This window comes from Pelodiscus sinensis, chromosome 2 (genome assembly GCF_052426305.1).
Source record: "Pelodiscus sinensis isolate ZL-2025 chromosome 2, ASM5242630v1, whole genome shotgun sequence".
NCBI lineage: Eukaryota > Metazoa > Chordata > Testudines > Trionychidae > Pelodiscus > Pelodiscus sinensis.
The window spans coordinates 176008790-176250033 of NC_143053.1; the positions used below are offsets into that span (position 1 = coordinate 176008790).

The following is a 241244-nucleotide window of genomic DNA, read 5'->3' on the forward strand; positions in this document are numbered from 1 at the left end:
GCAGAAGGGAGATGGATTTTTAGATGGTGCTCGGGCAACTATGCCATTTATTATTGTTTATCATTTGTACTTCAGTGTGATAGGCTTTGTGAACCCGGTACAGACCTGGGCAGGGTTAAGGTACTACTGTGAGCCTACTCGGCCCTGCCTGATTCCCCTGTGGTGGTCAGAAGGAATAGCAATGTGGAGAGAGAAACTGGGAGGGAATCCAGAGACTGTAGGTCTGTTGCCTGATCAAGCCTCCCTGGAAGGGAAGGATAGGACCTGACAGGCCTGCTAATGGGAACGGGGTGGGGCAATTGCCCAGGACACTTGGTGGCAGTGCAGTGGGGCTAAAGGAAGTTTCCTGCCCTCATTCCATGCTGCTGCCAGAAGCAGCTGGCACTGTCCCCGTGCCCCTGGTTGGAAGATCTCAGTGTACTGACCCTGCCCTGAGCACCTATTCTGCAGCTCCCATTGTGCCTGTGAGCAGCAGTGCATGGAGGCCGTCAGGCCACCTGCCTAGGAGCCACTGTCAGAGGGGTGTGCTGGTTGCTTTTGGGAGCTGCCTGAGGTAAGCACCATCCCCTCACTCTCTCCTTTATCCCAATACCATGGCTTAGCCTAAAGCTTGCACCTAAATTCCCTCGTAGAGTCCACAGCTCTCACCACCTCCTACACCCAACCTCTTGTCCCAGCCCAGCACCCCACACCTCTTCCCAGAGCTTGCGCCTTGCACTTCTTCCTATACCCCACCTCTGCCCCATCCTGGTGAAAGTGAGGGGCAGAGCAAGTGATGCAGGGAGGAGGGATGGAATAAGAGGAGATGGGGGCTTGGAGGAGAACATAAGAACGGCCGTACTGGGTCAGACCAAAGGTCCATCTAGCTCAGTAGCCTGTCTGCCAACAGTGGCCAAATCCAAATGCCCCAGAGGGAGTGAACAGAACAGGTAATCATCAAGTGATCCCTCCCCTGTCACCTATTTCCAGCCCCTGACAAACAGAGGCTAGGGACACCATTCCTATTCAATCTGGCTAATAGATAAACTAGATACATTCACGGAGGTTAGGTCCATTAATGGCTAAGTCCTGGTCTTCACAACATCTTCTGGCAAGGAGCTCAACAGGTTGACCGTGCACTGCATGAAGAAAAACTTCCTTTTGTTTGTCTTAAACCTGCTACCTATTAAGGAGTGGGACAGGGTCATGGCCCCGGGGGGATGCGGCAAGGGGTAGGGCAAAGGTCTTTGGTTTGTGCGATTAGACGGTTGGAAACCCTACTGAGTGGGCACGTGAATGCTCTGGGTGTGTCAGATGAGCACATCCAGCTGTGCAGCTGGCAAATCAATGGGCATCAGCCAGCACAGGTGCAGTATCGCCCAAATGTCAGATGGGCCATGCCTGCATGTGTATGCATGACAGCCTTTGGACTGTTTTGCCCTGGGGCCAGGAATTGCTGTCAGCAGGCCTGCTACTTGAATGGACCTGCTGATGGTCATAAGCCAGGCCACAGCAGAGAATATGTCACCTGACAAGACCGAAGGGGAATGGAGAGAGAAATCCAGCGAGCACATGGACAAATAAGCCCTGCAGGGACAAGGTCTCCTTTATAGTGTGTGATTTGGACTGAAATTCTGGTCTCCACTAGGGAATGAATTTTTATGGTTACCCAGCTGGAGGGCTGAACACCAGAGATCATTGGAGTGGGTGAAAACAGTAGGAGAAACTGAGGCAAACCACCTGCAGTACTCATCGTCAGCTAGTGATGTGCAGTCTTATGTGGTAAGGGTCAGGCATGGCCTAGATAATACTTAGTCCTGTCATGAGTGCCATAGACTGGACTACGTGTCCTTGTGAGGGCATTTTTGGTTCTATAATTCTGTGATTCTATCAGCTGCAACTGGCGCTCAGCACCTGGCAGGTATGAGGCGTAAGTGGCTAGTCCAGTTAGCATGACAGTAGTTTGGGTAGCTGTTATAAGATCTATTCTATGTGTAATATTTCTCTTTTTAGTGTCACCTTAGCCTCCCCCACCCCTGTACAAAATGACATACCATATGGCTGTTGGAAGCATCAAGGGGTGTCATATAATGACTGTATATGTAAATAACAGCCTGCTCATATCTAATTTTGCACACCAGCCATTCAGGTCAAAGAATTCTACTTCCTTGGTCTCCATGTGGTCCAGTCAGGGCTGATTAACCTTATCATACGATGAGATTAAAAACCAAACACACCACCTCCCATGCAAGGCTTCCCAACGACTGTAAAGCAGTGAATGCTAGTATGTGGCATCATACCTTCCTCCCCCCCCCGCCCCCGGTCTCCAGGACTGCCTATGTGAACATGAGCATTGACGGATGCTCATCGCTGTTGTGCTGGAGTTTAGTCACTTCACACTGCAATCTCTTGAGGCACCACCCAGCTGGGTATTTCTTGTCATCTTGCATTGTGCTGCAAGAGTAGGGCAAAGAACATTCTCAGGGACCTTCACTGGGGACATTCCAAGTGACCCAGAAATTGCCAAAGGAGCTGCAACATCATGAGCTGAACCTCCCCTCCCCCTATAAAGAGGAATTCCTTGCAGTGACCTAGCTACTATCCACAATGAGCATAGCCCCTGGCAAAGTGGCAAGAAGAATGCTCAGGCTGGGAAAGGTGGTCTGTTTCCAAAGTGTAACGAATCATCATATCTTTTTGCTCAGACATTTTTTGCAATTTTGATGCCTGGCCCTCCCCCACTTCTCAGATCCACTCCCCTCCCCCATGCTCTTACTCAGCTTTCTGACCAGAAGCAACTTTGGGAAAGGCATGCAAAATCTATGCTTCAGTGAAGTTGAAGATCGGTTTGGATTAGGGCCAAGGCTGAGGCAGGCTTATGTAAGTGCAAGAAAGAGCCACCAAGGGAGAGGTGTGCGAACCAATGCAACCAAAACACGAAGGACTGGTGAGCTAATGGTGAGTCAGGGCAGGTCCCAATGTTTAATATTAATCATGACAAGTTAAAAACTGACCATGGCAGAGACACAAGAACTGGCGCTTTTGGCATATGGCTCTGTGTTGCCTCATTAAGTGGGACAGACTGTGACATTGTAGAGAAGTCTCTTGTCATTTTTAGTGTCATCCATTTGACTGTTCTTCACTGGCGGGGGAGGGAGGTCACAAATCTAGCTCTTTCTCCAACAGATGCAGACCTCAGCAGCAGAACGGCCATGCCTTCACAGCAGCTGGGGGGGTCAAGGTGGACAGGATTTGAGGGAGCAATCCAGCAATATGCACTGCCTGTCCGGCCTAAAGCACAGCACTGCGCTGGCTTCAGCACACCAACATAGCAGTGAGTGGGTGGGAAATTACTACCATGATGGGGCGTGACTAGGGGAAGTGTGAGCTCCAAAGACTTGTTGCTACATCTGGGGGGAGGGGTGTACATTAACACACTGTGCGAGGGGGTGTGTCACTTCATCAACAGTGTTACGTGGGAGAATTTTGGGGCCTTGTTTAATTTTATGTTGACAATGGATTGATTACTTGTGCGGGCGCGCGCACACACACACACACACACACACACACACACACACACACACACACACACGTGCTCTACAGTCTTTATGACCCTTTGATTGTGGCTTGTTTCAATGCTAAAATAACCTTTGCTTATTATTTGTCCCTTTCCTTTGCTCATCAGCTATCAGTGGCCTGGCAGGATACTTAATTAAAAGACCAGTGGTCTGTTGCTAGCTCGTGTATGTAGATTGTTCAGATTGTGCTGTTGCCATAGCATTGGCGTATTGGACACTTTTCTTTTTAAGCCTCCTAGCCCCATTCATGGGCGGCAGTTTTGTATAATTTTTGGTGGTGCCCCATTAGCCACACCCCATGGTCCCCGTTAGCCATGCTCCCCCATTAGCCACGCCTCTGGAGGTAACACGCTCAGGGCAAGTTGGACACATGACCAGAAGTAAAAGGTGTCCTGTCACCCCTCTAGAAGGGCTTTTCCCACCATCCTCCTACCAACAGGGATTAGTTTGGCCCCCACCAAACCCCCCTCATGCAGCTATCCTGCAGTTGCATTAACGCAATGTGTGTGACATTAACTCAGGGGCAGAGAGGCGGGGGGAAGTGTTCCCTCTAAGGCTATGTCTTCACTCATGGCTTCTTGCGCAAGTACAGCCATTCTTGCACAAGAACCCACAGAGCATCCACACTGCCCGCCTGCTCTTGAGCAAGGAAATTTACAACGTGGCAAGGTAAGCGAGGGCAGGGCGTCTTGTGCAAGAGCTGTGCTCTTTTCTAACAGGTGTAAGCTCTCTTGCACGAGAGGGCAGTGTGGATGCTCGGCAGGGATTTCTTGCGCAAGAAACCCCTATGGCTAAAATGGCCATTGGAGCTTTCTTGGGCAACAGAGCGTCCACACTGCCATGGACGCTCTCGTGCAAAAGCACAGCTCGCACATGGCAGTGTGGACGTGCTCTTGCGCAAGACTTCTTGCACAAGAACCCTTGCGCAAGATGTTCTTGAGCAAGAAGCCGCCAGTGTAAACATAGCCTAAGAGTTTCCTCCCGTGAGCAGAATGAATTTTGTGTTGTGCACCAGTACTGAGTTCATGTGGCTTGTTTGGATGTGCCACTGTGGCACCCAAGTTATTAATAAATATTTTTAAACCTTTACCTTTTCTCTCTGCTGCCATGTCTCCTCCCCTTGTTCCATCAGCTCCCCTGGTGCCTGCTGCCCCCCAACTCCTCACCCTCCTCTGCTGTCCTGACTCCTGCCCTTCTCACTGCCCTCAGCCCTCCTACAACTTGCCCCCCTCCACCAGCCCTTCTCTCCCCCTTGTGTCCACTCCTCCAGTAGCCCCACTCTGATCACGTGACCTACCCCTCCTCATTCCCTCTTCTAACACCTCCCTCTACAAACCTGCCCTGCCTCTCTCCTCTGGTGCTAGTCCCTCCCCTGCAGGTGTCTACCCTTCTGCTTTACCCCCAGAATCCCCTGGCACCTGCACCTTCCCTTACACCTGCACCCTCCTAGTACCTCTCCCTTCCCTCACTGCCCTTGCCTCCTTTGCCCTCCTTTTCCCTGATGCCCACCCCCTCACCACCCTCCGCCCCCATTCCCCTCAAGCTCCTCTGTGCCCTCACACATGATTTGCTCCATCCCTGCCTTCCTCATGTCCACCCCTTCTTTCAAGCCTTCTCCCAGCACTGCCCCCTCCAGCCTCCAATGCCCTTACCCTCTCCCCTCCCTGCATCACCCTGCCCCTCTCCCACTGACACCTCCCCTCCTGCCCTTTTCCTCATTGTCTGCACTTGGCCCCTTGGCATTTGTCTCTCCTCTACCATGTCCCTTTGATGCCTTTCCCTTTCTTCCCCCTCTCCTCTCCCCCTCCGTACATGCCTCTTCCTCTCCCAGCCCTTCCCCTAGTTTTCTCCGTCCCCTCCCCCTCCACACAAGCCCCTTCCTCTCCCAGCCCTTCCCCTAGTTTTCTCACTTCCCCTCTCCCTCCCCTACCTTCTGCCTTCTACTTTGTGGGGCCGGAGTCTGGGCTCCGCCCTAGAAGTCCCCGAACTCCGAACCCGCAACTCAGCTGCGAGCAGTTTTAAATTCGCAGGCCGTCACATCATGTCATGCCCAGCATCTCCCCACCCAACTGCTTGAGCATGCCGTTTGAGCATGCCACGCATGGCAGAAGTAGCCGGCAAGGGGGAGCTGAGTGAAAGTTGTGTACAGCAGGGCCGGTACGGGGGAGAGACGCTCTAGGGCCGGTGTGGGAGGACGCGTGGGAGGGGGGCCGGGGCCCGCTCCAAGCAGGGCTGGAGAGACCCAGCTCCAAATATTGCTGGAGCAGAGCCTCCGGCTCTGGATATTGCTGGAGCATGGGCACCACAAGCCCGTATAACTCGCCGCCCATGGCCCCATTGACGCAGCTCAATCTGAATGTGGTTCTAGGGTCATGGTACAGCAATTTTTATAGGATAAAATAAGCTAATTGTCCTTCACTAGGGCCGTGCATTTTGGAAATGGAGAATGTTTTGTTATGAATATGCCTACAGTATTGTGTGTTCACAGTGTAGATGTACATTTGCGTGCTACACACTTTGTCTAATGTAGATAGTGCCTGCTCTCTATTTATCTTGCCATCTCAGGGTGCCACTTAACAGCATATCTAGCTGCAAAACACACTAAAAAAAGAAAGACAACCAATAAGGATGGTGAAAAAGGGGCTGTGGGCTTGCCATCCATTTGATGCTTGTGAATATAAGGACCTAATAGTATAAAGCACATTAAATTGCATGCTGACTTGTTATAACCCTGCTATTCTAGCTCTGGGCCTCTTGTGAGCAGAGTCTGCCAAAGACTTGTTCCCCAAGCACATTACCAATTTCGATATAAATAACGGCTTTAAAAATAGCTCCTGCATACCTCATAACTTAGATGATCTTATTTTCTGCCATGGAAAAAAATTAAATACGAGGAATTTGTTGACCTATAGTCCCAATAGAACATGTTTAAGATCCAGGCACCATGTGTGCCATAAAACTTATTGCACACCCCTTTATGGTGATTTGTGACTGCACATGAAACGTATAAAATGAACTGGTTTGGTTGGTTGATGACTATGAATAAATTAGTGGAAGTTAGGCTAATATACACGGTAATATCTTTCATCCCACCAGCTATTCCAGATCACGTGAGAACTGACTGTATTTTAATATTTTTCAGTCTTTCACAATTGTATGAGACACTTATTTAAGCATGCGGTGGATGTGGAAAATCATACGTCTTTCTGCTTGCATGTGTGAATAAGTATATAGAGAAGAACCACAGTGTGTCAAACCTGTGGTCCAGCCAGTCTGGTATTCTGTGTCTGATAATGGCCAGGACCAGCTGCTTCAAAAAGTGTTGTAAGAAATCCTGCTATAGTCAGACATAGGTGTGATTGGTGTGGGGCCAATGTTCCCTCTAATTTTTTTTCTATTCATGTGCAGAATACATTTTGTTATGTACATTGTGGATGTGCACCATCAATAGAAATGCATGCTGTGAGCTGTTTCTGGCTGTGGACACTCTGCTAATCAGCTGGGCGGCATTGAATTTGTCGTGGGTGGCTGCCCACGCACTCAGTTTGGAGGGCACACTGGTGTGGGTTGTAAAACAGAAGTCTGAAAGAGCAGTAACTTTGATTAGTCTTTTCAGTGACTACTGATGAAATCCTGAACAGCTCCTGTTGTCGATGCCTGCAATAAGTGCACCAATAATGTCACTGTAGTGGTAAAACACCCAGGCTACGTCTAGACTGGCATGATTTTCCGCAAATGCTTTTAACGGAAAAGTTTTTACATGAAAAGCATTTGCGGAAAAGAGCGTCTAGATTGGCACGGACGCTTTTCTGCAAAAGCACTTTTTGCGGAAAAGCGTCCGTGCCAATCTAGACGTGGTTTTGCGCCAGAAAGCCCCGATCGCCATTTTCGCGATCTAGGCTTTTTTGAGCAAAACAATACCGCGTTGTCTACACTGGCCCTCTTGCGCAAAAGCATTTGCGCAAGAGGGCTTTTGCCCGAACGGGAGCAGCATAGTATTTTTGCAATAACACTGACAATCTTACATGAGATCGTCAGTGTTCTTGCGGAAATTCAAGTGGCCAGTGTAGATAGCTGGCAGCTGCTTTTGCGGAAAAACTTGCCAGTCTAGATGCAGCCCCAGTGCAATGAAGAGGGTGGAACACATGTTTTTCATTCTACTTCCAGACAGCCATTGCATGTTTTTTATTAAGCAAAATATAATATTAGATGTGAACAACTCTTATTGCCTAAGATTCAATATCAGCGAGTGTTAGATAAAGTTCAGTCCATCACTGCATCTGTCCCATCCTGTTTATTAATGCAAATATCTATGGTTAACTGCACATAGTAGAAAAAATCCCTATGGAATGCTAGTCTGGAATCAGAGTAAGGCATCCAAAATTGATGAGTAAAGTTATAAGGAAGTTTTTGGCTTTAAGCATATGATCCATTGGCTGCTTTTTTGCTTAAAGCACTGTGCATGCATAAACAACTTGCTGAATCAGGGACAAAATATACATCAAACAATGACAGAAAAGGAAAAAGTAAGAATAACCATGAAAGCTTTTATTTAGAAAGCAATGCTTGATCCACCATGATGTAATCCACATAGGGGCTTTTCAGTCACTTTATTATTTATTGCTTTGTATCAAAAGAAATCAACAGACATTGCTTAAAGGCCATTGTGAATTGTAGTTAATGTTCATATTATTCTATGAATAGTATGATGCATTTTTTAGGGAAAAATTAAAATAGGAGGAGAGTGACATAGGAGGGAATCACAGTATGATGCAATCATGTAAACAAGAGCACATATGTATAGATTAAACAGATTTCCCTAGTCTATGCGTAACAGGCTAGACCAAAGTAAGCAATAATTTCAGTTGTAACAGGCATTGAGATTTTTAAAAATTTGGTAAATATCAAATAAAATAGTGTTATAAAGCAGGATGGAATAGTAACATTTCAGCTGTTTTTCATCTTGGTCTCTAAGCCATATCAGCATCTTCAATCCTGCCCCCTTCCTGAAGTTTTTTGATTACATTGGAAAATAAGATGAGTGAAAGTAGTCCATTGTTCATACTGAAAAAGGACATTTCTATATCTTCCCCACAGAACAATATCTGAAATGAACATGGCTTAGGTAAAACCATGATATGATTTGTTTAGCTTACATCAGCTATGAAAAAAACAGATTCAGCAGCTGACACTACCACAATAATGAGAGGCAGAAGAGAGCTATGATATATGGCTCTGATCTTGCAGATCAGAGGTTGGACCTTGGAGGCTGAATGAGTCCCTGCTGTCCTTAGGAAGGCTCTATATGGACTGTTCATCTAGGCCAATCTGATTGCAGGACCAGGATCCAGAGATACAGACTCACAATTCTGTAGTGTTTGATTGTGGGAGTGTATGGTTCAGCCCATTTTAGAGAGTGTGGACACATGTGAAGTTCAGATGCAGAACTGACACTTCCCCTTTGTGTGGATTTAGGATTTTGATTTGGGTCTATCTCTAGTATCAGAGGGGTAGCCGTGTTAGTCTGAATCTGCAAAAGCGGCGAGGAGTCCTGTGGCACCTTATAGACTAACTGAAGTATAGGAGCATAAGCTTTCATGGGCAAAGACCCACTTCTTCAGATGCAACCATAGTAGTAACCATAGGTGCTGGAACTTGGGATGCTGGGGGTGCTGTCATATCCCCTGGCTTAAAGTGGATTCCATTTTGAATTTAGCTTCATTTACAAGTTTGGGAGCCATCAAAAAGGTAGCACACTACATTACCTGGCTAGCACACTACTTTCCACATCCTAATGATTTAACCAACTAAACAATAGGTACTTTAGAACAATTTGCACTCCTCTATCAGCTTCTTGTAACTTGAACACTCTCATTCACTATTTCCCCCCCTTCCTTTCCCCTTCCCATCTCCTATTTATTTTTGGATCTGGATTTTTAATAACTCCATTTGTCTGAAGAAGTGGGTTGTACCCATGAAAGCTCATGATACCATCTACATATTTTGTTAGTCTTTAAGGTGCTGCTATAGTAGACTATTCATTATATACAGGGTTTGGCATTTCGTTCAAGGGCTCTCAGCACTCACACTGTAAACATTTTTCTAGCACTCCTGGTAATAATATGGGGTAGCATTATTAAGTGACAGTTATTATGAGACCTATAGACCAAGGTCCTGATGCTGCAGTCTGATTTGCACTGGCAGACTCTGATGCCTACCCAGAGACCGTTGAAGATAAAGGAACTCTGCATGTGTTCAGGGGTCATAGGCACAGAACAGATTACAAGACTGGGACCTACATGAAGCAGACTGCAGACACTAGGCCAAATATTGCCTTAACAGACGCCTCTTTCAGCCTCACTGTCATTAGTAACGTTTGCATGTGTGTGTGTGAAGGCAGAATTTATCTTTACACTAATTTCTTAAATACTCCCATCTAGTGACTGAAGCAAGAGACTTTGTGTTAATATAATTAAATGATAGCCTAGTTCCTTTCTCTCTCTCTCTGATTTTGGAATGGGAGGATTCCTGACTTCACCATCAATTCCTTAAGTTCTTTTCTAGTGTTTTACTCTGGAGAGGCTTGATTGATCCTCTACTACTTATCAACAGGATCAATGTACAAAATCTCTTTCAACTTAGTATCCATGGAAAAATAGAAAAGTTTTCAATCATGGAGCTCTCACTCAGCTCTGTACTTCTGATACTTATTCTGCCACCAGATAAAGGAGCAAGGATCACACAGGAATACTTCTAGCCTGGCCTTCTGAACAGGAGGGACTCTAAGTGTGTCAGCTACCAGAGCAGCTGTTACATCCAACATGTGCCAAGAGTTTTGTTTGTATACAGACAAAGCAAGGGGATGTAGAAGTTGGCCGCTCTTCAGCATAAAGAGAAAGCCGTTGACGTCAATACAACGGTGCACTTCTCAGACTGACATTTACACAGTGCCTCCAAACTGCTTTGTTATGAGACTTGACATCAGGATTAAACGCTATGCTGATTGGCTAATACGGTGGACAAAACTCTAGAATCATAGTCACACTTTTACTACAAGATCAGACTGTACTACAAGGACAGCTTGAACCTTTCCCCCCCTCCCCCAATAACACTTCAAACAAAAACACATTCCAACAGTTTTTTTTTAAGACACATGAGCAGGGTGTGAGGTTAGTCCTTCAGAACAGCTGCCTGTCTGTCTGTCTGTCTGTCTCCAGCGGGGTAATTAATAGCCAACTTGTGCTGGAAATGAGTGAATCCAGACTTTTCTTACCTTATTCCTTTTACTTTCTTTGGTCCCTTTCCCCCTGGAGGATTCCTGATATATATTCTTTTAATCAATCCTCTTATCTTTTTATTTCTTGTTGCTGTAACAGTCTAAGTGTCTTTTTTTGGTGCTGCGGTCATCTCACTAGTCCCTGATCATCTGCAAGACAGCCCAGCTGGGTTGACACAGTGTGAGATGAGGCAGACAGGCATTGCCAGCAAAGCTTTCCTACTGCAGCGAGTGCATTATTGAAATCAGATGATTTCTAAGACATCTAGGGGGACAAAGCCTTTCTTCTTCCCGCAGTAAACTTTGATAAAGCCATTGTGTTCCTTTTCAGAAGTCACGCAGATCTGAAGTTAAAGAGGGGGAGAAATAGTCAGATAAACCAGCCACTCTATTCCAAGAGTGAGTGCTTGCTGTGTGGGTGAGACTTCGTGCTTATAAAGCCTGTAAATTTAGCTGTCCTCTTTATATTTCAACTCTGAACGTAAGAAACTCCATCTCCATATACAAAGTGATCAAGGATTTCCTTTAGAAGTGCCAACGTACACATGCAGTTTTTCTTGACGTCAGTAGTAAGTATCTTTGAGCAAGGATTTTGAAGCAGGGACTGTCACTTTGTGTGTGTTTGTTTAGTGGCTATGACAATGGGAGCCAATCATAAGTGAAGCATCAAGACTGTACTACAATACTAGGGATAAATAATGTATTCTCTGAAGTGCCTAGCGATTTTAGGTAGTATAGGTTTAGAGGGCCCAGCTTGGGACAATTTTAAGAGGCTTGCTTTTTACACATTACAGAGGAGCTGCTTTCTACAAATTAGTCCCTCTGAAATATATCAGTTTGGTAAGGAACAAACAAAGCACCCCAAATCACTCTCAACATTGTAAGCCCACAGGGTACAATGTGGCGCTAAGAATCCGTACACTTCCAGCAAACAAGTTATTGAAATCAATCAGCATTCAAATATTAGGCAGAAAGCAGATGCATCTACAGCAATGATTTGGGGAACTGAAAACTCTCTCCCGGGGTCTCTTGCATTCTTGATGCCGTGCCAGCTGAACTATCACTGCATGGTACTGTCTTTGTACAGGAGGGAATATGCTGCTAGTATGTGCAATATTTAGTTACAGTTACTCAGAGGACATGCATAACAGTATAATTTTCAACAGGACGATGATTTATATTATTGTGATACCTAAATGCCACCTCTTAGATAAAGGCCCAATTCTGGTAGGTGCTGTACATACGTATAGGCCCAGATCCTCCAAAGTATTAAGATGTCTACCTCCTAATGGGCAGAATTCTTCATGGGTAAAATAAAATCATTTATTCACAGACTAACAAAAATCTTGTTTCACTCTTCACATCCACCTCTATGATAACTGAACAACAGGCTGGGCTTTTGAAAGGTTTTTGATCCAGCTGATGAGATCCCCTTTAGAGCTCCCACTGCTGTCAATACCCTGTATGAAATGGTGGCAGATTTGAGTCTTAATTAGATGAGAGGATATAGAGGTGAAAGAGGTGAAAGCTAGAAGGGCGCATCTAGCTTCCTGTCTATACAGACCTTTACATTTAATCCTGTTACCCCTGTGTTGAACCCAATTCCTGGGATTAGACTAAAGCAGTTTAGTCCTCAGATTAAAAAGTTTTGTGCCACACTGAGAGGTCACCAGTGTCCATGCCCACTGCAAGGGCAGAGAAGGGAGTAGATAGGATATACTCAAATGAAACTAGCAGGGAAGCCATGTTTCATGCCACAAAGGTGAAGAAAAAAAAGGACCCTGAAAATCTGACAGGCAAAACAAAACCCAAGGTCCCTGAAAATCTGACAGGCAAAACAATTCCTTTCCAATCCTACATCTGGTGATCACTGGGATCCACAGCCCATGAGCAAGATATACTAGCCAGGCCTCTAACTCAGCACCTCAGAACACCACACCAGCCTGCCCAGGGTCCTGTCTCCAGGTGCTGTCAATCCTGGATGCTTCTGAGGAAAGCGAAAACCCAAAGACCGAATACAGCCGGCCTGTTGTGCTGTGAATAAAAATATTCCTTCAAGTGATTGCCTGTCCAAATTAATTTATCTTGCAAACTTGTACTATTCTAGTCCTTGCTTGTGGGGACCGCCAACTGGCACTATGCTGCCCTTTTCCAGTGAACAGATGTATCAGGGGAGAAATGAACCTGGCCACAGTGCACTGCACCTCAGCAATCCATCTTAGGAGGCAGTAGCAGCTGCCAGAACTTAGATGAGCCCACAAGGCCAGAGCAGCCCCTAGCAACCTTAGGGTCTGGGAGCATGCAAAGGTGTCATTAAGCTATTTTTTCCTTCATCTCTCGTGGGTCCTGAATCAACAGAGCTTGACCAGAAACACTGGCTGCAACCTGTAATCTTTGGACCTGATTCTTGTTCCTGATTTACCCCTGAGCAAGATAACTTCAAGGAAGTCAGTGACATGCAAGAACTGTAAAGGGCATCTAAATTAATGGCGACTGAAGACCCTTTTTGCTAATAGCTGCCATGTTAGATTGGAACCCTGCATAGTGCCTCAGCTGTTACACAGAACTAGCACTGTTGATAAATGCAAAACAATGTTGGGGCTATGGGGGGAAGGGGGAGGGGGAGAGACTGCTGCTGTTGGGCATTCATTGCTTACTACGTATTGCAAATTGGAATCTGCTTAAAATGGCTCCTACTCATGCGGTCATGTTCAGGCATGGGAGGCTGCCGTAGTGCCAAAGCAAGTGAGCAGCTGGGAAGCAACTCCCGGACGAACTAGCACCACAAACAGGCTCTGAAAAAAACTGCCTCTGGTTCCTGAGGTTAGAAATGGTGTAAGTGACCATTTCTTGTGCTATTTCTGAGGTAGCGGGTGGTCTCAGGAAAGAACTGGAGGCAGAAAACATGATCTAAAATTAGAAACTCACTTCCTCAATTCTTTGTTTCCATTCTATTTTAAAAAGAAGTTTGCTGGGATCCTGACTGTTCCCTGAACTTGGCAACATGTTTTGATGCTGAAGAATTCTTGTCCATCCTTTCCCCCTTAACAGATGGACAAGATGAATAATTAGCAAATGATTTATTACACTGCACAGTTATTAACTGTCTCCAGCTCACAAGAGTCCTTTACTTTGCCCTTCCCATAGAGGACACAAGTGGAAACTGCCCTTTTGTCAAACAACAACTCTGAACTTTCCCTGAGTTTTACTGCTGCCTCTTATTTTCACTCCTAAAATGTCTCCCTGGTCCCTGCATGTCTTAAAATACCATTGCTTGTTGCCATGCCATGCCTTGGTTCCCATCAAATAGTAATTTGGATACAAGCTCACTGTTGGGATGTAGACCTTTAGAAAGGTATCAGATTGACAGTGGTGGAGGCTGATGCCCTCTATTTATCTGTAAAACTGGAGCAGCTGTGAAAGCATCCCTGCTTTGTCTCGCCAATTCATTTCGGTGGCCTGAAAGTACCCGCCTTATGGACCAAGGGAGGTTGGTACAATCACTATGCCTGTTCATTATTTTGCTTCTCGATTGAAACTGCCAGCCAGGATGCCAACTGGGGTGATGTTTTGGGGCCCACGTGACTCCCTTGCATTAGGACTGAGAGCACCAATGCATTTCATACAAGTTACCAGTGAATGTTCAAATGGTAATAACAACCAACTGGGCTGGATCTGAATCATTAAGGGCCAGTTCAGTATAGCCCTATGTGGAGGCCAGACCACCTCTGGGGTAGTTCCAGGATGAAGAGAAGGATTCATGAAGGAATTGTGACTGGATCACCTTTGTGGACATTGTGCAAGGTGGCTTGATGGTTGCTTACAACACCCCTTCTTCATCTCCCTGAGGTGGCTGGTCATAATCTGACCCCCTACAATTATTCCTTCATAAGATTTTGTTGTCAGTCCTTGCATCTTTTCCTCACATTCCTCTGCATTTACTTGTTCACTCTGCCTGATCTCTGTACTCCATTTTTCATTGAACATGTTTTCTTCTCCTTCACTCCATTTCCCCCAGCCCATCCTAAGCAGAAAGAAAATGCCACAGCATTCAAGTTGAACTTCTGTGTCTGCACAGGTGACAATTAAGCAAGACAAGTTTGCTCATCCCTACCAAAAGGGATTGACAGGATGAATTAGTCCACCTCTATTTCATTCATATATTGAACTGAAAAAAGGAGCCATAGTTTTGATACAATTCTATTCTGAAATATTGTTTAGAGACTAGTGCCAGACTTTATGTTGGACCTTTTGGAAATTATAGTTTTATGGGAATTGATACAAGACAACTGATCTCTAGCATTTATAGGAGTTGTCATGTTAATTGATGGGATATCATGTGCTTGACGTTATAATCTGATTTGATCAAATAAATCATCTGTCAAAAATACCTTTGTGTTGACACGTCAAGTTCACAGGGCTAGATTCTCCACTCCTGTCCACCTTACTTAGTCATTTACACCAATGCAAAGTGGTATAAACCCCTGGTATCCTGAATGGATAATGTTTTTCCATCCTTTTGCACAGATGAAAATAGTCACACAAGGTGCAGAGCAGTGGAAAATCAGGCCCAGAGTGAAGACATTTCCATTAATTTACCATGATGTTAAAAAACTTCACTCAGCTTATCTCACTTTAACAGCGTCAGTGCTGCTTAATGTACTTGCTGCAGGAGGGAAGTCAAACTATATAATCCGAGTACCACTCTTCCAATATCTTATTTACAGTGCTGATGTTGCCACAGAATGTTAGCAACAACATTCTTCTGCATCAAAGGGGTGAAATGTCCTAACCTACCATTGAACTGAGGTGCTAACAAATGTCATAAGTAAATGCTACATTAAAGAAACATTAGGGGTCAAATTCTGTGCTGACACAAACTACATTCAGGTCAGTGGCACTTCAAAGAGTGCAAGTCAACCTGTGAATTTGATTCTTAAGACCATGAGATGTGAATCAAATCTCCGAAGGAAAGAAAAAGCCCCATAAAGAGGGGAAATTAATTATCTCTAACAGGCTGCACTGAGAAAGATTTCAAGCTGATGTCCCTTTGTATGAGAGAATATATTTTCTCTTAGTTGTTTGTTTCCTTAGTTATGCTACTGTGCTTTTGTTAGTGTCAATATTCTTTTAATGTAGAATTTGGGACAAATTCCATGTTCATTTACACCAGTGCAATCCCATAAAAGCCCTTCATTGAATTCAGCAGGATCCATTCAGTGTTCAGGCAAGTTAGTGATACAATCAAATTTAAAATAAGAACACACAAAAGGCATATCTCCAGATGAATGCAATGTCCATTATTTTGTGTGTACATTTAAAAATATCAAAGGGGAGGAGTTGATAAAATCCTTCAGATGGTGAAAGTCCAAGCTGATACACGGCGAGAAAATGCCAAAGGGGTATTTTTTCCAATCTATGGTCTATGGCTAGACTGCAGGCTTCTTTCGGAAGAAGCTTTTCCAGAAGAGATCTGAAAACACTTCTTCCGAAGGAGAGCAGCTACACTGCCAAAGCACATCAAAATAGCAGTCTGCTTTTTCAACAGATAGCGTCCATTCAGTGTGGATGCTATCTCGCATTTCAGCTGTGATTACTATGGGTGGAATAGCCATCAGGTCATTTGTGCTTTTTCCTCTTCTTTCAAAAGAACTCCCTCCTCCCGGTCCACACATGCCTGTTTCCGAAAGAGCTCTTTCGGAAAAAGGTGTCTTCCTCATAGAAAGAGGAAGAATGTAGGAAAAAACCCTCTGGGGGCAGGATTTTCTTTCAAAAGAATGCGATTGCAGTGTGGACATAATTGAAGTTTTTCCAGAAACTTTTTTCTGAGGCTGTTTTCCTCAAAAAACTCTGTAGTGTAGACATAGCTTATGTGTAGGAATGAGGGCGAAAGGGAGGCACAAGGAGCTATGGAATGGAAAAGCATTTAAAATTATAATTAAAGGATGCTCAAGAGGATCTTACCTCTGCTCCCTTTGAAATCAAGCCATTGGGAGCAAGATAAGGCCCAATGCAAAGCAATTTTGAAAATTCCATCTTCAATGGTGTGGAAACCTCTAGTTCAGGGGTGGGGGCCACTGATCCACAGAAAAAAATCATTTGGGGGCTGCACATAAGTAAGAAGCAAAAAACAAACCACCTCCCCACCACCTTCACTGATGTGGCCCCTGACTGAGAAGGAGAAAGCCACTTCCCACATTCCCCTTGCACATCACAGCCTGGGAGGAGGGGGAGTAGCCTAGTAGATTTTGCATGTCCAGCCCTGTGGTGGAGCAACAGGGGGGTTGGAGCACCAGCTCCCCAGTGCTGTGTCTTGGGGGCTGGATCCAGGCCCCTGAGTCTTGGGGGCTGGATCCAGGCAAGCCAGGACTCTAGGCCTGAGGTTCCCCTCCCCTGCTCTATTGGTTCACATATTGCCCCACATATGGCATTCCCATCACTGTTACTCTCAACCTCCCCTTCCTTGTTGTTGTCTGTTAGACACATTTGTTGATTTTTGTCTTAAATTAAGCCCCAGTTCTGCAAAAAACTTACATATGGGCATAACGTTATGCATTTTTTGTTGTGTCACATCAAACTCACTAGTATAATTCACAATATGTAAAATTAACCATCTCTGTGGTATTGAGCATTTAGACCAGAGATTCCCAACCTATGAGTTGGGACCCAAATATGGGTCGCCATTATATTTCAAAAGGGTCTCCAAGTGTCTCCCCAGGTAGCTCTGCTCCCCTCCCCCCATTTTCGAATTGCCTTGGGTCACCAAGTCTTCCTGAATTGTCAGAATGGGTCCCCATATGGAAAAGGTTGGGAACTACTGATTTAGACCATGAACAGATGCACTGTCTGTCTTCCCAGTGTTTGTTAGAGAGCTGGTCAGAATTTTCGGACAAAACATGTTTTCATTGGAAAATATTGTTTTTTCAAAACTGAAATTGTTTGTGGGAAAGGGTTGTTTTTCATGAAACTCTTGATTTTGTTTTTTAAAAACAGCAACTATTGAAATATCTTGGTTTTTTTATATTTTCAAAATAAAATGTTCCATTTTCTGGTTTATAATGACTTTGTTTTGAAGTCAGAGTAAGTTTATATTAAGCAGAGGTTTAAAAAGGCCAATATAAATGGTATGTGTCAAAATTATTGAAAGGAAACATTTAGAATAGCCTGATCAGAATTTTTTTCCAGATATGTGTATGACATTTTTTGAGATTTTGTGTTCAGCCCAAGTTGGCATATGAAGAAATTTTAAAATCTTGAAAACTATCAAGAGAGGAAAAAAACAGTTTCCCACATAATTCTAATGTCCATACAATGAGGCCATGATCCTGAACGGTTACTAGGGTGTTACCACAATATAGGTAATACTGAAAAAAATACATGTGCTGCAAAAGTATCAGCTCATGATTTCTTTGCTTACCCAAAATTTCTGATGAAATCCAGCAGATTACAGGGTGCACAAGGAATGCAAAGCTGTGTCCTTAATGTATAGTAAATCATGTATTTCACTTACTTGGTTCTCTTTCAGAGTAATCTGTCCTTGCTCCTTGCATCCGATAAATGTTCTGATGCACTTGAAAATCTTTTCATCTTGTTGCACTCTCTGAACAAAATTAGCAGGAAAAAATCCTATTCTGTCCTCAATTCTCCCCTGTGGAGCAAGCACATCAACAAAGGAATGACCTTCATACTCATTATAAATACCATTCATCTATTTTGTTAAAGGATATAGAGTGTTTGGCTTGTACCTTCCACCAGTCTTCATTAGAATCCTCTAGCAGTGTGATCATATCACCTGGCCTAGAATTAGAAAAAACAGATGTAGGAAATTTTGATTAAAATGTCTTACTTGAAACAGCATATCCACGTTCATAGTAAAATTCTACTAAAAGGGTAACCATCTTTGGTAATTATACCTGATTAATCACTACCTGTGGATCCATGAAGCAATGAGAACTTCCCAAGTCAGATATGAGCACAGAAACAAAGGTTCCATCTTCCAGGCGAGAAAAGGTCAAACTCCGCACAGGGACGCTAACTTGGTTGTCCCATTGTAACTGGGTGGAAAATGTGTCCCATTGAATCCTCCTGTGCATTTTGGTGCCAAGGCAAAGCAATCAGGTCCTGAATGTCTCTGCTGTTACACCCACAAGCTGCAACTTTTTAAATCTGCAGCTGAGTAGGAGCATAATGAAGTCTATGGCACTGTGTCAATGAATACCAGCTGAGGATTTGGCCCTTGTTTTTTGCACTGGCTCATATTTGAGGCAGTGTGACAGTTCACAATACCAGGAGGAATACTCTGAGGGTATGTCTACACTAGCTCATTAATTCGAGCTAGGTAGGCAAATTAGGCAACCGGAGTTGCAAATGAAGCCTGGGATTTAAATATCCTGGGCTTTATTTGCATGTTCCCGTCCGGCCGCCATTTTTAAATCCTCCTTAGTTCGAACTGCCTGTGGCTACACGCGGCAGTTTAAAGTTAATCCGAACTGAGAACTTAGTTCGGATTAACTGTTACACCTCATTCCACGAGGAGTAACACTTAATCCGAACTAAGTCCTTAGTTCGGATTAACTTTAAACTGCTGAATGTAGCTGCGGGCAGGGCAGTTCGAACTAAGGGGGATTTAAAAATGGCAGCCGGACAGGAACATGCAAATAAAGCCCGGGATATTTAAATCCTGGGCTTCATTTGCAACTCCGGTTGCCTGATTTGCCTACCCAGCTCGAATTAACGAGCTAGTGTAAACATACCCTGAGGGATTCTGTCTCAAGAGTGCATGTGACCCCATTCTATAGAATGTGAGCATTTTCTCCTGTCTTTTTTTCTGGCCAGTGAGCCATGGATTGGTGAAGGCTGCATTAGGTGGAAGCTGGGGGATGGGGCATATGGCCTTGGTTTCCATTTTCCCCATCTCCTTCGACGTGATTTGCACCGATAGGGCTAAAATAGAGGAATTCCTGTGTTTTCTAGAGTAGAAGGATTATCATTGCAACTGGCTAATCACAGACTCTTACGACTGTAAGGGACCTTGAGAGGTCATCTGGTCCCGTCCCCTGCAATCACAGCAGAGCAATTTTTTATGTAAACCATCCCTAACAAGTGTAATGCAGGCACTTGGCAGATTCGCCCCCAACTTCATCCATTATAGGGCCAGACACAGTACGGCCCTAAAAGTTTGATCAACACAAGTCTGGAGTCTGAATCTCACTCCCATTCAGTTTTGCTGCTGACTTCAGGTATGTCTAGACTACATTTTTTTTTAAACTGCCCTTTTTTCAAAAACACTTTACCTACGTCCACACTGCAATTGTGTTCTTTCGAAATTAAATCGAAAGAATGCAGGGTTTTTTTCGACATTGGTAAACCTCATATTATGAGGAAAAACTCCTTTTTCGAAAGAGCTATTTCGAAAAAAGGCATAGGTGGACGCAGAACAGGGACATTTTTCAAAAGAAGAGGCAATCAAGAAAAGCACAGGTGCCCTCGTGGCCATTCTGTGAATAGCAATCATGGCTTTCTTTCGAGAGAGCATCCATGCAGTCTGGACTCTCTCTTTCGAAAAAGCAGTTCGCTTTTTTGATCCGGTTTTGAGGTGTGGATGCTCTCTTTCAAAAGAAGTTTTTTTGAAAGAGCTTTGAACTGAAAAAGCTTCTGTCAAAAGAAGCCTGCAGTCTAAACGTACCCTTCAACAGGAGCAGTAAAAGGCTGTGAAAGTGGTGGTGATATATGTAACCAAATTTCACTATACCTCAGCAATTAGAACCTCACATCCCAGTTCAGAATGTACAATCCCCTCCCCTTGTCTTGACAGAAAGATCTTTGCAATAAAGCAACAATTCCTGAGTGATGTGTTTTGCTTCCTATTTAGTCTGAAACTGCTTAGAAATGTGTATAACCTATTTGTAACAGGGATCATCATGTTACATGAAGGCATTATATATTGTTGGGACACAAAATATTACCAGCCAGGTTCTCATGCTGTTATTGCTAAAGGAAGGCAGCAGGAAAACAGTTTTATTTAACAGACAAATATAATTAATCAGCAGGGATGTAATTCTGCCCAGAAATGTCTTTTTGATTCAAATGGGACATATTTACCTTTATAATGTGTGGAGTCATGCTGTAATTGCTGAGTATTATAAGCCAGTTGACTAGTTCCAGCCTTGGGCTGGGAGAATAATTTGGCTAGAAATATTAACCTGCTCCAATGGGTCATATTAGAGTCTGCTGGGTCCATCCCTAATATTTCATCTTTAGTTCAGCAGATATCTGAGGACCCACTTTGATGCTGAATCAAGCTGTTACATAAACATCACACACTGTGCTGTTGGAAGTAAGTTCTGCCCACTTCCCATTGTGAACAGTTACAAAAAAAACCTCCGTCCTGTTGGGTCTGAACCTTTCCCTGGATGGGTGGGTGGGGGAATGAGGGTTTTGAATGTACTGAAATTAATGGGCAAGAACTGAACCCTAGTTTCTCCATCTTTCCCCACATTCAATCTTGAACTCATTGAATGAGTGTTATGACTATACAGAACCACAAAACCTCCAGGCTTCCTGGAACACACTGGTAACTGATTAGACAGTGAGCTCCAGTGATGGAGCATCAGACCTGGGTTTGATTCCTGGCTATGCCAGACCATCTCCCATTAAAATCAAGGGACTGAGTTGTTAATTTGTTTGTCTCCATTTTTCCTCTTTACCAAATGGGGACAATAATTCTGGCCAACATTTTTAAAGTGCTTTGAGCCAGCTTTTAAAAGGTATTTATGCACCTCATGGTACACACAGCTGCCCAAAGGAATTTTCAGAAGCATCTACAGGTATGTCTAGACTGCATCCCTCTGTCAGCAGAGGGATGCAGATTAGGCAGGTCGACATTGCAAATGAAGCAGGGATTTAAATATCCCATGCTTAATTTGCATAAAAATGGCCACCATTTTTGCTGATTCAGTACTTTGTTGGCAAAAACAGACAGTCTAGAGGGGGATCTGTTGAGAAAGAAAGCCTTTTTTGACAGATCCCATATGCCTTCTGCAAGGAGTCAAAAGGATCTGTCAAAAAAGCCTTTCATTCTTGACAGATCCCTCTCTAGACTGCCTCTTTTTGCCGACAAAGTGCTGAGTTGGCAAAAACGGCAGCCATTGTTATGCAAATTAAGCGTGGGATATTTAAATCCCCGCTTCTTTTGCAATGTTAACCTGCCTAATCTGCATCCCTCTGCCGACAGAGGGATGCAGTCTAGACATACCCTAACCGTCTTACTCCCATTAGTTTAAATGAAAATCAAACCTGTAGTGACCAGTGTGAATCCCACCCAGGTCAGTCATGATCAAATAGCATTACTGTCTAGTGACTTTTTGATGGCCTTAGTCATGATGGCTTTTGGCCACATAACAAAACCCACCACCGTAACAAGTAGCACTAATCAAACATACAGCTGGCATCTCAACAGAGAAGGCAAATCAGTACAAAGCAACTCTTGTTTATCAACCTCCATGACATATTTCTACACCTTAATGTAAGGGTGTAGAAGGACTCTGGCAGGGGATGGTAAGTTCTTCTTTGAGTGTTTGCTCATGTCCATTCCATGTAGGTGTGCGCCTGCTGTGTGCATGCGTCATTGGAAGATTTTTCCCTTTGCAGAACCTGTTGGACCAGCAGGGGAGTCCCCTGGAGTGCTGCTGCTCTATTGGCTAATATAGATCCCTGCTGGCCCTCTACCCCCTCGGTTCCTTCTTACCACCTGTAACGGTCGTTGGAATGTGCTCTGCTCTTGCTTTGCTTTGCCAATCATTACACACTGGCCCACCGGGCTAGGGAGTACACAGCCCTGGGTAGGGCTATCCTCCACTCAGTTGAAGGTTAGAACTCCGACCCTGCCTCCTGGGGTTTCTGCTTTGGAGTCACCTACATGGAATGGACATGAGTGATCACTCGAAGAAGAAAGAACGGTTACTTACATCTGTAACTGTTGTTCTTCAAGATGTGTTGCTCATATTCAAATCCCGCCCGCCTCCCCTTCTTTGGAGTGGTCCAGTAAGAAGGAACCAAGGGGATGGAGGGCCAGCAGGGGTATATATGAACCGATATAGCAGTGCCACTCCAGGGGGCTCCCCTGCTGGCCCAATGGGTGCTTCTGATGACGCATGCAGGCAGTACGCGCACATCTACATGGAATGGACATGAGCAATACATCTTGAAGAACAACAGTTACAGAGGTAAGTAACTGTTTTATCTTCAGTATGAGGTTCAGCTGCTAGGTCATTGGACATGGTTGGGGAGGGTGGTTACATTACATTTTAAGATGGTGCCCCCTTTTAATCAAATGAGTGAGTGCATCAACCAAAATAAATCAATAATGCAAAATGAGAGTCCAATGTGCAGAGCATTTAAACACAGGGGCTCAGGATTTCTACCAAATGGCATCCTGCATGTGACTACTTTCCATCTAGCTATCACACATGAAACAAAGCAGTCTTGGAAAAATGACAGCTAGGCAAAACGATAACTTTATCTTGAGCAAGGAGAGGGCACAGCTGAAAACTAGGAAATACAGAGAAGCTGAATAGGGACTTTTCTTCAGCAACTTTCTAAGTATATTTTATTTATTTGAGTCAGCATCCTACTGTTTTGACTGTGGGTAAATCATGAACAGAGATGATTTGTTTTACGAACTACGCCCAAAGCAGACAGCACTCATAGAGCCTATTAAACTCTCTGAAACAAACTACTCTCTGCGGGCCTGTGACAAACCCAATGTAGTCAATGGAAGTTTCCCTTATACTTCAGTAGAGCTGTAGAACAGGTGCGGTGAGACTGGACAAGGCAGCACTAGCACTAAACAAAAGATATTTGAACTAGAAAAATTTGTAATTCTGACCAACCTTCCATATACAGGCAGTCCCCGAGTTACACGGATCCAACTTATGTCGGATCCGCACTTACGAACTGTGCTTTTCTCACCCCGGAGTATGTGGGCGGCGGGACCGCCCAGACACGCCGAGGTCCCGCCACCCTCGTCCTCCGGGGCGATAAAAGCTGCTCCGCATCTCCCTAGTCTGCTGGGGGGAGGAAGGGGCCAGCAGACCAGGGAGATGCGGAGCAAAGCCGCGGAGGACCCAGGCAGCTGGAGTGCCCAGATGTGCCGCGGTCCTGCCCGGGTCCTCCGCGGCTTTGCTCCGCGTCTCCCTGGTCTGCAGACCAGGGAGACGCGGAGCAAAGCCGCGGAGGACCCGGGCAGCGGGACTGCGGTGCATCTCGGTCCTGCCGCCCGTGTCTCCATGGTCTGCTGGGTGGGTGGGTGGGGGACCAAGCAGCAGACCAGGCTTTTCTCGGGACTCCTGGGGCAGAGCAGCTGGGGCGCTGCCGGTTGGTCCCGCAGCACCGCTCCTTGGCGCTACTGGACCAACCCGGCAGCACCCCAGCTGCTCTGCCCCAGGAGTCCTGATTCAGCCACTGCTGATCAGTTTCAGCAGCGGCTGAATCAGGACGCCTGGGGCAGAGCAGCTGAGGTGCTGCCGGGTTGGTCCAGTAGCGCTGAGGAGCGGCGCTACTGGACCAACTCAGCAGCACCCCAGCTGCTCTGCCCCAGGCGTCCCCAAGTCAGTTGCTGCTGAAACTGACCAGCGGCTGACTACAGGAAGCTGAAACTGAACAGCAGCTGACTTGGGGACACCTGGGGTAGAGCACCTGGGGTGCTGCCGGGTTGGTCCCCGCAGCGCTGAGATGTGGCGCTGGGGAGATCTACCCAGCAGCGCCCCAGCTGCTCTGTCCCAGGCGTCGAGATTCAGCTGCTGTTGAAACTGATCAGCAGCTGATTCCAGGAAGCCCGGGGCAGAGAAACTCTGCCTCGGGCTTCCTGTAGTCAGCCGCTGGTCAGTTTCAGCAGCGGCTGAATCTGGATACCAGTTCCGACTTAAGTACAAATTCGACTTAAGTACAAACCTACAGTCCCTATCTTGTACGTAACCCGGGGACTGCCTGTAAATGAAAAAAATACTCACAGCCTTTCACCTTCTTGAAATCTTCTTCTTTTCTCCTTTCTGAGACACAATCTCTTGGCGGAAACCAGAGGATGGTGCAATCAGTTAAATAACATTAAGCAAACTTCTAACATTGTCACCAGATCTGGTCAGAAAATGGAATTCTTTTTTCCTGTGGAATTTTTTTTGTACAAGCCCCAAACATTTAAAACCCGATTTTTTCCCCCCAGTTTCTTTGGTTGCTGAAAATGGAATTTTTTTGGTAAAACAAAACAAAACAAAATTTCTCAGTTTCTGCAAGAGATTTATTTAGTCAAAAATCTAAATTTTTGTCAAAAAATTTTCACAGAAACATTCCAACCATCACAATTTTTTTTTTGTCATTTAGGAGTGTAAACCTCATTGAAAGTCATTGACTGGGACATGTGGCATAATTGTCAAAAGCTCCTAAGTGACTTGAAATTTTTATCTATTACTGTCTTTGTAAACAAGTTTTCCCCCAACTTTATCACTTTCATGAATGGAACGAGGGAAGGGATTCATGATTAAGTAGCTGTTAGACCATGACTATATTAAAATATTATGCAGCTATACATAGCAAAAATTTTGAATTTTAAGTACAATAATAATTTAAGTCTGCACTAGTCTCAGTTTTTAAAGGTCGAATAAGTAAATATGGTAGTACTTTACCTCATCTCCAAGTCTTCATTCTCTTGTGGTACAAATTTGTACAAGGCAACGTAGGTATTCATTTGTAATGTGTCTTTATAAAGAGGTCCCTTTAAGGGGAGAAAAACAGATAAAAGAAACTATAAGCTTCTGGCTGCCAGAAGTGCCCTGCAGAGAGATGGGGCTGAAATGCACTATTTGGCTACAGATTAAATTTTATTAATATTTGGGGCCCTTCAATCCAGGATTTTGTTTCATCTCATTACAGATGTGGGGACAAGATATATAGGTATTGCTAAATCAAATAACTATTTATATTTTAGGAGAGTATTAAGGGATAAACATGACTTCAGAAGTTTGCTAAAATTAGGCCCTTTAGAGCCTCTAGTCCCAGTGCTGGTGGAGCTAACTGAGCTTTTTATCCTCCAGAAGCAGATGTAGGCCTGGAAAGGTTTGTGCCAGTTACTATTTGAGCGTCTTTTGGGTGAGATCTTAAAAGAAACAAACAAACCGTTATCTCCTCTGTACATTGAGGGCTGTGTGTTGTGTGCTCAGCAGTTTATTACTGCCATTTTATAGAATCCTTGGCCAGGGTTGGCTTTAGGCCGACTTGGCCGATTCCCCGGAATTGGGCCCTGCACCCAAGAGGGGGGCCCCGCGCCTAAGAGGCGCACTCTCAGGTCCGATTCGCGCATGCGTGGCCCCGCCCCCGCAAATCGGGCCCCGCGCTTGTTAAAGCTGGCCCTGTCTTTGGCTATGTCTAGACTACAATGATCTATTGGAAAAAGGTACAAAAAATGTGCTCCACACTTTGTGTACCTTTTTCCGATAGTTCTTTTTGGAAGAGGCTTTTCCAAAATTTTGCCCATCTACACTGGGTCAAATTTCGGAAAATCCTCCTCTTTCACAAGAGCCCCCCTTCTTCATGGAAGGAGGAAGACAAGGCTTTTGAAAGAGTGCGTGTGCTCTTTCGCAAAAAAAAAAAAAAAAAAAAAAGCGGAACAGCGGACACATTCCCTGGATGCGGCAGAGTTTTCCCAGGATACTTCCGGTATCCTGGAAAGACCCTGTAGTCTAGACATAGCCACAGAAATGTAGGCCTGGAAGGGACCCTGGGAAGACAGCTCATGTGCCCCACTACGCTGAGGCAGGACCGAATAAACCTAGACCCATTTCTGTCCTGTTTGTCTAACCTGTTCTCAGAAACCTCCAATTATGGGGATTCTACATCTCCCCTTGAAAGAATAGGAAGCTTTTCCAAATAGTAAATCTAAAGCTCCCACACTGCAGATTAAGCTTATTACTGCTTGTCTTTCCTTCAGTAGACACAGAGAACAATTGATCAGAGTCTTCTTTATAACCGCTCTTAACATGTTTGAAAACTACTAGCAGGGCCCCCGTCAATTTTCTTTTCTCTGACTAAACACTCCAGTTTTTTAATCTTTTCTCATAGGACAGGTTCTCTGTACTTGTTACTATGAATCTGAATTCTCTCCAGTTTGACCACATCTTTCTTAAAGTGCTGTGCCCAGAATCGGACACTATATTCAGTTCTGGCTTCATCAGAGCTGAAAAGAGAAGAACCATTATCTACCGTTTCTTATATGCAGAGCTCCTGTTAATACACTCCAAAAATATTAGTTAATTTCACAATTGCCTCACCTAGTTGTAAATTCGTGTTCAATTTGTGATCCACTGTAACCCCAAGATTGTAAAAAACTATCTTCCTTCTTAAATGAAATACTGAACACTTATATTTATCACATTTTATCTTGTGGAATTCAGACTAATTCTACAATTTGTTAGTCTGTTCAAATTTTAATCCTGCCCTCCTAAGTGCTTGAAACTCTTTGCGACTGGTGTAATTTACAAATCTTATAAGCAAATTATCCCCATCCACTATCCAAGTTATTCATGAAAATATTGAATAGTACCAGAACCAGGACTCACCCTATGGGACTCCACTAGATACACTCTTCCAGTGTGACAGTGAACCACTGATAATAACTGAGTGCCATTTTTAACCAGTTGTGCACTCACCCTATTATAAATTCATCCAGACTGCATTTCCCAAGTTTGCTTAGGAGAATATTATGTGGGACTGTGTCAACTAAAATCAAGATACATCACATCTATTGCTTTACTTCTATCCATTAGGCCAGTCACCCTGTCAAAGAAGGAAGTTACATCGTTTGGCCTGATTTGTTCTTGACAAATCTGTGTTGGTTACTTGTTGGTTATAACCCTATTGTCCTATATGTACTTACAAATTGCTTGGTTACTAGTTCATTCCAGTATCTCTTCAGTCATTGAAGTTAGGCTGACTGGTCTATAATTTATGCTGTCGTCTTTGTTCCCATTTATAAATGTAAGTACTATCTTTGCCATTACCTAGTCCTCTAGGACGGGGGTGGCGAACCCGTTCTGGACAAAGAACCAAAATAGCAGTTGATACAGTGCAAAGAGCTGAGGCAAAAAAAAAGAAGCCTCCCCCCCCCCCCCCCCGAGTTGTTGAAAAAAAAACAACAACACTGTCCCTTTAAGAAACACGTTTAAAGGCTTTTTGGCCACATCAGGCTCCTGCCAGCCACTGCCATCTTGAAGACACCATTTTGCATGGCTGTGTCGGATGGTTCCCCTACCCCGGTGAGCATAGGGAGCCAGGAGGTGTTTTCAGGGGCGCAGGGACAGCTTCGCGAGCTGCACTTTCGGGGGGGGGGAGGAGGGAGGAGAGCCGCATGCGGCTTGTGAGCTGTGGGTTGGCCTCCCCTGCTCTAGGATGTCACTTGTCCTCCATGTATATACTTGATAATGGTTCTGAGGTTACTTCAGCTAGCTACTTACACGCCTATGGTGAATTTTATCAGACTTTGCTGACTTGATTACAGCTAACTTATCGAAATGTTCCTTAACATTTCTTTATTTTGACTTGTGTTCCTTCCTGCCTCTTTATGTTTAGTATCTGGTCGCCATTAGCCTTTTTAGTGAAGATTGAAGAAAAATAGGCATTAAACACCACAGCTTTTTCAATATAATCAGGTATTAGCACTCTTTCTATGCTAAGTGTAGTATGTGTGCTTTTCTTTGTGTCTCTCTTGATCCTAATATATTTTAATAATGTCTCATTCCCTTTTATGTTCATAGGTGTAACTCATTTTGTGCCTTAGGGTATGTTTACACTGCACGGCTATTTTGGGATACCTCCAGTATCCCAAAATAGCTACCTTGCATCTACACAAGCCGCCCGTTATTTTGAAAGATTTTTTGAAATAACAGGCATGCTATTTCGCCATCTCAGTAAACCTCATTTCACGAGGGATAAGGGATGGTTCAAAATAGTAAGTTATTTTGAAATTTGGAGCCAAATTTCAAAATAAGTTACTTTGAAATAGTTTAGAAATAAACTATCATAGCGCAAATTGCGTATCTTATTTTGAGTTTAGGGTGCTGTGTAGACACACCCGTCACTCTGATTTATATGTACTGTTCTTTTGTACTCTTCCGTAGCAATTCGTCCATGTTTCCACTTTTTGTAATATTCCTTTTCGAGCCATATTGGCCTCTTACTATTCTTCATATCTTTCCCTTGCATCAGTACAATCGTGCCTTGAATGCTATCTCTGAAAATATGCCAGGTCTCCTGAATTCCTTTTCCCCTTAGATAAGATGCTATGGGAAGAAAATATATCAGTTTTCCGAGTTTGTTAACATCTGCTTTTTTAAATAAAACTCTGTTGTGCTTATTCTGCTGTTCCCATTTCTTCCTTTCATTAGAATTATGAAATTTATAACTTTGTGGTGTTCCTCACTCAAATTGCCTTCTAGCTTCAGATTCATTTTTATCCATTCCTCCCTGCTGGTCAGTATAAAATCTAAATTGATTTGTTCCCCTGGTTCCTTCCTCTGCTTTTTGGAAAAAAAAAGTTGTCCCTAATACATTTGAAGCACTTATTGGAACTACTGTATTTTGCCATATTACTCTTCTAACAAATGTCTGGATAAAGTTCTCCTAATACCACCAAGTCTTGTGTTTTGGATATTTCTGTTATTTGTTCTAGAATTGCTGCATGCAACTCCTTGTTCTGATTTAGTGGTCTATAGTAGACCTCTACTACTCCTATTGTCACTCCTAGTTTTTTAACCTTTTTTTTTGCCCTTTTATCCAGAGACCTTTAAGTGATCTGTCTTTCACCTCCTTTTGGAATTTAGAACAAATGTATTTATTCTTGATGCATAATGCAACACTTGCTTCCTTTCTCTCCTGTCAGTACTTCCTTAAGTTGTGATTTAGCTTATGGCCTAATACTTTCTGTTCTTTTTGTTTATTTCCCATACTTCTTGCATTTGAGTATCGATTCTATTGCAATTTTCCACAGGTTCCATCCTCCCCACCAACATCTAGCCCTCTGTTAAAGTCATCTTGTTTATATGACAGGTGTAAATTACAAAAAGCTCGCTTGTGCTGATTATGCACAGAGCGGAGTCAGGGTGGTGCATAACTGTGAATGCCAGAGCTAAGCGAGGGATTGGGCACTTTCCCTGTTCAGCAATGTTTGCATAGCATGCTCAATGAGGGAGACTGATCCTTGCATACCCTCTCTGGGTGTGCATGCTCTAACACAAGGGCCAGGGATAATCTGGCCAAAAGAAATTGCAGAAAGACAAAGATCCTTTTCAAATTATATCAGACTCTGGATTGTGCAGTGTCATTTTTACACTGTCACAGCTGTAAAACTGTTACATTGTAATCACATTCATACTGCTCGGGCTCATGTGTCACAATGTTTTTATTCATCATGCCAATTTATGGTACTCACACAAGTGCAATTCTATAAAAAACGAGCTTCTTAAATCAATTAACATTTTCACTATACTTTCAGTAAATTTTTGCCCATACCAGGGGGTTTATCCTCTTAGATTCTTCTCCAAAGTCTTCTGTTCCATTTTCTGAGTAGGTAAACACTAAAATAAAACAAAACACATGACATTTTAGGGACAAGGGAAGGCTATTCACCTCACGAGGCCCATCTTCTCTGTCTCTCTTTCTCTCCCCAACCCATCCTCCCTTTTTAATTTTTTTCACTCTCTTTCAATAATGTCCTTCTTTTATTGATCAGTCATTTATATTGCAGTAGCACTTTCAGATTCCAGCCAAGTCAGAGGCCCCTTTGTTCCAGGTGTTGTACAAACAAGTATTACAAGATAGTCAGTCCCTGCTTGAAGAATTTACAATCAAAATAGATAAAAGTAACAGGAGGGAAGGGAAACCAGTGAAATGCCCAACATCATGCAGCAGGTTAGTGGCAGAGCTGGGAATAGAGCCAAGTTTTCTTGACTCCTAGGCCAATTAGATTCAGGCAGCCTTACTCATACTGAGTAGCACCTTGTTTTGCGGGTAACTCCACTGAACTCAATGGGTCTACTGAAGGAGTAGGATCCCACTCAAGGTTAATAAGAGTATCAGAATTCAGCTTAATCTATTGTAATTGTTTCATTAGCTGATTTATATACCATTGCTTCCACTGACTGCGTTTCTTCTTCACTCGCTAAGAATAGTTTCCCAATGTGTAGAGAATGGTGTCCCGTACCTTTGGGCAAAGCTCGGCCATGATTTTAGAAGATGGAAGCCATCAACTGTTCTGGGCGTAAGTGATTTTAGTAGAGTTTAGACCCAGTGTTGTATGTCTTATTTTTCTAACAATAAATGTTAGCCAGGCCAGAAGCCTCTCATACCAACCCTAGCTAGTTATTGGTGATTGCTCTGGGTATTGTTATCTCCCTTCTCTAGTGATTTTGTTCCATACTTCTAGGATAATAGAAGCCAGGAAGCCAGTGCACTCCTGCTGAATCACTCTCTCTGCCTCTCCAGGAGTGTTTCATAATGTAAAATGAAAGCCAGGTGAGAGTCTTGGCACTTAAGGGAAAGGTTCCACAATTGGGTTGCCAGACATCCAGTTTTGGACGGGAATGCACAGTTGAAAAAGGATCCTGGCGGCTCTAGTCAGCACTACCAACCAGGCCATTAAAAATCCAGTTGGTGGTGCAGTGGAGGCCTGGGGTTAAAGGCAGTCTTCCTACCCGCCCTGTCTCCGCAAGGCTCCTGGAAGTAGCTTCCATGTTCGGGAGAAGAGCTCTGCGTAAGTTCTAAAACTTGTCTCTCTTCCCAACAGAAGTTGACCCAGTAACAGGTAATAGCTCACTCACCCACCTAGTCTATTTAGACTTACAACAGGCATAATCATCACACTACAGTACACAACAGTAATTCTAACTCAGGAACCAATCTCTGCAACAAACCTCGGTGCCAACTCTGCCCACATATCTACACCAGCAACACAATCACAGGACCTAACCACATCAGCCACACCATCATGGGCTCATTCACATGCATATCTACCAATGTACTATATGCCATCATGTGCCAGCAATGCCCCTCTGCCATATACATCGGCCAAACTGGACAGTCCCTACGTAAAAGAATAAATGGACACATTTCAGATATCAGGAATGGTAATATACAAAAACCTGTAGGAGAACACTTCAATCTCCCTGGACACACAGTAGCAGATTTAAAAGAAGCCATCCTGCAACAAAAAAACTTTAAAAACAGACTTCAAAGAGAAACTGCAGAGCTACAATTCATCTGCAAATTCAACACTATCAATTTAGTATTAAACAAAGACTTTGAATGGCTAGCCAACTACAAAAGCAGTTTCTCCTCTCTTGGTGTTCACATCTCCACATCAACTGCTAGAAGTGGGCTTCATCCTCCCTCACTAAATTGACCTCGTTATCTCTAATCTTACTCTTGACTAGAACTCTTTTCTTATGTCTGTATATTTATACCTGCCTCTGGAATTTCCACTACATGCACCTGATGAAGTGGGTCTTTGCCCACAAAAGCTTATGCTCCAATAAATCTATTAGTCTATAAGGTGCTACAGGACTTCTCGTTGCTTTAACAGGCATAATGTGAAAACTCTTTGCCAAATTTTAGAGTGCATTTCTGACCTGAAAAGCAGCCTATCTAAATAAAGCCTTCTTGTTCATCAGATCAGTTATCTCTGTGTATTCAGGGTGATTTCTCCATTGACAAAAATAAAATCTTACTAGTAATTTTTACTTTGGTTAGCAATGCAGAAACAACTGAGCTAAGAGTGTGTGAACTAGGTTCTATTCCTTTTGTATTAACAGAACTGTATACTAATTGTGGTCCTTCCTGCAGAGTGTTTCCTACTTCTGAATCAAACTCATTGATGGCAACCAGACTGCACAGATGTCTTTTAGAGAATAATTTGACCTGAAGAACTTTTATTACTGGTAATAATGCATGCAAAGTAATGATCTCACTTGACTGGCGGAGACCAGGATGAAGTTAATGAGCCAGCAGCTAGAAAAATCCATCTTTTAATTTGTAAACTAAGCACATTTCATAGTGTGTGCGCTTTAGCCCTGTAGAGAATTAACTTTTCATTGAAATTATTGCAGTAATCTGTAGAAATGAATAAATCAGCCCATGTTTCCTGTGCCTCCTTGACTTCTCCATACTGTGTGCCTCTTGCTGTTTCCCTAATGCATAAACATACACAAATCTGCATTTTTCTAAAACATTCCTTGATTTCTCTGCCAAAAAACACCAAAAACAAAAAACCCCACTCCACGAGAGGCCTGATTCATTTCTGTGTTACTTTAGCTTTATGGAGTTGTACCACCATTTAGAATCACTGGAGTTGTCTCAGTGCAAAGCTGGAGCAATACAATGGTGAATAACACCCCTAAAAGAATATTTTTAAATGAGTTCATTAAACTTTTAATCTCTGTTTAGCTCATGCTTTCTGAATATTACTGGGAGACATTTAAAAGTGAAGATCATAGCAAATATGTGGTCCATCTCTACATAAACCAGGAATCCATGCTCTTGTAGCCGCAGGAAAACCATGTGAGAATTCTAACAGCATGAAAAGGATCTTAGCTTTTCCAGGATTCATGCAAACCACACAGGCAATTTATTAAAATGTACCAGGAGGAAATATTTGGAGCAATTGCTACATAATTTATACACTGGGTTGCTGAAGGATGGATTGTAAAAAGACAGCTGATGCCGATCAAAGGAATCGTTAATGTGCTGTGGAAGTTATTTGGAGGTTTGGCACATGCTGACTTCTTTAAACTGATTCCTTTGAGCAAGTTTCTTGATGCCTCTAAGTTATGCAGTGCCTATAGGAAAGTTTCTTAAAGGCTCAAAAATAAAGGAGGCAAGTGGTGAAAAAAAGCTTTCTGATAACCTCTGGGGCAACATGAAACTTGGATAGACTGGATTCTTTATTATTGGCCAGACAGTACCAAGTGTTCATGTGAGGTGGAAAAGCTCAAGAAGCCATCAGGAGGAGGTAGGGGCCACTGATGAGTGGGCCATGTGCTGAGAGGAAGGAAAAGGACTGATGACAGAGATGTGAAATGAAAGAGTCAGAATGAAGAGGAGGGAGGAGTCTTGGAAGGAGGTAAAATGGGAGCGGGTGGGAAATATCTACAGTTGACATCTGACCACTATAAAAATTATCAGACAATTGCCAAGAACACATGAGGAATCTTCATTATGGAGGAAGTGGACTTTGGGTTCAAAGAAGGGGGGCTTGTGTTTGTGTGCCTGCAGTCTGGAACTACTTCTTAGTGGTACTGGTGAACCTCAGTACCATCAGCAACTTCACACCAGGCCTGGAGATTTATTGGGTGCCCCTAATGACTTTATACACACAACCCTTCTATTGCCAGGACTGAAATGGAGTCCCAATGGACACTGCAGTTTCACTCCCCAGCATTCCAAGCTCCTGGCTAAGACTCCATCACTGCACTCAGAAAAGAGGACAAAGAGTTTGGACTCTTACACTACGTCTACACTGCAGAGTTTTTTTTCCAGAAAAATGAACGTTTTTCAAAAAAAAAAACCCAAAACCTCCAGTTACGTGCATACTGCAGTCATGCTCTTTCAAAAGAAAATTGAAAGAACTCAGGGTTTTCTTCCCGACATTGGTAAACCTCTTTCTACGAGGAAGAAGCCTTTTTCCAAAAGAGCTCTTTTTGAAAAAGGTTTAATTGGATGGGGAAGAGGGAGTTCTTTCGAAAGAAGAGGAAAGAGGAAAAAGCACAGGGGCCTGGTGGCCATTCCGCCCATAGCAATCACAGCTTACATGCGAGATAGCATCCATTCAATGTGGACGCTATCTTTCGATAAAGCAGGTCACTTTTTCAATGCACTTTTGCAGTGTGGATGCTCTCTTTTGGAAGAAGTTTTTTTGGAAGATCTCTTCCGGAAAAGCTTCTTCTGAAAGACGCCTGCAGACTAGACATAGCCTGCGTGTTATTTATGATTTGTACAGTAGCCCCAAAAGTCCACAACTTGACTTACTGTGCTGGGCGCGGTATGAACACGTGGAATAGGCTCTGCCCCGATGAGCTTATATTTTAATTAGAAAAGACAGACAAAAGGGTGGGAGGAAAGGAATTATTATCATACTCATTTTACAAATGGGGAATTGAGGTGCACAGACATGAAATAACTGGCCTACAGTCACACAAACACACAGGAAGTCTGTGGCAGAGCAAGGGACTGAACCCAGATGTCGATAATCACATAAATCTGGTCATAGTGGTTATGAAAAAAATAGTCCCCATAGACCATTAGCAGGCAAGTAAATATGCACAACTGGTTAATAGACCTCTCTAAGCTCTTGTTCTGAACCCCTTTCTCAAAACACTCCCCCAACTCAATAAACTAATACATCTCCTTGAGGACTTAAGAAAAGTGCACATTGGGCCAAATTCATCCCTCATGGATTCCTCTTGTATGGGTCAAGGTAGTGGAGTAATGACACCACTCCATTTAGAAGAAGATTATTGTGCATGTAAAAATAGCAGATGGTTCAGAACTTACCACTGTTGCTGCGTTTCCTGTTAATATCAAACATGCTTCCTGAACCATCCACTTCCTCAGGAACTTCTGCGAGGTCTGAAGTCTGCAAGAGAAGAGAGGGTGAATGGGACTGGATAAGGAAGAAAGTGAATAATGAGGTGAAATAAAGTCATACAAGGGCATTAAATGAAAGCAGCAACTTGGGAGTGTGAGCGTAGAGAGAGTCAACATGAAGAGATTTGCTGATAACATGCCATCCAAAGGGGCAGTTCAAATTCTCAATAGGAAGCATCAGGAAATCCAAATGAAATGTGATTTCCAGTGCACAATAGGTTTCTAGACAGCAGATGAAGTTGGGATTTAGGAGTTAATAAAAAATTGTTTAGGAGCTTCAGGGTAGGTGAGCTATTCTGTTACAGAAAAAAACATCAAATGGTCTAGTAGCACTTTATAGACTAACAAAATATGTAGATGATATCATGAGCTTTCGTGGGCACAGCCCACTTCTTCAGATGACCGGAGTATGTGTAGGGGATATGAAAACTCGAAATAAATAGGTGAGGGAAAGGAGAGGGGGGAGAAAAAGAAAGAAAGAAAAAAAGGAAAAAGGAAGAGGGTGTGAGACAAGGCATCATTAAGTATCTGAAGAATGGGTACTTAAACCTAAGCAGATCACAGAGTAGCTGTTTTTTGGTGCTTGAAAATGTTTATTTGCAGTTATACTTCATAACGCTCTATAACAATTAATTGACCATTTATAAAACATATATGATTCATGCATTAACATTGTACAAACACTTATAAACATATCCTTAACATAAAGTTTGACCTTAATTTCTCCTATTTGCTGTGGAAGAAAGCTCAGGAGTGTGAAAGACTGCTGAAATTAATTATATAACCGCTGGACTAATTTATTATCTCCAGGATAATAAAAAAAACCCTGAAAGTGAAATGCCTTTGTTAGGCTTATTTTGTGTATTAGTTGTACTGCAGTAGTGCCTAGAAGCTCCACTCAGGAATAATACTCCCATGGTACTAGATCAGGGATGGGCAAAAGGGCCTCCACGGGACGAATTTGGCCCACCAAGAGGGTTGATCTGGCCAATGAAGGCCCTGCTGTCATGCTCTCCAGGCAGGGCAGGAGGAGACTTCATGTGGTCTCCTGCCCCCAAACCCTGATTGGCCTGGGGACAGAAGGGGTAGTGCGCGAACGCTCCTTCTACCACTGGGGCATGGGCGCCTAAGGGAAACCTCTGGGGCGGGGAGGCAAAGATTTCACACGCTCCCCCACCACCAGACCAATTATGGTCTATGGGTGGGGAAGCAGGAAAGTATCCTGGCCCCACACCTTCTGCCTGAGGCCCGCCCCTTCTGGTGCAGCCTGGGGCCACTTAAAAAATTTCTCAAGTGGCCCTCTGTAAAAAATTATTGTCCACCCCTATGCTAGATGCTATACAGAGGACCACACAGATCCACATCCCAGAAGTACATAGGCTAAGGGCCAAAGTCTGATTCTGTTACTCGTGTTGAGTAGCAACCTTCAGGTACGTCTACACTATGGTGGTACTTCGGGATACTTCCGGTATCCCAAAATAGCTATTCCACGTCTTTTAAACAAGCCCGTTATCTCAAAATAGCTTTTGAAAGAATGGGCACACTATTCTGATGTCCCTGTAAACCTCATTCCATGAGGATTAAGGGATGTTTCGGAATAGCGCTCTATTTTGTGCCAAATTTTGAAATAAGCTATTTTGAAATACACTCGAAATAAGCTATGGAATTTGTGTAACTGCAATTATGTAGCTTATTTTGAGCTACGGGTACAGTGTAGATGCACCTTTCTATAAGACTAGTTCCATTGGAGTAAGGAGTTATGTGGAATAAGAGTATCAGAATCTGACCCTATGAAGCTTCAGATTCTGAATTCAACATGCTCCTCTACCTTGGGGATTTTTTTTTAAATCCCTATAAACTCAGGAGTCTTAGGCATTTTCTAGTCTGAAAACCCTATTTCTTTTTGTATATTCCTAACAATTGTTTGTTTCTCGTTAAAAATCTTTTAAAGATGCCTTTGAGGATTTCATCCTACCATTTAATTTCTTCATGATACCATGTAATTATACTGTACATACAAGTAAACCCACTACTTTGCAGGCCTACGCTTTCATCAGCAGAAGGAAAGACAAAACAAAAGTGTACTCCAGCTATGTTTAAAGGTCACCATAAATGATGAGGCATTCTTTCACAATTTTCTAAATACTGTTTTCTGTCACATGTTTATAGCAAAGCCGCTTACTCATAGACCCAGAGACTTTAAAACCAGAAGGCACTGTTGTGATCATCCAGTGTCTGACCGCCTGTACAGTGTAGGCCACAGACTCTCATTCACCCCTCTCCTGTAATAGAACCATAACTGCTGGCTGAGTTACTGAAGATCTCAAATCACGGTTTAAAGACTTCAAGTTTTGGAGAATCCATCATCTACTCTAGTTCAAACCAGACCCATGCCCCATGCTGCAGAGGAAGGCAAAAAGCCCACAGAGTCATTGCCAATCTGACCTGGAGAAAAATTTCTTCCTTATTCCAATCAATTAGCCCCTGATCTTATGGGCAAGACCCACCAGCCAGACACCTGGAAAAGAGTTTTTTGTTGTAACTCAGAGCCCTTCTCTCTAGTGTCCCTTTTCTATTAATCCTCCATTAATGTATCAAGTTCATTCTTAGGCCATGTCTAGGAAACTATTTCAAAATTAGTAAATTCTACTTAGCTCCCAATTTAGCAAAATCGAACTAGTGTGTCCACACTACACAGAGGCCTCGAAATTAGTCCGAGGCAGGCTGTGTTAATGTGGATGAACCATCTCAGATTTAAAGCCCCAGGAATAATTGGGGAGTAATTAGTTTGAATTACTCTGGGGAGTACTTATTTAGAAATAGAGGCACTGGCACGTTCACACTACTGTTATTTTGAAATAACTATTTCAGAATTAGCATTATTCCTGATGAAAAGCAGGAGTACAGATTACAAATTCCATGGCCCATTATTTTGAAATAACAGACTTGATAGTGTGGACACTGCTTATAAATTCGACCTTGTGGTGTTATTCCAAAATAAAGCCCTAGGCTACGCCCACATTGGCAAGATTTTGCGCAAATACTTTTAACGCAAGAGTTTTTGGGTTAAAATATTTGTGCAAGAGAGCGTCTACACTGGCATGTGCTTTTGCGCAAGAGATGTGCTTTTGCAAAAGCATCCGTGCCAGTGTAGACGCTCTCTTGCGCAAGAAAGCTTGGATGGCCATTTTAGCCATCAGGCTTTCTTGCGCAAGAAATTCATGTTGCCTGTCTACACTGGCCTCTTGCACAAGAACACTTGCACAAGAGGGCTTTTTCCTGAGTGGGAGCGTCATAGTTCTTGTGCAAGAAGCACTGATTTCTTACATTAGAACGTCAGTGTTCTTGCGCAAGAACTTGCGGCCAGTGTAGACAGGCGGAAAGTTTTTGCGCAAAAGCAACTGCTTTTGCACAAAATCTTGCCAATGTAGACGTAGCCCTAGTGTAGACCAGAACTTAGGTTTCTTTGCACCTACTGCTCACTTACGCAGGCTGTTCCAGAATTTCATTCCTCTAATGATTAGAAATCATCCAAGCTCAAGACTAAACTTGTTGATGGTCACTATCCATTTGTTCTCATGTCAACACTGGACCCTTAATTCAAATAACTCCTTTCCCTCCTTGGAATTTATACTTCTGATCTATTTATAGAGAACAATTCTCTCACCCTTCATTGGAGTAGCCTAAACAAGTAAAGCTCCTTGACTCTACTGTCATAAAGTAGTTTTTTCATTCCCAGTACCCGTTTTCTGTACCTGTTCCAGTTTGAGTGCATCTTTCTTAAACATATGAGACCAGACTCGCCCACACTACTCCAAATGAGGTCTCACCAGTGCTTTATTTAATATCAATAACGCTTTTTTGTCTCTGTCAGAAATACCTTGCCAGATGCATCCTAAGATATCATTAGCTTTTTTCAGGGCTGCATCACCTCAGTGGCTCACAGTCATCTTGTGAGGTCTTTCTCCTCCTCTGTCACTTCCAACTGATGCATCCCCAGTTTACAGCAAAAATTCTTTAGTCCTTAAGTCCATGACCTTGAATTTTATACTATTATATTTTATCCCATTTCTCTTACTCCAGTTTTCAAGATCATCCTGCTCTTGGTACAATACTCAGGTTCTCCTTCTTATTGGCACGTCCTCCTAACTTTGTGTCATCTTCAAATGTTATGAGTACACTCTCACTTTTTGTATCAATGCTATGAATGAAAATGCTAAATATTTAAATGCTTGAAAGAGGAAAAATGATATTTGTTTCCCTGTAAATATAGTCCACATTTATACAAATATTGGTTGTTATTCACACAGAGATGCCTATTAATGTAGGGCAGTTGGCACTGATCTGTTGGGACAAAGCCCAAACAAACCAATAGCATTAGACTACATACAAACCATTAAAAATAGTTATATGGACTTTACAAATATACTGAATAAAATAAATCAGAAAGTGTAAGTCTACAATTGCTCCCCAGTTCGAGCTAGGGATGCAAATGTAGGCGACCAAAATTGCTAATGAAATGGGGATTTAAATATCCCGCGCTTCATTAATATGATCTCACCAGCGTGTTACTCCGCTCAACAGCTGATTCGAACCAGGAAGTGTGCTCCTGGATGCGTTAGTTCAAACCAAACCTTGGTTCGAACTAACGTTACTCCTCATTTTTTGGGGTTTGGTTCAAACTAACGCATCCAGGAGCACATTTTCTGGTTCGAATCAGCTGTTGAACGGAGTAACGCGCCAGCGAGATCATGCTAATGAACAGCTGGATATTTAAATCCCTGCTTCATTAGCAATTTCGGTTGCCTACATTTGCATCCCTAGCTCGAACTGGGGAGCAAATGTAGACATACCCAAAATAAATTCATTGACTTTTATAGTGCCTCTTTAATAACAAAACCTATAAGAATAGGTTAGCTACAATGGCCTAGTCAATGTGGTTAATTCCATTCTGTTTTACTAAATCTCTCAACATATTCAGTTGGATGTAGTTTCTTTGTCACTTCTTTTCTGGAAGTGTTGTGTCAGGCTGCTTTGCTCTGTCAGTGCCCTGCTCAGGAACACAGCCTTAGGACATTTCTAAATTACAATGTTTTGTCTATGAAACTCATGTCAACATGGAAAAACTGACAAAACAAAAATTGCCAAAGAGAGTTCATACTTGCTCATTCTGTTGCCAGATTATGTCCACATTGTGTCCATTGGCACCATCATGGTTAGTATGTGCAATGCACTGTGGGTTTTGGTGACACCTTCTGGTACTAGGTGTTGTGGGAAGGCAGAAGGGAGTGCAGCATATCTTTGGACTTTGATAAATGTCCCATCATGCACTGCTTTCTGTCTTAGTCTCCATTTGTTTCTGGTTTCCTCTTGCACCATTTTCCTGACTGTAATTCTTTGCTGTGCAGTCCAGCTTCTGCAGTGAGAAGTGATGGAACCCACACTTCTCTCCTCAGCACTGTTAAGTGTTGTGAGGATATCACTGATAGCAGTGCAGTTAATAGTAAAGTTATTAACAGAGGAAGACTTGTACCTGGCCAACATTGTGTGTGATATGGACAACAGCAACTTGTCATTGCATTTGGAATTTATAGAGCAGCTGCACAGGGAAAACCATGGCTTTTGGAGTTGGGAAACCAGCACTGATTGGGGGGGATCACATCGTCATGCACGTGTGAGATGAAGAGTAGTGGCTACCAAATTTTCGCATGCGTAAAGAACCCTCCCTAGAGCTGGGTGCTGAACTAGCTCCACACCTGTGGTGCAAGGACACAAGGAAGAGAGCAGCCCTCTTGCTAGAGAAGTGTGTGGCAATAGCTCTCTGGAAGCTGGCGATATCAGATTCCTACTGGTCAGCTGCAAATCAATTTGGAGTGGGGAAGTCGTCCATTGGAGTGGTATTCACATAAGTATATAGGACAATAAATTGCATCCTGCTCTGGAGGACTATGTCTCTGGGAAACGTGCATGAAACAGTGGATGACTTTGCAGCGATGGGATTTCCTTACTGTGGCAGGGTGATAGATGGCACACATATTCCAGTGTTAGCACCAGACCATGCTGGAATAGAGTACATCAAAAGGAAGGGATACTTCTCCATGGGGTTGCAGGAGCTCATGGATCATCGAGCACTGCACACATCTTCAGACACACTGGCCTGCAGAGAAAACTTGAAGCAGAGATTTTCTTTCCAGACCACAGGATTTTAGTTTTGCGCAAAAAAGCCCCGATCACGAAAATGGCGATCGGGGCTTTTTTGCGCAAAAGCGCATCTAGATTGGCCACAGACACTTTTCCGCAAAAGGTGCTTTTGCGGAAAAGCGTCCGTGCCAATCTAGATGTGCTTTTCTGAAAATGCTTTTAACGGAAAACTTTTCCGTTAAAAGCATTTCCAGAAAAATCATGCCAGTCTAGACGTAGCCTCACTGTTTTGTCACCACTGGGCAGTTTTTGGGAACAAATCTTGGTAGTGTAGACAAGGTCTTATTCAGCACATGGTTAAGTCTCACTGAAATATATGGGAATTTAGCCTATGGTTAAAGTTCTGCATGTGCTTATATGAATAAGGATGGACTCAGGGACATAACTGGCTGTCATGGTCAACCTGTGAAGTAGTGGAAATAATTTCTTTGCATTTTTGAGCCAGAGCCTGCAATTTATTGCTCAGACAAATCTCCCTCTGAGGCCAGTGAACTTTGTAAAAAGCCAATGGAAGTTTTGTGTGTATGATGTGTGCACGATGGGCCCATAGTTTGCAAAAGACTCCTCTGGGATGACTGGTGCTATATAAGGATCCAATCCTGCACTCCTCATACCAGCAAAGCTCACAATTAAACCGGTGTTAGTTGTGTGTGAAGATATGGAGGTAGAGGTTGGAGGTTGCCCAAGTAGTTCAGTACTGGATTTTAAATACATTTCTTCCTTTTTAAAAGTTAGTAGTGTTGTGAGAAATATTTCAGTATAGGACTAAGATCTGACAAATCATTTTTAGGATCATGGTCTTTTAAAAACACGTCTCTAATTTGTTTTAGCAGAACTTTATAGTAAAAGTAAGGCATTCATATTTGAAAAGTTAAGCCTTAGCCTTTTTGGTCTTCAGTTTTCTAAGTTATAACTAAGAATAATATTGCTTACTTCTCTACTTACAGCACTGAACCTGTCAAATCCAGGACATTTTCAGATTTTGCCTGAGGGTAAATATCACTGCTCCTATTGTGCCAATTTCCCTCTTCCCCAAGGATATTGAAGGGATATGGAAGTGAACAGAGAGCTGATGGGACGCAAATTCATTCTGTTATCTTGACCACCACCCTGGCCTCCTGGTTGTCCCTTGCACCTGTTATGCCTGGTCTTTTAGATGGTAAGCAATTCTGAGCAGGAGCTGTCATTTATTATATATTTGTACCATGTTTTGCATGATGGGGTTCCAACCTGGTTGAGACCTTTAGGTTCTATTGCAATATAAATGTTAAGTGATAATAATAATGTATAAAACAGGGCAAATGATGGAAAATAGAACAGGCTGAACATGGAACCTAACTCTTAGGTGGAAAACAGACTTTGTTGAAAGAACCTCTATTTTTCAACAGTTTGCAAAGGCAGGGTCCCGAGGTGTCCCACCAACTAGCGTCAAGTCTTAAAACTTCCAGTAAAGGTAACACTTTGTTTTGACTCCTTCAGTGCCAGGCACCTACACCTCTGTAATGATTGTAAAGTAAAAAGCCTTTGGCTACATCTCTTGGTTACAACACAGTCAAAGGGTGAGGCTAGCCTGCTATAATGACATGTTTTCCTGAATATTCTGTCAGTATCATAACAATCTCTGCATTGTGAGCATGATCCAGAGCCCACGAAAGTTAGCTTGTATCTTTCCAATGACTAAAATGAGCTTTGGATCATGCTCCTTAGGACAAATACTCTCACTTTTCAAATACAGTGCCTCACTTGGAAAAAATGGATCCATTAACCCCCCCTGTAAAAACTGGTGCTATGTTTACATTACCTCAGAGACTTTTCTCATGCAAAAAATGGCTATATTTTGAGGGAAGCAGTGAAGTGGTAGGTGCTCATTTTGGAGAACATGGCTACTTTTCTTTTTGGAAATTCAAGAAACCAGGCTAAAATCACATAGAGGGACATGATGGTTCTAGATGTTATTATGACATTTGTCTCAATAAGGTCATAAAAGGGGTGCTCCTGCTTTGCTTCTACTACCTGCTTCACTGCAGCTGATACATTGGGAAAACCAGGTATATCATTCACAACCTCCACTGTGATTGTAATGAAACAAAAGCCTCTCGGAGGAACAACACAGCATCCATGTGGGATGGGAAGATCAACAGTGAAAAAGTTTAGTTTCTGTCGCTCTGTAAGGCTGTGTCTAGACTGGCAAGTTTTTCCAGAAAATCAGCCGCTTTTCCGGAAAAACTTGCCAGCTGTCTACACTGGCTGCTTGAATTTCCGGAAAAGCACTGACGATCTCATGTAAGATCGTCAGTGCTTTTCCGGAAATACTATGCTGCTCCCGTTTGGTCAAAAGTCTTTTTCCGAAAGACTTTTGCGCAAAAGGGCCAGTGTAGACAGCACAGTACTGTATTCCGCAAAAAAGCCCCGATCGCGAAAATGGCGATCGGGGCTTTTTTGCGGAAAAGCGCGTCTAGATTGGCCATGGATGCTTTTCCGCAAAAAGTGCTTTTGCAGAAAAGCATCCTGCCAATCTAGACGCGCTTTTCCGGAAATGCTTTTAACGGAAAAGTTTTCCATTAAAAGCATTTTCGGAAAATTATGCCAGTGTAGACGTAGCCTAACTGTTCACCCATTGCTGGCTCAGAATTTAACTGTGACACGTTAGGGTTTCCCATATCTGTGTCTCTGTCTTATGCTTTTCTAAGTTACCTAAGCACTGACTTGTGCTACATTTAGCCACAATCTGATTCCCTGGAAGAACAGTCCAGGACAAACTGGCATTCTGTACTTTACACCCACTCCCTGGCTTGTTATGATCCAAAGTCCAAGGCAAGCTGACATGCATTTGTGGTTTTTTTGCCTGAGTAATCATTCATAATTTAACATAATGCTTTATTGATTTAACAGGTACTAATTACATTTGTAGAACTCCTGTTCCAGTATATAAATTAAATAAGATAAGGAAAGAACTGTAGTCACAAAGCGTGAAAGATGTCAGAATTGATTTTGGATTTTAAAAAAAGGTGAAAATTATTAAGTTTCATTTAAAAGAGAAAACACTAGATGAAGGGCATGTCTTTTACTAATTCCGGTTCAGTTTTCACTTGGGAATTGTAAACCTCTGGTTTGAATTTCTGTATTTTCCTTTCTGAGATAAATTAAGATCTGTTTAAAAGGTCATCTGTACCATTTAAGGCCTTGATTCAACACAGCAATTAAGTGCTTGTTTACAGAAATAATGGCTTAAGTGCTTTTGCTGAATAAGGATGGATTGAAGCACTAGTTTAAAATTAAGCATATATTTAATTGCTGTGTGTGGAATTGGGGCCTAAGTCCTGTGAACTCTTTTCTGCATAATGAATTTCACTCTAAGTCAGGGCTACTCAATATGTGGCCCGTGGCCTGTTTGTTTGCGGCCTGCGGTACAGTTTGGGTTTATGCAGGGCTCAACATGCTGCCCGTGGGTGGGATCCTTTGAACATGGCCTCCACTGGGAACACACTCCATAATGGTGAGTCAATATATAATGGTCTTCTGTTGATATGCGTTTTAGCAGTTAAATTCCTGGACTGTCATTTCTCATTAAAAGTGTTGTCATATGGGTGGAAATTGTGTAAATATTGCATTTTATTAATATCATCAGAACTGCATGTTGTGTAGTCTTGCCTTAATCTTTGTATTCATGCCTGTCAGTGTGAAAGATGCTATTTGCATGTATTTGCATGTACAGGCAACCACACTTAAGTTGAGGCCCTCAGCATGTGCTGTGAGTATCCTTGTGGCCCCCAGGACTTCCAAAGTTGAATAGCCCTGCTCTAAGTCTTTGTCTACACTGGCTTGTTTTGATGCCAAAAACTGCCCTTTGTTAACAAAATGGAGCACTTACACACTACAAAGCAACTTCTTTTTGCAGGGCGGGGGAAGGGAAATCCCCAGTTTCCGTGATAAAAAGCTTCCACCTCTGCAAGAGACTTTTGTCTTTTCCCCTCCCTTTATTGTTGACAAAAAGCAAGAGATCTGGCTTCTGCCCATATCCTACAATGCCTGTCCTGATGGATGTGCTCAGAGTTTTGTGATCTCTGCTGCCCTGCAGGCATGCACCCCTCCCCTTTCAAGACTGGGAAGTATCTGATAGCTGAGTTAGCTGCTCTTTTTGGGGAACAAACAAAAAGAACAAATCATTGGAATGCTCCCGTTCTGCTCTTCTAGGAACACAGCAGCAGGCAGATTGCTGCTGCAGAGGGAAGGCTAGAGAGACTGCTCTGCTGCTTTGACAGTCCTCATCTCAAAGAGCTCACAGAGCTCCTCATAATGTTTCTGAGAATGCTGTGGAAAAACTTGGAGAGAATCCCAGGAAGTGCAGAGATCCGCTCTGCCTTCCCACAACACTGCACTGTGGGATGCTTATCCACATTGCTTTGCTCTATCTGTTGACAGGGGAGCTAACACTGTGGCAATGAAATGTCGACAATGGGAGGCAGAAAAACCAGTTTGACTGATTTTCACTTTTGCCAACTTTTGCATATCGACAGCATTTATGTCACCAAACCTTCCTAGTGTAGACATAGCCTAAGGCAGGAGACCCCGTTTCCAAGCACGGACAACATCTTTACAGAGAGATTGTCTGCTTACCACTTCTTGTCTCATTCATATCACCCCATGTTTCCATATAGTGGGTTGTTTCCAGCCATTTTTAATGAAACAATGGGGTAAGCTAGCACCACATGATCAGGCAGGGCTCAAGTTCAGCTGGAGTCATTTGGGGCAGAGCACTAGTAAATACTGTCAAGCCGGTAGGAGCGTAGGTTCCTTTGCACTGGATGAAGTTCTGAGCCTGGGCGCTTCCCTGCAGCTGGAGCCCCAAATGGAGGGAGTGGGCCTCTGGGAAACAGCCTGAGAATTTAAGTCCTGCAGCCAGCTACTCCTAGACTGCTACTACTATATAGGTCTGATTTTCAGAGACGCCAATCACCTGCAATTTCCTCTGAATTCTGGTAGAGTTGTGGGCAGTCAGCATTCAGTCATGGATGGCCAACATACCCAGGAATAAGAATGAGGGGATGTACAGTGCAACCTTAACCCTGGATCCCACGCCATTGGGCTGCAATGCCTGCTCCTGTGAAGCTGGGCAAGGAATGGGTGGAGACAGAATTCAGTACCTGGCCTTCCCCGAAAACAGTGTGACTGTGCACTCACTGCCTGATACTCCCAGTTAATCGCAAGAGACCAGAATGTTTTATAAAGAGGGTGCTGTGCATGTGCACAAATTTTCAAATTTAAACATTTTGGTTTATTTATGTTGGTACTTCCCACCTCCAAATGATGCTGGCCTATGTGGTTTGTGGACTTTCAACAATGTCAAATCAAAATAATACAAGAGGGATCACCTGTTCAATGTCTATTTTTCTTTCATTTTAAGAATTATTTTAAAAGATTTGTTTACAAGCTGAGTTTACAAAGAAGGGTTTACAGGCTTTTTTTCTCTTCCCCCCACCCCCTAGTCTGGAATGTATTTTTCTAATTGCCAAAATTTGTGCTTGCTGATGGAAACTCCGATAGGGTGGGTGGATGCGCTGGGATCCTGCACAAGGGAAAGGGAAGATAAAATGGAAGAATTACAGAGTTCCGTTTGGGTGAGTCAGATCCACTTCCAGAGCTGCCCTTCTTGGTCTTCTGTGCCAAGGAGGTGCCAAAGCGGAGGGTTTCATAGACAGGGTCGACTTTGTTGCCACAGGCTGCAACAGAAAAAGGCAAAACACAGATAAATGTGTGAAAGAAAGTACCCATCATCATATTTCCTTCACTTAGGGTATGTCTACACATGCAGCCTATTTCGGAATAGGGCTGCAAATGTAGGCATTCGGAATTGCAAATCAAGCCCGGGATTTAAATATCCCGCACTTGATTTGCATCTTCCCAGCCAGGCACCATTTTTGAAATTTACAGCCCGGAATAACTGCCCGTGTCGACACGCGGTAGTGAAACGGGTGTTCGAAATAAAGCGCTATTTCGAACTACCTGTTATGCCTCCTGCAATGAGGTTTAACAGGTAGTTCGAAATAGCGCTTTATTTCGAACGCTCATTTCACTGCCATGTGTAGACGCGGGCAGTTATTCCGGGCTTGTAAATTTCAAAAAATGGCGCCCGGCTGGGAAGATGCAAATCAAGCATGGGATATTTAAATTCCGGGCTTGATTTGCAATTCCGAATGCCTACATTTGCAGCCCTATTCCGAAATAGGCTGCAAGTGTAGACATACCCTTAGAGACTTCACTGCCCATCCCGTCTTGTTGGGACACAAACAAACAGGGTAGGCACTGGTCATGCAAAGTGCTCAGTGAGCATGCAGGGATCCATCCAGAGGGACTGCTATGCAGGATCAAGGGATTATAATGGAAGTGGCTTTTGCTGTTTGCTTCTCCTTCATCTGTCCTTCTCAAGGTCCCATATGCAGACATTTTGATCCTCCCCCATTATCTCTCTCTTCCAACGACACCATTCTTTCCTGTGATCCCCAATCTGTCCCCCTCCACGCCTAGCACAAAAGTACTTCCACTCATTCCTTGTTCCCAACATTCTTATTGACTGACACCTCTGAAAATCATCTCCTGTTGCAACTAAAATCACCCAATCTGGGTAAAATTGCATGATCTGGTCCTGGTCTGTCAGGTCTCAGCCTCTCCCTTTTCCCACTTAGGATATGCCTGTGCTGCAATTGGGATAGCATGTGTAGGCAAACCCAAATTATCTGTGATTGAGTCAGCTTGCTATAAGTTACAGTATAGGCGTTGTGGTCAGTGTGCCCTGTAAACTGAGTGCTTGGGCAGCCACATAGCAGAGGTTTAGTGTCACTCAGCTGATCAGCATATGTTTCTCCTGGTGGTGCACATCTGCAGATGCTTTGGTGCACATGATAACATTTATTCCACACTGGGATGGAAAAAATTAGAGAGAACATTGATAATAGCCTGGACCATATGCTCAAATTTGTATCTGAGGTCTCAGGTGGAACTGTATTTGGGTGCTTAGTCTGTGCCTCTGCCTTTACTGCTGCAGCTTTCCTTCTATTTTTTGCAGTCTGGCTTGTATATGCCTATATGTGCTGCAATTGCATCAATTGTGTCTAGACATACACTTATGCCATTGATCTTGCTAGTAGACACCTTTTCTCTGCTTTTCATGTCCCTCCCAGCCACAAACTCTGCAAGTGGGTCTTATTTTCCTTGCAAGAGAGAGATGGGCCTTATCTCATCATCAAGCAAACTGTGACCTTTGTTTTCAAGTGCAAATATTTATAATGTTTAAAGAGTACATACAAGATCATTAGCAGTTCATGAACTGAAATTGATCATCTCATAAGAGCTTAGCTCTACTTTGTCTCTTTGGTAACAGACCCTTCTCCCCCCCTCCCTCCCCCCCCCCGCATCCCCCTTCTGTTCTGAAATGTGATTTGTCCTTTTCATATGTGTTCATTTTTTTAAATTGTATCCTTTGGTATATATGGTTGTGACTATTTTCTTCCACTATTTGATCTGAGGAAGTGGGTCTGGCCCACGAAAGCTCATCATCTAATAAACCATCTTGTTAGTCTTTAAAGTGCTACATAGTCCTGCATTTTGCTTCTGCTAACACGGCTACATTTCTATTACTAGACAGTACTGTTAGAGAAAAGAAACTGCCCCCCCCCCCAGTAAAAAAGTTTGGCCAGGCCGCTCTTGTTCTGCAGTACTCCTTGAGAGAAACCGGCTGCACCCTTCCTGCATACCATTGCCTTTAGAAAAAGGAAAGGTGTGAAAAGGGGAAAATAGACTCAGACTCTCCCACCCGTCACCTTGGCGTGAGAACTGCGGGGCTTACCTGGTCGCATGAAACCTGTACAGTTTCGGCCCAACCCCTGGGACACAGACCCCCCACTTGGTGACCATTGGGCCATATATGGTAATATGCAAACGCGGGAAAGCGATGTGCAGATTTGGGGATAAATACCCATGGCACAGTTCGCTCTAGGAGGTCTTTGCAACACATGTACCACCGTGCGTGTGCCTTCTCGTATACTTCAAAGCGCTGCCGGCCTGATCAACTGACCAGCCACCTCCCCTGACTCTCGGGCGTAACCAAGGCCTTCGCAACCGAACCGATATCTGTGAAATGTTCCATGTGCTGTGTAAGTTGGTATGCATGATTTGATTTTTTCTTGTTGTATAAGCTTAGTGTTGTACAGGCAGTCCCCGGGTTACGTACAAGATAGGGACTGTAGGTTTGTTCTTAAGTTGAATCTGTATGTAAGTCGGAACTGGCGTCAGCCGCTGCTGAAACTGATCAGTTCTGACTTGCATACAGCCAGTTCTGCCTTGCATACAGATTCAACTTAAGAAACCCAGGCGTCCCCAAGTCAGCTGCTGCCGAAACTGATCAGCGGCTGATTCCAGGAAGCCTGGGGCAGAGCAACTCTGCCTTGGGCTTCCTGTAGTCAGCCGCTGGTCAGTTTCAGCAGCGGCTGACTTGGGGACGCCTGGGGCAGAGCAGCTGGGGTGCTGCTGGGTTGCTCCAGTAGCGGCTCCTCGGCGCTACTGGAGCAACCCAGCAGCACCCCAGCTGCTCTGCCCCAGGCGTCCTGATTCAGCTGCTGCTGAAACTGACCAGCAGCGGCTGAATCAGGACGCCTGGGGCAGAGCAGCTGGGGTGCTGCCGGGTTGGTCTGGAGCGGCGCTGCGGGACCAACCCGGCAGCCCCCAGCTGCTCTACCCCAGGGGTAGGCAAGAAAAGCCTGGTCTGCTGGGGGGGGGGGGCACTAGCTGCACCCCCCCCCAGCAGACCAGGGGGACAGGAGCAAAGCCTTGGAGTACGTCCGCAGCGGGACAGCCCAAGCGCGCCCGGGCTGTCCCGCTGCGGGCGTGCTCCAAGGCTTTGCTCCTGTCCCTCTGGTCTGCTGGGGGGGTCCAGGAAAGCCGCTGGACCCCCCCAGCAGACCAGGGACACCAGAGCAAAGCCGCCGCCTGGGCGGCTTCGCTCGTTTGCCCGGGAGTAATGCCGCCCAGGCGGCGGCTTTGCTCGGGTGTCCCTGGTGTGCTGGGGGGGGTCAAGCGGCTTTGGTGGACCCCCCCCAGCAGACCAGGGAGACCGGGAGAAGCTTTTCTCGCCCCGGAGGACACGGGTGGCGACCCGCCGCCCGTGAGCTCCGGGGCGAGAAAAGCCCCGTTCGTAAGTGCGGATCCGACATAAGTCGGATCCGCGTAAGTCGGGGACTGCCTGTAGTTGTTTGTGGGTAGTACATAAGAGTTTGTAGTTATCACTGTTATTTTATTACTGTAGCTGGATATTTTTAGATTAGAGACTATTCCCCTTGCCATTCCCATCCCTATATCTCTGACACGTTTTACTAGAAACCATAGAATAAATATAATAAATACTGTAAATTCATTATTAACACGGTCTATTAAAAATCTTAGAATAAATACTATAAATTCACCACTGTCATAAATAAATATTTTTTATTTGATAAAACTGTTCACCTGGCTCTGTCCTTCCCCCCTTGGGTATTCATTATCGGACCTGTGATTCTCGCGACAAGTACAAAGAGGACCCTCACTATCAGCTGGGATAGTGATAGAAATGTAGCCCTGTTAGTATGGTGTAGCTGAATCTGCTCTGTCCTCAGCAGGGAGCTGCTGCTGTAGCTGAAGAAGTGCCTCTCCCCAAGCCAGGCAGCCCCTCCCCCAGCTCCAGGCAGTGGGGCAGCCCTGAGCTGCTCATTAAGCAGCTGAGAGCGAATCTTGCTCCTGAAGTCCCCTTCAGCCCTACATAGCCATCGTTTCATGAGAACTGAGCACTTCTGAATCTTAAAACAGCAAAAGTTTCAGGTTAGTAAAGAGAAAAACTATGCATAGCTAATACAAATGTGACTCCAATCTTAAACTGAGAACCACAGGAGATGACCCCTGTCCTTAAGCTCAGCCTCAGTTAAGTTAATCAGGTCTGTCCAGGGCTGGATTAAGGGAGGGGGGGCCTAGCCGGGCAGCTGCTTGGGGCACCAACCTATGAGGGGCGCCTGCGCTGCGCACCCGCTGCACAGGACGCAACTATGGCTCGGTTCGGCACTGGGTCTGTCCACACAGTTCTGAATGTGGGATCAGGGCCTTACACTCACATAGCACTGTTCTTCCCAAAGCGTGTCTAAGAATTGTGGACCTGATTTTCTATCATTGGTCATTTTAAAAATCAAGACTCGATGTTTTTTTTTCTGAAAAGTATGATCTAGTTCAAACAGGAATTATTTGAGAAAAGTTCTGTAGTCAGTGCTATCAAGGAGGTCAGTCTAGACAGTCACAATAGTTCATTCTGGTCTTGGAATCTCTGAATTTATGCATTCACTTAGGGTACGTCTAGACTACAGGCTTCTGTCGACAGAAGTTTTGTCGACAGATACTGTCAACAAAACTTCTGTCGACAAAGAGCGTCTAGACTACATTGAGTTCTGTCAACAAAACAAGCTGCTTTGTCGACATGGTAGTGTGGATGCAAAGGACAGTTTACATGCAATAACACCTTCTGTCGACAGAAACTCTGTCGACAGAAGGCGTTATGCCTCGTAAAATGAGGTTTACCAGCGTCGACAAAACTGCAGAGTTCTGTCGACATTATGTCAACAGAACTCAGCGGTAGTGTGGACGCAGGTATAGTTTTGTCGACAAAAGTCCACTTTTGTCGACAAAACCCTGTAGTCTAGACACACCCTTACATTGGTATAAATTAATGTAATTCAGCCAAAGTCTACAAATTTACTGTGGTGTGATTGTAACCAGATTCAAGCTCTAAACAAAGCACAGCAACGTGAAATGCAGCCTCCACTGCAGTAGAAGGTGATAAACAGCAAACCTACAGAACAACGTAGTGGGAAAGTGAAAGATCCTGGGATCTTTCATGTCACAGAGAGCAAGAGAAACCTTGCTTTTACAGAAGTGCTGCTCAGAATCCTTTGAACAGAAATAATTCTAATTTTAGAAGGGTCTCCTTTTGTAAATGGAAATTTATGCACAGCCATTAAATGTAAAAAAAAGTTTTGACAAGAACTAGCCTATTGACAAGTCATTTCATGTTAGTTAATTTAGTTGATTTTATGTTTTTGCAGTGTCAAGTTTGAACACTTCCTCTGGGTAATTTAATTAATTACCCAGAGGAAGTGTTCCAAAACTATTTTTTTTTAAGTTCAAAATTTTTGTTTTCAAAATCTGAGGTAATGGGGAACAAAAACTGGCTCAAATATCTGAAGAAATTCTAACTAACTCAATAAACTCAAAAGAGACAACAAAGGAACGTGATCAGGATAGAAAGGAATCATTAATTCAAGATCATGATCAGACCAGCCTTCTGCATACTTCATTGTTATTTTAACTGATAGAGCTGGTGGTGCTTCTTCCCAAGTCAGGCCTGCCTAGCAGCAATGCACAGGCTCCTCCCATTTTGAACACAGGCATTGGTTTGATGAAGGCCGAAGAATGTAGTGTGCTATTTGTATTGGGGCTTTGAATCATATACTATTGAAAAGGAAAACAAATACATTTCTTTCAGTTACAGCTCTGTATTTTTTAAGGACTACTTCTTGGAGACAGTGGAAGAATAGCTGGTCCCTCACAGAGTACGGAGCTGAAGGGCCGCTGGGAACAAACATCACTTCTGAGAGCAAAACTCAGTGTTGCACAAGAGAGATTGAAAGATGAAGCAATTAAAACTCACCAATTGGCATCACTTCTTTGATGCAGCCAAACTGTTCATGAATGAGTAGCGGGGAACTGTAGTACCTCCGAAACCCCTTTGGCTAGTGAGAGAAAATGTGACACCTGTCACTGACATGACTGAAATAGTATCATAGAGCATCAGATATAATCTCAGCTGTTCAGCTGGTGGCATAACCCTAAATTTTCTCACTAAAAATTAACATTGTATCTGTTACTGATCAGCAATTTTCCACTTTTACTTCAGGATGCCAGGTTTATGGTTTTGCCTAAACTGGAAACATCTCATTTGTGTTTCCTAGTATTTTCTGGAATGAAGGTCCTCATTTAAAAATCCTATTTTACCTTCAGCCTTAAAAAAAATTAGTGTTAATAAGTTAAAATTAATCACAGCAAAAATGCTGAATCATAGAGAGAGGTTTCACAATACTCTATGTGAAGGAAGCTATTTAAGCCACACTATTTAAAGTTTCAGGAATTGCTGGTTTTCCTATGGTGCTCAGTTTGTGTCTTTATTCCATATTGGTGTGACCCACTTCAGAGCCTTGGCAGGTAGAAACATATCCATAACGGTGACTTTAAAAGTGCATCATCTTTCCCTGTACAAATTCAGAGTAAATGGGCCTAGCTCAGCAGTTTTCTCCAGGAATCATCCTACAGGATGCAGAGCTGCTCCACAGCCTATACTCTTCCTCAGTCCTTCCTCTACCATGCAGGAGCATTCGACCAGTATATAGTGATGGATCTATAGGAAATGCCTCTATCTTGGCTTGCCCTAACATCAAATCCCTATGCTGCCATGTACAGAACCTATTAGAGCACAGTCCTCAATGCACAAAGGGGATAGTCTGCCCAGGCCTGACCACTCCCTCTGGATCCTATGAATTTACAGGCTGAAGGAGCAGGATTTGGGTCTATGTAGCAAAAGATTTCAGCCAAAACAACAGTACAGCCCTCAAATATTCTTTCTACAAAGGGGTGAGCAATAATTTTTGGTTGGAGGCCACTTTAAGATTTTGGAAAGTGGTCAAGGGCCACACTTATCAGTGGAGGAAATGCGGGGTCTAAGATGGAGGTTGGGTGCAGAAGGGTGCACAGGGAAAGGGACTGGTCTGCAGGAGATGGTGTGAGGTCTGAGAGGGAATTTGGATGAAGGAGGGGGTCATGACCTGAGTCAGGGGAATGGGGTGCAGGGTCTGGGAGGGAGTTGTGATCTGGGGTAAGGGGGTGCAGAGGGTTTAGATGGTGACCTGTGTGTGGGGAGGTGGGAGTTGGGGTGCAGGAGTGGCAGGGGTGCCAGGGGTGCCAGAGGCAGGCTCTGGTTGGGAGGCACTTACCTAAGTGTCTTCTGGCCAGCAACCCTGCAGCACCCACAAGGCAGGCTGGACTCCCTGCCTGCTGTAGTCCCAGACCTCTTGAAACTGCAGGCTGTTCCCTCCACCTGGCTCTCAGCTCTGGGAGGGGAAAGAGGCTTGCATTGCCCCCCATCCCCTTGCCAATCATTTAGCACCTGATGGCTGGTTGTTTCCAGCCAATAGGAGCTGAGGGGTGGGTGGGGAGATCCCACAAATCCTCCCCCCGCCAGCAGAGCAGAGAGCTGCATGACTCTGCTTTAAACCGCAGCAGCTGCATGCAGGCTCCTGGCACGGTGGTCTGCAGGCTGGATCCGGTGGCTTGGCAGGCCGAATCCAGCCATATTTGCCCAGCCCTGTTCTAGGTTATAAGTTATAACCACCAGAGTCATCCTGCTTTCTTAGTGCAGTTCATAATGAATGAAATACTTTGTTAACTATGTATTTACAGGGCTAGTCCACAACATTTTGGCACCTGAAGCAGGGAGCTCAAATGACGCCCCCATGCCTTGTTTTGGGCCTAAAAGGTCTCAATTCTGCTTTCTTCCTGTTCTACTCCTCTCATAGTACTGCTCTGCTATCTACATATGCACCAGCAGCAGGCACAATTTTTTACACTCTGAGTCCTAGTGGTGCCCCCCACCACCACAGTCTGGCACTTGAGGCAGTAGCCTCAGTTCACCTCATGGTAAGGCCAGCCCTGTGTATTTACCATATGTTGAGATAAGACATTTTCAGCCCAAGGCTAAAGGCTCAGGAATTCACTAGGCTGCAATATGGTTGTTACCATGTTTATTGTTATCATTAGTTATAGCTCATAACTAATCAGTACTACCTGCATTAGGCTACTTTGTATTTCTTCAGTAACCTATGAAGCGTGGAGCCTCATGATTGGGTGACTCCATTTATTAGTGGCATTTCCCAAATAGCCAGTGCAGAACTATTTAGGGAGGCTGTGTTTAGCTACACTAAGTTACAGGGCATTAATCTTGCTGCTATTGTGCTTCCATATAAAGACACAAACGGATAAGGAATGATGAGGTTGACAGTTGTGATGTGTGTGGAGAACTGATGACTCTGATTTATACCCTTACTTTCCCATCTATAGGCCAAATTCTGAGCACCCATGAGAGTTGTGCTGTCTTCTAACAGTTCTGAATTTGGCCTTTTTTCATTTGCTCCTGTATAAAAACTAAACCACCATCAATGGAGTGTTAGCTGGCACTGCCTATAATGACATGCTCCCTGTCCTCAAGTCTGAAACAATATGAACTAAATATTCAGCTTATTTTGGACTAGCAAGTAAAGTCTTTAGTACCCATCTTTGTTTAAGAGCTCAGCTTTCTGTACCAGAAAGCCGCTGGCTGCAACTACACAATTCTGGTTATGTTTTACCTCATTTTCCAGGACTACTGTTTAAACGTGGAGAAAGCAGCCCCTGTAAGACTATGGATGGATTTTCGAGCCTTTCCAATAATTGACAACACTTCCATTGACTTCAGAAGGGGCTTCAACCTATTTGTTCCTAATCTGAGTCTGTGCTAAAGCTTGATTTTCTTCTTTATCCTTCAAAACTAATGTGTGTGAAATATTTGCAACAAAACTCAAAATGTTTGAAATGTGAGCGTTTGCACATTCAGTTGCAAATTCATAATTGGTCTGATTCTCACCATATCATGGGCCTTCTTGTTTTCATTAAGAAAGCATGAAACACAGGAACATAAGAACATTGTTAATACCAGACTGGATCAGACCCAGGTCCAACTACAGGCAGTCCCCGGGTTACGTACAAGATAGGGACTGTAGGTTTGTTCTTAAGTTGAATCTGTATGTAAGTTGGAACTGGCGTCCAGATTCAGCCGCTGCTGAAACTGATCAGTTTCAACAACGGCTGAATCTGGACGCCAGTTCTGACTTACATACAGATTCAACTTAAGAACCCCAGGCATCCCCAAGTCAGCTGCTGCTGAAACTGATCAGCGGCTGATTCCAGGAAGCCCGGGGCAGGGGCTTCCTGTAGTCAGCCACTGGTCAGTTTCAGCAGCAGCTGACTTGGGGACGCCTGGGGCAGAGCAGCTGGGGTGCTGCTGGGTTGGTCCAGTAGTGCCGCCACTCCTCTGCGCTACTGGACCAACCCAGCAGCACCCAAACTGCTCTGCCCCAGGCGTCCTGATTCAGCCGCTGCTGAATCTGACCAGCAGTGGCTGAATCAGGATGCCTGGGGCAGAACTGCTGGGGTGCTGCCCGGTTGGTCCAGTAGCGCTGCTGTACCACAGGTGTCCGGAGCAAAGCCACGGAGCACGGGGGCAGCGGGACAGCCCAGACGCTCCGTGGCTATCCTGCTGCCCTCGGGCTCCGTGGCTTTGCTCTGCTTTGCTCCCCGTCCCCCTGGTCTGCAGACCAGGGGGATGGGGAGCAAAGCGGCGGAACACGCGGGCAGCGGACAGCCCAGCTGGCCGGGCACTCCGCGGCTTGGCTCTGCTTTGCCCCCCCCCCCCGCGTCCCCCTGGTCTGCAGACCAGGGGGACGGGGGGAGGGCAAAGCAGAGCAAAGCAGAGCCAAGCCTCGGAGCGCGTGGGCAGCGGACAGCCCTGTCCGCTGCCCACGTGTTCCGCTGCTTTGCTTCCTCTCCCTGGTCTGCTGGAGACCAGGGAGAGGAACGGCCCCGTTCGTAACTGCGGATCCGACATAAGTCGGATCCGCGTAACTCGGGGACTGCCTGTAGTCTAGTATTTCCTTTTTCCTACAGTCTCCTGTAGAAGATACTTCAGAGGAAGGAGAAAGATTCCTGCAATAAGAAGATGAGGCCTAACCGCCCCCCTTATTAGGTCTTATCCTGATCTCTTAGGCTACATCTAGATGGCAGGCTTCTTGAGTAAGAAGTTTTTATTGGAAGAGATCTTCCGCAAAAACTTCTTGCACAGGAGTGTGTCCACACTGCAAAAGCGCATCGAAAAAGCAATGCACTTTTGCAAAACAGAGTGTCCAGACGGCATGGATGCGCTCTCAAAAGTAAGCTCTGATTGCTATGCACAGAACGGCCACCAGGGCACATCTGCTTTTTCCTCTATCCTCTTTTTGCGCAAAAAAAACCCTCTTCCCCGTCCACACACACCTTTTTGTGAAAGAGCTCTTTTGCAAAAAGACGTTCTTCCTCATAGAATGAGGAATACCTATGCGGGAAAATCCCCTCTGTTCTTTTGATTTTTTGTGTGCAAAAACGCGCTTGAGGTGTGGATGCTCTGAGAGTTTTTTCAGAAAAACAGTCGTTTTTCTGAAAAAAACTCTGTAGTGTAGACATAGCCTAATAGTCAATGTTTACCTTTAGCTCTGAAGCATGGTATTCACTATCCCTGTAAAGTGTTTTTAGTTTTTGCCGCTAAATGATTATTTTCACAAAGTTTGAGAGTAGTCAAATGAAATGCGGAGGAATTTTATGATCAGATTTTCAACTAATTAAACCAAACCTAATGCAACAGTTTTATTTATGGGCAGTGATACATACCATGTTTAATTAAAAAATAACTAACATTTAGATCAATTTGACCCATATGTAACCATACACCCACATATGTACAAAAGGACAGAAACTGTATGGTTTTCCTCAGCCCGTGGAGTTGTAAGTGCCATTGTCCAACTGAAAGGGACTTGATTCCAGATGTAGCTAACATGCCGATCAGTTACATTCAGGAGGCAACAGCTATTAGGGCAGCGTTTAGAGGGCTAATGGATCCAATGTGAGCTGTGGAGTGTTCTGTTTAATTTGCTTACCAGTTTGCCCATGCAACGCTGTTGTCCAATACTGTCAGTGCACTTGTGGTGGATGCTCATCTTACAAGCCTTACAGCGCAGTCCATGTTTAGCATTTGTCCCTGTTGAATGCACAGAGATAATTTAGTTAAACAAAATCAATAGTTTCCATGCATTTAACAAGTGACCTAAATGCATCACAGAGAAAGTCAGTTTCACTTTTGTAGGTATCATATATATATAGTAGCCCAGTGTCTGTGAGTCTGTAACGCTGAAATGCTGGCTGTTCCCTCTGGGTGGCACTGTTGCTGAAATGCTGGCTGTTCCCTCTGGGTGGCACTGTTGCTGAAATGCTGGCTGTTCCCTCTGGGCAGCCCGTGCTGCATGGGGAGTGCGGGGCCCAAACAGCTGCTTGCTCCACTTGCTCCCCCGCGGCGGCCCGGCTGCATGGTGCAGAAGTCAGCTGAGTGCCACAGTAGGAGGTGAAGGGAGGCAAGGCGGTGATGTGCGGCGTGACAGCGGCTCCAGGCCCCGCCCCCTGGCCGTGAATGTCACCGCCCTGCCCCCCCTTCGCCTCCCACCGTGGTGCTCGGCTGACTTCTGCACCACACAGCTGGGCCGCCGCGTGGGAGCAAGTGGTGCAAGTGACCGTTTGGCGCCGTGCTTCCCATACAGCATGGGGAGTGAGGAGCCCAAACGACTGTTTGGGCTCCATGGTTTCCCGAGTGAGAGGCAGGAGCGGGAGGAGAAGAGAAAGAGAGAGACAGAGAGAAAGGCAGGAGGCGGAGGAGAGCTGAAAGAAAGAGAGGGGGAGGCAATAGGAGGAGGAGAGAGAGAAAGAGAGAGAGAGAGACCGGAGGCTCAGGAGAGAAGACCGACATGGAGGAGAGACCTGAAAATCCCGTCTTATGACGGGCTAATTGGCTAGTTAGTAATAACTTCCCCCACCATCCTTATTTATGTACAAATGCTCTTTGGCTTTTCTAGGTTTCTTCTGTTTAGGATTCTCTCTGTCAGGCTTCTCCTTATTTTCCATGCTAATTCTGACCTTGGTATGGCAGAGGTTGAACTGGATTCTTTAGTTTACCATGCTTGCTGTTGTTAAGCTTGTAACCCCATCATGCTGCCACCCTGGCCAAATCTAGGGACTTAGTGCCCAGACCTAATAGCGGCAAGAGACTCTGAATCCCAGGCTATGGGAGACACTCCACAGAGGCTGTTTTAGTCTTGTGATTGAAAGAAGGCTTTGTGTCCCAAATGTGCCACCAAAGAAGTGGATGGCAGGTTGTTTAAACGATCTATGAAGGGATGAATCCTATGGTCTGTTCCGGTCAGATCCCATTGCAAGCTGCGAGGCCCCCACCCTGAGGCAAGACCCTACCTCTCTGTGTCTTTGTGCAGTCGTTGTGTACATTTGCTGCCACTAGTCTCCTGAGGCATGCAGAGATTTTTCTCTCCATGTGCCTTTTGAGGTGCCAGACTCCCCAAAGAGATGGGAAGGTGATGAGGTCCTCCTGTGCACTGGGCAGCCATGCTTTTTGGACATACTGTGGTGAGAATGCAGTACACCTGAAGGCACAAGGTAGCAGGCACACTGTGCTTGCATGTAGGGTAACTTCAGGGGGAAATTTTGCCTTCCTGACACAATGCTGAGTTGAGCTCTGTACAGTCTGAAACATAGAGTAGCACCTAATGACACTATTGAGTCCACTAACTGCAGGGCAGGAACCATTGCTCTTGCCTACATATCCACGCATCTCCTTACTTGAAAATTTAATTTGCATAAACTGTTTATTTTTTTAGGAAAGCACAGAAGAGCTGCAGAAAATTTGCTCTGGGCTGAAACTTTGCTTTTCTGGGCCCACGCAGATATTTTTTTAAAATGGAATGAATAAATTGAACTTCTGTTCATTATTATGTACTCCAATAAATAGACTGTTGTGTGCAAGATTTGGATTCACTTGCAGCCCAAGCAAAGCACAAGAGCACTGAAATCATCACATAGAACAGGGGAAGAACTGCATAAAGCAGCAACAAAGAAAAATGATTGATATTTGGATTGGCTTTTTCAAAAAGACATAAGGGAACTGAATTGCTAACTTACAAGTCAATGGAAGTTGGTTACCTAACTCTCTGAGGTGTTTCAGACATTTCCACTCCCTAAATGAAACATAAATTCACATGCGGGCATATTTCTGCCAGGGAAGCATTGGCTCAGAACCAGAATTATTTACAAGGAGTTTATATGAGTTAGCAGGTTCTTGTGCTTTGAAAAGAATAAAGAAGTTTAAAGATATTAATGAGAAATTGAGCATAGGCATCTTAGATAAAGGACTTTCCCATAAACTGTCATTAGGGCTTTAATCTCCCAATTATAACAGCAGTGGGATGAACTATAGGATAGTATGATCAGGCTCATAAAAATTAAAATCCATGATCTCAAAGCCTTTCCAAATACCATAATTTGACATATTTATCTGGTGAGATTAGTACTGTAGGTTAGGAAACGTTCTGCATTTGAACATATGGATGTTGTGATAGGTTATTGGGCTAGCTAACCTGGTGTACAAACTGCTGTAATAACACCTGGGTGATAGTCATTTCTGTTAGTTAAATAATTTAACCCAATGATGTACTGCTGATGAAGGGAGTACTTCAGGAAAGGATTTCATTTAATAGATAATAAAATATTAGTCTAAGAGTTGCATTCAGGCTCAGCCCTTTCTGAAGTGATAGATTTCAAGAGGTGATCCTGGGTCCCAAATATAACCCACTCAGGTTTGGGAATTTTATGGAGCTGAGAGCTCAGGTCAGCCATTTCAATATTGGTCACTTCTTAATGTTGTGGACCCCATTCTTCCCTGGATTACATCGTAGTGTATCTCCTTTGGAGTTGAATATGGCTGAAGTGAATCGGATTCTACAGGTTGTGGTTCAGGTTAGAATGTACTCCAATGCCAGTAATAATATTGGACAAGGATGGCATTTTCTGGCATTTGGAATCTGGCTAGACAAGCTGACTGCTGCAGTTAATCCAGGTGGTTATAAACTGCAAGGTATTTCCCCATCCTGAAGTTATTGTTTTTATTAAAACTATGATAAAATCCACAGATCTTAAGCATTTTTTAATTTACACATGAGACCAATTTGAATTACACACATACAAACCAATTTTGATTTCTAGCTAGTGTTACTGAGACAGAATGGGGACTCACCTTTTTACTAGAAATGAATGACTGGAGTAATCAAGAGGAAATTAGGACTTTGTCTTCACTATTTATTAGATTTATTGGGTGCCATTAAAAACTCTCAGAATGACAAGCTACTTGCACTTGGGAGGAATAACTACAATGCACATTAAAGCTATGTGTACACAGCAGCATTATTTTGGAATAACTAATGTTATTCCGAAATAACAAAGAGTGCATCTACACAGCAAGCCATTATTTTGAAACAATGGTGAGCTGAAGGACTTCTTTCTTTGACTCCTGTAATCCTCATTTTACGAGGGGTAAGGGAAGTCGAAGGAAGAGTGTTCTTCCGAATTAAGCTATTTCAACTTCAGCCATACTGTGTAGCTTAATTTGACTTTTGCTTGGCTATGTAGACATGCCCTGAATGACAACTGGATTGGTTCTGATTCTCCTTTCACTTATTAAGGCTTTATGCCCGTGTTTCCCTTAGTTCTGATTTTTGCCAATGTCACAGTAGAATCAGCTCCCTAGCCTTTATTTTTCATTCAGACTGCTTTGTTGTTCCAGTCATTTTAATATTAATGCTTATTTGAATCAAGTTTTTAAATGTTTTCTTGACGATAAAAGCCTCTTAATGAAATATGTGTTCTTAAACATCTATTTATCTTGTATATAATTATATACCCAAAAATGCACCGAACAAAAGCACTGAATAAACATACACTCTTGTCAAAATCAGAAGCATTTTCTCTTCTGGCATACACATCTGTGAGCATGGCCTGCAATCAACTCCACAAAATAAATTAGAGAAGGGCAAGCATATTATATTTGTATTAATGAGTGTTATTTGTCACCAAAAGTTATTTCAGGTGCACACTGGCATCTAAAGAGAATCTGTAAATTAAAATGGAATTTCCTTTAGCTACACAAAACTTACAATTTCTACTTTGCTATCTTTTCTAACTAAACACTTTATTGTGTGAACAAAGCAGCCTGGAAACAATTTTGCATGTGTCTACAATGCATAGCTTTTTGTGGAATAACCAGTGGTGTTAGGGAAGAAAGTTTACTTTTATGTCTAATTGACATTTCATTGACATAGCTCAATCTTTTGAAAATGGCATTATTGTATCATACATTTGATTCAGAAAAAAATGCCTTCTACTCTGGTTTCTAATGCGCCACTTTCCAAATCCAATGTCTTGAAACCCTGGCCAAAATATTCACACTTGTATGCCCAAAGTTAAGTCCATATATAGACACCCAAGTAAGTAGCTTTCTTTTCAAAGGCATTGAATAACCACTTTCCAGTTAGATCAACAGAATCACACTAAATTTTATACAGGTGCAAGTGAGAGCAGAATTTGGATCTTTAGATCAAATTTGACTCTTATACTTGTGAAATCCCAATTGACTTTGGTGTTAAAAGAGTGTAAAGTGGCAGGTGAGATTTTGGAACATTCTTTGGTAAACTGTAATGTAAAAGAAAAAGGATCTGGACCAAATTTTGATGTTAGCTACACTATGTAAATTTGGAGTAAGTCCATTCACTTCAGTGGAGTTACTCTGACACCTGTGTATCCATATGGTATCTAAAGAAATATCGTAGATTATAAGTGCTGTGTTTAATCTATATCCTCTGGACATTGAGGGTACATCTAGACTACAGGGTTCTGTCGACATAGAGCGTCTAGACTACATTCAGTTCTGTCGACAAAGCAAGCTGCTTTGTCAACAAAACCCTGTAGTCTAGACACAATCCTACATGCAATAACACCTTCTGTCAACAGAACTCTGTCGACAAAAGGCGTTATGCCTCGTAAAATGAGGTTTACCAGCGTCGACAAAACTGCTGAGTTCTGTCAACGTTATGTCGACAGAACTCAGCGGTAGTGTAGATGCAGGTATAGTTTTGTCGACAAAAGTCCACTTTTGTCGACAAAACTCTGTAGTCTAGACACACCCTGAGAGGAGACTGTGGATCAGTCTCACCAGAAGCCTCTTTACTTCTAGTGCAAGAAGGCAGCTAATGACAGTGAACTAGAAAGTGTTTGTACGCTTGAAGCAGTTTCTGCACTGAGGACTCTGCTTTGTGTATTTTAACTCTGCTGAACCAATGGAAAGAGGAGGACGATATGGAACCGACTCTTAAGGAAATACAAAGAACGCATACGCTAGTTGCCTTTGGAGATTTTTCTAAAATCTTTTGGGGGCTGCAATAAACAAATTACTACTAGCAACCAGTTTGGTTCCTGGAGATGATTTTTCCCTTCAATGACATTGGTCTTCGCTTGGCTAGGCTTCCGTGTTTGACAAGATAAGAATCTGGCTCACTGTGGTCAGGCTCTGGATAAGCATTTCCATATGTCTGTGTCATTGGGCACCTCCAACCTGTACACCAATGTGAATTCAGCTTTGGGTCCTTCCAGAGTCCTTGTTCATGGTATCAGACAATTCCAGATTCTGATGTATTTTTATGATGTGTCCTAGTGGTTGCTTGAGACAAGGACCAGACAACTAAGCTCATGTTCAGCTGCAATGTGACCTGAATCAGACATTGTACCCAGTTTTTTTGATGCGAGAGGCTTGTGTGCAACCTTTTGACTTATTTTTTTGGTCTTTCAAATATTTTTGGAGAAATTTTTTTTTATCTTGACAAGATTATATTTTGCAGATTTCCTGGGCACAGTTTGCACCCTGAAAACTGGCTCTCACCTTTTCACAATGCAGTTCAATGGCAGTTGCAAAACAGCTAATTAGACATGCAAGGACTCAGATTTGTAATTCAATTTTCAAGGTGAAAACTGCAAGTGCAAATTTGGTTGGCCTAATTCACAGATGCAAAGAGAGAGAGAGAGAGAGAGAGAGAGAGAGACTGCATCACATCCTTTTCAAGACAATTACTCCTGTGATTCTTTCTTGGAGCACCCAAAACATTAATTCACTGTGTAACTCCACTGCCTCAGTGAGATTTGGTGATGTTAAACTGGGTGAAAGGGTCACCTCTCTAGTAGCTATCCCAAACTTCTCTGGACTTTGTCAGTCCTTAGTTTGCCTTTCAGGGAACACTTGATGCACCCCAGTTCTGGAGCCTGCTGGAAGAGTGTTTCTCTGGGATTTCTAGCTACTCCAATGGACACTCACAGAAATGACCAACTTCACTCCTAGAAAGAGAAATTGTACACACCAGCATGTTCAATTCAGCCAAGAATTCAGATTGATTAATATTATAGCCCTGAGATCTCCTTATGGCAGGGTTTCTCAAACTTTGTGATACTGCAACCCCCCTCTAAGTTGCTTGCAACCCCCCTCTAAGTTGCTCTCGACCCCCCGGGGGGTCATGACTCACAGTCTGATAAATGCAGCCTTATGGTAAAAAAAAAGAGAAGTGTATTAACACAGAGAAAATTAAGTGACACAGGGTAAGGATAGTGGAAACAGAAATGATTACAAAAACAACAAAAGTATGATTCACAGATGCAAAAAGAGAGAGAGAGAGACTGCATCACATCCTTTATGTATGATATGCTTCTAACAGATGAAACATAAAACTTTAGCAACCTACAATTGTTTGGCAAAAGTGGTTCTCTTACTCTTTAATGTTTTTCTGTAGAACTTATTGATTTTCTGTCAAATCCGGATGAAGATTTTCATGATACCCCCATGCACTACCAGAGGTCTCCTCAGCAAGTGAATAATATATATATATATTCTTTTGATCCCAGAGACAAGACAACCCCTGTAGCCTTGGTCTGTTATGCTGCTTTCATCCTGTTTTCCCATTGACTTAATATGCAATGGGAGCTTCCTTGGTGTTGCTTATGGGCTTACTTTACATCAGAGATCAAAGAAGATAGGTAAATCAACATTCCTTTGGGAAAAACTTATTTATCAAAGTTGCCTGGTTACATCATTTAAACATATATTTCGTGCAAACTTACAAACCTTTGCATGACACCCCTACATACACCGCACAATACTTATGAGGAGCGTGATGTAAGCAGGTCCACTCATGGGGAGGGGCAAAGAGGGCCTCGGGCTCCAAACTGCCACCACTGTTACTATGGCAGCAGTGGTGGCTGGAGCCCCAGACCCTTTAAATTGTAGTTGGAGCCTCAAACTGTGTGCTCTGGGCAGTGCTAAGGGCTGGGGGGCACGGTGTAGTTTGGGTGGCTCTGAGGGTGGCTGCCCCCAGACATACCCCTTCTGCTCAAGGCCTCATCTCTTCCAGGAGGGTGGAGCTCCCCTCCTCCCCCCCGCCAAGGGGCCTGGCAAGTCTGTCAGTCCCCCTTTGATATGAGCTTTTATTCACTGCTTTATATCACGATTTTTTATAGCTAAATACTAGGACCACAATATGTCAGGAGTGACTGTTACATGACAGTGAATTCTTTGCTAGTTGGCATTGCCACACTGCTAAAGCTGTGCTGGAGAAAAATAAAAGTAACATAACCAATTTAGATCTGTCCACAGCACCATGAATCCAAACCACGCAGCACTGCTGTGAAGGAAGCGTTCAAGTGCAGATTTTAAATTTCTTGACCAGAACCTGCCCTTTGATTATGTTTCCAGATTGGATTTAAAGCCAAAAGAGTCCTATCTTTTTGGGGTATTACTCAGCTACTAAGGAAAACTTGTGATAGTAATTGGTTCTATCTGTGATGAAATTCAAATCTGATGTGAAACCATAGGGGTGATTCAGCCTTGAACCAAACACGTAGATTGCCATCCTTTCTCTGGGACCAGATGGGGGTTCTCACTAGGGAAGACTGTGATGCTTCCTGGGGAGTAACCAGGGCTGTGAGGGAGATTCCTACCACCAACAAGAATTAAAATATGCTGCCATTTGGGATTGTGAATAATTTGCTTCCTAATGAAAATATAAATCTCCATCCATATAAACTCTCCAACAATAACAGAAAAGTTGAAAAAAAATTGCAAATATGAAACATAATGCAAACTTAATAATTCAAATTTCCCCAGGTACAGTGATTTCAGCTCTGTGGGTGCTCTTAATAATTGGATTTACCTTCCGCTATCAGATCTTTGGTCTTTCTAGGTCAGCATCCTGCCTCCTGCAATGCCTAACCTGGTGCTTCAAACAAAGATAAATTGCTCTCTCACCCCATGATGTTCCTGTCCAATTGTACAATGCTATACATGGCAGATGGAAGTGCTCCTTATCCCCAATGTGGATAATTTTAATGTCCTGTATTTATTCTGTATAAACCCATTTTTCCTGGCTCAGTGTCTCTCTGCCTATAGCTCATGTGTCAGAAACAACTCAGGTTCATGATTTTGTCCCTTGGAGAATGAGCACGGATATAGTTGCTTGGCCATGGAAAAGCTTAAGCACACGAGTGCATGCATGCAAACACACACACAACTTTATAACTCGCAGAGCTTTAGTTGGCTGAGTAGTTTACAGCAAGAATAATTACAAGAAATGCTCAGCATGTCATGTCTGCCTTTTGCTACGTCCCTGCAGCTTGAGTGAAATCACTGGAGTCCCATGTACAGTTAAACACTCCCCTCCTTCCTGCTATGTGGGCTCTGGCAGGTGACTAACACATCACTTCCAGGTTCAGGTTTCTCTTGCTCTCATGCAGGAGCACAAGTCTTCTCTCTCCCCTCACACCTCCAGGCACTCAACTCATCCCAAAGTGGGTGTAAACTAGGTGGGGCCATGGTTTGTCACTACCAAGCTCTGTCAGCTTGTCAGGGGACACCAGATTGTACCATCCTATCCCTAAAGGGACTGTCCCCTGAACAGCACAATTTGACCCCCTGAAATGGGGATGGCACTCCCCTCACACAACCACCCCTGTTTGGCTGAGTGCATGTGCCTGCACTGCCTCTATAAAAGTCTTTTTTGCTCCTCAGACCTCTGGTTGAGTCACACCCTGGGAAATACTCAAACCCCTTCCAGGGGTACACACCTAACAGGGGCCCATCCTGGTGCCCTCTGCTGGTGTCTCCATGTATGCCTCTAAGAGTATGTCTACACTCCAACACTATTTCGAAATAACTTAGGGTATGTCTACACTACCCCGCTAGTTCGAACTAGCGGGGGTAATGTAGTCATCCGCACTTGCAAATGAAGCCTGGGATTTGAATTTCCCGGGCTTCATTTGCATGAAGCTGGCTGGCGCCATTTTTAAATGCCGGCTAGTTCGAACCCCGTGCTGCGCGGCTACACGCGGCACGGAGTAGCTAGTTCGGATTAGGCTTCCACGAGGAGTACAGCTAGTTCGGATTACGCCCTGAAGTGTAGATTACGCCCTGAAGTGAAGTTACGCCCTGAAGTGTAGATTCACTCTCAGTTTGTTTCCCCTCAGTTTCTTTCTCCACTCAGAGAGAGTGGTACTTCCAGGGCTTCCTCTCCTGGAGACAGCTTCCTCAACCAGCCTTGCAGTTTGCTCTCTTTGAGCTCTGCTGTGCACTGACTGCTGCTAAGCTTTGCAGCTACTTTTGTAGGCCTCCCTGGTCCCTGATTGGTTCTTCCAGAGCCTCTCTAGCCTTCTGGAGGACTTATCTAGGGCTCTTTCTGGGCTCAGGGCCTTGTCAACCTTGTCATACACACCCTCCTCCTGCCATATGGGAAGAGATTATTTGGCTAATCATGTAGTCAATACAATTTGTATTGACTTCACAATTAGCCGATAAGGGGAGGCGCTCTGCAGAGCTATAGTGAGGGTAGCTCCCGGAGCTGGTGTGAGCCAGGACCGAGCAGGCTCACCTCACACCAGCTCCGCGACTGCTGCGTCTCTGCCTTTTAAATGTAGTAAAAGGCAGAGCTGCAGTAGTCCTGGACCAGCGCGAGCTGGGACTACTCAGTTCCAGCTCGCACCGGATCCAGCAACCCCTGTTTGCAGCAGCCCGGGCTGGCCATGAGCAGAGGCTGCTCCAGCAGCAGCCCTGGTCCATAGTGAGCCCAGGCCACCACGAACAGGGGCTGCTGCCGGGGCAGCCTCCCCTACCTGCCCCCCTCTGCCTTTGGTAGAGGCAGCAGTGGGGGACAGAGGGAAGGGCAGGCAGCATTGTGGAAATGGTGCTGGGGGGAACTGGCACCTGTTCTTCCCGCCGATACAGAGGCAGTCATTTACATCCCTAGTAGGAAAGAGCTCTCTGAACAGCATGGGACAGGTGAATTTTATTCTCTCAATTCATATCTGAAATGGCCACCTAGTGGTCTGGAAGATGCTGCTCCCACCAGAAGTGGAAAAGGCTCACATCATGTGAGTCTGGCCATCCCTCTGTGGGCTTCCTGCTGGCCCTGGACTCTAAATAGCTGACAGTCTGATTGCAGCCTACTAGTCATCCTCTCCAGCAGATGTTCCACTAAACTAGACTTCAAGCACAGCTGGAAGCAATCACTGTAAAGTACTAAATAAAATGTTCTTACCAGTCAGCAGCGTGACAGTAATTTCCATTTAGGAATGATCAGTAATATAGGAACCACTGCCCTTGCAATTAGATGTCAAATACTTTAGGTGACTTCAAAGACAGACCTATTGCTCTGGGTTTCTACAGAGAGCAATAATACAACTAAGCAGCTTGTTGGCCTATTACATTTAAAAAGCTACATGAAAAGAATGTAGAAAGAAGGAAAAAAGAGGGACAGACAAAATGCGGCCTGCGGGCCAGATTTGGCCTGCCAAACTACCAGATCCAGCCCGCTACCACTGTCCCGTCACTCAGCAGGAGCCTTGGACAGGCTCCATGATTTCAGCATCCCTGCATGCTGTTCAACACAGCTCTGTGGGGGCCATGTGCCCTGCATGCTGCGAGTCCCTGAGAGCTGCTTGGGCCATGCTTGCCCACCCCATATTAAGGTTATATAGTCAAGCACTTGAAAATTAGGAAGTACTACGTTTAAATTTGTTTGCACTTCCTTAATTCAGCTGCCTATTTCATATTATAATGCAGTCTTTAATTACAGGACCACATATTCCACATTCAGTCTACAGGATGGACAGTGCTTCCTAAAGGGGTAGCCCCTCGATAGTTCTTTCTACCTTCATCCTTTCATATGGGCCCCTCCCATTATTTATTGCGTAATACAGGCAGTCCCCGAGGTATGCGGATCCGACTTATGTCGGATCCGCAGTTACGAACGGGGCCCTCCCTCTCCCTGGTCTGCCCGCGTCTTCCGCTGCTTTGTTCCCCGTCCCCCTGGTCTGCAGACCAGGGGGACGGGGAACAAAGCAGAGCAAAGCCGCGGAGCCTGGGATTCTTAAGTTGAATCTGTATGTAAGTCAGAACTGGCGTCCAGATTCAGCCGCTGTTGAAACTGATCAGATGTGAAGAACAGAGATATAGCGTGGAGGATTTAAAAATCTAGAACTGACAGAATAATGAAAGAAGTCAAAGAACTGATTGATCTGCCACAAGAAACTGACAGAATTGGTTTGACTTTGATGTTTTGTGACGCTGACACTTTTAAAAACATTTTTGTTGGTTGTTAAGGAGCGAGAGCTGCATAACAGTCTTTGAAATCACTCTTTTCAATGAATTGTGAAATATGATGTCAAACTGTATACAAGTCTACCTGAGCATAATATATTAGCAACGTATCAATCAGCAGAAGACAGAATGTTAGCATTTTAGGGCAGGAAATTAATTTTTGCTCAAGTAATTTTCCCATTCATTCAAAGCTGCTTAAGAAGTTCAGATTTTTTTAGCATGTAGAAATAGAAAGAAAAAATAACAGAGTTCCTTAGTATGCAAGCAGGCTGGAGAACAGAGCATAAAATTAGAAGTGGCTTCCTAGTGACAGTGCTTTCTTTAGAAACATTGAATTGGGACAAAATGAATGAACAGGCAGGGGTTTCTTTAGGGATTCATCCAGAAAACAAATCTTAAACTTACATGTGATACTTTTAAGAGTATTTTTCTCTTTTGTATGTGCACTGATGAAAACACTCTTGTTCCATCTGTAATTCAGCTCTGTAAAGTCCATTCAACAGTAACACCAATAACCAGTCATTAGGTCACGAATTGATCCTTGAAATAAGGGTTTATGATGACCTTCTGTACAAGGGCGAATTTCACTCCAGATCTTTTATTGTTGTAAAGATGACGAACCATTTGCCGCTTCTCTCAGTGAATACATAAAGGCAGATTTCTCCCAGCATTCACTTATCAAATATTCAGCAGCTTTGCTAACTATTTCTGTCCTTGGAAGGAAATATCCACCACCACATTTCTGAAATATTGCCTCTTGTTGCTGATTATCTAAATGTTGGTTACGATGCAAGAGCAACATGATAAATAAATTAACAGTCAAATATATTATTAATGTTAAAAAACAAATGCATTGAAGAAAATCTAATATTTAGTGTGTTTTAAACAAACTAGCACTGATGTCTTAATAGTGACTGCTCCTCTGCAAAACAATGATCACCATGATAGATGACTTCTTTGCAAGCCATATAGGACAGAACTATATAAAAGACTGTTTTTCTTGAAAGGTAGACAAAATTGCCTAAAGAAGCAAGTATTAATATTCTGATTTATCACCTTGGCTGGAACTTGCTAAACAGCCAGAAGCAATAGGTAGGACACAATATTTTTAGAAGGAATGGGAAAAGTGATTCAGATAAAATAACCAACCCAAACACATCTTTAAAAACACTATGGAATACTGGAGAAGATGCCCAATTTGAGCCAATATTTTCAAGGTGGGTTTCCTCAGTGACACAACCACCATGTGTGGCCTGATTTTCAGAGAGGCTGAGCACCTCCAGTGCTCATGAAAATCAGGCAACATTGGAACCCTAAATATGGACTTAGAATCATAGAATCATAGATTTGGAAGAGACTTCAAGAGGTCATTGAGTCCAATGCCCTGCCCACAGCAGAACCAATGCCAACTAAATCAACCCAAAAAGGGCTTTGTCAAGCTGGGAATTAAAAACCTCTAAGTATGGAGATTCTACCATCTCCCCAGGAAACCCATTCCAGGGCTTCACCACTCTCCTAGTGAAATAGTTTTTCCTAATATGCAACCTAGACCTCCCCCACTGCAACATAAGACCATTGTTCCTCATTCTGTCCTCTGTCTCCACTTAGAACATCTTCTCCACATCCACTTTGAAACCCGCCCCCTTCAAGTAATTAAAAGCTGCTATCAAATCCCCCCTTACTCTGCTCTTCTGTAGACTAAATAAGCCCAAATCCCTCAGCCACTCCTTATAAGTCATGTGCTACAGACCCCTAATAATTTTTGTTGCCCTTTGCCTGACTTTTTGCAACGCATCCACATCATTTCTGTAATGGAAGATTCAGAATTGGACCAGTACTGCAGATGTGGCCTCACCAGTACCGAATAAAGGTGAATTATCCCTTTTCTAGATCTGCTGGCAATGCTCCTGCTGATGCACCCTAATAGGCTGTTAGCCTTCTTGGACACAAAGGCACACTTTTTACTCTGAGGGTATGTCTACACTACAGAGTTTTTTTCAGAAAAACATCTGTTTTTCTAAAAAAACTTAAATTACATCCACACTGCAACTGTGTTCTTCTGAAAGAATATCAAAAGAACAGAGGAGTTTTTTTGACATTGGTTATCCACGTTCAATGAGGAAGAAGCCTTTTTCAAAAAGAGTTCTTTCAGAAAAAGGCGTGTATGGATGGGGAAGAGGGTGTTCCTGGGATTCTTTCATCCCAGGTGCAGGACTCTGCACTTCTCCTTGTTGAACCTCATCAGATATCTTTTGGCTCAATCTTCCAATTTGTTTAGGTCACTCTGGACCCTATCCCTATCCTCCAGTACATCTACCTCTGCCCCTAGCTTAGAGTAATCTGCAAACTTGCTGAGGGGGCAATCCATCCCCCATTCAGGTCATTAATGTTGAACAAAACTAGCCCCAGAAATGAACCCTGTGGCACTTTGCTTGACACCGACTACCAACCAGACATCGAGTCGTTGATCACTACTCATTGACCCTGACAACTTAGCCAGCTTTCTATCGGTTTACAATCCATTTATCCAATCCATACTTCCTTAACTTGCTGGCAAGAATACTGTGGGAGATCATATCAAAAGCTGTGCTAAAGTCAACAAATATCACATCCACCATCTTCCCGATACCCACAGAGCCAGTTACCTTGTCATAGAAGGCAATCAGGTTGGTCATGCATGACCTCCCCTTGCTGAATCCATGCTAACTATTCCTGATCACCTTCCTCTCTTCCAAGTGTTTCAAAATGGATTCCTCGAAGATCCCTTCCATGATTTTTCCAGGGTCTGAGGGGAGGCTGACCAGTCTGTAGTTCCCTGGATTTTTCCTTCTTCCCTTTTTTGAAGACAGGCACTATATTTGCCTTTTTCCAATCATCTGAGATCTCCCCCAGTCATCATGCATGTTCAAAGATAATGGCCAATGGCTCTGCAATCACATCAGCCAACTCACTCAGCACCCTTGGATGCATCAGATCCACCCCGGTGGATTTGTGTATGTCCAGCTTTTCTAAACACTTCTTAACCTGTTCTTTCTCCACCAAGGGCTACCCACCTCCTCCCCATATAGTGTTTCCCAGTACATTAGTCTGGGAACTGACATTGTCTGTGAAGACAGAGGCAAAAAAATCATTGAATATTTCAGCTTTTCCCACATCATCTGTCACTAAGGGTGTGTCTAGACTACATGCCTCCTTCGACGGAGGCATGTAGATTAGCCAGATCGGAAGAGGGAAATGAAGCCGCGATTAAAATAATCGCGGCTTCATTTAAATTTAAATGGCTGCCCCGATCTGCCGATCAGCTGTTTGTCGGCAGATCGGGGCAGTCTGGACGCGACGCGCCGACAAAGAAGCCTTTCTTCATCGGCACAGGTAAACCTGGTTTCACGAGGCTTACCTGTGCCGATGAAGAAAGGCTTCTTTGTCGGCGCGTCGCGTCCTGACTGCCCCGATCTGCCGACAAACAGCTGATCGGCAGATCGGGGCAGCCATTTAAATTTAAATGAAGCCGCGATTATTTTAATCGCGGCTTCATTTCCCTCTTCCGATCTGGCTAATCTACATGCCTCCGTCGAAGGAGGCATGTAGTCTAGACACACCCTAGGTTACCTCCCTCATCCAGTAAGGATCCCACACTCTCCCTGATCGCCTTCATATTGCTAACATGCCTGTAGAAATCTTTCTTGTTACCTTTCACATCCCTTGCTAGCTCCAATTCCAATTGACCACTTCAGAGTCTTTACTTCACTCGCTACCATACATTTTACAGCAAATGTTAAATAATTAAATGTTAAAAGAAATCTTCCTATAGAAGATTCTCTTGTAGAAAAAAAGGCTGAAAAGGCAAGAGCTACATCTCTCAATGCTCGTCTGGAAAGCACCCAAATATTTTGGTGATGAAGGTGGTATAAGGGCCCGACTATAATAGAAAAAAGAACAGTACAAGAAGCAGCCTGGCCAATGCCCCAAGTAGGGACAAGCACAGGCCAAGGATCTGGGCTTTGTTTGGGCAAATAAATTTGCAAGAAAGTCCAATAAATCGAGATTTACAATTCAATTCTTAGATCAAAAAGAGATTTTTAGAGTCAGAAAGCCAGTTTTTCAGATATTTTTGTAGGCACAAGTTATTTGCACCTGGCTTTTCAAACGTGCAAAAATGGACATCTGATAAAAAAAACTGGCTTTTGATTTAGTGTATTTAAAACAAACTGGCATTGATGTCTCAATTGTGACTGCAGTGCTGCAAAAACAATGTTTAACATTTTTGTTGCTTTGGGCACTGCATTAGCAATGAGTCTGCACAGAAAGAATGCCGTGTGCCAAAGGATTAAGACAATCTGACTACAAAAAATAGTTTACTTTAAAAAAAAATGTTGATATGTCAACAGCTGACTGTCCTTTGGGCTTCTGCTGTTCCAAACTTCCTAAAACTTTAGTTGTTTCCTCTTGTTGTACGAACACTAATTTGTCAAAACATCAGCAGCAGAGGATAACTACATACATATGCTTAATACTTAGTCTGCTCTCAGAATCTGGCTACATGCAGCTTTCTAGTCTGAAGCCAAATTCTGCTCTTGGATGCACACATATTGTGCTCTAATTGACTGGTGCTGAGCCACAGGTGTGAACGGGTGGCTATAATTTGGCCCTCAGTGAGGCTAACCTGAAGGATCATATTTAGTAGAGCTGTGAAGGACCCATTTAACAGGAAATACAATCACTGCAAATTTTCTCTCTCTCTATATAAGAAAGTTTTTCCTGCCAGGTGACAGAATGATGTCGTTGTGCTCTTATGTTCTCGGGCTGTGAAAGCAGCCAAAGACAGGAGGGTAAGCGAGCGTCATGAGAAGCAGGTGCAGCACCCTAATACTATTATATGAAGTTTCAAAACATTTGATTTGGGTTCACTGAAGCATTTTGAACTGTTTTTATTTTGATTTTGACTTTTTTAAAAATATAAAATACATTTTGAAATGAAAAAAAAAATCATTCAAAATGGAAGCATCAGTAGCAGCATGCTTCATTCCAATTTTCTTTTCTAAACAAAATTTGGTTAAAATTACTCTTACTCACAAAAAGTTTCAGTTGCTATGAAATAGTATTTTCCAACAGAAAAAAACATTTAAAACATCTAAAATTTCGGACCAGCTCTCATATTAAGTGTTGGACACAGAATTAGCCAAACTTTGCCATCAGTTACAACCAATGTTCCTGTTAAGGTGCACGCCTGCGCGGCTGTGCACAAGAACGTCTTCCTCTTCCCACATCTTCTGGAGAGCCGCGCAGCAACACTCGAGTGGCAGGCAGCTGTTCCGGTGGGTGAGGCCAGCTAAGACAGCATGGTGAGGGAACTGCTGGGGCGGAGGGATGGGAGCTGCCACAGCCACATGACTGGGGGGGAGGCCTGCTCCATTGGCCAGGGTTTCCACGTGGTGGGGGAGGGGCGGGGCTGGGTCCTGTTCTGGCAGCTGGGGCAGGGAATGGGATCTGCTGCATGGCGGGGGTGTGTGTGTGTCTGCTCTGGTGGCTGGGAATAGGACATTCCTCATGGCTGAGAGGGGTGGGGGAGGAATCAAGGTCTGCTCCAGCGGCTGGGAATGGGACCTGCTGCATGGCAGGGGCGTGGAGGTTTCTTTTCTGGTGGCCAGGAACATGGGTGTGTGAATAAATTGGGTCTCACAGTGGCAAACATCCAAACAAGTGCACATGGCCTCAGTAATGGTGCAAAAGCCAAAACTCACTCCACTTATTGTTGGAAAATCTTAGCAGGAAAAGTGGTTACAACCTTAGAATAGAATTTGATCCTGGACCTATAGTTTACTTAACATAGCAGTGACAGCTTAAAAAACAAGTCTACAGCATGGCTGCAAAGGACATAATGTTGTTTTTAAAAATTCAAATGCTCTTCTTTTCTGGAAAGAGCTCTTTTACATGATCAATACAGGATTTCACTCCATCTCTGCAGTTTCTAAAGGCAACTTGTCTTCCTTTGGGCCGATCTTTGGTATAATCATTTGAATGGTAAATACAAATTTCATTATATGTCATAGGCTTTGCTTTGGTCATTAGTTCAGCCAGATGCTTAAAGCCTTGTATATATTTGGAAAAGCCTTCATCCAGCTTTCAGGAACTGCCCTACTGCAAACTCCAGGTGTAGATTTCAAGAGCCATGATTTGCACTAGTTGAGTTCAATCTGGAGTCAAGCTGTAGTAAATTGAATCTGTACAAATTTTGACTTTCCTTCTCTATATTTGGGGTTTGCATGAGAGCAAATGTACCAGTTTCTGGGCTGAAAGCTAAATTCCAAGCCCGGATGAGGCCTGAGTATAGTAGAGACAGGGCAATAAATTGGGAAAGTTGTAATTTAGTGGTTTTTGCTTAGGATTCACTGCCAATCAGGTGAGCCAATCCCCTAGAAAACTTAAAAAAACAGCAGTGGTCCTGTAGCACCTTAGAGACTAACCAAAAAAAAAAAAACGCCCCAAGGGCATGCCTACATTTGCACTCTAGTTCGAACTAGGGATGCAAATGTAGGCATTCGAAATAGTCAATGAAGCGGGGATTTAAATATCCCGCGCTTCCTTAGCATTATCTTGCCGGCATGTTGCTCCACTCAACAGCTGTTTCAAAAGTGAAAGTGCGCATTGGGATGTGTTAATTCGAACCAAGGGGTTTGGTTCAAACTAACATGTCCCGACGTGTACTTTCACTTTCGAATCAGCTGTTGAGCAGAGTAACACGCCGGCGAGATCATGCTAATGAAGCGCATGATATTTAAATCCCTGCTTTATTGATTATTTCGAATGCCTACATTTGCATCCCCAGTTTGAACTAGGGTGCAAGTGTAGATGTACCCCAAGAGTGTAACTTCAAATGTAGAGAGTCCTGTGCATATATTTCAGAAATAGACTTGTTGAGGAGTGGGCTTTTAGAAATTAGGAAAACGATTATCTGAATTGTTCAGAACTTTACAAAGATTCAGGTGTATGATGCAGAAATGGGTGAATTTTGGGCTATATCCATCCACAACAATGAACAAATGTTGTATCATAAAGAAGCTCCCACTCAGAGAGAGAACAGGGGGGTCATCCTCCTTCAGTATGATGGAGGTGAAGACTGAGAATTTCAAAAGAGCATAAGGAAATTAGATACCCACATCCTACTCAATTTCAGTTAACCCCTTTAGGCTCCTTTGAAATTGCCAGACCTAGAAAATAAAGGGATTTGATATTTACTCTCCCAATGTGCCCCAGAGGACTCGCTGCAATGGTGTTTCAAAGGGAGTTAACCAGGTGGGGGTGAGGGCACAGGAAGGAGCTTGCTATTGGATCCAGAACATGCCTATATAGTCTTGTTGGAGCCAGACAGCAAATGTTTTTCACAGGATGGCTCAAATCTGCTGCACATTCTAATGCAGCCTCCCTGTGCTCTTTTTTTTTGGTGGCCTTTCAGATGTGTCACCCTCAGTGGTTGTTGGTATCGCCTATGGCTACAGCTAGATCAGAAAAGGAAAAATATGATCTTTCATGTAGAACAAGACTCAGATGGCTGCTGACACCTGTCAGTAACCCTAAGACACCCCATCGCATACTGCTCCTCAGGATTCATAAGCAGGTGTGCAAATTGCACCCTCTATTGCTGCTAACCTCTCTTCCTGGTAAACTCCAGAGAACTAATCAGTGTGCATGGTTACAGAGGTGTTAGCCCTTAAGGGCATAGGGCATAGGGCAGCACAGGATCTATTTTGAGCTTTTTGTGTGTCTTTGTCCTTGGTGTGTAGGGGAGAGACAATGCTGGTGAAAGGTACTTGCATCCACAGTTCTACACATGGAAGCTTGCTGTATTATATAAAACTGATGCAATATTGGCAGCTAAAGTACAAGTTTCCCTACACTGGCCAATGAATAGGCTTCAACCTTCGCTTGGAACTCAGGCCAGCTGGCATCTTCGCTTACATTCAGTCCATAACCTCGCTGTGGGGACCCAATTATATCTGCTATCTTCAAGCTATCCTTCTTTTGTGCTAGCTGTATGGTTCTAGCACCCACTCCACAGCAGCTCAGTGCACCCAGCACAATTTCCTATGCATCCTAGGCTGGATGAAATTGGGATGCCCCAGGATAAATAAACAATGAAGCCTTTGCCTTCTTTGACATCAGTCGATTTTATATTACTCCAATTTATTGACAAATTGTGAGGAAAACAATGGGCACAAAATGGAGTTGCTGGCACCCACTTCCCTGTGTAGCTAATGGGTAAGGCCAAGAGTAGCAACATCATGCAGTGCTGCGTGTTGGCCGCCAGGGTCTTCACATCTCTCATCCATGCTGCTGTGTTAATGATGAAGATAGCCATAAGCTACGCTATAGCTTCCTGTGAGGGATGCGTTTGCCATCCTTGGTGCATGCAGCATTTTACTTTCTTGAAAAAGCAGCCCCGCTAGTTGCCTTACTTTATGGTTCCTGCAGTCCTGAAAGTGAAACTCTCCTTGCTGTGGCTCTACATCACACTTTCCAAGGCAGCAACAGCTGCAGCCATCTATATAATTGCAATATTTAGATGGCCTACACAGACAGGTCTATAGGTAGAAAAATAAAGTGCGCAAGGTCAGGTTGAAGCGAATCATGCTTGATGTGCTTTCTCTTGAAAGCCCTGGACACCCATTTTAATCTCAGGAAAAGGACTTACCAGTACTTTTGTAAATGGTTCCCCCGCCCTGCTCAGTGTGCATTTGAAGTCCAGGTTCTCCCCACATTCTTCTATTGTATTGATCGATGCAGCAGTGATCGCTACTGAGCAATCTTGGGCACATCAAAAACACATTTAATGAGAATTGTTTTAGCTGCAGTAGTGGTTTCTCATGTAGTTTGGTTTCTAAGTTGTTGATAACATGCTTTTGGAGGTTTTACCCACCTTCCTTCCTGCTAGGCAACAAACATTTCTCAGCTGCTTCAAGAGTATCTAACTAGAGATTAAACACATTGACTTTCTAAAATTTGTAGTCAGTTAAAATAATAAAGTAATAAATGCGAACAATGCTTGGTGCCTTTCAAGGACCAATTAGAATTTGAAGTAGGCTTCCATGCCCCTTTTCTGTCTTCTCTGAAACAGTCACTGATCTTCCAATGTGAAGATAAAATTCTAACCTCCTTTCAGAGCCGCAAGGCTTCCCCAAGTATAACCAGACTCAATATTTGCTGATCAATAGTCCCTTAATAGATTAATACTACCAAAAAGGAATATTAATTTCAGACAGAGGTGCTGTATAGGCCTCTGTTTCTTTACACACTTATGGCTGGATATGACTGGGTACTATTACTGCCAACAGGAGAGATAGCTGCAGGGCTGGAAACAGTTACTTTTCTTTCATGGCTATATTGCAAAAGGCCCAGCTGGTTGCCACAGTCTACTCTAGTATAACTAGTGCTACATTTAAATGTGTTACTTTTAACTGACAATACATTTTAGAAAATCAATGTGTTTAATCTCCAGTTAGACACTTTTCAAGCAGCTGGGTAATGTTTGTTGCCTAACAGAAAAGAAGAAGTGGTAGGGGTTAGTACTTATTGACAGTCAATTTAAAAATAAATCAAAGCCTGTTACTATTAATTTCAAGCTGACAGGTATTTTAAAGTTACAGTTTTATATCAAGTTCTGCTGTTGCCTTTTACAAATGCTTAATATCCATTTTCATACTAGTTCTTTGCAGAAGAGACTAGAGGAAGTTAAAGTAAACATTGAGGCTGGATGTTCAAGAGTGTCTCATGGAAGAAAGTGCCAAACGCCTGTCAGAGTGAGCATTTAATTCTTTCAAGACCTTTTGAAAATACACCCTAAAGGGACATGAGTATTACTCCATCCTCTTGCAATAATAATGCCCATGATTCCCTTTGAGCTGAAGAATATGGCTCAATCCTTAAAGCCCTTACTCACACAAGTAGATCCACTAGGCCTGACCATGCCCTCTGTGCCCATACAGAACAGACTCATCACATGTATATCTCTCCCCTTCTGTATAGAAATGAGCTTATCAATGTCTTTGGCAATAATCTCCCACTGGCCTAGGACAGAATCTGTGATGGGGGATCATGTGGAGACAGAGCAGAAGGCCATGTCTACACTTACAAGCTTATAGCAGCTGTACTGATACAGCTGTCAGAATGCTCACATAGCCGCATGATGGCAGTAGGAGAAATGCTCCCATGGACACAATAAAACCAGCCCACTGAGTAGTAGGAGCTCTGTTGGGATGCTCTCCCATCGATATAACATTGTGCACACAAGTATTTATGCTGGCAAAATTTACACAATTCCATTGATCTCAGTACAATTGAGTTATACCTGTTTACACTGCACCTGAGTTTGGCTTGTCAGTGTATACTATTTTATTGTTGGAAGAGGGGATAAATGGGATTACAAATGCATGAATTTTGGATTGCATTTTATTATGTTTTTTTTTTTCTGCTTCTCCTCCTCCAGCTCCCTCCAGTTCACTTTTTCATTTAAAAAAAAATTTCCACAGGAAAAATAAAATAAAGTCTGTTTTTTTCCCAAGTTAAAGAAAGTTACAATAACCCTGCTAGGAGAGCAAATTGCAGTAATATGTCCCTCAAGTTACAAAGATGAATATCAGCATACTAAGAGCTACATAAGATTACAACAGAACCAACCATGAATGGATGTATCATAGATGATCAGCATCCAGACAGAGATCATTTGCCTTGTCCAATTCCCACTGTTGCAAGATCTGAATTCATTATCTATTATATGGATTGCTGGCCCTAGAATAACCACTAAATCCTCACAGTGGCCTTATGAAGGCCAGGGTGAACTGGCTTCTGTATAGAAAGTATTATTGCTTTCATTTATAGTCAATGATTTCATTAAAGTTAGTTATTTATAAATTTTCTGCAATTGTAATATACATATCACTATAAGATAGGTGGAGGTTATGGGTCAGAGGCCTTGTCTTCACTTACCGGGAGATCGATGCTGTGGAGATCAATGTCCCTGGGGTCGATTTAGCAGGTCTAATAAGGATGCTCTAAATCAATTGCTGATCACACTCCCATTGACTCTGGTACACCCTGGGTCATGAGGAGTAAGGGGAGTCAATGGGAGAGTTTTGCCTATCATCCTCCCACAGTGAGGCCACCACGGTAAGCTGAGCTAAGGTTTGTTGACTCCAGTTATGCTATTCATGTAGCTGGAGTTGCGTAGCTTAGATCGACTTTGCTAGTCTAGACATGGCCAGAGTTAAAGTAGATAGTGAAAGTTAAGTGCTGTGTTTACAATTCAAGAAAATAATTGTTATAAAGTTATTTTAAAATTAATGTCTATTTACTGAGTAGGAACACTGGAAATACAGATTTATTTTCATGTCAGATATTTTTAAACCCAAGTTGGTTTAATTTTGTGATATGCCACTTATATTTGCTTTGGACAGGGATGTAACTATGTGTGGAATGTGTGGAAAATAAGATTTTTTTGCCATCTGAGTCATTATAGGGAATGAATTGCAAATGAATAAAATGTTCAGAAGAGGGCCACAGATGGAGTTGGGTTTTTTAGATGCCCAATGTTTTCTTCTAAGTGTGAAGCAGTGATATAATGTTTTCTCTGTGTACAAAGTACTATAGTGATGCGTGATGACATATCAGAAACAGGGAGAAAAGAGAGAACACGTGGTTTTGATCACCCTTAGTAAGTTTATTTTTTCTGAGATGGCACTAAATTTACAGTTCCTCTATTTGCTGGTGCACAGATATTAAATGCTGATGGACATTTTCTTTCCCTTCTCTTCATCTGATATTGATCAGAGTTATTACATCCTGCCTAGAACAAATTAAATCTGAGATAAGAAAGCAAAAAATAGGAAGAAGCCACTGAAATTCTGTGTAGGACTGATCCTTAATGTGGCCAGAAATTCATCTAATTTTCTTCCTGTTCTTTTATTTCAATCTTTAGCAGCAGCTCTGGATAAATTGGAGCTTAATTTAATAAAATGAAACACACTCAAACACACACACAAAATTTTTCTGTGCTCTGGAAACTTCTTCAAATGCACAGATATTTGATTTTCAGTCTTCCCCACTGTGGCCATTAGAGAGAAAGAAATTCTCTCTTTAAATTCAGTTGGTCTCTAAGGATATAGCTACACTGCCATTACATGCTTATGCTAGGCCTGTGATGGCTGACTTGAGCTCGGGCTACAGTGCTATGCAATTGTAGACATTTGTGCACTGGCTGGAGCCCCTGAAGGGGGAGAGTCCCAGAGTGCAGGCTTCCGGCCAACCACGAACATCTACACTGCAGGGCTGTGTCTAGACTGCATCCCTTTTCCGTAAAAGGGATGCAAATTAGACACATCACAATTGCAAATGAAGCGGGGATTTAACCCCCCCGCCCCCGCTTCCTTAGCATAACAATGGCTGCCACTTTTTTCCGACTCGGAGCTTTGCCAGAAAAAAGTGCCAGTCTAGACGGGGATCTTTCAGAAAATAAAGCCTTTTCCGAAAGATCCCTTATTCCTTATTTTAAGAGGAATAAGGGATCTTCGGAAAAGGCTTTATTTTCTGAAAGGTCCCCGTCTAGACTGGCGCTTTTTTCTGGCAAAGCTCCGAGCCGGAAAAAAGCGGCAGCAATGTTTATGCAAATGAAGTGGGAGGGGGGTTAAATCCCCGCTTCATCTGCAGTTGCGATGTGTCTAATTTGCATCCCTTTTACGGAAAAGGGATGCAGTCTAGACACAGCCCAAATGTATAGCTCTGCAGCCTAAGATCAGCAAGCCCAAGTCACCTGACATGAGCCAGCTGAGGGTGTGTTATAGCTGTGGAGAGCATGTTTCTCAAAGTGGGCTACAAAACCACTTTGAGAAACATGCTAACTGGGTGTGCCACTTTGTTTACTTATCGGCACCAGAATCACGGAGCCTCATGGCTTCTATTGGCTTTGGTTCGCTGTTTGCAGCCCAGGGGCACAGTGGAAGTGGTGGCCCAACCCACGCTGCTTCCTGTGGCTCCCCTTGGCTGCAAATGGTGAACCAGAGCCAACGGGAGCTGCGAGGCTCCATAGCCACAGCGCTGGTAAGTAACAAACTGGCATAGTCAGATAGCATGCTTCTCAATGTGGTTTCACGGCCCACTTTGAGAAACACTGGTGTAGACATACCCAAAATACCCATTACTACAAGACACTGCCATGAGATGGGAGCTGCTTTTATCCTGTGGTGCCCCCTGGAATGTGGAAATCTTTTTCTTGTTTGGTCTGGCAGGCAGCAACTGCCTTTCAAATCCTCCTGTTGCAACTCTGGCACAGGGGAATTGCACCCAAAACACTGAGAGCAACACTTGGCCTCCCATCTGTACACTCAAGGTTAGAAGGTGTTATTGTTCCGTGTCTCGGTCATTTCGACAGGAATTTTACCGTTGGGGTAGCTTTTGTATGGGTTGTAATTCATTTTGGGATGTGTTATATGAAAAGCACTAGAGCAGCTTTGCAATGTATCATTCCTGTTCTGTATATTAAAACCAGTTATATGCATTTGACCTTTATCTCCTGACTCTACCTCTGTAAATGGAACAAACAGAGACAAGGGAGCCCACACTGAAAGGCAGAATTGGGGTCATTGTACTGGATGACAAAAAGGGTTGTGATGCGCACATTTTCTGTAGGATGATGATGTTTCATGTTCCATTGCTTTAATTTGGCCTTTAGTGAAAAGAGCAGCACAGAGAGCCTGCTGTCTGTGTTGTAAATTTCTTGTTAGCTCTTAAGCTACAGTAAGATTTTGACACACTGGTCAGAGAGAAGATTGTGCTGTGTAGAACTCATCATTCAGCACCAGACCCAAGCGTGCTATTCAGTTCATAGATCAGTGCTCCATGTAAGGGGAACCCAGAATCCTTCTGGATGACAAACAAACAAACAAACAAAATCAAACCACCTGAAGCCGAGTGGAGATTTTCCTGGATTCTCACTTAGGGTGTGTCTAGACTATAGGTTTTTTCAAAAAAAGTGGCCCTTTTTTCGAAAAAACTTCCCCATAATCTATACTGCATCCGCGTTCTTTCGAAAGTAAATTGAAAGAACACAGCAGTTTTTTTGATTGCGGTAAACCTCATTTTATGAGGAATAACGCATTTTTCAAAAGCACTCTTTCGAAAAAAGGCGCTATTGAGTGCAAACTGTGCTTTTTTGAAAGAGAGCGTCTAGACTCTCTTTTGAAAAAGTGGCTCTCTTTTTCAAAAAATCTGCTTGTAGTCTAGACGGTCTCTTTCGAAAGAAGCTTGTAGGCTAGACGTAGGCCTACAGTGGTCATTATAAGACTTCAGAACTTGTTTCAACCTTTCCCTTCACTCCAATTAATAAAGAATTTTAAGCCATACGCTCATTACCCTTAAATATCACAGTTGATAGAATGGAAGGAATGAAAGTGTTTTGTTATTATACTGAAAATTCAGAATCACAACTGACCAGGGCAGATGTGGGTTGACACAAGCTTTTTCATGTGGAAGCAGGCAATACAATGTTTCCTGAAAAACTGCCTGTTTTGTTTCAGCAGTTGTATGGCCCATAGTTACACAACTTATCTGGCACAACTGAGCTTTATTAAATTCCACATGCTGTCTGTAATACAATGCTATAAAATCAGACATGGCTGTGGGAAGAAGAGACGGAGGGCTGTGCTGTAACAGAGCAGCACTTTGGCCATGAGAAGCAGTTCCTTACATTGTTTTACTGCGTGTCTAGACTGTAGAGCACCATGTGGTTAAAAACCAACAACCTTGAAACACCTTTTCCTTGTGTCTTTGAGCGGAAGATACACCAACATCCACATGGCAGAGGTCTGAGCTAGTCACCTGTCTCATTCAGGCAGCCAGAGAAAGTAGGTCACATTAGTTTCAACTCGGCAAGGATAAAAGGTTTCTTTCTGTAGCAAAAGCGCTAATGTGTTGGCTAGAAAGCCCTTCCGGGGAAACCTCGGGGAAATCCAGCTCAGGATGCAGCTAAGGCCAGACTGATGTTTTGTAGTATGGCTCTGCTTCAGGCCTTGCTTGTTTAAATAGTGGCAGGAAAGGCCTACCTTGTAGGGTCTGTATCAAGGCACTGGTCACCAGCAAAAGTGACAAATAGGTTCTGTCAGTCTAGAGATATTTATCCATCTGTTTACATGTAAATTGGTCAAAGTGGGTCTCCTATTAGTAGTCTGAACTGAATGCAAATGAAGGATTATGAGATCAGAAAGAAACCAACATGAAGAGAAAGACAATCGCTGGAGAAAAATGTATCTTGAGGTGCACTTCAAAAGTTGGCTTTGGGATGCTTGGGGAACAAGAGGACAAGGACATGCCTGTGCATCCCTTACCAGGGAAGTAAATAGACAACAAATGTGAAAGACAGATCACAGCCAGGCTTGGTTGAAAATGCTAACAAGTAGACTTTGGGTGAGATAAACTTCTTTGGACAGAAAATTAATCAGTTCACTGCAGTATCTCAAAAGTATATTATGATCTTGTTTGGTATGTAGCCATTTGTTTCCAATATTCTTACTCTCTATCACTGGAATCGCTATTCTACAACAATAAACTTATTCTTATTTTCACCATAAGTACATTTCAGTGTGGAGGTGTTAAGCAATGTGAAGGGCCTGAGATGAATCTTACAAGCTGGTGTGGGCTGTTGTTTGAGAACAGCAGGCCTAGGTAATCCAGTGTGTGTTCGTTAGAGAAAGGGCTGGCCTCTGCAGGAAATGCTCTGAGGACTAGGGAGGTGGAGTATGCCAATAGCTATCTGTAAAAAGACTGCAAGACCTGTAGAGGCCAGGAAGGTGATGCTACCAGAGGCTCTTGGATTTAGAGAACTGACCCACAGGTAGCATAGACACGACTCTTTTATGCTAAGGGCAGGTGGTGGTGAGGTGCCTCATAACCCTGCGCATTTTTGGGGAGCATCATGATAGGACTATCACTAAATAAAGCTGAAGTTCTGGGCAATCTAGTCTTTGATTAACCACCATCCCTTTAAAAATTCTTCAGAAGGGACTTGGGCCCTAGAAACACTGGAAAAATTAGCTAATACAAGACACCGCCCTCACCTCAAACTGAAAAAACCCAGCACGCTCATATCTTCAGTTCAGAGAGACAGAGTGCCTCACAACAGACAAGGGGCTACATCCTCACCAGCTCTTCTGAACTCCATGGACTTGCACCAGTTTACACTGGCGCAATAAACAACTCAGAAAACTAATGCACTTCCTCACTGCAACTCTGGCATTTTGAAACCTGCGCCCATGCTGAAAAACATGTGCGGCTGCAGCTTTCCATTTAATACTTGAGCAGAGGATGGGTGTCGCTTTTTCTACATGAACGTATTTACTGCCCTGCTCTAATTTTTCCTGATGGATAACATGGGGCTGGTGCTTCTCTCACTTACTTGCTTTTACAGTGGTAGAACACCTTGGATTTTAATGGATTTGCTCCTGCTTTACATCATTTTATGTGGGAGGATAATCATTCCAGGTGAGATGAGTTGTGCCAGACAACGTTCTCAAGGAAGAGCCTGAGAGAGGGGCTTTTGATGGCTGGCATGGAAACCTCCTCCATAACATGCAGAGGTTCCATCCTCACCTGCCATCTCACCTGTTCCCCTCTCTCTACCTCTTCTTCTCAGGCCCTGTTACAAAGCTGATGTGGCAGACCTCCACAGTCAGGTGAATTTGTACATAATCCCTGTAGCGTAAATCAGAATGGTAATCAACACTTTGGAATGCAGCGAGACGGTGTAGGTCGGACTTTCATTCTATTCGATCCATTATAATGAATGACATTTGATCATATTTTCTAGCAGTACAGCCAGCAGGAACCAATGTTCAGTAAAATCCAACAGGGCAAAATTTGGCACCATAGCTTCTGAGCTGTGGTATCTACTTTTGCCATCCTGGGGAGACATTTGTTATTTGGGTCAAACTGCAACCTATATTAACTACACACAGTTTAAAGTCTGAGATCAAGGAGCCTATGGCCATGCTGATGGGCTAATTGGTGTGGATCATCAGTCCAAGTTCCTTTGCCATAGTATTGTCAAGATTTGATCTATGGTCACAGTTGGTCTGGAAAGGCCATACTGAATGTTTTCTCTCACTCACAAACAAAATCATTCTTACCAACAATCATGTGGTTGCAGACATCACAGAAAGTGGGTTTCTTGAAGATGTGCTCCTGGAAAACATGGACCTGGTTGCTTTCTGGTTGCTGTTGGAGTTTGATAGGTGTGGACGTCTGGCTCTCTGAGCTGGGGAGCTGGCAGACACTGGTGCTCACCTCAGGCAGCAGGTCAACTTGTAATTTCATATCACTATTAGTCCTCTGGAAGAAGTTGTCTGCACTTTTACTCCGTAAGCTTTTGGTCTTGAAAGACAGAGATCTTTTCAGTTTCTGGAGCTGCAACACAATAACAGAAGAGTTTGTCACAGGAGGTCAGGGCCATGTTGTGAGGTGTATTGTCGACTCTGTGCTTACATATACATTCCCACTTATATTTACAGTATGTTGTGAATGGATTATCCCACTGATGGGACGGCGATGTGATGACTCCACTCCAGTGAGCTACATAAGCCACTCCAAAATCTAACTAGCTACTTGAGACTTAAGAGAAGAGCATGCACGGAGAAAACTCATTATTCCAGTAGCTCTCTAACTCTGTTGCTGCTTTCTTGATCAGTGCAACAACATACTCATTATGGAGAGCTATGCTCATATATCCTGGGAAGAATATATGCTCCCTTGTGTTCAAACCTGACAAAAATGTAAGTTCCAGTCACTTATGTACAGGCCGTGAGTAGTGGGGAAAGCTATTTTAAGAACAGCTGTTAAAGATGCAGGGAGAGGAATGTATTCAGTGAGGTAGATTATGTATTTTTAAAATGTCTTCATTTACAACTCAGTGCAAACAGATACAGTATTTTTTGAGTTTTGTCCTAGAAATTCTGGTTTTAAAAGGGAAAAAATAGTGAAGATCCAGACTTACAGCCCTATACATTTTGTCAGACTCCTACTAATATTCTTACTATATATTTTAGAAATGTGCATCTGTCTGTCTGTCTGTCTGTCTGTGAGTTCATTTGTTCAAGAAGCTCTCCTAAATGGTAAGAACTAGGATCACCCAATTTGGTAGGCAGCTTCCTCTTATCGTAACTTAAAGCAAAGTCAGGTTGTGCTGGGACAATGGGATGTGCCTGAAATTCAATTATCTCTCATAAAATGGAAAGGGAGGGGGCAGAAGTTATGCTGCAGAATGATCACAAGGGTGCAGCAAGGAGCCAGAGATAGGAACCAGGACAGTTATAACCCCATTGGGCCAGCAGGGGGCAAGAAAGAGAAAGGGACAGCTATCTACTATATATTTGAGAGAGTTTTCTGTCTATGTGTCTGTCTGTCCCCCAACCAGGGGAGAGGCACCCCACTCTGGGGTGGCCATGGAGGTGCACTTCTCACATGGACCCATACTATTGTAGCAAGAGAGGGCCAGGGTTGTCCTCTCTCTCCAAAGCAGCATGCATACTGAACCCCTCATCTTCAGCTCCACCCCAGATCAATGATTCAAATGAAGAGAGAAACAAAAATCGAGTTAAGGACCCAAGCAACATCAGGTAAATCATCTAATCATAATAAACGCATTGTGTCATCTGCTCAAATGTATACAGTGTAATTTTCCTGTAATTCAGGCAGGCTTCGATACGGTGTTGTTGCTCTCCCTAAAGAATTAACAGTGCTCTGAAGGGCAGCGGTTGAGGTCTGGTACCTATCATGGTGTGAGTTACAGAAGTTGGCAGATTTGACAGGCTCTGAAGTCTAAAGAGGGCTGACAAGGGAAAGGAAAGCATGCTGGGAAAACCTAAGCAACATCTCCTTTCACATTCATTTATTCTGACATACAGCATGTTTGTTTTGCCAATCACACTGTATTATTTCCACTACAGCATTGCTGGGCATTGTTTTCTTGGCCAATGCAATGTAGCATGACATTTTCCATGACACGGAGTCAGTCTGTGGTAACTAAGGAGCATTTGTTTAGACTAGAAACTATTTACACTAGAAACAATGGTGATTGGAAGTGATAATTCAAATTAATGGAAGGGAATGAGCTTACGTACTTTACTGAAAGTGCGTGTTACAGGTCTGTAATCCTGGCATGAGACCTGATGTGGTGGCTTTGGGATTTTGTTTTAACCACTTTCCACCTCTGCTCCTCCCTATTTTTTCATTATGAAGCCTGTAGAAGATACAAGTTGCCAAGGGCTTCACAAAATGGTGTATCCTCCTGGTAGCCTCTGCCTCACACCAGGCATTCATATGAACTAGTACAAGGGATACTGAGGCCCTTTTCCTATATTTATCCCCAGTAAATGTTATTGGTCTGATGAACATGCAAGGAGCTCCCACTTGGCTTTCTAGGTTACCACAACCCAGGTTGCTGTACTGTAAAATACTCAGCACTCCTGTTTTAAACACTTCCATGTAATTAACTTTTTCTCACCAGTGACTTCGTGTGTGGCAAGTCTGGGTGTACAAGTACAGCACACCATCCTGTTGCTCACTCTGCAAGTACGCACTAAAAGTTTGGGAGCGCACTTTGATGTCAGAGTGTCCAAGTAGATAAGTCCTTCCTAGGAGAGATTGTGACAACTCCTACAGTAAGTCATCAGATACATTTTCTTTCTTGGCCTGCAGAAAGAGCCCAGAGGAGATGTTTGTAACCAAAGCAAACGCTAAAGTGTTGGCTAAAGATTCACTTTCTCCCACTACTCTCAAGGAGAATCACACCAAATAAAACTGTAATGGTTACATACCAAACACCAAGACAAAGTAGCTGCCCATTTCCACAGCTACATCAACTGCAGCTTCATACTTGCAATTTCTCATCCTGGGAAACACAGTACAACAGTGCCAGCAAAATGTGTTAGATCACCCCTATCCCTCTTGGGTCTCAAGCCAGTGGCTCTCAATAATAGAATCTCCACAGAGATGTCACTTCATCTCCCCAGTGATAGACATGAGATCAGCAATTAAAAAAAAATAATCTCCTGCTTTCTATTGAAGTGCTTCTCACAGAAACGAGACCTCATTAGAGCAACCAAACACAGAGAATTATAGCAGCACAAGGTGACTGTAATGACATTCATTATTGATTTGCTACCTATTTCTGCAGTGCCACATGAAGTTAATTAAATCTCAAACATTATTATGCTTCTGCCATGCGTAGAAGACTAAGCTGAACAATAAAGTATTTTAGCACAAAAACCAAAACAACAGCCAGATCACCAAAAAACAATCCTGTCTCTCTAGTTCGACAGACTGAGGTTTGTTTAGTATTTGCTCAGGCTCAGATACAGTGTCATTTACCAGACAAGATCTCCACTGAAAGTATTTTATCACCTGGACAGAGAGAGCCAAAGTTCTCAGAAAAGGCACAAAGTGAGTGCCACTTATGTGTGTGCAAATTTATGCATGCAAATTCACTTGAATGTGCAACTTGTGCACACTGTTATCAAAATGCTAGAATTTGCAAATTCAGATCCCGTTTGAAATTGCACTTGATGAAATAGGTGAGTTGTACACATGCAAATCCTATTACATTATACACAAGTAAAAGTGCAAACATTGTAGTCCAAGTGTATATACATACAAATTAGCGAACACACATTTGGAAGTGCTAGATCCGATTCACTATGATTTTTCACCTTGTGTAATTAATTACACACTTGGGCAACTTAACTTGAGACAGCAGAGGTTTTTTTAGCCACTGTACACATACAGTATATAAATGACAAGGTCTATAGGCAATGAAGAATCAGGCCCCGTGTTTTGAAAGTCTGACAAATTATTTATTTGTAATTACAGTATGAACTAGGATTGCCTCCCTTCCCAGTTTTGCTGGCAGTGTCCCCAAGTCCGTCTCTCCTAGAGGCCATTGAAGCAAAACCAGGAGATTTTAGACCACTAAGGGTGTGTCTAGACTACATGGCTCCGCTGACGGAGCCATGTAGATGAGGGTTGTAGGCAAAGGGAAATGAAGCGGTGATTTAAATAATCGCCGCTTCATTTAAATTAAAATGACTGCCGCACTGTACCAATCAGCTGTTTGGCAGCACAGCGCTGTAGTCTGGACGCTCCATGGTCGACGTCAAAGGCATTTGTCGACCTCCCCAATATGCCTCATGGGATGAGTCCAGACTACAGCGCTGTGCCTCCAAACAGCCGATCAGCACAGCGCGGTGGCCATTTTAATTTAAATGAAGCAACGATTATTTAAATCGCCGCTTCATTTCCCTTTGCTGAGTAAACAAATCTACATGGCTCCGTCAATGGAGCCATGTAGTCTAGACGTGCCCTAAAAGTCTACCAGCATAGTGGGGCTAAGGCCTTCCCTGGGTCTGTGCTGTTCCTAGAAGTGGATGGTATGACCCTGGGGCCCCAGGGAGTCCAGGGGATCTCCGCGTGTTGGTCCAGCCCAAGCACTGATTCCATTTCTCTCATTGGGCAGGAACCACAGTAGTTCCTGTGCACTGTGGCAGTGAATCTATTTTTGGGGTGGGAGTGCAGAGCTGCACCTCTCCTTTAGATTTGTTGAGATCAAGTTGCCAGCTCTCCCTGACCGGACTCCATTGCTGAAACTGGACTCCGGTCTGTCGACTCCAGGAGAATTGTCAACCCTCACTACCCCAGGATGAGGCGACAGCTGGGGCAACTGCAAAGCCCTGAGCCAGCAGCAGGACCCTTGGCTGGTGGGGCCTATGAGCTGTGGAGCCAGTGGCAGGGCCAATGGGACCCCAAGGAATAGCAGAGCCCATGAGGCCAGCAGGTGAAGGGACCCTGAGGGCCAGTAGGACCCCTGGGGGTCAGCAGGACCCCGCGAAGGCTGCCCGGAGGCCAGGACTCAGGGTTGGAAGTGTGGGGAAGCTGGGTGAAAAGCATGGACCCCCTACTTCCCATGCCTATGCCTGCAGATGGAATCATCTGCCCCCTCCAGGGGCTCAGGGACATGCTAGCTGCTTCCAGGAGCTGCACAGAGCCAGGGCAGGCAAGGGGCTTGTCTTAGCCCTGCTGCCCCACTGAGCAGGGGCCACCTGAGTTAAGTGCCACCCAGCTGGAGCCCTCTTCCCTCATCCGTTCCTGCAACCCAACCCCCTACCTACTCCATGTCAGCGTCCCCTCCTGCACGCAAACTCCGTCCCAGGGCCCACACACCTCACCCTCTCCCACACTACTCCCATGTCCCAGTCCTGAGCCCACTCCTGCACCCAAACTCCCTCCCAAAGCTTGTGCCCCACACCTCCTCCTGCACCCCAGCCTCTTGCCCCAGGCTCAGCCTGCAGCCCCCTCCTGTATTCCAAACCCCTTGGCCCCAGCCAAGAGCCCACACTCCCTTCTGCACCTTAATCCCCTGCCCCAGCCCAGTGAAAATGAGTGAGGGTGGGGGACAGTGAACAACAGAGAGAGGGGGGAATGGAGTGAGCAGGTAGGGGCCTTGGTGAAGGGGCAGGGCAGGAGTGGGACAAGGGTTTTAGGGTTCCCATGGTGTAATCACACAAACCCAATAGAGACTCCTTAAGTATGTTATTAGATGCCAATGCTTATCTTTGCTTCTGATTTATCTTCATCTACTAGGAGGAGAGTGATGAATGCTGCCAGCTAATTGGGGAGAGTTGAAGACTTTTGTGAAAATGTAAATCACAAAAGATGTAAAATATAATCCCATCCATGACTATTGCTGGCAGTCAAGCCAACACCGATTTTTTTAAAACAAACGCCATATGATTGGAACTGTTTAGGCAAATTCACTTTGTTGAACTCTGAAAGAGCTCTTAAACACATGTTATTAAACATCCACGTATACTCTTTTGATGGATTTTTCTCTTTTAATGCTACTGTGAGGATACTGACTTATTGGAGCAAATATGATGTGTAGCTGGTATGAAACTAGAATCAAGCCCTGTACATTTTATCTCATCAGAGCAAAAAATGTGCATTCTCAAGCTTTTTAATCTCTCCCTAAAGAAGGTGAGGGGAACCTCAGGCCCAGGGGCTGCATTCAGCCCCTGGCTTGTCTGGAGCCATCCCTCGGGACTCAGGGCTCCCCCCAGCACTGGGGAGCCTGTGCTGGCTCTCTAGCTCCCCTGCCAGTCCCCCACGGGGCTGGAGCACACAAAATCTACTAGCTTGGGCCCCTAAGCTCTGGTGTACAAGAGGAATGTATGGAGTGTCTTCCTCCTCAATCAGTAAGGGTTTTTTTTGTTTTTTGTTTATTGTTTTTTCTTTGCTTCTCAGCCCCCTACTGATGTTTCTGTGGGTCAGCAGCCCCTGACCAAAAAAGATTCCCCACCCCTGCTCTAGACACAAGCCCACAACAAAACCCCAGATCTGAAGATAGCAGCAATCCAAACTTTTGAGTATTACTAACCTCATGCCTTTGAAAATAATGAATCAAGGCCTTTAAAATAACCCCATAGATTACTTAAAGACATCTTATGATTTTTAAGCCAATAAACATGGGGTATTTTCCCCAAGGCTTTAGATGACGTTTCATCCCTGCAACTATAAGAGCTAGAAAAGTTCATGTATAAATAAAATAAAAAATAAGCTGAGATTCTCATGAGTTCAGAAACTGGGATTTTATGGACGCCCCAACCAATGAAAAAAATAAAAAATAAATCAATAAAAATCTCCAAAGCTGCCAACACCTGGTCTTATGCAGTATGAACCCTAGAAGGCTTGAGTTCACAGTCTGATTTGAAAGGCCTTTGAAATGTTTCTGTGCCTTTGAAATTAGGCACAAAAGTTTGTGAACCCCTAGCTAAAAGCATTATAAAAAAACTTCCTTAAAAACAACAAATAGTTTAGTAGCACCTTAAAGACTAACAAAACATGTAGGTAATCTACATATTTTGTTAGTCTTTAAGGTGCTACTAGACTATTCTTTGTTTTTTAAGTTTTTCCTGTTACAAACTAACTTGGCTACCTCTCTGAAGCTTAACAGCATTATATTATCCCAGCAAACTCTGGCTGCACACACTGTACACTGAGGGCAGGACACAGATAGCTGCAATAGCGGCTTCTATAATCTGATTAATCTTTTCCTGGGTGTTTTATACCACAAGCAATTCCTCCCCTGCTGTCACACCCCAAAGAGTATTCCCACCCCAAAGAGTATGGTAGCTCCATAGATTATAGTAGTTCCCACACATTGTTTCCTCTGTTTCTTGTTTCCTGTGGAATTACAGTGAGTGACCTGATGCCTCTATGGATTTACTGGTGATCCATTAGAATTAGTGGCATCATTGTAAGCATGTGGGCCTGCTTGGGTATGCATACTCGTCTCTAACTCTAGGGTCTAAAGCTGGCTTCTCTCAATCACTAGAGGAATAGGAGGTAGCAAAAACCCCTTTGGTGAAATTGTGCCCTGGTAGGAACAGGGGCAATGCCCACTGAGTTTAATGTGAGTTGTGTCCGGCTATGCTAGAGCGGACTTTTGTCTAGAAGTGCAAATGGTCAACTGATTGTTACGTCTCTGGTTTAAGATGTATGTGGAGAGTGGGAAGAGCCTAGATATTTTAGCTCCTATTAAAATCTGGCTCCATGCAATTTGGAAACAATTTTGCCTGTCAAGGCTTTTATTACCCATCTTGATTGGTATAAAACTCACGTCCTCCTCCACCTCTCTAGCACCCACATCACCCTGTTCAGTCCACTTAAAAATATATCCTGTGCTCACTGAACTGACAGTGTAATCCCACCCTAACTCCCTCTCCTGGCTTCTCTGCCTCCACCACATCAGTTTTAAGCTTCGTGGGCTCCCTGTCAATGGCCTTTTAAAATGTATTCACCCTCTCCTCCCCCTGGGGTTTACTTTACTCACAGTCATCTTGCCCCTTTTCTCCTGCTCTCCACCATCAATGACAACAGATTGCCCTCCTTTCTCTGGGACCAGATGGGGGTTCTCGCTAGGGGAGACTGTAATGCTTCCTGGGCTGTGAGAGTCATTCCTACAACCTACCCTTAGTGTGAGGAACCCTCCTCTGCATCTGCTGCGAGTTAGTTCCTAGCCACAATCCTCTGGCACAAGTCCAGTCTGCTCTCTCACGACAGGTTAATGATAGACACAAGCCAACGTCGGAGTCTTCCAAGTGTCACCATGGAGCACCGAGCACCTGTTCCACCGGCCACTCTCAGAATTCCAAGATACCGCGTTCCCAAAGGAACCGTTCAATGCATCTTATCGGTAACACCACAGAACACAGCTTTATTCAGCATACAGCACTTAGCTGTGTTTATACAGAAAGCAAGTATAAGTTTATTTAACAAAGAACAGAGACTTGTTTGATAGTAAACAGAAATGGGTTACATTTAAAAAGCCATACAAGAGATACTGAAGCCTAATCTGAATGAATAAGATACTATCCTGTCATATAAGAGCGAAAATGTCACCCCAAATCTTGACAGCATATTACAGCCAAGTGTGGCTGGGATCTTCTGCTCATGAAACAAGCATGCTGTCTGAACCACATGCTGCTGAACTGACATGTGGACAGACAGATAAAGATCTCTTGCTGGACTCTCACCTTTTCCTGTGATCAGCCCTAAGCCACTGCTCTTAAGCACAGATTTTCAGCATCAGGCAACTCCTTACATATTATCTGTACCCACATTTCACAATCAGCGTAATAACCAGTGTGACACAGGCTTTCAGCAGAGACCTTACGTGATGCTCTTTGGTGAATTAGTACACAGGTACCAGACCTAGGGGCATCCCGGTCCCCCACTGGGTGCTCTGCCAGTTGTCACCAAGAGGCCGGTGGGTCACAAGGACAAGCAAAGGTACCATCACTGCCCTCTCCTGGAGATTCTGCTTTGTAACCTGGAGCAGCATTTGGAGATTGTCCAGCACATTTGCCTAGCCTCATCGTCTACCCAACACTGTCAGTTTTGGAGGCTGGCTCTGCACCTCCCTGTGCAAGGATGCATAAGGGGCTTGTGTCACTACAAGAGAGCAGTGAGTGAATGCACTGCATGACTCTCCAAGGCCAAATAGTTTAGTCCCTAGCTCTAGTCATCGCCTCTCTCACTACCCTGCCAAAAATAAAGCAGCAAGAAAAAGAAACATGCTTCCTCTCCTTTCCCTTTATTTAGTCAAGTGCTACTGCTACCATGGTGTGAGTTACAAATAATGAGAGATATTGATGGAACTGGACTGAATCACTCACACATTTTTTTCCTCTGCAAATTTCACAAAAAGGCACCAGTTTTGCTTAACTCTGTTCACTCACAATGCAGAGACTAAAAATGCAGCATTGACAGACTGCTAACTGCTGCCAAGTAAACACCAACCCTGCCTGTCCCAACAGAACCATTTATTTCCCTCCAGCTTTTCAGAGTCTGATTCAAAAGCATTTGACTCTTGCATTGCTGTAAGAGGAGGACTTCAGGGCATGGCATTCAGGTAGCATTATGCAGCCTCACTAGTTAGCATGTCAGGTCATGTACATTATTTATCACTATGAGGACTACACATCACATAAGGGGGCGTCCCATAATTGTTGACAAACAGATGATCTTCTACCAAGTACACAGTTCTCTGGGTCAAGAAGCATTCAAGTCACTTTATCATCCTCTAGAATGTATTTTAACATACTCTAGTGAGTGTGAATGTTAACAAGATTTGTTCAGTCTTTGTACTTTGTTTATAAAGTAAAACATATAGGGCCAGATTCCCAGCTGGCGCTGATTAACTGAGGTGAATTTGTTCCAACAGAGCTATGTTGATTTACAGAAGCTGGGTATCTGGTCCATAATTTCAGTGAAGTGCTTATGGTACTTAAGTGTCAACAATGTTTATTTTGTTCCAATTGGCACATACAAAAACCAACTAATTTCTTGAGCCTGGATAAATTATGTTTCTGCATGTGATTTTAAAAAAGGCATTGCATCAAGATTTTAATAGGCAAAATCATGGCTAAAGCTATCTCAAAGCTTGCATCTGCTTTCAGCAATATTACAGATTTTTGACAGTTTAATGGGACACAATCTATACCATTGGTAATGTAAAAAGATATTTAAAAAATCATGTTATTTATGTTTGCATGTGCATGGATTCTGGAATAGTGACAGAAATGTAGCCATGTTAGTCTGGTGTCACTGAAACAAAAAATAGGACTATGTAGCAGTTAAAAGACTAACAAGATGGTTTATTAGGTGATGAGCTTTCGTGGACTAGACCCACTTCCTCTGATCAAATAGTGGAAGAAAATTGGCACAACCATATATACCAAAGAATACAATAAAAAAATGAATAATTTATTTTGTTCCAAGTGGCACATACAAAAACCAACTAATTTCTTGAGCCTGGATACATTATTTTTCTGGATGTGATTTTAAAAAAGGCATTGCATCAAGATTTTAATAGGCAAAATCATGAATCATTTTTTTGATTGTATCCTTTGTTATATATGGTTGTGCCAATTTTCTTCCACTATTTGATCTGAGGAAGTGGGTCTGGCTCACGAAAGCTCATCACCTAATAAACCATCTTGTTAGACTTTTAAGTGCTACATAGTCCTGTTTTTTGTTTCAAGAATTCTGGGTTAATCCTATGAGCAAAACAGATTTATTTTCAACATGTATGTACTATACACATACATGTAAATAACTAGGCCAGATCTTTGCTGATGTAAATTGGTAAAACTCAAAGGACTGCAACTGATATCAGTTTATAGCAGCTGAGCTATGGCCCAGTGCATTTGTTCAAAAATTGTATCTTTAGCCTTCTTAGGAAAACATACCTTTACAATTCATCACAGTCAAAAGGAGTGACTATTCCTATAGAATCTGCTGTGGATTAGTTGTGTGTATTGTTGCAGCAAATTATACAGACAGCATTACAACTAGTACACTTATTTTTGTTTAAGAAAGTCATCAGACTGCCTTCCTGGATACTATTCTGGACTAGTCAAAGGCGAAACCTCACATGCCACACCTAATGATAATGGTCAGGCAGGTGGCCTGTTAGTAATTCATTTACCTCCCTTGTTCACTTATCTGATTTAACAAAGAACAGATGAGAATGAAGCCTCCAAATTGTACCCTTTGCTATTACATGCTGCTTTGTGTTCTCATTACTGTCACCATTAGCTTCCCACTCTTTCCTGACTTTGAGTTCCACACAGCTTTTGAATTGTGTCATATTTACACTGTACACTCTTTGGGCATGTCTATACTGGGGACTTATTTTGAATTAACTCAAATAAGTCCCCTTATTTCAAAATAACAAGGCGTGCATCCACACTACCAAGCCTGTTATTTTGAAATAATAGCCCTTGCTTGTGAAGAGGAAAAATATTATTTCAAAATAGTTATTTAGTGAGTTATTATTTTGAAATAACTTATTTTGAAATAACCTGGTAATGTAGACATAGCCTTTGGAGCAGGGCTTACCTTTTCTTTTATCTTTGCACAGTGCCAAACACAATGGAGAACTGATCTGGATATTACTGTAATATAAATAGTCGTAGTGGAGTTTGCCTACAGAACTTATAGGGCAAATCTTAAGATGAACAGTCCACATTCCTACTGAAGTCAATTTGAGCTGCAGTGCTAAGCCCCATTCCAGGGTTGCTCAAGGGATTTACTACAGCCTTGGAGGGTGTGCATATGTGATCAGGACCTTAAAATATCCAAACCATATCCTTGATAAGTATCTGGGGGCGGGGGGGGGGGGGGGGGGGGGGGGGGGGGAGAAGTTTGTGCCTGAGAATTTAGTGATTGGATCAGATTGATAGGCCTGGGGACCAAAATCTTTGGTCTATTCTGGAAACAAATTCAGCACAGAAATCAACAGTGTGAGCTTCCCCATGTTCCTGTACCAGTGTGCCTCCCCGCTTACCTGTCAGGTAGTCCATTCTTCATGCCCATTCAATCCTTGGCCTTTGTTGACATTGGCAAATGTGCTAACAATGGTAGTAGTTGATGTGATGTGAACAGGAAAAAAAAATCAACATATACACAGTCAACTGATGGGCCTAATCATTGGAGGTAGCCAGAAAATGGGCATTTTTTCCAAAGGAAAATAAAATATAAAATATTTGAAATGGCACTGAAGGGTCTCATGGAAGCTGTAGCTCAGGTGCCTCATATTCTCAGGTAGTCTTAACTTCCTGGTCAAGAGACACAACATGATCTCCCCTCTTGGTGAGAGAAAGCAATGCATCTTAACACTCACAGGGACGTGGTGCATCACAGGAGATGAAGTGCAGCTAGAGAGACCATCCCTTAGGAGAATGGAAGCATGAGGTACCCAAACTAACACTACAAGTAGTATCTTCAAAAACTGGCATTTTCTGGTCCAGCAATGTCCATCATCCGTCAGGACCATGGATGCTCCTGGACCAGAGAGCCCGGGAGCCTAAGGGCAGCAGGGCTAGCCAGAGCTTGGGCAACAAGTTTGGGCAGCCTGGCCTGGGACAGTACAAGACCGGGGCTGGAGCTCTGTGGCAGCCTCCTGCAGCCCCCAGAAGCTCAGGGCTGAGGCTGGAGCCCTGCAGCTGCACAGGGCTGAAGTCTCCTGGCACTGCCCCCCAGGACAGCGGGGTCAGGACACTTCAGCAGCCCCTAGGGGCATGGAATGCAGGGCTGGTGCTGGAGCCCAGCAGCTGCCCCCTGAAGTGGGCGACTGGGACCAGAGCCCTTGGCTGCCCACTGGAGCGTGGGGCCTAGGCCGTAGTCCTGCAGCTGCCCCTGGCTGTGCAGGACTGGAGCCTCATGGCAGGAGCCAGAACCTGTGCTGCATAGGGAGCAGCAGCAGCTGGGCAAGCAGCCCAGCCAGCTTGGGCATGGGGGAGGGCAAGGTATCAGGTGATGGGCTTGGGTGGCAGGAGACACCCCTTGGTCCCGCAAATTCTCTCATTCGGGACCAGGCAAGTCCCGATGGTGCCAGACCAGGAAGGTCAAACCTGTTTATGGATATAAACAGGACATCAAGAAGGCTGGACTTGAAATCAGATGAATGTTTCTAACCATCAGTACAGCGAAGTCCTGGAACAGGCTCCACAGGGGGGCAGCAGGGCCAAAAATCCAAAACCAAAACCCACAGTCTTCAAAACTGAGCTTGATCGGTTTATGGAAGAGATGGTATGATGAGACTGCCTACATTTTCTGTAGCCATTCTGTGGCTGCTAGGAACAAAATATCTCCAACTGCTAGTGATGGGGCACTAAATGCGGAGAGCTCTAAGTTTCTACAGAGAATTATTTCCCAGGTGTTTGGTCAGTGTGTTTTGCTCACATGCTCAGGGTCTAATTGATGATTTGGGTTGGGAAGGAATTTTCACCCAGGTCAGATTGGCAGAGGCCCTAGGGCCTCTACAACCTTCAGCATAGGTCACTTGCAGGTTTAAATAATTGTACATGGTGGATTCTCTGTAACATGAAGTCTTGAAATCATATTTAAGGACTTCAGTAAAGAACATAAGAACATAAACATGGCCATACTGGGTCAGACCAACAGTCCATCTAGCCCAGTATCTTGTCTGCTGACAGTGGCCAATGCCAGATGCCCCAGAGGGAAGGAACACAACGGTAATCCTCATGTGATCCCTCTCCTGTCACCCACATCCAGATAGAGGTTAATGTGGGCTGGAGAGGTTCTGAGGCCAGCAGAGTGCAGGAGCCCAAACTAGATGATCAAAATGGTCCCTTCTGGCCTTAAATTCTGCACATCTATGGTGCTCCACAGAAGCATTTCAGAATAAAGATATTTTGAATTTTCGTCAAAACTAGAAAACTGTTCAGTTTTCAGAAGTTTATTTTTTTGGAGAAAAACATAAAAGGAAAGCAGAGACATTTTTGCAAATAAATTAACTTAATTGAAAATGCAATTTCCCAAGGAAACACCGTTCTGATGGCAAATTTTTCATCTAGCTTTTTTCTTCTGATATTTTGTTTACTACCAATGAAACCAAGCATTGAGAATCAAAAGGCTTTATATTTTATTACCGATTCCCTGAGATAGCTAGCCCTATCTGGAAAAAGAGCACACTTAATTAAACCTTTTCAAACCTACGAACAGTGTCAATTCATAATTAGCATGGGAGAAGTCCTAGGGGTTTTTTTGCATGCGCTTTGCTCATTCCTTGTTTGTGTTACGCTTGGTCTACATTACAAATTCATGATGGTATAACTATGTCCATCAAGCATGCGGAAAATCCACACCCCAGAATGATGTAGTTATGCCAGCCTAACCCCTGGTATAGACAGTGGTATCTTGGCATTAGGGCTCCTCTCATTGACCTATTAACTGCCTCTCGGGGAGGTGAAGTGTCTACACTGCTGTCAGAAGCTCTCACAAGTAGTGTTGATAGTGCCTTTACTAAGCTCTGCAGTGCTACAAGTGCACTAGTGAAGCTCTAAGTGCAAACAAGCCCTTCTCACAATAGTACTTGTAAAGAATTAATCTATTTTATTCTATAGTTTACCACTGTGACAGGGAAGGGTAAAAAGCTTGTTAAAAGAAAAAAGGGGCAGCTGAGACAGGGCAGCTGCAAACTAAGTAAGGGTCAGGTGAGTTGAATTAGGCTGCCACAGGGCCTCTTTAAAAGCCTATCCTAGGGCAGAAGGAGGGAGAGAGAGAGAGAGTGGAGGAGGAGTAAAAACTCAGAGGGTAAGGAGACTCAGAGAGGCTGAACAGATAAAGGCTGCAGGGGAAGGTGAGGGGCTTGAGCAGGGAGTGTTGAATGGCTCCCTATACCTACAGAGCTAGAAGAGGGCTTGCTACTCTGCGGTGACTGGCCCAGGGCTAAAAACTTGGCAAGTGATGGCCCTGCTGCAGCCCTCAAAGGGGAGAGAGTGGACGGAACAGGGGTCAGGATCCCAGGAGGGAGACTGACCCTGTCATACATACAAAACATAAACATTAGATTAAAAGTCTGAAGGTAAATAACATCTACAGAGCCCTCAGTGCTCTACCCAGTGCCTGTCAATTCTTCTTCCTTTATAAATGGGTGTAAGTCACAATCTGTTAAGTTAAACATAGAGGCTACGTCTAGACTACATCCCTTTTTTGTAAAAGGGATGCAAATTAGACGTATCACAATTGCTAATGAAGCCGGGATTTAAATTTGCTCTGTTTCATTAGCATAAAAATGGCTGCCGCTTTTTTTCGGCACGAAGCTTTGCTGGAAAAAAGCACCAGTCTAGACGCAGATCTTGCGGAAAATAAAGCCTTTTCCGAAAGATCCCTTATCCCTTATTTCAAGAGGGATAAGAGATCTTTTGGAAAAGGCTTTATTTTCCGCAAGATCCGCGTCTAGACTGGCGCTTTTTTCCGGCAAAGCTCCGTGCTGAAAAAAAGCAGCAGCCATTTTTATGCTAATGAAGCAGGGGAGATTTCAATCCTCGCGTCATTAGCAATTGCGATACGTCTAATTTGCATCCCTTTTACGAAAAAGGGATGCAATCTAGACGCAGCCAGAATGTCTTTGACAAAAAGTATGTTGTTTGCTTTACAGCAGGGTCCATGGATGCCCCACCCTCTTCTGCCTCTTTTTATGTATCACCTAATGAAGACAACCACTGGCTTCAGGAACAGGGTGGGAGACTGTAATTTTTTATGCTGTTGCATGTCTTTTCACACACATGGCAACAGTCGCATCACATCTTCTGCTGTTTAGCTTGTAAAAGATGCTCTATATGGGAACAAACTAAAAAAAACCCTTTGACTCATTTTATGTCACTGTAGGACAGCTGATTCTTATGGTTTTTTGCCCAGAAATCTAATATGAAAATTGGCACATTAAGTAACAGAAGGTTGAAAGTAACTTTCTCATTTTTTTCAAGTATTACCGCATCTTTGTTTAAAATATATGTATTTGTTTATACCTTCTGGTTTTGTACTTTGGGGTTCACCTCAGTCATCTGGTTGCTAAGCAGCCAGTCTTCACCATTGTTTGTCCTCATTATGGTGATGCACATGATTAGTATGTCTTTTGCTTCTCAATATGCATGGAAGTTGAACTGTTATCTTTAGAATCTCTCCTGGGAATTCATTATTTCATTGCCCCACTTGGATTTCTCTTTTCTAAATGGTGCAGTGATTTGTCAGTGGTAGAAACCTTGACAGTTATTTACTAATGATTAGTATATAGATATTGGTACAAAATGGGGTTTTAGTTTTTCCTTTTTGGAGAATAAAGGGCCAGGTCCAAGACTGGTGTAAATCCATACTGTTCTATTGAAATCAGCTGCACTATGTCAATTTACACTAGCTGAGAAACTGGCTATTGAGAGTTTTATAACTCCCTCCCCCCTGCCCTCAAAACTAAACAACAACAATCCCAATAGAGACTACATTTTGCTCACCTTACTTTCCAGAGTAATTCCTCTGGAGTCCAGATTCTATTAGAGTAACATGCCAAGCCTTTGACCCTACTTCATATCTGTATACTGATGATTTGTGTGACATTACTTTCTACTTCAGGTGCTCTATGTAAGTTAAAAGTTAATAAACTAACATAGGTCTCATATATACCTGTGTTTAATGACACCCTTCAGCTAAAGAAGTATGGCCCTAGCTACATCTGAACACTTCCCATGCATTTTGTTTTGCTCATGAGTTTTTAAAGCATAGCCATTCAAATGTGTGCATTTTGAATCACGTATGCAAAGTTGTTTGGCATAAGAGATGATACATATAACATCAGCACCAGATCCAACATATCTCATTTGCATGTCTTAGGAAAAAAAAGCAAGGTCCAGAAATCTCTGGGAGTTGTCACAGCTAATATGCTGTCAGTGTTTCCATTCTTCTTTAATGGGTTAGGAACTTGCCTGCTAAAATTGCTTAAGAATAAGAATATAACTGCTCAGTTCTGCAATGTTGCCACTAGGCCAAATCCTAAGATCCTTACTTACTTCTTTCTCCCACTAACTTCAGTGGGAATTATGCCCGCGTAAGTACTTTACAGAGGAAAAAAATTAAAACACAGCCAAAGCCTAGATTGGAAAAAAAATACTTATAGTATTTTGAATTGTTCATAAAAAAGATTTTTAGCTGTCTCGATGTACTTCCCGCTTATCACGGTGATCTTAATTCCAACTTTTTTATTTTTTTTTCACCATCTCTGTAAATCCTCTGTTTCTTTGGCACCAAATATAGGTATATCTTGCTTTTGTCTATGCTTCCTGCTTCTTTTGTCTCTCCCAGTCGCTTGTTTTTGTGTATTAATTCCATCTAGGTTTCCTCTTTACTTGCAGCACGTTAAACTTCACTAGAGCTAGTCCTGAACTAGAATCTTGGAACCCCGTGTTCTGCAGAAGTTTGGAAAGTGAGCCTGGTTCTGAAGTTTATGGCTGAATTAACCACCAGACCTCAGCACATGCCTCTATTATTTCCCACCCTACAATGATTCTTTCCCATGAAATTGAAATCACACATTCAAGTACAGCAGGTTTTCTCCAGCGCTTTGTTTTAAGCTCTTATCAATGTGAAAAGTTTTCAGTCTCTCAATTTTATCTTTTTCACAATTTTAACAAATTTGAGGTGATCTCCAAGTCTCAGATTTTTGTTTGCTCCTTTATCCTTTCTTCATAACTTAAATTCTTCCAGCTTGATGTTATATTTACTGCCTTATTGCCAGTCTTCTTAAGAGTAATATCTTTCCTGGCTCACTGGGGCAAGGAGAGGGAAAAGGGAGTATAGTGACTTCTCTATATAGCAAATGTCACCTTTTTAGTTTTATATCTACTGTATGGCTAATACAACCCTGTATTCTGTTTACCTCTACTGCTGTTGAGCTTTATGCTGATGGATTGAATGATTTTTCCTCAAAAGCTTCTATATCTAACTCAGCGAGCTAGATGATTGTTTTATTTAGTACATGTTCTCTAGCTTCATTCCTTACTCATGGACCATTTAGCAAATAATTGAGAAATGCAGGGTCACCTAACCAATTCAAAACCTTTCCAGTATGATTGCATGTTCCTCACTGTCCGTCCCGTCTCCACTTTTAGCATTGTCAGACCCTTGGAGATATACTTTTCAATTCCTACTTCAAAATGGTTCATAAGCTCAGGGGAGAAGTGCTGAAAATCTCTCTTAGAGCTCCCCACATCAACCTATATCCACTGAAGAGAGTTTCCATCTAACTCTGTATTTTGGCTCAGATGTGTTGGGCCATCAGTATGCACAGGGCTCTGTAGACAATCGCTAATGTTCTACTCACATTGTTAGGGGCTTTCAGTCTAACTTGGTAGATAATTATAATAATATCAACGCAAGATACTTTATAGATGCGTAGGAAGGCATAGTCATGGTGCTAAGGAGCTTACAAAGTAAATATATTTAGAAATATCTGATAAATTCATTCATCCCCTGAGTGCATTTATCATATAGATTTGACTGCTTCACTTGCCCTCCAGCCAGTAATCCATCTCTCTGGAGTTTATTCTAATATTGTAAGGAGAGTTGTCCAAAAGTGGCTCATGGGAAATTGAAACATTTCAAAATTTGTTTTCATTCTGATTTGGAATGAATGATTTTTTTTTTTTTTTTAAAGAAAAATTCCTTTGAACCAAAAGGTCTGCATGTTTTTCATTTAGGAAGTTCTGATGTTTGAGAGAAAAATCTCTCTTGACCTGGTAGCTACTGACTGAAATTACGGTAATATGATTGTCAGTTTCATATAGCCCATCCTGAATAGCTAGGGTGAGCTTGACAAAGGCCATCTCAATTTCAGACAGCAGGAGCTAGTGCTTCCCAGGTTCCCTGGTTTGGGAGTCTGGGACAGTCCCACCACACAGATTGCCTTGGTGCCAAGATCACTGAGGTTTCCCAACTGCCTCTCCAGGCTCTGAGAGGCTTGTGGCAGCTAGCTCACCATTTGGTGTCAGACAGCCTGTGGAGTTAGCTGGCATGGGAGTCTGGGCAGGCTGTGTGGAAGCTACCTCTCAGAAAACACACGTTTTTCTCCAGTGAAGATGTAGCTTAAGTGTTAAACTAGTAACATACCTTTTCTGGAAAAATTTCACAGCCTCTTTGTCCATTATTATGCAGCTCCAGAAGCTTACAAATATGGCATTTTCCTTCACTGAGTTGGGAGATTCCAAATTTCTTAGTGAGGTACATAGAAGAGTCCAAGCCAACAGGCTTGGAAACTCAGACTTAGCTCTCTCACATCCCAGTAGGCCTGAATGTTGTGGAGCATGCCTGCCCAGTACAGTAAAACTCCAGTGGTCCGGCATCCAATAGTCCGGCACTCCTGATGGTCCGGCCCTATCTGGAACCCGGAAGTGCTCTGGGCAGCCAGACAATTGGAGCTCCTCTGTGCCCGGCTTCCCCAATTCAGCCGCTGCTGAAACTGATCAATGGCTGACTCAGGAAAGCCGGGGTGTCATGGGTTGGGCCCCCCCTCACACTTATAGCCCTGTCATCATTGGGGTTGCCTACCCGTGCACCTTCCTCTCACCCGTGTTTCCCTAAGGTCAGTTGTGAGTTTCACGTAAAGTCCGTGGCCCGCCCAGGAGTCCACTGAGTCGGTGTCTCCCTGGTTGTGAGTGATCTGACGCAAGGGAGGAGGGGGACTCGGGCCCGCCCTCACTCCAGGTCCCGACCCAGGACCCTAAAGGCAGCGGTGCACTGACGCTGCTCGGTTGGTGGGGAAGAGCAGCGGGGGTTGGTCTCGCAGTGCCGAGGAATGCACCCCCCCTCACATTTCACCTTAGACCTCTCATAGCCCCCCCCTTCCGATAGTCTGGCATATTTGATAATCTGGCACACCCTGGATCCTAAAGGTGCCGGATTATCGGAAGTTTACTGTAGTATCTCAAGCTGAATTAGTGCGGCACTGTATAAACTCCTGCTTCAGTTTCCCTTCCCAGGAAGGCAATAAATCCACTTTAGGCATCCTTGACACTTGATTCAATAATATACTCCTTAGGACTTATTTCTTACAAAACCCCATCGAAAAGGGCCCATAATACAAAAGTTCCAGATAAACAAAAGGTACTTCTGGTTTTTATGGTTTCTCTCAAGCCTTACCTCTCAGCTCCATTCCCAATTCCCCCTGGGTTCTCTCTCAGGGAGCATCTATACTGTAGGTCGAAATAAGATACACAATTTGCATAGCTCAAATTGTGTATCTTATTTCCATGTTCTTTCTAAATAGTTTATTTCGAAATTTGGCGCTACACAGCACTTATTGTGAAATAAATTTCTAGTCCGAAACATCCCTTACTCCTTGCAGAATAGTGAGCCTGTTATAGTCTGAAATAACGGGCACACTCAAAAGATGCAGAATAGTTATTTGGGATACCTCCAGTCTATTTTGGGATACCAAAATAGTGCTGCAGTGTAGAGGTAGCATCAGACTCCCTCATGGCAGGCTCCCCAGCTCCCAGCTATCCTACTGGAGCAGGGAATGTGACTATTTATCTCCCTCAACTGACCTCACTTAATCCTCAGGCTTGGAGAGTCTGGCAGCCTTTGTCGGATGTTGGTTTCTCCTTGCTGCTTCACAGCCTTGCTGGAGTCTCCTTATTCCTTTCTACAACTGCAGAGATTCACCCTGGTGTGAAGGAGGCAGCAGCATTGATGTTGGCTCCTTCTCCCAGCTCCTTCCTCAGAGTCTGGGTGAGAGGGGAGCCTTGCCTCACCCTCTCTGCCACTTAAAGACACAGTAACAAATTCCTTCTAAATGCTACTTCTTCCCAGGAAGACTTTTCTCTCCCCATACCTCTTCAGGGGTTGTGTATCAGACAATGCCAAACTCTTGAAGAGCTATGCCATGGACAGGGAGAACCACCCAGTAGGGGCAGGCTACCAGGTCACGTTGACCTCTTGGTAACTAAGGCTGTTGGCTTTATATGCAAAAGGCTGGAAAGAATCATCTCAAGAAAGCATTTAAAAGCCTGCAACAAAGCTTTCCTAAGGGGGCATTTCTATGACATGTGTGCCTACACTGAATATATGCTAGTTGCAGTGTGTGGGGAGAGGGAAAGAGTGCCTGAACTGAGATGGTCATGAACAACAAGCATCCCACCATGTCATTGCGTGTTCACATTTTACTCTCTCTCTCTCTGTACTGGTCGGTATCACAGGAGAAGTGTGTTAAATGGAGGGAGCGGCAAGGAGGATAGGCTGCTCGACTGGTGCACAAGCATCCTGACCCAGCAAAGCAGTTAAGGACATGCATGACTTTAAGCTTGTGAGTTATCTCACTGAAGTCAATGCCGCCACTAATAGCTTTAAAATTACACACAGGCTTGTGCACTCTGCTGGGCCCAAAGACAAGAGAGAACCACGCCCTCAGACTGTTATGGTGAGTGGTACATAAATGAGTGAGAAATTAATCAGTAGTAAAACACCCCTTGACTTCAATGCAGCCAGGATTCTACCCAAAGTAAAAGCTAGAGTATTGCATGGAAGGGCAGAGATATGCCCTGACCCTCAAGTTGCTGAGAGTACAAACTCGATATGAGTGGGGATTCTGCTTTTCTGCTATAAAACATCTTATTTTCCTCTGCTCATAATCCATGATGCTTCCCTTGTATCTATTCATCTCTATTTCTGCTTAAATCTTTTTGGGACATCTAAATGAACAACAGCCCTTAAATTTAATTTGTCTAGCATGGCAGCAATATCATCAAAGATCTCCGGCAGGGGAATTAAGTATAAACTCCCTGCTAACTGTCTTTCAAATGACACTGAACCATTTACCAATCCTCAGGATCCCTTCTTGAATCTAGTGAATTCTTAAAAAACAAAACCAAAAAACCCTCCAAATATTTCTGCACACTCTTCTTTTAATCTTTGTGGCGTTATGCTACCTACCCCTAGTGCTTTCTCTGCATAGCAAACAAAAGCCTGTGGTACTGTACTGAGGTACATCGGAATGATGTCACAAACAGCAGTACCTAGAGCAAGATTGTCAACACTGGATCTCGAAAACCAGGCTGCTGTGTTCATAACTAGGTACTGTAATAAAGTGGCTTGATCTTCAAGAGTGCTTGGCCCCAGTAGCTCGGAATGAGTTCAGCACAGGCATTGACAGTACAAGGCTGCACACTCCGTACTGGAAAAAATCAGGCTGATCCCCAAGACCAGGAAGGAGCCTGGGCCTGCTGGCCTCTGAAAGGCCTGGAGGTGAGGATAAAGGCTACCAGCCCTTTCACCCTGAAGGCAACAGAAAGGCATAAGGAAGGCGAAAAGGAAATGAAAGGTTGATGTGAAATGAAGCCCAAATTCTCCCGATACTGAATCCAGGTTCTCAGCTGTGCTTGTGCCAGTGTCTCAGGTTTGTTATGAACATTCCATCCAAATGTGTGTATACAGATACAAAGCTGGCACTCGTCTGAGCTTAACTCAATATGGTCAGGCAGCCAAATTCTCTGCGGGCATAAAGCGGCATAGATCCATAATCAGAGCTGTGCTACATGGTCTTGGGAGTCAAATGATGGTGATTGTATGAGTCAGCAAGTGCAATGCTGATTACTTTGTGTTGGGTCAATTATTTCCTAACTGTCATCTTACTTTTCACCTACTGCGGACTGGGGAGGCTACTTGTTTTATTGACCAGCAGGAATAATTCCTTGCGGGGGGGGGGGGGGGAAGAAAGAGAGGGAGACGATCTTTTCAGGGTCTTAGCAGTTGTTGGTGGAGAATAAATCGTGTGTTGCCCATGGTTATTCCTTTACTGGAGTATATTTGTTATAAATTGCTTACTTTTCCAGAAAGAGTGAGCTTAATTTTATTATCCCTTTTTCCCCCAAGAGGTCTGGATGTCTACGATCTTGTATGGATTGTGGGACTACCTAATTCCTGCAGAGTGAGTCTCTAAAACTGCATTCTCTGCAAGGTGCAGCTCTGAGAAGAACATGGCTGTTTCATTTTTTAAAAACTTGCCCTCGGTTGCTGAGCCATTTATGGAAAGGCTTCATTTATCTACATTACAACAGCACTGTTTCCATCAGGTCCCCCTTTGTGATCTCTAAATAATAATTTGTTAGAGGTCTGTGCCACGTGTCACTTAGACCAGGCGGAAATCACTGCAAAAGCAATAACTATAGACTACCGGGGTGGGCAAATATTGGTCCACGGGCCAGATCCAGCCCACCATGGTTAGCTGCTGATGGGCTTCCACTGCTGCATATCCCTGCACAGCTGCAGCTATTGGTGATCACAGATCCCATTGTTGAGGATAGCTGTTCCTGGCTAATGGGAAGCAGTGTCCTGATCTGCTCTGCTTTCCATTGCTCCCATTGGCTGGGAACAATGATCTACAGCCAACAGGAGTTGCAATTGCTGATAGCTGCAGCTGTGCAGGTAAATATAGTGGCTGAGGCCTGCCAGGGGCTAACCGTGGTGAACTGCCACCACGTGATTGCCCACCCCTGGGCTATCCACTGGTGGATTCGCTGACACAACAAATTGGACAAAAAATCCCAGCCAGAAACTGTAATATCCAGCTCCCCACTGGATGGTGTCCTGCCGAGCTTGGGGACACATCAGAAAGCTTGTACTAGTAGGTTGTGTCCACACTGGTGCGATCTTGCAGCAAAGTGGCCGCTCTTGCGCAGAAACTTGCTGCCTGTCTACACTAGCCATATGTTCTTGCACAAGTAAACTGATGTTCTACTGTATAAAATCAGGGCTTCTTGTGCAAGAACTATGATGCTCCCGCTCAGGAATAAGCCCTTTTGCGCAACTGTTCTTGCACAAGAAGCCAGTGTAGACAGGCAACATGAATTTCTTGCACAAGAAAGCCCTATGGTTAAAATGGCCATCAGAGCTTTCTTCTGCAAGAAAGTGTCTACACTGGCATGGATGCTCTTGCACAAAAGCACATCTCTTGTGCAAAAGCACATGCCAGTGTAGATGCTCTCTTCCAGAAGAGTTTTTGCACAAGAACTCTTCCGCAAAACAGTTCTTGTGCAAGAAGCTGCCAGTGTAGGCGTAGCCCTACTGTCCATATTCTACCAGTTCTGATAAGTACTAACTTTGATCATGAGGGGCTGCAAATTGGAAAAGCTTTCGCAGTAACAATGGTCACAGATAAATAAATTCTACTTAACATGCTGCAGTTGTAGCTCTCTACACTACCTCAGGGAGACTTTGGTTTGATTCTGTTCTTTTGATACCTGTGAATGCCCAGGTAGGCAGTGCAGCTAAACTCAAAAGGGGGAAACATCCCCCTTTCTCACATTGCTCTCTGCATACCCAGGTCCAAGCTCCAGGAAGACACCCCAAATGAGGAAAGAGATCCATTTCATTAACGTAACTAATGTTTTCTGTTACCTCATTGCCAAGGTTCCATTTTCCTGGTGAAAAGAATGTATAATGATAATAATAATAAAAAAAACCAAACCCTACATGAAGTTACAGCAAGAGAAAAATACATTTACATCCTAGTACAGTGGACACTTCGTAATGCTTTACATTGCTGGGCACTTAAAAGGGAGCACACAGTAGGCCACAGAGGAGCAGCTGCAATGTATTTCTTGTAAAGAAAGTAACCGTGACTCGTTTACAGAGGCAATGGAGGGTCAAGCCTCAGGAGTTTGCTTTATTTCAGCTATACCTGGGACTTGAGCTCTGCAGTTCCAGCAGCACTTATAAACCAGCTCCCTCCCACACTGAAGGATTATCATCCATTTTCATGACAGGCAACTTTTAACTTGACTAAGCTTGACCCTGGACATTTTGTGTGTAATGGGATTCTAAGGTCTGGCTCTTGCTTCTGTGGGTGAGCTGAGGAACAGGAAGGAGAGAGATGAAAACTGGAAGGAAGAGACTAAGTGAATGACTGTTCATCTAGACGCCTGCAACGCCTATGGAAAATAAATATACTTGTCAATAGGACTAACTACTGAAGATAGATTTAACTGCTATGTACCTGCCAAAGAGTCCTCTCTGCCCTTATTTCATGAAACGGTTGTATGATTCATCGAGCACCCTGGATAGGGTCACATTTCTTTCTGGTTTTGTCATCAATGAATAACTTTCCATTAGGACTGGCCAGAAAACAACAATTGTGTTTTGTGAAACATTCTGTGGCTTCAAACTTTCTTTTCATTGTGATGCCAAATAATACCACAAAGTACCCAATAGCAAGAGACTGACGTTTTATATTGCTGGTGAAAGCATCCAAGTTAGGGGGCTGGTTGCTCAGGTTCAAGATCCTGCTCTGATTGAGGCAGAATAGGGACTTCAGTCTTGATCTTCCCCACCCCAGGTGAGTGCCTAAAAGATCAGGGAGACAGCAGTTGCATGCGGTGTTCCAGCTGAGTTCCCACCAGCACCTTGTACAAGGGTAATTATACATCCTTATCTTTTTTGGAAATATCTCCCCTAATGCATTTTAGGATTGTGTTAGCCTTTTCCATGGCTGCCTCCCACTGGCAGCTTACAGTTATCTTGTGATCAACCAATATACACGGATCTTTCCCCAACTCTGGTACTTCCAATTGGTAAGTCACCAGTTTATAGCAAAATTTGTTGTTTGTCCTTAAAAGCGTGATTGCGTACTTTGTGCGATTACAGTTTATCTTATTTCTATTACTCCAGGTATGGACGACCCTTGAAAACTGGGGTAACACAAATGATGAAATTTAGATATCCAAGTCTCTCCCGATAAAGACAAGGTTCTCTCTCTTGGATAGACTAGTGTAATTCTACTGACGTGAATGGTGTCTCACTGGAGTAACTGAGATGAGAATCTGGCCTGCCTTAACATCCTATTCAATATCATTTGCTATACGCACACCTACAGGTCTTTGCTCTGTCCAATGAACCATGGCAGCGTAGCCCAACATTTCTTTGTTTTACTCTGACAGCTGAAAAAAGGATCATTTTCTAAACGTAGAATTTATAAGTGTGCCAGTGGGTAGCATTTTACTCCTATCTGAACCAAATCTACTTGGCATGTTCTGAAGATCAGCTGTATTTTGCTTTCTACTGACAACAGCGGATTGCTAAAATGATTCTCATTAATAAATCTGTGTGTGTGTGTTTTAGTAATCTGCCCTTTCTAAATGTAATTTAAAAACTTACCTGTACTAAGAAAACCTATTGAGCTGTCACTGACACTCATCTACAAGACTAACTTAGGAATTCCACTGGGGAGTCAGAAGCTCAGATGAGAATGGCTCTGTGTTGAAGCGGTTAATGAAATAGTATCTTAAACAGCAATGGTTTGACTGATTAACAACAAAAACCTAAATTTGATTGGCACAGTATTACAGTTGGTTAAAAAACAGGTCAAGCAGGTGAGATGACCTATACAATAAAAAATCTTTGCAGCCTAAGCAGGGTGAATGATTGCATGTGGATTTAGATGCAATTGTTTAATTTCTCTAAATAGAGTTGCAAACTGTGTACGCTTTCTGAACGATCAATGTCAACATCACAAGAAATTTATTTTATGTTCATCACAAATATGGACTGGAGATTTACTGAGCTGAATACCCAGCCAAATGTCCTTGGTCTCCCTTTACACAAGTGTAACTACTGAGCTCAGTGAAGTTGCTCCTGATGTATACTGGTGTAATAAGAAAATCAGTCCCAGAGATTATTCCAGTCATTTCAAAGTTGGATACCTGTGTTGTCACACCTGTAAAATTGACTTATGCACCAAGTGGAAATGGACTTGCACAGGCATGAAATGGGTAATTCGGTGACCCAAATGGCTGGTTAGGTAAATGAACAATTACTCATTTTGCGTGTATGCCCCTTTGTGTGGGCAAATGCAGGCTCTGTGTATGGAGCAGACGCACACAAATCAAATGAGCCCAACTCAGATACCCACAGCTGGAAAACTGGACATACATAAGAAGTACATCTGGGTAAATCAGCCAATTTTTGTCCAGAGTGTTTATGTGAAAAAACCCTCAATAGCTTTCTACCTGCTAAAATTGTTTAGTAAAATATTGCTTCTCTTTTGGCATATCTGTTTTTATTGCTGGTATGGGATTTTTTTTTTACATAAGGCTAGAGTCAAGTTATTACTATCCAGTGATAAATCAGATGCGCGTCAAGAGACAGCCGGTATTTTTCTTTATTCTGGATAGCAGAATGGGTAGGTGAAAGGACAATAAACAGATTGAATTCCCACTTTTACTTCTGATGTCCTGATGCTCCCAAAGTGGTTACAAACCTAATCATATAACAAGAAAATAACCCAGTCCATGCATAGTCAGCAGGCGAATAGAAGAAAGATAAGAAACAAAAGAACAAGACAAAAGAAACACATTTATTTATTTCCTTTTTACCTTTCACTTAGTCACCTGCTGACCAGATATTCAGGGACTGGATTATTATATCACTATAATAGTATGCGTACGCACAAACACACAATATAAATATATTTTCCTCACACCTATGTAAAGGGAAACCAAAAAGGTAGTTATCCATAGAGGTAGAACCCCACTTTCTTGCTTGCAACTAGAACATCTACTGTATAATTTTATTTAAACACTCCCAAAATAAACAGATTAGCATAATCCATTTTAGCTCATTGTCTTTCCCTTAACACTACCAACTTTAATTCCTTCACAAAATGTACTCACCATCTTATGCAGTGGCATGTAAAGCACCTGTGGGAAAGAACAGGAAATGACTTTCCCTCCCTTTCTTAGGTTTTCTTTTAAGATGTTTTTAATATTCCCTTGAAGACAATCACAGTAGCAGTTTGCATATTGGATATTTATTCAGTAATGTGGATGGGGAAACAATAACCGTATGTTATATTACCTGCCCTTTTAAAATATTCATTGACCAGTAATCTATCCCTCACTCATAGAACTTCAAAAAGTATTAACTCTTTATGCAGGGGAGATCTCCATTCAACCCTGTAGACCAAATCCTGAAAGGTTAAAACCATGAGCAACCCTATTCATATCAATAGAGTTGCACCATTTAAGTCTGCGCAGAATTTTGCTACTGACATCTTTGTTTAGAAACACTATTTAATCATATTATTATGTCTATGTGACTAACAGTGTGGTAGGTAGTGGGTTCAAACTTCTGGACTACTAGGTATGAAGGCCAGATGCTTCTCCAGAAGATACATTTTTACTATCTCCCATTACATGTCTGTTATGTTGATACATAGACAGTCTCTAAATGTGTTGTGCCTCTTACTTTGCTATTATTAACCTGGGAGATGATTGTCTTTATTTATCTATGAGAGAGTTATTGACTATGCAATTGTCAGGACTTTCGCCTTGTGTAAATCACCCGTACTTCTCAGACTATCTAGCCCAATGCCAAATTGATTTTAAAGGGTTAGCAATTCAAAGCATAAACTCTTTGGTATTCCAGGTTTCAGAGGGCTACCCATGTCAGTCTCTTTCAGCAAAAACAGCAAGGTGTTCGGAGGCCCTTTAAAGACATTAGAGTGCCACTGGCCTCCTCGTTGTTGTTTTAGATATTCCAAATGCCTAGATCTCCATTCCTAGATCACCAGAAGTTCAATACGCAAGTCAGTTTTGGCTTGTCATACAAGTATTTAAATGACAGAGCACATGTAAAGGTATGAGAGTCTCATACATAGCCCTGTACTTTACAAACATGGATGGAAATGGGCATACCTATGAAAGAATGACTGATTTTCTGTGTCAAGTATCAGGGGGTAGCCGTGTTAGTCTGAATCTGCAAAAGCGGCGGAGAGTCCTGTAGCACCTTATAGACTAACTGAAGTGTAGGAGCATAAGCTTTCGTGGGCAAAGACCCACTTCATCAGATGCATGTCACAAAGTGGGTGTTTGCCCACGAAAGCTTGATTTTCTGTGGTTGTCCACTGACACCTATAAGCAAGAAATGTCTAGATGGCAGTTTCAAAGGAACCCAGATCACCATGGCAATAACTTCAACCATAGTGGCTTGATGATTAAAATCACTGAACAACTGCAGTTCCCCATTGACTTCAATTGGGACTATAGATGCTCAGTGCCTCAGGCTAGACTACAGACTTCTTGCACAAGAAGCTTTTTTTGGAAGAGATCTTCTGAAAAAACTTCTCCCGAAAAAGTGCATCCACACTGCAAAAGCACATTGAAATAGTGATGCGCTTTTGTGAAAGAGAGCATCCAGACTGCCTGGACGCTATCTTGTATGTAAGCAGTGATTACTATGGACAGAATGGCAACCAGGGCATCCGTGCTTTTTCCTCTTCCCTCCTCTTCTGAAAAAATTCCCTCTTCCCCATCCACACACACCTTTTTGAGAATGAGCTCTTCCGCAAAAAGGCATTCTTCCTCATAAAATGAGGATTATCAATTGTGCAAAACCCCCTCTGTTCTTTCGATTTACTTGCAAAAGAACGCACTTGCAGTGTGGACGTAACTCAGGTTTTGTCGGAAAAAATGGCCATTTTTCTGACAAAACTCTGTAGTGTAGAGAAGCTAAAGTGACTGGAACTTTTCAGTTTGGAAAAGAGGAGACTGAGGGGGATATGATAGAGGTATATAAAACCATGAATGGTGTGGAGAGGGTGAATAAAGAAAAGTTATTCATTAGTTCCCATAATATAAGGTCTAGAGGACACCAAATGAAATTAATTGGTAGCAGGTTTAAAACTAATAAGCGAAAGTTCTTCTTCACACAGTGCATAGTCAACCTGTGGAACTCCTTGCCAGAGGAGGCTGTGAAGGCTAGAACTATAACAGAGTTTAAAGAGAAGCTAGATAAATTCATGGAGGTTAGGTCCATAAAAGGCTATTAGCCAGAGGGTAGGAATGGTGTCCCTGCCCTCTGTTTGTCAGAGGCTGGAGACGGATGGCACGAAACAAATCACTTGATCATTGTCTTTGGTCCACCCCCTCCAGGGCACCTGGCACTGGCCACTGTCAGCAGACAGGCTACTAAGCTAGATGGACCTTTGGTCTGACCCAATATGGCCATTCTTATGTTCTTATGTAGTGTAGACGTACCCTCAGAAATGTAGGACCTGAAGATGCAAATAGAGTATTTAAATCATTCTGGGCTGATATCTCTCAAGATTTGTCCCAGATTTTTAAACGCAACACTGACAAAACAAGTCAAGATGTGGGCTCATTTAGGAAAGTTCCTTTTAATTTAATATTGGTATAAGAGTCTATACCAATAACTCAAAAAACTATAGCATTTAATGGAGAATTATTTCCTTCTCTTAGGCTTTTTTCATCACTCTAGCAAGCATTATACCAGGGATTGAAATTCTTTAATGAACAGGGTGCAAAAATTGAAATCTTGTATTTCTCTATTATAGTCTAAAGTATTTATCCAAAAAGGCCTAGAAGATACAAATAACCATAGATGTAGAACTGGGGGTGCTGCCACCTGTCCTGGCTTCAAGTGGTTTCCATCAATATACAGGGTTACAGCACCTGCATTATAAAAACTGTTCCAGCAACTCTACAAGTGATAAGATTCCAGCAAAATAAATTGCTTAGAGAATACATGAATGAATTCCTTAATTTTTTTTGCGGTACAGAATTAGAGAACCCTACAAAAACTGGCCTTTTGCCTTGTCACTAGATCTGCAGGTTCAAACACACAGGAGCCATACTTTCTAAACATATGTACATAGTATAATTTATAATTGGTACAAATTATTAATAATTTCGATCCCACATAAGTTTGCTCTTCTTATAGATTTAAAGCACCCATTTCCATTGTACTCGGAGGCCAAATAACCGCTTGTAATACCTAATAAATACTATTATAATCACAGTATTCCTGACCATTCAAGCTGCAGACTTTTGAACACAGAAGGAATTTATGTTTTGTTACAATCAGGCCACGTTATATTTCTTGTCCTTTGCATGCACATCTGAAATAACAATGTCTATAGTAAACTGTTCCCTCAGGCAGCTCATATAATAAATTAACATCAGATAATCTGAAAACTTGTTTATACAGAGTAAAACAAACATAGTAGGGAATTCCTTATCATAAAGTCATATGCTCTATGCACATGTTTGTTGCTTTGTATGTGTTATGTATTCCAATACAATGACCAGCTAAATCAATACAGAGGCAGCTAAATCAATGGAAGAATAGTTCCATTGACCTAGCTACCACTGCTCACGATAATATGTGTCCTATGTCAACAGAAGAGCTCTGTACATCAGTGTAGACTACTTCTGCACTGTGAGGCTGTGCTGGCATATCTACGATGCTATAGCTATGCCTGTAGAGTCCCTGTAGAGTATAAATGTGGCCTGAGAGTGGTGCTTGGAATTAGATTCTCCTGAATTTTCAGGCCACATCCAGACCTCATGTGAGTTCCTCTCCAGCAATGTCCCCTTGAGCAAATCACTTAGGGTATGTCTAGACTACATGCCTCTGGCGACAGAGGCATGTAGATTAGGCTACCCGGCATAGGCAAAGAAGTGGGGATTTAAATAATCCCCGCTTCATTAAAATTAACATGGCCGCCGCTCTGAGCCGACGATCAGCTGATCCGGCACAGTGCGGTCGTCTAGATGCGGATCAGTTAGCTAGGGAAGCCTTTGCCAACCGATCCTGTAAGCCTCATTTTCCTCTTTTCCAAACTGAAAAGTCCCAGTCACTTTAGCCTTTCCTTATATGGGACCTGTTCCAAACCCCTGATCATTTTAGTTGCCCTTTTCTGAACCCTTTCAAGGCCAAAATATCTTTTTTGAAGTGAGGAGACCACATCTGTACACAGTACTCAAGATGTGGGCATACCATAGTTTTTACAGGGGCAGTAAGATATTCTGGGTCTTATTTTCTATCCCTTTCTTAATAATTCCTAACATTCTGTTTGCCTTTTTGACCACCGCAGCACACTGTGTGGACGTTTTCAGAGAACTGTCCACGATAACTCCAAGACTGATTTGTTGTAGCCAAATTAACCCCTATCATATTGTATGTATTGTTGGGGTTATTTTTTCCAACGTGCATTACTTTACACTTATCCACATTAAACTTCATTTGCCATTTTGTTGCCCAATCACTCAGTTTTGTGAGATCTTTTTTAAGTTCTTCACTGTCTGCTTCTGCCTTGATTATCTTACTTTAGTATCATCCACAAACTTTACTACCTCACTGCTTGCTCCTTTCTCTAGATCATTTATGAATAAGTTGAATAGGATTGGTCCTAGGACTGACCACTAGTTACCCCTCTCCATTCTGAAAATTTACCATTTATTCCTACCCTTTGTTTCCTGTCTTTTAACCGGTTCTCAATCCATGAAAGGACCTTCCCTCTTATCCCATGACAACGTAATTTACATAAGAGCCTTTGGTGAGGGACTCTGAAAATCTAAGTATGCTATATCTACTGGATCCCCCTTTTCCACATGTTTGTTAACCCCTTTAAAGAACTCTAATAGATTAGTAAGACATGATTTCCCTTTACAGAAACCATGTTGACTTTTGCCCAACAAATTATGTTCTTCTACATGCCTAACAATTTTATTCTTAACTATTGTTTTGACTAATTTGCCTGGTACCGACGTTAGACTTACTGGTCTGTAATTGCTGACATCACCTCTAGAGCCCTTTTTAAATATTGGTGTCACGTTAGCTATCTTCCAGTGAGTAGGTACGGAAGCTGATTTAAGGGATAGATTACAAACCATAGTTAACAGTTCTGCAATTTCCCATTTGAGTTCTTTTAGAACCCTTGGGTGAATGCCATCCGGTCCCGATGATTTGTTCATGCTAAGTTTTTCTATTTGTTCCAAAACCTCCTCTAATGACACTTCAAGCCAGGACAGTTCCTCAGATTCATCTCCCACAAAGGACGGTGCAGGTTTGGGAATCTCCCCAACATCCTCAGCCGTGAAGATTGCTGCAAAGAAATCATTTAGCTTCTCTGCAATGGCTTTATCGTCCTTGATTGCTCCTTTTGTATCTCAATTGTCTAGGGGACCCACTGGTTTTTTAGCAAGCTTCCTGCTTCTAATGTACTTAAAAACATTTTCCTATTGTTCTTTGAGTTTTTGGCTAGCTGCTCCTCAAAATCTTTTTTCGCTTTTCTTATTACAGTTTTACACTTAATTTGTCAGTGTTTATGTTCCTTTCTATTTATCTCACTGGGATTGGACTTCCATTTCTTGAAAGATGCCTTTTTGTCCCTCACTGCTTCTTCTTCATGGTGGTTAAGCCACGGTGACACTTTTTAAAGTCTCTTACTATGTTTTTTAATTTGGGGTATACATTTAAGTTGGGCTTCTATTATGGTGTCTTTAAAAAGTTTCCTTGCAGCTTGCAGGGATTTGGCTCTTGCCACTGTGCCTTTTATTTTCTGTTTAACTAACCTCCTCATTTTTGTGTAATTTCCCTTTTTGAAATTAAATGCCAGAGTGCTGGACTGCTGAGGTGTTCTTCCCACCACTGGAATGTTAAATGTTATTATATTATGGTCACTATTCCCAAGCGGTCCTGTAATAGTTACCTTCTGGACCTAATCCTGCGTTCCGCTCAGGACTAAATCGAGAATTGCCTTTCCCCTTGTGGGTTCCTGTACCAGCTGCTCCAAGAAGCAGTCATTTAAGCTATTGAGAAATTTTATTTCTGCATCTCTTCCTGAGGTGACATGTACCCAGTCAATATGGGGATAATTGAAATCCCCCGCTATTATTGAGTTCTTTATTTTGGTAGCCGCTCTAATCTCCCTCAGCATTTCAATGTCAGTATCACTGTCCTGGTCAGGTGGTCGATAATATATCCCTACTGCTATATTCGTATTATTGGAGCATGGAATTACTATCCATAGTGATTCTATTGAACATGTTGATTCATATAAGATTTTTATTTCATTTGATTCTACGTTATCTTTCACATATAGTGCTACTCCGCCACCCACACAGCCCGTTCTATCCTTCCGATATATTTTATATCCCGGTATGATTGTGTCCCAGAGACTTTCCTCATTCCACCAGGTTTCTGTGATGCCTATTATGTCAATCTCCTCCTTTAATACAAGGTACTCTAGTTCACCCATGTTATTAGTCAAACTTTTAGCATTTGTGTAGAAGCACTTTAAAAATTTGCCACTGTTTATTTGTCTGCCCTTTCTTGATGTATTAGATTCCTTTTATGTGGTTGTTTGTCTGCTCTGGCCCCTTGTTTGTCCTCTTCCCTCCTCTCTTTCTCACTACAGCCTAGAGAATCTCTATCAATGGATTCTCCTCTAAGAGGAGTCTCCGTCCAATTTACGTGCTTCTCCGCACCAATCGGCTTTCCTCCATCTCCTAGTTTAAAAACTGCTCTATGGCCTTTTTAATGTTCAGTGCCAGCAGTCTGGTTCCACCCTGGTTTAGGTAGAGCCCATCCCTTCCTGTATAAGCTCCCCCTCTCCCAAAAGTGTCCCCAGTTCCTAATAAATCTAAAACCCTCTTCCCTACACCATCGTCTCATCCACACATTGCGACTCTGAAGCTTTGCCTGCCTACCTGGACCTGCGCGTAGAACTGGAAGCATTTCTGAAAATGCCACCATAGAGGTCCTGGATTTCAGTTGCTTTCCTAGCAACCTAAATTTGGATTCCAGGACGTTTTTCCTACCCTTTCCTACGTCATTGGTACCTATATGTACCATGACCACCGGCTCCTCCCCAGTACTACACATAAGCCTATCTAGATGCCTCGAGAGAGCTGCAACCTTCGCACCAGTCAGGCAAGTGACCATACGGTTCTCCCGGTCATCACAAACCCAACTATCTTATGTTTCTAACGATCAAATCACCCACTACTAACACCTGCCTTTTCCTAACAACTGGCGTTCCTTCCCCCTCAGAGGTATCCTTAGTGCGAGAGGATACTGCAACATCCTCTGGAAGGAGGGTCCCAACTATGGGATGGTTTCCTCTGTTCCCATTGAATACTCTGCTCCCCTGAGCCTTTCATTCTCCTTAAGAGCACTGGGGCTCTCAGACTGGAGGTGGGACAATACTACAGTGTCCCGGAAAGTCTCATCAACATAGTTCTCTGCCTCCCTTAGCTCCTCCAGTTCAGCCACCCTGGCCTCCAAAGCCCGAACTCGGTCTCTGAGGTTCAGGAGCTCCTTGCAATGGGTGCACACAGATGCCATCTGCCACAGGGCAGGTAATCATACATAAACAGGATAGCCCTTCTCTGTTCTATTGAAACTAATCATCAAGGTACTAGTCAGTAGGAGTAAAAGCAGGGGTGGGGAACCTAAGTCCCAGTGGCTGGATGTGGCCTCTGGCTTGCCTAGATCATGACCCTGAGACTCAGTCCTCCCCCTCCCCCCACCATCTCCCTACAGAGCTGGAGCCCACAGCTACTAGGTTGTCCCTCACTCCTCTTGGCTTTGGTGTGCAAGGGGAATAAGGAGAGTGTCTTTCTCCTTCTCAGCTGGGGGCCACTTGAGTGAGGGGTTTGCTTTTTTGCTTCTCACTTGTTTGTGGCCCCCAACTGATTTTACTGTGGGTCAGTGACCCCCAACCATAGTTCCCTCTAAGGTGTGCCTCTGTGCAGTTGCACACAAAAAATTCTCTGCCCACCTGCCTCCTTTGCAGAGCCACACAGCAGCACTCGCTTGCCTGCTTGAAGGTGAGTGACGCGGTGGATATTGAAGGTGGCAAGTGGTTGCTCCAGCGGCCGGGGCTGGGGCTAGAGGAGCTGCGTGGTGGGCAGTAGGTGGCTGCTCCAGTGGCCAGGTGGGGCCATGTGGCGGGCAGCCGGGGCTGCTCCCAGCAGCTGGGGCTACATGGTGAAGGGGTTGCTCTGGTGGTCGGGGCTGCTCCAGGGGCCAGCTCCAGGGCCACACAGTGGCTGCCAGACTACTCCATGTGACAGCTGCCCAAAGCTGGATCTGGGTTGTGGTGCAGCTGCTCTTGGGGCTGGGGCCCCTGCATCTCTCGTCCCCCCTCCCACACCTCTCAACCCTCATTCCGCAGCCCTCTGTCCCCTCTGCTCCCCTCATGTCACTGCCCCACAACCAGCACCTCACTCCCTAGAAACCCTGGGTGCTGGCAGCAGCTTCCCTCTGCCAAAAGTGGGGACTCAGGCTACGTCTAGACTGCAGGCTTCTTTCAGAAGAAGCTTTTTTCAGAAGAGATTGTCTGAAAAAACTTCTTCCAAAAGTGCGTCCACACTGCCAAAGTGCATTGAAAAAGCAGATAGTGTCCGGACTGAATGGACACTATCTCACATGTAAGCTGTGATTACTATGGGCGGAATGGCCACCAGGGCACCTGTGCTTTTTCCTCATCTTCTGAAAGAACTTCCTCTTCCCCATCCACACATGCCTTTTTGCAAAAGAACTCTTTCACAAAAAGACTTCTTCCTCTTAGAATGCGGATTACCAACACCAGAAAAACCCCTCTGTTCTTTTGATTTTCTTGTGGAAGAACGCGATTGCAGTGTGGACATTCCTCAAGTTTTGTCGGAAAAATGGCTGCTTTTCTGACAAAACTCTATAGTGTAGACATACCCTCACAGCCAGCCCCATGAGGAGCAGCCTGGGGCAGTCCCTCCCCTGCACACAGGCTGCCCAGGGAGCAGCGCTCTCCAGGGTGGGGGGCACATCTCACTTTCTCCCTATGAGGAGTGTGAGGGGGCTACCTGGGAGAGTCTCTTGGGGAGCAGTGCCACTGGTGGGTGCTACAGTGGCACACAGCCAAAGAAGAGCACATGACCTCATTATTGGAGTACAAGACAAAACTCTGCTCATGGATGGAAAATCTTAGAGGGAACACTGCCCCCAAGTCTGAAACGATTCCCCACCCCTGAGTAAGTGGATCAGAATCTGGTACTTAACCTTTCTGTGCATCAGTTTCCTCATCTGTAAAATGGTGTTCACAGTACTTCACCAGCCAATGAAGGATTTGTGAGGAATATTTGTATGTGACATTGCAGTTTACTCTTGATTAAGATATGCTTCCTTATAAGGAATGGGATTCAATTTTGAGAGGCTATCCAATTAGAAATGTCTGAACATACTTGCACAAATTTGCATGGCTACAAAGTTAGATTTTCACTAATCATTCACTTCCTGCCTGCTAGGTCCCTCCAAATTTCAGCTGCTTTTCTGGTAGGCTGAAATTGTGCCTCTCAAAACATACTAGCCGGGTACTGCAATATTGCTTGGCTGTCATCTTTTTCAATACAAAAGTTTGTGTATATGCACATTTCAAGCCTGCTTTTTGAAATATGGCCCCATGGGGCTTTATTCCCCACAAATTTTTATAATACTAAAGAGCTCCCTGTCTATTTTTAAAGTGACTTCTTCTATGCAATGGAAAATTAGGTGTCCTCCCTGATCGTATGTAAAATAAAATACTCAAAACAAAAATGTACACATTACACGTACCTAAGTCTTTATATGTAATAATTGCATTGACTGATAAAATCTGCACAGCACCATGTCCTCTTGTCTGGTGAGCCTAACATTACCATCTGGGAGTGGTATGGTTTTAATTTTTGGAATTAAATTTTTGGAATGGTCCATTTTTGTTGTGCATGCAGCATAACTTACCCAAGAAGCACCTCATGCACACAGCAGAAACCATGTCTGATTTAGATGAATGAGCCTAAAGCATTATAACTATTTGGTTGGTCTAACCAGAAGACAGTACCATACAGCACCAAAGAGCCGTGGCCCAGCACACACCTTCATGCACCTCACAGAAGGCCTCATCCGTACATGGGATAGTGTGCTACATGCCCCTTGTGAGGCATTTTCAACCCACGGATTCTCTGGGTGACAGTATTGTGCAACACTTACCACCAGGTAGATCCTGGTGTAGCTGTGCCCTCAGTAGATAACTCTCTCTTTTTCACCTCTTCCACAAATGCTTCTGTGTTCTCAAGTGATGTCACTACAGTTTACAATAGCATTGGGTAACTATTACTGCAGAATAGTTATGGTGCACAGTTTCTTCCTTTCAGATATAACTGTGCTTCTTTACTTAGAAAATTCTCTAATTCTTTTCTTTGTGGTACCAAAGAATATTTTTAGCATGGCCCAAACCATAGGCACTGACTCCATGGGTGCCCCCGCCCTGTTGCTACAGCACTTCAGATCATTACTGTAGAATATTGTGATATACTAGAATACATGTATACTGTGAACTAAACCAGCTATTTAAATCCAGACCCAATGTGTCCCTTATCAACTAAACCAATTTCCATTAGGTCCTGTGGTTTCCAAATATCTATTTGGACATAAACAGTTAGGGGCAGAGATCATCTTTTTGTTTTGTGTTTGTACAGTACCTAGCGCAATGAGGCCCTGGAGCATCCCTTCATACACAAAACAAATAAATAAATAGTGAGATTGTCCAGGGAACAGAAGAGCACCATTGTTTTGGAAATATGTTTTGTTTTATGTACTTTTCTCTTCCTAATTATGGGCAGGTCAACACAGAAACTTTTTGCAAATAAATCCACAAATCATTTAAGAACACAGAAATTAGAGATAAGTGACTGGGTTTTTTTTTAGCAAGGTATCTTGAGTCAGATAATTAAAAAGAGGTGGAAGCAGAAAAAGCCTTTCTTATTGAGAGTGGGTAGGAAGTCTTGCCCCAAAATGACCCCACCCAGGCCCTATTTAAAATACCGATGTGTTTAAAAGGAAATGCCCAAGTTCACTGAAGCATCTGTTAGAAAATAACCAACTCTTTCCTTATCCTATAACATATTCAGTCATTCCTGCCATGAACAGGTGAAAACCTTGGACTTATTCTCATGTCAAATATTAAAATGTCTATAAAGGAATATTGAAATGGATTGATTTTCCTCTCTTAAGAAAAAGACATCTCAAAACCTCCCCCTTCCACAATCAAACTCTAGATACATCCGGATGAATAGCAAGAGTTCTGAAGTCTGGTCATTATAAACATATAATACAGTAATAAATCACCCTTTAAATTCTGGTTCAGTATTTCAACTTAAAAAAATATGCTCCAGCATAGAGTAAAATCTGCTAAATGTACACCAAATGGATTAAATACCTTTGATTCTTGGCTGGTGGTAGATGCTGGAGAAGGGGGCTGATCTGTGTTCTCCAGTTCATTATCTTTCTCCACATTATCCACACTGACTTCAGCAGTGTTGCTTGGGGGAATCATTTTGCCTCTAAAATAATATTGTTGCTATTGGGAAGCGAGCTCCCGTCCTTGCCTGCTTTTGTTTATTTAATTTGTTCTTTCTTCTCCGTTCCTGCAGAGCAAACACACTCCTCTCATTCTCAGTTTGGCTATATTTGAAGGCTGGAATTCTCTGGATTTTCTTTTTCTTCTCCTCTTCCTCCCCCTCCCCTTTTCCTCTTTCTCTTCCCCTCCGGTCCCCTCTGTAATTCTGCTGCAAGGGCAGTAAGTTATTGATGGCTCTGTAGGTCAGCTGTGTGGCTGCTTCTGTGTTTTTCTTGGTCCTTCTTTCCTCAGAGTGAAGCCTGGAGGTGTAGAATAGAAAGTCGTGACTGTCAGCCCAGTGATCAAATGGGAGTGAGCTGAAGCAGAAAGCCTGAGCTGCTCACACACATGGGGCACTGGAGGGAGGAGTTGTATTTCTAATGCCTTGAACGGCTTTGCTGGAGCATGTGCTGTCATAGTAGTGGAAGAAAGTAATGCACTCACACACGCACGCAACTACACACGAGGTTTGGAGAAGCTGCTTTACCTTGTAGGAAGCCTGAAGATTCAGGAGCATGGCACCGTTTGAAGAAGTGCAGCTGCTCAAATCTTATGTTATTTCTATTGGGGGGGGGGGGGGAGTCCAGAAAAAAGAAGAAAGCTTCTAGATTCTCTTGGAGGAGGGGGAGAAACAAAACAAATTTATTGTTACAAATTCTGTTGTATTGCACCCCCCTCGGGGGTGCTCATGGCAGGAGGTGTGTGTGTGGGGGGGTGCACGCAATATAACAGTACCTACAAGAAATGTAAGTCTGAAGTAGAGTGTGGGGGGCCCAGGGCAGAGAGTTGGAGTGTGGGAGACTCAAAGAAGGGGGAATGCGGGGGGTGTAGAAATCAGGGCAGGGGGCTGGAGATAGGGGGTCAGAGAGGTTCAGGATTAAAGGCAGGGGATCCAAGGTAGGAGGGATGTGGGAAGTGTGGAAATCAGGGCAGGGTTTGGGGGTGGGAGGGTCTGGGCAGAGGTCTGAGGGGTCAGGAATAAGGACAGGGGATGGGGGTCATGGCAGGGAGGATGTGAGGGGTTCAGGAATAAGGGATGGGGCCGAAATCAGGGCAAGGGGTTAGGGGCATAGAGATGAGTGTGGGGAAGGCAAGGGATCCATTTCAGGAAGGTGGGGGGCTAGAGCCACACATCCTGGGTTGCTGCTGCCCTTCCTCTTTCTCTGACGACCAGGGAGAGAGGGGAAGTGCCGCTTGTGTGAAGTCTCTCTGCCCTTCCCCTGGGCAGCTGGGAGCAAGAGGAAGGTGCACATGCTACTCATGGTCCCCTCAGTCCCTGATGATCAGGGGAAGAAGAGCAGCAGAGTTCTGGCCACATGCAGCTCTCCCGCCTCCCCCCAAGGGTGCAGGAGGGGTGTAGGGACTGGGGCAGCCCCGAATGAGGCGCACACACATACCCAGCCAGCCCCTTTCACCTGCCTGGCTGCGTGCTGCTTAGCAAGGCAGCCTGCAGGACAGGCCTGGGAGCCTGACTGAGAGCAGCTGCAACCAAGCACTCCAGCCCGCCAGCTTCTCTGGATTTGGGCCCACCAGTGGCTGTGGGCCCGCATGTGCAGTCTAACCTGCATGCCCCCTACTTGCACCCCAGTGCCCATCAAACAGGGACATTACAAACCAAAGCAGGCTGGTGCTTTTAGACCAGGAAACTTGCTACAAGGGGACATGACAGGCACAGAGCAAACCTTCCCTGGTATCACATGCTCCCTGCGTGAATAGAAAGCGCAGACAAAATAGCATTGCTTTCAGTGAGGCACATGGAATTGAGCATGGCCGGGGCTGCTGAAAGGTCAAATGAAGCATCCCTGAGTGGCACAGTTCCTCCACGTGGAGGTTGCCACGGTGATAATGCTAGATGAGTGACTAAAAGGTGGTGTCCAGAGAGCCAGTGGGAAACAACCCACCACACAGCTGAGAATGGTATTGTCACACCCTGGATCCTTTGGGGGATGAGCCAGTGCTGGGGATTTTCACAGGAAGCGGATCAGATCCTCAACGTGTGTACATCGGTGTCAGTCCATTGCCTTTCCGATGTACACCTCCCGGGGATTTGGCTCAGTACATTTACAAAGCTACTTACTTGCTGTTTCATCCTCTGTGCCCTTCTGCATGAGGCGGTGCTTATAGCATGTCCTTTAAGGGGATTCTATGGGGCATTTTTGCTTTCATTCATCCGGCATTATTGTGGGATGCATCTCACCTCCTTTCCACTCTGATTTAAGCGCCAAGTGGCTTACAATCAATAGGGCATAAGTGTGTTCGGTTCCTCGCAGATAGGCTTACCATATCGTAGGAGAAGGCTCCTCAATTGGAGGGAAGCATATGACCCTTAAATATTAATAACTTGCTTTGAAAAGTGCTATTTCAAAGGTAGTGTCTCCTTTAATCTGTCTTTCTACTCTGGAAAGCGGTACCCGGTAAAAGTAGTAAGAATGCAATTTCTTTCCTGGCAGATTTGCTACCCTGCTATATACAGAGGTGGTGCTACTGAACTTAGATGCAGATACATTTTGACTCCTTTTCACTCCCTGTCACTATGGCAAACTGAACTGGATTCTGTGGTGGACTATGCCTCAGTCACAGGATTGTTAGCTGAGGTTCTTTTGCAGAGCCACCTGCTGTCCCAGGAATACATGGGGAGCAAGGGTTACCACAGGTGTACATGAAGGTGGAATTTGAAAACAATGGGGATGTACAAGTGTAAGAAAGGGCAGAACTAGACCTGCAGGAGTCTTTTTCCTTGTAATGATGATGTAAAGGGCAGGAAAAAACCCTTAAGCTTTATTTTGAATCCTCAGGTAAGTTTTCAGGGCTCTCAAGGGGGCGGGGGAGAGCTTTTACTTCTAAATGGAGCATATTGGATACCAAAATAATTGCCAATTGACATTGAAGCTCTGGATGCTTTTTGTACAGCCTCTTCAGAGCAGACTTGTACCTGCGAACAAGAATTCTTTGCCCCATCGTCGTTAATGCCATTACAGCCAACAAAAATAGCACACGGGTTGCTCCTGTAAGGGCTGAAATGAAGCGAAGCTTGAGGGGAGACATGAGCTCACAACAGTGGATTTGGCAGGAAAGCAAATTTCAAATTCTGTATTTTAATAGATTCAGGCAGAGGCCTATATAGTGCCTTTCTGAGCCTTGGGGTCCTCCATCTATGGGTGGATCTCATCCTTCCTGCATAGAATACGAGGGTCAGGTGTTCCTTGGCACCATCCCTTCAGAGACAAACCTAAGATAGGAATGGGAAAGTACTGGAGTGGGCCAGTAGCAGGGCCCAATAGGCAAGAACTGGTCAGATTTGGGGATGGAGCATTGTCTCTAAAAATAAAAGTAACCTAGCTCCAGACCTGAAGAAGAGCTCTGTGTAAGTTCAAAGGCTTGACTCTTTTTCCAACTGAAGCTGGTCCAGTGAAAGATGTTACCTCACCCACCTTGTCTTGCTGATATCACCAGACAGTCACTGCCACAACTTCAGAGCAACATGCAGGTCTTCTTTGTTCAGGGGATCCAGGTCAGCTGTGGGCATGAGAGATCTTGCCAGGAAATGTTGGAGGAAACACATGGGGCCCTTCTGTGGATGGCCCTAGTCTCCACTAGACACCAGGCAGTCTGCAGGCACCACATTGGGTCATTCCACAGAGGGTGCATTCCCTAGCCAACACAGCAATGCAGGAGAATTCCAAAAGGACATCCTCTTCCTCCTCCTCACAGAACTCATCCCAGGAGTATTTTCAACCCATATGTATCAGTTTGAAGCCTGCACCCTGTGTTTTAGGAGCTCAAACATATATAAAAAGATTTGCCGCTCCTTTCTAAAATAAACATGAGCTTCTTTAAAGAGGCTGAGTAATACTTAATGCTCCAAGTATTGTAAAATCATGCACACATTTTGTATTAAAAGCATGTCACGTCATGAATGCGAGAGTGACTCTCGCACCATTTGGTACTCAATTCCTTTTGTTTTACCAAATTAGTACTGACACCTGCTGCACTCCCTTCCTTCTCCCAATTACTCACTTGCCAGCCAAGACTGATCCGTCAGTTACTTGACAATTAGCCCAGGAAAGATGATTCAAAGCTCAAATCTCAAAAATGCCCCCCCTTTCCCTCATCCATAATGATTTATCAAAAATCAAATATCAAAGTGTAATAAATCAGCATGATCACATTAAATCAATCTTCAAATCTTCTCCTCCCCCAGTTATTCTTGAAGAAGTTGGTGGTGTGATAGATGCTGATCAGTCTCTTGTCTGAAATGTGAGTTGCTACAGTATGGCATTAAATGAAAGGAAATGAAGCAGATTCTCTCATGCAAATATAAGAATAGATTTTAGAGCAGAGAAAGAAATGTTAATGAATAAACATGAGAAGTCAGATTCTCAACCCCAACTGTGGCTGCTTAGCTGCATGAAGCAGCTGTAAAGTCACAGCCAGGAATTCCTCTGACAAGGGGATCCTCAGGTGATGAAAAGACAGCACGGATGGCTCCATGCCATCTGCTCCTCCCTCCATATAGAGGGAGAATTAGGGGGAGCAATAGGGCCAGTGCACTGTGATTCACTGAAGCCTGACTGGTAAAATGCTTGCAGAAGGACTGCTACAGCTGGCACGGTTTGGAGTAGCTCTTGGATTGTTCTAAACTACACGTGGGCTGTTTCAGCTCCCAGCCTTTCCAAGAACAGGGCAGAGAAATGGTTGCACGGGGTGTGTCTACACTACAAAAAAAATTCCTATGGCAATGACTTTCAGAGCCACGGTCAACTGATGTGGCTTGTGCTATGAACTAAAAATAGCCACATAGATGTACTCGTTGGAGCTGGAGTTCAAGCTCACCTGGTTTCAGAGTCTGAAAAAGTAATTTTGCCTCTCATAGTTTTGCACCTTCTCATCAACTGTTAAGAGCAGGCCACATCCACCCTGACAGAATTGACCTTTTGAGCACTGGTCCTCTCCATAGTAATGTAACACAATCATCTTTGCATGTATATATATATATACACACACACCTGCCAAACTACAGTTTCCACTCCAATTCATCTGATGAAGTGGGTTCCAGCTCACAAAGCTTAGGCCCAAATAAATGTGTTAGTCTTTAAGGTGCCACAGGCCTTCTAATTGGTTTTGCTGAAACAGACTAACACAGCTACCCCTCCCTCACAAACTTTATACACAGCGAAATCTATACAATGCCATGTCATGTTTTAGGATGAAAGGCGTCATAGAAATGTAAGAAATTACCATTAACATGATCAGCGTTGCATTAGTGCATGTATCAAGAACAATGTGAATGTGTCTGAGTATGATTACCCTGCATTATGTAAATTAATACAAAGGTCTAGTTCTAGAGAGTACAGAAAAGAAATGCCCACAAATTGGGTATGAGGGTTCTTTAGAACATAGATCTGAATCAAAGGGAAGATGAGCACTTCACAGCTCCTGGGGTGAATCCTCAAAGCACAGCTTTGTTGCTAACATTTTTAATAAAATGCAAAATTGGAAAGATTAAGCAATAACATTTAGTCTCACATATGCCACATTTTTATACAAATTCCAGCAATACCGGAGCAGGAAATGCGTTGTATTTCTTAGGACTAAAGTGCAATTTTAGAAACACTAAAAGGCATCTAAGACATATCAATTTCTTGTCACTATATGGCTTTCACCTCTGAGAAGTTTTTAAGTGAGAATATTTAAGGCTAAATGACTAATTTCATGGGTGAGAGACTGAGTCTGTGCCCTGGATAAGGCACTGAAGAGTCTCTTGGGCTACATCTACACAGCAGTATTATTTCAGAATATTTGATGTTATTCCAAAATAACATAGTCCATGCCTACACACAAGCAGTTATTTCGACATAATGTTGAAATAATATTGAGCTAGAGGACTGCTTATTCCAACTCCTGTAACCCTCCGGCTACGTCTAGACTGGCATGATTTTCCGCAAATGCTTTTAACGGAAAAGTTTTTCCGTTAAAAGCATTTGCGGAAAAGAGCGTCTAGATTGGCACAGACGCTTTTCCGCAAAAGCACTTTTTGTGGAAAAGCATCCGTGCCAATCTAGACACGGTTTTGTGCAAGAAAGCCCCGATAGCCATTTTTGCCATCGGGGCTTTTTTGCGCAAAACAATACCGCGTTGTCTACACTGGCCCTCTTGCGCAAAAGCATTTGCGCAAGAGGGCTTTTGCCCGAACGGGAACAACATAGCATTTCCGCAAGAATGCTGACAATCTTACATGAGATCATCAGTGTTCTTGCGGAAATTCAAGCGGCCAGTGTAGACAGCTGGCAAGTTTTTCCGCAAAAGCAAAAACTTGCCAGTCTAGACGCAGCCTCCATGTACAAGGAGTAAGGGAAGTCAGAGGAAGAATGCTCTGTCTCAAAATAACTGCTGTGTAGATGGCACTAAAAGTTGAAATAAGCTATGTCAACTTAAGCTACATAATTAACATAGCTCAAGTTGTGTTGCTTATTTCAAGTTTAGCTCTGCTGTGTAGACATTATAGTGGTGAGGAAAAGACATTTGTTTTGAAGCAAAGAGCTTGTTTCTAATCAAACTTCTCCCTGTTTGTGCTTGCCTATAAATGAAAAGAGATTGGAAACAGCATTAAAGAATTTCCAAAGATAGCAAAAGTGGTCCTGCACATGGTAACATTTTCAGAAGAGTCTGAGTTTACATTGGTGTCATGGAACAGCTGACTCAGCATTAACACTTTAGCATCAATAATATTGGCAGAGTGGTTCGTTCTATGCTAAGTATAAAGTGACAGAACCAAAGCTGTACAACATTCCTGCACACATACCGTCCTCTTCAACTGAGCACTTCCTGAAAGTGGAGTTTTATACACCTCTGTACATTATCTTGTATAACATCCCTTATCGGGAAGATATTATAACACACACACAGTGCCACCTACAGTTAAGGCTGTCCAATACTTTCAATTGTAAAACTGGTTTAAGGCCAATGGACCCAGGCTGTCAGCAGGTAAGCTTGAACCTGGACTACTTGGAGCTAAAGGCATGAGCTGTTACTGCATGAGCTGAACACTAACTGCTCCTTAGCTGCAGCTGAAGAGCAGACTCGCTAATCTCTTCCTCCGCAGTCTCAGTGCCTCTGGGTTACAATTGCTTGACAACCATTTGAGTTGAAATTTTCTGTCCTGGATGTTTGTCTCAGGGTGAATGTTTTGGGAAAGTTTCAGCTAAAATAGTTTGGCTGCTTCTAAGAATAATGTTAAGAAGAAGTAGGCTGTTTTAACTATGTTAAAAATTCTTATAACTGCTGCGTTGAGAAGCTCTAGCACCTCCATATTGTGGAACATAGATCTGATTTTCAGCAGGGATGTCAGAATGGTGTCATTGCCAGCCCTGTAAAAATTCACCCAAATTATGAGAAATCTCAGTTCAAACATGCTCAGACATGATTTGTTAGAGTCTGGCAGTCAAATAGTTTGAGGATTCCATCTGCACTGACCATGCACCATTGCCTCGACAGCTCCTATGTGCCAATTGAACTGTATCCCACAAAGAAACAGAGTGTGTTCAAACCCAGGGCTATGGGGCCTTGCTGTTCCTTCTCAGGCTGCTGTGGCATCAGACACAGGAAATGAGAGCAGGGATATGTCTTTCCTGTGTTCTCAGTGCTCACACGCAGGCAGTGAGCGGGAGGATGTAAAAATCTGATTTGAACCAAAGAGCTGAGGGAAGGTTGTGTTGGCAAGAGGTGGATCGTGGGAAGTGGGAAAGGAGATAGTATGATTCAGAGGTTTTGAGGAGCAGTATGAGGGGCTGATACGAACAGAGGGGGCAGAGAAACTTGAAGCTTGTGTTAAAATAGTTGGAAGCGTTTGGATTATAGGTAAAGAAAGAAAAAGCACACGCCTTGTTTCAGTAATAAGCAACTCAATTGGATCATAAATTAGTGACTATCCTTGAAGAAAGATCATGGAGTGATAGTCCTCTGAAAACATGTGCTCAAGATGCAGCATCAGTCAAAAAAGCTAGCAGAATGTTAGGAACTACACTAAAACCTGAGCTATTCGGCACTTAATTATCCGGAAAACTTTAGAAATTGGCAAATTTCCAAGGACAGTGTTTCCCAAATGGAAACCCTGGGGTTCCGTGAAAAAATTCTACTCCCCCACCCGCTGCAGAGCCCGTAGGCAGCTCCCATTGGAGCTTTGCCAGTGGGGGCAGGCTTCTGGTGGTGTGCGGCTCTGGCCACTCCACCACCTACTATGGTTGCCCCACCACCACGCATGGTGCAGCCCCCTCACCACCCCTGTTCCACGGGGCCTCTGGTGCTGCGCAGTCTCCTCCTCCATGTGTTCAGGCAACAGCTTTTACAGTGGCCGCTGCTGCTGGGAGGGGGCGAGGTGGCTGGGTCGGAGGCACCAAGTAGCAGCTCTCAGACCTCGGCATTTTTAAACTGCTGCAGCATGGAACTCAGCTCAGGTTCTGCTGCCCCCCTCATCAGGGCTCGCTTGGGCTCTGCTGGCCCCCCCACCCGGGGCGCGCTTGGGCTATGCTGCCCCCTGTGTGCTGCCGCTCTCTCTCCCCACATCCCTCCCCAGCCTACTGGGGAAGTGGCAGAGCTTGGTCTGGTGGGCAGAGCTTGGTCAGGGTTTCTACACCCACCTCATGCCCTGCCAGCAGGAAGCCTGACCTGGGTGCTGCAGCTGTGCTGGGTTCCCCGCTGCATGGGGGGGGGGGGAGGGGGCGGGACTGAGCTCCCTCTCTCCCACACCTACCCAAGGAACAAGAGTGTGATGCCTGGAGGCTTTCCCTGCTGCAGCAGGGTGCCAAGCCAGGTAAGCATCCTCTCTTGTACCCTCCCTCCTGGCCTGACACCCTGCTCCAAGACCCCTCCTCAACCCTCCCTTCTGGCCAGACACCCTGGGAGCTGGGCCATGTAGCTGGGACCCTCAGATAACTGGAATTTTTAAATAACCAGAACACCCTAATCCACAAGCATGCCGGATAATACAGGTTTTACTGTATTAGAAAAGGGATAGAAAATAAGACAGAAAATATAATGCCACTGTGTAGATTCATGGGACGCCTGCACCATGAAAACAATATGCAGTTTTCGCCGTCCCATCTAAATATCAGAATTGGCAAAAATCTTCCATAAGGGAGAGATTACTAAGAATGGGATTATTCTGTTTAAAAAAGAGACAACTAAGGGGGGATATGATACAGGTATATAAAATCATGGATGGTGTGGAGAATGTGAGTAAGAAGCTATGATTTACTCCTTCACAATACAAGAAGCAGAGGTCACCCAATGAAATTAATAGGTGGCAGGTTAAAACAAACATAAGGAAGTACTTTTTCACTCAATATACAAAACACCTGTGGAACTCAGTGCTAGGGGATAGTATGAAGGACAAAAGTATAATGGATTCAAAAAGAATTAAATTCATAGAGGATAGGTCTGTTAATGGCTATTAGCCAAGGTGGCCAGGAACACCGTCTCATGCTTTTGGCATCCCTAAACCTCTGATCACTAGAAGCTGACACAGGCTGACAAGAGATAGATCATTCAATAAATTCCTGGTTCTGTTCATTCCCTCTGAAGCATCTAGCACTGGCCTATGTTGGAAGACAGGATACTGGGATAGACGAATCATAAGGCCATTTTTATGTTCTTATGTCCAAATTAACTGTGCCCTTCAAATATCATAGAATTGAGATCCTACAGTAATAAATGCAGTGTCACTATTTGTAAAACAAGATTAGGAATGGGCTTGGACAAAAAAGCATTTTATTGTAAAAAAGAACAAAAAGAGCATAGATTATCTGGATATTTTGAACAACTATAGAAGTTATTGTTTAGAAAAAAGAATTGTTAGATTTGTGTTTCAGTAGATCACCAAAAAGTTGAATTATGTTTGTATCTTTACACATGGGTTCATTATAACACTAGGCAATGGTTGTGTTCCTATTGTGAAGACTGGGTAGCAGGTCTACAAAGGGATGCTAGCTATCATTTAGAGGGCAGACATGGAATTGGACTTGCAATTGCTTCCCTAGTGACACATTGGGAGAAGAAAAATATTCCTGTGAAGTATAAAATGGTTTTGCTTCAGTCTCTTGCTTTCAACATCTTGGCATATGCAGGACCGTGAAGAAACCGGAACAGTAAGAGGCTTTCTGCTGGCGAATGGCTGCATACTAGCTCTACCACATGCATGACTAAAGAGGAGGTAATTGCCCACATTTACTGAATAATTGGTGCGATACTGAATATCATCAAGATGATCAGAGAAAAAACTTGTGTTTGTGGGACATGTGGGTTGGATAAGTGGAGGAAGATGCTGATGTACACACCCCAATAGTGAGTGTGGCTGGATGATGCGGCTTGCTAGTCATGAGAAGAAAGAAATATAATAAAATGATCCACATCTATTGCACTCCATGACAGCTAGCAATGCACCAGCATTATATATTCACATACATGAATATTACTGAGTCAGAGTCTCAGTGGTTGTAAACCAGCTGTCCTCAACTGAGGTCAATGGGGCTACCTCTGGGAACAATAGCTGCAGATATTGCCCTAAGGGGCTGCACCATGCCTGCAGAACACTCCCAAATTTAGGTGCAGTTTGATTTTAAATATAATGGTGCCCCTCTCTCTTTCTCCAATCTCACCAGCACCTACTGCAAACAGTCACACAGGCAAAACAGTCATGCTCAGAAAGGGTCCCCCTCCCCCTATTATAAACATTTAAATCTTTTCCCTTGGTTCCCCCTCTTTATTTTATGATAAACACGAAAGTTAACTTGTTAATTAGAAACCTTAGGAAGAAGTAGAAAGACCTTATTTCTATAAACTCATGGAGCTAATGGTATTGTTAAAAATGGAGACTTGAACAAAGACTTCGAAGTGGAGGATTAGGAGTGGAATAGTAGATTTCTATAGAAATATGCTCATGTTGTATAAAAAAGTGTTTTTACTCTTCCTCAATCTGCACTGTTAACAGCTTAATACATTGTAACTGGAATGATTGCTAGACAATAATAGATGGCACTATGCTGAAAAGAACCCCACACAGAAAACCCACTAGCTCAAAAGAGATACTGCAGAGAATGATCCAATTTAGATGATGAATAATATAATTTAGACTATATATATATATATATGACTACCTAATGAGAGTTTTGCGTAGAAAATCTATTTTTAACTTCAATAAAGGATATGGAGAATTATGATCAATAAAGGCTGTACTGCAAGCAGTTCATGCAAGGTTATTTTTAGAACTGGTTGAAACCCATCCCCCCCAGACTAAACTGGTTTCCGTTGGAAAGTGTCATCTGTCAAAATTGAAAAAAACTTCACACAGTCATGTCAAGTTTTCCAAAATTTTGTTTCTCAGAAAAATGGAACCATCCCATTTCAACATTGGAGTGACATGTTTTGATTTTTCATTTTTGAATGGCTTTTTCTTGGAAGTGGTTTTTAAAAATATATTATGTATTATAAAATAAACATCTGGTTTTGATTTCATCAAATGAAACATTTAGATTTTCTGTTTTGGATCAAATTTCCAGGATTGTCCTTGGCAGAAAATTTTGAAGAGTTCAGGTTTCTTCTAATTCTAAATAAAGGGAAATTTTAAAATCTCAAAATCCTTTGTAAATCCATGTTTCCGTTCCTTATTCAGCTCTAGTTATTTTAGTTATTTAATCTCCTTACAATCAAAGGATTTAGGATTAAGTTTTTAAATAGCTTCTCCAACAGCTGAAATATACACTGCTAATCCTATGTCTAGGGTTAATGTTAGTCGTAATCTGTTTCCATTGAAATCAATGACAAAACTCCCATTGACCTCAAAAACAAGAGTTAAACTAATGCTGAGCACTGTTGAAAATCCCTCTCCTAATCTCATTTGAGCAGGTCAAGGCCCAAGTCTTCTAATTAGCTGCCTAAAAATATATGGATGTAAATAAGTGTCCTAAGGTTTAAGATAGTTGAACTCCTGCAGAGCTCATTTTAAAACTCCTAACCCTTTGCTTCCTGGAACTGAACTTAATTGGACAATAACTAAAAGAACAAAAAAGTAAAATACATATCAATAGATTTAAGCCCATTTTATTATCCAGCATGTATTGCTCTGTATTATCTGTTTAAGTGCCAATCATGCGCTAAAATGGTCACAGACAAGTAAAAATACAACTGCCAAAGTTTTCACAAGCTTGGAAATGGGTTGCTTCTGCTTAATCTGCCTTGCAGTGTCTGCTGAGGATTTGATAGTATCCAAATTAGCCACCACATTTTATAATCTTTCAGCAGGACCTTTTTTAAGTGTACTCACTAGAAAGTAGAATGATAGGGTGTGTCTAGACTACAGGGTTTTGTTGACAAAAGTGGACTTTTGTCGACAAAACTATACCTGCGTCCACACTGCCTTTGAGTTATGTCGAAATAACGTCAACAAAACTCAGCAGTTTTGTCGATGTATGTAAACCTCATTCTACGAGGCATTATTGCATCTACACTGTCCTTTGTGTCCACACTGTGATGTCGACAAAGCAGCTTGCATTTGTAAAGTGACATACCCCACGTTGTATTTTTCCTGTGTCTGTGCCACTAAAAATAAATTATTAGTTTAAAAAAGGTTCTGCCTTTTTGACATATGGACAAAATTGCTGATCTCTAAGGCTGCTTGGAAAAGGAACACTGCCATAAGTGAGAACTTAAGGAAAATGTGGATGCATTTCTGTTTTTTCAACCATGATCATTTAAGAGTTTTAACTTTTCTTTGATAATTTCATCTCCAATATTAGATGAATATAGTTAATAGTAAAAATGGTTTGTATGTGACTAATATTGCTGTCTCATTTGTCTGTTGGACAATCAGTTATGGCCTGGTTTTCAGAAGTGTTACAAACCCACAAATATCACTGAAGTTAAAGATGCTCATCACGTTTGAAAGTTAAACCAGTTGCCCTTTTCAGATGCCCTTTATGTCTTTTTTCCAGCCTTCATTTCCAGGTTTTCCGTCATGCAGCCCCTCCATCTCAATCATCTCTCCTTGACTGAGTCCTCCATGACTCAAATCACACAATGAAATTCTCTTCCCATGGAAGCCAATTGTAAATTTTCTATTGACATCAGTGGCTCAGGATTTGACCCATGGCCTTGAGAAACTTCCATTCTTTCAAAATCTATTATTTCATCCTTCCCCTCACAGGAGTTCTATGTAAATTGATGGGTGAACCCCCAATCACCTTTTCACCCAAAAGAGATACAATAATGGAACTAAAATAATTTGTGCAAAACTGCCTTGTTCAGTCAAATAGTTTTTAGTCACATCCCATCCTTCATCTGTATGCCTGTCTATGTTCTGAAGGCAGGAACTTAAAAGCTGTTCTGAAAAATTGTTCCTAAACACTTAACAGTATGGCTTAAAAATGGGGCAGAGGAAGAAAAGGACTGAAAAATGAGAGAGAAATTTGTTTTCCTGAAAATTCCAGTTATTATTTGAAGACAGAGATTTCTCAGCTGGTATAAATTGGCAACGCTCAATTGATCGCAGTGGAGAATGCCTATTTACACCCAGCTAAGAAGCTAGCCCATATGAAGCCAGGTAAGCTGGTAACCTAAATTACATATGAAGAAGGTTATGGATATTTCTTTTCATAGCTCTTGCATCTTTTTTCAGATTAGGATGGAAGTGTTCTTGTTTCAGCGTGCAGCCCTGCTATTGCTAGTTGGGAAGCAGTGCACTATGGATGAGGGTGGTGTTGTTTTTTTGGTAAGGAGCGCTATACTGACAGCACTTAACTTTGTATTATAAGAATTGTGTTAACTGTTTGCGTTTGAGACCATGAAAGAGACACAGTGAAAACAGCACAAAGTAATGGGGCTGTTGCTCCTATTCTGTTAAAAGGCTATGCTCTAGGGAACAACTTGACAAAATATCAGTTACTATGTTAAATGACAATGCGGAGCCTATTCCACATAGCTGCCAACCATTCTTAGTCAACAGTCTTGTTCTTAGGAACAATTCCTGCTTTCACCACTTTCTGTCTCCAAAAAGTTGTCTCATCATTCCAAATCATTTCAGTGCAGTCTAAAGGCATTTCCCTATTTCAATTCCCACTATTCCACTTAAGATCCTTCCAGTGCTGCAGTCTATGTCAGTGTAGGAAATAAACCTTACTATTTTAAAATGTATTAGTTACAACTCAATGTTGCACTATTGCTTCTTTGTTCCTACAAGTAAGCCTCCTCTAGAGCTAGCTTTAGCATTTTGAGGTTGGCCTGAGGTAGCCCAGAGTCCTGTGTGCTTTAACAGCATCCCTGGGAAATACACGTTGTGGGTTACAAACTGCAGCATGTTAGGAGAACTTCCTGGTTCCTTGCAGGATGTACCCTCTGCCCCTCAGCAGGGTCTCAGCACTGACTGAGCAGGGAGCATGTAGCATGCAGGCAGGGAGGCAGCTGCTGGACGGACTGTAATCCTGTTCTATGTTCTTTGTAGAACAAAGGCTTGTTCCTCTTGGTTTGTCTGATTGCATCTGATCTGAGGTGAATACACACGGACACAACGCAGAGCATATAAAGGAGCCTTGGGCCCAGTTTCCAAAAGTTGTTTAAAAAGTCACTGGGCAGGCTTCCCCTATCTTGAAGAACCTCATACTGGGCCAGTGAAAAAAAGGATGTGTGCGCACAGTTTCTCAGGAATCCTTTCCACTTTTCACCCCTGCGTCACTCACACCTGACACTTCTCGTCTCTAACCCATGCCCTAACCCACACATCTCTTTTCTTTCAATTTAGCAGATCCCTTCCTCAGTAAAACCCTGCCCTTCAAAAAATACATATGATGGAACTAATGTGCTGTTAGTTGCCATCATATTGCTCACTCTGCTTCTGTATTCTACTCCTACGCCCATGCTTTGTCTACCTTACCTATTTAGACAATATTGTCTCACGGTTTCCAGTTATTCCCCCATCTGGCTGTATTCAGTTGCCTCTTGTCTGAAGCTTAGATTGTAAGCTCTTTGGGGCAGAGACTGTCTTTGTTCTATGATGTACAGCCCCTAGCACAACGGGGGCCTGAACCTGTACTGGGGCTCCTTGGTGCTACAGGATTAATAATTAATAACCAGAACTATTGTGATCATACCCGTCATGCAGATTTTCCCCACCATAGATGCAGAGGTTGAAGTCTTTCTTTCTTCTGTGGTGCCCTTTCCAGATTCCAAGCTCTTGTTGAGGACCAGCAAAGATGCATCAACAGCAAGGGTTGAAACATCAGTAATGGAGCAGCTCTCCTGCCATTTAATGGCCCCATCTGCGTCCTGTTAAGGTGCCTGCAGATGAGCTCTTTGAAAATCACTCTCTTCCCATTTGGAAGGAGAAAGGACAGAGTCATACAATGTCTCCAACCTTTCCCTCAGGCCCTATCTCCATGAGTCTGGGAACTTTTGTGATAGGGAGGCAGCAAAGGGTGCGTCATCCTCCACCAGCCCTGAGGAGATGAAGACCCAAAGGCTGTATTGCCTTGCCTGCTACCTCTTCCATGGTGGAGAACACCACCCATGAAGGAGGACATGGGGAGGGATGGCTCCAGTAAGGCAAGGAAATAAGGATCGAGCTCCCATATACATTTCCCTAGATTCTGGCAGATCCCCTGGAATCCATGGGACCTATGTGCAGAGCCTATAGCTGTTCAACAGGCAGAGCAGGGCAACACATCTGAAATTTGCCACCAATAACTGCTAACCATTTTCCGAATCCAGCTTTTTCTTTCTGATGTAGAGCTACCCCACACAGGCAAACAGGCAGTGTCTGATAATATTCGTCTGTACATTAGATCATTTGAAAAGACTCCCTCGTTAATTAACTTCTGTTTTCAGATCATCGGGAAGGGCTCAGACCACACAGCCCCTCCCCACACTCGTGAAGATTCACTGCAGCCATTGTGTGCAATTTCTCTGAAATCTTCAGACAAATCCCTTCCACATTTATCATTTATAATGTGGCAAAAGCCTCTGAGTCTCGCAAATCATTAATGTCCAATCAATCCACATGAGCTAATGAAAGGAAAACCTGAAGCAGAGCGCGACTGAATAAATACTTCACTTTTGTATCTATTGTAGGCCTAAAATAACCCTTTTTCTAGCTCATTCCCCATGAGCAATGGTCTTTCTGTAAGATGAGGGAAAGCTTTAGGTGCAATGCATTTAAATGAGCTTTCCAGTCTAAGTACAGCAACTTCTAGGATCACAGCTGTGCATACCAATACTCATGTTTTAAAAAAGGAAATGGAAACATTTTTAGAAGTCAAATTCTTCCCTCAGTTGCAGTTATATAACCCCACTGAGTTCTAGGTGATGACACTCTTGGAACTGAAGGCAGATTTTTGCCCCATAAAATCAGTAAATTACAGCATGCTTATATCTTTAAATGATAAAAAAGAAATGCTATTCCATAAGTGATATTGAGCCAAATCATTCGCTGATGTGTGGCCCTACTGAAATTAGGGGAACTACTCCAACGTATAGCCATTGAGGATCTGGTCCATTATCTACTGTTTCAGAATACTGTTGTGTTAAGCCAGAAGAAATTGCAAGCTCCCCATTATTTTGTTGCAAAACCCAAAAGTCCACTTGTTTTTTAGTTTTATAAATGAAATAATGCTAAAATTAAAGTAACTGCTGAGCATCTTGCAACATAAACCAGGGTTTTTTTTAGAAAAGGAAAATTAAATATTTATATAGGCTAGGAATGTATTTTTTATTCTGCTTAAGATCACTGGTAGTGAAGTTCCAATCCAGTCACTGCTGCTATCTGCAGTCTTCTCTTTGCCAAACTGATAATGGGGTTTTCCCCCCAGAGCAATGATCTGATGTTCCTCATGCTGCTAAATTGGTAAACCTTCATCTATCTATGAAATAACTGACAGTTGAGTCCATAGCAACTTCTGAGAATATGATTAGGATAAATTCAGGAGGAAGAAAAGTATGACCTATTTCTGGAAAATCAATCTCTGTAGTAGCAGATGAATCAGAATTGAGTTTTGCCTTAATTGGTATAGGAGCTACTCTACATCTTACGCATTCAGTAGAAAGTGGCATGCTTCTTGCAGCTGTTCTAATTCTGAACTTACTTTCATTTTGTTCCACATCAGTAAGCAATATTACACATCCGTTGGTGGAACATGAAAACTACGCCATGTACTCCTTTTTTATTTACATGAAGGTACATGAAACAATGTGAACTTCCATCCCCTCCCACTAGTGCTATCATCAGCATGTGATCCCAGTCAGTATTTTTTGTGCATCTTCTTCATTATGAGATGTTGTGTAATGAAACTCAAAACCACACAAAGTACACCCAGCATGGAGTATGAACAAATTCAGAGTGACAAAGCTATGACTGGAGTAGTCCATTGATTTCAATATAAGTAAAGGTTGCAAGATAAGGTTCAAAGGGTACCAAACTTTCTGAATAGTGATGGGCCCAATTCAACATCTTGATTCAAAATCCCCAACTTTTGAATTTTAAAATTCAAACGCAGATTGATTCAAACGCAGCAAAATTCTTTGCTGACCTAGCTTCATCAACCTCATAGGAGTTATGCCAGTGGAGAATTTCATCTCAGAACTTCATAACGGGTTGACTGACCCTCATCAAATCTGAGCATTTCAAACTTGGGAGTGTGTGAAGTCCACATCTTAATTCAACAGATCAGGCTTCTTTCTAGGTTTAACAACACAAATAGGAAAAGAAAACAAAAAATACTTCACCCACAGGGTCAAGCTAGTTACATTTCTTGAGCAAGGACCTCAGTTCTGGGCTCATCACATGTGGAATTGAGGATCCGATTAACAAACACGCTGCCCCTACTTCACACTTAGGCTTTGATCCTACATGATCTTTAATCTCATAAGTAATCCCCTTGTCACAACCTGTCCCTGACCCATTCTCTGGATGGAAAACAGTCTGTTGGGTCTATATCCAGCCACTGAATCCCATTTGTTTCCAAGCCCCCTGAGTTTGGGTAGTGACTGATCATTCTTCCTATTTCTGGGTCTCTCAAGCACACCCCTAGTGCTAACCCCATATCAGATCATAGATGCATGGTAGGTGTGCTGCAACACACTCAGGTTTTGCATCTGGTGTCCCAGCTGCTGGGCCCACTGCTGCCCAGGAACTTCACTACTGGCCCCATGGTCCCACCCACCCCACATGCGGGGCTTCTGGCTACCAGCCCTGGGACTCCGCAGCCCGTCTGGCATTTCGCTTCACTGCAGGCCTGCACCCGGGGTTCCAGGGACTCAGTTTGACTTTGTTCCCGGGGCTCACTGCCAACCCAGGGTCCTGTTGAGCTCCTGGCACTAGGGGTTCCATTGCCAGCCACCGACTCGAGTTCTACAGGGAGATGAGGGGCTCAGACTGAGCTAAGATGAGTGCAGTCCTGCACTCTCACTCCAGGAATTGTTCCAGTGCCACTGTATCAGAAGTGCTCCTGAGATTCCATGATTAGGTTACCTAGAGCTCAGAACAAGGGACTCAGTGCTCCTGAGTACACAGATTCCCCAAGATCCCACCTGACGGTAGGAGCTCTGGTTTCCATGTTACATCCTGCAGGGACAACATGGCAGTAAAGCAAGATCCATAGGCTTAGCACAGGAATTTTTCATTCACAAGCAACTTCCTCTTAAAAAAAGCATTAGACATTTTCAGATCTATGGGAAAAACCAAACTCCTAAAGACACTCCCCTTGGTCCGATCTTTATACCCCTGTTAGCCTAGGGTATGATCCAAGCTTGTAGGCTCTATGCTTTTCTAGTCTGCTTGGCCTTGACGTCTGTATGTGGGGATGTAATAACCTTTCTTGCTAATAGAAACACAGATTTTAAAATGGTCTTCTGTCCCCACCCCCTTTTTTTGCCCGGGTGCTTCTGCTGAGGAAATTCCAGCATCCATCCTCCTGTCCTCATCCATCTCCCTTTTGACCGCTGCAGAGAGGTATTACAAATTCAAAGGTTCTGCAAATAAAAACCCATTTGTTTCAGTAGGGAAGAATTGTTCAAGGCTGCAGGCCTTCGATTGCTTTGTCACAGCTTCTTGGGCATAGACTGTCCACTAGGTGTCAAGCCTCTGCTACAGAATGGACACTCTAATCCACAATAGAAGTTGGCTTTCATAGAATGAAATAGAATTAATAATTTCACATCCTCCAAATTGTCACAGCCCCCTTGAAGTGAATGGGACAACTAACAAAGAAGGGTTGCATGAAGAGGATCCCAAAGCACATCTGGAATGAGACAACATTGATCATTCTGATGTCAGTTTCTGCAGCTCTACTTAATGCTCAAATATATATTGTGTGATTGTATCCAGCTAGTGAATCCCATATGTTTCTAAGCTGCAGTGTGTGTGTGTGTGTGTGTGTGTGTGTGTGTGTTCGCACACACACACACACACACACACACACACACACACACACACACACACTTACTTGTGCACACAGTTTGGCTTGCCTCATAACGAGCTTTTAGCCCAAGTCTCTGAACATACTACATCTCTTAACCAAGATTGACTGAAGATATTGCAGATAGAGCACAGACACTACATGAAACAATAGCTCTGAGAGCATGAATTGCCTTATCCCTCTCAGCTGGTACTCTGAAATCAAAATAAAAAAGCACGGTTGGTTTTGGGCCAAAGGTGGCACTTGGAATCAAGATCCAGGAACAGGCTGGTATCAGACCTTAGATCAGAGTCTGCAGATAAGCCAGAATCAGCACTGTAGCTGGAGTCTGGGTGTAATCCAGGGGTTGAAGCTAGAGAGTCAGAGTCTAAGGGTCTAGGGAAGGCCAGGGAGCAGAGGCAAGGCCTGAGGTCAGTAACAGGGCTGAAGCAAGCTTAGAGCAGAGCAAGAATAAGACTGGAACAGGGCTCAAGCAAGATTGGGCAAAAAGAAGAGCAAGAGCAAGCGGAGAGTCTCGAGAGCCCCAAAGAGACTTTTTGTGGGGAAGGTGCGGTCTCGCGGCGGCCGTGCACTGCCTGCTCCGGCACTGCCCCCGGGGTTGGCTCAGAGACACACGCTGATGTCAAGGGAGGTGCTGGAAGCTGGGCGGGCACCATGTCAGAGAGGGGCGCGGAGTACAGGCAGTCCCCGGGTTACGTACAAGATAGGGACTGTAGGTTTGTTCTTAAGTTGAATTTGTACGTAAGTCGGAACTGGTACATATTGTAGGGGAAACTCTAGCCAAACATTTCTCCAGGGCTCAGTTTTATTCTCCCACACCTCACTTCCCTCAGTCCTTTATTCTCAAGCTGAGGTGTCTGCTGAGAAAAGCCGCTCCGCGTCTCCCTGGTCTGCTGGGGGGGGGGGGATGCTAGCTTCGTGTCTCCCTGGTCTGCTGGGGGGAAGCAGCTAGTGCGGGGTTGCCTCACCCCATTTGTAAGTAGGGATCCGATGTAAGTCGGATCCATGTAACCCGTGGACTGCCTGTATAAGGGAAGCCCAGAGGGGCTTGGAAGAGAGGAGAGCGAAGGGAGAGTGAGATGGGCGGCAGCAGGAAGAGGGGCGGCAGGCGATCTGAGCAGGAATGGACCACAGGAAAGGCCAGAGCGTCACCTGGAGCCTGGCCTGGAAGAGAGATGTGACGGAAGGAAGGAAGTGACCCAGAACTGAGCGTTGGAGCCATGAGGGTTGGTGAGTTACAGCGGCTGCCCCACCAACCAGGCAGGGAGGTGAATCCCTGTCCTTAGGGTCATGGGTCAGGACCTGGAGTGAGGGAGGGCCCAGGTCCCCCTCCCTTCCATCAGGCGGTACCTTAGGCAGAAGCCCTACTGGAGAAGTTACCCGGTACAGCCAACAACTGGGAGTGTTGAGACTGGTTAAAAATCGAGAAACTGGGATGCGGAAAGGGGAGAACACTCATGGGTAGGGAGATTTATGCCTTTAGCCCCAATGATGACACGGCTGTAGATCTGAGGGGAGACTCAGATCGTGACCGGGTTCTTTCGAGAAAGGTTTTTTTTTTTCAAAAGAACCGCATCTAGACTGCGGTTTCACTTTAGAAATACCCTTTTTTGAAACAGCAATTGGATGCGAATATGCAAATGAAGTGCTGGATATTTAAATCCATGCTACACTTGCACTTTTGATTGGGCTCATTTACATCCCTCTTTCGAAAGAGAGATGTAGTCTTGACATAGCCACAATGTGCACATCGCACAATCCCAGGTTATCTAGCAGCTAGCTAAGCCTAGTTGAAAATTGGTTCACAAAAGCACCCTGAGTTTTCAACATTTTTTTTCATTATGTGTCTTCTTCATGCAGAAATTTGACTTTACACCTAAACGGACATAAATCAAGAAACTTAACACATAAAACTTAAGTGTTACTGTTTTTCAGCTAAAATATTGCTGTATCTCATGGGAGCTGCAATTTGGATGATTTATGTCCCCATTCTCTTCTATGGGCCCTGGTAAAAGCTGAAGGCCATCTTGCTTCAGAGTACAAATTGCCTTGTGGCACATAAGGTGCCTCTACACTGTACGGTTTTTCTGGAATAATGGCCATTATTCCAGAAAAACAATACTAATGTCCACACAGCAATTGTGTTATTTTGAAAGAAAATTGAAACAATGGAGGGCTTTTTCCAGTGTTGGTAAACCTTATTCCATGAGGAATAACACCTCTTCTGAAAAAGCTTTTTTTGAAGAGGGTGTGTGTGGACACTGCGCTGCTGCTACGTTGAAATGGATCCTCACCAGGACCATTCTAAAGTTATTCCTTCTCAGTGTCATCTGGGTGCTAAATTGAGATAGTGCGTCCACATTAGGGGAGCCCGCCTCAGACTAATTTTGAGTCTTCCCTGGAGTGTGGATGAGCTGTGTCAAAATAAGCTTTTTCTGAAAGATATCGTCCGGAATAGCTTATTCTGAAAGAAGCTTACAGTGTAGACATGCCCATAGATACAAACGATGCTTAGAGCCAACCATGCCAGTAGCTAGTTACAAATTTGGCTAAAAGTAAACAGAGCTGCTTGATTTTCTTTTAAATAATTTAAAATGAGACAAAAATTAAAAAATTCAAAAATATTTGTTTCACTCAAATCTGGTTCTCTATGTAACTCAGCAGTACTATATACACATGTTCAAGTGGATATCTAGTAAGTGGACTGACATTTCTAGATCTCCATTGTAGGTATAACAAGATTGTAGGAAGTAAAGACGATGAAGGTAGCACAGACCCCTTTCTGCCTTTAATTAAAATGAAGGCCTGACAGCCAATTACTAGGTTTATATCTATCTACAGCTAACCTGAAGAGATGGTTTTAATAAAGAGATGGTGCTGTTGACTAATTAGGAGAGTTAAAGTTAAAATTTCTCACTTTGAGCCACTGCAACAATCTGTCATAGGCAGAGAGAAAGTGAGATCCAGAAGTAATGTTTCTTTAATTTAATGAAAAGAAAAGAAAATTTCATTTTCTAACCACCAGCCTATATACGTTCCTACAAGGAATGAGGAATAGGAGATAGCCCTGAGAATCCATAATTTAAAAGAGTTTTGGAAAACTGAGCTCCCTTCGAGAAAAATGAAGCCTGTTGTGCCCCGTACAATCCTGCCAGATGATGTTAAAGGACACTCCATCTTAATGTACACACCCTTCTTTGAACACTCCCTCCCCAATACACTGGAAGCATTGAAATGCCAATAGTGATTCTAGGACACCCAGCCTATCCCTTACTTCCATGGCTTATGAAATCATACACAGGCAGCCGGGACCACAGTAAGAAGCAGTTCAGTTACCGGCTGAGCAAGTGAAGAATGGCGGTAGAATGTGCTTTTGGATATTTAAAGGGAGGGTTTATTTACTAGGTTAGACCTCAGCACAACTAACATTCCCATTGTTGTGGCAGCCTGGTCTGTGCTTCATAACATCTGTGAGACTACGGGAGCAGCTGGACTTGGTTTGGTAGCAGACAGGGTAAGCGACAGGTCCGGGCTCGCTCTTTTGCTTCTGCTTTGAGAGCACTGTGTGTGTGACACAGTGCTTGCAAATAGTAGCTCCAGCAGCTAGGCAAAGTGCTTGCAAAGTGGGGGCTGTGTTTGCAAAGTGGAGGCTGTGGGGGCAAGGTGGCAGGGCAGGGGCTCACATGATGATCGTGTGTTCAGCACCCCCCATTTGCCAGAGGAAAGCAACTTTCCCTTCCCACAGGAGCCAGCGAGCAGGAGGGGGAAGGAGTCCAGGCGTGGCAGCAGGGCAGGAGTTCAAACAATGCTTTGTTGGGGATGAGCAAACAGAGGTTTACTGCAGAGAAATCAGTTAATAGCTTCCCCTGCTTCATTGAGGTTGCCTGTCACAATATCAGTCTTCTCCAAATCACACAGAGTGATAGGGAGGAGATGCTGAGTGAATGTGGTCAGAAGTCTGGACCATGTGCTGCAATGCTTTGTGCTACAATGACACCAGACCACTTACTACTAGTTTGGAGTGGAAAGGGGTCCTACCGTGGAGGACGGAATGAGGCAGGCATCCCCAGAAACCTTGTGAGAAAGATGAAAGAGTTCCTCTATGAGAGCTTCACGGAGATGTCTAGGGAAGATTCCTGCTCCATCTCCAGACACATTAACAAGCTGTTCTGGGAATCCCCGCTGTGTAGACAGAGTGGACACCCTTAACTCATTTGTAGCATGATAAAAAACCCATGAACTCAGCAGAAGTGCCCTTTCTACCATCAGGGGCCAGCTGCAAGATGACTTAGGAGGAAAGGATTGTTTACAATGTTATAAAAAGGTCCTGGCTGTTGGTGAGATCAAATGATGCTCCGCTTGCCTGATGACCATTCTCCTCTTCCTCATCCACACTGCCCTCCACACTGCTGCCCACGGCTGCCAGAGGAGTGGACTGGCTTGGGAAACTGGTCAGGTCCTACCCTAGAATCCCATGCTGCTGCTCAAGAAATGGAAGTTTGTTAATTTTCTTCCATTTCCAGACCATTAATTTTCCGCCTTTGTCTTCTGGTAGACTTGCCCAAGCTCCTTATTTTTCACATGGCATTGCTGAGCATTCCTGGTGTATCCTTTTCCCACCATACTTTGCATGGTCTTGGCATGCATATCAGTGTTGTTTTTTTTTGCTGGTTCGTAGTTCTGCCTGAACTGATTCCCCTCCCCACATAGCAATGAGGTCCAGGATCTCCCGCACACTCCATGCTGGTGCTTGTTTGTGACCCTGCGTATTCATGGCCAGGTGTCCTGCCTTCCCTGAGGTCTGCTTGCCACCTTGGCCACACAGGAAATAAAATTTAGATTTTCCCAGGGCTTTGCCTATTCATCTGGAGAGCAGCAGAATTGAAAGTCTTGGCCAGAGCAGTCACAGGGGGGGACTATGGGACTTTCACAGCTCTGCATCTGCACTACCCCAAAGCCTACCATGCAAGGTTGAATTTCTTGTTACTCCTCAGGAAAGCAGGAGTACCAAACTCGACTTGAACAGCTCTTAAAGTCAAGGGAACAAGCATGGTGGAGCGTATTCATTGTTTAGAAACATCGACCTAATGCAACTAGACCGGACCTTAGAGAGACAAATCCACACTACACAACTGCTCAGGACATTTCTATTAACAACACTTTGCCAGATCCTAAGCTGTGATAAACCAGCATGGCTCCTTGGGCGTTAATGGGCCTACCCAATCAGACTGCAGGGGGAACTTTAGATAGGCATAATATTGCTTGAAACTGGAGTTTAAAAGTGGCAAATGAATTGATGATCACAAATCATCAGGGCCTTGGTTTTAAATCATATCCAATAGATAGCCCTTCCAGCAGCAAAAGGCCTCCCTAACAACATGCTGGGTCAATGGGTCAGTAGCAGCTCTGAGTGAAAGGCAACCTGCTGAATCACTACTGCCTGTATCCCATTGGGTTTCCCATCTAAATAGTGACGAGGCCCAGTCTGACTTAGCTTATTAGAATTTATGAGGCCATAGCTTTATGGCATGTGCATGAATCCAGACAAACTGCCGCAATGAGCGTATACTAGATTAACTAATTGTGCATTCAAAAGACTTCTGCCACGCGTTGTTTATTCACATTGCTAGTAAAAAATGTGCCATAGTAATATCAACAGAGACCAACTAGAACATAATATTTACTACTGAACGAGAGGCATTTCAAGTTCTATTCCAAGACTTGGAGTGGGAATCTTAAAAATTACTATTAATGTCATCTATTTACAGCATCATCGGAACACGCATAATTATTCTTAAATGTTATAGTCTAGCTGCATATGTTTAGTGTTAAGTGTGATGAAAGGTAAGACTCTCGATATAAATAAGACAGGCTCCCCCCACCCCAGCTGCACAATTAAAAACAGACTATTGCTTTCATCCATCAGGTGGCAAGAACGTGCGTAAACATGTAGTTAAATGGTATGAGTCTCTCTCTTCCCCCACTCTCCCTTCAAGATGGGTGAGCGGATATATAAAGCATGTATTCAAATGTTGCAGCATGTCAAACCTCTTACCTGGTCTCTAGGGCTGTCTCTAAACTACATGGATCCATCGATGGAGCCATGTAGATGAGAGTTGTAGGCAAAGGGAAATGAAGCCACGATTTAAATAATCACAGCTTCATTTAAATTTACATGGCTGCGGCGCTGAGCCGACAAACAGCTGATCAGCTGTTTGTCCACTCAGTGCGCTAGTCTGGATGCGTCTGCGTCTCCCGCGCCGACCTGAAAGCCCTTTATCGACCTCCCCGTTATGCCTCGTAGGATGAGGTTTACCGGGGAGGTCGATAAAGGGCTTTCATGTTGGCAGGGGAGCGTCCAGACTAGCGCGTGAGCCGACAAACACATGATCAGCCGTTTGTCGGCTCAGCGCAGCAGCCATGTAAATTTAAATGAAGCCGCGATTATTTAAATCGCGGCTTCATTTCCTTTTGCCAAGCAAACAAATCTACATGGCTCCATCGACGGAGCCATGTAGTTGAGACGTACCGTAGGTTCCTCACAAAGGGTATGTCTACACTACAGCACTAATTCGAACTAACTTAATTCAAATTAGTTAATTCAAACTAAGCTAATTCGAACTAGTGCATCTAGACTTAAAAACTAGTTCAAATTAGCATTTTGCTAATTCGAACTAGCAGGTCCACATTGAGTGGACCCTGAACCGAGGCTAAGGATGGCCGGAAGCAGTGCCGGCAGGGGATCAGATTAGGACTTAGAGCGTGGAGCTGCTGTCTCAGGCTAGCCGAGGGCTGTGCTTAAAGGGACCCGACCCCAACCCCGAACAGACAGTTCTCAGGATTCTCCGCTCGCTTGTCTAACTCGATGAGGGACAGCAAAGCAGTTCTGGCTTGGAGTGCCCTGAATGCCCACACTTGGCACATCACAGCACTCGGCCATCAGCCCGGCTGCACTTGCCACAGGCTGCCATCGAGGGTGGGGAGTGTCAATCGGGGGGCTGCAGGAGAGCTTCCACCCCGAGGAGCCCGCAGAGTGCTCCCCATCAGGGGCTCATACCCCATTCCTCCCTCACCTCCTTCCACTTACCCCTCCGTAGCCCCCCTTCCTGATGTACAAAATAAAGGACAGGTGTGTTCAAAAATGGAAACTCTCTTTATTGAACAAAACTCAGGGAGACTGGGAAAAGGAGGTGGGAGAGGGGAAGAGAGAGGGTGGGAGAGGGGAGGAGGAAGCCTGGGAGGAGGGAGCTGGAAGGGGGAAGCCATGGGAAGAAGGAGGAGGGGAAGTATCAAACTATGGTACGCCATATCTTCAGTACTGTATACAGATGTGATCTCCTCACCCCAGAAAAGATATTTTGGCCTTGGAAAAGGTTTGGAAAAGGGCAACTAAGATGATCAGGGGTTTGGAACAGATCCCATATGAAAAGAGGCTAAAGAGACTGGGACTTTTCAGCTTAGAAAAGAGGAGACTGAGGGAGGATATGATAGAGGTCTATAAAAGCACGAGTGGTGCGGAGAGGGTGCATAAAGAAAAGTTCTTCATTAGTTCCCATAATAGAAGGACTAGAGGACACCAAATGAAATGAATGGGTAGCAGGCTTCAAACTAATAACAGAAAGTTCTTCTTCACAAAGCAAATAGTCAACCTGTGGAACTCCTTGCCGCAGGAGGCTGTGAAGGCTAGAACTATAACAGAGTTTAAAGAAAAGTTAGATAAAGTCATGGAGGTTGGGTCCATGGAGTGCTATTAGCCAGGGGATAGAAATGGTGTCCCTGGCCTCTGTTTGCGGAAGGCTGGAGATGGATGGCACAAGACAAATGGCTTGGTCGTTGTCTTCGGTCCATCCCCTCCAGGGTACCTAGTGTTGGCCGCTCTCGGCAGACAGGCTACTGGGCTAGATGGACCTTTGGTCTGACCCAGTATGGCCATTCTTATGTTCTAAGCTCAGGGCTCAGGGTTGGAGGGGTCTCACTGGACCACCCTGATTTTCATGCAAACCTGCTCCTGGGTGGCCAGGCTGGCAGCTATCCTGCCCTAGACGGCCACTTTTCTGTGCCTAGTGTGGATGTCGTGGATGAGGTCCATGATCTCCGCACTAGACCAGGCGGGCACCCGCCTCTTGCGGCCCCGGTCAGGCTCCCGGGAGCCGCCAGCCTGGTCCCGGGAAGAGGCGGAGGGCTGGGTGGCAGCGGGTGGCTGGCTCGTGCCATGCCAGGTGCAGGGTCTGCTTGCTGGGTGCTGGCAGGCTTGCACCTGGCACGGGTACTGTAGCCAGCCCGTGCCCCTTTAAGGGCTCCGGGGCCGGGAAGGGGGCAGAAGAGTTTCCCTGGTGGTGCCCAGAGTGGCCACCAGGGAAAGCTGGGAAGGGCTAACCTCCCACTAGTTTGAATTAAGTGACTACACAGCCCTTAATTCGAACTACTTAATTCGAACTAGGCGTTAGTCCTCGTAGAATGAGGTTTACCTAGTTCGAATTAAGCGCCCCGCTAGTTCGAATTAAGTTCGAACTAGCGGTTTGCCTGTGTAGCGCCTATTAAAGTTAATTCAAACTAACGTCTGTTAGTTGGAATTAACTTTGTAGTGTAGACATACCCAAAGAGATAGTGGTCTCTTATGCAATCTCCTTTAACCCCAGAGGCCCTGGGGAGCCTCCCTTGCATTGCACAGTTCGGCCAGGAGTTCTGGGTGATCACTGCAATCTCTGTGATCTCCTGAGCTTAGCCCATCTTGTGTTCAAAAGCGGCTGAGGCTCTGATGGGGCAAAGCCATGTCCTTCTCCCCTCCCTTCCCAGTAGCCTCTAGAGGGGGCCAGCAGGGAGTAGCCAACTAAACGGAGAGAAGATTGCACATCTGCCATGCAGAAGGAGCAGGGCACAGGCCTGTGACTTAAAAGTGGTGCTGCCTCATTTCAATAGCTCTCTTGTTAATTTCAACCATTATTCCACACACTCTACATGTCTAGCACTATACCTCTGCATAGGCATTTGGGCCAAGACCTCTAATGTCAATAGAATCCCCATGCATAGTAGAGAAATGAAGCTTTTTTGAAAAAAGGGGAGCGAAAGAAGCAAACAGAATTTAAAGAGACAGAACGATTATTTAATAGCAGAATTAAAAAAGTTATCAGTGGCTACGTCTAGACTGGCATGATTTTCCGCAAATGCTTTTAATGGAAAAGTTTTCTGTTAAAAGCATTTGCAGAAAAGAGCATCTAGATTGGCACGGACGCTTTTCCACAAAAGCACTTTTTGTGGAAAAGCGTCCGTGCCAATCTAGATGCGCTTTTCCGCAAAAAAGCCCCGATTGCCATTTTCGCGATCGTGGCTTTTTTGTGCAAAACAAATCTGAGCTCTCTACACTGGCCCTTTTGCACAAAAGCTTTGCGCAAAAGGACTTTTGCCCGAACGGGAGCAGCATTGTATTTCTGCAAGAAGCACTGATTTCAGACAGTAGGAAGTTAGTGTTCTTGCGGAAAGTCAAGCAGCCAGTGTAGACAGCTGGCAAGTTTTTCCGCAAAAGCTTTTGCGGAAAAACTTGCCAGTCTAGACACAGCCAGTGTGTGTATTTGGTGAGATATGCGAGGATACTGGGATGGGGCTGTTTTGGAGATTTTGGGAATTGGAATCAAGACTATCCTTTGCAAAGGGATTTGAAACAATTGGAAAAACCAGCAACTGATAGAATGGTCTTCATGTGACTCTCATAACAAAACATATTTTTTAGATTGATACAAAAATTATATGTCCACTGAGCTGAAGTAAATAAAAACATCTAGAAACAGATTTAATTCCATCAGGTTTTTTTAAACTGTTCACAGAGAAATAGAAGTTCAGTCAGTACATGCTGCTGAATTGCTAGTGAAAAGATAGATGTTCATGTTGACAAGAAACGAACGCAGTTTTATGGCCAGCCGAATTAAGGGGTAGTCTTATTGTCACAAACTCCTCAATCTAATGTCTGTTCTGCGTTCCGCTTCATGAATCAGCCAAATTACACTTCAGTTTGCCTACCTCTAGACTGCAGGCTTCTTTCGGAATAAGCTTTTCTGGATGAGATCTTCCGGAAAAGCTTATTTTGAAAGAGAGCTCCACACAGCAAAAGCACAACGAAAAAGCGATGTGCTATTTTGAAAGATAGTGTCCACATTCATTGGACGCTAGCTCACATTTAAGGCCATCCAGAACCAGATCAAGCAGGGTAGTAGGTCAGCAATTGCTTCCGGATGCTGTTGCAAACTGAATGGGTTGTCCATATGATACTGCTGCAAAAAAGATAAAATGACTCAGGGGTGCATTAACAGGAGTGTTATACATAAGGTAGAGTAGGTAATTGTCACAGTCTATTTGGCACTGGTGAGGCCCCAATGGAGGTCAGTGTCCGGCTCAGGACACCACACTTTAGGAAAGATGTCAACAAATTGGAAAGCGTCCAGAGGAAAGCAACAAAAATGAGAAACGGTTTAGAAAACCAGGCCTATGAGGAAAGGTCTAGAAAATGGACATGGAATAGCTATGAGAAAGAGAGGGGATATGGTAATAGACTTCCAGTATGTTAAGGGCTGCTATAAAGCAGACTGTGATCAATTATTCTCCTTGTCCACTGAAGGCAGGCCAAGACATAATGGGCTGAATCTGGAGCAAGGGAGATTTAGTTTAGTTATTAAGGGGAAAACACTCTACCTTAAAGTGTTGTTAAGCTTTAGAATAGGCTTCCAAGAGGAGTTGTAGAATCTCCATCATTGAAAGCTTTCAAAAACAAGTTGGAAGAAACACCTGTCAGGGATGGAACAGGTTTACTTGGTCCTGCCACAGCATTGAGGGCTGGACTTGACGGCTTTTCAAGGTCCCTTCTAAATCCCACATTTCTTTGATTCTGTGATTATCCAGCGAGTATGTGATTAATGTTTTTTGGCAATTATTTTCATATATTCATTTTGCACTGCATAAAAATAATTCCATTTTATGAGTTTTAAATTTTGTTGCCTTTCAGTTTCATTGCAGAGATAATGCAGCATTTCCATTAACCTGTCTCAGTGTAGAGTATATATGTAAACAGAGATATGACCACAATAGCTTTTAATCCAGAATACTATTAAGCAAGTATGAATGAGTCTACAACTAATTGGTCTCAGACCAGATTTTCCTTCTTTTTATTAACTATTCATTTGATTGATGTGAATTTTCCTAGATGTTATGTTCATACAGAGCGATACCACACTCAGAGAAGAATCAGAAAGATAAGACACGCGAATTACAGAGAAAGACAGAAAAATAAACCACCAGGAAATGGAGCAATAATTTGTTAAAAATTGAATTAAAATTCAATTCAATTCAATTTAAAAAGTCAACCAAAGTAATGAAAAATAAATGTTTATGGCAAAAATTATACATAAAAATCATGTATTAGGTATTATACATGGGTCACAACAGATAACCTACATTTACAGAGATGCACATGCTGCATGGACTGCAGGGATCTTTTTAAAAAATGGGTGAGTTATTTATGGAAGAATTGAATGCATAATTTAATACAAAAGCTATTTTTATACAAATAGAGCTGGAATTGTACCTACAGGAACCAAAATGAGAGTAAGCGTTCTCACAGTATTCTGTACAGAGATCTACATGAGAAAACTGCAGCTCAGATATTTAAAGAGAAAGTTAACCTTTGCCACTTAAGACATTATACAAAAAAGCTGAAAAATAGCTATGTTTCCATGGTTATGAGAGGGAGCAGGGTCAACACAGAGAATGCTTGCAATCTAACCATTGAGGTACACTGAGGATAACAATGTAATGTTGGTTTGCTCTTCGCATATTACACATTCATACATTCACGTATGCCACTGTAAACTAATTGTTAATCGGGTAAGACCTCACAAAAGAGGACTGCAGGTACAAAACTTGGCATTAGAGATAAAACATATTTTCCAAGGCATCCAAGGTCATCATGTGTGGTACAGAAGACCAAGGATTCAGAAAATCTCCATTAAACATCTGGTGTATAAAAACGGCAGCTACAACTGGAATACAAATTCGAAATCTAGAGCAGTGGTACCCAACCTTTTTCAGATGGGGACCCATTTTGACAGTTCAGGAAGACTTGGTGACCCAGGACAATTCAAAAAATGGGTGAATGGCTCCTTAAGAGGCACCTGGAGAGACACCTGGTGACCCTTTTGAAATGTAATGGCAACCCATATTTGGGTCCCGACCCATAGGTTGGGAAACCCTGATCTAGAACAATCGAGTTCATGTACAATTCATTAGCCTATTTCTGATGGTCTTTGTATACCCTATGAGTTCTGACAACATGGAAAGGGAAACTGCTTTAACCATGTAAGTAGACCCACAGGTGAGCAGGACTGGGCCTTCATTTACCAACATTCATGGATGGTAGCACAACATTCCAGTTTCAAATTACTATATTAAAAAAAGGCAACTCTCTTCAGTATTAGTTATGAGAAATTGAAAAGACACTGAACATGCACCAGTGAGAGGCATAGGTTAGGCACTGACCCTGCTTTAGTAATGGGAGAGGGAAGAAAAGGAAGATCTCAGCGTAAACAGTGAAAATTTGTTTGGGGAAATTGAAGTAAGCAGAACGAAAGTGGATCATTACAGAAAAGCTGCTTTAAATTGGGTGAGCTGCTGATCAAGTCTGAAAAAAATGGGAGATACTGAAACATGGACAGAATAATTAAAAAAGAACCCCAATCTTCCAGAAGTTCATCTCCCTAGTCACTGACTAGAACTAGTGTAATCTGCGGGTGAATCGAAGTCCCGCTCCATGCCCAATCCTCAGAGTATGACAGTCTGTTACAGGCCCAGCTAGGGAACACTTCAATTCAACTGATAGCCTCTCATGCTTTTAGCTCCGGAGGACCCTGATTCAGTCCTGGTGGCTTGGCCAAGGGGGAGGCTAGTATAAATTATACAGAAGCAGCAGTTTTGTCAGCTTCCAGTAACTCATTCTTAATCCTCTCTTTAGTAAATGGCAATATCTGTCAAATGAGTGTCAGCTCGGGAAAAAGAGTAGACATTAGGTCTGTACAAACAGAGAAAAGAAGATTCTGTGGTTTTGTCTACCGAGATGGAGAACAATTAAAGAGAGAAACTCTAAACCCAGAATAATAGAGACACAGTTAAGTGCTGATTTTTTTTTCTGTATAGAGATTTGGCTATCAACTGTAATGAAAGTGCTTCCTCTAAATGCTGTGTAATGTAACTTGATGGAACTAAAGCACCCAGACATGTCAGACTGAGAATATGAAAAGACTTGATTTTCCAGCAAGCAAAAACTACAATTTGAAATATCGATCTCTTTAAATAGCCCCTTTCCACATTTTGTCATTGATGTCAGTGTAACAAATAAGAACACACATAAATCTAAAGGCTCTGCCGGGATATCAATTATTATTTGAATGTTGATGAATTCTTGTAAAAATCACCTGGTCTGATGCTGATTGATATGCAGATCATTAAACTGTGTGTTACATAAATCTCACATACATACATACATATATGTAAATTGTATACAGCATCTTCTTCCATATTTTGCCTTAAACTCTTGTTGTCCTGAAGAGCACAAAGCTGTAAATAAACATATATAAAATAACTGTGTGCTGTTTGTTTATATTTACAGTATGTTTTATCAATAGTATAACTGAATAAGTTTGGCTCAAATAAAGAGCTCCCTTCCACTTACAGCCTCCTGATTAATTTTGGGACCCCTTACAGTGCATATCTTGGAAGTCATGCAGTGTTTTTTTGGGACCCCTTACAGTGCATATCTTGGAAGTCATGCAGTGTTTTTTTGCAGGATCAGGATGCTTGAATCAAAGCAACCCTAAGGGTGCATCTACAAAGCACTTTAGCTTGAAATAAGCTACGTGTAAGGTAAGTGTATTTTGAAATAGCTTAATTCGTAATTGGGTGTTGTCTACACAGTGCCACGTTTTGAAATAAAGCACTATTGCAAAATGTCCCTTAATCCTTGTGGAACGAGGTTTACCGGGACGTTGGAATAGCATGCCTGTGATTTCAAAAGATATTTCAAAATGATGGGCACACTGTCAAGACACAGAATAGCTATTTTGGGGTAGTGGAAGTATCCCGAAATATCTCCTGCTTGAGTGAGCCCTCCCAGCCCTTTTATTTTTCAGGGCTTTTTAATTATTATTTCTACTTATTTTCCATGTAGATCTAAAAATACCAAGAGAGATCTGGTGGTATTTCCAGCCCAACTTCGTAGACTCAAATGTTTGGATAGTTCAGCTATGTATCAGAATTTGTGGATGCTTCTTCAAACCAAACCTGACCTCTGACTCTCTGTAGATTTCGCTTCTCAGAAGGGAGTATAACATCAAAGCATTTGAAGCTACCCAAGATCTGGCAGTTTATGAAGTAGTCCCAGGGATGAAAAGGCGGTGGAGGATATTCGAGAGGTGCTGCTTGAACCTTCCATTCTCCCCCCCTGTCCCTTAACAGCTGCTAACCAACCATATGATGGTGCTATCTGAAGGAGGCACAAATGCTCTCTCCAGATGTCATTGGGAGTGAAGTTTATTCTTGGGACAGGAAAGGGGTTTCTTTGTGATCCTGAATAGCAATCATCCCTCCAACAACTGACTGTTGATAAATAAATTAGACTCATTGTGGGTCCCGGCTACTTCCAGGTGGAACTTCTGTACAAAGCACACAACTGCTATGCTTTCATTTCAGAGAAGTAATTTAACCCTGGAAAATGTCAGAGCATACCTAGGACAAGCTTGTCCATCTACCAGGAAATTATATTGCTGTCGGCAGTTTAAGTTTACCCTCCTCTGTTCTTCCCGGATTAACTATTTCATTCCAATGCTCATTGTTTTGGAACCCAGTAAATAAATAAATTAATTTAAAAAAACCTCCAGAGTAAAAAAAGAAACAAACTAGCAATTCCTACATGTTGTATAGAAAATAATCCACATGAATAATAATCCACTCAATATAGTATCTCTCTCTTCCCTACTTCTATCTAGAGCGGCCACTGATGCATCACCCAGAATACCAGACGTTCCAGCACTTCCAGAAAAGTGACTGCTCCTGTCAGAGTGAGTCCATATGGTCTGTGTGAGATCACACTGCATGGAGGAAGCCATTTTGAAGAACTCGCACACACTGTGCGCATGAGGTCATGCTGGCAGGGGCAGAGTATCATGCTCTTCAAAATGGCGTCCTCTTTGTACGATACCAGACAAAACCATGTCCAGTTTTATATCAGTACTAGGCAAGAGACAAACCATTTAAAAACAGGACTGTACCTGGCCTAAAACCAGATGAATGAATACTATCTACTTAAATGGTCCCCAAGTCATCCAAGTCTTAGGCTAATAGCCTGACCACTGAACATCCTTCCTCTTTCTAATATATGCAATAAGACAGATGTGGTGATGTTCCTTTGGTGTCCCTAAACAAGAATATTTTGGGGCTCCCCACACATCACATACTAAAAAAAGCAAATGGGGGTTCCTTAAGCTGTGCTTGACCTTAAGCAATTGTTTAGTCTGCTTACACCTAGTGCTGGCTTTGCAGTAAGAGAGATAGTCTGATAGGGTATGCCTACTCTACCCTGCTAGTTCGAACTAGGAGGGTAGTGTAGACATACCCATAGGTATTTTGCCATGATATCTAAATAAAGCTGAGTGACACTGTTGAGTAGTGAGCTGTGTAACTGAAAAGAGAAGTTATCTTGATATTTTCTTTATTTTGCACCTTTAACGATACAGGACTCAGCCTGCCTGGTGCAGGGGCAGCTGCCATTTTGTGTTTCTGATAAAACATTAGAGTGTATCACTGTGTTCTCTCTCTCTCTTCCTCCCTCATGTGCACTTTCTATTTTCATTTTGTTTTGTTGTTTACCTTAATGTGAAACAAACCATGTGTTTAGTTCTTTGCCTTTGAAGATAAGTAGTAATGTTTACAGCAGGTGCACTTAAAGTTCATTCTCGCTTTGGTGGTATTAAAAGTTCTAGCACTGTTCTCCATTTTAAGCACAGGGAATCTCTCTGGAACTGTTAACACCTCTAAAAGTAGCAAAGTTTTCAGTGCATGCAGTGTATTAAATATGCTAAGTGTAAGTATTCGAGCTAGTCAAGAATTTTCCATTAGAATGATTTTCCAATGGAAAATACAGTTTCTGCAAAATCATATTGATTTAAAAATGATTTTATTTTGGTAAAAGCTAAATGACATATTTAGTTTCAGGTTGGCTTGACCTAAATTGGAATATTTGTTTTTACCAAAATGGCTCTTTTGACTCAGTTCAAGAAAAGATTAAATTGTATTTCTGTATAATCACACTGCCTTCTGAAACCTGTAGTACCACTTAGGCATCATTGTCTCTTATGACCTGGACTCCCTAGAGAAATAATCTTCTATAATGCAACGTGGACAATCCACTTTGACCAAGCTTGATGTATGGTGCATCATGGGAGTCATGTGTCCCTAACTTTATTATGAGAACTGGAGTCCAGACAGGGAAAATGGAAACATCTGGGTTTTGAAACACAACCCCCCAAACAATGGGTCACACCCAGAATATGTTTTAAGTTGAATGGACTTGAAATGAAGTGTTTGACTTGAGACTCTCACAATTTTTAAGTCAGTTGAAAAAGGTGAAATGAAACACATAAATATTTCCAAATCCAAAATATTCAGAATTTCTGATTCACAAAAAGTCTTGCAATTTAAGGTAGAACAGAATCAAATGTTGACATATCAGAATTTCCCATGGGATGGAGATTCTGAAATTTGTTCCACTCAAAAAAACAAAACAAAAAAATCTTCAAAGAGTTAAAGCACACATTAAGTTAGGACAGAAGATGTCCCTGGGCATTAAAGAAAAACCTCACACAGGGAGAACAGTACTGCATTTAGGAGAAATAATTACTAAAAGCAGAATCTAATTAAGAGAAGGCATTAAGAGTATAGGCGCCCAAAGCTGGAATTAACTAAGTAAAATACTATGTTCAAGGAGTTTTGGTTCATGATATGATACTTCCTTCACCCGATCTCACAGTCAGTGTTATTCACCGATAATTCTTTTGAACAATAGTTTCCCTGCATGCAGCTCTGTGCATGTAATTTTGCTATATAATGGTTTTGAAATACATTTATTAAATCTAATAACAACTTTCCATTTCTATATGTTTAGACCTCATGTCCTTCTATTAATGGTAATATAAATCAGATGTTAGTAAAGAAATAATACAAAAGAGTTCAAACAAAGCCAGTGTGAGGAATTAAGAAATATGATTTTGCAATTCTGCTTTACTAGCGCCTATTTAAATGACCTCCAATTATGTTGGCAAAGGTTTTTGGAAGTGGTTAGAGATTTTGGGTGCCTGACCTGAGATACTTGAAAGGGACCCAATCATTCATCAGGAGGATCCACTCTCTAAAAATGAGGCCCCTTTTAGGTGTCTCAACTTAGACACCAAAACTGCTCAGCGTTTTTAGAAATCTTAGCCTTTATCAATGTTAGTCAATGAAAGCTTGAACCTACTGAAGTTAAGTGATCATCTTCCCAGCTGACGTGAAAATATCAGCCCATGCAGTTGTTATTTTTCTTCAGTGGCATCTGCATTATTGGAGGTCTGCAACCATGATAGCCCGTTCTGTAAGATGCTCTGCTAATCTCTCATTGACACAGCTAAGTGCTGTGCACTGGCATTTTTACTACGTCCTGCTTGCTGCAAAACAAATTACTTATAGTAAGGGAAATAGCCATATAACAAGGGACCAGGGAATTACAAAAAAATGAAACTATTAGTTGTTTCATCTTATTCTTCATTCGGGGGGGGGGGGGGTGAAGATCGTTAGGTTTTGGACTTGGGTCTGTGGGTCTTCAGCTAACATGCATATCCCAGTTTTTTAGTTGCTGACAGAGTGAATGGTTAACGGGTGAGTGGAACCCTAGCCCCAGCTGCTACATTGTACCTAACCTACTTGTCTGATTCTTGAGCTAGCCTTATCCTAGCTCTTTTTGCCCTTTGTTCTTTGCATTCAACTCTGATCCTTGGCTTGACTCTGATTTCAGCTCTGACCCTAAGCCCTGCCATTTGTCCTCTGACTGTACATCTGACCCATAGGCCTGCTCCAACTGCATGGCCTGCCTGTGCATATCCTGGTCCCTAACACATGGCATTAACTCAACTGACTTGTGTGCATCAGTTATTTGCCAAATGTCTCAAGAGGTTGTGGTCATTTTGCAAAATCAACTAAAAGCATTGACTGTTTAAACCAAGCTGTCTATAACAACTGTGTCTGAACAACTTGTCTGGGAAATGAGAGGCACTGTGGTGAAATTCTGTAGGTTTTTTTTTCTGTTTGGCCCATGTTTAATGGGATAATTTATTAGTGGCATGTTGACACTTAACATTTCCGCCATGGCAGGCGCAAGCAAAATTAGAGACATGTAAAATTAACTGGATTTTTGTTAAATGATCAAATGAAGTTTCATTCCAGGCTTGTGTGAAAGAGGCATCCTTAGGAGAGGCAATCAGTTCCCTGCTGGCCCTCACATCCACTGCAATGGGCAGATCATGGTTACAGCAGAGAATCTGGCTCATAAAACAATAAACATCAATTGAATCATCTAAAAGTAAACTAAAAATCCAAACAAGAAAGAAAACAAACATTCACTCCTACTGAGTATCCAGTGTCTGAACAACAACTATAAATTACTATGCTGCAATACAATCCCGCCACACACAGACTATAGATGTAATCCAACACCCTGGGAGGAACAGAAAATCATTTCCTGTCAAAAAATAACAGTTCAGAATTAACTATACTGGCCATAAATGCAAATTTAATGGTGCCAGCTGTCTACCACATGAATATAGCGGACAAGTTTGGGGAAGTCTCATAGGGTATGTCTACACTACAATGCTAATTCGAACTAACTTAGTTAATTCGAACTAAGCTAATTCGAACTAACGGATCCAGACTAAAAAACTAGTTTGAATTAGCATTTTGCTAATTCGAACTAGCATGTCCACATTAAGTGGACCCTGAACCGGGGTTAAGGATGGCCGGAAGCAGTGTCGGCAGGGCATCAGATGAGGACTTAGAGTGTGGAGCTGCTGCCTCAGGCTAGCAGAGGGCTGTGCTTAAAGGGACCCGACTCCCACCCCAGACAGACAGTTCTCAGGGGTGCCCCGCTTGCAAAGCAGTCCTGGCTTGGAGTGCCCTGAGTGCCCACACTCGGCACATCACAGCACTCGGACATCAGACTGGCTGCACTTGCCGCAGGCTGCCATCTGGGGTGAGGGGGCAATTGAGGGGCTGCAGGAGAGCTTCCACCCCCAGAAGCCCACAGAGCCAGCCCAGTCCTCCCCATCGGGGGCTCGTACCCCTTCCCTCCCTCACCTCCTTCCACTTACCCTTCCCTAGCCCCCCTTCCTGATGTACAAAATAAAGAAAACATGTGGTCAAAAATAGAATCTCTCTTTATTGAAAAAAACTCAGGGAGACTGGGAAAAGGAGGTGGGAGAGGGGAAGAGAGGGTGGGAGAGGGGAGGGCAACTAAAATGATCAGAGGTTTGGAACAGGTCCCATATGAAGAGAGGCTAAAGAGACTGGGACTTTCAGTTTAGAAATGAGGAGACTGAGGGTATGTCTACACTACCCCCCTAGTTCGAACTAGGGGGGTAATGTATGCATACCGAACTTGCTAATGAAGCCCGGTATTTGAATTTCCCGGGCTTCATTAGCATAAAGCCGGCTCCGCCATTTTTAAAAGCCGGCTTGTTCGAACCCCGTGCTACGTGGCATACAGATAGATCGGAATGGCTACATAGTTCGAACTATCTAGCCCGCGCCGCGTGTAGCCGCGCGGCACGGGGTTCGAATAAGCCGGCTTTTAAAAATGGCGGAGCCGGCTTTATGCTAATGAAGCCCGGGAAATTCAAATCCCGGGCTTCATTAGCAAGTTCGGTATGCATACATTACCCCCCTAGTTCGAACTAGGGGGGTAGTGTAGACATACCCTGAGGGGGGATAGGATAGAGGTCTATAAAAGCATGAGTGGGGTGGAGAAGGTGCATCAAGAAAAGTTCTTCATTAGTTCTCATAATAGAAGGACTAAAGGACACCAAAGGAAAGGAATAGGTAGCAGGCTTCAAACTAGTAACAGAAAGTTGTTCTTCACAAAGCAAAGAGTCAACCTGTGGAACTCCTTTCTGCAGGAGGCTGTGAAGGCTAGAACTAGAACAGAGTTTAAAGAGAAGTGAGATCAAGTCATGGAGGTTGGGTCCATGGAGTGGTATTAGCGAGGGGGTAGGAGTGGTGTCCCTGCCCAAAGTTTGTGGAAGGCTGGAGAGGGATGGCACGAGACAAATGGCTTGGTCACTGTCTTCGGTCCATCCCCTCCAGGGTCCCTAGGGTTGGCCGCTGTCGGAAGACAGGCTATTGGGCTAGATGGACCTTTGGTCTGACCCAGTACGGCCATTGTAAGCTCAGGGCTCAGGATCGGGGGTTTCAGTGGACCACCTTGATTTTCATGCACACCTGCTCCTGGGTGGCCAGGCTGGCAGCTCTCCTGCCCTAGATGGCCACTTTCCTGTGCCTAGTGCTGAGGTCGTGGATGAGGTCCAGGATGTCCGCACTAGCCCAGGCGGGTGCCTGCCTCTTGCGGTCCCGTGCAAGGTCCCGGGAGCCGCCAGCCTGGTCCCGGGAAGAGGAGGAGGGCTGGGGGGCATCAGGTGGCTGGCTCGAGCCGTGCCAGGTGCAGGGTCTGCTAGCTGGGTGCTGGCAGGCTTGCACCTGGCACGGGCACCGTAGCCAGCCCGTGCCCCTTTAAGGGGTCCGGGGCCGGGAGGGGGGAAAACTGGGGAGGGCTAGCCTCCCACTAGTTTGAATTAAGGGGCTACACACCCCTTAATTCGAACTAGTAAGTTTGAACTAGGCTTAGTCCTCGTGGAATGAGGTTTACCTAGTTCGAACTAAGCGCTCCGCTAGTTCGAATTAAGTTCGAACTAGCGGAGCGCTAGTGTAGCGCCTATCAAAGTTAATTCGAACTAACGTCCGTTAGTTCGAATTAACTTTGTAGTGTAGACATACCCTATAGCTAGCAGGATTGTATGTAATGTTTCATGTGGCAAGTAACTATGTTCTGGGGTGTGTTGGTCATCTAGGTGAAGTACTATAACATTTTATTTCGGTGCTCTACACCCATGTTGAGTGCTGGACCAATGTGAAAAAGAGCAGGCAGCAACTTCTAATATCTATATATACGAGCTCATTAATGATTCAATAGAAATGTGGAACATGGAATAATTTTGGACTATTCTTTTACATTTACTTAGCATTAAAGTTCATATAAGTCTGCAGAGATATAAATCTCACTTTGAAGATGATCTGGCAATGATCTAGTTTCCCGGATACTCTTTTAATTTTGCTGAAAGGTTGTGCAACTGAGAAACTGTCCTTAAAAAAGCCAACACATTGAAAAATACCCAACTTCTGTTGCAGGACATAAAAAGTAATGTCTATAATTAGATTCACCAGGAATAACCATGGTAACAGACATCAGATTCACTCAAGGAAACAAAGCAAATCTAAAAAATATATGTGAATTTTATTTTTAAATGGATGAACTTGAATTTTAATCAGGCGTATCATATTTTCATTCAAAAAGCTCTTCTATAGGGTACATATGCATGTTCACTTTGTGGACTTGAGACTTTCTTCATCTTTTCACAACTACTCAGCTGTATAGAAAACTGCTAGAGCTCAAGTGCCAAATTTATGCCCAGCGTAATTCCATCATCATCAGTGGAGTTATTTATACTAAGGATGTATTTGCTCCTAGAGCAGTGCAAATTGCACCTGTATCCAGCATGGCAACTTCCTGTTGAGACATATTCCTCTGTAACACAGAAACTGGCAGAGTCAGAGGGCTTCAGATGGACTTTTTCAGCTAACACTGTAGTACCAGCAGTAATCCAACAGTAGCATAGATGTGGATATTAGATCTGGCCTGTGAACCTGAGAGAAAACTTACTTTGTATGTATTTTTGTGCCCATTAAAATGTCTTTTTTTTGCCCTAAATGTGCTGGAACTACAATTGCTCAGTGGTGCATCTGTTTTAGCTTATAGCATCATGAGACACTATCTTATTTTGGCCAACAACAGAAGCAATGCATCATTTTGGGTTTCTGTATACAATAAAGCTAAGTTTTATAGAACACATTTTTGTACACACCTACTGATGCCTCCAGAAGAATTGTCTCCAGGAAAATATTCATATGCAAAGCGACTTTCTTGGCTAAATATTTTCTGAATTTCCTTTGAGTCTGAAATGAGCTGGTTAGAGAGAGAGAGAGAGATTTATGTAAGCGTAGAGAACTACTCAGTTGTGTATTGTACTTTAGACCCAGTGGGCCACATTTGCAAATTAGTTCTATATCCACAATTAGGGTCAGGTTTTCTAAGGAGCTTAGCTCCTATTTAGATGTCAAAATAAGCAGCCAGATTTTCAGCAGAGCTGAGCATTCTGATCAATATTTAAGTGCCTAACTGGGAGTTGAGCTCTTAAAAATATGGCTCTAGGTGTGAAAATCTGGTTCCACTCTGCAAAAAGCAGTTTCCTTTTTTAAGCTGTTCTGTGGTTTTTGGGAGCTGAGGTTCTGTGCACTCTTCCCACTGCCACCTTGAAGTTCTGGGGAAGCTTTCTGTATGGAAAATTAAAGACAGCTAAGTACTATGTGGCCATGGAATTGATACAATATTAGTTCAGTTATTTTGGATTGCATTGGAACTTTTTCCTTGAGTACAACTTCTCTGTCTCTTGGATACTGCTCATCACTTAGTTTTTGTGACATTGTCTATGGTCCTGAAAATAGTTTACATGTACCTGCCAATATCACAATTTATAAACAGGGCTATCTTAGAAAGAAAACTAAACACACATCTTTTAATTCAGTTGAAATATATTGTTCTAGGAAAGATTTTTTGAGGAATGGAATAGAAAAATAATAAATCCTTTTGATAAAAACTAAGGACTGTTCTGCCTAAAGAGTGGTCCTCATAATTACATCATAGTCTTAATATGATGACATCATACTACATGATCAAGCACCAGGCAAAGCTGAGAAGTAAAATCCTCTTTGAACATACATATATTCAGTAATCAGCAACAGAAACATTAACTAAGGTGTCTGTATTTGCAAGATCCTAGTATGAATGTCCTTTACTATTGTGGAGTACATGAGTATGGGGGAAAGAATTCAATTCCACTAATAACTTTTTTAAAAGTATGCATATGGGCACGAGTTTGGGAGCAGCACAGGTCATAGCCTCTGTCACTTGAAGATATTGTTCCTAAGCATTAAGGGCGCAGTTTTTTAAATAGCTGCTTGCAATTTCTTAGGCTTGTTCATTCCTGATGCTGTCACTACAGCTACATCAAGACTGCTCCCATGAAGACAGCAGGGGACAGTGATGACATACAGGAAAAAACAGACACACTGCAAGAAGGGAGTAGGGGAAATACAAGAGGACAGAGGGATCTGGAGAGTGTGTGTGTGTGTCTGAGAGAGAGAGAGACACACACACACACACTCCATTCCCCATCTTCAGAAAATCTCAGCCCAAAGAAGTTCATTAACAAAAATAAAAAAACCTTCCTTTAGAAAATGTCTCTGACATTAGGGTGCGACAGCCTGAGTCTCTGGGAGAAGTGCTGCCTACCTATACACACTGGTGTCAAGGACTGCTCTTAATCTTGCCACTCAGGCACTTGGAATCAATCATGCTGCTCCAGTTTCTAAGGCACAGCCTACAATTCGTTAATTAGAGGTATGGTGGCAAACAAAGTGAGCTTGATGCTGCCTATTGGCTGCTGCTGCCCACTGCCCCCTATTTAAACATAAAACAAATCCCTGTTTAAAGACAGTGATGCAGCTTTTGGAGAAATTGAATAATGATCCCCCTGACCTGTAACCTGAGGGCCTAAAATACATTGCACAGACCTGATTGTTTGTGTACGTCAGGTGCCAGAGTGAAGTGAAATCGGCAAAGGGAAGGATGTGGTTTGAATCGGCAATGAATGAATAGTAGTAGAAATAAGCACTTCATGTGTCAAGGAGTTGGCATGCCATTCATTATTCTAATTAATGTCATCCAAGCCTTCTACATCTGCAACAGGGGGTATTTTAACCTCTTTCTAGAAAAGCGTTTTATCCCCAGTGCCAGTTGAGTCCTGCTGACATGCTCAGATTTATACAAGGGCACATACACAATTAAAAGCCAGAGCGAGTTTGTGTTTTGTTGTTGTTGTTTTGTTTTATTCAGTGGAAAAAAATCCTATGAAACCAGCTGGAATATATGCAAGCAAGTTAGATCACTGACGGGCACAAGGGTCTGAAAATGTTTCACTTCTTGACTCCAGAAACATCCTCCTCCCATAGTATTCATACTGGCAGCTCTGCCTCAAAGAGCTAATTAATACAATAGAGGAGCAAGGAAGGTGGGAGTGAGGACACAGGTAACAGTAAAATGACCACGTGATTCCACAGGCCTGCTATCAGCTGGGTCCAGAGCCCTTTGAAGCTGATGGGTGCCCTGTCATTGAGTCTAACAGGTTATAAATTAGGTCCTTGAAATTAGGAACTGCATGGTCTGAAGTGCCCATTTGCACCCTGAAGACTGTACAGAGAAAACTCCTCTAAGGTTTAATCATATTTCAGCATTTTATAGTATTGAAAAAACCCTGGACACTGACAATCCTGGCCAACTGGAACTAGGATGGAATGGCATACCTTCTGTGGTGGGTAGGAAACTCTACAGTAGACTGAGTCTTGTCAGAGGCCAGCTCCACAAGCCAAATACATAGGGAAGCATTGGAATCTCACTTCATCCACAAATTCAATTCACATGCTAATGGACTCAATCGAGATATGGGCTGGCTAGGACACTACCTATTTCACAACCACTGATGGTGCTAACCACTCTGTGAGTGGTATCCTTACTGTCATAGCATCTATCTATTTACTTTGATCTGCTTAGGTTCAAGTACCCATTCTCCAGATACTTAATGATGCCCTGTCTCACGCCTCCCTCCCCTCTTCCTTTTTCCTTTTTTTCTTTTTCTCCCCCCTCTTCTTCCCCTTTCTGATTTATTTCCAGTTTTCATATCCCCTGCTCAAAACTCCGGTCATCTGAAGAAGTGGGCTGTGTCCACAAAAGCTCATGATACCATCTACATGATTTGTTAGTTTATAAAGTTCTACCAGACCATTTGTTGTTTTGAGTCTTGCCTGTGAGTCGGGAAGAATCCACCACATGCCCCAATACTACCTTGTCTCTGACAAAGGGACATTGACAAACATTTGAACACCTGGTTAAATTTCAACATGTGGGTTCAGAGAATCAAATATCTCTCCATTTGCCAGAGGCATCACATTATACTTGCCTTATGCATTTGTTCATTCAAACCATAGTGGCCACCAATAATTTGCAAACACAGCGTTACGGGCCCAAAGCCAATTTAATGGGAGCATTGGCCCCTATTTCCTTTCACTGAAAAAAGTCCAAAGATCCTCTAACAAACATTAATATCACTATTCATTGAAAGTTATTTCAAATGGTTCAAAATCAACTATTTGAACATCAAGGACCTAATTTATAACCTGCTAGACTCGGTGGCAGGGCATCCATCGGCTTCAATGGGCTTTGGACCAAGCTGATAGCAGGCCTGTGGGATCACATGGTCATTTTACTGTTACCTGTGTCCTCACTCCCACCTACCTTGCTCCCCTATTGCATCAATTAGCTCTTTGAGGCAGAGCCGGCAGTATGTTTGTAAACTGTACAGTACAGGTTGGACCTCTCTAGTCTGGCACCCTCTGGACCTCACTAGTCCCAGATGAGGGATTTTTCCAGACCAGGGGATGTCATTTCTGGCCCCCCTGCTGCCGCCCCCCTCTGTGCTGCCTCCCCATGGGCTTCTTCACTCCCTCCTCCCCCCCAGCCCAGTTGAGCCACATGTTGGCCCCTGTCCAGCCATAGTTGGCCATATGCCAGCTTCCGCTGTCCCCACCTCCAACCCCAGTTGAGTCATGTGCCAAGGTTTCTGGCTTCTATTCCCCCCCTTCCCAGCTGGGCTGTGTGGCTCCCTCCCGCCCACCTGCATAGTGCTAGGCTTCCGGGCCCCTAGCCCGCACAGCATACTGGGACTCTCTGATCCTGGAACATCCATGGTCCTTCTGGACCCAGATGTTGCCGGACCAGAGAGTTCTGGTTTATGGAGTGCAAGTTTGTTTGGGGGTTCAGGGTGCAGTGCTATAGAAACAAGTAGGACAGTTCATAACCATGCTGTGAATTGGGGTAATATTTATCTCTTTTCACAGAGGAAAAAACAGAAGACCACAAAAGTAAGTAAGGGACCCAAGCTGATTTTTGAAACAATAGTATAATTCTAGAAGCTTCATCCCCTTGCTCCAGCTATTAAGCAAGCATGGCGTACACATCTACTTTTAATTAGCAATACGTTGGATTTATAGAAATGCCTTTCATGCGAAAGGATATCAAAGCAAATGAAAATGATACACAAAGTACCATCCATGAGAGATCACACAACACCACTGAAATAAATCTACAGGTAGGGCAAAACCGTTTGCTTCAATAGTAACCGATATCATTTTAGCACACTAAAGAGTTATTTAAAAACCCCCTCTAGTTGTGTGACTTTCCTACATTCACCTCCTGTGATGTGCCACTTAAGCACTGACATTTCTCTGCATATAGGTGGCCCTAGGATATGTGACCCAGTTGAGTCTGTACCTCTGAAGTTACTTTCCCTCTGCAATTAACACACAGCTTTTACACCTGATTAATTATAAAGTGGCAAGATTCCTTAATGAGATAAAAACATAGAGTTTCTCGGAGGGTAGACAAGTTTCTTTTTCAGAAGATGACTATAATAGCATGGTACTTTCATTAGGGCTGTGTGTTGTAACTGTGCATGGGGGAGTGGATCACTGAAACACTTCTATGCTCTATATTCAATGTTCTCCCCCTCTCCCTCCTTCACCTTTTTTGCCTTGGATGTTTCCTTGATAAACTGGCCATATTGCATTTTTAACATTTCTCTCTTTCTCTCTCTCATTATGAATTGACCCATTGGCTATAAAGTATACTGGAAGCTTCAGAATGATGAACCATTAGCAAAAATGATCTATTACAGTTACGGAGACTTTGTCTACAGAAAGTATTGCACAGACACAAATGTAGGTGGAATTTTGTTCACTGTTCTCAAGAAAGCTCATCTTTCAGAGTTGTTGGCCTTTGCAAGCATTTAGAAGTAGAGCCAAAAAGACAGATCCAGTGATCAGATCTGGACCCTTTGTACTGTATTCAACTGATGGAAAGGTGACAGAAATTGGCTACAACTTGACGGAGAACTCCCTGCTGGTGCAAATGTGCCAACTCCAAGCCCTGTGTCTGCTGCTTGCTCCTCCCCAGAAAGTGGCACATCAGAGTTAGGAAGAGGAGAAAGTGGAGTTGCACTTACCTGTCACTGGTATAGGGTCTACAAAGGACTATGCATCAATGCTTAGAAGCAGCTCTGACTCTTACTAGAGTCAGTGCTGGACCTGAGAATCAGGGAGCTGGAGCTGACTGTCTAATGCCTTATCCCTCTCATAAACCAATTATGAAGCAGCTCCACCACTCATGAGCTTCCTGCCATGGCTGCTACTAGAGCGTAGTTATCCAATGGGAATGTGATGTCAAAGGTGGAAAGAAAAGGTGCTAGAGGGATCTGCTGGCCTCCAAACCTACTCTATAACGATGGCAGGGAAAACTCCAACCCAACCCACACTAAGGGTGCATCTACACTGCACCGTTATTTTGACATAACTAGTGTTATTTAGAAATAACAATGTGAGCATCTACACAGCCATTTATTCTGAAATAATTTTGACATAAGGGGCAGCTTATTCTGAAATCTGTAAATGTCATTCTATGAGGAATAACACCTATTCCAAAATAGCTATTTCGAAATAAGGTGTGTATAGATGTTCCACTGCTGCTATTTTGAAATAGCCCCTCAACAGAGCCATTCTAAGGCTATGTCTAGACTACGTTCTATTTTCAAAAGAGGATATGCAAATTCCACGCAAATTTGCATATCTTTTTCCGATCTCACTTTAGAAAGAGGATCTTTTGAAAGTGAAAGTAGTCTGGATGTGTTTTTTCAGGAAAAAACCCTTTTTCGAAAAAAAACACTCTTCCTTAAAAAAGGAGGTTAACGTGTTTTTTTAATTTTTTAGATTCTTTCGGAAAAAAAACATAGTTTAGACTGCCCTTAAGTTATTTCTCCTTGGTGCCTCATAGGGCTCTAAACTGAGATAGTGCATCCACATTAGGGAAGCCTGCCTTGGACTAATTTTGAGGCTTCCCTGCAGTGTAGATGTGCTATTTCAAAATAAGCTATTTCAGAATAACTATTGTGGAATAACTATTTTGGAATAGCTTATTTTGAAATAGCAGTGTAGTGTAGACGTACCCCGAGTGAGCCAAAATTCCTGGCACCCTATTCAGGGGAAACAAAGTGAATATATCAGAGGGGTAGCCGTGTTAGTCTGAATCTGCAGAAGCGATGAGGAGTCCTGTGGCACCTTATAGACTAACTGAAGTGTAGGAGCATAAGCTTTCGTGGGCAAAGACCCACTTCGTCAGATGCATGTAGTGGAAATTTCCAGAGGCAGGAATAAATATGCAGGCCAGGATCAGGCTGGAGATGACCAGGTGGATCCAATCAAGGAGGATGAGGCCCACTTCTAGCAGCTGATCTGGAGGTGTGAATTCCAAGAGAATAGAAGCTGCTTTTGTAGTTAGCAAGCCATTCACAGTCTTTGTTTAATCCAGAAAGACTGTGAATGGCTTGCTAACTACAAAAGCAGCTTCTATTCTCTTGGAATTCACACCTCCAGATCAGCTGCTAGAAGTGGGCCTCATCCTCCTTGATTGGATCCACCTGGTCATCTCCAGCCTGATCCTGGCCTGCATATTTATTCCTGCCTCTGGAAATTTCCACTACATGCATCTGACGAAGTGGGTCTTTGCCCACGAAAGCTTATGCTCCTACACTTCAGTTAGTCTATAAGGTGCCACAGGACTCCTCATCGCTTCTGCAAAGTGAATATAGTGCAGTATTTCTGAAACCCCAAACATGAGCTAAAGTAAAGGACTTGTTACATGTTTTTTATGTCATCCCTGCTTTCAAGATCTATCCAAAACTCTAGCATTTCAGTTGAATTACAAACTTCAGAGGACTTAATATAAATAGCACAAGGAGGGTGGGGGGAAAGAGATTTTAAAAATAAGTAGATACTTTAACAAGCAGGCACTATTTCCAGAGCAATGCTGACATCATTGATGATGCTGGTGCACAAAGAAAGATGTTTTGGCAGAAGTCGCAACATACCGCAGATTCAAGTTTTCATATAAAAATAGCAATGATCATTTCAACTGCATCCAACACACACACAATATTTGCAAAGTGGAAAAGTTCAAAATTGTTTGTAGGGGGAAAAAAGATATTTCCAAGGTTTTCAGAGGGTACTGCAAACAAGATTGATCAATAACCATAAAACAGACCGATCTACACATGGATTAGGTATTGGTATACTATGTTGGTTAGGGGACTGGCTATTCTATTAATATAGTTGTACCATGATAACCCCTAGTATGGGCACATACTGGTATGAAGGTGCCTTTTACTGCTATATATACCTACATAAAGTGCCTCTATACTGATATATCTACCCACACTAGGGAGATTGTACAGTTTTAACTATATTAGTGTAGTTGAAGTGGTACAAACTCCTGGTGAAGACAAAGCCTTTAGAAACCAGTAACCAAATACTGAAGCCCTTACTCACTGTCACCGAAGACAATGGAAGTTTTGGGTAAAAACTTCAGTCTTCACTACCTTATACCTTGAGTAAAAAGAGTTGAATTTATACCTATGTAAAGTGAGTGCTGCTCAGTAGATAAGAGACACACATTTTAGAAGCACTGCTGGGAAGTGACTATAAGTTGTGAATCTGGTCATGAGCATGAACATTGGGATTTGGCCCCATGAACACATATTTATTTGAGAGAATCCTTTAAAATGTTACGAACACAAGGAGTCTAAATCAGTGTTAGTACCACAACTATGAATATGTGCACAAAAACTCCCAACCGCTTATGTATGTAACCAAATACATACAAGCCTATCACACAATAGAGGATTTACCATTAAACATACTGTGCAATGGCACAGGCCCCCAATGACAGTGGGGCTCCTCAAAATGTGACACTGTTCCTGGAAGTGGCTGGTTGCTGACACATCTCTGCATACCTTTAGCGGGGGGGAGGTGGCTCCAGGTGCACTGGCCCCATTTTGGGCAGCACCTAGAGACTGGCTGCCCTCCTCCTCCCGAGGGACATGCTAGCAGCAGCGCAGGGCTAAAACAGTTCCATGCTTGATCTGCTTCCCTCCCTCCCTCTGCACCGCACCACCCCCAGAAGTGGCCAGCATGTCCCTAAAGCCTGGGAGGAGGAGTTGTTTCCACGTTTTGTCCCACCTCGGAGTCACTGCCCCTGGTAAGTGCTGACCCTTCTGTCCCCTTCCCACACCCCAACCCACAGCCTCAGCACAGAGCCTCCACTCTTCACCTAAACTTCCTCCCAGAGCCCACTCCTCTCACACATTCCCTCAACTCAACTCCCCACCCCATCCCAGAGCCCACATCCAGTACCCAAACTCCTGCCCCCAAACCCGATCCCCAATCTTCCTCCTACGTCCCAACCCATTTCCCCAGTCAAGGTACCTCACTTTATTTTCATTTTCTTCCTATTACTTATAATATAGGAGGAGGAGGAAGAATAAAGAACGACAAATTGCAGAGGGGGAGGAGTGGATAAGAGAGAATGTTTCCTTGGCTAGGTCCTGGGGGTGGGAGTGAAAATGAAGCTGCACACAGGGTCCCACTAACTGTAAATCTGCCACAAAATAGAAGAGCTGCTAACTATTCACAAGTGGGTCCTCCGATCTGAGGATACGACACTCTTCTGTAACTGAGCAATTCGCTCTTTTGTAACTGAGCAATGCAGGACTGCAGGAGGAGCTGTAAATCTGTTCTGAGTGATCACAAAGCCTTCCCAACAGATCTATGGTTTGGACATGTCTTCTCATTCAAGAAGTCAATGAGGCAAGTTTTCATTTTTGAGCAATGGTGAGTTCTGAGGAGAGCATTGCCGACAAAAATCACAAGAGTGTCACCAAATCCAAGTGTTTTAAAAAGGCCTGCTAACAAACACTGACCTGCACACATTGCAGAAGATTGCAGACATGGTCAAGAGTGTAGTTACCCATCTTTAGCCCTTACTACACCCTTTGCAATGTACTATCTGGAGTGCATATTCATCTTTTTTTGCTCTGTACAACTGGATAGAATTAGTTATTTTCAAGAGTTTTGTCGCTGACACCTTCTGGTGGCTGGCCTACAAAAAGGATCTAAACCCTAGGCACAGTGTCAGTTCAACCTATTTTCCAAGTAAGGGGGACATGTCAGGTGGGAGGGGAAAGGACCACTTCTTTGGTCAATAGGATGGAACACATAATTGAAATACCTTCTTTTAGTGAGCCACCCCAATGCACAAACCAGCAAACTGCCCCCATTCAATCCAATTCTCCTCACACACTACACACATACATCATGCACACAAACATATCTTACCTACTCTCTACCACACCTTTGGCTTGTACTTACGACCCTCCTCATCCATTTTGCAACACACACAGCTACCTATCCCAGTTTTAGAGTGGCTCTGAGTTAAGGCTGGCTGCTATTCTGATGTCATTTCAACTATGTTTTCTCTCCACTGCCCACATCCCTTACCCCGGGTGTCAGAAGGGAAGTGGCATGAAGGTGCTACATCCATCTATGCTACCCTATAAGGGCTTGTCTATGCTACTTAGAAGATCAATGCAGCCATAGTCAATCTTCCAGGGTTCGATTTTTGCGGTCTAATGAAGACCCGCCAATTGAAAATCATGGGGCACCCCCATCGGCACCGGTAATCCTGCTCCTCATGAGGAGCAAGGGAAGTCAATGGGAGAGTTTGCTCCCATTGGCCTCCCACTTTGCAAACGGCTCAAAAACATGGTTTAAGATAAGTCAACCCCAGCTATGTAATTAATGTAGTTGGAGTTGCATATCTTAAGTTGACTTTCCCCTTTAGTATAGACCAGGCCTAAGGGAATTCTCAGGAGACTGGTCAAACCACTGTTCCCTTGCAACAAGAGATTAACAAGAAGGGACTTTAGTCCTAACCTAGTGCATGAAGGGGCAGAGTGGGTGAGGGTGCACTTGAAAAATGCAGAATTTTTGTCTTGTCCCGAGCAGGTCTTTATACAGGAAAGTCTAGTCAAAGAAGGGGTGGATCTAGTTAGTATAGATTAAGGCCTGATTCTCCACTGCCTCTTCTGAATTCTTTGGATCTGATTCTCTGTTGCCCTGCACTTTACGGAGTTATTATCCCTGTGCAAGGGAGTGCAAAGTCAGTGGAAAACACTACTGGTCCAGAGTGTTAGCATTTTACATACACAGTGAACAAGTGTAAATGACCTCAGCAGAAGCAGGGCAGCAGAGTCATGACCAAAACTTTTAGCAGGAAAGCTGCCCCCAGGGTAGCACTCCTTAAGCCTGGTAGCAACGACTAGAAAGAAAAGTAAGATGATTCGAGCGGCAAAAAATTCAGATCAAAGTGTGTTTAAACAATGAAGCAACAAGACTGTAACAGCTTTCAATATGCATTTCCTCCCAAGACTCCAGGCTCTCCAGTTACTCAACTGAATCAACACTCTTTAGCGTCAAAGCTGAGTACTTATTCCCCTTTCATCTCAGCTTCTCTTTTCCCTTCCTTTCAAAGCTCTGACAGAAAGCTGCTGCGTCATTTCTGAAAAGGTGTTCTATTGCATACCATGGTACTCTCAAATTCAGCAAAAAATGACTGCGTAATATTTCTATCGCTGTGTTTTTAGACTGTGTGAACAAAGCTGTCACTGACTGCGTTAAATGAAGCAGTGACTCATACTATATCCATGCTATTGAAGAGAGTGTGGGTAGTATTTCACAGATCTTGAAAAATTATTATTTCAGATTATGTTTGAAGAGAGAAAGGCAGTGACTTTAAAGAAAGCAAACAATAGATTATTGATGATGTATCAAATATTAAAATACTTTGGTCATATTTTACACTGTGTTGTCATCATTAGTCAGCATGGGGCTCACAAGTGAAAGTTCACAGGAACTTTTGAATAAACTGTACCAGACGGAAAAAATTAAGAATTGGACATGTGATAGATTTTCTGTGCTATGCCCAAAAAGACACAACGAGCGATGCCTCTCGCTTGCCTGCCCCATGTGCAATCATTTACTCCTGTAAATACTGGGTGGAAAGCAGTATCATTCTAAACTGATGATAATTCCACACTCATTTTATACTGATGTAAATGAGAACACAAGAGGTAGGGCACTGGAAAATAAGGGCTTGTCTACATGGTATATAGGTGCGCGCCAACTGTAAAGTGCAAAATGCAATGGCGCGTCACCTCGTTACTATTGGTGTAGATCCTGTTGGAATGCACTACTAGCTGAGCAATGAGTAGTACTGTGTGAAATGGCCATGATGTAAATGCATGCGAGGCACTTGTACTTTCCCTAGCCTGAGCACTCTAAGAACCCGTTGAGCGAGGAAACACCAGGTGTAAGGGACCAAGAGAGACCAGAATGATTAGCACTAAGATTGCTTTCCCATACTACTTCTTGTATGTGAGGAGAGAGCATAGCATGGGAAGAAAGGGCTATAAAACAGCTATTTTCCAGCTGTTTCCATGGGAACTTTAACTTCCATCTGGCCACCCATCTGAAAGACAGAAAATTTAACTCTTTCCTTAGCACTCCTTGCATGCACTCCTTAGCAGTGTATGCAGTTGGCATCAGTCTGGTCCAGACTGGAATTCACAATCCAACAGCTCAGGGGCAAGACAATAACCGAGTCCAACCCTGAAAAGCTCTGATTGGCTGCCCTTAAGAGTTGGGTCATTTCAATCTATAGCAGGAGATTGTCCACAGAGTTGGACTAATTCTGCTCCCTTTAAAGTCACATGGTTACAATGCCAGTAGAGTTGGGTCAACGCTGAGAACTTCTGAAAAAGTGACTGCTGCAATTATTATAGGTTGGATCTCCCTGGTCCAGTACCCTCAGGACCTGACTGGTTCCTAATGAGGGGATTTGCTAGACCAGAGGAGGTTCCCCCACTCATGGCCAGTGCTGAAAGCTGCCCCCTAGCTAGATCTCCAGTACACTCCCACTGCTGCCTGGCCAGCTGTGGCTCTCAAGCTATCTAGCTGCTGCTGGCCCCACTGCTGCCGGGGCTAGGGCTCCCTGGCTACTGCTGGGGCCAGAGCTCCGCCCTTGTCCACCTCCAGGACTGGAGCTATGTTGCATGGACAGATTTGGAGCTTCCTGGCTGCCATCGAGGCCAGAGCTACATGGCCAGAGCCAGAGTTCCACAGCTGCTGCTGGCCCCGCATTACTGCCCAGCTGCTTGGGCCAGAACTCCCCACTGCACTGCCCACCCCTCTCCCCAACAATATGGGTTCCCACCTAAGTCACCAGACCCCTCTGCCACACTTCTGTGGCTAGATCTCCCTATACCTGGGCTCTGTGGTCCAGGAGCATCTGTGGTCCAACTAGACCATGGATGTTGTTGGACCTGAGAGTCCCAGTTAAGCAAGGGACAGCTTGTAGCATTTTGCAAACTAATTTCAAAGCCATGTACAAATGAAACCTCCCAGTATACCTGAGATAGGTGGGGAAACTAAGGCACAGGTCTCCCAAAGCCAGACAGCAATTCATTGCTATTCAATTGGCTACTGATGCTGAATGCCTTTATGCAGATCAATTTTAATAACATTTATGGGATATGAAACAATGCTAAAGTGGCAAAAAGTCATGCATTGGAAAGTGAGTTGTTTACTTTAGCTTTTCATAAAAACATATTGCTTCTAAACATTATTATTTCAAAAGCCTTGAATTCATTTGGGTTTCCCTCTTGATCTTTTTTTCCTCCTTCCAACATTTGCTAAACTAATCTCATTTTGCCTAGTCATGCTTCATCTGATATAGCGTGGCATTTGTTTCTATGTTCCAAAGCTTTTTCCCCTTTCTCTGCTGCTCATTTTCAGCTTCAATAGATGGTGCTGATTTTGCATGACATCTAATTTAGGCTCTTGATTTTAGCAAAATCAAAATAATGAAAATGACAACCGGCAACTCAGAAGTTACAAGTTTCATCATTTTTTTCCTTCACACTTTTTATTCAAAGTCTATCCAATAATAAGCTAACCAACAGACCCCACAATACATACACAGACAACATGGCACCAGCCTCACTGTACTCCTACAGGCTTTTCTACAACATGATATAAACCTTTCTCTTTAATACTGATGCAAACATGGACTACAGCTCCCTGCTTACTATGCTCCATCTTGATCCAATCTTGGGCACCCTACTGTCATCTTCAAGATGTTGGCAGCTACCAGAAACTCTAGTTGATGGATATCAGTTGTGACAGTCACTGTTGTGTATAGTCAGAGATTTGAGGTCTGCTATAGAGTTTATTTCAGACTTGTCTTTTGTCTATCTGCTCTGAAGTGCATGATATGCTCTTGCACGGTACTCCACCAGAAGAATTCTATCTATGGGCTTTCAGGTGAGTTGTCTTCAGAAAAGCCATATAAGTTTGATTAAGATGTATTTTGCTGCTGGATGCTTTTTCTTCTTTCCCTCTGGTAGGCAAAAATTCATTCTAGAAATGCCAATTTGTGTTCTTTGATGTAACAGTTTCCTGGGGTGTTTGATGACCACTTCATCTGTTCTGAAGGAAGATGGAGAACACCCTTGCAGCACCAGATGGTGGAGAACACAACCTGTTTGGTATAAATCTTACAGCTAACAGCTTAAAGGCGGTAATTGGAACAGCTTGATGAACACTTTCCTTTTCAGATGCTCCAAACTGCAATCTGGTGGAGAATAACCTTAATTTTTAATAACATTTCTTTGTCATTGTTGTTGACTAAGACTGATTAGAATAATTTCAGATAAGGTGCCAATTTTGAGGCACACTAAGTTAATTTGGCAAGTCAAGCACTTTATATCTCAGAAGGGATTGAAAGACTACCATCCAGTAATGCTTAGTATACTTTTGAGCTCTGGTTAGTCCCACTTCTTCCACGAAGCCAATAAAAGATGAGCCAACCAAGACAATTTCAATTTATTGGCAAGGTATACGCAAAGCACATCTAAACAACTCACACATTATTGTTACCGTGTTTTTATTATCTCTGCCTCTGCCATGCCCGTCCTGCATCCAGTGTGAAAGTATGTGTTAAATTCCTTGGGGCATGAACCAAGTCCCATTCTTTGATACTATGAGGCACCACCGTGATTGCTGTAACATAAATATATGCTGACATATATTCAAATAATGCATGGCATGTAGAATCTTGGAGTAGAAATCTGTGTGATTCTGAGCAGAAATTTGAGATTTGAATATGCAACCTAATGATATAGGCTCCAGAGCGGGAAAGATCTATTAGACCCACCCAATCTTCTCAATGTGGGAATCTCCCCTCCAATACAATACATCCTCTATTGTTCTGTTCAATACTTTTAAAATATCACATTCAAGATGTATTCCCAATTATTTTCCCTTGGGAGACTATTTTACAGTCTGCTATGGCACAATAATTCATTACGCTCTCTGTGGGACAGCATAGCTTTGCCTAAAAGCCACAGTCTAAATCTTTGTGTTTATGTCCCTCAATGCTATGTAATAATAGCAGTTGAATACTGCTGTCGACTTTCCAGCAGGAGCGCCTAAACTTCAGATTTAGATCTAATTCCAGCTCCGAACTTTGGGCCCCATTTCTAACCCACTAACTTGTTCCAGCCATGAATAAAAACCAGAAGTGGTGGCCACCCAGTTGCCAGTTTGAGGAATTTTTCTCTGGCTATCACCCTAAGGAAAAAAAAAAATCTCTCTGCCCCCCCCCCCCCACAAGCAAACAGGGAGAAAAAATATGTTTGAAATTTGATACAGTCAAAAACACCAAACCCCCAAAACAAAAAATAAAACAAAAAATAATATCAAAGAAGTGAAGAAAGCACCCGGCAAATATAGCTATTATTTTGCTGCTGGGAGATTTTTGTCATATATTTAAAAAAAACCCTTTATTTAGATGCATGTGCAGCTGCCTCCTTTGCCTTCCATCCTACCCCTTCCCCAATGAGTCAGAGAGATGCTGATTACATTGAAACGAGTCACTCTATGGAAATGCTTAGAAACATGTGGAATGTATCCCTTTGCCTTTAAGGTCCTGTCCTCTGCACAGCATAAGTTTGTGGTTTTGTACAGAGACAAGAAGGAAGCCAACCTACCTTGTTCACAACAAAAACAAATGAAACTGAATTGGAAAAAAAGTCACCTCCCACTCACATTTTTGTATTCGTACAATTCCTAAAGCCTCTCTTTTTCTGATATGAGAAGTAGAGAAAGAATGCAAATATTAGCCATGTGCCAACTCCTCTCTAGCAGTTGAGGCTTGGTTATGGCCTCTGAGGACACATTGTAGAATAATGGGAAGAGAACTGAGCCCCATGGGAGGGATTTCTGTAGTCCTGCTGGTAGCTTCCTAAGATACAGAACAGTGGTAGCAGCTCCAAGTGCTGCTCTTTTGGCACAACTTACACGTATGCATTAATCCACCAACAATATTAGCAAATGAAATTCATCACACTGTCCTATGGATCACACCTATGAGTCCTGTGGGGCTGGATTAAGGTACTTGTGTTTGTGGAGTCAATTCTTCTCTCTGGAAATTATACTCTTCCTTCCTCCAGGAAACATTTGGGCTCATGTGCTTGGGAATCTTCTTGCTGTGGATGGAGATGGATATGGGTGAGGATTTTCCCCCACTTAAGGGGACAGATAGGTGTGTGTGTGGGGAGGGGGGGGATCAGGAGAATGTTTCACATCCTCTCCTCACTTCTTGGCAAGCAAGGGAAAGAGCTGACAAGGATCAGAAGAGGGGGAGGTTGTGAGCTGGCTCTGATAGACCCATCAGTGATTCTATGAGGAGCATATTGTGTTTGCTGTTGGGAGATTGGCTAGCATTAATCCATGATGAGCAGACTCACAATCCAACTTTGACTGCATTGCCTGGTTTATACTATCACAGCTGAACTGATGACCTCATTTCAGCTCATGAAAAACAGATTAATGGATAAGCTCAGACACAATGTACTGGTGGCAATAGACTTGGCTATCTCCACCATATGACTAACCCGCCATGCCTTATGAAATGGAAAGTGCACAGATTTCTGAACTATCCCTTAGACTTAACTGAACCACTGACATCGCAACAACCTGCACCCTCATCAAAGATACGTGTGTCTGTTATGCACCATGTTGTATCACAACTGAGCATATGAATTTGGGACTTTTTCATAATGATTTGGGATGGAGGCTAAAACAACTAAAGTACCATTCAGGCAAAAGAAATTGAACTTTATACTAGAATAATATTTTAATGAGGAAAGTTACAAGTGACAGAGAAGAAGATTATCAAATTGATTGTAAGCACTAAAAATTGTTTTTCCCTGTGTAAGGTGCCCATCTTGCAGTATACACTACATAGGCTGCATAGCGTAGTGATTAGCATACAGCATATAATTACTGGATGAAATAGTCTGGCCTGTGTTATGAAAGAGGCCATGAGATGCTATACTCTCATATTTTAATGAAAATATATTTTGAAGATTAATTTGCATAACTCAAATATGCTTTATGCAAAATAGGTCGCATAACCTGTCATTCAAGATCCTGTGATCCTTGAATGTGTATATTCTTTATGTGCATGTATCATTCTTGTATGTGATGTTAGAAATATGAAGTATAAACCTACTTATTAAACTAGAAGTTCTAGTGAAAGCCATTAGTAGTACTTAAGGAACTTAATGGCCTAGTGTTCAAGGCAATGATCTGTAAACGGTTTTGATTTTCCTATAAGCCCAAACAGTGGTTTTGATTTTCCTGTAAGACCATGCCATCTTGGGGATGGAAAGAATTAAATAAAGGATTCCCGCCCCTAATTCTTATACTTAATAAGAACACTTTTGTTTATTTTCAAGCCCAGCGTAAATAATTGTTACTTGGAGGGGATCAACCACTGTGTATCTCTCTTCTTCATTGATAAAGAGATCAAACTTATGAGCTTTCTCTGTGTAACACTTTTATAGGGTATGTCTACACTACCCCGCTAGTTTGAACTAGCGGGGTAATGTATGCATACCGAACTTGCTAATGAAGCCCGGGATTTGAATTTCCCGGGCTTCATTAGCATAAAGCCGGCGCCGCCATTTTTAAAAGCCGGCTAGTGTGAACCACGTTCCACGAGGAGTACAGATAGTTCGGAATGGCTACGTAGTTCGAACTATCTAGCCCGTGCCGCGTGTAGCCGCGCGGCATGGGGTTCGCACTAGCCGGCTTTTAAAAATGGCGGCGCCGGCTTTATGCTAATGAAGCCCGGGAAATTCAAATCCCGGGCTTCATTAGCAAGTTCGGTATGCATACATTACCCCGCTAGTTCGAACTAGCGGGGTAGTGTAGACATACCCATACAGAGTAAGGAGGATTTATCTGGGGTTTTGGTCCCTTGTGAGGGCTGTGCTCCTGGGTGCTGTCAAGTCCCCATAGATGAGCCCTCCCAGAGCTGTTATTAGTGTCTGTGTTACTCTGCTGGGAGGCTGTTACTTCAACTATGTGCCTTTGCTGGGCGAAGGGGAAACCAGAGTGTCTGGCCCAGCAAGACAGGGTGATGGCATGCCCAAGAGGACAGGTAGGTGGGCTCAGTGGTAAAATCACTGGGTGACTATCCCAAGGAAACTCTGTGATCCAACCTGTCACACTATAGTGTAGTGATTAGGATACAGCATATAATCCCTGGGTTTAGGATACAGCATACAATCCCTGATGGAGTGTGGCCTATGTTATGAAACAGGCCAGACTAGATGATCACAATGGTCTCTCCTGTCCTTAAAATCTAGGCTCCCATTCCTGCATTCATGAGTCCTGGGCTCCATTCCCAGCTCTGTTACAGCTCACTGAGCAACGTTGGGTAAAATCAGCATGGGTCTCAGTTTTGCCATTTGGCAAATGGAGATAAAAGCACTCAGTCTGTAAAGGGGTTGAGAGACCTTTTTAAGGAAAACTGCAGGATTAGTGCGAAGCATTGTTACAGCCACACTTGGAGGCCAGTTTGCATGCTGCTGCTGCAGTGTGATAAAGAGTTCTGCCAAGATTGAGCAATTCTGTTTCTGAAGCATGAACCTGGACATATTCCCTTGCTCCACATCTATTCCTCTGAGTACTACACATTTCAGAGGAGGAAGCACAAGGTAGAAGGACAAACACAAAGTAGATTTACACCATCTCTTTCCAGCCCCAGAGCTTGACACAATGAATTTGAGATGCCTAACTTCTGAGGGACTCGATGACAAATGAAAGCTGGAAGAACAGTATATCCATGTATTATTACATGGACTACCAGTTTGTACTATGGGCTACTTTGAAGTAGCTTTCCTGATACTGATTTGGGGAGTATAACAAAGAGGAGAATTTGTCTGACAACTGTGTAATAGAGAAAAATTCATGCAAATTCCATTTGGCGGCCTACTTCAGCCTTTTAGGGTGTGTCTACACAGCACCCTAAACTCGAAATAAGATACACAATTTGCGCTATGCAGATTGCATATATCTTACTTCAAATCCATTTTAAAACAGCTTATTTTGAAATTTGGCAAATTTACACAGTGCCAGATTTCAAAATAACACACTATTTCGAGCCATCCCTTATCCCTCATGCAATGAGGTTTACTGGGATAGTAAAATAGCGCACCAGCTATTTAAAAAAATATTTTGAAATTATGGGCGGCTTGTGTAGACACAAGGGTAGCTATTTCTCCAGTATCCCGAAATAGCCATGCAGTGGAGACATACCCTTAGAGAAAATTCTATCCTGGTATAAAATACCCAGCCCAGAATTGCCTGTCTCACAAAAATGGGTTAGTGGTTATGACCAAGAACTTCTGAATGCTAACTGGCAAGAGAGTGAAGAAGGGTTACAAAGATCTTCTGGGTCTATGATGTATATTTCAATTCACCAAAGAGTGCCATGTGAGGTCTCAAATGAAAGCCAGTGTCACAATGGTGACTAGTATGATCACAAAATTCATGTATTGATGTTGTGTAAAGAGTTACATGTATAAACTGATAACGGTGTTCTAAAAATCAAACAAGGATTACAATGGCACTTAAAAGACTAAGAAGTGCCACTGGATTCCTTGTTGCTTTTGCTGAAATGGTCTAACATGGTGACTTCCCTGAAACCTGTGTTATTAAAGTCTGTCTAGATAACCTACTTTGCTGGTAATCTCAGACAAGAAATGTATATTTATGTGGCTGTTTGGATGTAAATAAACTACTGTATGTTTCACAATGGGTTTTGTCTCAAGTCTGAATAAAAAACTGGGAAAAATTCAGAAAAGTAACAGGAGGCAGTGATGTGGTGGATGAACCTTTTTTGGAGGTGCACATAAAAGGTTTGCTCCAGTATACTGGGGGAGGGCAAAGAAAACACCTTGTTATCCATCACCTAAGAAACAAATGAAGTTAGTTTTACTTTGTGATAGAGAGGTCTCAATGAGGGTAAGTTGAAAATGCTGATGAGAACTTTGGGTGAGATTATTTTCTGCACACAGAGGGTTAACCTGCTAGTTACATTTAGTATCTAGCGAGGTATTTTATTATTTTGTTTTATATTTAATCACTTGTTTCCAATATCCTTACTACCATTTGAATCTCTATTCTGTAATAATAAACTTATTTTTTTCACCCTAAATATGTCCAAGTACTTTGGTGTTCTGCAAAATGGTGATCCTGAGTTGAATCTTACAAGTTGGTGTGTACTGGTCCTTTGGGAAGAGCAGGCCTGGTAACTCCGTGTGTATTTCCTGGAGAAGGGGCTGGACACTGCAGGGAATACAAAGAGGAACCAGTGGTTGGTGTCTGCCTTCTCAGTATCCTGCACAAGGAGTCAGGTCTGGGGAGGCGTGGAAAGCCAGGCTTTGTGTTGCCAGAGACTGGTGGTTTCAGGGAGCTGACCCATAGTAGCCACACATAAGACTCCTTGGTGCCTCACACACTAGATGCTCTGAGGAAGTTCAAAGTGGTCTAACCAGCAGAAAACTTCTCTGGAACATGTTCTCTAGATATCTAGAACTTCCTGGTGCTGGTGAGGCCAAAAATGTTACAGAAAGGCTTGCTCATATTATTTTGGCTTCCTGATTCTAATTTCCAGCTATTACCATGAAAGGTAATAGGGTGCAAAATGCAGGGGGAAGGAGGGGAAGAGGGCTCTAAATACTTATCTAAACTTTTTCAACATAAAAAAGTTCAAGTTGTGAGCAGATATTTCCATTGTTTTTCATTTTATTGGGTGCATTTTCTCCATCTCTAAGGATAGTCCAACAGACGGCAGTCATTGTAGGCAATTATTTAAATACCAAGATACCATCCAATCTTTCTTGGGTGCCAAGAAACTCAGACTACTCATGAATACCTTGGAACTCCCATGAATAGCAAGTATTTAAAACAGAATAAATGAATAAAACAAGCACTAGCAATTTAGAGACAGTCTTCATTTTGGGCGTCTTGGAACAATATTAGCTATCGCTATTCAATGTGTTACAAAGGAGATTATCTGATCATTTCAGAAGGTTCAACACAGTCTAGATGTTCCTGATTATCTTACGTAATTGACTTGCTACAACAGAAGTGTGTACCATTCTGACAAACATATTATGTGAGGAAAGAATTAACCCTGAAAATGCCACAATGTAACAGGGCTATTTGTAATGTAACATTCTTTTAAACCAGGGATTCTCAACCTGAGACACAGAGGTTATGCCTGTACTGTAGGTAGACACCATCCTCTGGCCCATTTTAGCTGACTTGGTTTTGCGGGACTCAGGTTGCAGAGCTGTATAATTGCCATGTAGACTTCTGGGCTCAGGCTGGAGTCCATGCTACAATTAAAAGCCGAAGTCAGTTGACACAGGCCAGCAGTGGGTGTCTAACTGAAGTGTAGACATACTGTAAGAGAGGTGGGGTGGGGGGCACAGAAATTCAAAACATCTCATAGCTAAGTGGGAGAGACACCTTGGCTACATTGGAAAGGGGATCCCATGTGTGGAAAGAAGTCCAAGTATAGAAAAAGTTGAGAACACACCTTGGGCGTTGTCACATAAGAACATAAGAACGGCCGTACTGGGTCAGACCAAAGGTCCATCTAGCCCAGTAGCCTGTCTGCCGACAGTGGCCAGCACCAGGTGCCCCGGAGAGGGTGGACCAAAGACAATGATCAGGTGATTTGTCTCCTGCCATCCCTCTCCAGCCTCTGACAAACAGAGGCCAGGGACACCATTTTATCCCCTGGCTAATAGCCTTTTATGGACCTAACCTCCATGAAATTATCTAGCTTCATTTTCTCTGCCCCCCTCATTTTACAAATGGGGGAAATGATACTGATCCTTCTTGTAAAGTGTTTGGAAGTCTAGTGAAAAGCAAGCCCTAGGCCAGGGGTCTCCAACCTTTTTAAGCACAGGGTCACTTTTTGAATTTAAGTGCAATCCAGGATCTACCTCAGACCCAAATACCCTTGCCCCACTTCCTTCGTGCCCCTTTTCTGAGGTCCTGCCCTGCTCACTCCATCCTCCCTCCCTCCCTCCCCCATTCTCCTTCTCTTTCACCAGGCAGGGACAGAGAGTTGGGGCACAGGCTCTGGTCTTGGGGTAAGGGATTTGGAGTACGAGAGGGGCTCTGAGCTGAACCTGGGGCAGGGAGTTGGGTTGTAGGAGTGGGGTTCAGAGTCCGGGGCGCTGTAAGAAATTTGGGTCTGAGGGGCTCAGGGCTAGGACAGGGACTTGGGAGAAGGTTCTTAACTGAGGTAGGGTTTCAGGATGTGGGCTACGACTGGGCACTGCTCATCTCAGGTGTTTCCTGGGAGGTGGTGCAGTGGTGCTAAGGCAGGCTTACCCCTGCCCTGGCCTTGCACCACTGCCAAAAGCAGCCAGCAAACTTCGTCCATCCCAAGCCCTGTGCCCCTCATCTGTTCTTTGGAGATAGAATTACGAGTGGGAGGGGGCATCAGTGTCCCCCTCCTTTCCCTTCCCTGCCCAGCAAGCAGGAGGCTCCCTGGGATGGACAGCTCCAAGGCAGGAGATGTGCAGCAGTGGGGGGAAAGGACAGCTGAAGTGCCGGCACTTGATAGGTGACCCTGACTGGTTTGGCCAAGAGGCTATTAGAGGCTCCAAGATCAACCAGTAGATCCCAATCTACTGGCTGGTGACCACTGCCCTAGGTATTGTTAGATAGAATTTTCTAGAAAGGCAAAAGGGTTTATATTTCTACTAAGAACTGGTTCATTTTAAGTAAGAACATGCCTCCCAAAAGAATTGCAACGTATAAAAAAATCTAATGAATTCGGGCCCCCTCAGTTTTAATGACCATGCCATATATATAAAAAATAGAAAAGACTGTAAGATTACTATCTATGTATAGATTACACCCATCCACCCACAAATATACAGGCAAGTTTTTTCTCTTTGATGGTTTCAACCCCAGGAATGGAACAGACCTGTTTATAAGCAATGGCACTACCGTATTTTCCGGCGTATAAGACGACTTTTTATACCAAAAATCGGGGGTCGTCTTATACGCCGGGTATAAACATAGAGGCAGTCCCCGACTTGCAGGTACGAACGGGGCTTTTCTCGCCCCGGAGGACACGGACTGCGGGACCTCGTGGTCCCGCTGCCCGTGTACTCTGGGGCAAGAAAAGCTGCTCCGCGTCTCCCTGGTCTGCAGACCAGGAAGACGCAGAGCAAAGCCGTGGAGGGGCTCCGGCAGTGGGGCAGCTTCGGCTTTGCTCCCGGTGCCCCTGGTCTGCTGGGGACCATCTCCAGCAGACCAGGGACACTGGGAGCAAAGCTGGGGAGGCGGAGGGGCGCTGGGGCGCTGCCGGTTGGCCTCTTAAGGGGGGGTAGTCTTATACTGCGAGTATAAGATGAAAACCTATGTTTTAACTAGAAAATTAGGGGGTCGTCTTATACGCCCAGTCGCCTTATACGCCGGAAAATACAGTATGCCTTTGAAGTAGAGGGAAAGAATATCCTCTTTGTTTCCCATAATTGAAATGAAAGAGGTAAATGTTTGACAGAGGCTTTGATCTGGCAATAAGGACTCCTGGTTTTATGAGCAGTATTAAGGTTTATTGTCACAACATTTGTGGCATAATTTGTTCTTTAAAGTTGTTTGAGAAGACTTCTGTGCCTGAGATACTCTATAAATATGTATAGGATAGCATTGCGCCGTGTATTTATAAATGAAATATTTATGGTATTCAGTGCTCCAGACATTTTAATGCTATAGGAAGTGGGAACACACATTAATATCTAATCAAGCATCTCAGAAAATACGCTATACAATTAAGAGCAGCGTAGAAGTAAAGTATTTGCTCCTAATCTCAATCTCTACTTTGAAAGCTACCTGAATAAGTGTTACTCCTCCCTCTTCCCCCCCAAAAAAGTATTAGAACCTTGGAAGACTCAGAAAGATAAAATGTTTAGGAATTTTAAAATGACTTTTCCAAGAGGAAGACAAATTTTAGTAATTTAAAAAACAACTTTAAAATTGGGACTCCAGAACATCTAGATTTGAAGATGGTTCATTACTGATTATGAACATGCACAATACATTGGCCAGGTTCTCCACTATTGTAAATCAAGGAAGCTTTAGTGGAGTCAGAAATATGCCTGTTTTCAAAGATTATGATCAAAGATAATTTGCTGTGCATTCCTTCAGGCTCATTCCTATAGATTCTCTCACCTGTGTAATCTTAATAACGTTAGTGGTTTGCAAGTTAGTCTTTGTAGGAATATGCACAAGGAATTCTTCATTTAATTTACCATTGCTGCTGAAAGTGTTATTATGAATGCTAGATATTATTTTACCAGTAGGCCTTTATTTCTTGAACTATCTAAATGGACCCAAAAATTTCAAAATATTCTAAGTGAAATTTTTGTTTTGTATTGCTTTTGATCATTAAAAATCTAATTTCAGTTTTCCCACGGCAGCTTTTTGAGGGAACAGAATATAATAAAATGAATTCTATCCATAAGAGGTGTTATTTTTGTGCGTGCCAATTTTCTCTCTACCCGCCCCACACTCATTTGGCATTCTAAGTTTTTAAAAAGCCTCTCCAGTTTTTGAAACAGAGTAAAAAAGAAATAAGAAACATTGTAACTGCCTTGAACTTTTCAGAAGCTGAGGACATCCTCCCTTCCCAGGACATCTTTCATTCTACTGCATTGGTGACAAAAAGGAGAAAAAAGTGACGACAGGGAATAAACACAAATCTAAAATTTTGAATCATTTTCTAAAAAAGAATCAGAATGAAAAAATATTCTATTTGAACCGAATACCCCCAAAAGTTCATTATAAAATCGCCAAAATTTTTCAACCAGTTCTATGAGAGGAACTCTAGGAACACCGAAATTGATGCTTTTATTCACAACGCTTTAAATCAGGATTATGGCTAATGAAATTATTCAGTCTTTAAGTATAGGATGCAGGATTTACTAATTTTGAGTAAATGTAATAACAATAACAATGACCTCTTAAACATGCTTTTCATCTTATATCTTGCTGAACCATGTACTTGTAAATTAATGACTAATTAATGGTAATCTGATGTATTCGAGTTTCCACCAAATAAAAAGAGAAGAGTTTACATAAGCTTTAACTCAGAGTGAACAATGTAATGGTATTTTCAAAGCCATAATCACACTCTTTAAGGATTCTAAGCCCTTCTTTGCTAATTTTAGCAACTGCACTAAAAAATGAAAGCTTTAAATTGTTAATCAATTGAAACGCATTGTTTACACAGAGGCATTCAAACAACATGACTCATCGGGTTTTCTGAAACAGACAGCAGAAATGTTGAAATGCTTGAACACCAAGTAACAAAAGAGGGTTTTTGAAAGAGACAAGGCTAAACTATTAGCAGATGGAAATAAATGCAAAATTGCTATTTTTTGTTTTTTGACTATAATGCTCTCAGGTCAATCTCTGCCCTAAAGAGGCCTGACCCTGGAAATGATTCTGATTGGTGAGCACTCAGTTGGCTTCTCCAAGGCTTCACATGGTACAGAGGTCTAGCTAAGTTAGGTGGACAACATTTCAATATTGGAGCCTATGATGCAATAAATCCAGGACACACTGGGACACTTCTAGGAAATAGTTTGCTGAGTCACTTAAAAAACCCCAAAATCTAAGCTACTTGCTTTTGAGCATCCAAGAAGTAAGCTCTTGTGACAAAGTGAAATTTTTCTGCAATATTTTTATGAAGGCTTTATATACCTCAGTTTCCGTCAGAGACGTAGGTAAGCATTGCTACTTAGTGGGTGCAAGATAGTTAACATGGCTCATGGAATAGTGCAGTAGACATAAAATGTGCTACCTGGGTGGAATGAATGGATTGTTCAACACTTGGATGAAATCAGCCTCTCTCACGAGAGATCATAGAAAGCCAATGAAAGTGAATGAACAATCATACCGAAGAGTGGAAAACCCCAGCAGGAACATAGAGTGGGGAAAAGCTCAGGCAGCTGGAATAAGGGTTGACGTTTTGAGGCATTGAACAGCTCTCTCCTGGGACTGAGGACAAGGGAAGGGAGATGGAACATGTAATGGAGAGTATAACAGCTTGGCTGGCTTATTGCACTGGTTTAGCGAGGACAGACTATGATGTAACTTTGTCTCTCCTCACTAATCCTGTGAATTGTGAATTCTGCATGCTGGGTGACTGACTAATTGTTATTGTGGGTTGAAAATGTTGCCTTCCATCACAACAAATACTCTCTGAGAACATTGCGCCCTGAAGGGTGACAGCAGAAGCCTCCTGCAGGAGTTTGATTTGGCTGGATTCACTGCAGGGAGCCACAGTGAGAGCCTGGGATTGCTGTTGCCCAAAAGCCCAGTCTCCAAGTCTTGGAAGTCACAGGCCTGCCCTTGGGGAACAATGTGAGCTCTTGTGCTGTGTCTTGCGCTCTGCGCTGTCGGCAGAGGGATATAAATGAGGCACTTCAAAAGTGCAAATGAAGTGGGGATTTAAATATCCTGCACTTCATTTGCATAATCACGTTATGACGCTCTTTTGAACAAGCACCATTTTGAAAGTAAAACCGCAGTCTAGACAAATGAAGCCCGGGATATTTAAATCCCGGCTTCATTTGCACTTTCAAAGTGACTCATTTACATCCCTCTGCCAACAGAGGGATGTAGTCTAGACACAGCGCTGGGGTGCAGCACAGTAAAGGTGCCACTCCCAAGGAACTGGCTGCAGGTAGGGACCCTAGATCCGGTGGCTTCAGGACAGCTACTCTATGTATTTCAAATAAGATGAATGTGGTGGTTTAATACATAGAGATTTGGAAGGTGTTCTATGCATGGGACATGTCATGGGAAAAATGCTGGCACATGGAAGCATAGAGAGAGAGAGAGAAATGGAGTACCTTGGCTGTGAGTGCAGGAGGGATGCACATGTGTGTAGGGTGGGAGTGAGATGTTGGTGTTGCAGAGAGGGTTCATATGTGCAGTGGGGAGAAGGGTGATAATAGACAAGTCATGCAATTTTGAAAGTGCTTTAGGAACTCAAGTACATTTTCCAAAGTAATGTAAGGTCTTAAGGGTCTAAGTTGCACTGAAAGCCTGTGAGGTTTAAGACTTATCTACCCACAGAAGTTGTAGCATGTGAACTATACTTGAACCATAAGGCTAGGTCTACACTGCAATGTTACATTGGAAAAAGAAACACAATTTGCCGTACACAAATTGCATATCCTTTCCTGATTTACTTTCAAAAGAGGCTCTTTCGAAATGTGGGGCATCTACACGATGCCAAAAAAAAGTGCTCTTTTGACACCTCCCTTATTCTTTGTAGAACAACGTTTACAGGGATGGTGAAAGAGCACATCGCTTTTTCTAATTTTTTTTTAAAAAGCGGATGCCTTCCTTGGACATGGCATTGCTTTTCTGGGATACCTCTGGTATCCCAAAAAATCCCGCAATCTAGCATAGCCTAACTGTGCTGTGTCCTCCCTGTTCCTGAATGCAAACATGTTTTTACTGCTGTCAATGAGATTATACCAGTATAGCTTACTTCTGTAAGGGAGGAGAATCAGCTGTAGTTCTATATCCTTATGAGGCACTTTTATACTGGCCTCACTGCACCCACACTACAGGCTGTACTGGCATTACTGTATCTCTCAACAGTTGTACCAATAGAGAAAAGCAAACGCCATGCCTAACGCTCATCAGAATGCCCGCGTTACTTTGGACAGTGGGATTTCAGCACTTCTGAAAGTGTTACAGAAGGTCCGTGCTGTAGATGGAAGCAGAACTGAAAGTGAGGGTGAGATGGTGGCACTTAAGGCAGTGTGCAGTGGGGAGTGAAATAGGTCTCTCAAAAGATTCATTGACTGGAGTGTAATTTTTCTCTTATTATAGGTAAGTATGGGTTGCGGCTTTACATTTTTCTGACTAAAAGCCCAAATGGAAACGAGGAGAGTTGGCAGCGCTGATATCAAGACTCCCACAGCCCTCTGCGAGCTGCTGCTACTCTGCTTCCTAATGGCCAGGTCCCTGAGTCTTCCATGCTACATGCAGATGAAGGGAAGAAACCATTGGAACCTCACAGCGACTCAGTCCCATTCTCTGTGAATATGTATGGAGATGAAATGCTCCCATGGGATGGGAAGCATATTTTAAACTAGAAGATTTACCCAGCATTGCTCAAGTCTGTAACTCAAATAAGTTTTCGGGGTGGAGAGAGTGTTGAACATGCAGTTGTAAGGTGGGTAGCAAGAAGGCAATTCAATTCCCATTATGTGCACTGATATTTCTCTCCCCAGAATCATTTTGCTGAGCAGTAAAACATAAGATAGCACCAGTGCCAGACAAGCCTCTTTTCATAGCTTTTTTATGGGGGCTGCTGGAATTCCAAAGTACTTTCCCAAATTAGAGGCAGTATAATCTGTTCCAGCACTTATTTTTTTAATCATTGTCAATGTAGTGCATGAACTCCAGATGAGGTACAACAACATAGAGTTAGTGTGCAAGTGATTTACAGTGACCATAGTCAACTTATGCATATTGTTGCCAAATGTTCATGCTTAACAATTTTTATGATCACTGGTCCTTGCCTATCAAAGCTACATAAGCATGATAGAAGTTTTGAAAAATGTGGACAATAGGTAAGCCTAGCTCTCCCCCCATTGTTGCTGTATAAATAATAATATTGTTGGTTTTGCAGGTCACCATGTCTATTCACAATTGTTCTGACTCACGTTTCCATTCGTGGGGTTTGTCTGTGTGGAGTGATTCACAGACATGCCCACAGCTGAAATATTAAGCGGACATTTGGAGGGCAATGCTTCCCTCAGCAGTACCTGTGTAACTCCAGTAAAGCCATTGGCATCTGAAGACTTCAAAGGCTGAGGGCAGAATTTGACCGTGATGCAATAAAGGAGAAGAATAAAGAATAAAAGATGGAATAAAGGAGAAGACTCATCATGCTAAGAACAATGTGTGCATACTAGAGAACTGGACAAAGCAGCACTTCCCACCTCTGGAGGACCACCTGAGAATCTTGTGAGTACAGATCCCAGGATCCATTCCATTTAGTGCATCACAGCAAAGGTACATCACCTTCATGGCTAGCTGCTTTATCCTGAGTATGTTATGTTGTGTGTTCTATGCTATTTTTCCTATGTGGTCATAGAATCTTAGAGCTGGAAGAGACCTCAAGAGGTCATCAAGTCCAGCCCCCTGCCCAAGGCAGGACCAATCCCAACTAAATCCACCCAGCCATGGCTTTGTCAAGCTGAGACTTAAACACCTCTAGGGATGGAGGTAAACCTCATTGCACGAGGCATAATGGATTGGTCGGCAAAGGCTTTCCTTGCCGACCGATCCCTGTCTTGACTGCCGCTTCGTGCCGACAAACAGCTGAGCCGGCACAATGCGGCGGCCATTTTTATTCTAATGAAGCGGGGGATATTTAAATCCCTGCTTCATTGACTATGTTGGTATGTCTAATTTACATGCCTCGGTCGGCAGAGGCATGTAGTCTAGACATACCCAAAGAGGCAGCGGGTAGATAAGTATCAAAGAGAAAGCCCAGTCTGTATGTAACTGGAAAAACTGGAAAACAACAGATAGTCTATTAGCACCTAAAAACTAGATAGTTAAAAGAGGCAGAGAAGAACCATTGCTGATGGCCACTGACATAACCCAGCTATCTCCTGTTCCCTGACCACTACATGGGCAGGAAGGGGGTAAGCTCTAAGGGTGCATGGAGCACCAGGGTCCAGGGAGACTAGCTGCAGGGACTTCATTGAACCAGGCCAGAGAGATGGCTCAGCAGGGGAAGAGTGTCCTAGGGAATGGAGCTCCGAGGAGCCCGACTCAAGGCAGGGGCGAGAGAGATGGTGCTAAGCCTGGGAAGGCTGCTGTGGGACATGAATAATCTGGAAATCACTTCCCCCCTCAACCACTGCAGAGCTTGGAGGAAGCACCCAGAAGAGACAACCAGAGCCACAGGATGGTAATTCTTAGGAACAGCCCTTTTTAATAACATTGGCGAGCAGTCACTCACACAAGTAGTTCCACCGAAGTCAATGGAAATGCTTATATGAGAACCTGTTCATCGGAATGAGGAAGGAGTTCAGAGTATGGCTCGCCGGCATTTATTTCTGCCTCTGAAATAAACCACATTCAGTGCCTTTCATTTTCTTTTCCATTTTTATTTGAAAATGTCTAGTGTGTCCATAAAAAGCCATATTGCTATCAAGTATTAGGAAGCAATATTTCGCTACATGGCGACAATTCAAATGGCTGTACCTTTCCACACTTGCTCAAATGAATGACTGATTTTCTGACCAGCTCACTACATCTTACAAATATTACAATACTGCTAAAAGGAACCAGGAATAACCTTATTATCTTAGATCTGAGCACCTGAAGTCTCATGAGTGACCTATCAGGGATAGATAATTGTTTTACATGACAAAATTACCGCTTTACTTAGATTATATATGAAGAAGAATTTTAAAAAGTCATAGACGTATTAAGGACCCAACCCATCATTTATTGAAGTCAATGGAAGACTTTCAATCTGCTTCCATGGACATTAGATCAGGCCCTAAAACTGACCTAAATAACAAAGTGGTATTGGCAGCTCAAAACCATTCTGTTGTGAAGAAGTGTAAAAAATTGCTTCAACTTGCAGCAAAAGACAAAGTTAAAAAGGTGAAACATTTTCTGCTCTGCAGAAACCTCATGCACTTTAGATATTCTGCCAATAAATCATGGCGTTTAAGATGTGACTTGCCAACTTGAGTTCAAGGCAAGATTTTCCAGGAGGTTTTCTAAGCAGAAAAATCTTACCAACAAATGCACAATAGCTCGATTTAATGCTATTTAGGGTGAATAGCCTCAACAGCACATTTCCATTCTTTTAATCCATCCATGTTACCAATTGAAATATTAAGAATAGTTTTATTAAAATGTGTACATGCTTTTTGATCAGTCCAGAAGTTTGCCAGTCTATAGCGACAATGGTTGCCCTGAAACAATCATGCTGACTGTCTGCCAAGCCTCATAAGCAAACCGAATTCAAATTTGTTTGTTTTTCTTCTTCTATTATTTGAAATAAATTATTACGCTTCATCCAAACTGTCAGAGGGTTATGCATATTCCTCTACTGTGTCAAACAGTTTAATTATTTGGCTTTCAATATAATATTTTTTCAACTTTACAAAGGCAGTAATGAATATTAACATAGGTAGATCAAACTGCAGAATCCATATCAGACTTCAGTCTAAATCTACTAAAGTAAAATGGACAGCCAATAAATTAGGGTTAAGAGATCAAGATTTAAAATAGCAATGCTTGACAACAGACATTAGTTACTAACAGGGCTTACGCAAGAACTCAGAATAACAGTGCAAGAGACAGAAGGCAGTTGGCTGAAAGGTGATTAATGGCTAAAGGACCGTGTGCCACTTGGCAACTTCCTCCAGTATAGGTATGAGATAGGGATTTAGAATGACAGCTCTTTGCTAATGAGGTTTCTTACTGAGGAAACAGATTAACCTTTCAAAGACAAGTTTCTTGGTGCTATCACTGTCTGTCTTAATTGTACTTGCAATCAGAAGAGATCTTGAAGGTTATCATCATTAGAGCTGAGCAATCATTTGCAACAAATCATTTACTCCGTTACCTTAGTTCTAAATATTCAAGGAAGTCCCCACTAGTTTGGCTGTCTTTGGGTTTTGGATACCCAGCTTTAAACTCTTTTAGGCTTTGTTATTTAGAGGTGCTCGATGCCTCCCACATGAAGTCAGTGAGAACTACAGAAGCTCTGCACTTCACACACACAAAAAAACCCCCCACAGATTTTAATTAATTATTGGGCCATATTAAAAAAATCTGGTTTGAATTTCTTTCTCTTTGTGGAATATCCACAGCAGATGGCAATTTCCAAGGCACCAACTGATTATTATATTATTTATCTAATTTTAAAAATCTACTGACCTCAAAGAGTCTGCTGTGTTTGGCACACAAGCTGTATCTGGTCAGACCATCAGATGAGATTCCATGGGATTTGTTCAGTGACTGGTCAATTTGTCAAGCACTTCCAGTGCAAATACTCCCATGGGTGAACTGAGTATTTGATTTTTGTGATGTTCTTTTAGGGTGCATCTACACGGCACCCTTGCCTCAAAATCAGCAATGCCATTTGAGCTACGCAAATGGTGTAGCTTATTTCCAGTTAATTTTGAAATAACTCGCTATTCTGAAATGCCCCTTACCCCTTGTAGAACTAGGGTTACCAGGGCATCAGAATAAGCCACCCATTATTTCAAAAGCTATTTCGAAATAACGGGCTGCTTCAATAGACATGGAATAGCTATTTTGGGATACTTCTGGTATCCCAAAATATCTTTACAGTTTAGACATAGCCTTAGAGAACACTGAAGCTGGATGAATTTGTACAAATATTCATGAAAAATGAATGCTGAAGCAATCTGCCCATAGAGTGTCTGGTATTTAAGACACAAATGCCATGGCTACATGAGATTATTTTGAAATTACTAAATTCAATTTATGAACACCTGATTTAACAAATTCTAAGTTCCGTGTCCTGACTATGGGGAAGCATCAAAATTAATCCAAGACAGACTCTGTTAATGTGGATGCACTGCCTTGAACTCAGAGCCTCAGGAAGCACTCAGTGGAGCTGTGGGAGGCCTCCCGGAGACCAATACGTTTGAATTAGTGGCACCGCAGGACCCACACGAATGTTAGTGCAGACATACAAGTTTGGAATTAGCATTATTTCTCATGAAAAGCAGGAATACAGAGTTTGAATTCCATGGCCCCTTATTCTGGAATAACGGGCTTGGTAGTGTGAACGCACCACTTACTAATTCGAACTTGGGGGGTTGTTTCAGAGTAAGGTGCTAGAGCAGGCCAGGCCAAAGATACCATACAAATGACCCATTAATTCTTGAGGGAGTAATTATTCTTCCTTACTACTACTGATCAAGTCAAGGCAAATTTATTTTAAAAAAATGTCAAGAGACTATTCCTGGAATATGTTGTGGAGACTAAGCCAAAGCCATTGCTCCAGCCCTCCTCTGCCTTTGGAAGAGGTCTAGTTGTTGCATAGTCCTTCCCTCAAAGGGATTCTTCTTTGGGAATAGTTACGGCCCCAGCCCTTTGCATCATGGAGTGGTACCTTCAAGGCACAATCTACCTAACCCAATGTGCTTTAGGACAGTTTGAGTAAGAAAAATGACATGAATATAAAACCAAATTCTATTCTAAATACAACACATTGCTGGAACCCCACTCTGAATACATTTCATCCAGGGGATCTGAGTCCCCTGCTTTGCACTGCAGTTCATGCTGACAAGATGAATTGTTAGCCCTCATGCAACAGTGTGGTCAGTATTTTCAGACCCTCTTCATAGTATCCAACAGAGAGAAGAGTGACACAAATGACTCACCCTAAGAAGCTTCACACTTTCAGAACCCCTTGAAATCCTAAAAAGGCATCCAACAAGATTATCAAAAGCCTAAAACACTACTCTGCCAATCTCAAGGCTTAGGTGCCCAGGACTGCCTTCAGAATTTTTACTTTCTTTAGCTCTGAATTTGCATGTGACTTGCTGGAGTTTCTGCCTATTTTCCCAGCCTGTCTCACAGCTTGCACATAAAGAGCTACCATTGCTACTGTGCGTATGTGGAGCTCCATTCTTGTATTTGTCAGTTTAGATTATGGATTTTACCATGACAGTGCAATTAGTAGGTAATGTGCATGTTTCTTGTTTAGTAATAGACAGCAGGCGCCTTAATTGAAAATATGCTAATTTCAAAATGAACTGTTATTTTTAGAGATGCAAATGCATTCATAGTAGCCAATTCACTCAAATAAATTGCATGAATTCTTAGAGATAAACTCAGTAGGCAAAGAAACTAGACTGACCACAACTCTGTCAGTTTATTTTGGAACTCAAGATTTTCATGATCTTCATGCCAGGGAGAAGTGCCCTAAGCATTCTGTTCCTTCAGCCGTCACATCACATCAGAGGCAGCTGTAATCGTCATCTGATGTTTTACATATCACATTGTAAGTACATCACAGAAAGGACAGTATCATCGTATGTCTTTATACTGCACCTGGCCCATGGGGCTTTCATCACATCTTTGGATGTTACCACAATATAAATAATGATTAGCATGACAGATACTTTTTTTTAGATAATACTAATCACATCCCTTATGCATTACACACTCTTTGGGAGCAGCCTATATCTGTATCTTTATCTATATCTATATAGAGAGAGAGAGCCACACACATTTATATACACAGAGAGATATAGAGAGAGATACACTCTATGCTTGGAAATAATAAACATTCCTTCAAACATCTAGGGACATGAAGACAAAGAGAAAACCATTGTTTTCTAGGCCATGGCTAGAGCTCAGAGATATCTGTACACACAAAATCTTGAAAATACAAAACAAAACTTCACAAAACTCCATGGGAGGTGGCGCTTTGCCTTTGTCCCCCTGTGGAGTCAGGAATTTGTTGGCTGTGGAGAATAAGCTGAAGGGCTGACACATCCTTTTAAAAAAAGTGTGAGGCTAGCTGGGGAGAACAAATCAAGGAGAGAGAAAACACCCCTTCTCCTTGGGACAATTAGGGTATGACTACAAATCAAAGTTATTTTGGGATACCAAAAGTATCCCAAAATAGCTACCCCACATCTTCATATGCCACCTCTTATTTTGAAGTATTTTTTGAAATAACAGGTGCGCTATTTCGGCATCCTAGTAACCTTCATTCCACGAGGATGTCTTAAAATAGCACTTTATTTTGAAATGTGGTGCTATGTAGACAGCACCAAATTTCAAAATAGCCTGTTTCAAAATAAAATCGAAATAAGCTATGCAATTTGCATAGCACAAATTGCATATCTTATTTCGAGTTTAGAGTGCAGTATAGACCTAGCCTTAGTGAGGGGCAGTCTATGCAGCTTCCTGGATGTTCTCCCAAAGGTTTTTAATAGTAGTAGTTAGTCAGGCATGTCTCCCATTCCTGTCTGAAGCACTTTGCAGAGATTCTGTCCTTTTGCTATGGTTTCATAGTCTATGTTTATGCAGCAGTGTTATTTCAGTAGAACATAAGTTATTCCGAAATAACGTAGTGTGCATCTACCCAGCAAGCCCATTATTTCGAATAATGGGCTTCTTACTCCAACTTCTGTAAACCTCATTTCATGAAGAGTAAGGGAAGTCAGGGGAAGAGTGCTCTATTTCAAAGTAACTGCTGTGTAGACAGTGCCCAAAGCCAAAATAAGCTATTTCAACCTAAGCTACGCAATTAGCGTAGCTCAAGTTGCATAGCTTATTTTGTGTTTAGCTCTGCTGTGTAGTTGTGTCCATAGAAGCTTAGTCCAGCTCCCACTGAAGTCAATGGAAAGAGTCCAGTGGTCTTCAGAGAGAGCTGAATCTGGTCTACTGTCCTCTCCCCACTTTGCACCCCTCTGTGGTGCAATCAGGGTTCAACTTTGCACATACCTGACAATGTATTGTAGCAAAAAACTAGTGGATAGGAAATGGGGATATATTCCCATTTCCTATCTATGTATGTGTGTGTGAAATCAAATGATGATAAAGCTAGGGGTAATGCTATCACAGTCACTACCTTCTTCACCTTCTTAGGATGTGTCATCATGACAGAGAGAATAAGAATAATATGAAATGCACAATGGAACTATAAACAGTTTTTCCATTTTGGGGATTTTGTTACAATACTTAAAAGTGGGAGGTATATATTTTGACTTTGTCTGAATGTGTGTATGTAGGATGTGATGACACATCCTAAGAAGGTGAAGAAGGTAGTGTCTGTGATAAGCATTACCCCTATCTTTATCCTCATTTAATTATCTCTGATTAATGTCAAAGGAAAACATAAAAATGTCAAAGCACTTTCAATCTCTCTCTGCTGGTGTGATTAAAAGAACTGGCAATGTCATCTTAAAGATGTACAGTGAAAGGGCAGGGATCAAAATATGCATTTTAGTTTATTTTCTTCTGCCCGGGGCTTGCCCTCTGATTCCAAGGATCAACATCAACAATCTCAAGACACTGTAGCTCCTAAAATGAAATTTCAATCCTCAATGGGATGAAGTGGGAAGAGAAGGAATGCTGACAAAGGCAAATACTTGAATGGAATTCACCCATGGGAGTGCATGGAGGAAACAGTGTGAACAGTCTAAATTATTTCAAAAGTGAAATAAGGAATTGCTTGGATACACTTTAGTAGCAGAGGTATTTTATAGGACTGCCATTTGCTTACATCTCTGATTTCATATGAAGTCATACTGGGCTGACCCTAGCTCATTCCAAGTCTCAGCACGAGTCTTAAACTCAACCTTTTTGTAGGTTGGAAACTGTCAGTTAATATTTTTAAAAAGTATTCTTCATTGGTCTCCATACCTCCAGGCCTCTATATTTTTGGCTGTAGCCTAGAACAGAGATAAAAGTTCCAAAATGCCACAAGAAACAGAGTAAGTGCATTATTTCCAGCAAGACTAGAAGCAGCGGGGGTAGGGGACTGCAAGTCTTGTAACACAGCCTATCCTTACATTTTTGGCCAAGCTGTGCAGACTTCATAGGTTCAGATATATATCTTGGCTAAGATTTCCAACACAGTGCTCTCAAACATAAATGCTCCACATAATGGAAGGTGTATGGTTAACTATCCTGCACTGATCTGAAAATATCAACCCCTAACTCCTGATTGTTTCATTTAGGCTATGTCCTGACAGTTGGGCTATTTTGGGATAGTGGAAGTATCCCGAAATAGCAATTCCATATCTTTAAATGTGCTTCTTATTTTGAAATATATTTCAAAATAATGGGCATGCTATTCTGGCATCTCTGTAACTCTCGTTCCATGAGGGTTAAGGGATTTGTCGGAATAGCACTTTATTTCGAAATAACCTCAAAATAAGCTACACAAATTGAGTAGATTATTTAGAGGTAAGGGTGTTATGTAGACACACCCCCAGTGTCTAATGTCCACAATTAAAAGCCTAGTTTGTTGGGAAAAGATGACTATTTAGAAAGTTTGAGACATTCAGAACCACTTAACCAATACCTTAGTAAATTATTGTATTACAAGTTGAACCTCTCAAATCCAGGACTCTGGTCTGGCAACATCCATGGTCCAATAGGGTTAGGGTTGCCAGATGGGTTGGATTACTATAGATGTTGCCAGACCAGAGAGCACCAGTATCTTGGAGTGGGAGTCAGGTGGCCAGGACCCTCAGGCCAGAGCCAGCAGCAATGAAGCCAGAAGTTGCCGGGAAGTCCCTGGTTTGGGACCAGTCAGGTCCTGAGGGTGCTGGGCCAGGAAGGTCCAATTTGTTCCACTTTATTACTGCACTTTCAAATTACAGAATGGGCAGAAAGAGGGTTTATATGCTGAAAACTTTGTCCTATTTTATACTGAAGAAGTGTATATGCAAATGATTATATTCACCATTTCCAAAATACCAATGGATTTTCTTATCAATTAAGACTGTTTCCTCAAAGTACTAGAAGCCTTCAGTAAATGCACTGAAAAAAGGAAAAACCCAGGGAATGTAATTTATTCTATGAGGTAACTTTGGAAAGAAACAGCTAAGCTCTTCTAAATTCAAATTTCAGGCTTCACTGCATAAGGTGTTAGAGCACTTAATATTGTATTTACAGTCACTGTCCTATTGAGTATTTAGCACTGTCCTGGCTAATGTTAGTTTAAAATGCAGTGTGCTCTGTGCAATAGAGAATAATAAAATACCAGAATTATATATCCAGAATTGTTATCATCATGTTAGTCTTAGGATACTAAAAAGATAGCATCTTTTATTGGACCAAGTTCTGTTGGTGAGAAAGACAAGCTTCTTAGATACATAGAGCTCTTCTTCAGGTCTTCTATTCTAGCTTAAAAGCTTGTCTCTCACCAACAAAAGCTAGTCCAATAAAACACATTTTACCTCTCCCATCTTGTCTTTCATATATCCTGCATGTATTCTATACATACACACACAAGTTCCCATTGTTTTCATAGAGAGTTTCTTTACACAGTACAACTACAACTTACACTGACCAGGGAGTACTGAGATTCAAAGGCAGGACACAAAACATGTTGGACTATTAATTAATTTTGGACAAGTGAAATCACCTCCATCCCTGGAATAATCAGTACAACTCCACAGAGGTCAGCTTCCATCAAAGACAAAGAAGGAACCTAATAGATTCAACAGCAAGTCTCTTGTTTGACTTCAACGATCAAGTCCTATGTATTTGTTCCATTATGCGCAATGAGGATTTTAGGTCATTAAGGTTGAATGATCACTAAGGACTGCAGACAAATTGGTTATAGGCAGTCTAATGTTCAGTGGGCTAAAAGCATAGCTCCACATTTCTATTATATTCTCCTTGTATAAACTGTGCTAACTATATTTTCTTACTGGATTCTGTCCCCCTGTATTCATGTAGTCTTGTGAAAATGTTTAACCTAAAATTCGCACTGATTTAAGACCACTCCCTAACTATTAGTCTTGTCAACAGAAGATGGTTGGCAAGTATATTCATTTTACTGGGCCTCTAGTTAAACAAACTAGAGGCAGAAGTGTTCCTGGAACTAAAAGAAGTTTATCTATATGAATGTGAAAAAAGATGCAACATGTTTTATTAGACACACGATGATACCACCCTAAAATTGGGTATATTTTCCTGATCCCCATTCTAATTTCCTCATGAGCAAACAGCAGCTGTGTCAGTGTGTATAGGAAAGAAACCAATGAAATGCTAATATGCAAAGGGATAATTACCAGGCAGGCAGAAGTACTTCTATTTTTAGTCTGGGGTTAATTTATTTTGCCACGGAAGGAAACATGAAATCTGTCAGATCAGACTGATGTATGCCCAGTGTTTTCAGATTCTTATTGAACTACTCCAGAGTTGCATGAATTTCAGCTGAAAACAAGAGGAAAAGGGCTATCAATCGGATACAGCACACTTCACTAAATGGTCTGCCAGGCAATCCTACAACATCTCCAAGTACTCTTAACAAATCTTTCTAATGAAGAAATACTTCTCAAGTATGAACTAGAAATGCACAGTTCTTATTTTGGCTCTCGGCAGATGCTGAAACCTGGGACCAGAATCCACTACAACAAGAAGGAAAAAAAAAGCATCTTTGAAGTGTTTATTTTCCTTGGCTTAATAACAACTGACACACATTTAATGAGCATGTTTTCACTCTTTTAAGTGATAATTGCTTGCAATTCTTGAAGTTAAAATGAAGTACATCAAGAGCCCTACCCATAGGCAACAGGGCAGCCAAACAGTTGCTTTTTCTCAAAAGGATCTAAAGAACTGGTCCCCTATCAAGTAAATAGCTTTATTTCAAGATTTCATTGCAGTTTTACAGCCTAAACCACAGAATATGCTTTACACTTCACTATAATACCTTAGATTTATGAGGTTCTAGTATCTGTATTTATAGCTAGCTATATGAACCATATTACCGTTAATCCCCTTCAACATATTCTGCCTTTTTAAGGCTATGAGCTAGCTTTTTATTCTGCTACTTTTTATGGGGCCCATGAATTTGTAGAATTTAACCTACCCTGACATCCAAGGAGCAGGATCACCAACTTGACTTCTTCCATTAGAATTCTAGATCTGCAGTAAAAGAGAAGCAAAACTGAACTCCAAGATGCTGAACTATTCTCTATAGACTCAACAAGCCTTGGATTTTGGCCCTATTTGCACAGAAGGCGGGGCTTTTTTTGGGGAGGGGGGAGTGTAAATAATTTATGATGAACTTTTCTATTTGTGAGCCAGTTCTTGGTCACTTCTACAACAGCTGGGGTCCCTGCACATCCTTACTGGCACCATTTCTGCTTGAGCAGCCACATCCACTAGCCACTCCCCCATCTGCTTATCTTGAGTGAGCAGGTGTGCTGGTGCAACACCACCCCCTTTGGTCAGACAGAGGTGCACTAAGTTCACTCAGTCTTCCAGGGCAGTCAGCATTTCTTGCCTGAGTCTCTATTGGCAGTCCCTTTCCAGGAAATGGAGAGTGTTAATTTCAATCCTGCTGTGGCATGTGGTTTCCCCCCTTATACTGGGTGTGGTCAGCTGGCCTTAAGCCTCTGAGGACAGGTGACCTACAGATATAGTAGAGTCTAGGCTCACCCACACTACTGGACTCCAGCTTAGGGCCCTTAACCCAGACAGGTAAAATTAGGCTTCAATATTCCTGATGTGCCCTGAGCTCCATCTTACCTCCCTTGGTTTCTGACAGCTTCTGCTTCCTGTGGCTCTGGTCATCTCCTCTGGGTGCTGCCTCTAAGCTGCTTCTCAGCAGCATGCGGGCAGAAATTTCTTTCTCCTCCCTGCTAGTTCCTCTGGAAGCCACCCTTACCCCTCTGCTCCTTTATTCTCAGCTGCTAGGATACTGCCCAGAAGCACTGGCTGGCAGTTCCACCATTCAACCCTCGGTTGTGGGGCCAGCATGGAGTATACACAGCTCATTAAAGCATGTTTCTAGCACCTGACAACCTCACACACATATATTTACTTGAAACACCCCTCAGAGGTAGGGAAATAATAAATAGCTACAACAGCTAGTATTTTCATTTTACAGATGGAGCTTGGAGGCAGAGAAACTTCACTGAATTGTTTGTTCTGCCTCACACAGGCAAACTCTGATAAACCTAGGGGCTTCTCCTAAATCTCTTGGGATATGTCTACAATAGCCACGCTAGTTCGAACTAGGGTGGCTAATGTAGTCATTCGAACTTGCAATTGAAGCCTGGGATTAAAATATCCCGGGCTTTATTTGCATGTTCCTGGGCGCCGCCATTTTAAAATGCCCGGTAGTTCGAACTCCCTGCCCGTGGCTACATGCGGCACCGGCTAGGCAGTTTGAATTAGGAGCTTTAATTTGAACTGCCTAGCCCGTGCTGCGTTTAGCTGCGGGCAGGGAGTTCGAACTACCGGGCATTTAAAAATGGCGGCGCCCGGGAACATGCAAATAAAGCCCGGGATATTTTAATCCCAGGCTTCAATTGCAAGTTCGAATAACTACATTAGCCACCCTAGTTCGAAGTAGGATGGCAGTGTAGACATACCCTTGGATACATTCCTGTCCCCACTGAAGTTAATTGTAACCATCTATTGACTTTACTAAGTCCAAGATTTCATTCCTTGAATCCCAGTCCAGCCTTTTTACTGCATTCAACATCCTCCTATTCTCCTGTTCTCTAGCCATGCCTTCATTATCCTTTACATACCACTGTGGAGAGAGGTGGGCACCCCTGAATAGAGTTTTGCAGTGAGCACCAGAGCTGGTCTGAGGGGCAGGTGAGCCAGTTGGCTGCCTGGGGCCACCATTTTTAAGGGTCTGCTGACAGAGCCCGACAGAAGCCCACTCGGGACACGTGGCAATTAAAGAGGCCACGACCACATTTTGGCCTGACCTCCTAACCCTTTTTTCCCCCCCAGTGATATTTCCCCGACAAATTTCCCCTGGCGGTATTTTTTTAAACTATCACCCAGGACTGCTGGCCGGTTAGGACAGGCCCTGCTGAGCACAAAGTATGAAGTCCTCTCAGGCCCTCTGTCTGCTGTGAACTCTGACAGTGGTGATGGCCGTGTGACAGTCCCTTTGTACTTAAGATACTGCAAGAAAGATTCAGGATGTGACCCAAAGAGAACTGGAAAAAGAGAGAGAGATGGAGCATGCAATAAATAACATGTTATTGAGCTGTGCTCTAATGAAAGCATTATGAATGTCAGCATAATAGCTATAAAACACTGACTCGCTAGTTTCCAACATCAGATTCTGATTTTAGGACCCAATTTAGAACAGCACTTAAGCATTTGCTTAAGGCTCCTTGCAGTCAGTGGGATTCCAATATCATTCTTAGGTGCTTTTCTCAACTGGAGCCTGTAACAAAGGTGTTACCCCAGCACACGCTCTCTGGAGTGGCAATGCCTCTGTTTCTGCACAGAGCCTTCTTCCCACCTCTGCTATAAAAGTGGCTTAGCCACTTGCTTCACAGAGTTCAACCCCTTCTGGGGTAGGAGGGTTCTTAGTCAATATGCAACAGAAACACAAAACAAAAGATTCTTTGGCCCAGCTGGGATTGGTTACCATTCCCTTTCCTTGCAGGCAGGCCCCAGCTGCAATGCCCTTTCTTAATACCCAACAAGGGATTCAACAACCTAATATCTGGTCCATGCCCATCCTCCTACCAAGAGATTCAGACAGTGTGAAGTCTCCAGCCACCCCTGACCCCAGCCAAGCTTCTTGTCCCATACAGAGGCTGCTTGTCTGCTGTCTTTCTCTACTAGACCTCAACTCTTAGGAGTCTCTCCTTTTAAGTCCTGCTCCCAAGGGCTGTGTCTAGACTGGCAAGTTTTTCCACAAAATGATCTGCTTTTGCGGAAAAACTTGCCAGCTGTCTACACTGGCTGCTTTAATTTCCACAAAAGCACTGACGATCTCATGTAAGATTGTCAGTGCTTTTCCAGAAATACTATGCTGCTCCCGTTTGGGCAAAAGTCTTTTTCCGAAAAACTTTTGCGCAAAAGGGCCAGTGTAGACAGCAGAGATGTGTTTTCCACAAAAAAGCCCCGATCGCGAAAATGGCCATCAGGGCTTTTTTGCAGAAAATCGCGTCTAGATTGGCCACGGACACTTTTCCGCAAAAAGTGCTTTTGTGGAAAAGCATCCTGCCAATCTAGACGCGCTTTTCCGAAAATGCTTTTAACGGAAAACTTTTCAGTTAAAAGCATTTCCGGAAAATCATGCCAGTGTAGACGTAGCCAAGGTGTAACACCCATTATATGTGAATAGGGCTAGCTGAACCAGTCTTCTCTTTAACCCCTTACCATGTGGTGCAGAGTTTGTATCTCCCGTCAGAGGACCCTATGTACAGTAATACAGTCTAATGAGAGACTGCTACCAGCAATTGTTTGGAAACTCATTATTTTAAAATGCAACCTCCTAAATGGTAAAATATCTGGTATCCAGGGCTTTATTAAACAGTCTGGATGCTATGATATCTTGTGGCTATTTTTTTACTGTATATTTTAAAATAATTTCATTTTAAAAATAAATTGTATTTGGAAGTTACAGGATAGGTATACAAAACACTTACAAAGTAATATTTTCATTTAAAATAATTAGAAATACAGGGCCACAGTCTGGGAGTATAAAACAGATGCTATTTTTGATAAATTGTCTTCTTTCCCCTTCCATGAACATATATTTTCCCTTGAGAAACACAATGGTACAGAGAGAAGTTCCAATGTAATTTACCATTAGTGTCAGCAGAGGTTTATCATCTGATGCACATCTGCTTCTCTCTGATATTTAATCCAGTTTCATGTTGTCTCCTCATCCTTTCCATGTTACTTGCAAATAAATTACTATCATCATAATCTCACAATTTTCTTCCTTTTGCTATAGAAACTAAATTCAACATTCTCCTTCAGTGCCTTAAGCTGTACCTGAAGTTCACATGTTCAGTGAAGAATATTTAACATTCTGACTGTGCTTCTATGGCCATTTGAATTGCAGACCATCCTCATAGAAGCTATAGAACCATTTGTCTTCTGGCAATTCTCTCCTGAAGAGCTGTTTTATATGTAAGTTGAACGTTACTCAGACTGCTGAATTCTCTAATTTTTATAAGCTCTTGTCTTCTTATTGTCCCATACATAGTCTCGAGGATACTTCAAAAGTGATGGAAGATGGTTGAAATGAAGTGGGAAGGCTATATAAAAACATAGAAATTGGAGCTGTAAAAGATATCAGATAGAGCATTACTTTTTATGATGTTTGCAATAAGATGGAAATATCCTGTGAGCAAACCCCATATCTAGAGCTCTGAAAATCCATGGATATCTGCTTTATATCTGTATAGATCCACAAAGATGGATGTGGATATCGGCAGCTCATTTTTGTGATTGTGGATACAACATTTTTAACTAAAACGCTGCAAATGTGCAGATATCTGCTTTATATCCACGGGTATCCACAGATAATTTTTGCAGCTGCAGATGGAGATACCAATTTTGTATCCACACGGGACTCTACGCATAGCCTATTATAAAGAAACCTCTTATCTAGAAATCAGGATCTCTACCAGTCCTGACTGTAATCTCTTTGGTCCATCTCTACATCCTGAGTATTGTTGAACATATGACATTTACACCAACTGTTTCACTAGTTCAACCATCACTTCAGGTTTTGGTACAAATCCTTACTCAAATAACTCTTGGGATGGTACAGCTTTAATCCTTTGCCTTCCACAGGGAGCACAATCTTAGCTCTTAATATTGTTTTATAACAATATGGAAGAAGATGAATAATGAAGTGGCAAAATTTGTGGATTACAGAAAATTATTTCCCTTTGTCCAGAATGGACTGTGAGAAACTTCAAAAGGGACTACAAGCATCTGGGCAATGCAATGGCAGATTAAATTCAGCATAGGTAAGTGAGATAGAATGCACATTGGGAAGAATTTGTACTACTCACACGCATTAGTGAGTTCTAAATTTACTGTAACCACTTACGGAAAAGAACTAGGAATCACTTTGGACAGCTCAGTGGAAACATCTGCTCCATTTGTTCCTTTGAAGCATCTTTTTTGGCCACTGTCAGATACATCAAGGACCGAATAGATCATTGGTTTGATCTGCAAATTACTCTGTGCCCATGCACAGCACTTCTAAGTTTACAATTAATCTCAAAGAGTCAGCTCCTTCTGTAAAACTAATAGAGCTGAAACTTTCCCCAGAAGCACACAGAATATAAAGAGGCTCTGATGAGTCCTTGCCCCAGTTTTCTCTCCAATCAGCTATGACTTGACACTTCCTGCTTCCTGACAGTACTACAACGTTCTTGGTTTTTACCACAAAAGACAAACACCTGGATGTTTTCATTGCTTCCTTTTTAACTTTTTATAATAGTAAACGTTTTCATTCATAGGTTGAAATTACAACCTACTGACCCCAGCATCAAAACGTCCAGATATTTGTTTCAGTCATGTCAATGCTTCAGAACAACAGATGATTTTGAAAAATACCGGTCAACTCCCAAAGGACCCTGGGGAAGAAAACCACATTTGATTGGTGTATTTTCTCTAATAAAACAAAAACAAAATCTGTTCCCTTTCCTACCACACACAATGATGAATACAAATGTAACTCCTTCTGGAAAGTGGTAGATAGTTTATCAGTAAATGCATTACAAATTAGAATGGACAAAGCACTAAATAATATATTATCAGAAACATTTCTCAGTGTCTGTCTCATAAAAAATAAAAATCTGAAAGCTATGTTCAGGGATGGTGGGTTTTTTCCTAAATGCTTTATATAAAATTACATAAGCAGATCACTTTATAGTCAAAAAGAAAAATGCCAAAATAGATCTGGAAACTATAACAACATGTTCAGTTGCACAATATAGAAGAGAATGATTGAATTGTAGTGGTTGTGAATTTTGAATAGTCAAGAGTTCTTCAGGGTTAAGAATCACACTAGCTACAGTTTATTGAAATTATATCCACCTCCTTGGAAACATTTTTCTATATTATCTGCAATAATCAAGGCTTTCTTCATAATGATATTGTAAATAATACAATGGTTTTAGTTTGAAAGGTTTTTTTTTTTTTAACCAGGACACTTGAAAACCCCATTGATGCAAGTGGCTTATATAAATCTGTGTTAAACAGATCAGGCATAAGCATTAAAATCAGGGGTGGATGAGAGTGTCGCGGGGCCCCGGGCAGCGCCGCGGGGCCCCGGGAAGCGCAATTTCGAGGGGCCCCCCCCTTTGACACGGCGCATGCGCGGGGCTTCTGCAAGCACGGGGCCCAGGACAGCCGCCCCGCTCGCCCTGCCCCAAATCTGTCGCTGATTCAAATACATATTCAAAAACTCTCAACAGTTTGACTGAGTTACTGCAAGTAATGAGTATGAAAAGCGGGGGGATGGGGGGGGAGGGCAAGGAAAGAGGATTGGCAACACAGACCACCAGGATACATAACAAAAATGACATTTAAAATAGGGCAGTTTACCGAAGAGGCTTCCTTTCGATGCACAAAGAAAAAGGGAAATAAATTCTTGTGTAATACAGTGGACTTCATTCTTCTGAATTCTATTGTGCTGCCCTTCATTGTTTCAAGTACATCTGGTTACCATGGACTCCAGTGGGAACATGCTTGGGCCCTATGTGTATAAGTTCTAGTAGTGCCATTGGGATTGCTGCACAGAGCAGAATAGCCTGGAGGTAGGGGGATTTGATTGCCCGCAGTTTAAAGCTAAATTATTCCCTCAGTAAAAGAAGAGTCATGGTGAATATTCCCTGTTGGGTGATCTCTAAGAAACTTCACTACTTGTTTGAATTGCTAGAGTCTGCAAAAACTGGCTGGAAATTGAAAAGAAAAAAAAAAAAAAGCTCTGTCACAAGATTTCTGATTCTTGTTTACAGTGGGGTCAGAAAACAGGAAAAATTGCAGGAAAACCTAGGCAAAGTTAAAAACACCATCTGGGAGGAAAGGGTGAGGTGGCAAGCAGTTAAAAAATGGCTATATTAGGGCTGCACCATACTGCCTCTGCTATATTTAAAGGAATAGCCACAGTAAGGCAATCTCAGAAAGAATCCCTATAAAAAAGAAAGCCCCATGTAGATGAAGGTAAGTAGGGACTAGCCAAACACCTAGCAAAGGTTTTCCAAAGGAAAAGTTGCTTTGTGTTTTGCTTTGTGTTTTGCATACCACCACTACGTCATCATACATATAATTAAGTAATTAGAGCATATGCCAGTTGTGAGTCTGGGCTCTATAAGAACTCATATCCTCTGTGGATTGGCACAGTTGTAAACCTGTAAATCACAATCACCAAAGTGAGACATATTTCCTCATTCAAAGGAAGCTCACCTCATATAGCTAAGCCCCACGGTGCTTCATATCAGTATTTGTATAGTTCCCAACACAATAGGTAGGACCTGATCCATGACTAAGGCTTCTAGGTACTACAGTAATACAAATGATAAATACTAATAACCCCAGACATGTCCTGATTTATGGTGCCTCCATCTCGGCTGACACATCTGGGATGGAACAAAATTAAAAGCACAAGCAACTACCTTTTGAGCTGAAGATCCAGGTTTGCAGATCGGGACTATAACAGACTCAGACCTTTGGGGACTTGGCAAAGTTCATCCACACTCAGCAGGGGCTTCCAATCCCATTTCCCTTCTTGACCACCAGTCTAGAGATAAACTTAAAAAACAACAAATGGTCTGGTAGCACTTTATAGACTAACAAAACCTGTAGATGGTACAATGAGCTTTCATGGGTGCAGCCCACTTCTTCAGATGATTGTTAAAGAATTTATTGTTGTATTTGTTATTTTTTAAGTTTATCCTATACTAGTTTATCCTTTGGCTACCCTCTGAAGAGTCTAGAGATAGATATCATTTAGCCAACAATTGCTATAGATAACACAAGGGTGTAACTTATTTGGAGACCTTGAGACTAAATCCTTTACATATCACTGACGAAGTCTGGGGGATTTATTTCATCTATTTGTTTTAAGGGATTTGTTGCCCCAACTGCAAGTATATGTCACTTCGGAGAATCCTTCTCCCACCCACCCTCAGCTTGCCACTTAAAGAAAAAAGAAAATCCAGCCATACAGGATCCAACTCTCTGCTGTCATAACTCCATTGACTTTAGCAGAGCAAAGCTAGCAAAGAATTTGGCAGATGATAATTTGGTGAATAGTCCTTTTGCCATATAAAATACTTGAACTCGGAACCAGATCCCTACACGAAGATACCGACCTTTGTTCCTGCAAAAGCAAATGTTCTCCTGGCCTGGTTGATTTTTTAGGACAGCCAGGAAGAGATAATAGAGTGGCAAAAAACTGTGACTCAGATGTTAAATGGTTGTGACCCAGAAACATCCACAAGGGAACAAGAAGCTCATAGCAACGAGATTCACTTCTCTTTCCCCACAGGAGCGTCCACAGACCTTCTCTTCTCAGCTCCCATGTTGTGAGGGGCTGTGGGAACTAGTGCTGCAGCAGTAACCTTCATAGGGCAACTTCAGTAATGCAGAGATGCTAGACCCATAAGCAAAGCCCCTAAAAATAGTTGGTTATGGTGGAGTCATGATGAAGGATGGTGAAGACATCATGTTGATTTATTTTGCCCACCAAGTACACCTGCTACTTCACACCATGGTGACCAGGTGGTAAGTGTGAAAAATCAGGATGGGGCTAGGGAGCAAGAGGCACCAATATATAACAAAGCCCTGAATACTGGGACTCTCCTTATAAAATCAGAACATCTGTTCTTCTTACCTCATACCATTCCCTTCTACGGGGAGAGATGACCTCTTGTGAAACTCAGTCCAATCCCCTTCTTGTAATAGACACAAAGTTATGGGGTTGACAAGAGACTATGAGGCTTGCCTCAGTCCCCAGCTATGTGTGAAGAGGTAGCTCTTCAGCCTTTTTTCTAAGTGACAACCACATTTCAGATTTGCCATCCTTCTCCTGTGTTGCCCAGAGGTGATGCTCATTCCTCTCGCTCTGTGCTTGAACTCTATTGGGGTCTTGCCATAAACTTCAGTAAGCTTTGAATCAGACCCACTTAGCATCCTGAGACATCCCATACAAATACGCATATAAATGTATAACAGGAAAAATAAAAATAGTTTCATCTGAGGTAAAATGAACAATTCCTGGAGGCAGTAAAAGAATATGGACTTTGTTTTCTCACATATCCAGAATATTGTAATTTTCTCACTGAGATACATTAGCATGTATTTACATATACTGTGAAATTTCCTTATAATCTTTAAATAACTTTAGCCAGTTATTTGGGAAAAGAGTATCTAAAAGTGCCAAAGGAAGGAAGAAAGAAGAAATTGGTGAGGTAATTACTTAGCATGGGACTAATGTGCAAGATTTCCAACCAATTAACGGTGCGAAAGATGCCAAGAAACAATTGCCTACACACCTAATTTGCATGTATAATAAAAATACTATAAGTGTTGCAACTCCATAAATCCAATAAATACATTTTATGTTGCAAACAGTTCAATCAATTAACTTTTGTCCTCCTGTTTTATGTGCGTTAGTGTAAAGGAGGTTTTTAATTACATAATATCAGTAGCTGACAACCATTCACTAGTACATAACAATACAATATAAAAAATAGCTCTCATTCCATCCTATGACTCTCCAGGGTGCAATCCAGTCCAATGAGGGCTATGCCTGTCTTGTCACCAAAGTTACTTCACAATGTTTTGCTGCTCTTCACCTTGGCTCCTAACAAACAGCATGCATGTCACATCCTGAGTGCCTGTCAGGCCTGCTGACAGCAGTTCTGGGCTCTGGGGCAGAGAACAGTCAATAGGCCCCCATACATGCATAAGCCGTGCACGTGCAGACCCAGTCTACCGTCCTCCTGACATTTAGGCAGTGCTGGTTGTGCGTGTGCTGGCTGGTGTCCAACGAGCTGCCAGCTGTGCTCTTCTGCACAGCCAGGACTTCTACATGCCCACCTGGAATGGGAAGAAGCAGGGTGGGGCTGTGGCCATAAGGTAAGGGGTGGGGCCTCAGCGGAGCTGGAGAGCATCACCCCCTTCCCCCAATAGATTAGGAACTTGGTGCCCATATCCTGAGCCCAGCATGCATGACTATGACAGCCTAAGTTATTTTACATCACCCAGGCCCCTGAGTGATTGTTTCCTTTGCCCCCCCCCACTCCCCAAGTATCTATTTTGCACTGTTTACCCATCTCCGGGACAACTCAGTTATGTGAGATCTGGAGATCAATACACAACAGTTTGCTACCCCAAATGGAGCTATCCACACAGCTCGCACACTGGATTCGTTTTGATTAAAGAATAAAGCAAGTTTATTTACCTCCAAAGAGATAGATTTTAAGTGAGTAGGAGTATAAGGCATTCAAGTCAGAAATGGTTATAAGAGAAATACAGATCAAAGATTCTAAACTTAACAAACTAGACTTGGTTCTAGGTGAAATTCTTAGCACAGTTTCCCAGTAATATTGCTACCCATGTTTCAGGTCAGGGTCTGCTCCCCCAGTCCATAGGCTGTTTCTCTTTTGTCTTCTCAGGTGCTTAAGAGAAGGATGGATTGGGAGAGACCAGATGGGATGTTTCTATCCCTCACTTTTATAACTCATTTTCCCTATAAAATGCCTTTTCCTGAGGGCTGACCCTAGATAAAGTTCCTTCCTGCTGTTAGAATGGAGACATGGGGTCTGGTAGTGAAAGAAGTTGCGCACTGTTTCTTCTCGTCTCTTTTTGCTAAAATGCAGATTTTCCTTGCCTTCTGTCTTTCTCTTCTTACTATCTGAGGACCCTTAAACAACTTTATGTAAACTGAGGTAACACACATTCCTTTGTTTAAGACCTGCTTGACCAGTCCTGCCTAATGAGGAAGAGGTGGATTTGAACATGTGCTATCAACATCATAGAATCATAGAACTGGAAGGGATCTTGAGAGATCATAAAGTTCAGTCCCCTGCCCTCATGGCAGGACCACACACCATCACTCTAGATCATACCTGATAGAAGTTTGTTTAACTTGTGCTTAAATAGCTCCAGTGATGGAGATTCCACAAACTCCCTAGACAATTTATTTTAGTGTTTAATCACCCTGACAGTTAGGAAGTTTTTCCTAATGTCCAACCTAAACCTTCCTTGCTGCAGTTTAAGCCCATTGCTTCTTGTCCTATCCTCAGAAGCCAAAGAGAACAATTTCTCCCTTTCTCCCTGTGACACCCTTTTAGATACCTGAAAACCACTATCATGTCCCCTCTCAGGCTATGTCTACACTACAGGGGGTGGGGTTCGGAAAAAGGTGCACAAATTGCGCGCTGCAATTTGCGTACCTTTTCCCAATAGTTTTGTTAGAAAAGGCTTTTCTGAAATTTGACCCATCTACACTGGGCCATATTTCAGAAAAAATCTCTTTTGGAAGAGCCCTTCTTCCTCATGAAATGAGGAAGAGAGGGCTTCTGAAAGAACGCATCTGCTGTTCCACAAAAAATGTTGGAAGAGCGGACTCATCCCCTGGATGCGGTGGAGTTTTTCCGGGATACCGCCAGTATAACAAAAAAACTCCATAATCTAGACCAGTGGTCTCCAACCTTTTTACACCTAAGATAACTTTTTAAATGACAAACCAAGCCAAGATCTACCGTTCTGCCCCTTCCTTGAAACCCTGCCCCTTCCTTGAAGCTCCACCCTCTCTATTCTCCTCATCTCCATCACTTGCTATCCCCAATCCTTATACTATCCTTATACTGCTGCTTTTTTTTTTTTTTTTTTTTTTTTTTTTTAATCTTCTGTAGGAAGAGGTTTTTCCAACATTTGGCCTATCTAGACTGAACCAAATGTCAGAAAAAAAAAACCCCTTCTTTTGGAAGCCCCCTTATTCCTCGTGGAAAGAGGAATATAGGGGTGACCAAAAGAGCATGTTTGCTCTTCCACTAAAAAAAGTGGAAGAACAAATGCCACCCTGGATGCAAAAGAGTTTTTCTTGGATATCTTCGGAATCCTGAAAAACTCCTGCAGTCTAGCTGTACCCTTGTTGGGTTGAGACAGGATGTGTGGGCTCTGGGGTGGGAATGAGGGATTTGGGTGAGAGATGCAAGCTCTGGGAGGAAACCTGGATGCAGGAGGAGGTGGAGAAGGGGATGCTGGCTCAGGGAGGGGGCTTCAGGCTGGGCAGTGTTGGGGTGCTAAGCAAGCCACAGGCTTGTGGATGTGAGGATTCAGGAATTTGGGTTGGGGTATTCCTTGCAGGAGGAATAACAGTAGTTTGAATTAGGAGCTTTAATGCGAACTACCTAGTCCGTGCCACGTGTAGCCGCGGGCAGGTAGTTCGAACCACGGGGCATTTAAAATTGGCGGCGCCCGGGAACATGCAAATGAAGCCCGGGATATTTTAATCCCGGGCTTCATTTGCAAGTTCGAATGACTAAATTAGCCACCCTAGTTCAAACTAGGGTAGCAGTGTAGACATACCCTCAGATTGGTTTGACATGATTTGTTGTTTACAAAGCTATGCTGGCTGTACCTATCACATTTTCTTCCAGATTTTTGCAGATGAATTCCTTATTTACTTGCTCCATTATCTTTCCTTGCACAGAAGTTAACCTGATTGGTTTGTAGTTTCCTGGGTTGTTCTTTCCCTTTTTATAGATGGGCACTATATTTGCCCTTCTCCAGTCTTCTGGAATCTCTCCCAACTTCCATGATTTTTCAAAGACAATAGGTAAAGGCTTAGATACCTCCTCTGTCAGCTCCTTGAGTATTCTAGGATGCATTTCATCAGGCCCCGGTGACTTGAAGATATCTAACTTTTCTAAGTATTTTTAACTTGTTCTTTTTTTAATTTTATCTTCTAAACCTACCACATTCCTACTAGGATTTATTATGTTAGGCATCTCTTCATCATCAAGTTTCTTAGTAGAAACTGAAACAAAGAAGTCACTAAGCACCTCTGCCATTTCCAAGTTTCATGTTGCTGTTTCTCCCTCTTCACTGAGCAATGGACCTACCCTGTCCTTGGTCTTCCTCTTGCTTCTAATATATTCATAGAGCGTCTTCTTTTTACCCTTTATGTCTCTAGCTAGATTGAGCTCATTTTGTGCCCCTGCATAACTGTTGTTTGCTTATATTCATCCTTTATAATTTGACCTAGTTTCCACTTTTTATATGACTCCTTTTTTATTTTTAGCTCACGCAAGATCTCCTGGTTAAGCCAAAGTGGTCTTTTTAGAGGGAATTCATACCTTCACATATAATGTTGCTACATACGTTTCACCATAATATTATAAACCAGCCTGTTATTAGTTTTCAAATGATACCTCACAAGGCATATTTTGTATGAAGATTATTACAGTGGTGTGTAGAAAGTGACTACAAGGGTGTATTTGGTCACAATAACATATAACTCTATATTGTGCACAACTGTCCAGCAATAGAGAAAATGGGCTATAGTTTGCAGTGTGCTATGTAATTGAGCTCTTGATTTGCATGCCAACAGGTATTGGGGGATGGAATAAGAAGACTTCCCTACCTCTATTGTCTGGTTTATACCTATTAGATGAGCACAGAAGCAGTCATTGAGATGGTCCACCCAGAAACAACTTGCCAAAACAGGATTCCCTAGAGTGCTCGCAGGGCTACTAGCTATTATAGCTAAGTATTGACTCACATGAAATTGGAATGCAAGTGTGTGTGTACAGAATTATGGGAAACAAAATATTAAAAGACTGAATACAAATTTCTGCAAAACAAAAAATTGTGTTTCACAAAGCTCTAACTAGAAATTCTCAGGAACTATCAGGTCTCCATTTTAAATCCTAGATATGCTACTTCTGAGACCCCACTCGGGCCATGTCTATACTACGTGGAATATGGATGCTGCTATGAGAGGTTGCCCCCATTGGTGCCAGTACTGCAGGTTCCTCACAAGGAGTAGGGAAGCCAATGGGAGCATTTGCTCCAGTCCACGTCCTATTATGTGGACGATGATTTAAGATATTTCGTAATTAACATAACTGGAGTTGCGTATCTTAAGTCGACCTTCCCCTTTAGTGTAGACCAGGCCTCAGATTCCTTAAGGCATAGTGAAATAGTATCCAGAAGGGCCATGATGTGCATCAGTACCACTGTCTAGCTACAAGTTGCATTTCTCTCCTTGGAATACTTACAATATCAGATCCAAAGTGCTAGAATTAATATACATGGCACTCCACTGGTAAATGGTAGCAATGAAGTGTAGCACCTTCTTCATTTTGCATTAACACTGGAGAAACAATTTCTCCACTAGAGGAAAGACTAAAGCAGGAATAAAAACCTAGCTTATTATTCAGATCTTATTATTCAGAGAATTCTCAGGCATGTGCCACCCATGAAAATAAGTGAAAGATAAGAGCTTTGAGTACTACAGTCCAGGATCTTAAAAATTAATGAAACATTCTATAATTACAGGGCATACACTGTGAAGAAGGTTGTTTCCCTAGTCACCGGGAATCACAATTACAGTGGCTCCATAAACAGCACACCCAGTGAATTCATTTTCTAAATTTTAACATTCAATGATAGGACTGTATATTTTTCTTTAATTCAAATCAGATTTTTAATATGCATCGTTGATTAATGCTTGGGGGAAAGCAGCTGTGTGCTGTTATGATTAGGAAACAAATAGCTCATTTAATGAATAAATTGAACAAAGACAAATTAAGATCCGTTGAGAGGCTCTACTGTAATTTCTGCCACAAATATCTTCTGAGTCTCCTTGCTTCTATACACCTCAATGTACATGCATTTCTCTTATTAGTTTTAATAATGAACTGGGAATGAGGTCTGTGATTCCATCAGGTTGCATGCTGAGGAGGTTTGCTTTAAACTGATATAAGAGTGTTTACACCCTACAGATCAGTGCTCCCATTTTCATTCATTTTATTGCTGCAGAAAGTGTTCAGACGACAGACAACCCAAGGAAATTAGCTACGAGCAGCTAATAACCTAAATGCCACACTAATCTATATGTCTTTCAATCTGGATCTGGAAGATATGTTTGAATGTATCACCAGCAGCACGCTAGGAGTCAGGTAGCAAGAACTGAGGCTTGGTCTATGCCACCAATTATGCAGCCTCACTGCATCACCACAGGTAAGGAAAATCCTATTATAGTAACTTAACTGCAAATATGAACAGTGGTGTATCTAAGCCGACGGGAGAAGCTCTCCTCTTGATATAGGTAGCATTTTCACTAAGCACTGCAGTTGTGCTGCTGCACTGGTGCAAATGCTGTGTTAAAGCACTGTAAGTAAATGTAGAGAAGCCCTGAGCTTTTGTTTTCTGTTAGCTCCTATCCCTGTGGTATGTAGATGTCAACACCGGCACTGGCATTTACAGGTTGCCAATCACCAAAGAACTAGGCACTCAATAGATTATAATCAATGGTAATGAACTCTGAAGCAATTTGATCTTGCCAGTCTAGGATACAGGTGCTCAGATGCATTTTTTTTCTTTCTCTTGCTCCCACCGATGACTGTGGATAGTCTTCTGTAAACACATGTGTTTTGGATCAGGTTCCAAAAATGATCCAAGTGGGACTTGACTGTCTTCAGATGGCTATTCCATAGGCTAGGAGCCGGCACTTAACTGCATATTCACAACAGTCACAATGACTCTGCTGTTGTAGCTGCGAGACTGCCGTATTATGGGCGAGTAGTAGATCTGATCTAAATTTTGGACATTTAAATTTTTTGGTCAAAAAATGGGAAAATGTGAAAAAAATATCACCCAACAATTCACCTTTTTTAACAAACAGATACAGAACCACTTCTAAAAGGTCAATGACAAATTTAATCAACAGCTCAACTTTTGACAAAAACAGGATGACTTTTTGATGAAAAAATGTCCTGACAGAAATTTCCACTCACTTTATTTTTAATTTTCAGATTTATCATCAATTCTTCTGCTAACCATGGTTCTAAGCCTGCATCCATTAATCATGCAGTACTTACTGGAAAGAGTCATTGAAAGTCAACAGAACTGATGCATTTTAAAAAAATTCAATTTCTAGGGTGTTCTAAGGGCTTTCAGGTACAGCAGCCACGCACAATCACCCCAGTTCTTAAAGCCTGATTCGCCACATTTGCAGTAGCAAATGTAGGTCTACTGTGACGTACACACTAATGTGAAACATAAAACAACATTTAACACTTTGCTTGGAGAGTGGCTACTATACAGCCTGATTTGCAAAAGATAGATTGCAGTGTGGCCTAACCTAAATGTTCAAAAATCATGAGTCAGGCTCACCAAAATAATGGAATTGGCTTTAAAATCGTACGATAATGTAAAAATAATAAATTTGGTGTTATTTTTATTTGCATTATGACTTTTGATCCTTTAGGGTGCACTGGGGTTACATTTTGAAGTTTTCTTCACAGTCATGAAAGCTAGAAACTTGCTTTTCCTGTAAGCGTGAAGGCTAAAATCATCACATATCCACTTGAATGCAGGAGTGCAGGGGTTTTAAGGAAAGCAATAATTATCATGAGATGTTGGCAAGACTGTGATTGTCAGAACAACCTGTAGATGTTATTATCTTCCTTAAAGTCAACCTGTCTCCATGTTCAGTTTTCTAATGTACTTACCCTCAATTTCTCTTAATTTGTTTGAAAATGAGGATAGTCCTCAAGAGTTGTTACAAAATGTTATTTTAATCGGGAGAGACAGTTTGAACATGTTCGTAAAGAACAATTACACAAAGCAGCGCACTGTGTGAAGGCTGTGGGGGTGGGGGTGCTATTTCTAGAAAGCTGCCATTCATTTTGTTTACCTGGGTGAGTCAAGAGTGTGGCTCAGGCTGAGAGGCTTACAATTAACATGCGTTGGCTGATTTCCATTATACTTCTTCACAGCAGGTTGCAACATTAAAAAAAACACAACAGCAGCAATAAACAGTGTGATTTAAAGATAGAGCACAACGCATCTCAGTGATGTTAAGCAAAAAAAGAAAGGGAAATAAATGAGTGTGTTTGTGTTCAGCAAGTCAATTAGAATTAAGTAACGTCACTTTTGTAGCAAACCGAAGCCTGTGGCCCCTTCACACTGGCATTCTGCATGTTCTTTAGGGGATGCTTTCTTCTAATCTTGCTCCCAATTCTAGTATATCAGGGAAACAGACTCCCTACTGACCGAACGCCTGCAATGGATACCTGTCACTAGGAAGCACCAGAAATTTGCTCAGCAGTCACACATCCCTAGCTAGATAAGCTGCAAAACAGCATGAGCTAAAGAGTCAAAGCTTTCTCCTTGGTGCTGCAACAGACTCATCATCAGTGGATCAGGCACAGAAGGTGAACTGTAGCACACACTCACCGACGGGTTATACAAGCACCTTAAATGCAAGTGTGTATTTACCCTTTAAAAAGTTTTCAGTAAGGCCAGTGACTTGCAAATGTTGCCATTTTAAGCACTTCTTGCTTTGGGCAGGAGCTGTCCTCCAGGACAGAGCTGAGGAGAATGCCCTTTCTTGTTTTAAAGACAAAGGAAGTCAAAGAAAAGCTCTGTGGGAAGAATTATTAAAATTAAGTGGCTTCTCTATTCAGTCCAATGTTAACTCAGAAGAGCTCTGCACCCTACAGTAAAGTGAACCTCACAGAGACAGGCATTGCTAGAGCCGCAATACTCTTTTAATTGGCTGTTAGTGAGAGATGGTCATGAGACTATTGCAGCATTATTTTTTGACCAGAGATTAAAGTGCTGATTGACACTGACTTTAAAGTGTTTTCCTGTCAGAGCAGTGTAAATGGACCTTACTGTAAACAAGACTAAAGCCCAGTGCATTTACAAAGCATCATTTCATTTTGTTGACTTTTATTTACCAGAGCAATGGAGTAGAGACATGTCATCCTCTAGAGTGTCTCTGTGTGTGTGCCTAGCACAGTGGGCCTGAATCCTGACTGGGGTTGCAGACCGTATTTCCCCAAGTGCACACCTGATTAGTGCAGGTGCACACACATCACAGAGGGCTTAGTCACATGTGAGCCTGGAGGATGTGCATGATGAGGTGGGTAACAGGGAGTGGATGGGAGCAATCGGGTAAGATGAGGGTGGGGGGTGACTGTGGCAAGGAGAGAGGGGAATGTATACTTTATATACTTTTAAAATATATATTATTATCGGGGGGGGGGGGCGTTTCTACTGGTGGTGCACTTCCACACCTTACCTCGATATTGGTGCTGCATATAACAAAATTCATTCTACACATGGATGGAAAAAATGAAAGAGAAAATTAGGTGCAGGGATGACTGTCATGTAGATATTAAATACTAATGTATAAACCCTAGAGTGTTTTGTCCAGTGTCTCAAGTGATAAGGCTTTTTGCCCATTTTACACTCTAAGGGTATGTCTACACTAGCTCATTAGTTCGAGCTATGTAGGCAAATGAGGGCAACCGGAGTTGCAAATGAAGCCTGGGATTTAAATATCCCGGGCTTCATTTGAATCTTCCTGGGCGCTGTCATTTTTAAATCCCTCTTAGTCCGAACTCCGTGCCCGCGGCTACACATGGCACCGAGTAGGTAGTTCGAATTAGGATCTCTAATTTGAACTACCGGTACTCCTCGTGGAGATCCTAATTCGAACTACCTACTCCGTGCCACGTGTAGCGGTGGGCACAGAGTTCGGACTAAGGGGGATTTAAAACTAGCGGAGCCAGGGAAGATGCAAATGAAGCCCGGGATATTTAAATCCCGGACTTCATTTGCAACTCCGGTTGCCCTAATTTGCCTACGTAGCTCGAACTAACAAGCTAGTGCAGACATACCCTAATAGACCTCATTGCTTTGAATTTTTCCTTGATATTTTTATTAGCTTAAATATTCACTTTCATCTACCTTAGTTTATGCATCGAGTGATAATTTAGACAAGTGCATTTAAAGTTCATATATTTTTAAAGCTTTAAATGTCAGCAACACATTATATTTCCATCTTGTGTATTTTTTATATCTACCAAAGTTATCATTACAGCATTGGGGGTACCTAATAATGTCCATGTCAAGAAAGATTTACAAGTATATTAGTAAAATTCATAAGCATACTAGATTTTGAAATGTCGTCAGACAAAACTAGGCCACAAACATTCTTCTGTTGGATATTAGTTTGAATTTACAAATCAAATTCACTTCCTCTCGTCTTGTGACCCTCTATATTCCATTTCAAGACCATTACTGAAATATAATTTTACTCATTTGATGTATGATGGGAAGTGAACGCCAAACTTCCATCGTTTGAGTATTTGCAGAGGAAGCTGCCTATTTTACATGTCAGAGTGCAGTGCCTTTGGTGAAACAGGAAATCCCTCACCAGAGTCCTGCCACAGAAGCAATTCAATGAATCAGATAAGGGCCTGACTATGCTCTTTGCAAGTAGGACAGCAAATGTATTCACAATAACTTTGTGTGAATATGACAAGAGAAAGTTTATATTTAAACTCTGGGCCCGTCCAATAAATCCTACGTTGACCTAGATTTTTGTAGAAATGATGCCTTGGGCAAGGTCTGTGTGCCCCAGAAAATAAAAACCCTATTAAAATGTTCTAAAATTTCCTAATCCTATTTTACTGCTGCCTCTCCCTGAGTGATTTAATACCCCTGTGCTTTTTCTCAGAACTCCTGGTTATAAGAATTATGTTCATTTAGATGTCAAATAGGAACACCGTGTATAAGTATTCCGTGACCCATTGCAGCTAGCCAACACATTACAAATTTCATACATCAAATGCTGAATCCTTGAAAGCTTCCCACAATCAAAATAATTAAAAAAAAAATCAATTAAAAAAGTCACCAAGTAAATTTGAATAAACAATGCATTTGAGAAAAACTGATCTGCTTGTAGATATTGCACCTCAGAATAGGAGATTTAATTCATTGAGTGACTTATTTACTGTTAATTATTCATTCAAAATGGAAATACTTGTACAAATTGCTTGCCATAGGCACTGAGAAGTAGCAAATGTGTTGGGATATGGTTAGAGTAATTTCTGAGTAGCCCCTACATGCATATGCACAGGCGAGTCCCTGAATTTTTTCTCTACAGTTTATTTTAAATAATACAAACGTTTATTCTCTTTTGAAGAGGTCTGAGGAGCTACTCCTTGTTCTTCCAATGCAGAATACCAGTGTTATCCCACTCAAAGAGACAGAAAATTGTAAGTACACCTATTACAGTGTGAAGTGGAATGTTGGCAAACAAGTAAATTACACATATACATTTGTTATTCAGACTCTACAATTGCATTCTCCTAATAGCTGTGGGGGTAAATCTATTAGCATGCACAAATATGTGTTTTCTTGCATATCTACTATATAGTTCAGAGAGTTTTTGCATCTGTTTCTTTGTCTCTGTGTATATGAGTCTGTTTGTTCAAGAATTCCTTCTATACAGAAAGAAGTAGGACAACTAAATTTGGAATGCAACTTCCTTTTAGAATCATAGAGCACTAGACCTGGAAAGGACCTCGAGAGGTCATTGAGTCTAGTCCCCTGCCCTCACAGCAGGAACCAGTATCAACTAGACTATCCCTGACAGATGTCTATTTAATAATAACATTCAACATTCCTGTGGTGGGAAGAACACCTCAGCAGTCCAGCACCCTGGCATTTAATTTCAAAAAAGGGGAATTACACAAAAATGAGGAGGTTAGTTAAACAGAAATTAAAAGGCATAGTGACTAAAGCCAAATCCTTGAAAGCTGCATGGAAACTTTTTAAAGACACCATAATAGAGGCCCAACTTATATGTATACCCCAAATTAAAAAACATAGCAAGAGACCTAAAAAAGAGTCACCGTGGCTTAACCACCATGTAAAAGAAGCAGTGAGGGACAAAAAGGTATCTTTTAAGAAGTGGAAGTCCAATCCTAGTGAGATAAATAGAAAGGAACATAAACACTGTCAAATCAAGTGTAAAAATGTAATAAGAAAAGCAAAAAAAGATTTTGAGGAACAGCAAGCCAAAAACTCAAAAAGAAATAACAAAATGTTTTTTAAGTACATTAGAAGCAGGAAGCCTGCTAAAAAACCTGTGGGTCCCCTAGATGATCGAGCTATAAAAGGAGCAATCAAGGACGATAAAGCCATTGTGGAGAAACTAAATGATTTCTTTGCTTCAGTCTTCACGGCTGAGGACGTTGGGGAGATTCCTAAATCTGCACCGTCCTTTGTGGGTGATGAATCTGAGGAACTGTCCCGGATTGATGTGTCATTAGAGGAGGTTTTGGAACAAATAGAAAAACTTAATGTTAACAAATCTCCGGGACCGGATGGCATTCATCCAAGGGTTCTAAAAGAACTAAAATGGGAAATTGCTGAGCTATTATCTGTGGTTTGTAACCTATCCTTTAAATCAGCTTCCGTACCTAATGACTGGAAGGTAGCCAACGTGACACCAATATTTAAAAAGGGCTCTAGAGGCGATCCTGGCAATTACAGACCGGTAAGTCTAACTTCAGGACCGGGCAAATTAGAAAATAAGACCCAGAATATCTTACTGCCCCTGTATAAAACTATGGTACACCCACATCTTGAATACTGTGTACAGATGTGGTCTCCTCACCTCAAAAAAGATATTTTGGCCTTGGAAAGGGTTCAGAAAAGGGCAACTAAAATGATTAGGGGTTTGGAACGGGTCCCATATGAGGAGAGGTTAAAGCGACTGAGACTTTTCAGTTTAGAAAAGAGGAGACTGAGGGGGGATATGATAGAGGTCTATAAAATCATGAGTGGTGTGGAGAGGGCTGATAAAGAAAAGTTATTTATTAGTTCCCTAAATAGAAGAACTAGAGGACACCAAATGAAATTTATGGGTAGCAGGTTTAAAACTAATAAAAGAAAGTTCTTCTTTACACAGCGTGTAATCAACCTGTGGAACTCCTTGCCAGAGGAGGCTGTGAAGGCTAGGACTATAATAGAGTTTAAAGAGAAGCTAGATAATTTCATGGAGGTTAGGTCCATAAAAGGCTATTATGTCCTTGGCCTCTGTTTGTCAGAGGCTGGAGAGGGATGGCAGGAGACAAATCGCTTGATCATTGTCTTCGGTCCACCCTTTCTGGGGCACCTGGTGCTGGCCACTGTTGGTAGACAGGATACTGGGCTAGATGGACCTTTGGTCTGACCCAGTACGGCCGTTCTTATGTTCTTATGTTCTAACCAGCTCTTAAATATCTCCAGTGATGAAGATTCCACAACCTCTCTAGGCAATTTATTCCGGTGTTTAACCGCCCTAACAATTAGGAAGCTTTTCCTAATGCCCAACCTAAACCTCCCTTGCTGCAGTTTAAGCCATTTGCTTCTTGTCCTATCCTTAGAGACCAAGGAGAACAAATTTTCTCCCTCCTTCTTGGGATACCCTTTTAGATACTTGAAAACTGCTATCAAGTCCCCTCTCAGTCTTCTTCTTTCCAAACTAAACAAGCCCAATTCCTTCAGTCTTCCCTCACAGGTCATGTTCTCTAGAGACCTTTAATCATTCTTGTTGCTCTTCTCTAGACCTTCTCCAATTTCTCCACATCTTCCTTGAAACGTGGTGCCCAGAACTGGACACAATACTCCAGTTGAGGCCTAATCAGCTCTTATTGTAACTTAAATCAAGATAAGGGGTTGGTTGTGCCAGGACAATAGAATGTGCATGGAATGAGATTGTTGGTTTCTCATCAAACAAAAGGTGGGGGATGGAAGGGGGCTCTAATAGCAGGGATAGATATACTCCTAAATGACCATGAGGAGCAGCAAGTGCCTCAGCCCCGAGGTACAGCCAGCAGCCAGGCTGCATGGTCTCTGGCACCCTGGGCCAGGGTATGGGTACCAGCTGCCAGCTGTCCCCACCCTCTGCCCTGAGCCTCCATTCCTGCCCTGAATCCCCCCACATCTTCCAACACTGACTCCTGCACCCCCATGACCTGGCCCCCTGCCCTGAGACTCTTCTCACCCCCCATCCCTGACTCTTGCACACCCATACTTCCAGCTCCCTTCTCCTGAGCTCTCCACGTCCTCATGCCCTTACCCTGACTCTTAGACACCACCTCCTCAATGCCAGGTAAACTTCTACAAACCCCTGGAATGACCTTGGTCAAATTATTTATTTTTGTTTTGCCTCAGTTTTACCATCAGTAAAAATAAAGATAGATAAAGGGTAGGAAAAAGGAAGGATTGCTATGAAGATTGTAAATTATTTTGGATTAGGGACTCTCTCACAGTACAGCTAGTAGACTGCCTGGTAAAAGAGGGCTCTGAAAATTTGTGCTGAGAATTGGTTTATCTTCATAAGATAAACAAATATATTTCACCTTTACCCTCTATATCCATTTACCTCAGGAAACTGAGATTTTTTTTTTTAAAACAAGAGCTTGTCCAAATTATTAATATAATTTCTATACCTGGTGTGTGTTGAGGGTGAACCCTGCACTTAAGGAAAGCTGTGAAAGATGATGGCTTCATTTAGCTTTTAAGAGTGGATGTTAAATGTGTCCTGCCCACACACCAATTACTTGGAGCAGTTTAGCTATGGATTATTGTTTCTGTTTTGGGTAGTGCATCTTTTTATTACTTCACCTTTTAACCTGCCAGCCACCCAAAATGTTTCTTTGAACCAAAAAAATAACCATGGTAACATTTCAAAATAACAGCTTAATTAACAATGATTTTCAGCAAGACTCTTGTAGAATGATTTATGATCGCCATATGGCTACAAAATGGGTTCAAAAGGATTAATACTCTGAGCATAAATTCTGAATGATGCCAAATCATTTAAGCCATTTGTTTATCCCATGGCACAGTGCATTTCTTGCAGCAGAGCAGCTCTGAAAATTTAGGGGAAAACTATTAAGCAGCTGCTTGGGAATTTAGCTACATCACTTAGTCAAAACTACATACCCTAAGACTCTCCTGGGTAGCAAGGTTGTCATCTAATGTAAGTAATAATTCTTTACACAGGCAAGCCAAGAGCCTCTTGCTGCTGAATTATTTATTAGTCGAGATGGTTGTTTGTTGAGGCAGATAATGGGAAAAGTGTGCTCAGCAAAAATAAAAGTCATATTTTTCATTTTAAAAAAGTAAAGCCTTTGCACACCATGTTTTAATTGCTACATTTATTTTCCATGTGAAAGATGTTTAATAGTTGACATGAATACTTAGGAAACCTATGACAGAAAAAATACATATGTAATGTACTGGCTAGCATGTTTTGTTTTCATAAGGCATCTTATACATTTCCTGAATGATTTGCTTTTACAGCTCTTTCATCGCTAAACACATAATGATCCAAAGATGTGGAAAAATCATGAATTTTTAATGAACACCCCCTATGTATCTCAGAAACCGTACAGCTGATGTTTTTGGGAATTGTAAAAGGGAAACGTAGGGCCAGTTCTATCAAATTTAATCTTAGATCTATTGAAACATCATGAAAAGAAACCCTAATATGAGGTGCTTCTGCTAGGCTCCAGGCACCTGCTGAGTAATATACCCTCCCTGATAGTTCTGTCCTAATGCTGCCATCCCTGAGTCCTGCTGTGAATAAAGGCTTGGTGTGACACTGGAAAGCTTTTGATAGGCGTCTGTCTCCGTATCATTGAAAGTCTCCTACTATGCTTGAAGGAAGGAAGCCAACTTGTGATCCCTGATTGAGAGTGAATTCATGTGGATATAGATCAATGTCTTTGTTAACATCTGGATTTTATTGTGGTAAATTCATTATTTGCTCTCCAAGGGCCTGATGCAGGTCAGTAGAAAGAATCCAAATGACTGAAGTGGAGGCTGGCTCAGGCCTTAGATTCATGGAGTCCAAGGACAGAAAGGATCTTTTTGGGCATCCAGTCTGTCCTCCTGTACAACACAGGCCATAGAATTCCCCCAAAATAATTATTCCTAGAGCAGCTCTTTAGAAAGTTATCTCGTTTTGACTTAAAAATTAGCAGTGGTGGAGAATCCATCGTGACCCTTGGTAAATTGTTCCAATGACTAATTATTCCCTCTGTTAAAATGAGTTTCTTATTTCTAATCTGAATTTGTCTAGTTTCATCTTCCAGCCACTGGGTTATGTCACACCTGTCTCTGCTAGATTGGGGAACCCATTATAAAAATATTTGTTCTTCATGTGGGTAGTTATAGAGTGTATCCCTTTATCTCTTTGTTATACACCTTGCAATGATAGACAAAAGTAGTTCAATCTTTAGTCTCTTTAATAGTTCTTGTGGTTCTTTTGTGAACCCTGTTGTAGCCAGACAGGAACCCTCCACACATCCATCTTGCTTGTCCCTCTAAGATGCCTCGGAGCACACAGGGCACAGAGAGCAATAAAATCAGCATAGTCTTTGATGCCTTGACAGAAGGCCCGGATATACTGGCTCATCGTGACCCTGGACAACTGTAAACATAGATAAGAGGGCCATCAAGCCGATCATTGACCAAAAGGGCTGCAGAAAGTGCCCTTGACTAGCACTGATATTGATACGATCACACAACCATCCTGGGAATCTCCCACTGAGTAAAGAATGTCCAGTACTCCCAATTTAGTTATCTCTCTTACAAGTGTAAATTACGTTCACAACTCCCTTGTAAGAACTGGCGTCACAAAGATGAATTAGCACAATTTGGCACCTTAGATAAGAAGGAGCATACGTGACCCCACGGGTATAAAGATGGGCCCAGCAGCATACTCACTTTGAATACCAATGTACCAACTACCTGCTGGTTGGGCTAGGTGATTGACTCCCGAGGTCAACACGGGGATGCCCAGCCTTGTATTCGTCTTTCCGAGGAATTGAGTGACCAATCCTGGCCTGACATGCTGGAATCGAGAGACGCAGAAGGGGGTAAAAATTGTACCTGTATGTGTCCTTTTCTTCTTGTCATTGTGCACGTATAGCATTAGAACTCTATAAGGCTAAGTTGTACAACTGGTGTGTTTTGTTTCCCTCCTTTAGTTTGTAACCGTTTAAAAGCTGAACTTGCTAGCAGTTAAGAAGTAGAGCAATAGCCATTGTAACCATATGTTTATAAGTTTTTCTAATAAACCTGTAACTGTTTAAGCTTTAACCTGACTCCTTCTGTTGCTGTAACAGAACCAGTCATAATTAAAAGAATCATAGCCGGTCAGGGGTAAATGCAGTAAGAGCTGAGTTTTGGGTCATGCCGCTCCATGGGGCAGACTCTTGGGGCACCCGTCAGCCTCCCTGGCTGCCCGCTGTGAAGGGGCTTTCGTCCTAGCAGCCAAAGGCTCGGGTGTTTACTAGGGCTCACAGACCACTCACTACCCCGGCCCCTGGCTGACACCTGTCTGATTTATCAATATCATTCTTGACCAGAATTGGACACAGTATTCCTGTAGCAGTTGCATCAGTCTCATATACTCCTAATTAAACTCTCTACTCGTCCTCATTATTCCATTGTTTATCCATCCTGGGATCGCATTATTCCTTTTGCCCACAATGTCACGTTGAGGGTTTCTATCTAGCCGATTACCCACCACAACCCTCAAATCCTTTCTCAGAGTCAGAATAGTCTCCCATTTTGCAAGTATGGCCTACATGCTTTGTTCCTAGATGCATACATTTATATTTAGCCTCATTACAAAGCATGTTGATTGCTAATGTCTATTTTACCAAGTGATCCAGACTGTCCTAATGAGTGACCTGTGCTCTTCATTATTTACCAGTCCCCCAATTTTTGTGTCAACTTCAAACTTAATCAGAAATAATTTTATGGTTTTTTCCAACTTATGTTAAGTAGCAGAGGGCCAAGAACTGTGTGACCCCTCTGAAAATACATCTGCTTAATGATGATTCCCCATTTACAGTAACATTATGAGACTTATCAGTTAGCCAGTGTTTTTTCTATTTAATATGGACCATAGTAATTTTAGACATTTAATCAAAATGCTGTATGACAGTGTGTCAAATGCCTTATAGTCTAAGTATATTGCATCAACACTGTTATCTTTGTCAAGCAAACTTGTAATCGTTTTTTTAAAATCATGTTAGTTTGACATGAACCCATGTTAATTTACATTATTTAAACCATCTTCCTCTAATTCTTTATTGATCAAGTACTGCTCCATTAATGTGCCTGAGATAGACATCAAGCTGCCAGGCCTATAATTATCCAACTCATCCTGCTGGCTCTTTTAAAAATGAATACATCATCTTCCAGTCTTCTGGAAATTCCCCTCCAAGTCTTATTGAAAACTAACATCAATGGACCAGCAAACTTCTTAGCCAGCTCTTTTAAAATTCTTGAATGTAAATTAGCTGAACCTGCTGATTAAAAAATGTCTAACTTTAGTGGCTTCTGTTTAGCATCCTCCAGAGATACTTGTGGAATAGAAAGAGTGTTATCAACAGGCCTGCAGACAAGGGTGTGGAGGTAAAGGGGGTGATACAAAAGGCCCCAGAGCGCCTGGCTGCCTTAGGGCTGGGTGATACAAAAGTCCCCAGAGCACCTGGCTGCTGAGACCACAGGAGCCCTGAGCCTTTAAATCTCTACTAGAGCATTGTGCAGTGCTCTTTGGGCAGCATTGAGGGTGGCCTAGTCCCAGCCCTGCCTCTTCTGCCTGAGGCCCTGCCCCTTCTAGCAGCAGAGCCTCTCCTCCACCTGCATTGCCTAAGGGCTGAGCAATGCGGTCAGCCCCACTGGTTAACATCACGCAATACTAAGACTAGACCATCTGTTTTTCCCCACATACAGAACAAAATATTTATTCAGAACTTCTGTCTTTCTTGCATAATTACTGCTAATTTCACTATTTCCATTTAATAATGGACCAATATTGTTGCCAAGATTCCTATACTTCCTAATATAATTTAAAACTCCTTATTTTCCTTAATTCTGTTGGACATAGATTTCTCTTTGGATCTCTCTGCTTCTCTTATCAATTGCCAACAGTTCCTAACTTTTGATTTATATCCATCGCTAGCAACTTTCCCTTTCTTACTTTCCATACACATATAGCAGCCTTCATTTGCCCTCTGAACCAGATCAAGGTTGTTTTTTTAATCAGCACAGTCTTTTTCCTCAGTTGCGGGATTGTGGCTTCATGGGCATCCAATAAGGTGCTCTTTAATGATTCCTAATTATTGTACAGATGTTTTCTGATTAAATTCTTTCTCCCAGCTGATTTGGCTCATAACTGTTTTCAGCTTTGTGAAACTTATTAAAGCATCTGGTGTACAGATAACTTATCTGGACTTTCTGATGCTTGCACTTAGAAATATTACCAAGCCATGACCCCTTATACCTAAGGCCCCATGAATTTTTAGTTCTGTGATAAGTTCCTCTTTATCTGTTAGTACAAGGTCCAATAAAGAATTTCCTCTTGTTGGGTACAACATATGTATTGTGCAAAAATTTAGATGTTCTCCAGCTATGCTGCATTATGGCCACAAGATACATAAAATACCTAATTTAAATCAATGGGATTCCTCATGGGATTCAAGTACTCTCTTAATTACTGTTTCCTGAGACCGGAGTTGTCCCATCTATAGGAGAATTCAGGGAAGCTACCCCAGACCCTGTGCTTTGGGTGGCCCTGTGGTGGCCACCTGAACCATCCTATGGTCAGTACCCAGGGCAGCCTGGGGGATTACCCGCTCCCCTCACTGCAGTGGCGAGAGCTGGAGTGACACAGCAGACTGCTACACCCCACCCTGCTGCCCTCTCCCAGCCCTCTGCACTCCACTTCATCACAGTGGCAGGAAGCACAGTGCCCCGGCTCCAGGGAGTGCAGGGAGGCCAGACCCTTTGGAATCCTACAGCTTGCGCCTCTTGAGGAAGGAGGCTTTAGGAAAGGGGACAAAGTAGGGGTGGGACTTGGGGAAAGGAGTGAAGTAGGGCAAGGCAGGGCCTGCACTGGAGGGTTGTCCTGGGCCCAACACCTGGGGCATTAGATGGGGGTGCCCCCGAGCCTGCCCCCAGGGATGGCCTTGCCTAAGACTAAATATAATCTCAGTTTTTTCGTTCTCATCACATATCAGTTCCATTGTATGTTCCATAAGTTGTTGCCCAATATTACTTCACCCCATTTAACTATAAACCTGATAAAATATTAGCTACACAGTTCTACACCCCCGAGAGGATCTTCTTTTCTGTGCATGAGAACCTGCTGGAAACCCGTGGCTATTTGGATCTAAGGCCCTGACATAAATGAATGGCACTTAGCCTGCAGAGTATCCTTCAGTTCTATATGTCTGCTGCAAGCAGTAGTATTGGGACAATACCTTTGCATGCCATCAGATGGAGAGTCCTTAGCTAGTTTATGTGGTGCATTACAGTTATTGGAAAGAAATGAGCCCCAGCTACAAAAATTCAGCTTCTGATCATACATATTCTAAATTCCAAGGCTGTGTGGATCTGAAAATTGATGAATTGTGTTATTGTAGCACTTAGGAGCCCTTGTCACAGACTGGGTTCAAACACAGAATGAAAAGATGGGCCCTGCCCCATTTCAGTTCATTTTATTTTTAACATAGGGGCCACATGCAGAATTACATTCTCATCTGTAAACTGAATCCAAAGCCAGTAAAGATGGAATTGAACATAAAGCTGTTTCCAGTGTGAGTTTCTGTTTTGCCAATAGAGCCAGCTTTTCCTGTCATGTGAAAAATAAATTGTAGTTCAGGAACAGGTGGACTCTCTGTCTGTGTATGTATCTTTCCGATATATATATAGTCTTGTACACAGACGCTGTATTTGCCATCTTACTACTCCATAACACTCATTTTGCACAGATTGCTTTACAATTACCCACTGTTCCACTTTGCTTCCTGCCTAAAATAAAGACAGAATGTAGTTACCATATTTCATGGAAACGGCAGCACCATTATCTTAACAAGCAATCCGGAATTTGCTTAGATTTCTTTTTTAAGCTTTAGGGCTGCCTCCAAGTCCAGTCTTTAGTTTTTCAGTCAGTTTCACCCGGACACACCACGAACATCACACGGCATTGTTGGATGTTAACAACATGGCATGTCAGTCACCAGTGATGTGTTTGAATCACTGACTCTGTGATTACAGCTTTCTTCTGTTCCTTCGGCAAGAGGAAATAAGTGCTCCATTTGCAGCGGAAGAGTTGGTGTCCTTTATAATTAAAAGCAACCATGACGAATCACTCACAGTAGACAAGCAAAACATTCAGTCTAAGTTCCAGTGCTCTCCTGACCTAGGCGTTTATAGTATAGGAAAGTATGAGACAGTGAAATCTGAAGGGATATTTTTGAAAATATTTGAAGATATACAGTATGTGAAACTCTCCACTGATGGGGAAAACACAGCCTCCCTGGGAACCCTACTACAGAGCTTAACTGCCCTTATAGTTAGAAAGATTATCCTAATATGTAAACTAAATCTACCAAGCTCCAATTAAGCCCATTATTTCTTTTCCTACCTTCAGTGGATAGGGAGAACAATTGATCACTATCCTCTCTATAACAGCCATTAGTATATTTGAAGACTTATTAGGTCTCCCGTCAGTCTTCTTTTCTCAAGACTAAATGTGAGAAGTTTTTTTAACCTTTCCCCAAAGGTTAACTTTTTCAACACCTATTAATAGACACTAGAGGTTGAACCTCTCTGGTCCAGTACTCTCTGGTCTGGCCACATCTGTGGATGTTGATGTACCAGAGACAACCTGGATCAGAGAGCCCCAGTGGTTGGGAGCAGAGTTTGTGGATGCTGGCCGGGGACAGGGAGCCCCGCTGGCTGGAGAGGGGCCAGTGGCATGGGGCAAGGAAGCCTGCTGGCCAGCAGCAGAAACCCTTCAGTTGGGAACAGGGAGCTCCATTGGCCAGGGACAGGGAGTCCCATCAGCTGGAGCAAGACTGGCTTCCCAGAGTGTATCTTCATCAACAGGCCAAGCTATTTCAAAATAAGCTGTGCAATTGATGTAGCTCAATTTGTGTAGCTTATTTTGAGTTAAAGCCTTGCTGTGTAGACACACCCAAAGTGAAGAAAACTGCGGTCATCACTATGCTGAGAATGTGCTAATTAATCTGACACAAGAGTGAGGGGATTTTGTGGATCTAGGTTGGAGCTACACTAGTTAGTACAGCAGGTGAGAGTTGTTGGAACATTTTCAGTGAAATGTTAACAGTTTTGACTAAATTTTCATCAGGGCACTTGCACTTTGTAATCTGGTAGTCAGGGCCTATTCTGGGCCATCGAAGACCTACGTCTCTGCTCTAGCTGATTGAATGATGTGTGATAAAAAAATCTTGCTGTGACTCAGTCAGAAGAATGGCTTGAACCCGGGTCCCACATGATACAATATGCCATTCACACACCTTCCCAAGCTGAAAGCTTTGGGTTTTGATCTGAAAATAGACAATGACACTTCTGCTTTCATTAAAAAAAAAAAAAACCCCAACCTTCTAAAGGTTATGTTTTCATTCCAACACTGAATGAGAACACATTTCAAAACTCGGAAGTTGCTGCAAGAGAGGAATTGTCCTCTAGTCTGCAACAAACACATTGTCCTAGAATCAGAAAGACTCCATTTTCATCTCATCATGGAAAAGCATCTGTAGCTCATCATTTCAAAAGAACTGGCCCTTTTTCTTTTTTTTAAGAAGCAGGTTAACTGACAGAGCGTAATCAAGGAAACTAGGCTGATACAGGACAAGATCTGATCTTCACAATAGGAGATCTGAGTTAGGCCCATGGGGTAAAATGGAGACTGTATTTCAACCAGGAAGTAAGCAGCTTATTGTATAAATCTGAATTTCAAGCAGAGATGCAGGGCGATAAAAGTTGCACTAAAGTCCTTCAAGAAATACCACTCAAGTAGGGGAGCTCATTTTATTTCCACCTAGGATGTGCCAGCAGACAAAACGTGTTCTGAAGCCTCTAGTTCCAACCCTCCTCCAATATCAGCATGACCTTGCCATCAAATTAATAATAATAAAAGACAAAGCCTGAAGAAAGAAGAGTAGAAGAAACAGCACCGAAGGAAAATTATTATAATATTTTGGCAAAATGTTTTTCTGCTTTGCTCAAAGAAGGCTGAAAGGAGAAAAAACAACACACACACAAAACAAGCTGGACTAAGAGTAAAGGCATTTAGACCCGAGTGCCTCTGCCCTCTCTCCCAGTAGGAGCAAGGTACAGGCAGGAGAAAAGGGAAAGAGTCAGCCCTAGGCTCCTGAAATGCAGACACCTCCAATCAACTTAAATTTAAAAAGAATAGACGATGACTGGCCATTTTTAATTCAGGGAAGATTTTGGAAAGTGGTCGAGGGCTGCACTCTTCCATGATGTTACTGGAGGAGGTGCAGGGTTTTAGATGGAGGCTGGGTACAGAAGGAAACTTGGGGTAAGGGATTGACGTGCTGGAGGGAGAGTGGGGTCAGGTGGGAGTTTGGGTGAAGGAGCCAGTTGTGTCCTCGGGCAGGGGTCTGAGGTGCAGGGGTTTGGTTTGTGACCTAGGACAGGAAGGGATTGTGATCTGGGGCAGGGGATTGGGGTGCCAGATGTGGTAGGGGATATGGGTACAGGAGGGAGGCAGAGGGTTTGGGTATGTTGCGTGGAGGACAGAGGTTTGGGGAAGGGAGGGGCTGAGGTGCCAGATGCAGGCTCTGATCAGGAGACCTACCAGCCAACAGCCCAACCAGCCTGCCTGCCTCCAGAGCTAAATACTTGCAGAACTTAAACTGTTTCTTAGCCAGCCAGCCAGCCTGCCCACCCCATGCCTGCACAGGCTGCAGGGCCATGTACTTACATGAATAACTGAACTGCGGGGGGGCGGGGAGGGGGTAGGAGGAGGGGAGGACGTAGTGCTTCATGTGCAACCTGTTATTCAAACAGGCAGCATTGGCCAATAGGATTGAAGCCTCCCTCTCCTCCCATGGCTCTCAGTTTTGAAAAAGAAATGGCCCAATAGCTGCTTTTCTGAGCAGTGTGTGGGGCTGCGGTGCAAGCAGGGGAGTCTGCCTGGGGCTCCCCACTGCATCCACAGCCCAGATCTGGTGGCGGGCAATAATTTTTGGCCAAGGGCCACTTCAAAAGTTTTTGAAGTGGCCCCCGGCCACCCCAGAAGGGGCGGGTCCTAATCCGGAAGGGTCGGCAGTGGTAGACTTGAGGAAGCAGCTGAGCAGAGAAGCTGGGGTGCTGCCGGGTTGGTCCCGCAACGCCACCCCTCACCTGAGCGGCTGCGGGACCAACCCAGCAGCACCCCAGCTGTTCTGCTCTGCCGCTTCCCCAAGTCCACCGCTGCTGTTGCAGCCCCAGCTGGCCTGTAGCAGGCAGCTGCGCGAGGCTTCCCCTGCATCCCTGCAAAACGGTGGAGGGTTTGCCCCTCACCGCGCCGTTCCCCATCCCCCAGCCAGATGCAGTGCGGTCTGGCAGACCCGTCACAGGGGTATAATTCCTTTCCCCTCTCCTCCCTTTCCCTTTCTCACCCATGAGTGTGCGTGGGGCTCACAGGAGCTCCAATTGTCCGGCTGGCTAGAGCACTTCCGGGTTCCAGTCGGTGCCGGACTATCAGGAGTGCCGGACCACTGGATGCCAGACAATTGGAATTTTATTGTATTATTTTATTTTGCCTTTCTTTGGAATTTCTCTAATTTTTTAAGGTACTGTTTTAATTTAAACTCCCTTCTCGAGAATGATTTCCCTCTGGATTTTTATGATGTATTTTGACTTTTATTATGGAGTATTAAGATACCAAAAATATTCCAGTTCAATTATCTGTTGTCTGGGTATTTTTTATATTGGTTTGAACTGTTTCCCTAGACCCAGTTCACATCCATGTCCAAATTTCAGCTCATTTCTGGTTTTCTTGAGGGGTTTGAATTGTAATTATTTTGGATGGCATGTTTTTGCAGAGAGTGTTCCTGTAAATCCACAAGCAATACATGCTGGTACATACTTTGAGGCATCAGTTTCAGGG

The 241244-nt window shown here is 43.0% G+C and overlaps 1 protein-coding gene across 1 annotated transcript; it reads right to left on the reverse strand.

Annotated features, from left to right (window-relative positions):
• Positions 1 to 8064: 8064 nt before the first annotated feature.
• Positions 8065 to 126714, reverse strand: STAC (SH3 and cysteine rich domain). Its single transcript, XM_006124009.5, has 11 exons — positions 126165 to 126714; positions 87361 to 87637; positions 58557 to 58657; positions 53435 to 53516; positions 47320 to 47435; positions 35422 to 35503; positions 30388 to 30452; positions 25512 to 25600; positions 18579 to 18630; positions 18344 to 18481; positions 8065 to 11177 (listed from the first exon to the last, which is right to left on the reverse strand). Exons 1-11 carry the CDS (start codon positions 126279 to 126281, stop codon positions 11079 to 11081), a joined length of 1218 nt encoding a protein of 405 aa, XP_006124071.2. The 5' UTR covers positions 126282 to 126714; the 3' UTR covers positions 8065 to 11078.
• Positions 126715 to 241244: the final 114530 nt, after the last annotated feature.

What these genes read in the sequence shown, in the direction of transcription:
- STAC (XM_006124009.5), bottom strand. Translation starts at nt 126,281, where the DNA reads ATGATTCCCCCAAGCAACACTGCTGAAGTCAGTGTGGATAATGTGGAG. An exon ending in CAGGAAACGCAGCAACAGTG is followed by an intron (nt 30,453 to 35,421) that starts GTAAGTTCTGAA and finishes GTTTTATTTTAG; the next exon opens with TGTTTACCTACTCAGAAAAT. An exon ending in CTAAGAGGATAAACCCCCTG is followed by an intron (nt 25,601 to 30,387) that starts GTATGGGCAAAA and finishes CTCCCCTTAAAG; the next exon opens with GGACCTCTTTATAAAGACAC.